At 59.1% G+C, this 250,000-nt stretch overlaps 9 protein-coding genes across 10 annotated transcripts in view; 5 read left to right on the top strand and 4 right to left on the bottom strand.

The window, feature by feature from the left end:
- FERMT2 (FERM domain containing kindlin 2) overlaps positions 1 to 12,298 on the top strand; it is a 144,917-nt gene extending 132,619 nt beyond the window's left edge. Inside the window, 3 exon segments of the mRNA XM_048486301.1 lie at positions 6,689 to 6,709; positions 9,608 to 9,732; positions 12,051 to 12,298. Of these exon segments, the coding sequence (XP_048342258.1) occupies positions 6,689 to 6,709; positions 9,608 to 9,732; positions 12,051 to 12,279 (375 nt within the window). The 3' untranslated portion in view covers positions 12,280 to 12,298.
- Positions 12,299 to 14,327: 2,029 nt separating this feature from the next.
- On the top strand, positions 14,328 to 15,521 carry LOC125426496 (basic proline-rich protein-like; the record flags this gene model as incomplete). Its single annotated transcript, XM_048484836.1, has 1 exon — positions 14,328 to 15,521. A coding segment is annotated over one exon (1,194 nt), but the record flags the coding sequence as incomplete, so codon positions are not given.
- Positions 15,522 to 34,429: 18,908 nt separating this feature from the next.
- GNPNAT1 (glucosamine-phosphate N-acetyltransferase 1) lies at positions 34,430 to 61,532 on the top strand. Its single transcript, XM_048486096.1, has 6 exons — positions 34,430 to 34,551; positions 48,953 to 49,151; positions 52,485 to 52,547; positions 55,017 to 55,144; positions 55,430 to 55,491; positions 60,223 to 61,532. The coding sequence occupies exons 2-6, from the start codon at positions 48,980 to 48,982 to the stop codon at positions 60,368 to 60,370; spliced, it is 573 nt and encodes a 190-aa protein (XP_048342053.1). The 5' UTR covers positions 34,430 to 34,551; positions 48,953 to 48,979; the 3' UTR covers positions 60,371 to 61,532.
- Positions 61,533 to 62,975: 1,443 nt separating this feature from the next.
- Positions 62,976 to 95,928, bottom strand: STYX (serine/threonine/tyrosine interacting protein). 2 transcript variants are annotated; one of them, XM_048486094.1, is made up of 11 exons: positions 95,564 to 95,928; positions 80,340 to 80,372; positions 77,321 to 77,374; positions 75,521 to 75,618; positions 74,355 to 74,415; positions 69,877 to 69,913; positions 68,855 to 68,894; positions 68,715 to 68,765; positions 65,798 to 65,870; positions 65,340 to 65,424; positions 62,976 to 63,484 (listed from the first exon to the last, which is right to left on the bottom strand). In XM_048486094.1, the coding sequence occupies exons 1-11, from the start codon at positions 95,618 to 95,620 to the stop codon at positions 63,414 to 63,416; spliced, it is 660 nt and encodes a 219-aa protein (XP_048342051.1). In that variant the 5' UTR covers positions 95,621 to 95,928; the 3' UTR covers positions 62,976 to 63,413. The 2 variants fall into 2 exon arrangements, with proteins under 2 accessions (XP_048342051.1, XP_048342052.1); XM_048486095.1 differs by lacking the exons at positions 77,321 to 77,374; positions 80,340 to 80,372.
- Positions 95,746 to 125,623, bottom strand: PSMC6 (proteasome 26S subunit, ATPase 6). Its single transcript, XM_048484684.1, is given in 14 exon segments — positions 95,746 to 95,988; positions 96,033 to 96,229; positions 97,572 to 97,625; positions 99,555 to 99,663; positions 112,627 to 112,757; positions 115,781 to 115,904; positions 116,000 to 116,061; positions 118,013 to 118,100; positions 118,257 to 118,371; positions 118,809 to 118,876; positions 120,372 to 120,424; positions 120,755 to 120,797; positions 122,797 to 122,876; positions 125,490 to 125,623. Coding segments are annotated over 14 exon segments (1,452 nt in total). The 5' UTR covers positions 125,575 to 125,623.
- A 5,086-nt stretch (positions 125,624 to 130,709) lies between these two features.
- ERO1A (endoplasmic reticulum oxidoreductase 1 alpha) lies at positions 130,710 to 169,756 on the top strand. Its single transcript, XM_048484683.1, has 13 exons — positions 130,710 to 130,968; positions 139,649 to 139,768; positions 147,437 to 147,449; positions 149,790 to 149,910; positions 150,499 to 150,545; positions 151,940 to 151,951; positions 153,022 to 153,048; positions 155,223 to 155,315; positions 157,227 to 157,473; positions 161,341 to 161,410; positions 165,850 to 165,936; positions 167,063 to 167,196; positions 169,091 to 169,756. Exons 1-13 carry the CDS (start codon positions 130,849 to 130,851, stop codon positions 169,149 to 169,151), a joined length of 1,152 nt encoding a protein of 383 aa, XP_048340640.1. The 5' UTR covers positions 130,710 to 130,848; the 3' UTR covers positions 169,152 to 169,756.
- A 6,664-nt stretch (positions 169,757 to 176,420) lies between these two features.
- Positions 176,421 to 189,147, bottom strand: GPR137C (G protein-coupled receptor 137C). Its single transcript, XM_048484682.1, has 7 exons — positions 189,125 to 189,147; positions 187,962 to 188,033; positions 184,038 to 184,266; positions 182,234 to 182,383; positions 181,481 to 181,606; positions 179,092 to 179,216; positions 176,421 to 178,189 (listed from the first exon to the last, which is right to left on the bottom strand). Exons 1-7 carry the CDS (start codon positions 189,145 to 189,147, stop codon positions 178,018 to 178,020), a joined length of 897 nt encoding a protein of 298 aa, XP_048340639.1. The 3' UTR covers positions 176,421 to 178,017.
- A 38,740-nt stretch (positions 189,148 to 227,887) lies between these two features.
- On the top strand, positions 227,888 to 239,110 carry LOC125426844 (thioredoxin domain-containing protein 16-like). The gene is made up of 6 exons (XM_048485645.1): positions 227,888 to 228,009; positions 229,033 to 229,117; positions 230,647 to 230,785; positions 232,362 to 232,522; positions 233,476 to 233,669; positions 238,351 to 239,110. Exons 1-6 carry the CDS (start codon positions 228,000 to 228,002, stop codon positions 238,638 to 238,640), a joined length of 879 nt encoding a protein of 292 aa, XP_048341602.1. The 5' UTR covers positions 227,888 to 227,999; the 3' UTR covers positions 238,641 to 239,110.
- A 4,831-nt stretch (positions 239,111 to 243,941) lies between these two features.
- The window catches only part of LOC125426423 (thioredoxin domain-containing protein 16-like), a 28,905-nt gene continuing 22,846 nt past the window's right edge, over positions 243,942 to 250,000 (bottom strand). The window contains exons 14-18 of the mRNA XM_048484681.1: positions 248,467 to 248,582; positions 247,102 to 247,172; positions 246,259 to 246,375; positions 245,601 to 245,695; positions 243,942 to 244,117 (exon numbers count right to left, since the gene is read on the bottom strand). Of these exons, the coding sequence (XP_048340638.1) occupies positions 243,942 to 244,117; positions 245,601 to 245,695; positions 246,259 to 246,375; positions 247,102 to 247,172; positions 248,467 to 248,582 (575 nt within the window). The remainder of the gene's footprint in view (positions 244,118 to 245,600; positions 245,696 to 246,258; positions 246,376 to 247,101; positions 247,173 to 248,466; positions 248,583 to 250,000) is intronic.

Raw genomic sequence — 250,000 nt, 5'->3', positions numbered from 1 at the left:
CTGACATGACATACAGATGCATAGCTGGGCAGGAGCGCGCCAGGGGTGCACTTCGTGTTTTCCACCCCCCTGTGGACCCCCCCCCTTTTACCTTTTCCAGCCGGCAGAAAACAGCTTTCTGTCATCTGAAAACGGGCCAGGCTGGTGGGGCAGGACCAGGCCTGGTGAGGTGAGGCGGAGCAAGGGGCAGTGGGGCGGAGCAAAGATGATTTTCACGGGGGGGGGGTGCATGCCCAGTGCAGTGCACACTCCCTTACACTCTTGTAGCTCCGCCACTGATGACATCCCTTCAAATATCTAAACGTGGCTATCATGTCACCTCTCAACCTTCTCTTTACCAAACTAAACATCCTCAGTTCCTTAAGTTTCTCAACGCAGGGCATGGATTCCAGACCATTTACCATTTTGGTTGCCCTCCTCTGCACCCGTTGTCAATATTCTTCTTGAATTGCGGTGCTCGGAACTGTACACGATATTCCAGGTGAGATGTAACGGAGAAAAGAGGTACAATTACATCCCTCAATATAGACACTAGACTCCTATTGGTGCAACCCAGAATTGTATTGGCTCACCTCCGGACGCCTCTTGCCTTGAAAATCCTACAGGGTCACCAGTAAGTCAGATGCGATTCATGAGGGGGAAAAACCCACAAATAAACTTAAAAACATTCTTGCATTTTAGAAAAGTCAAGGTAGTTGAATGAAGATTCCCCACCACCACTGCCACCCAGTTCATGCTTTTTTAGTGGTGTGGACATTTCATTTCATTTCATTTCATTCATTCATTCATTCATTCATTCATTCATTCATTCATTCATTCATTCATTCATTCATTCATTCATTCATTCATTCATTCATTCATTCATTCATTATCATATTTATATACCGCCCCATCCCCTAAGGGCTCTAGGCGGTGAACAACAAAAAAAATGTTACATAACAGCAATAGCAATAAATAAATAATATATCATTAAGTAACAGCATTAAAACATAAAATTACAGCGTTCTACATAAACCACTTGGCGTCCAGCGTTAAAACTATCAATAAAACCCTCCCAGAGAGCGGGACGGTAAATCCAGATTTTGATCATTATTGGTGATTGAACTACAGAACTGATTGATTGATTGATTGAGTGATTGAGTGATTGATTGATTGATTGATTGATTGATTGATTGATTGTTTGATTGATTTACAGTCATAGGCCAATAATGAACCTTGAGTAAAAACAACCAAAGTTCCACAATAATAACATGGAAAGCATTCGAGGGCAGCAATAAAAACAATAAAAATGTAAACTTGCTATAAAAAATAGAAAAATAAAAGGAAAATTTAGTTGTTAAAACTTAGAGGTAAAACTAAATTTAAAAACATTCCTTAAAAGATAACAATATTTAGTTTTAAACTAACCACAAGTTTTAAGTATACCGGCACAAAAATTGGCCACCTGTTTCGAGATGTCTGGATTTTCATCGGCCAACAGTTTTTCGGTGTGGAAAGGGACTCTGTGCTTTAATCACCTCTTTCTTTCTAAAGTGACGTTGCCTGCAATACCACCGGTTGTTTTACTTGGAGTGAGGTCCGTTGACTAAAATGGGACGTGCCTTCTGATCACACCCACTGTGTCTCAGGAGCTCTGGTTAGACCAGCACAGGAAAGGCCTCCTGGATACCAATTGCATAAAAGCAGATTTGTATTCTGGTAGAGCAGCAGCAGTTCTTAAAAAGTCTGCTTGGCAGATCTTTGGAAACCTGTTTTAAGTGCCAAGCAATACACTTGAATGTCAGCGCCGCTGTTTGATCTTCTCCAAACATTAGAGAAGGGATGGCTAGTCAGAAAAGGGGGAGAGATCTTTTATTGGCACAATGTGATAGATGGCAAAAGAGCCTCCCTTTATTCTCTGAAAGAGCCATTATACCCCGTGAGATGGAGGAGACTTGGTCTGTACAGCAAAACTATAACCTTCGAAACACTGCAGACCCAAACATGGACAGTGCAGACTGTGTGCGGGGGGTGGGGTGGTGACTAAATCTTGTGATGTCATCTGACCTTGCTGAAGGCATCGTTCCGACAACCAGAGACAGAGAGAGAACCCATTGATGGCGAACTGTGTAAAGAAGCTAGCGCTTTCCTTTCCGAAGGCCCGCCAGATTTCGCAGCCATTCTGCTGATCTTGTCTTTTGTTAGCAACAGCCTTCGTGATCGCTTTGGAAGCCCCGTATTAATCCCACGAGGTCACGCGTGGTGGAGTTCATGTGCAGCTAAGGAAACGCTGCCTTTGTGGAATTCATAGAATGCAGGGAGTATACTTAGGGCAGAGAAAGTTGCTGCTGCAGAGTCGCCTGTTCCTCGGCTGGAGGAATGCACGGTGTCTGCTGTTCTCGTCATGTGTTAGGGCTTGTTTGGTGCAGGGAAACTAGATTTTCTCCCGCTTTGCATTGCATTAACCTGAAGACCAAATTTAATTCTCTAAATTAGACATCAAGCTCAAAAAGTTGGTCATGCCATTGGCTAGTGAAGCCCAGGGCTGTCTGTTCTGACTGACAGGGTTGTAACACTTTAACCCCCCCCCCCAAATAAGGGAAGCATTCCTTTAAGACAGACTTCCTCCTCCTCCTCCAAAGGTCTCTTTGGCTTTTCCAAAACCATGCATTAACCACTAAATCACAGAGCTATATAGAGATGGAGAATTCTCTTCAGTAACCCATCTCGGCGGCGGTGGCGGTGGCGGTTATATCCCCCCTTTCTCTCCTGCAGGAGACTCAAAGGGGCTTACAATCTCCTTGCCCTTCCCCCCTCACAACAAACACCCTGTGAGGTAGGTGGGGCTGAGAGAGCTCCCAGAAGCTGTGACTAGCCCAAGGTCACCCAGCTGGCGTGTGTGGGAGTGTACAGGCTAATCTGAATTCCCCAGATAAGCCTCCACAGCTCAGGCTGCAGAGCTGGGAATCAAACCCGGTTCCTCCAGATTAGATACACGAGCTCTTAACCTCCTATGCCACTGCTGCTCCCTGCTATAACCTGCTATAGGTTATCAGTCCTCTGGCTGAAGCAGGGCCGGACCTTTGTCTATTCCAGGTATCAAGTGAGAACCTTGTATTCCAGCCAGAGAGCGCTCATGTTTATCTTTTTAAAGAATTTTATTTAAAATCTGTCAAATCACTCTTGAAATGAGTAAGCGCGAAAGAACCACAACAATAACAGAAATCTGTGCGTATGTAAAGGGAATCAGAAACAGAGAGATATACAGTATCATGCTTTAACTTATCTATCTTGAGGTTAAAAAGTGAAATACTGTTCCTGAGATTCTTATCAAAGCGCTTTCAGAAAGATTAGATCAGGGGTGTCAGACCCTATGCTGGCAGGGAGTGATGGAAATCGTAGTCCGTGAATATCTGGAGGGCCAGAGTTGAACACCTCTGGATTAGATAGTCCCACGCAACCCACGTCTGACAGATGCAGGGGTGTCTTGGGTGTAGCTATTTTGTATAGGCCCGATTACAGGAAAGTCACGTGACTATATCAAAATAAATTAATTTACCTCCTTGGATTCCGTGATTCTGTTCCTAAGCTTAGAATTAACTGTCCCATCGCAGTGTTGCAAACCAGCGATCTGGCTGTTCTCCCCTTTGCAAGATGTATTTCTAGGCCAGTTTCCAGTGAATCACACTTATCTTTCCAAGGATGTGACAGCAACAATCTTGCTGAAATGGTAAAAATAAAATTGGAGGCCCGCTTTGTTCAATAACGTGCCATTAACAATCAGAGGCCACAGCAGGAGCTCTTCTTGCGAGGGTCTTTCTTGCTACCGGAGAGCCTGGCTCTGGGAAACGAATGCAAGATTTTTTTGCATCCACCAGCATGGTTCCTTCCACGGGGCTCCCCTATATAACGATACCAGGCATGAGAACGTTCATCTATCACATTGGAGTGACTACTTGAAAGGATTGCACATTTTTCTGAGCTAAATGGTAATCGGAACGCTTTTGCATTACAAATGGGATTGAAGTAATGGGAGCAAGCTTGTTCTTCTGCTGCTCCAGAGACCAGGACCAGGAGTAATGGGTTCAAGGTGAAGAAGAAGAAGAGGAGGAGGGGGAGGAGGGGGGGAGGAGGGGAAGGAGGAGTTTGGATTTATATCCCCCCTTTCTCTCCTGTAGGAGACTCAAAGGGGCTGACAATCTCCTTGCCCTTCCCCCCTCACAACAAACACCCTGTGAGGTGGGTGGGGCTGAGAGAGCTCCTAGAAGCTGTGACTAGCCCAAGGTCACCCAGCTGGCGTGTGTGGGAGTGCACAGGCTAATCTGAATTCCCCAGATAAGCCTCCACAGCTCAGGCAGCAGAGCTGGGAATCAAACCCGGTTCCTCCATATTAGATACACGAGCTCTTAACCTCCTACACCTTCTGCTCCTCCTATGCCTAAAAAGAGATTCCACCTAAACATTAGGAAAAACTTCCTGACATTATGGGCTGTACAACAGTGGAATGCACGACCTCGGAGTATGGTGAGTCTCCTTCTTTGGAGGTTTTTAAAGAGAGGCCGGATGGCCATCTGTCAGGAGCGCTTTGATTGTGTGTTCCTGCATGGCAGGGGGTTGGGCTGGATGGCCCTTGGGGGTCTCCTCCAACTCTATGATCCTAATCCCTTGAAATTCTAGGCTGCATCAGCTCTGGCCCTGTGGTTGCCTTAGAAGCTCCTGCCTCTGGGCCGACGTAGCTTCACTTGGTTTCTTATCCCTTCATTGGTCAGCATTTTTGGTGACTTCCCTCTGAACCCAGGAACAGACTCTGTGGGCAACCATCGCTGAAGGTGGCCTTGGGTCTTAGATCTGTGAAGGCTCATTTACAAATGCAGGGTTGGCGCGCACGTGGGAACCAGCCCTGAGCCAAGAAACACTGCCTTGCCTTTAAAAGGTATTAAATGCAGGGAGAGAGCTGACCAGGGAAGCCGTTGCATTTTCCTGCGGTGAAGCGTTTACGGGAGTACTCAGATCTTTGGCAAGGAGTGTTGACTTTCCCAGCACTACATAAGTACGTGGTGAACCGTAGGGATAACCCCTTCATGCACCCCACTTGCAGCGCCCTTGAAAGCTTTGATAAATTGGCCCATGGTGGCTTTGCACAGCTGTAAGACAGTTTTAATCTACACTCCTTTGCAGTAGTTTTGCTGCCTTAAACAGGTTAAACGTCTCTGTTTGCACTACGTGCTCTGTTTGCGAGTTTGCACCTAGAAGACCATTTGGTGGGCGGTATAAAAATCCCATAAATAAATAAAATAATAAATAAATAAATAAAATTGCAAAAATGTAGTTCATTTGTAGAGCACTTAAAGGTATTTGTTTATACATTGCACAAATTATAGCAAGGCTGTATTTATAGATAAAAAAACAGGCAGCCTATTTTTTTTTAAAGCAAGAGCCCTTAGTATTCAGGTGACTTAACTGAGTAATATCTTTTTAAATCCATACAGTAGCCATATACAAGTTTCTAATTCAAGGCGGAGACTTGAGATCTCCTGGAACTTCAGTTTGTCTCCTGACTTAAAAATGCCTCAAGGCCGATATTGTGGCCTGCAGCTGGAGTGTTTTTTGAAATGGTCGGGTTTACCAGGCTCTCCCGTGTCGGAAGAGTTTTGGTGAAGGTGCTTTTTTGTAGAAGGACGGGCAGCGGCTCATTTAGCATGCAGATCTGCCCAGTGGTGGGATCCAAAAATTTTAGCAACAGGTTCCCATGGTGGTGGGATTCAAACTGTGGCGTAGCGCCAGTGGGGCTGGGTGGGGCACGATGGGGGCGTGGCCGGGCATTCCGTGGGAGGGGCATTCCGGGGAGGGGCTGTGGCAAGGATGCAGCCGCTGCGCCGGTCCTTGGGCGTGAAAAGAATGCATGCAGGCGCAGGCTGCCACGCACGTCGGTGCACCTCCTGCTAGACTCCTGCAAGTTCTGTGCTCTACTGCTGAGAGGAGGGGCGTAACTAAGTCAAAAATCGCGTGGCAAAATCACCCATTAGTAACCCCCTCTCGGCACACACAAATAATTAGCAACCTACTCTCGGGAACCTGTGAGAACCTGCTGGATCCCACCTCTGGATCTACCCCCGAAACTAATTTGCATGTTGTGGTTGTGTGTGATTTGTGAAATTTGCATTTTGTTGATCAGTGCGGTGGGGTGCAAAGCACTGGGTAAGTGGTTGCATCAGTGTTGATCTCTGCTGGGCGGCCACTGAAAAATATTTACGTGGGATATTTGGAATCCACAAGCAGAAGAAACGGAATTTTAGTATAAGCTTCTTTCTGTTGCTTTTCTTACATCCGATGCTTTTCGTATATATTCCCCATTTCCTTCCATTTATTTTTCCATAAATTCCTTCTCATGAGGGCTGGAAGCTTGGCTGCTTCAGGAGAAATGGAGCAGCCCGTGAAACAGAACTCAGTCTTTTACATTTGCAATCTCCAGTTAACAGCTTTGCCGTTCTTCTTGGCTCTTTCCTCACGTTTCCCATTCATCTCTCGCTACTTTTCCTCCCCAGGAGAATTGCTCGAAAGCCGGAGTTTTTTTAAAAATGGCTCACAACTTTTATTGTCGCCGATAATTTGCGCATTTCCTCCCTCTGCCTCGTTGCCATATTTCTCATTTGCCTTTTTTTTTTCTTTTCTTTCTTCATGCTTCCTTTTCTTTCCTTCCCATTTGCAGCCAGGCTACATAAGAGACTTGGTAAGTGGCAGCAACCATAAATAAGCGCTTGAGACTTTGTCGTTTGTAAACATGTGCTTAGAAGCAGGGAAAGGGGTCTGTTGGAAATGCCAGTTAAGAAGTGAATTCAGATGGATCTCTTTCACTTCGTGTGGTGTTCCTTCTCATTGAAACGCTCTTGTGAATATTTTATTTATTTATTTATTTATTTATTAAATTTATAGGCCGCCTCATCCCCGAAGGGCTCGAGGCGGCTCACAACACGGCTGTTCCAACAGCAAATTGATACAACATAAAAATAACCCATTAAAACGCAGCAGCAATTAATAATAAATAATTAAAACAGCAAGATTGTGTAACACATATACACATATACACAGGCGCCCGATCTAAAGGCCAAAGAAAAGGAAAAGAAGAAGAAAGAAGGGGTGGAGATAGGCAGGGCCCGAGATGGAATTAGGGCCCAACCAAGATAGTCCAGACAGGCAGCTTTGATTTCAGTTTCAGTGGGGAGCGGTGGAACCGCGGCCGGCCCCTCCAAAAGCCCGGTGGAATAGCTCTGTCTTACAGGCCCTGCGGAACTTGCCAAGGTCCCGCAGGGCCCAGACAGCTGGAGGTAGAGCATTCCACCAGGCAGGGGCCAGAGCAGTAAAGGCCCTGGCCCGGAGTCGTGAGGCCAGCACGCGCATCCCTCAAGCGGAGGCCTGGGATCACCAGTAGTTCTGCCGCCGTCGATCGTAGCAGCCTATGTGGGACATAAGGAATATGAAAAGAATGGGGTGGCTGCCACTGGCCACGGGGCACTGTTTCCGTATTGTGGTACCTGTGCAGTCCCAGGTGGTTTACTGTGTATGCATAAGGTAAAAGGTCTGGAGTTCACCCCCTATGAAGAGAGACTTAGGGAGCTGCGGATGTTTAGTTTAGTGAAGAGAAGGTTAAGAGGTGACCTAATAGCCATGTTTAGATATTTGAAGGGATGTCATGTTGAAGAGGGAGCAAGCTTGTATTCTGCTGCTCCAGAGACTAGAACCAGGAGTCATGGGTTCAAGAGGAAGGAAAAGAGATTCCATCTAAACATCAGGGGAAAACTTCCTGACTGTCAGGGCTGTTTGACAGCGGAATGCACTCCCTCGGAGAGTGGTGGAGTCTCCTTCTTTGGAAGTTTTTAAAGAGAGGCTGGATGGCCATCTGTCGGGAGTGCTCTGATTGGGTGTTCCTGCATTGCAGGGGGTTGGACTTGATGGCCCCTTGGGGTCTCTTCCAACTCTATGTTTCTAAGCCAGCTGCAGAAAGAACTGTGACTAGCCCCAGGTCACCCAGCAGGTAGTAGTGCGGAAGTGCGGAAACACCAGCAGGAAGTAGTGTAGGAGTGCGGAAATACATTTGGTTTCCCAGATAAGCCTCCACAGCTCAAGTGGCAGAGCAGGGAATCAAACCCGGTTCTCCAGATTAGAGCGCACCTGCTCTTAAACTCTGATACCACACTGGCAGTAGCTTGGCTGTCATGTCGTACGCCTGCACTCTTCAGCTCTTCAAGGGCTGTTGACTTCTAGGGGCAGAAAGTCGAGAAAAGTAAAGGCTGCCAGCCCCAGCTCTGAGCATCTGGGTCGTGCTGCAGCCACAGGCTGGCAAACTACTGGAGGAACAGGTACTTCGCCAACCCACTGCTCACCTGGAGGCCCCTGCTTCTCACCACAGGCGAGTGGGAAATTGCACAGCTATTGCACAATACCATTTTGAACGCACAGATCCGAGGGGAGTCTCTTCCTTCCAGCTACAGTGAGGGCGCCCGGCTTCTGCTTCTGTGTAGTTTGCTTTGTGGTGTGTGTGTGTTTTGCAAGATACTGAGAAATTGCAGACTCAGGGACGGGAACACCCAGGGATGGGAAAGGAAGACGAGCCCCTGGGAGAGGCCGAGCTCTCTGGCCCCTGGTCACCGGAGGCTGTGTCCAGGGCTCCCTTTGAATCCAGAACAGTTGTGTGAATTGTTTACTAAAAATGAGAGCTGGAGGGAAACTGTTTTCTTAAAAAAATCCGACAGGAGGGGCTGAGGAAGCTGGATCAGGGGCAGAATGGGTTATTTTTTGCTTGTTTGAGGATTTGTTTGTGCCGGCTGATTTTCACACAGCTGATTCTTCTGGCCGCTTCTTAATCTCCACACTTTCTTCAAACAGCTGCTGGCAACCGCTCGGGGCATATGTTGAATGCACACGAAGCAGTTGCCAGCAACTTCTCCCCTCTCTTTTTTTTTTTGCGTGGGTGGGGGAGAGGAGGAAGGGGAGGGGAAACGGCACCATCCCTCACCCTTCTCCTTCTCATAGGATTGTCTCCAGACCTTCAACACACATCCCTAATAAGTTTAGGCATAGTTGCGTGTCTTCAGTTCTAATAAGTTTATTTATTTATTTATTTATTTATTTATTTGATTTTTATACCGCCCCATCCCCGAGGGGCTCCGGGCGGTTCACAACAACAAACATAACATAACATAAAATGGCTAAATCTTTAAAAGCAGCGATAAAACAGTAAAAGCTAAATCTTATAAACTTATGCATAGTTGTGTGTCTTCAGTTCTAATAAGTTTATGGATAGCTGCGTGTCTTCAGTTCTAATAAGTTTATGGATAGTTGCGTGTCTTCAGTTCTAATAAGTTTATGGATAGCTGCGTGTCTTCAGTTCTAATAAGTTTATGGATAGTTGGAGCGAAGTCAGAAACCCAGTAGCATTCTTCTCCTGACGCTTCTCCTGTATCCGTATTGGCATCTTGGGTCGTCAGGAGAGAATGCTACTGGAACACGGCCACACAACCCAGAAAACCCACAACACCCGTTTTATTTTTATTACTGTTATTTTGCAAGTGTAAACACAATACCTTCGCCAGGCGGGGCAGCATCTTCAAATCTCTCTCTCTCCTTGCAGATCACGGCTAGGATCCTAGAGGCCCATCAGAACGTGGCTCAGATGAGCCTCATCGAAGCCAAAATGAGGTTTATACAAGCCTGGCAGTCGCTTCCGGAGTTTGGCATCACACACTTCATCGCCAGGTCAGTGGGTTCTGCGTGAGCAGACAGGGGAGACCTCTGGCCTGGTCTGGGGGGTGGGGGGAGGTTGCATTCTGATGGGCTGAGAATTGGAAGCAACCACATGAAAGTACAAACCAGGTACAAGGCTCAAGAAATATAAATGCGAGTGAAGTGATACTCGTGTGTAAAATAAACATGATGTAAATGTAAACGTAAAGTGCTGTTAGTACAATGTATTGTCGACGGCTTTCCTGGCCAGAATCACTGGGATCTCCTCTGAAGATGCCAGCCACAGATGCAGGAGAAACATCAGGAGAAAATGCTGCTGGAACGCAGCCACACAACCCGGAAAACGCACAACACCCCTCCTGTTAATACATTTTGGTGATTCAGATAGCCCAGGGATCTGCAACCCTCGGCTCTCCAGATGTTCATGGACTACAAATCCCATCAGCCCCTGCCAGCATGGCCAATTGGGATTTGTAGTCCATGAACATCTGGAGAGCCGCAGGTTGCAGACCCCTGAGATAGCCCCAGGAGACTTGGCCTACCTTTTGTAGAAGTTCTTTAAAGGTCTCAATGCAACTGGGAAACCGAGGAAGGTGCATTGAAACAGGGCTGCCTTGCTATATTACTGCCTTGCTATCCCCTGCAGAAACCTTGGGTATTTCCATCTTACCACCTCTCGGACTGATACATGACTATTGGTGTGGACTGGAAAATCTAAAACCCATGCGCTTATGATGATATAAGTCACTTCAAGAGCGTGAGACCAAGCTTGGAATATTTCTGTCATGTACTGTTTACCGCATGTTTCTTTTGCAGACGAGTACCGCTTCACTTAACAGCTACATTTCTTTATCCTTGCACCTGGTTTGTTCTTTTCGTTGGTTACTCTCTTGCCGCGGTGCTTCCCCCCTGAGCTGGAGGACCTCTGGTGGGTGGTTCCTTTTGTCCCATTGGGAAGGCAGGAAATAGATCTTTACCTCTTCCTGGTGGGCGGAACCGCCCCCAAGTCCCCAGTTCCTTTCCTGCCTCAAGGGGAGTCACTTGTGGTGAGAACTGAGAGTGGCCGGTGGCCGGTTTGGCCTAACCGGGCTCAGTTGGGCACATCAGCAGAACAGTGTGACGCTGTGGCCAGCCACCAGGGCAACAGCTGAGTGCCGTGTTTCCCTGGGTGTACCAGGTGCCTCACACAGATGCTGAAACAGCACCTGATATTCTGGAGGAGGTGTGGGTGGCGAGAGACCTTTGGCAAACATCTAAATTACAGGAGAGGGGATAGCGGGGAGCAGATGAACTGCTAAGACTCCAAGTCTAGGGGTTACAAACCTTCGGGACCGTATTACCCCATATGTCCCTACCTGGTCTCTGCATTCAGCAGAGGCCAATTTGCTCGTGGTCCCCGGCTCCGCAATGATGCGGCTGGCCTCCACGCGGGCCAGAACCTTTACAGCTCTGACCCCGGCCTGGTGGAACACCCTTCCTCCAGCTGTCCGGACCCTGCGGGATCTTGGTGAGTTCCGCAGGGCCTGTAAGACCGGGCCTTTGGAGTGTCCAGCCGCTGATGGTGCCCCCCCCCCCTTGCTCCCTGCGCCGTTTACATCAGGGTAACCCTCATATTGAGGGGCCCGCTGCTCTCCCTTTTTGGGGAAGGTTTTAAAGGTGGATTTTTTGGATGCCTCTTTTTTAACTATTTAACTGTATTAACCGCTGTTTATATGGAGTTTTTAGCGAGTTTTATTGATTATTAACTGGATGGAGCTATGTTATTTGTTTATTGCGTTTTGTATGATTTGCTCCTCTACTTGATATTGTTATGAATTTTATGTTGTACACCGCCCAAAGCCCTTTGGGGATGGGGCGGTATAGAAATCCAATAAATAAATAGATAGATAGATAGATAGATAGATAGATAGATAGATAGATAGATAGATAGATAGATAGATAGATAGATAGATAGATAGATAGATAGATAAATAGATAAATAGATAAATAGATAAATAGATAAATAGATCTTGGAATCCCTCCTGATACAGATACATTATTTTCTTGTGGAGGATGCTGTCTGTTACGACTCTGTGTGAGTCCCTGCTGAAGGCTTGCCCTCCCCTCCTTCCATTCAGGGGACCTCTACAAAAGATTAGCCCCATGCAGAAGGAGAGGGGGTAAGCTTATCTTAAAGACAGGTAGTCCTTCTGCACTCTGAAAGTAAATTAAGGGGAGGGGTCTGGGGGTGAACCGTCCCTCCTCTTGTAATCCAAAGTGTGCCTCAGCTCTCAGAAGTCCTGCAGACTCTTGACACAGGTGGCCCCTTTCTGTGAACGTCAACATTGCAGGTTCCAAGGGGGCAAGAAAGAGGAGCTCATCGGCATCGCCTACAACCGGCTGATACGGATGGACGCCAGCACCAGCGACGCCATCAAGACGTGGCGGTTTAGCAACATGAAACAGTGGAACGTGAACTGGGAAATTAAAATGGTAAGCCCTGCACTGGCCACAGAAAGCTTCCTGGGTGGGCCAAAGACCAATGCCCCTGGCGGCCACGCCCTCTTTTTTTGTTCTTAAGCAGTGATTTTAAAGCAATGGTTCTCAACCTGTAGGTCGGGACCCCTTTGGGGGTTGAACGACCCTTTCACAGGGGTCACCTAAGACCTGATGAGCCACTAGGTAGGTACAGCGGCCTTGGATTGGCACGGCTACAGATCCACTTCTTGTAGACCAGACTGACCTGCCTCACCAGGTTAGGGTAGAGGTCGAGTGAGATGCCTCTTTTGTACCCTGCCGAGAGCTCCGTCGAGGGTGTCAAGGCTCCTCCCTCCCTTGGTGAAGTAACAGAACCTCGTTTCCCCGGGTTTGGTTCCAGTAACTCCCCAAGCAACACACACCATAAAGCCAAAGAAAGCTTTGTTGAAGAAATTTAAGTGTGGATGTTACAACAAAGTCATTTAGTTCAGTGGCAGCAAATGCCCAAAAATAACAAAGCCGTGTCTCGCTTACTGAAATCTTAACCCAGTGTTGTTGGTTCTTCAGGCAAAGAGTTTCCAGAGCATAATACAAATATCTTCTTGGCAGCCAGGAGGGGGTAGGAAGGAATAAAGGTGTCTAGCTACACTTTCACAGAATTGCTGGCTCTAACCTCCTGACCACCTCAACCAATCACTGGGCGGTCTCGGTGGGATGTCTTGTGGAAGGCTTTCACAACCGGTATCCACTGGTTGTTGTGGGTTTTTCAAGCTGTGTGGCTGGGGTGTGGCAGTTTTCCCAAAAACTGTCGGACCACGGCCACATAGCCCGGAAAGCCGACAACGGCCCCTATCTATGGAACTTTCCACGCTGAGAGTCAGTTCTCCCTCCCGTACCAGATTCACAGCTGACTCATGAGAGCTAATTAATTGGCCTGCGTGGAGATCCTTGGCCGGTGGCTGTCTGTGCGGGGGTGGCTGGCATGTGCAGAGTCAGAGAACAGTGAATTAAGCTGGACATTTCCTTTCAGGTGGCTTCTCTCTTGACCCAGAGCAAGCGGGGTAAATATTGCCCTCAAAGACCCCTCCGTTCGTCACAGGGGAATATTTTAGCGATCCCTGGCCCGAGAGAGATCCGGCTGGCTATAACGAGAGCCGGGGCTTTTACAGCCCTGGCTGTGGATTGGTGGAATAAGCTACCAAGTGATATCAGAGCCCCGTGGGAGCTATTGCAGTTCCGCAAGGCCTGCAAGACGTGGCTGTTCCACCAGGCCTTTCCCATCTAGCCAGCCGGACCAAATAAAAGTTAGATCATCTCCTTTCGGCCTCCGGGGGGAGGGAAGGAGGTGATCGTTATGATTATTTATTCTCTACTAGCGGGCCCGGCCACACCTTGCTGTGGCAATTGTCCTTCTCATTACAGTCCGCAACCCACACAAATGTCCATGCAGGTCCAATGATCCGCAGCATAGCCTTTTGGGGTGATCAAATGGAATCCCTCTTTCCCTTTTCAATGCACATCATTATATGGTGGTGTCTTGTTTTAAGAGTATAAAGATGGTAGCTTCTTCCCATTCCACAATGGAACTGTCAAGAGTGCTTGAATCCCGCTGTCCATGAGGGCTGGCGGACATTGCGCACAGTCCTGGCAGGTAAAGGCAGAACTGGGGCAAGCAGGCTATCCCAGTCCGGCAGCAGAGGTAGGGTGGTGAGGCGCTCAGATCGAGGCCAGCTCCCTGGGTTCGTAAAGGGCCACGTGCAAAAGAAGTGGAGCAGGTAGCAGTGTAGGTTTAAGCCCCACCCCGCTGAGATTTTCTTTGAAGAAAAAGGCAAACCCCCACTCGGCTTTTGTAAAAGAGAGCGTTGGCGAATATATGGGTGAGGAAATTAGGTAGAGTGGTGGTTGGATGTGAGGGAGGGAGCAGAGTGGAGTGTGTGAGGGATAGAGATGGATGTGTGTTGCAATGCGGTAGCAGTGGGTAGGAGGCACAGAGAGTGCAGAAGTTACCTGCGTGTGAGGGGGGGGAACCCCACCTGGCCTCCTGCACGGCAAAGGGAGTGTGTATGTCATTTCACTTCCACTCGTGTACCTACCAATTATTACCTATGTACTATTTCCCTGCTCATCTCTGCCCCCCCACCCCCACCCCACCCCTCCCCCCCCCCCCCCCTCCCCACCCCCCCCCCTCCCCCCCCCCCCCCCCCCCCCCCCCCCCCCCAGCCCCCCCCCCCCCCCACCCCCCCCCACCCACCCCCCCCCCCCCCCCCACCCCCCCACCCGCCCCACCCCCCCCCCCCCCCCCCCCCCCCCCCCCCCACCCCCCCCCCCCCCCACCCCCCCCCCCCCCCACCCCCCCCCCCCCCCACCCCCCCCCCCCCCCACCCCCCCCCCCCCCCACCCCCCCCCCCCCCCACCCCCCCCCCCCCCCACCCCCCCCCCCCCCCACCCCCCCCCCCCCCCACCCCCCCCCCCCCCCACCCCCCCCCCCCCCCACCCCCCCCCCCCCCCACCCCCCCCCCCCCCCACCCCCCCCCCCCCCCACCCCCCCCCCCCCCCACCCCCCCCCCCCCCCACCCCCCCCCCCCCCCACCCCCCCCCCCCCCCACCCCCCCCCCCCCCCACCCCCCCCCCCCCCCACCCCCCCCCCCCCCCACCCCCCCCCCCCCCCACCCCCCCCCCCCCCCACCCCCCCCCCCCCCCACCCCCCCCCCCCCCCACCCCCCCCCCCCCCCACCCCCCCCCCCCCCCACCCCCCCCCCCCCCCACCCCCCCCCCCCCCCACCCCCCCCCCCCCCCACCCCCCCCCCCCCCCACCCCCCCCCCCCCCCACCCCCCCCCCCCCCCACCCCCCCCCCCCCCCACCCCCCCCCCCCCCCACCCCCCCCCCCCCCCACCCCCCCCCCCCCCCACCCCCCCCCCCCCCCACCCCCCCCCCCCCCCACCCCCCCCCCCCCCCACCCCCCCCCCCCCCCACCCCCCCCCCCCCCCACCCCCCCCCCCCCCCACCCCCCCCCCCCCCCACCCCCCCCCCCCCCCACCCCCCCCCCCCCCCACCCCCCCCCCCCCCCACCCCCCCCCCCCCCCACCCCCCCCCCCCCCCACCCCCCCCCCCCCCCACCCCCCCCCCCCCCCACCCCCCCCCCCCCCCACCCCCCCCCCCCCCCACCCCCCCCCCCCCCCACCCCCCCCCCCCCCCACCCCCCCCCCCCCCCACCCCCCCCCCCCCCCACCCCCCCCCCCCCCCACCCCCCCCCCCCCCCACCCCCCCCCCCCCCCACCCCCCCCCCCCCCCACCCCCCCCCCCCCCCACCCCCCCCCCCCCCCACCCCCCCCCCCCCCCACCCCCCCCCCCCCCCACCCCCCCCCCCCCCCACCCCCCCCCCCCCCCACCCCCCCCCCCCCCCACCCCCCCCCCCCCCCACCCCCCCCCCCCCCCACCCCCCCCCCCCCCCACCCCCCCCCCCCCCCACCCCCCCCCCCCCCCACCCCCCCCCCCCCCCACCCCCCCCCCCCCCCACCCCCCCCCCCCCCCACCCCCCCCCCCCCCCACCCCCCCCCCCCCCCACCCCCCCCCCCCCCCACCCCCCCCCCCCCCCACCCCCCCCCCCCCCCACCCCCCCCCCCCCCCACCCCCCCCCCCCCCCACCCCCCCCCCCCCCCACCCCCCCCCCCCCCCACCCCCCCCCCCCCCCACCCCCCCCCCCCCCCACCCCCCCCCCCCCCCACCCCCCCCCCCCCCCACCCCCCCCCCCCCCCACCCCCCCCCCCCCCCACCCCCCCCCCCCCCCACCCCCCCCCCCCCCCACCCCCCCCCCCCCCCACCCCCCCCCCCCCCCACCCCCCCCCCCCCCCACCCCCCCCCCCCCCCACCCCCCCCCCCCCCCACCCCCCCCCCCCCCCACCCCCCCCCCCCCCCACCCCCCCCCCCCCCCACCCCCCCCCCCCCCCACCCCCCCCCCCCCCCACCCCCCCCCCCCCCCACCCCCCCCCCCCCCCACCCCCCCCCCCCCCCACCCCCCCCCCCCCCCACCCCCCCCCCCCCCCACCCCCCCCCCCCCCCACCCCCCCCCCCCCCCACCCCCCCCCCCCCCCACCCCCCCCCCCCCCCACCCCCCCCCCCCCCCACCCCCCCCCCCCCCCACCCCCCCCCCCCCCCACCCCCCCCCCCCCCCACCCCCCCCCCCCCCCACCCCCCCCCCCCCCCACCCCCCCCCCCCCCCACCCCCCCCCCCCCCCACCCCCCCCCCCCCCCACCCCCCCCCCCCCCCACCCCCCCCCCCCCCCACCCCCCCCCCCCCCCACCCCCCCCCCCCCCCACCCCCCCCCCCCCCCACCCCCCCCCCCCCCCACCCCCCCCCCCCCCCACCCCCCCCCCCCCCCACCCCCCCCCCCCCCCACCCCCCCCCCCCCCCACCCCCCCCCCCCCCCACCCCCCCCCCCCCCCACCCCCCCCCCCCCCCACCCCCCCCCCCCCCCACCCCCCCCCCCCCCCACCCCCCCCCCCCCCCACCCCCCCCCCCCCCCACCCCCCCCCCCCCCCACCCCCCCCCCCCCCCACCCCCCCCCCCCCCCACCCCCCCCCCCCCCCACCCCCCCCCCCCCCCACCCCCCCCCCCCCCCACCCCCCCCCCCCCCCACCCCCCCCCCCCCCCACCCCCCCCCCCCCCCACCCCCCCCCCCCCCCACCCCCCCCCCCCCCCACCCCCCCCCCCCCCCACCCCCCCCCCCCCCCACCCCCCCCCCCCCCCACCCCCCCCCCCCCCCACCCCCCCCCCCCCCCACCCCCCCCCCCCCCCACCCCCCCCCCCCCCCACCCCCCCCCCCCCCCACCCCCCCCCCCCCCCACCCCCCCCCCCCCCCACCCCCCCCCCCCCCCACCCCCCCCCCCCCCCACCCCCCCCCCCCCCCACCCCCCCCCCCCCCCACCCCCCCCCCCCCCCACCCCCCCCCCCCCCCACCCCCCCCCCCCCCCACCCCCCCCCCCCCCCACCCCCCCCCCCCCCCACCCCCCCCCCCCCCCACCCCCCCCCCCCCCCACCCCCCCCCCCCCCCACCCCCCCCCCCCCCCACCCCCCCCCCCCCCCACCCCCCCCCCCCCCCACCCCCCCCCCCCCCCACCCCCCCCCCCCCCCACCCCCCCCCCCCCCCACCCCCCCCCCCCCCCACCCCCCCCCCCCCCCACCCCCCCCCCCCCCCACCCCCCCCCCCCCCCACCCCCCCCCCCCCCCACCCCCCCCCCCCCCCACCCCCCCCCCCCCCCACCCCCCCCCCCCCCCACCCCCCCCCCCCCCCACCCCCCCCCCCCCCCACCCCCCCCCCCCCCCACCCCCCCCCCCCCCCACCCCCCCCCCCCCCCACCCCCCCCCCCCCCCACCCCCCCCCCCCCCCACCCCCCCCCCCCCCCACCCCCCCCCCCCCCCACCCCCCCCCCCCCCCACCCCCCCCCCCCCCCACCCCCCCCCCCCCCCACCCCCCCCCCCCCCCACCCCCCCCCCCCCCCACCCCCCCCCCCCCCCACCCCCCCCCCCCCCCACCCCCCCCCCCCCCCACCCCCCCCCCCCCCCACCCCCCCCCCCCCCCACCCCCCCCCCCCCCCACCCCCCCCCCCCCCCACCCCCCCCCCCCCCCACCCCCCCCCCCCCCCACCCCCCCCCCCCCCCACCCCCCCCCCCCCCCACCCCCCCCCCCCCCCACCCCCCCCCCCCCCCACCCCCCCCCCCCCCCACCCCCCCCCCCCCCCACCCCCCCCCCCCCCCACCCCCCCCCCCCCCCACCCCCCCCCCCCCCCACCCCCCCCCCCCCCCACCCCCCCCCCCCCCCACCCCCCCCCCCCCCCACCCCCCCCCCCCCCCACCCCCCCCCCCCCCCACCCCCCCCCCCCCCCACCCCCCCCCCCCCCCACCCCCCCCCCCCCCCACCCCCCCCCCCCCCCACCCCCCCCCCCCCCCACCCCCCCCCCCCCCCACCCCCCCCCCCCCCCACCCCCCCCCCCCCCCACCCCCCCCCCCCCCCACCCCCCCCCCCCCCCACCCCCCCCCCCCCCCACCCCCCCCCCCCCCCACCCCCCCCCCCCCCCACCCCCCCCCCCCCCCACCCCCCCCCCCCCCCACCCCCCCCCCCCCCCACCCCCCCCCCCCCCCACCCCCCCCCCCCCCCACCCCCCCCCCCCCCCACCCCCCCCCCCCCCCACCCCCCCCCCCCCCCACCCCCCCCCCCCCCCACCCCCCCCCCCCCCCACCCCCCCCCCCCCCCACCCCCCCCCCCCCCCACCCCCCCCCCCCCCCACCCCCCCCCCCCCCCACCCCCCCCCCCCCCCACCCCCCCCCCCCCCCACCCCCCCCCCCCCCCACCCCCCCCCCCCCCCACCCCCCCCCCCCCCCACCCCCCCCCCCCCCCACCCCCCCCCCCCCCCACCCCCCCCCCCCCCCACCCCCCCCCCCCCCCACCCCCCCCCCCCCCCACCCCCCCCCCCCCCCACCCCCCCCCCCCCCCACCCCCCCCCCCCCCCACCCCCCCCCCCCCCCACCCCCCCCCCCCCCCACCCCCCCCCCCCCCCACCCCCCCCCCCCCCCACCCCCCCCCCCCCCCACCCCCCCCCCCCCCCACCCCCCCCCCCCCCCACCCCCCCCCCCCCCCACCCCCCCCCCCCCCCACCCCCCCCCCCCCCCACCCCCCCCCCCCCCCACCCCCCCCCCCCCCCACCCCCCCCCCCCCCCACCCCCCCCCCCCCCCACCCCCCCCCCCCCCCACCCCCCCCCCCCCCCACCCCCCCCCCCCCCCACCCCCCCCCCCCCCCACCCCCCCCCCCCCCCACCCCCCCCCCCCCCCACCCCCCCCCCCCCCCACCCCCCCCCCCCCCCACCCCCCCCCCCCCCCACCCCCCCCCCCCCCCACCCCCCCCCCCCCCCACCCCCCCCCCCCCCCACCCCCCCCCCCCCCCACCCCCCCCCCCCCCCACCCCCCCCCCCCCCCACCCCCCCCCCCCCCCACCCCCCCCCCCCCCCACCCCCCCCCCCCCCCACCCCCCCCCCCCCCCACCCCCCCCCCCCCCCACCCCCCCCCCCCCCCACCCCCCCCCCCCCCCACCCCCCCCCCCCCCCACCCCCCCCCCCCCCCACCCCCCCCCCCCCCCACCCCCCCCCCCCCCCACCCCCCCCCCCCCCCACCCCCCCCCCCCCCCACCCCCCCCCCCCCCCACCCCCCCCCCCCCCCACCCCCCCCCCCCCCCACCCCCCCCCCCCCCCACCCCCCCCCCCCCCCACCCCCCCCCCCCCCCACCCCCCCCCCCCCCCACCCCCCCCCCCCCCCACCCCCCCCCCCCCCCACCCCCCCCCCCCCCCACCCCCCCCCCCCCCCACCCCCCCCCCCCCCCACCCCCCCCCCCCCCCACCCCCCCCCCCCCCCACCCCCCCCCCCCCCCACCCCCCCCCCCCCCCACCCCCCCCCCCCCCCACCCCCCCCCCCCCCCACCCCCCCCCCCCCCCACCCCCCCCCCCCCCCACCCCCCCCCCCCCCCACCCCCCCCCCCCCCCACCCCCCCCCCCCCCCACCCCCCCCCCCCCCCACCCCCCCCCCCCCCCACCCCCCCCCCCCCCCACCCCCCCCCCCCCCCACCCCCCCCCCCCCCCACCCCCCCCCCCCCCCACCCCCCCCCCCCCCCACCCCCCCCCCCCCCCACCCCCCCCCCCCCCCACCCCCCCCCCCCCCCACCCCCCCCCCCCCCCACCCCCCCCCCCCCCCACCCCCCCCCCCCCCCACCCCCCCCCCCCCCCACCCCCCCCCCCCCCCACCCCCCCCCCCCCCCACCCCCCCCCCCCCCCACCCCCCCCCCCCCCCACCCCCCCCCCCCCCCACCCCCCCCCCCCCCCACCCCCCCCCCCCCCCACCCCCCCCCCCCCCCACCCCCCCCCCCCCCCACCCCCCCCCCCCCCCACCCCCCCCCCCCCCCACCCCCCCCCCCCCCCACCCCCCCCCCCCCCCACCCCCCCCCCCCCCCACCCCCCCCCCCCCCCACCCCCCCCCCCCCCCACCCCCCCCCCCCCCCACCCCCCCCCCCCCCCACCCCCCCCCCCCCCCACCCCCCCCCCCCCCCACCCCCCCCCCCCCCCACCCCCCCCCCCCCCCACCCCCCCCCCCCCCCACCCCCCCCCCCCCCCACCCCCCCCCCCCCCCACCCCCCCCCCCCCCCACCCCCCCCCCCCCCCACCCCCCCCCCCCCCCACCCCCCCCCCCCCCCACCCCCCCCCCCCCCCACCCCCCCCCCCCCCCACCCCCCCCCCCCCCCACCCCCCCCCCCCCCCACCCCCCCCCCCCCCCACCCCCCCCCCCCCCCACCCCCCCCCCCCCCCACCCCCCCCCCCCCCCACCCCCCCCCCCCCCCACCCCCCCCCCCCCCCACCCCCCCCCCCCCCCACCCCCCCCCCCCCCCACCCCCCCCCCCCCCCACCCCCCCCCCCCCCCACCCCCCCCCCCCCCCACCCCCCCCCCCCCCCACCCCCCCCCCCCCCCACCCCCCCCCCCCCCCACCCCCCCCCCCCCCCACCCCCCCCCCCCCCCACCCCCCCCCCCCCCCACCCCCCCCCCCCCCCACCCCCCCCCCCCCCCACCCCCCCCCCCCCCCACCCCCCCCCCCCCCCACCCCCCCCCCCCCCCACCCCCCCCCCCCCCCACCCCCCCCCCCCCCCACCCCCCCCCCCCCCCACCCCCCCCCCCCCCCACCCCCCCCCCCCCCCACCCCCCCCCCCCCCCACCCCCCCCCCCCCCCACCCCCCCCCCCCCCCACCCCCCCCCCCCCCCACCCCCCCCCCCCCCCACCCCCCCCCCCCCCCACCCCCCCCCCCCCCCACCCCCCCCCCCCCCCACCCCCCCCCCCCCCCACCCCCCCCCCCCCCCACCCCCCCCCCCCCCCACCCCCCCCCCCCCCCACCCCCCCCCCCCCCCACCCCCCCCCCCCCCCACCCCCCCCCCCCCCCACCCCCCCCCCCCCCCACCCCCCCCCCCCCCCACCCCCCCCCCCCCCCACCCCCCCCCCCCCCCACCCCCCCCCCCCCCCACCCCCCCCCCCCCCCACCCCCCCCCCCCCCCACCCCCCCCCCCCCCCACCCCCCCCCCCCCCCACCCCCCCCCCCCCCCACCCCCCCCCCCCCCCACCCCCCCCCCCCCCCACCCCCCCCCCCCCCCACCCCCCCCCCCCCCCACCCCCCCCCCCCCCCACCCCCCCCCCCCCCCACCCCCCCCCCCCCCCACCCCCCCCCCCCCCCACCCCCCCCCCCCCCCACCCCCCCCCCCCCCCACCCCCCCCCCCCCCCACCCCCCCCCCCCCCCACCCCCCCCCCCCCCCACCCCCCCCCCCCCCCACCCCCCCCCCCCCCCACCCCCCCCCCCCCCCACCCCCCCCCCCCCCCACCCCCCCCCCCCCCCACCCCCCCCCCCCCCCACCCCCCCCCCCCCCCACCCCCCCCCCCCCCCACCCCCCCCCCCCCCCACCCCCCCCCCCCCCCACCCCCCCCCCCCCCCACCCCCCCCCCCCCCCACCCCCCCCCCCCCCCACCCCCCCCCCCCCCCACCCCCCCCCCCCCCCACCCCCCCCCCCCCCCACCCCCCCCCCCCCCCACCCCCCCCCCCCCCCACCCCCCCCCCCCCCCACCCCCCCCCCCCCCCACCCCCCCCCCCCCCCACCCCCCCCCCCCCCCACCCCCCCCCCCCCCCACCCCCCCCCCCCCCCACCCCCCCCCCCCCCCACCCCCCCCCCCCCCCACCCCCCCCCCCCCCCACCCCCCCCCCCCCCCACCCCCCCCCCCCCCCACCCCCCCCCCCCCCCACCCCCCCCCCCCCCCACCCCCCCCCCCCCCCACCCCCCCCCCCCCCCACCCCCCCCCCCCCCCACCCCCCCCCCCCCCCACCCCCCCCCCCCCCCACCCCCCCCCCCCCCCACCCCCCCCCCCCCCCACCCCCCCCCCCCCCCACCCCCCCCCCCCCCCACCCCCCCCCCCCCCCACCCCCCCCCCCCCCCACCCCCCCCCCCCCCCACCCCCCCCCCCCCCCACCCCCCCCCCCCCCCACCCCCCCCCCCCCCCACCCCCCCCCCCCCCCACCCCCCCCCCCCCCCACCCCCCCCCCCCCCCACCCCCCCCCCCCCCCACCCCCCCCCCCCCCCACCCCCCCCCCCCCCCACCCCCCCCCCCCCCCACCCCCCCCCCCCCCCACCCCCCCCCCCCCCCACCCCCCCCCCCCCCCACCCCCCCCCCCCCCCACCCCCCCCCCCCCCCACCCCCCCCCCCCCCCACCCCCCCCCCCCCCCACCCCCCCCCCCCCCCACCCCCCCCCCCCCCCACCCCCCCCCCCCCCCACCCCCCCCCCCCCCCACCCCCCCCCCCCCCCACCCCCCCCCCCCCCCACCCCCCCCCCCCCCCACCCCCCCCCCCCCCCACCCCCCCCCCCCCCCACCCCCCCCCCCCCCCACCCCCCCCCCCCCCCACCCCCCCCCCCCCCCACCCCCCCCCCCCCCCACCCCCCCCCCCCCCCACCCCCCCCCCCCCCCACCCCCCCCCCCCCCCACCCCCCCCCCCCCCCACCCCCCCCCCCCCCCACCCCCCCCCCCCCCCACCCCCCCCCCCCCCCACCCCCCCCCCCCCCCACCCCCCCCCCCCCCCACCCCCCCCCCCCCCCACCCCCCCCCCCCCCCACCCCCCCCCCCCCCCACCCCCCCCCCCCCCCACCCCCCCCCCCCCCCACCCCCCCCCCCCCCCACCCCCCCCCCCCCCCACCCCCCCCCCCCCCCACCCCCCCCCCCCCCCACCCCCCCCCCCCCCCACCCCCCCCCCCCCCCACCCCCCCCCCCCCCCACCCCCCCCCCCCCCCACCCCCCCCCCCCCCCACCCCCCCCCCCCCCCACCCCCCCCCCCCCCCACCCCCCCCCCCCCCCACCCCCCCCCCCCCCCACCCCCCCCCCCCCCCACCCCCCCCCCCCCCCACCCCCCCCCCCCCCCACCCCCCCCCCCCCCCACCCCCCCCCCCCCCCACCCCCCCCCCCCCCCACCCCCCCCCCCCCCCACCCCCCCCCCCCCCCACCCCCCCCCCCCCCCACCCCCCCCCCCCCCCACCCCCCCCCCCCCCCACCCCCCCCCCCCCCCACCCCCCCCCCCCCCCACCCCCCCCCCCCCCCACCCCCCCCCCCCCCCACCCCCCCCCCCCCCCACCCCCCCCCCCCCCCACCCCCCCCCCCCCCCACCCCCCCCCCCCCCCACCCCCCCCCCCCCCCACCCCCCCCCCCCCCCACCCCCCCCCCCCCCCACCCCCCCCCCCCCCCACCCCCCCCCCCCCCCACCCCCCCCCCCCCCCACCCCCCCCCCCCCCCACCCCCCCCCCCCCCCACCCCCCCCCCCCCCCACCCCCCCCCCCCCCCACCCCCCCCCCCCCCCACCCCCCCCCCCCCCCACCCCCCCCCCCCCCCACCCCCCCCCCCCCCCACCCCCCCCCCCCCCCACCCCCCCCCCCCCCCACCCCCCCCCCCCCCCACCCCCCCCCCCCCCCACCCCCCCCCCCCCCCACCCCCCCCCCCCCCCACCCCCCCCCCCCCCCACCCCCCCCCCCCCCCACCCCCCCCCCCCCCCACCCCCCCCCCCCCCCACCCCCCCCCCCCCCCACCCCCCCCCCCCCCCACCCCCCCCCCCCCCCACCCCCCCCCCCCCCCACCCCCCCCCCCCCCCACCCCCCCCCCCCCCCACCCCCCCCCCCCCCCACCCCCCCCCCCCCCCACCCCCCCCCCCCCCCACCCCCCCCCCCCCCCACCCCCCCCCCCCCCCACCCCCCCCCCCCCCCACCCCCCCCCCCCCCCACCCCCCCCCCCCCCCACCCCCCCCCCCCCCCACCCCCCCCCCCCCCCACCCCCCCCCCCCCCCACCCCCCCCCCCCCCCACCCCCCCCCCCCCCCACCCCCCCCCCCCCCCACCCCCCCCCCCCCCCACCCCCCCCCCCCCCCACCCCCCCCCCCCCCCACCCCCCCCCCCCCCCACCCCCCCCCCCCCCCACCCCCCCCCCCCCCCACCCCCCCCCCCCCCCACCCCCCCCCCCCCCCACCCCCCCCCCCCCCCACCCCCCCCCCCCCCCACCCCCCCCCCCCCCCACCCCCCCCCCCAAAGTTTGTAAGACAGGATTTGCCTCTGCAAAAGCCATGCTGACTCTTCCTCAGCAGGTCTTGCTTTTCTACATGTTTTATAATTTTATCTTTAATGATAGATTCTACTAATTTACCAGGAACAGATGTCAAACTGACTGGCCTGTAATTTCCCGGGTCCCCCTTAGATCCTTTCTGGTGGGCCACTGCGAGTAGCAGAGAGCTGGACTAGATGGACTTTGGTCTGATCCAGCTGGCTTGTTCTTATGTTCTTATGTTCTTATGTTCTAGGCTAGGGGAAACTGCGCCACCTAGAGGCAGGCTGTGCTCCACGGCTACCATAAACGGAACTACGGAGCTAATCTGAAGGTCTATGTCAGTTGCTAGGAACAGACAGTATGGAGTAATGGTTAGTGCAACAGGTTTTTGTCTGGGAAGAGTTGGGGCCAAATCCATATTTAGCCACAAGATATGGAGGCATCTCCTTCACACAAAGAGATTTAACTTGTCGAGATCTCAGGGGGCACTATTGAAGAATAACCACTCTAGTGATTCACAAAATACAACAGTGTAGCACGGCAAAAAAGGACAAAATCGGTTCAGGGAACAGCCGGCTGGGAAGAGCAACGGATGCCTCTGTTTTTGGCCCGCCAGGAGGGGAACGGAATCCCCTAACTTATATGTGGCCTTTAAAAAGTTCTCAGAACAACCCAAAATGCTTCAAAAGGCATTCCACACCGATTCCTGCCGCAAAGGTCAAAGGTTGTTTTCTGCAGCCGCCCACCCATATGCAGCATCTTGGGGCTTAAGTTAACGTAAACTTCCTTCCGGACAGATCCTTGTGGCATTTCCTGATCTCGCTCTTTCTCACACACGCAGACTCACGCTCACCCCATTCCCAGGGTCTATTTTTTGCTGGCTATGAAACCCCCGTCTTGGCTTTGAGAACTTTAAAGAGTCTCCAACTTAAACTCTAAATTTAAAGAGTCTCCAAGTGGCTTGCACTCACCTTCCTCTCCCCACAGGTGCGAGAGAGTTCTAAGAGAACTGTGACTGGCCCCAGGTCACCCAGCAGGCTTCATGTGGGGAAGCAGGGAAACAAATCCAGTTAACCACATAAGAGTCGTGTAGCGGATTGGGGAAATCAAGCCCAGTTCTCCAGATTAGAGTCCCCCGCTCATGTAGAGGAGTCGGGAATTGAACCTGGTTCTCCAGTTTTAGAATCTGCCACTCGTGTGGAGGAGTCGGGAATCAGACCTAGTTTTCCAGATTAGAGTCTGTCACTCGTGTGGAGAAGTGGGGAAGCAAACCCGGTTCTTCGCATTAGAGTCTGCTGCTTTTAACCGCTATGCCCAAGCTGATAACTGTGATCTGTTACAATGGGCACGCAGTTGCTCATTTCCTCTCTCCAAATGTGCCTTGAAGGTTCATCCACGCAGAAGGATCAAAACCAGCAACGTTTCATTTGATTCTAGGGCAGATGTTCATGGACTACAAATCCCATCAGCCCCTGCCAGTGTAACCCCCCTGCTCAGAATGGGTTGACCCAGAAAGGGGTGGAGACTCAAAGCAGCAGAAGGCTGCAGAGCTCGTGTAGTTTGGAGGAGACGAGGCTACCAGACTCGGACCTTGGTTTGTATAAGCCCTGAACACCTTGTTAAGGTAACTGCATTGTTGGGAACTAGTGGGAAGGGAGTTGTTTATTTTTGCTCTGTTGTAAATGTTGGAGTTTATTGTTTCAGGGTTTCTTTTTATGTTTGTAATGGGTGAGAGTTCTCCTGGAAACCTTCATCGTGTTGAATCCTGTTCACCCAGCCCTTGGAGTCTTCAGGAGCCAACCCACTTGCAAAGAAGAATTGGACTTGGCAATATCAAAAGACTGTAACTAGGAGGACTTGAAAATGCAAACCTGAACAGGACCTTGAAGTGTGATGTTTCAGTGGTGGCGAACCTTTGGCACTCCAGATGTTATGGACTACAATTCCCATCAGCCCCTGCCAGCATGGCCAATTGCCCATGCTAGCAGGGGCTGATGGGAATTGTAGTTTATAACCTCTGGAGTGCCAAAGGTTCGCCACCATGGTGTTAAATGTTGATGTTATATGCTAAGAAAGTAAACCATTTTGTTTTTAAAATTTGTGGTTGCAAACTCATTCCAAGTTCTGCCCCACAGAACCCACAGATAGAGGTGACACCAGCATGGCCAATTGTCTTAGGCCAGAGGGCCGCTGGCTTCACTCTGGAATGAAGATAAGAAGAACCAACATTTCTTACTGTACGAATACACAACGCTGCCGTGTGCTGAATCAGGCCCTTGGTCCATCAGAGATGGTGTTGTCTACTCACTGGCAGCTGCTCTCCAGGGTCTAAAGCAGAGGTTTAGCATGGTGTAGTGGTGAGAAGCAGGTGGAACCAGCTTCTCTAGATAGTCATCAAGGGCCATCAAGTCCAACCCCCTGCCATGCAGGAACACAAATCAAAGCACTCCTGACAGATGGCCACCCAGCCTCTCTTTTACAACCTCCAAAGAAGGAGACTCCACCACCCTCCAAGGTGGTGCATTCCACTGTCAGGAAGTTCTTCCTGATGTTTTGGTGGAATCTCGTTTCCTTCACCTCGAACCCATGACTCCTGGTCCCAGTCTCTGGAGCAGCAGGAAACAAACTCACTCCCTCTTCGACATGACATCCCTTCAGATATCTAAACAGGGCTATCGTGTCACCTCTTAACCTTCTCTTCTCCAGACTGCGGTGACCAGAACTGTGCACAATATTCCAAGTGAGGTCTTAGAACATAAGAACATAAGAAAGAGCCAGCTGGATCAGACCAGAGTCCTTCTAGTCCAGCTCTCTGCTACTCGCAGTGGCCCACCAGGTGCCTTTGGGAGCTCACAGGCAGGATGTGAAAGCAATGGCCTTCTGCGGCTGTTGCTCCCGAGCACCTGGACTGTTAAGGCATTTGCAATCTCAGATCAAAGTTAAGAACATAAGTTTGGCCAGGGAGCAGGTGGGGGTGGTAGTTTGGCCGGGGAGCAGGTGGGGGGCAGTTGTGAGGGGGCGCAGCTGTGGGTGAGCATTTTTCAAAGCCACGCCCCTAATTCCAGGAGTTATGACGAGAAAGGGCATCGAGGTGGTTGTCTGGATTTTAGGATGAATTTTAAAATGCATCCTAAAAACAATGTATTAAGCTTAAGACGCCGAGCAAGGAATCAGAGGTGAATTACCTCTGTGAGAGACAGCGGCACGAACATTTGAGCAACTCCAAGGGCTAGAGAAGAATTTGAAATGAAAGGACTCTTGGAATCAGAAAAAACGATTTCTGCAAACGTTTCCCAAAGCCTCGTGGAAAATTTATCACACAGCAAGATTTAAGTTTTGCAACACAAATATGCGTCAATGCAGCCAAACCCGGAACTGAGTATCCACAAGCGTATCCACGAGCCAGTCTCCAAAACAGAACATAAACAGAAAATGGGGGGCGGACTTTCCCTCGCCTTCTGAAACAGGCTGACGTTGGGATGCAAATATTGAGATCAAGCCAAGAAGGAAGGCACTAGAGTTGCCAACAGGCCTGGAGAAAAATATCCCGCGCCTTCAAAAAAGCTCCGTGTATAGAAACAGGCAGCCAAAACTTTTCATGGCTTGAAGGCAAATAACACCACCTGTTTGATAATAGAGTAAACTTCTGTTAAAGAGACAGGGATTTCTTTTGGAGAATGGTGGACTCAAAGGAGCAGCAGTGGCGTAGGAGGTTAAGAGCTCATGTATCTAATCTGGAGGGTTTGATTCCCTGCTCTGCCGCCTGAGCTGTGGAGGCTTATCTGGGGAATTCAGATTAGCCTGTGCACTCCCACACATGCCAGCTGGGTGACCTTGGGCTAGTCACAGCTTATCGGAGCTCTCTCAGCCCCACCCACCTCACAGGGTGTTTGTTGTGAGGGGGGAAGGGCAAGGAGATTGTAAGCCCCTTTGAGTCTCCTGCAGGAGAGAAAGGGGGGATATAAATCCAAACTCCTCCTCCTCCTCCTCCTAGAGAACCAGGTTCGATTCCCCACTCCCCCACATGAAGCCTGCTTGGGTGACCTTGGGCCAGTCACTGTTCTCTCCGAACTCTCTCAGCCCCACCGATTCACAAGGTGCCTGTTGTGGAAAGGGGAAAGCGACTGTCAGCCGCTTTGAAAGGCCGCTTTGAAAAACCAACCCTTCATCCTCTTCTCGTGGCAAGTTGGCAACATTAGTAACGGCCGAACCACCCGACCATCACATTCAACTCACTGACTCAGAGGCAGGAGAGGCCCAGTAGACAACTCCCTTCTCCCATGAGGATACAGTCTTAGGTCCTGCCCTTCAATAGAGGCATCACGCAGTAAAAATGAAGACTTTGAAGCTTTTCATAGCTTCGACGTAAACAACATCGTTTCTTCAATAACATCCCTTTCAGCCTCTATTAAAGGGACAGTGCTGTCAGTCACAGACCAGGAAAGGGATTTGGGCATCTTAGTTGATAGTTCCATGGGAATGTCAACTCCATGCACGGCAGCTGTGAAAAAGGCAAACTCTATGCTGGAGATAATTAGGAAAGGAATTGAGAATAAGACTGCAAAGATTGTCATGCCCTTATATAAAGCAGTGGTGCGACCGCACTTGGAGTACTGTGTTCAGTTCTGGTCGCCACATCTCAAAAAGGATATCGAAGAGATAGAAAAAGTGCAGAGAAGGGCAACGAGGATGATTGAGGGACTGGAGCACCTTCCTTATGAGGAGAGGCTGCAGCGTTTGGGACTCTTTAGTTTGGAGAGGAGACGGCTGAGGGGGGATATGATTGAAGTCTATAAAATTATGCATGGGGTAGAAAATGTTGACAGAGAGAAATTTTTCTCTCTTTCTCACAATACTAGATCCAGGGGGCATTCATTGAAAATGCTGGGGGGAAGAGGCGGCCTATAAATTTAATAAATAAATAAAATAAATAAATAAATAAAATAATAAAAGGAAACACTTCTTCACGCAACGTGTGATTGGGGTTTGGAATATGCTGCCGCAGGAGGTGGTGATGGCCACTAACCTGGATAGCTTTAAAAGGGGCTTGGACAGATTTATGGAGGAGAAGTCGATTTATGGCTACCAATCTTGATCCTCTTTGATGTGAGATTGCAAATGCCTTAGCAGACCAGGTGCTCGGGAGCAGCAGCAGCAGCAGCAGCAGAAGGCCATTGCTTTCACCTCCTGCACGTGAGATCCCAAAGGCACCTGGTGGGCCACTGCGAGGAGCAGAGAGCTGGACTAGATGGACTCTGGTCTGATCCAGCTGGCTTGTTCTTATGTTCTTATGGTCCTGCTGCCCCCATGAGCCAGGAGCCAGTGATCAACTAAGAGCTGGTGAGGGTTGGGAAATTTTGGGAGATTTTTTGTGGGGGTGGGGGGGAAGCCTAGAGAGGGCGCGGTTCAGGGAGGGGAGAAACCTCAGCGGTGTATAATGTCGTAGAGTTCACCCTCCAAAGCAGACATTTTTCCAGAGTGGAAACTGCTCTGTAGCCAGCGTGGTGTAGTAGTAAAGAGCTGGTGGATTCTAATCTGGAGAACTGGGTTTGATTCCCCCACTCCTCCACCTGGGTGACTGAGGCTTATCTGGTGAACCAGATGTGTTCCCACACTCCTACATTCCTGCTGGGTGACCTTGGCTTAGTCACAGTTCTCTCAGAACTCTCTCAGCCCCACCTACCTTACCAGGTGTCTGTTGTGGGGAGAGGAAGGGAAAGGAGCTTGAAAGCCACCTGGAGTCTCCTTACAGGAGAGAAAGGCGGGGTATAAATCCAAACTCCTCCTCCTCTTCTTCTAGTCTGGAGATGTTGGAATTTCGGGAGATCTCCAGTCCCCGCCTGGAAGTTGACACCAACACGGGAATCTCTGGATACTCTTGGGTAAAGCTGCTACTCTGAAATAAAGAACAGGTTTTGAGACTGAAAGAAAAGTATGTGTTACTTCATTGTATGTCTTGCTTCACTTTATCTTGTCTTTATTCAATTACCCTTTGCAGTGTATTAAATTACAGCTGCTTTTGGCCACCATGGCCTGCATCTCTTTTTAATCAGTGTTGCTGAGACACAGAACTGTTCCTCCGAAATAAGGAGTGGGCAGGCATGCAGATCCAGTGGTGGGATCCAAAAATTTTAGTAACAGGTTCCCATGGTGGTGGGATTCAAACAGTGGCGTAGCGCCAATGGGGCTGGGCGGGGCACAACAGGGGCGTGGCCGGGCATTCCGGGGGCGGGGCATTAATAATTTCTCTGTTACTGTAAAAAAAAAGTTCCTGATTTCCAGCTGGTATCTTTCTGTCCATAATTTAAACTCATTATAGCAAGTCCTATCGTCTACTGCCCACAGAAACAACTACTTCTCCTCCAATTGACTGCCTGTCAAATACTTAATACTTTCAAATACTTAATTTTGTTTCTAGAAATCAAAAGAAGGAGACTTTCCTTAAACAAGGAACTTGACCATCTTTCTAAAACATGTTTTTAAAACAGCCCAACAGGGAGAATTATCCCGTTTTCTACCTTCGCTAACCAGCCATATAGGAAACAACAGGACTTTATGATTTTTGGACCTAATGGAATTTCTAACGGAAAAGCGGACCCAATGAGTAACCCCCTCTCGGCACACACAAATAATTAGTAGCCCACTCTCAGGAACCAGTGAGAACCTGCTGGATCCCACCTCTGTGCATATCCCTAAATGTCCATGTCTCTGAAAGTGAAGGCAGATTTCATGTGCAAAGTGCGGCACGGCTCATTTGAACGTAAGGTTCCCGAACTGACAACAAGCAACTCGAGTATTCAGACGAAATGTTTCCAAGGCCTGAATCCTACCTTTCCTATACCAGGCAAGTGCTGCGCAGATACCCTCACCAATTGATTATGGAACTTCAGTGTCATGTACGTATGCTAAAATGGGTGGATTCCATTTAAAACATGCAAATTAAGAACATAAGAACATAAGAACTAGCCTGCTGGATCAGACCAGAGTCCATCTAGCCCAGCACTCTGCTACTCGCAGTGGCCCCCCAGGTGCCTTTGGGATTGCACCCTTAACACTTGTTAACCAATGCAAATAGTTATTTCTCCCACCCTGGACATCCCACAGGTACATATACACTCCGCTTGCTTTACTACCATCAGATCCTCTGAAGATGCCAGCCACAGATGCAGGCGAAACGTCAGGAGAAAATGTTACTGGAACACGGCCACACAACCCAGAAAATCCACAACACCCACTTTCCCATACTGATCAGAGGACCATGCACCGGTTCCTTTGCAACTCTGATTCGCTTCAGGAACCTGAGTTGCCAACCTTTACTGGACTCTTACTCCTGTGAGTTTGCAGATGTTAGCAGATGTATTGTTGAAGGCTTTCACGGCCGGAATCACTGGGGTGCTGTGTGGTTTCCGGGCTGCATGGCCGTGTTCTAGCAGCATTCTCTCCTGACGTTTCGCCTGCATCTGTGGCTGGCATGAAGATAGCAAGGTCAATAGGTGAATGCATCTGAATGCATCTGAATAGAAGTATCCTGGTCACATAGGCTGCTCATATTTCACGTATTGTCCACTCGTACACCAAGACCTGGATACTTCTATTCAGATGCATTCACCTATTGACCTTGCTATCTTCATTGTTACTCCCAGGCTACAGACTTCTTTGTGACTCACATGCCAGGCTACTTCTATTCAGATGGCCTCACCTTTTGACCTCACAGTATATATACTCCACTTGCTTTCCATTCCTACTATCAGATCCTCTGAAGATGCCAGCCACAGATGCAGGCAAAACGTCAGGAGAGAATGCTGCTAGAACACGGCCATACAGCCTGTTAGCAGATGATTTTCTCCTTGCCCAGTAAAAAACGGCCAGTTTTTGCAGGTTAAATTTGTGGTAAACTTACAGGAGGAAGCAAGGCCTTTTTCCCCCTCCTGGTTTACTCAGTTGGCAACTGGAAGAACTCTTTCCTTCCCATTGACTCATTTATTTCAGATGGGAGCTGCAGAGAGGAGATCCCGTCACTCAAAGTGACTGTTTGGGTGTGCCTGGGAAGAAACGTGGGCCCTTGGGTGGCCTCCCCCGCACTAAAACTAGGTCGTCGGCATCCCAATCTGAGTCATTCTGGAAGTTTCCGTAGCGAAGGAAGATGATTCATTCAAGAGGGGGAAATTAAAACCATGTAAAGAGAAATCATACACAAAAACCCCCTTCATTGCTCTGCGCCTGGGGCGGTTCCATCAGGGTCCCCTCATATTGAGGGCCTCACCGCCCCCCCCCATGGGGGTAGGTTTTAAATTGGGGTCGGACACCTCTTGTTGTGCTTTTAATTTTATTCTGGTAGCATGTTACTATGTATTGTGGGTTCGCTGTTTTTATGAATTTTAAGTTATTCTATGATGGAGCCTGTGTATTTATATTTTTGTGATTGCTCCTATTGATGTTTGGATATCGTTGTCCACCGCCCGGAGCCCTTCGGGGATCGGGCGGTATATAAATTTAAGAAATAAATAAATAAATAAATAAATAAATAAATAAATTTAGTGGTTGACTGTCTCTCAGCAACCGGATTGCGGTCTGCAAAAACTCATGCCGCAGTGAAGCTTTTAGATCTCGCCGGCCACGGTTCCCCCAGATGGTGTCTGATGCCTCTCTTTGCAATTTGGGTGACAAAGACTGGGGTACAACTACATATTCACGCAACAGGATGGATGTCGCAGAAGACATCCTAGCAGAAGGTCCCCAATGTTGGGTATATTCCCTGGCCTCGAGAAAATGGCTGCTTTGAAGCATGAACTCTGTGGCATTACACCAGTGGTGGGATCCATAAATTTTAGTAACAGGTTCCCACGGTGGCGGCATTCAAACAGTGGCATAGCAGCAATGGGGCTGGGCGTGGCATTATGGGGGCGTGGCCGGGTATTCCGGGGCGGGGCATTAATAATTTCTCTGTTACTGTAAAAAAAAGTTCCTAATTTCCAGCTGGTATCTTTCTGTCCATAATTTAAACTCATTATAGCATGTCCTATCGTCTGCTGCCAACAGCAACAACGACTTCTCCTCTAATTGACTGCCTGTCAAATACTTAATACTTTCAAATACTTAATTTTGTTTCTAGAAATCAAAAGAAGGAGGCTTTCCTTAAACCAGGAACTTTACCATATTTCTAAAACAGCCCAAGGAGAATTATCCCGTTTTTTACCTTCGCTAACCAGCCACATAGGAAACAACGGGACTTTATGATTTTGGGACCTAATGGGATTTCTAACGGGAAAGCAGACCCAATTAGTAACCCCCTCTCGGCACACACAGATAATTAGTAACCCCCTCTCGGGAACTGGTGAGAACCTGCTGGATCCCACCTCTGCATTACACCTTGCTGAGATTTCTTCGCTTCCCAAACCCAGCCCTCCTCAGGCTCATACCCCAAATCTCCAGGAATTTCTCAACCCAAATATGGCAACCCTAATACATGAGAGCACCACTTGGCTCTCATGAGAAATCACCGCGATGGCCCAATGGCTTTTGCACTCTTTGGCATCTCCTTTCTTGGGGAATTCTCAGCTGGACCCCCCCAAGCCCTGGCAGGGCGATCTGAGGCCAAACACTCTCTCAGCCGTGCCTACCTCACAGGGTGGGAACTCCACCGAGTGCGGCATTTGCACTGTTGCAGACAAAGCTGGGGATAAAAGCCTGAAAATCAGAAGCTAACTCTTTGTCCAGCCGAGTCAACCTGGTTTGCAAGGCGCTACACAAATGATACACTCAAAAGTAATAACTGCACTGCAGACGGTTGAATTTTGGATTGTAAATTCCTCGGGGCAGGGACCGGCCTTTTGCCTTGGACAGAACCACGTGCAACAGTAATCAGAAACGGAGCAGGATGTAACAAAAACCGGAAAAAAGTTATATTTTGCAGAGGGACGAGTACGCATGCGCATCCCCGGGACAACCCTCCCACAGCGTCTAAGCCGCTACAAGTGCGCGCAGGCGCGTTAGCGACCTAGGTTGCCCGTTCCACGGCCGTACTAGGGGGCGTGCCAGTCGGAGTGGGCGGGGTCGAGCCGTCCGTATTCCGCGGCGTGGTGAATGGCTGCGAAGCGCCGCCCCCTCGGACTGGCCACGTCGGTCCAGTTCGGCGCATGCGCGGTCAACGCCGCCTGAAGACCGGCGTCGCGAGTCTGAGGCGTTGGTGCGCCCGCGCGCGGGTGTGCGGGGCCGTTAAGGGTGAGTGACGTGATGCGCGCGCGCGCTGGGAGAGGGCTGAGGGAGGCGGAATGGGGGGGGGTCGTTGCCCTCGTGCACGCGCTTCCTATCCTACCCCCCCTTCCCTCCATGGCAGGGCAGCTGTTGATGCCACCCCTGCAAGAAGGGTGCCTCTGGCCATGTGCAGAGCGCCTCAGCCCTTGAGTCGCGGTTCCTGCCTTCCTCCCAAGCCCCCTCTCTTGTGCCTCATCGCTGGCGATGATACGGATCGCCCCTTTTAGCTGTTCCTTTTGGGGGGGCTTCAAGCCCTTCATTCACGCACGTGGTTCTCTGGACATACAACAGCCCTGCCAGGTAGGCTGGGTATCGCTCTCGTGTGATGCTGAGAGCTGGTGCTCTCCAAGGTTAGAAAGGGACCCTTTCTGGCTTGTGGCTGCCCAGAGAAATCTTGGAAAGGGAGGCAGGTGGAGCGCAAGAGGAGCCCTGCAGGACCAGATCGGTGACGGTCCGTCCAGTCCAGCATCTTGTCTCCTCTGGAGGTCCAGCAAGAGGTAAAAGAGGCTGAGGCCTTCCCCTCATGTTGCCTCTTGGTGCTGGCACTCTGAGGTTGACTGCTTCTGGATGTGGAGGCTTCCTTTAGTCATGAATGGATCCCCCCCCCCATAAATATGTGTAATTCCCCTCTTAAGGCTCCCTACATCCCAGCATCCTGCGGCAGCAAACTCCACACTTCAGACACTGAAGAAACTTTTTGTCTAGGGGGCGTTGTGGGTTTTCTGGGCTGTATGGCCGTGTTCCAGTAGCATTTTCTCCTGACATTTCGCCTGGCCAGCCACAGATGCAAGCGAAACATTGGGAGAAAATGCTACAGGAACACAGCCATACAACCCAGAAAACCCACAACGCCCTGGTGATTCTGGCCGTGGAAGCAAGTACATCAACCTTTTGTCTGTCCCGAATCTACTGCCGGACAGCATCCTCAGATGCCTTCAAAGTCTAGTATTTGGGGAGAGGGAGAAAAAGTCCCGTCATCTCCCTCCCACCCCATGCACAAATGCACAAACCTTTATCATGCCCCACCCCCCCCGGTCACCTATTTTATTAATGGAAAAGTGTCCGTCTCTTCAGCCTAGTCCTCTCAGGCAACAGCCCTGCCAGGTAGGCTGGGTATCGCTATTCCTCTTAAAGACCGTTAAGAGACCAACAATGTTAAAGACCAACACCATTAAGAGACTAACAATGTTAAAGATCATTAAGAGACTTACAATGTTAAAGACCAACACCATTAAGAGACTAACAATGTTAAAGGCCGTTAAGAGACTAACAATATTAAAGACCAACACCATTAAGAGACTAACAATGTTAAAGACCATTAAGAGACTTACCATGTTAAATACCGTTAAGAGACTTACAATGTTAAAGACCAACACCATTAAGTGACTAACAATGTTAAAGACCATTAAGAGACTTACAATGTTAAAGACCGTTAAGAGACTTACAATGTTAAAGACCAACACCACTAAGAGACTAACAATGTTTAACAATGTTTATTTCCATCTGAACGTTCATGAGTCCCAGCCCACTTCATCAGACAGGTAAAGAATGTCAGAAAGAATGTACTGGGGAATTTTTACAGGGGCAGGTTATATATATATATGTGGGGGGGAGGTGGGGAGGGGGGGAAGCACCAGCTTCATCTTGCCGTATTTTGCTTCTCATCTAAAAATACATCTAAAAATGTGTCAAGGTCTCCTGTGGATGTCATACAGGTGTGTTCTTTAGAGCGCAAGGTGCAACTGTGATAACAGGAGGTTTGTGGCACCTTAAAGTGAGGTTCTCCGACGTGGTGCCCCCCAGTACATCCTTTGTTGCTCACCAAGCTTTTCAGAAAGTGGCTGGGGCCACTGTGAAGCAGGCCTTGTTGGTGACTTACCCTGTTCAAAAGTAAGGGTTTTCTACTGGAAAACTGCCAAGCAGGTCGACTCCCCTTTGGCAGTGGGTGGTTCCATTTCCCATGTAGGCTTTCCTTAGGAGACGTGAGGTGAGTCATTCATTCAGCTCCACCTCCTGCGGCAGCCATTTTTGGCTTTGCTCCTCCTCCTGCGGCAGCCATTTTGAAATGACATTCACCACCCCCTTTCCAAAACCCCAAATGTGACTGCAGGCTCAAAAAAAGAGTGGGAACCCTGCCGTAAAGATAGGCAGCCGGATCGGGCCGGGGGTGAATTGGCTTGTGGGCTTTGCCCACCCGACTGAGGCGAGTGCCACGTACTTTGGTAAGGAGGGCAAATGGCCGGCACAGCTTGGTGGCGCCTGACCCAGAAAAGGCTGTTGCCCAAAGAACAATACTAGAACCAGGGGGCATCTATTGAAAATGCTGGCGGGAAGAATTAGGACTCATAAAAGGAAACACTTCTTCACGCAACGTGTGATAGGTGTTTGAAATATGCTGCCACAGGAGGTGGTGATGGCCACTAACCTGGATAGCTTTAAAAGGGGCTTGGACAGATTTATGGAGGAGAAGTCGATCTATGGCTACCAATCTTGATCCTCTTTGATCTGAGGTTGCAAATGCCTTAGCAGACCAGGTGCTTGGGAGCAGCAGCAGCAGCAGAAGGCCATTGCTTTCACCTCCTGCATTTGAGCTCCCAAAGACACCTGGTGGGCCACTGCGAGTAGCAGAGAGCTGGACTAGATGGACTCTGGTCTGATCCAGCTGGCTTGTTCTTATGTTCTTAACTGTGCCTGCCTGAAGTTGGACACTGGTGTGGCTGGGGGCAAACTAGGGACCTTCCCTGGGTGGGGTCCACTTTAGTTCCATTGGGCTTTCAGCCCAGGAATGCCCCCGGCATCGTCCTTGAACTTTGTTTTGGGCTGTGGCGGGTTTCAGGCAGCCGGGGTTTTCCTGATCTTCGCTGCCTCCCTGCACCACACGGCAGCAACACCATCCCCGGCTACGGTGACCTCTGGATTGGGCCATAACAAATATACTTGGATAGCCACTTTTATAACTTTCATAACACCCACCACAGAGGTTCACAAGGTATGGGGAGATGTCCATTGCCCCAGAAAGACCAGCAATAGGTAAGTGAATTGCTTCCAGATTTGGTGCTGCTGCGTGGTGCGAAGTTATACTGCCGTGACAGAGAATCCACGTTCATCTATCATATCAATAGTGAACTGGAGTTTTGTGACACCTTGAAGATACCTCCTGATTACGGATTGAAACTTTAGTTTCTTAAGGTGCCACGAAGGTGTGCTGTGTTTTCCTCAGTTTCTAGGTAAGCTAGAAATCCTAGAGCCAGAGGGGAACATCCTCCTTTTTTAAAAACGTGAGCTACTTCCTCCTTGCCTTAGCATATGACCAAGTTTGGTTGTGTCCTAGAAACAGAGCATGGACTAGGAAGAGGTCCAGAAATGAAGCTATTAGGTAAAAAACATCTCATGAAACCATTTTTTAAACTAGAGCAGATCTTTTTGTGACCTTTCTTGGCCATTCTAGGGCAGTGATGGCGAAGCTATGGCACGGGTGCCAGAGGTGGCACTCAGAGCCCTCTCTGTGGGCACACGCACACAGAGTTCATCATGTGGGGGGCGGAAAATCCCCCCCACACACACACACATACACACACACCTAGGCTGGCCTGGGTCACTGAACACGATGTGTGCGCACCGCGGTGAGCAGGGAGTACTCGGCTGGCGGGCCTGGTGTCTGCTCTGGGTGGCTGTTGCCCAAGGGGTAGGGGCGCAGAGGAGGCAGAGATGCTAGAGAGGCACAGAGTGGTGTGCGCGGGACTTGCTGGAGGCTAGAACAGGCTGGCCCCTGCTCGAACGTGTGGGGTGGAGGAAGAGGGAACCAACCAATTTTTTCTAAACTAAAATCTCAGCATTCAGGTTAAATTGCCGGGTTGGCACTTTGCAATAAATAAGTGGGGTTTGGGTTGCAATTTGGGCACTCGGTCTCAAAAAGGTTTGCCATCACTGTTCTAGGAGTACATCAGCCATCCTGCAGCACCCAACCGGTTACAGGGAACTATTGGTCCCTTGTGTATTGGTAAAGTGTTGGACTAAGATCAGTCACTTTCAGTCAAAACTACCTCACAGGGTTGTTTTGAGGGTAATACCAAAGGAGGGAAGACAAATGTGCGCTACCTTGCACTCCTTTGGAGAGACAGCAGGATAAAGATGCATAAAATAAATAAACTACCTTGGGCTGGCCCTATGTAGCAAAATTGGAATTTGATTGTACCTTTCAGGAGTTGTCTTTTATTTACTTGCAAGCATGCATGGGTGTGTATAAGAGACACAAGGAAAACTTAAATATCTATTAGCCCCAGTCCCAAGAATGTTATATAACACCTCAGTCTCACAAACGAATGGGATAATAGTGGTGACTCACGTTGGCAACATAAAATGAAAAGAAACAGAAATCAGGAATGAACAGAAATGGTGGCAGAGAATTGGATTATGAAAGTTGGTGTGTTAGGGGGGGTCTGAATGAAGTGGTCAACGCAGAACTGGACCAAAAAACAACGCAGAGCTGGACCAAAAAACTAACAATGTGGTTTTTTAAAAAGGCAGATGGCCTGTGTTTTTTTCTGAAAGGGTTAACTTATTTGATGTACAGAGAATGAGAAATCCGGTTTCTAAAAATTATACTTTCTATTCAGATAGCCACAAGTCCTTTGCTAGAATTGACATGATCTGGATATACAGGTGCCTTAATGTTGAAAACATAAAAAAATCGATATCGAACCCAAGGGTCGCTGTATCATTATTAGTTAATGACAGGAGAACAACAACGCTAATGTGGGAAACGAATGAATTGGTTTTTGAAAGAACTAGTGGAAAAATGCAAAAAAGAAATTACTTTGGTTTCCTGACATCAGCCTCAATAACGAGGTTAAAAATGATATTGTGTGGGATACCAGTGAGGCATACATGAGAAGTGCACTCAGTGGTGGGATCCAAAAATTTTAGTAACAGGTTCCCATGGTGGTGGGATTCAAACTGTGGCATAGTGCCAGTGGGGCTGGGTGGGGCACGACAGGGGCATGGCTGGGCATTCCGGGGGTGGGGCATTTCTGGGCGGGGCTGTGGCAAGGACGCAGCCACTGCGCCGGTCCTTGGGTGGGAAACGAATGCACGCCGGCGCAGGCTGCCACGCACGCCGGCGCACCTCCTGCTAGACTGCTTCAAGTTCTGTGCGCTACTGCCGAGAGGAGGGGCGTAACTAAGGCGAAAATCATGTGGCAAAATCACCAATTAGTAACCCCCTCTCGGCACACACAAATAATTAGTAACCTACTCTTGGGAACCTGTGAGAACCTGCTGGATCCCACCTCTGGGTGCACTTATTTAGATAGATGCTATGTTAAAAACCAAACTGCCGTACATCTAGATCTCTTCTGACTGGTATTTCTTATTCAACCTTTTTGAAACTCCCCCCCCCCCCAGCTGATTGTGCAATCTCAGCTTCTAGCATGTGTGTATAAAGGGCTGTCAAGTCACAGCTGACTTGGCAACCCAGGAGGGTTTTCCAGGCAAGAGACGTTCCACGGTGATTTACCCATGACCCTGGTCTTCCTCAGTGGCTCCCATCCAAGTGCTAACCAGGGCCAATAATCTAACAAACAAAACTCTCTCCAGTGGCCAATGTTGGGGTCATGCTATTAATTATATTGTGATGTAAAGTGGAACACTGTAATTCAAATATGCGAACTCACAAACAAACAGCATTGCAGCATTGCGAGGAAAGCAATTTGGGGACTCTTGGGAAGGCTACTTGAGGATACTTGCGACCACAAATGAACGCTGCCTTCTGCAAGAGCACCGGACAGACTTTGTATCACGCAAGTAAAAAGTGGTGGCGTTACACAGCGCAAGGCGTTTTGAGTGGTCTGTCGCAATATGTTGTTGGAACAGGAGCGTTCACCCCTGCTGAGAGAAAAGGCGACTCTTGAATGACCGTGTTGCTAATAGTGCTTAATGTGCTTAGTTGATCATTGTAACAGGTGATACTCCACGTACGATATACTGTAGCATACATTAGTGGGGGTTGGCCTGTTTTTTTGTGAGTGCATAATTGTACTACATTGTTGCATTTTACATCACAATATAATTAATAGCATCACCGCAACATTGGCCATTGGAGAGTGTTTTGTTTTTCTTTGTTAGATTACTGGACTTGCACCTCTCCATTTTTTTTTCAGGTATCACTAACCAGGGCCCACCCTCCTTATCTTCTCTAGGGTCTGATGAGATCAGGTTAGGCTGGACCATCCAGGTCAGCGACAGCTCCTTTGTAAAACCAGACATATCTCACTCTGCCATCTGATGTCCCTGAAATGGCTCTCAGGTGATTCTTTTAAAATCCAAAATTAAGCAGCACAGTAACTACTGAGAAATTATGAAACAGCCAAATAAAACTACAATGGAATAAGGCAGCATTTTAGCAAGTGCGGAAGCAGCAATTATTATTATTATTATTATTATACAAAACAGTTATACACAGCAAACAAGATCAATATGCTGGATTTTGTATTACATCACACGTCGGACGCTTCCCAAGCATCTAGGACTGTGTGATGTATCGACGAATAATGCGTGCAGAGCCGAGTAGGGTGGCCTTTTGCAGCTGACATATGGTGATTTTGTCAGCGCCAATTGTTTTTAAGTGCCGTTCAAGATCTTTAGGCACTGCACCCAGTGTGCCGATCACCACTGGGACCACCTTTACTGGTTTGTGCCAGAGTCTTTGTAGTTCAATCCTTAAATCCTTGTATCGTGTAAGTTTTTCCAGTTGCTTCTCATCAATCCTTCTGTCACCAGGAATTGCAACATCATCATCATCATCATCATCATCATCATCATCATCATCATCATCATCATCATCATCATCATCATCATCATTATTATTATTATTATTATTATTATTTGATGATGATGATGATAATCAGCAAGCCAAGATACTGTGGAACTTTCGTATACAGAGAGACAACGAAAAGACCTGGCTGTGGTTAACAACTGGAACTCTGAAAAAGAAAACTGAATCCCTGATTTTAGCCGCCCAAGAGCAAGCCATCAGAACAAATTCGATCAAGGCCAAAATTGAAAAATCCTCAGATGATGCAAAATGCAGATTGTGCAAAGAAGCTGATGAAACTGTAGATCATGTCCTCAGCTGCTGCAAAAAGATTGCCCAGACTGAGTACAAACAGAGACACAACTCAGTGGCCAAGATGATCCACTGGAATTTATTCAAGAATTACAACATAAGAACAGCTAAGAACTGGTGGGAACATTGTCCAGAGAAAGTAATGGAAAATGAGAAGGTCAAGATCCTGTGGGACTTTCAGATCCAAACAGACAAAGTGTTGAAACACAATACACCAAACATCACCATGATCGAGGACAAGAAAGTGACCATCATCGACATAGCAGTCCCCGGTGACAGCAGGGTCATTGAAAAAGAACACGAAAAGGTCACTAGATACTGCGATTTGAAAATCGAGCTTCAGCGTCTATGGCACAAACCAGCTGAGGTTGTCCCAGTGGTAATTGGCACGCTGGGCGCCATCCCGAAAACACTAGGGCAGCACTTGAAACATCTTCGAATTGACAAAATTAACATCTGTCAAATTCAGAAGGCAGCTCCGCCGATCCGCATCTATCACTACGCCGATACATTACAACTTCCTAGGCCTCTGGGTGAGGCTCGAATTGTAATGAAGGCCAACAACCAGTTAAAAGATCTGGCAGCTGTGAAATCTACAACAACAACAACAACAACAATACATTACAACTTCCTAGGTCTCCAGGTGAGGCTCGAATTGTAATGAAGGCCAACAACAACACATTATAACTTCCTAGGTCTCCAGGTGAGGCTTGAATTGTAATGAAAGGCCAACAACCAGCTAAAGATCTGGCAGCTGTGAAATATACATTAATAATAATAGTAATAGTAATAGTAATAATAATAATAATAATAATAATAATAATAATAATAATAATAATAATAATAATAATAATAATAATAATAATAATACATTACAACTTCCTAGGTCTCCAGGTGAGGCTTGAATTGTAATGAAAGGCCAACAACCAGCTAAAGATCTGGCAGCTGTGAAATCTACTTCTACAACAACAACAACAACAACAATAATAATACATTACAACTTCCTAGGCCTCTGGGTGAGGCTTGAATTGTAATGAAGGCCAACAACCAGCTAAAGATCTGGCAGCTGTGAAACCTACAACAACAACAACAACAATAATAATATCAAATGTGTTGTGGGGGCAAGGGGAATTCCCCTGGGCAGTTAAAAGGATGTGGCAGTGGGCATTCCCCAGTTGGGTGCGCTGCCACTGAAAAGGCCTTGCCTCTAGTTGTTACATGCTTAATGTCTGAAGGCAGGGATCCTGGACAAGGATCTGAAGCCTTTCCTCGTCGAGTGGGAGGCAGGCTGATTTCTGAGCTCCTGGAGCAAGTCAGTCGTAGAAATCACGATTGCTCCAGCTTTGGAGACTGGCACGAGGAAGAAGTAGCGTCCTCGGGCAAAGTGGGAAAGAGCCAAGAAACAGCCGGCCGCTTCCTGGTTGGCTTTCTCCTCCACCTTTTCCAGCAAACATTTCCTTTTATTTGCTTAATCGTTGTTAATTGACTGGAGCGTGGTGAGTATCTGTGTGTGCAGGAGGAAGTGAGACGCTGGCGTTGAAAAGGCGATGGACTGCAAACAAGCAGTATGACGTCAAACGTGTGCTCTCTGGCGGGGGTCCAAATGGTATGACTTTAGCCAAATTTTTAACTATACTTGCTATGAAATGTTGCTTTCCCCATATTCTGGGTCATGTGCAGAGAGCTGTGGGGCAGAAGGGCTATTTGCCCTAGACCAGGGCTTCTGCAAAAGGCGAACTGTGCGGCTTCCTCCTGTGGGGTGGGAACTTGCCCCATGGAGGAGGAGGAGGAGGAGAGTTGGATTTATATCCCCCCTTTCTCTCCTGTAAGGAGACTCAAAGGGGGTTACAATCTCCTTTCCCTTCCCCCCTCACAATAGACACCCTGTGAGATGGGTGGGGCTGAGAGAGCTCTGAAGAACTGTGACTAGCCCAAGGTCACCCAGCTGGCATGTGTTGGAGTACACAAACTAGTGTAGTTCCCCAGATAAGCCTCCACACCTCAAGTGACAGAGCAGGGAATCAAACCCAGTTCTCCAGATCAGAGCGCACCTGCTCTTAACCACTACACCACACTGGCTCTCGTGGAGAGTGTGCTTATTCATTCAGTTTATTTGTGCCTGCCTTTCTCCCCAGGGCAACGCCCAAGTGGCTGATGTTGTTCTCCGCTCTTCCATGTTACCCCCACAACAACCTTGTGAGGTAGGCGAGGCTGAAAGGATGCGATGGCCTCAGACCACTCAGCGAGCTTCCGCAACCAGATGGGGATTCGAACCTAGGCTACCCAGCTATTCGTCCAATGCTCTTAACCACTGCACCATGCTGGCTCTCAGTTGGGAAGCGTGGTTCCATTAAGCTGTGTTGGGAGTGTTGTGCCAGAGCAGGCCACGTAACGTCTGCCACCTGAGTGAGCACCTGAATGGGTATTTGGAGCCTGGTGAAAATTGGGCCAAAGAACAAAGAAGTGAGAATGCCCAAGAGCCCGCCCGTGCCCATTTTTAGGATCCCTCCCCCCACTTTCAGCATCGGCCCCCTCCCATGCCATTTCATGTACTTCTTTTGGAAGGCTTTCTGGTGTCAAATGGGCAGTGGCGTAGGAGGTTAAGAGCTCGTGTATCTAATCTGGAGGAACCGGGTTTGATTCCCAGCTCTGCCGCCTGAGCTGTGGAGGCTTATCTGGGAAATTCAGATTAGCCTGTGCACTCCCACACACGCCAGCTGGGTGACCTTGGGCTAGTCACAGCTTCTCGGAGCTCTCTCAGCCCCACCTACCTCACAGGGTGTTTGTTGTGAGGGGGGAAGGGCAAGGGGATTGTAAGCCCCTTTGAGTCTCCTGCAGGAGAGAAAGGGGGGAGATAAATCCAAACTCTTCTTGTTGTTGTTGTTGTTGTCCAGTGTTTGGGGGGTAGGTCCTGTGCAGTGTGACGCAGCGGCCAAGAAAGCCAATGCGATTCTGGACTGTGTCAATAGGAGTGTAGTGCCTAGATCGGGGGATGTCATTGTACCTCTCTATTCTGCATGGGTTAGACCTCACCTGGAATGTTGTGTGCAGTTCTGGGCACCACAGTTCAGGAAGGATATTGACAAGTTGCAACAGGTCCAGAGGAGGGCAACCAAAATGGTGCAAGGTCTGGAATCCATGCCCTACGAGGGGGGGCTTAGGGAGTTGGGGATGTTTAGTCTGATGAAGAGAAGGTTTAGATATTTGAAGGGATGTCATGTTGGTGAGGGAGCAAGCAGGCTTTCTGCTGCTCCAGAGACTAGGTTCAAGGTGCAGGAAAAGAGATGCCACCGAAACATCAGGAAAAACTTCTGGACAGTCAGGGCTGTTCGACAGAGGAATTCCCTGCCTGGGAGTGTGGTGGAGTCTCCTTCTTTGGAGGTTTTTAAAGAGAGGCTGGATGGCCATCTGTCGTGAGTGCTTTGATTGTGTGTGCCTGCATGGCAGGGGGTTGGACTGGATGGCCCCTGGGGTCTCTTCCAACTCTACGATTCTAAGTGTTAATTGCAGTGAAAGTCAAGATTGCTTGGCACATCCTGAACCAATTGCTGCAAAGTTCCGGGCATGCCATTTGAAAGGTAGCTTGATGACTCGGCTTGGTGGAGCGCCTGTTTCCTGAGCTCACTGCCAGACTGTTTGGCGCTGAAGTTTCCGAGAGCAGCGCTCTGAAGAAAGGATGTTAAGTCGAGCCAGCGTGTAACTTACTGCTTGTGCGCCAAGAAGATGCAATTGTTCTGCCCATCGAAGATTCTTCTCTGATGAAACCCCGTAGCAATGGCGGTCTGCACCACATTTGTCTCTCGGCAACACTAATAGCGCCTGCTTTCTAAAAGCGTTAGTGTTTCTTGAATGGGCTGTAAAGATTAGAACGCACGTTACAGAATATAGCACAGGTGTCCTTGCTGCACAAAACGCGCCTGTGAAAGTAAAGCTGCTCTCGAAAGGGCCTTTATCTTAAAAGGCAGATTGAACTTAGAATGTTTGTCTAAGCTTGCACTCAACAAAACCCTGGTCTGTTGAAAAAGCAAACACTAATTTTTATTAACTTTCGTTGCGCCACAGATGTCAAGGTAAGCTGCCGCTTTGCGATCGTTCGGTCGCTGAGTTTGTGACTTTATTATATTAAACTTTTCTTTAAAATTGGGAGCTAAAGAAGAAAGCGGGGGGGGGGGATGAGAAATTCAGGGCACAGTTGAAGGGAAATTGGAAGGCCAGAGGAACAAGGAAAACTCGGTAGCCGAACCATGTGGGCCCTCCTGCCCCACCCCACCCCCATATGTAGTTCAAGCATATTGTGTGTTTTGCTGAGCTTTGACCTGCCTGGTAGAGTGCTTCGGACAAAGGTGGCAGGCCAAGAAAAGGTGAACTGGGTGGCGTTTTTGGTCGGGGGGGGGGGGACGGGAGGCAACAGCAGTGCAAGTCTGGGCCAATTCCACTTTTAAAGGCAAAAAGGGGTGCTGTCATCTGTTTTCCCCAAAGGATCTCATATGAGCAGGGGTCGTGTCCCTGTGGAGTTCAGGTTGTTGAATCTATGACACCTTTTTACTGTTTCTCTGCAAAGGGAAGGGACCGCATTACCGCATATGTCCCTACTCGGCCTCTGCACTCAGCAGAGGCCAATTTGCTGGTGGTTCCTGGCACCTCAATGACGCTACTGGCCTCCACTCGGGCCAGGGCCTTTTCAGCCTTGGCCCCTGCCTGGTGAAACACTCTCCCTCCAGCTGTCCGGGCCCTGCGGGATCTTGGCGAATTCCGCAGGGCCTGTGAGACTGAGTTGTTCCGCCGGGCTTTTGGAGTGTCCAGTCACTGAGTGAAGTGTCCCTTTTATTCCTTCGGTTCGGAGTTCCCATTGTCATCTATGAGACCCACTTTTCTGTTTTGCTTCCCCCCTCTTTGGGAGGGTTTTAATTGGGGTTATTGCGTGACGTCATCTTTGTTAATCTATCGCTGTGTTTTAATTTAATTTTAATGGGGTTTTGTTTGTATGGCTTGTAAGAGGAAGTTATGTTGTACACCGCTCAGAGCCCTCCGGGGGTAGAGCGGTATATAAAACCCATTTTAAAAAAAAGGAGAGAGAGAGAGGAGAGAGAGAGAGAGAGAGAGAGCGCTAACAGGTGGGCTCTGCTTATTGCTACCTTTGCAGCCGACTGTGTGGATCAGCATCCATCAAAACCTCTTTTCATGATCTGACAAGAGAACCACAGAAACAGTTGCAGAATTAATTAATGAAAAGACCGCAATGATGCCCTGAAACAATGCTGGCTAGGGGTGCCAATTCCAGACTGTGTGAACCATTTATTTATTTATTATTTTGATTTAAAACTGTTCTTCCACCTCTCCTGGAGAAAATAGCTGCTCGGGAGGGTGGACTGCAGGGTATTGTAGCCAACCAAGGTCCTTCCCCCTCCTTAAATCCCACCCTCAAACCTCCAGTTATTTCCAAACCCAAGTTGGCAACTCCAAAACCTGACTGATTACGCTCAGAGAACTGATCTAATTCTGATCGTAGGCATACCGGTATTTTAGGGCGATTCCGCACATGAGTAAAATAGGCTTGACCCAGTTCCCTGAGAAGGGTACTGACCTAGGTCGAAGCCATTGTTGTTCCCCCCTGCAACCAGCTTGATCCCAGCTTGGAGGGCGGAATCATCCTGTGCCTCTTCTCCGTTCCGATTGGCTACTGTTCTACGGCCATGTTCCATCTATCCCCACACACGTTATAAAAAAAACTGCCACAGGAATGGAGGGACGAAGGTGGCGTTTTTTGATTGGCCAGCTGTACGCATGTTCGAAACACTCAGCTGTGATTGGCTGAATGGGGGACTAATCGAGCTGAGTTCGAGCATGGTTCCCTGAAAAAGCAGTAGTTCCCAGCTGGCGTCGGAAATCTGACCGTTAAACAGGGCGAAGCTGGTACAAAACCACGTCGATCCCAGTGGTTGTGCGGAGCACTTAGGTCGAACGCAGCTCAAACTTAGGTCGATAACGCAAGTGCGGAATCGACCTTAGTGAACTTTTAAAATGCACTAGTTCCGTCCTTTTATTAGACAAACCGGGGTCCCCAACTTTTTTGGGCCTATGGGCACCTTAGGAATTTTGAGAGTGGCTGGTGAGAGCCACCTCCAAAATGGAGCACCTCTCTCCTCGAACCTCCTGGGGAGGCGGGAAGGCTGAAGGGAGAATGGAACCACAGGCTGTGGAAAGCCCAGGTCCTTACCAGGTCTCCAGCAGAAAACCCCTTCCTTTGGACGAAGGCAGCCACTAACAAGTCCTGCCTCACAATGGCCCTGCTCACTTTCTGAAAAGCCTGGTGTGCACTTCTTGGAAGTGCCGTTGGATCCTGATGCAAACTTTTGATTCTGAATTGTATTGATTGTTAATGGAGTAAGCCCAACAAATCATTGCGTTTTACGGATTATTTTATTGAGAATCAAACTGTCCTCGTCTTCCCCGAAAGCAGAGAATGGCGTGAACATAAGAACATAAGAACTAGCCTGCTGGATCAGACCAGAGTCCATCTAGTCCAGCTCTCTGCTACTCGCAGTGGCCCACCAGGTGCCTTTGGGAGCTCACGTGCAGGATGGGAAAGCAATGGCCTCCTCCTCCTCCTCCTCCTCCTCCTCCTGCTGCTTCTGCTGCTGCTGCTGCCGCCGCCGCTGCCGCCGCCGCCGCCGCCGCTGCTCATAAGAACATAAGAACCAGCCTGCTGGATCAGACCAGAGTCCATCTAGTCCAGCACTCTGCTACTCGCAGTGGCCCACCAGGTGCCTTTGGGAGCTCACAGGCAGGATGTGAAAGCAATGGCCTTCTGCGGCTGCTGCTGCTGCTCCCGAGCACCTGGTCTGCTAAGGCATTTGCAATCTGAGATCAAGGAGGATTCAGATTGGTAGCCATAGATCGACTTCTCCTCCTGGGCGTGCTGGGATCGAAAGACAGAAAACGCTTTTAAAAAGCAAGGACGAATCAGCCTTTGAAAGTATTGTCAAAGGCTTTCACGGCCAGAATCACTGGAGTGTCGTGGGGTTTCCAGGCTGTGTGGCTGTGTTCCAGCAGCATTTTCTCCTGACATTTCGCCTGCATCTGTGGCTGGTATCTTCAGGATGCCAGCCACAGATGCTGGCAAAACGTCAGGAGAAAATGCTACTGGAACACGGCCATACAGCCCGGAAACCCCACAACACTCCAGCCCTTGAAAGCCTTTCCAGGCAGCATCTGTTTGAGCAAAGGCGTGTCTTTGCATTTCAGAAGGCCTACTGCCGCAGTCCCGCGGCCATGATGCCTGGGGCAACGATCACAGCCAACAGCGTGCCCCTGTATGACCCCCGCCTGCTTCAGGAGCTGGACTGGAGCCAGAGCAACGTTACCTTCTCTCCCGCCATTTCTCCCGCAGACCCCGGTGAGGGTTTGGTGCTGCGACCTCTATGCATTGGGGACAACAACAGAGGTAAATGAAATTTACGATTGAGGTAAATGAAAATGGTAAGAGATTTGTAGTGTCCTGCATGAGGAATTTAGAGGAGCAGCAGTGGCGTAGGAGGTTAAGAGCTCGTGTATCTAATCTGGAGGAACCGGGTTTGATTCCCAGCTCTGCCGCTTGAGCTGTGGAGGCTTATCTGGGGAATTCAGATTAGCCTGGGCACTCCCACACACGCCAGCTGGGTGACCTTGGGCTAGTCACACCTTCTCGGAGCTCTCTCAGCCCCACCCACCTCACAGGGTGTTTGTTGTGAGGGGGGAAGGGCAAGGAGATTGTAAGCCCCTTTGAGTCTCCTGCAGGAGAGAAAGGGGGGGATATAAATCCAAACTCCTCCTCCTCCTCCTTCTTCTTCTTCTGTCGGCATGCTGGTAAATTCAGCCTGAGCTAGAGAAGAGTTCAAGATGTTTTATTGAATGAGCCATGATGAAGAAGAGTTTGTTTTTATACCCTACATTTTCTCTACCTTTTAAAAATTCTCCAAGCAGTTTACCATCAACCCCCCACCCCACCCCCCGCCCCAACAGACACCTGGTGAAATAGTTTGGGCTTAGTCAGTTCGGAGAGAACAGTGACTAACCCAAGGTCACCAGCAAGCTTCATGTGGTGGAGCGGGAAAACAAAGCCGGTTGACCAGATTAGAGGCCAGTTCTCTTAACCAGTACATCACACCGGGATGGGGAGAGCAATTTCACAGAACTCTTCTCCGGCCTAAAAGTGGCCTGTGAAAACCGCTTGATACCATCAGCCCACTAAATTATGCTACCCTGTTTCCCCGAATATAAGACACCCCCTGAAAATAAGACGTTGTAGAGGTTTTGCTGAAGTGCGAAATATAAGGCATCCCCCGAAAGTTAGATGTAGCAAAGTTTTTGTTTGGAAGCATGCCCGACAAACAGAACACAGAAAAATAAGACATAGCGCATCTTTGGGAGCAAAAATTAATATAAGACACTGTCTTATTTTCGGGGAAACACGGTAGGATTGTAAGTGAAAGAATGGGGGCTTTGGACTAAGTGCCTGGCTTGAGAAACAGAGTTTACCGTGACTCCATCTCAGCATCTTAGGTGGGAAAAGTCCCTTCCTGACACCTGCCCTCCTTTCAGGTGAAGATGTCAGGGCACAGAACTTGTGCAGGGAGACCGTGACTTCTGCCACTGAGCTGGTTCTCCTCCTCCAGCGTGGTGTAGTGGTTAAGAGCAGGTGCACTCTCATCCGGAGAACCGGCTTTGATTCCTCGCTCTGCTGCTTGAGCTGTGGGTGACCTTGGGCTCAGTTCTTCGGAGCTCTCTCAGCCCCACCCACCTCACAGGGTGTTTATTGTGGAGGGGGGCGGGGAGGAAGAGAAAGGAGATTGTCAGCTCCTTTGAGTTTCCTTACAGGGGGAGAAAGGGGGGATATAAATCCAAACTCCTCTTCTCTTCCTCAAGACTCTGTCCATTCTAAACAATCAACCCCGTGAGCTGCTTCCACCAGCCTGCTTGGAACCATCCCGGGTCCTCGGTTTGGCTTTACCAAATCCTCCCTTGACTTTACAGCCACTGGGAGCAGCAGTGGTGTAGGAGGTTAAGAGCTCGTGTATCTAATCTGGAGGAACCGGGTTTGATTCCCAGCTCTGCCGCCTGAGCTGTGGAGGCTTATCTGGGGAATTCAGATTAGCCTCTGCACTCCCACACACGCCAGCTGGGTGACCTTGGGCTAGTCACAGCTTCTCGGAGCTCTCTCAGCCCCACCTGCCTCACAGGGTGTTTGTTGTGAGGGGGGAAGGGCAAGGAGATTGTAAGCCCCTTTGAGTCTCCTGCAGGAGAGAAAGGGGGGATAGAAATCCAAACACCTCCTCTTCCTCCTCCTCCTCCTCCTCCTCCTTCTTCTTCTTCAAGAGAACGTATCGTTGACTTTGCCTTTGAAGCTTTTCCCATTAAAACCTCAGGGCTGGATCGTGCCAGGTGTTTTGCTGGGAGATGGATACATCTGCCAGATGTTTGGGGCAGTTAAACTAGTATTGTGATACATGCTCACACAAAAATCCAGCCAGGACTGTAATGAGGGGAGAGACAGTGAGCAGGTGACAGTGGGAAAGTTGGTAGACTCCATCCTTCAGTCTTGGAATGGAGAGCCCTGATCGGAACGCTGCTTGCATTCCTGCATGCAACATGGCTTCGTGCCCTCAGCTCGTGTGCCAACTCAATAGCTGCAGGGGCTGTTGGATCCCTGGCATGCAAACTAAGCGGGTTCTGCCTCTTTGCCAGCGGGTTGCAGATAGTTCAAGGGAGTCACTGAGCCTGTTCCAAGTTATTGTGGGGAAGCTGCTGCACCTTGTGCGTCCCGTGTTTACATCTGTTGTGTGAGGAAGGAGTTGCCAGAAGAGCAGAGCGGGTCCTTGTGGCCCAGGGGAGGGCGAGTTTCTTTCAATGCGCATTGGGATTTTGTTGTCCTTGGAAGACCCCGTGGGAACGACGCTGCCTCTTTGGGAGCAGCAGTGGCGTAGGAGGTTAAGAGCTCGTGTATCTAATCTGGAGGAACCGGGTTTGATTCCCAGCTCTGCCGGCTTATCTGGGGAATTCAGATTAGCCTGTACACTCCCACACACGCCAGCTGGGTGACCTTGGGCTAGTCACAGCTTCTCGGAGCTCTCTCAGCCCCACCTACCTCACAGGGTGTTTGTTGTGAGGGGGGAAGGGCAAGGAGATTGTCAGCCCCTTTGAGTCTCCTGCAGGAGAGAAAGGGGGGATATAAATCCAAACTCCTCCTCCTCCTCCTCCTCGAACATAAGAACAAGCCAGCTGGATCAGACCAGAGTCCATCTAGTCCAGCTCTCTGCTACTCACAGTGGCCCACCAGGTGCCTTTGGGAGCTCACATGCAGGAGGTGAAAGCAATGGCCTTCTGCGGCTGTTGCTCCCGAGCACCTGGTCTGCTAAGGCATTTGCAATCTCAGATCAAAGAGGATCATGATTGGTAGCCATAAATCGACTTCTCCTCCATAAATCTGTCCAAGCCCCTTTTAAAGCTATCCAGGTTAGTGGCCATCACCACCTCCTGTGGCAGCAGATTCCAAACACCAATCACACGTTGCGTGAAGAAGTGTTTCCTTTTATTGGTCCTAATTCTTCCCCCCAGCATTTTCAATGGATGCCCCCCCCCTCCTCCTCCTCCTCTCAGGTCCTCCTCACAAGCCCCTCGACACACGTCCTGCTGCTCTGGCCGTATGTCGTAGCCTGTCCCAGCAATGCTTGTCCGGTGGGTTTTGACGCTGATCACTATTTGGGTGACACATCTCTAAAAACCGTCTTTTCTGTTGCAGGCTTTTTGAAAGTTCTGGGTCAGCTGACGGACACTGGAGCTGTGAGCCCGGAGCAATTCACCAGTGAGTACTTTTGTCTTTTGCTGCTTGGGAAGAAGTGCAGAGTTGCTAATTCCACGGGATCTGCAGCCCAAGACTGTTGCAGCTCAAGCCACAGAAGAGTCTCTGGTTGCCTTCCAGTTTTCCTGGTCTAGATCCCACTTGGTCACCTAGAAGTGACACCTGTCACCTGATCAGACCTTGCTGAAATACTTAGGGAGAACTCTGAGAGGTCACCACCAGGGAAGTGGTAAAAGGTCTGGAATCCACGCCCTACGCAGAGAGGCATCGGGAGCTGGGGATGTTTACTTTGGTGAAAAGAAGGTTAAGAGGTGACACAATAGCCATGTTTAGATATCTGAAGGGCCAAAACGATCCAGCAAATTATCGACTCATTAGCCTGCTCTCTATTATAGGGAAGCTATATGCTAAGCTTCTCCTGACTAGATTAGAGTTATGGGTCAAAGCAAAACAGTATTATCGGCCCTGAACAAGTGGGCTTTTCCAAGGGGAAATCAACACTAGACCAGGCCCAGGTCCTGGCCCACTTAGCTAATACATACTCCAAGAACAGCTCTTCCAAACTAAGTGTGGCCTTTTTGGACCTCAAGGGAGCATTCGACTCTGTGAACAGAGAAAAACTCTGGAGAAAACTTGCAGCGCTTAACATCGATCCAAGACTTCTCTTCCTGATTAAACAACTGCACACCCAAAACTCATGCCAGGTGAAAGACCATAGGGGATTTCTATCAAACCCAGTCCAGGTAAAAAAGGGAGTCAAACAAGGATATTTGAAGGGATGTCATGTTGCTGAGGGAACAAGCTTGTTTTCTGTGGCTCCAGGGACTAGGACCAGGAGTCATGGGTTCAGGTGGAAAAAAAGAGATTCCACCTAAACATCAGGAAAAACTTCCTGACTGTCAGGGCTGTTCGACAGTGGAATTCACCACCTCAGAGTGTGGTGGAGTCTCCTTCTTTGGAGGTTTTTCAAGAGAGGCTGGATGGCCATCTGACAGGAGTGCTTGGATTGTGTGTTCCTGCATTGCAGGGAGTTGGACTGGATGGCCCTTAGGGGTCTCTTCCAACTCTGTGATTTTATAAGTCTTCTCTTCTCCCTTGTCTTTGGCCAATCCACCAGCTTGTCTGCCTTGTTGAAGCATCTGGGACTTTTCAGTTTAGACAAGAGACGGCTGGTTGTGTGTGCGTGGCGAATGATAGAAGTTTATAAAACGATGTACGGGGTAGAGAAAGTTGACAGAACTTTTTCTCCTTCTCTCAAAACACTAGGTCACAAGAGCATCCACTGCTAGGGGAATGTCCTAGTGCCAGGGGATACAGTGATGGCCGCAAAGATGACTTCCTAAACGTATCAGATTCCGAGGATTAGTGTTCTGGTGAAAACTAGCTATGGTGAATGAAGGGAACATCCGCATTCAGAGACAGTCAATCTCTGAATCTCAGGGCTGAGAGGCAACACCGGGAGAAGGACTCAGTCTCTGGGCCCTTTTGTTGGACCTGTGGAGGCCACTGTGTGAGACAGGATGCTGGATTGGATGGACCACTGTCTGATCCAGGAGGACTCTTTGATTTGAGATTGCAAATGCCTTAGCAGACCCGGTGCTTGGGAGCAGCAGCAGCAGCAGCAGAAGGCCATTGCTTTCACCTCCTGCATGTGAGCTCCTAAAGGCACCTGGTGGGCCTCTGCGAGTTGCAGAGTGCTGGACTAGATGGACTCTGGTCTGATCCAGCAGACTCCTTCTTATGTTCTTAAGGCCATTGCTTTCACCTCCTGCAGGTGAGCTCCCAAAGGCACCTGGTGGGCCACTGCAAGTAGCAGAGTGCTGGACTAGAAGGACTCTGGTCTGATCCAGCAGACTCCTTCTTATGTTCTTAAGGCCATTGCTTTCACATCCTGCCTGTGAGCTCCCAAAGGCACCTGGTGGGCCACTGCGAGTAGAGTGCTGGACTAGATGGACTCTGGTCTGATCCAGCAGGCTAGTTCTTACGTTCTTATGACTCTTCCAATATTCTAATGAGGCGTCTATGTCCTGTTGCTGGGCCACCAGTCTGACCCAGTAGGGCTCTTCCTACATACTCATGAAGGCCTTGGCCTCTATGGCCTATTGCTGGTCCTCCAGAAGAACTGGTGGGCCATTGTGTGAGACAGGAGCCTGGACTTTTTGGACCACTGGTCTGAACCAGCAGGGCTCTTCTGATGTTCTTCTCAGGGGAAGGCCTTGGCCTCTTTGGCCTGTTTTTCCCTGTCCACAGGAGCTGGCTGGTCACTTTGTGAGACAGGATGCTGGGCTAGATGGACCCTGATCCAGCTGGGCTCTTCTGATGTTTTTCAGCGAGCTGCATGCTCCAGTTGCTTCACAAGGGCTCCACCCATGTTGCTTAGATTCAGTGGGGTATGCTCTGAGTAACCAAAGGGTGCTGGGAAGAAGCCCGCTGCCTGCCTTACCAAGGCTGTCCCTCCTCCTGTTTCCACAGAGACCTTTGAGCACATGAAGAGTTCTGGAGACTACTATGTGACGGTGGTAGAAGATACAAATCTGGGACAGATTGTGGCTACTGCAACATTAGTGATAGAACAGAAGTTCACTCATTCATGTGCAAAGGTATGTTTGTTGTGGGGAAACGGTTGTTATCACAAAGAAGCCGGGTATAGATGAAGTAAATAAAGGCATACAGAAACGTGTAACTGGTAAATGCATCCGATCATTTAAACATTTAATCATTTAAATCCTTATCACAAGTGTTTTTCTTTGCATCGGTGGATTCTGTCTGTTTTTGCTCTGGAAAAAAAGCCCCATTAAGTTCATTGGGACTTCCCTGTGCCCTCGCCCCCTTAGATTTACTCTTGCTGAACACAGCTGACGAGAATTTGTTGCCCATTTCCACAGAGGGGACGCATTGAAGATGTTGTTGTAAGCGGGGAGTGTCGAGGGAAGCAGCTCGGGAAACTGTAAGTATCTATTGATAGCTGTCACTGTGACTCCCTGGGAGGTCAAGGTCTCGGGGTCAAATCAAAAATGGGTTTCTTGGTCCAGAAAACGGCATCACGACTAATTTCTCTGACCTGGTTGGCCCAGGCTGGCCTGAACTGGTCCGATCTCGAAAGCTAAACTGGGTCAGCCCTGGTTAGCATGTGGAATGGAAAGCACCCGGGAATACCATGGTCGTCGTGCAGGGGCCAGCAGTGGCAAACCACCTCTGTTAGTCTCTTGCCTTGAAAACCCTGTTGGGTCATTGTAAGGGGCTTTCCCCAATACAGAAGGGAGCCAAGGTCAATTCGGTTCCCTTCAGTGGAGGGCGATTCCAGGCTGTCCCCTACTGTTAACCGGAGTTGGCCCCCTGGAACCGAGCTAAGTGGGCGGGATCATCTTGGTGCCTGTTTCGCTCCTCGATCGTGATTGGCGCTTGTGTTACGGCGGGAAACGGGAGCGTTCTTTTTTTTTTTTTACAGTTTTTGCAGTTTACAGTTACATGCGCTTTCTGCCTGCCACAACTCTCCCGCTCTGCGCATGCCACAAAAGCGGCTTGTGATTGGTTGAACGGATGAGGTGTCGTTTCGATGCTTCCCCAATTTGAAGCTTCGAAGCGGTATCGACCTTGTTCCGGCAGAAAAGTGTAGTTCATAACTGCGACAAGGATGTCGCCGTTCTGAGAGGGGGGACTGAGACAAAACAATGTTGAGCTCGGTGGCAGTGGGGATTCACTGAGGCGAACCTAGGTAGAAACCAGTTCAGCTCTGTCAGTGGGGAAAGCCCCTAAGTCAGCTGTGACTTGAAAGCACTTGATGTACACGCACCCACATCCCTGGTCTGGCTAGTGAGATCTTGGAAGTTCAGCAGGGTCAGTCCTGGTTAGTAGAATCATAGAATTGGAAGAGCCCACAAGGGCCATGAAGAAGAAGAGTTTGGATTTATACCCCCCCCCCTTTTCTCTCCTGTAAGGAAACACAAGGCGGCTTACAAGCTCCTTTCCCTTCCTCTCCCCACAACCGACACCCTGTGAGGCAGGTGGGGCTGAGAGAGTGCTGAGAGAACTGTGATTAGCCCGAGGGCACTCAGCAGGAATGTAGGAGTGCAGAAACTCATCTGGTTCACCAGATAAACCTCTGCCATGTAGGTGCAGGAGTGGAGAATCAAACCCGGTTCTCCAGATTAGAATCCACCTGCTCTTAACCACTGCACCATGCTGGCTCCAATCCAGAGGTGGGATCCAGCAGGTTCTCACAGGATCCCGAGAATAGGTGACTAATTATTTGCGTGTGCCGAGAGGGGGTTACTAATTGGTGATTTTGCCACGTGATTTTGGCCTCCGTTACGCCCCTCCTCTCAGCAGTAGCGCGCAGAACTTGAAGCAGTCTAGCAGGAGGTGCACCGGCGTGTGTGGCAGCCTGCGCCTGCATGCATTCGTTTCCCGCCCAAGGACCGGCGCAGCGGCTGCATCCTTGCCACAGCCCCGCCCAGGAATGCCCGGCCACGCCCCGTCATGCCATGCCCAGCCCCATTGGCGCTACGCCACAGTTTGAATCCCGCCACCATGGGAACCTGTCACTAAAAGTTTTGGATCCCGTCACTGCTCCAATCCCCTGGATCACACAATCAAAGCACTTCTGACATATGTGCTTGGATGGGAGACCAGGGTTGCTGTGCAGAGGCAGGCAATGACCAACCACCATTGTTGGTCTCTTGCCTTGAAATACTCATGGGGTCAGTAGAAGTCACCTGCAACTGAACAACCCTTTCCACCACCATAGGTCTGTTCTGTATGCCCACCTGCAGAGGCGCAAGAGCGGTAGCACACAGAGATAGAGCTCTTTCAGGCAGTGCCCCCCACCCTCCATGGGGCCTACCCAGGGGTGGGATCCAAAAATTATAGTAACAGGTTCCCATGGTGTTGGGATTCAAACAGTGGCGTAGCCCCAATGGGGCTGGGCGGGGCACGACAGGGGCGTGGCCGGTCATTCCGGGGGCAGGGTATTAATAATTTCTCTGTTACTGTAAAAAAACTCTTACTGTACAAAAAAGTTCCTAATTTCCAGCTGGTATCTTTCTGTCCATAATTTAAACTCATAGCAAGTCCTATCGTCTACTGCCAACAGAAACAACTGCTTCTCCTCTAATTGACTGCCTGTCAAATACTTAATACTGTCAAATACTTAATTTTGTTTCTAGAAATCAGAAGAAGGAGACTTTCCTTAAACAAGGAACTTTACCGTAGTTCTAAAACATGTTTTTAAAACAGCCCAATAGGGAGAAATATCCCGTTTTCTACCTTCGCTAACCAGCCACAGAGGAAACAACAGGACTTGATGATTTTTGGAATTTCTAAGGGAAAAGCAGACCCAATTAGTCACCCCCTCTTGGCATACACAATATAATTAGTAACCCACTCTCGGGAACTGGTGAGAACCTGCTGGATCCCACCTCTGGGCCTACCTCATTTTTCAGCACCAAGCCACAACATTTCGCTACCCAGGCTTTTAACGGAAAGGATATTCATCTTTATTTGAATAGGTGCGGTGGGCTGGTTTATAATTCCCATTTTACCTTCTCTGCTAATTTTTTTTTTTTGCTGGTGAATATTGTTTTTTTAAGCCTGTTTTCTTTGCAGTTCTCTTGTGTGTGTTCTTGCTGGTTCTAAACACTGACAATTTTGTGCTTGGTTTTATGGCGCAAGTGCGGGGTACTTGTTTACTTTGTGAGTCTATTTGAAGCCGGTGTTTGTAGATTAATAAAATGTCTAAGTAAATAAAACCTCACGCTCCTCTTTACATTCTTGAGAAGTACAAGTGATAAAGAGAAACATAGTTTTCCCCCAATTTTTAAAATTTGTACTTCAAAATCGAAGTCTAAAACATACACAAAGACAGAAATTCACAAAGTACCTATTTCATGTACACTTCCAGTTACTTCTACACCAAATTGGAGGATTGGAACACCTTCCCTATGAGGAGAGGCTGCAGCATTTGGGATTCTTTAGTTTGGAGAGGAGACGTCTGAGGGGGGATATGATTGAACTCTATTAAATTATGCATGGGGTAGAAAATGTTGACAGAGAGACATTTTTCTCTCTTTCTCACAATACTAGAACCAGGGGGCATCCATTGAAAATTCTGGGGGGGGAGAATTAGGACTAATAAAAGGAAACACTTCTTCACGCAACGTGTGATTGGTGTTTGGAATATGCTGCCACAGGAGGTGGGGATGGCCACTAACCTGGATAGCTTTAAAAGGGGCTTGGACAGATTTATGGAGGAGAAGTCAATCTATGGCTACCAATCTTGATCCTCCTTGATCTGAGATTGCAAATGCCTAAGCAGACCTGGTGCTCGGGAGCAGCAGCAGAAGGCCCTTGCTTTCACCTCCTGCATGTGAGCTCCCAAAGGCACCTGGTGGGCCACTGCGAGTAGCAGAGTGCTGGACTAGATGGACTCTGGTCTGATCCAGCAGGCTAGTTCTTATGTTCTTAAATATTAACCTTTGAACCTTACACTACCAGCACTTGGCTGTTAAGCATCACAACAAAATTAAATCTTTAGCATCCTTATTAACATAAAGTCTCACTTTTTTCTCTTGGATCTTAATTTAACAATCCTTTGCCTTCAAAACCACTAGTGATCAATTTATTCTTTTTTCTGTTTTATCTAGCCATTCTGTCAAGGGTTTCCAATTGTCCAGCACACTCTTTTTGAACTGTTACCATCCGGCAGACGATACAGGTCTATCAAAACTAGGACAAAGAGGCTTAGAGACAGCTTCTACTCTAGAGCTGTGGCTATGCTGAACTCCGTGGCTTCGTGTTGATGTGTTTGGGGCTGTGTAGGGATGGGTGGAGGAAGGGGAAAGTGAGGATGGGGTATGAGTCTGAAATTGTGTGCATCGAGGAATGCTGCTGTAAATTTCGTTGTGCGTGCACAATGACAATAAAATGCTTATGCTTATGAACTTTAAATAAGTTCTTTGCTTCAAGTAGCAAAGTTAACTGGGCCATCTCAGCCAACTCAGCCAAAATAAAAAAAATATTTCTGGCTGGAAAGCATTAAAAAGAAATTAAAACTGGGCGTTCCTCTGTTTTCCTTCTAAACGTCCCGTCTGCATCAAGCTTTCCAGCCGGTTTCCAGGCTGGCTTTTGTGAATTTCCCATCTGCTTCGACGGCTGGACCGGCTTCCTGTGACTGATGTAGTGCCACAGTGCTGACTAGTAGTGAGATTGGGGCTTTGCGCCTTCCTCTGTAAAAGGCTCCTGCCCTCTCATAAAAGCCGTTCTGGCAAAACCCGTCTTTTTCAAAGCGCTAACTCTTTTTCCGAGGTAGATATAACAATCTAGAAATGTGCAAAAGGGTGTGTTCATGTGGTGCAAATCAATTAGAAACATTAACTCACCAATTATTCCGTTGTCCTAAATCGGCAAGTATTAGAGTCAAATAATCCAGGTTGCTTTCTATGATACCTAGCGAGCTGGATGAATTAAGCAGACTATCGTTCTTATTAAATAATTCTGATGCTACATTCTGTAAAATGGCTGCGAACTTTCTGCTGGAAATATCCCATAAGCAACAGTATGTATGAATCAACTTCATTTGTTATATGTTGCAAGTTTGTATTTTGATGCGATTTAGATGTGATTTTATACTGTTTATGCCAAATAAAGGCTAAATGATTATCTTTTCCCCTCTTGTCTTTAGACTGACGTCCACCCTGACACTGCTAAGCAAGCGACTGAATTGTTACAAAATCACGCTGGAGTGCCTGCCGAAAAACGTGGCTTTTTATAAAAAATTCGGATATTCGGTATCTGAAGAAAACTACATGTACCAGAGGTTCTACAACTGAGAAGCTGCCGGCCCGTGATCTCTTGCGACAGACCGACTTCTGGTGGAGGGAGCTTTGCCGCCGTCTCTATTCTTCGTGGAAAGCAAATATTTACTGTAAATGGGAGGATCGCCTCCAAAAAGGGGGCAACTAATATTGAAATGCTGCAGACGGATTCTTTTAGGTTTCTTTGCAGACAGAAACCTACTTTTCCTACTGTTCGCACTCTGCGACTCTCGTTAGCAGGGAGTGGACGAATATTACGGAGGGAGATGGTTTTCTAAACCAAAGGGTCTATATTTTTACCTGATGCATTTTCTTGCCTTGTATTTTTCTAGAAGTTTGGGCTGCTTCTTCTGGGTAGCCAAACGGTTCTGACGGGTTTGGGAATGATAAATGCAAGATCATCACGCTTGATGGTCATACTGTTGTCATGAATGTACCTCGTGGGGGCAGTTTCCCGGCTGGGGTAGCTTGTGCGGTTGGTTCTGTTTAGGTCAAAATTAGTAGGGTTCAGACATCTGTTTTAACACCTTGGACACCCCTGCAGGTAATGCCCACAAGCAAACCTGGATATGCAAGATACTTTTCAGTTATTTTAGGAACAGGATGTGTGAGACCCCTTGTCCCTGCTTAAAGAGGATTTCCAGTATAATCTCTCTCTCTTACAGACACATCCCTTACCTGCTTGAACAAGGTGGTATTTATGTTTGCAGGTGAAAGATTCTGCCATATTCAGTGCATACTAGATGTCCAAAATCCTGCTCTCAGGAGGTGAATGGAGTCGGGCACTTCTGGTTTACATGTCAGGTTTTTAGCACTTTTTGTCGTTTGTTGACAATAAATGTATGACAGACCCAACTGCTGCAGCATGTTCAGGGCACTGCAAATAAATGAAGGCTATTATTGAAAAGCGTAGAAAATCATAACAAGGCTTCAGTGCACCACAGAGGGCTATTCTCAGCTGGGAGAGCTGTTCCGTGTCATTGTGGTACTTAACTTTCTCAGCAAAGTTTGTTCTATTTATTCAGTCTTAACGTCTTGTACAACTGAAGAATGGGGACTTGACGGATCCCGGTTTGAATCTAATCATTGTGACCCCTTTGCTTGAAAAGTGCTGTGGTTTGAATGTGCTGCTGCCCACCCAGGGCGCTGTGATTAAATCTCTGCTGTTTGTTAAAAACGCGTGCTGTCAACTTTGGAGATGGTTGCAACAAAAAGAATGTGTGTGCCTGTGTGCGTTTACACTGGTGAACCGCTTCAGGAGAGTTTACACTATCACGTAATTTAGCAACGGGATTTGATGGGCACGTGTCACACGTAAGAAGAAGAGTTTGGATTTATATCCCAGAGCCCTCAGGGAAAGGGGCGGTATATAAATATAATAAAAATAAATAAATAAATATCCCCCCTTTCTCTCCTGTAAGGGCGCTGTGCCATCTTCAGTGGCGGATCCCCCCCTTGGATGGGACTGCAAATGAGGCATGGAAACCCAGGTAAACAGTTTATTTATGAGCTCTAGTAACAACAACAACTCAGGCTACATATAGGATGATGAGATCCATAAAGGCCAGTAAACGAACGAATAAAAACCAGAACCTACTTTACTGTCCCTCACCATCTTTTGGAACGAGGCCTCAGGCCAACTCCGCGCCTCCTAGAGGAGGGATTTTTCAGCCTCTCCCCAGCCTGGCTTCCTTTTGGGCAAGACCTTCCATTCCTTCTTCTCAGGCACCCCCTCCCACAACTGGCCTTAGTTTCCCTTCCAAATCCCCTTTCACCAATCGGAAGGCCCAGAGGGTGCCTGGGAAATGCATGCCAAGTCAGTACTTTAATATAGGCCTCCCTAGGGTCTATAGGTTGCAGCAGTGGTGTAGGAGGTTAAGAGCTCATGTATCTAATCTGGAGGAACCGGGTTTGATTCCCAGCTCGGCCGCCTGAGCTGTGGAGGCTTATCTGGGGAATTCAGATTAGCCTGTGCACTCCCACACACGCCAGCTGGGTGACCGTGGGCTAGTCACAGCTTCTCGGAGCTCTCTCAGCCCCACCTGCCTCACAGGGTGTTTGTTGTGAGGGGGGAAGGGCAAGGAGATTGTCAGCCCCTTTGAGTCTCCTGCAGGAGAGAAAGGGGGGATATAAATCCAAACTCTTCTTCTTCTTCTTCCTCTAGGCTTAGGATTATGACACCCTGCTCTGGTTTAAGAGTTCCAATTTCAATGCTGTTTAACCTTCTAAGCCCCAAACAAGCATATCACAGCTGTCGTGGAGCGGCAGCTGGGCTACTGAGTTGCAGGAGGCTTGAAATCTCCCAGAAATCTGCCAGATTCCTCCTGTGGCTAATGGATTGAACTGATGGCTCCAATACACAAGCCTCTTCATGCAGTTTGTCTGTTGAGACAGTGTGGGTGGATCTTCCCATAGACCTACAGCTTTTCAGAGAGTCAAAAGAAAAGCAATTTGGAAGAGAAACCAGAGCTTCGTATTATGGCTAAATACGGGGTGGGATGGACCTGTCTGAACTCCTGGTGCCCAGGGAAACATGCCCCAACATTTGAGCAGAAATTGGCTTTCCCACTTTCCCCAATCTTAGACTGAGAAGCGAAGCACCACACAAACAACGGGGAGCTTTAAGAAGGTTTTTTTTATTATTTTACTAAAGACTTTTTGTTATAAATTACACAAATAACTTTATAAACAAATCCTCCCCACCCAAACTTGCGTTTGTTTAAAGTAATAACTTTATCAAATAAAGAAATTTCAAGTATGAAAAGTGCATTATTGCAATAATACCTCTTTGCAAGTCCAAAAAAAGTTCTTGGTTTAGGGTAAAACTATAAAGTGTAAAAAAAAAAAGGAGTAAAACAATCAGTGCCATCCGGTCAGTCCAGGAGTCCGATATCATAAAATCCTGCCTGGTGTGCTACTGAGGGGCAGGTTTGCATCAGAAGGTCGAGCTTCGGTGTCCTTTCCCCGCCCCCCCGGCCTTTAAATGTCCAACCTGCTGAAATTAGCAGCTGTCATGGGATGGGAATCCCCAGGCCACAACTCCGTGGGGTCCTCGGCCTCAGCCGTTTTGGGTCGCTGCTTGCATATTGCTGACTTCTTCGTCCTCTTCGTGAGTCCGTTTCAAACTTCCTGTGAAAAAGGCAGATTGGGTTGGACAGCCTGCTCAAGAAGACGGAGGCAAGATTGACCAAACTGGAAAAGACACGGGGCTGAGCTAGATGCAATGACGTCCCCAGGAGCAGCCTGGCCAACGAGGATGATTGAAGGATTGGAGCACCTTCCTTATGAGGAGAGGCTGCAGCGTTTGGGACTCTTTAGTTTGGAGAGGAGACGTCTGAGGGGGGATAGGATTGAAGTCTATCAAATTATGCATGGGGTAGAAAATGTTGGCAGAGAGAAATTTTCTCTCTTTCTCACAATACTAGAACCAGGGGGCATTCATTGAAAATGCTGGGGGGAAGAATTAGGACTAATAAAAGGAAACACTTCTTCACGCAAGGTGTGATTGGTGTTTGGAATATGCTGCCACAGGAGGTGGTGATGGCCACTAACCCGGATAGCTTTAAAAAGGGCTTGGACAGATTTATGGAGGAGAAGTCAATCTATGGTAGGGGTAGGGAACCTGCGGCTCTCCAGATCTTCAGGAACTACAATTCCCATCAGCCTCTGTCAGCATGGCCAATTGGCCATGCTGGTAGGGGCTGATGGGAATTGTAGTTCCTGAACATCTGGAGAGCCGCAGGTTCCCTACCCCGATCTATGGCTACCAATCTTGATCCTCCTTGATCTCAGATTGCAAATGCCTTAGCAGACCAGGTGCTCAGGAGAAGCAGCAGCAGCAGCAGCAGCAGAAGGCCATTGCTTTCACATCCTGCATGTGAGCTCCCAAAGGCACCTGGTGGGCCACTGCGAGTAGCAGAGAGCTGGACTAGATGGACTCTGGTCTGATCCAGCAGGCTAGTTCAAAAAAGCCTAGTGGTTAAGAGCAGGTGAACTCTAAATCTGGAGGAACCGGGTTTGATTCCCCGCTCTGCCACCTGAGCTGTGGAGGCTTATCTGAGGAATTCAGATTAGCTTGTGTAGTTCAACACATGCCAGCTGGGTGATCTTGGGCTAGTCACAGTTCTTTGGAGCTCTCCCAGCCCCACCCACCTCACAGGGTGTTTGTAGTGAGGGGGGAAGGGAAAGGAGTTTGTAAGCCCCTTTGAGTCTCGTATAGGAGAGAAAGGGGGGGGGGATATTTATTTATTTATTTATTCAGTTTATATACCACCCTCCCCCAGAGGGCTCAGGGCGGTTCACAACGGAAATACAAACAATAAACCATAATAATTCCGTACTTATAGTACTAGTCCTTAATTTAAAAGCAGCGCTCAAATTTTAACCTTTCCATTAAATACAGTAAAATGTTGATAAAAATACAGATGGCATCCCGTGATTTAAAATTCCCCTAAAGGAGGGACAACAGGGGCCTCGATGTTTAAAGGGGTGCACATATCAGCGGCTGGCCTCCCCAAAAGCCCGGCGGAACAGTTCAGTCTTGCAGGCCCTGCGGAACTCCTTAAGGTCCCGCAGGGCCCGGATAGCTGGAGGGAGAGCGTTCCACCAGGCAGGGGCCAGGGCCGTAAAACCCCTGGCCCGGGTGGAAGCCAGCGGCATCATGGAGGGGCCAGGGACCTCCAGCAAGTTGGCCTCTGCTGAGCGCAGGGGCCGAGTTGGGATGTATGGGGCCAGACGGTCCCGAAGGTACGAGGGTCCCAGACTGCGTATGGCCTTAAAGGTCAATAAAAATCCAACTCTTCTTCTTCTCTTAACCACAACACCACACTGGCTCTGCACATCCCTACACCATGCAAGTTTGCCTCTCGACACGAAACGGAGGTGTGAAAGTTCCCTTCCAAAGAAGCAGTGGAGATGTTGGAAACTCATGAAGGGAAAATTTGTTAGGATTTCAATAAGAGACAGTAGCGCAGAAAGATCTCACCTGTAGCAACAGACAGTGATCGCTCCAGCTGCCGAGGCGACATCATCTGGATGGTTAGCTTAGCGAGATAGATGGCTTCGTATTCCTACAAAAAGACACAAGAAGAGGGAGGGGAGCGCAGGGACCAGAGGCCAAGGTGGGAACAGGACACTCTTCACCTGCCTGCTCTTGAGTTGTGTCTCAAATGGAGAAGGGGGAAGGGCATCATGCACTGGGGGCCGGTTCTCCCCTGAGCTAGAGGACATCTTGTGGGTGGTTCTCATCGTCCCATTGGGGAGGCAGGAAATGAATTTGTTCCCCTTCCAAAGTCATTGTCAGAAAAAACAGTAAGACAAGTGGAAGATAAAGGGTTTTTGCTGGAGTCACTGACGATGAATGCGTTTTGATCCATGCATAATTGGAAGATTGCCCAGATCACAATCTATATCACTGGATGAGGCGGGGAGGGAGCTACTTACCTGAAGTTGATGAACAAATCCAGCATTGGGATTAATGCAGAACCTTCTTTCTTGCACGTATGTAAATGCATCCCTGCATGACAAAGACGACAACCAATTTTTGTATCTAAGTCATCCCAGCTTGCATTTGATTCCTCACGACATCTCTTTAAATCTTTGATTGTGTGTGTAGTCTGTATGTTGGGATGATTGGCCACTACGGCCGGCAGGAAAAGTTCTGGGGAAGCCACCTTGATTGAGCTGACCCCGACCTCACCTGCCAGTCAAGGGGCAGGGCTCAGGGCAAGAGCCTCCATGTGGCATGCAGGTGGCCTCAGGTTCACTCCCTGTAATCTCCAACTAAAAACAACCTGGTAATGAGTGATATGAAAAATGTTGGCCTGAGATCCTGAAAGCAGCTGCCAGCCTGAGCTGGCAATACTTGATGGACCAAAGCTTTGGTTCCGTTTAAGGCAGCTTCATGTGTGTTCTTGTGATGATGCAATCAAGCACATCATGTGACTCACCTGGGCCAGGCCTCCCTCCTTCAGGGCGGTGGCCCTTCCCAGGGCCATTCTGGCCCCCCCGGCCCACCCTTCCTAGCCTTTGTTCAAGGAGCACAGAAGGCTCCCAGGAAACCCCGTCCACGCATTAGCCTCAGGCAGAGCTGCTACACTACAGGAAGAGCTCCGGTTGTCACTTGAGCTTGTTTGCTTCACAGAGGACACTCCAAGGTGATCTGCGCACCGCACTAAGAGGGGATCAAAAGGTTGGGAAGATGCGCGGTGCAAGGCCGGCTGAAATTTACAGGCCCTGGAAAACTTAAATTGCATCACATAAGCCCCTTCCGCACATGCAGAATAATGCACTTTCAATTCACTTTGCAGCTGTGCGGAACAGCAAAATCCACTTGAAGAAGAAGAAGAGTTTGGATTTATATCCCCCCTTTCTCTCCTGTAGGAGACTCAAAGGGGCTTACAATCTCCTTGCCCTTCCCCCCTCACAACAAACACCCTGTGAGGCGGGTGGGGCTGAGAGAGCTCCGAGAAGCTGTGACTAGCCCAAGGTCACCCAGCTGGCGTGTGTGGGAGTGCACAGGCTAATCTGAATTCCCCAGATAAGCCTCCACAGCTCAGGCGGCCGAGCTGGGAATCAAACCCGGTTCCTCCAGATTAGATACACGAGCTCTTAACCTCCTACGCCACTGCTGCTCCTTGCAAACAGTTGTGAAAGTGGATTGAAAGAGCATTATTCTGCATGTGCGGAAGGGGCCTTAGCTAGGATATCATTCAGCACAGGTTCCTTCACAGCAGTCCTCTAAGGTGTACATATAAAATGTAAACCCCTTTTTATAGAAGATGAGAGGACTACAATAGCGTGGCAGATGCAGACTTTCAGCCCAGATATCAACAGTGAAAGTCCGGATTTGATCAAGACACAGCTCTTGGACACGAGACGTTTTGGTTCAGTTATGTCCTGACACAGATTCAAGGACCCTTCTCTAAACCCACCTTGAAACACAAGATGCACAGGATTTTTGCCCTGGGAGGGGAAAGCGTCATTAGCAGCTCCCCACTCTTGACATCTCTCCAATATCCCTCAACTGCATTATGAATTGACCTCCCCGCCCCCCCCCCCGCCCAAGAACCCATCTAACATCCGTAAGAACACTAGCCACCTCCTCTGCGACGAAGGCTGCAAGAGACCAACCTTTTCACTCTGGGGACAGAGCTTTCTACAGCAGCTTCACCTGCAAAGACTCCTGGCCCTAGGTGTGCTTATGTGCTCCCCTCCATGGACACGGCTTACAAAGCCACGGGTGGCCCATGTACCCACCAAGGCCGGGGTAGGTTGTGAGGTTAGCAAAGGAGCATTCCTGAACATGACAGCCAGTGAAGGTCTACGGGAGAGGTGTGGAACCGTCCAGGCCAGGACTGGGCCCTGTTCAGAATTGAAGCTATCGGTTTCCCCTTGGAATCACTCCTTAGGCTCACAAAGGTGGAAGCCTTCAGACTAGTTAAGAATAGGCTCTTGGATCTCGATTTTCATAATTTGACTCGTGCTGCCAAGACCACCTGTTCTCCGACTACATTATTAATCCCATGAAAGCGAGGAATTATGGCAGCATATCTTCGTCTGCTGGTTAATCCCACCCAGAGGAGAGCCTCGGCTACTGCAAGATGTCATGTGCTGCCATCAGCTCTGCTGGAGGGAAGATTTAAGAATATGGAACGTTCTAAAAGAGTTTGTTCATGCGATATGACTACGGTTGAAACACCATTGACCATTCTTTGTTTCTAAACAATAAGATACGCATGAAATACATGAATTCCATTTTCTTGCAATGTTTTCAGTGGCATGAGTGTTATAAGATACCCAATCTCCTGAACAGCTCTTTTGTGAAACTGTTGCAAATTTTATACTGGAAATTAGTAATTTTAACTGTATTTCTTAACCTTGTTTTGTTTTAAAATTGTGTCCTGTTTTATAGCCCAAAAAAGGCTTGTGTTGTGCATGCTGTCCCCCTGGCAGAGACCACAGCCCTAGGGCAGGGCACCCCTCAGGTCTCAGATTCCATTTCAGGTAGCAGGAAAACCAAGTAAGTGGGGTAGCTGTTGCCAGTCTGGGTAGTGAACTACGGGCTTTGCTGTAGTACACGGTGACTTCATGCAGTAGTTGGGGGAGGGATGGCAGACCTGGAGCTTCACTCCCACAACTCGGAGGAAGGCTCATTGGCTCTACTTCAACCACTAAAAGGGGGAGGACTTGCCCACCCCACCCCCTTCATCATGAAGTCCTGGCAAAAGGGGAAACCTGGCTTGATCCAACTTGTTTATGAGCCTGGCAATAGTGATGGATGGCAGCATCCCTTGGAAAACCCGGGTTGGCCCCATCGGCTCAGCAGTCTAAGGAGAACGCAGGATCACAATTTTCCTACCTGTACTTCACCCCAAATGTTTCCATAATGTATGCAATAACTAAGGCAGCACTGAAAAGAGAGAGAGGAAAAAAGAAGTAAGATCGGCTGTCCAATGGCTGCACTTTGGGAATGCTGAAACAGAGAGGAAGAATCGTTACCTTCTGGAAATCCCCGCGTTCCCGTGGACAAGAACTTTTCCTGAGAATAGAAATAGTTACTTTACCCTGGCTGGCCAGAATTCCTCCCCTCAAATCACCAACTGCTTGTCTTTAAGACTGAATTTACCCCCCCCCCCCCCCAAATAACAAAATCCACCAGAGGCCTCCCAACTGAATATGAGCACAACCGAGACACACTGAAAGCCAGAAGTACCAACACAAGAATCTAAAGCAGTGATGGTGAACCTTTTTGAGACCGAGTGCCCAAATTGCAACCCAAACCCCACTTATTTAACACAAAGTGCCACCCTGGCAATTTAACCTGAATGCTGAGGTTTTAGTTTAGAAAAAAAACCTGGTTGGCTCCCTCTTCCTCCGCCCCCCCTACTCGAGCAGGGACCAGCCTACTCTAGCCTCCAGCGAGTCCCACACACACCGCTCTGTGCCTCTCTAGCATCTCTGCCTCCTCTGCACGCCCCCCCCCCTTCGGGCAGCAGCCACCTGGAGCACAGGGACCAGACCCGCCAGCTGAGTCCTCCCTGCTCACCGCAGTGTGCGCACATCGTGCTCAGTGGCCCAGGCCAGCCTAGATGTGTGTGTGTGTGGGGGGGTGATTTTCCACCCCCACATGACAAACTCTGTGTTCGTGTGCCCACAGAGAGGGCTTCGAGTGCCACCTCTGGCACCCATGCCATAGGTTTGCCATCACTGATCTAAAGCAACTCTAAGAAAAAAGCCACCCTAAAGCTCTTCATTTCCTCTGGGGTCCCCCAAAGCCACACCCCTGGGCTCTGCTACAATGGATTCCTCAGCCTCTCAGTGCCCGTGTGGTGAAAGACTTCCCCACCCACCATTCTCCCCCGGAATGAAAAGAAGACATGTCACCCAGTTTGGAAAACACCCATTTTGCCTCAGCTGTATCACCACCATTAATAAAGTGTGCCATAATTTAAACCACCTCCCCAGTACGCACTTATATCTGATTAGGATCAATTAGGCCGGCAAACAGAAAAGCGACATACCTCCAGTTTGTAAACTGCCATCAATAAATTCCTTAGTCTACAGGAAAAACACACAGAAATTCCGTTCCTATTACAGTTGGCTAAGAAATTCTTACACCCAAACAGCAGGGGATCGGGGCCCATGGACAGTCATGCACTGTAATGTACCACAAACACCCAGGAACTTAAAAAAAAAAAACTTGCACTCCAGAGAGAAAGTTTACACGAAGGTTATGGAAAAGGAGGTTTGCAGGTGCTGGCAATGCAGCTTTCCGGCTGCTCTAAACCTGCAGGGGCAACAAAAGGTTTCAAATGACTGAGTTCTGCAATCACAGATTAGAGGGAGATGAAGCACGGACCTCCCTCCGCCCGGATGCTCTTCTCCTAGACAGTGGTGGCGAACCTTTGGCACTCCAGATGTTATGGACTACAATTATAATAATAATAATAATAAGCCTTTATTTGGCAGAACAATAATCATAACACAATAAAAAACCTGAGATAAAAGGTATACAAATACAAAGGTTTAAGATAAAAGGTATACAAATACAAAGGTTTAAGAGAAAATATAAATTATTGATTGTGCATCACCTCCAGTAAAAATTGTGCAACCAATTCACAAGTTTCCTTGTCAGAATTGTCCAGAAGAAAAGGAAGTCTACTTGATTCTTCCATTTCACTAGGTATCCTAGAAAGAATGTTGGAATATTTTGATCTGATATTAGCAGATTTAGGGGCAGCAAAGCAGTTGATGTGCCAATGTTTCAATTTGTTGTTCACCACAAGAGCATACCCTTTCGGCCATTTCCAAGTTGTTAAATCCACCAATGCTATCAAAAGCCGGAGGGGAAAACATTGAAGCGAAAGCAAGTGTGAGGGCTCTTCTCTGCATTGGATTAGTCAAAAAAATACAACAAATAGGGAGCCATCCTGTTTTGATATAGGGGTATTGAAAGATGTAAGGCAGAACAAGTTTTCATAGCAGCCCTAAATAAATTAATCCATTCGCTTTCCAACAATTTTTGTTTTAACAAGTTGTAGGATTCTGAACTAGATAGCGGGAAAAGCGAGTCGAGAGATATACCAAGTGATTCAATCTTTCTTTCGATCAGAGAGAACTCATGGATTAGCCTGGAGTATCAGATAAAAGTAGGTGTAACTCAGTTTAGTGCTCATCATGCCAGAAATGCAGGCTTAAGCCAAAATTTAAAAGTTTTTTTCCCAACCAAGTCTCTATAAACTAACACGAATTTTGGCCCAGTTCTAAATATCAGAGGTACGCATACTGCATTACATAATTCTTAAGGTACCCATACTCTTAATGGAAAAATTTGGATTGGACAGTATTCAAGGAGTCGTCAACTGCTTGGAGCCAGAGGACTACAATTCCCATCAGCCCCTGACAGCATGACCAATTGGCCATGCTGGAAGGGGCTGATGGGAATTGCAGTCCGTAACATCTGGAGTGCCAAAGGTTCGCCACCATGGTCCTAGAAGCACAACAGCCCTCACGTCAGCAGGCAAAAAGCTTTCTATGAGCAGCTTTGGTAGCCTTTTAGTGTAAAGCTGCACTTCTCTTTCACACAGTGAAAGCTGTGATGAGAAGCGCACTCTGGATATGCTCTTGTATGTACTCTTGCCCCATAGAGGAGCAGGGCAAGGATTGCAAACAGCCCCCCAAAACACCTTTTGGGTTACAGGCCAACAAGAAGATTCATCCATCACTTCCCCATGGCTGGGGAGCTGGGAGTAGAGGTTAGGGTCATTTTAATATGATTTTTGTTGCTGTTTTAATTGTTTTGTTATATTCATGATGATTTTATTGTGGTTTGTGGTTTTTGAACCTTTGCAAGCCACCTAGAGATGCTCGTATGAGGCCGGCTATAAATATTAAAATACATTCATAAGGAACTTTCATGCCAAAAGAAAAAAGAGAGAGAAAATTCTCACAGCAGAGTTACACTGATATATGGTACCCGTGTCAATTTGAGACATGTCCACCTGCAAATATCGATTGTCACAGAACCAGGGTTCCTATAAGCTGGAAGGACCATCTGAATTGGGCGTCATTTGCTTTGTGCTTTTTCATAGACCCCACAGCTGTGCAGCGGCAAAATGGGGCTCCAAACCTGTGGTTCTTCCCAGTGCTTCTTGAAGTGCCTGGGACATCAGACCTCCACACACTATTCAGACTGTTATGCAGCAGCATTGTGAGAGGACTTTTCCGTTAAGGTAAACCACTGGTATGGGGAAATCATTCTCAGAAGGGCTAGATATAGTGATGGTGAACCTTTGGTTGGCCATGCTGGCAGGGGCTGATGGGAATTGTAGTCCATAACATCTGGAGTGCCAAAGATTCGCCACCACGGGGCTAGAACAACCTGGTGAACAACTAATCCTGAGAGAAACCGGGCACCCAGAAGACTGATGCCACGTACTCAAAAGTGACACAGATGTTTTTTAGAATCAAGATTAGCTTGGGCATTTGGGAGGAAATCATCACAGTACTGTGCAACTCTTCCCCTCAGCATTCACATGGCTCCAAGATGAGGCATGATTCACGGGAAGGTGTCCAGCGCAATTTGCATTACAAGAAGGGCATTATTGCTTCGGATGCTGCCTTGAACATCCACGCTTGCTTGTTTATTTATTCATTCATTCAGTTGACTACTCTGTTGTGACAGGCTCAGAACAGCTAACATCAGTTAACGCGTCAATAAAATGCATATAACGAACAATAACACAACAGAACAATTAAAAAATCTGGTGTCTTAAAAAATAACTCCCACAATGGGGAACGATTAAAATTTTCACTGTCGGCGTTAACAAGATCAACTGCGAGAAAAGGGGAGGGGAGAGCTACATCTCAGAGACTGCCCTGAGCTGAGGAGAAAGATGGGGAAATAAAGGCTTCCAAATAAGCAAACCAAGACCGCGTGCTCTTGCGCAGCTCCCATTCATGGTAACACCACTTGCCCAGGAGGAAGCCAGGCAGGCTGGAGGAATAGTGAGAAAGGTGGGCTATAAAGAGTTTGAATTTATATCCCACCTTTCTCTCCTATAATGAGACTCAAGGTGGCTTACAAGCTCCTTTCCCTTCCTCTCCCCACAACAGACACCTTGTGAGGTAGGTGGGTCTGAGAGAGTCCTGAGAGAACCGTGAGAGTCACCCAGCAGGAAGGTAGGAATGGGGAAACACATCTGGTTCACCAGACAAGCCTCTGCCACTCCGGTGGAGGAATGGGGACTCAAACCCGGTTCTCCAGATTAGAATCTGCTTGCTCTTAACCACTACACTCTGCTGAGAAGAAGAGACAGCTGCCAGACGGACTATGAGTGATGAGAGGCTGACATTGGAGAATATACTCCGGGGTTGGCAGAAGGAGACAGGCAGAGGGTTCTCCTTCACTTTCGGAAGCAAGGGGGGTGCAGCATATCTGCTTGTACCACTCTCTGGCAGGTGGCTTTCTACCCTTCAGAGTATTCAGGGTCTGAGGCTGTGTCCTTTGAATGAAAAAAAAAAAGCTTCCAAGTTTCCAAACGCCAACCTCTGTGCAAGGCTGGATCCGAGAAGCGCAGAGCCTGCAAAGTCATAATTGTATAATTATGACCATATGTCCCTACACGGCCTCTTCGTTCAGTGGAGGCCAATTTACTGGTGGTCCCTAGCCCCTCGATGATGCGGCTGGCCTCCACACGGGCCAGGGCCTTTATAGCTCTGGCCCCGGCCTGGTGGAACGTTCTTCCTCCAGCTGTCCAGGCCCTGTGGGATCTTGGTGAATTCCGCAGGGCCTGTAAGACGGAGCTGTTCCGCCAGGCCTTTGGAGGGACCGGCCGCTGATGGTGCCCCCCCCCCTTCTTTGGCTCTTACATCTGGGCCTGTATTATCCAGTGGGACTCGCCGTTCCTCCCTTTGGGAGAGGATTTAAAAATGGGTCGTCGGATGCCACCTACACTTATAATTATTAGCATTATAGTTAGTCTCCCGCTGCTTTTATAGGTTTTAGCTGTTTTATGATTGTATTAGAACTGTATTTTCATTGTATGCTGTGCACCGCCCAGAGCCCTTCGGGGATATGGTGGTATAAAAGTCTAAAGAATAAATAAATAAATAAATAAATAAATAAATAAATAAATAAATAAATAAATAAATAAATAAATAAATAATTCCCAGTGATGGGCACCTCTCTTGATAACCAGCAATATTACCAAATAGGGGGAGGGTTCACCAGACTGTAGCTATGTGAACTATATAGGAAGCCATGCGTTAACAGATCTTTTCCCTTCAAGAAAAGCCGTGTAAATTGGCCCAGAAAAATGCTTCGTGGAGGATTGGTGACAGCCTCCGCGGGTGTCACCACGGGAGTAAGTAAAAGTGACTGAAACACTTCAGGGGAAGGAATGGCTTCTCGCTCTCACACAATCACTGACACGAGCTAATGCAGCGCTTCTCTGAACAGCATAAGCGTGAAATTCACAAAGCCAAGATAAATACTTACCATAGGGAAAAATCTTATTATATTTTCAATGGGATTATCTGCAATATCCAAGACTAAATACCTGCAATTAAAATAAGCGTGTTAAATTCACAGCCAGGACGGCTCATCTTGTAGACTGCAAACATTTTTACTTGGAAATAATTAGAAACTGGCATGAAGAAGCCGAGTTAAAATGAAGGCTCCCGACCTGGGATGAGATACGGGGGACGGCCCAAGGGCACTCTGGTGGCAAGTTGCTGTTGCAAGGAAGCTCTCTGCGGTGCCAGCTATATTCCCCCCACCACCCTGGCTGCTTTTAAGCCCACCACAGTTAAAACCATGTTTACTTTGCAAACCAAGTATGGAATCTAATGGTGTGGTGCGGTTGCATCGAGCAGGAGCCCTCTGTCTTTTTGAGTTTGTGGTCACCTCTGGAATTCTCACACACTGTGGTGGGCGCAGCCACAAAATGGATGCCAAAGGAGGTGGAGCCAGCTACAAAATGGTTGCTGGCATTTAGCTCCAGTTATACGATGAAGATCTTTGTGTTGTGGCAGCTGCTGCCAAAGCTACACTTTAATCAATGTCCAGTGGCCAATCAAAAGCCTTGGTGAGCAAATAGATCAATACCATGAAAGAAGTTCTGCGTTTGCCCTCCCAGCCCCTTTGATGCACAATGGATTGAATCTTGTTCATCCGTGCTTTACCTTAGCACAAGGAGTAATTCACTGATGTAAAAGAGTAGTTCTTGCACAGGGAAATGCTGCTGTGAGCAGATGGATCCAATCTAATATACCTGCCAACTTCTTTGATTTAAAGGACAAATAACAGGAGAAGAGTTTGGATTTATAACCCACTTTTCTTTCCTATAAGGACACTCAAGGCGGCTTACAAACTGCTTTCCCTCCCTCTCCCCACAACAGACACCTTGTGGGGCAGGTGAGGATGACAGAGTTCTGAGAGAATTGTGACTGGCCCAAGGTCACCCAGCAGCCTTCATTAGTAGGAGCAGGGAAACAAATCCAGTTCACCAGATAAACATTAGCCGCCCTTAACAACCACACCATGCTGGTTCTTTGAAATATTTCCATTCTGTAGCACCTACTGAAAGACTTGCTAATACAGGAAGTGTTTCTTGAATAAAGTGTCACACCTATCAATTTCACAGTACAGCTTGCAATACTTACCGAAATAATTGCTGGAAGTTTGGTTTGATAAAGTTTGCTTCGATATTTTGCCGTATGCATATTACGTGGGTAATCCCGTGTTTCTGAAGTATAGGTAGCTGCAAAACAAAACAATGGAAGAAAATGAAAACCCATTGAAGTTAGCCCTGTCCGAATAATGGCAGGAGAACATTTAAAATACAGGCAACCCCAAAAGGGCAACAAAACCATACCACATAAGGATGTCATCAGTCAAAAATACTGTGATATTCAAACCTCAAGATCATTCAAAATAGTGGCTATTCACTACATGTACTTAATAAAATCTACTATACCAAATACTGTGTTACATTTTAATGCACACAAGCCAACATCTATATTGATATTTACATAAGCTTAATCACACATTACTTCAATTGCAAACTATTCACAGTAAACAACAGTCATACAATTAATGTCCCCCATAATACAATCATATGTACCCTTCTCATGCACGTAGCATTAAGATTTCATATCCTGTATTCACCTGCTATGAGGTTCTGGTTATTCTTCCGCCTCACATCCAAAAATCACACTTCCTCAGGTAAACCAGCATTTCTGCACCCTGGCGGAGCAGACTTGCAAATGAATATGAATGTTCAATCTGCCCCCAACAGTTCTTCCAATGTACACACGAAATTGGCCAAATGATGTTGCTCACACAGATTCTTTACTCCATTGTGTGTTTACACCATTTTATTTAATGAGCAGACAGATCACTAAATGTTTCGTTCGTTTCATTTAAAAGCTCAGTAGGACTGAGATGGTTTAATATACTCTTGATGGACATATCTATCCACAACTGTATCTAACAGAACCGTGGTTAGCCCTCACATGAGCAACCAAGTCAGCCACGGATCATCCACAGGAAAGGCAGAAGTTTGATCCCACTCATGGAATTTTATCCCCAGGGGATGTGGGAAGATGTCTTTGTAAATTAATCAAAAAGGAAAAGACCCAATAAAAAGTGATCATGCTCCAGAAAGGACAGAACGCTGGCAGCAGCTGAGACTGGTGGGAAGTAGAAATATCTGCTCAAGCCTCAAGTTTAGAGAATGGAGGCAGGGAGTGATCAAGGATGGGATTTATAACAACAACAACAACAACAACAACCACAACAACAACCACACACACACACACACACACACACACACACACACACACACACACACACACACACACACACACACACACAATGCTTATACAGAAATAGCCAGAATCTTGTACAAGTCACAGTTCTGTCCAGTGCAAGAATTGCCAAAAACTGCTACTCCAAAAAGTTTTGGGAGGCCGCCCAGCCCTTTCCAAATAGTTGTAATTCAATTAACACAGGACTGAATTGAATGGCAAACTGCTTTCAAAGTTTCAGAAACATATGTGAAAGTTCTGAAGGAAAGCACAACGGAATATATTTCTTACTGGAAGGAATTCTGGAGAGTATCGGTTCGGAAACTTATTTATATTGACTGAGGTCTGGTCCAATGAGTTACCACACACAGGAAAGAAAAGACGTTGGTAAACCTTCTTTCAAACGATATGGCAGACCACTAAGCAACATGGTATGTTCCCTATGGTGACCTCTGTTTCACAGTATCTGAAGAAGTGTGTGTACCCACAAGCTTATACCAAGAATCAAACTTTGTGGGTCTTAAAAGGTGCCACTGGACTCCAGCTCTTTTTCAGTACATTCAGTATAGCATTATTGCCGTGTGCGGAACCATTTGTGTAAAACTGTGTTCGTTTTCAGCAAAAAATTTGAAACAGAGATGAAGAAAGGCCTACCTTGCTTTTCATAGCTGAAGAATACGGGCCTAAGAACAACCCAGGTAATATTTCCTAAAGAGGGGGAGGAGGGACAGAGAGAAAACAAAACACCCAATCATACATAACATCTAGTCTATCATAAGTTAAAGGAGGCACATTACTTGCACTTCAACTGTTCAAGTTTAATAAGTATCTAAATTTGCTCTGTGGATTGCATGACAAAGATGGGGGTGGTGGGGGTGGAGAATTACATCATTCCATGTTAAGAACATAAGAAAGAGCTTGCTGGATCAGACCAGAGTCCATCTAGTCCAGCTCTCTGCTACTCGCAGTGGCCCACCAGGTGCCTTTGGGAGCTCACATGCAGGATGTGAAAGCAATGGCTTTCTGCCATTACAAGCTGCTGCTGCTCCTGAGCACCTGGTCTGCTAAGGCATTTGCAATCTCAGATCAAGGAGGATCAAGATTGGTAGCCATAGATCGACTTCTCCTCCATAAATCTGTCCAAGCCCCTTTGAAAGCTATCCAGGTTAGTGGCCATCACCACCTCCTGTGGCAGCAGATTCCAAACACCAATTACACGTTGCATGAGGAAATGTTTTCTTTTACGAGTCCTAATTCTTCCCCCCAGCATTTTCAATGGATGCCCCCTGGTTCTAGTGCACTGTGAGAAAAAGGAAAATTCTCTCTGGCTCCACATTTTCACCCCATGCATAATTTTATAGACTTCCCCAATCATATCCCCTCAGACGCTTCTCTCCAAACCAAAGAGTCCCAAATGCTGCAGCCTTCTTCTCTCAAGTAAGGAAGGTGCTCCAGTCCCTCAATCATCCTCGCTGTCTTCTCTGCACTTCTTTTTCTATCTCTTCAATATCCTTTTGAGATGTATGCACCCAGAACTGAACACAGTACTCTGGCGCGGCTCCAGCATTCATGGCTCTATATATAAGGGCATGACAATCTTTGCAGTTTTATTATCAACTCCTTTCCTAATGATCCCCAGCATAGAGTTTGCCTTTTTCACAGCTGCCATGCATTGAGTTGACATTCCCATGGAACTATCAACTAAGACGCCTAAATCCCTTTCCTGGTCTGTGACTGATAGCACTGACCCCTGTAGCATGTATGTAAAGTTTCAATTTTTTGCCCCTATGTGCATCACTTTACATTTTGCTACAAAGAACTGCATTTGCCATTTCTTAGCCCACTCACCTAATTTATAAAGGTCCGCTTGGAGCTCTTCATAATCTTTTGCAGTTCTCACCACCCTACATAATTTGGTATGATCTGCAAACTTGGTCACCATGCTACTCATCCCTACTTCCAGGTCATTTATGAATAGTTTAAAGAGCACAGGTCCCAAAACGGATCCTTGGGGGACACCACTCCCTACATCTCTCCATTGTGAGAACTTCCCATTTACACCCACTCTTTGCTTCCTGTTCCTCAACCAGTTTTTAATCCATAGGAGGACTTCCCCTCTTATTCCTTCACTGCTGAGTTTTCTCAACAGTCTCTGGTGAGGAACTTTGTCAAAAGCCTTTTGGAAACCCATGTAAATAATGTCCACTGGTTCCCCCTTATCCACGTGCCTATTTATACCCTCCAACAACTCTAGTAAGTTTGTAAGACAGGACTTGCCTCTGCAAAAACCATGCTGACTCTTCCTCAGCAAGTTTTGCTTTTATACATGTTTAATAATTTTATCTTTAATGATACATTCTACCAAATTACCAGGAACAGATGTCAAACTGACTGGCCTGTAATTTCCTGGGTCCCCCCTAGATCCTTTCTTAAAGATTGGTGTGACATTGGCCATCTTCCAGTCTTCAGGGATGGAGGCTGATTTCAGGGATAAGTTGCATATTAATGTGAGAAGATCAGCAATTTCACGCTTGAGCTCTTTAAGAACTCTTGGGTGAATGCAATCTGGGTCAGGAGATTTGGTAGCATTTAGTTTATCAATGACTGCCAGAACTTCTTCCTTGTCTATCACTATGTTTGCTAGTTCCTCGGATTCGCCTCCTAAGAAGCTTGGTTCAGGTGCAGGAATTTTTCTCACCTCCTCTTGGGTGAAAACAGATGCAAAGAATGCATTCAGTTTCTCTGCAATCTCCCTGTCATCCTTTAGCACACCTTTTGTTCCTTCGTCATCAAACGGGCCTACCGTCATCTAACGGACATGAGCAAGATGTTGGTATGGAGCACAACCTGCTCCCCATCCACAAAGGTATCGGTTGTTAAGTGGTGCTTTTCAGGTGAACGACTGGGGCAAGAAACTTCCTTCAAGCCCAGGAGTTTCAAAAGAACCAGAGAGGCAAGGCAAGCTATTTGGATTGGATCCCTTTGTATGGCAATGGAAATGCCTAGTGAAATCCAGAAAAAAATGTGCATTGTATGTGCCTAGGGTACTGTTCCTCAAAAACAATGGAGCGGTCTCCATTTCTATGGGATCGAGAACTGTATGTTTTTAACCCATTAGCTTGACGATCCCAACAAATGTATTGTCGAAGTCTTTCACGGCCGGGATCACTAGGGTGTTGTGAGTTTTCCGGTTTGTATGGCCATGTTCCAGGTCCAGTAGCATTTTCTCCTGTAGCATTTCCAGATGAACAACTTGTTCCATGTCCCAGTAGCATTTTCTCCTGACGTTCCGCCTGCATCTGTGGCTGGCATCTTCAGAGGATCTAAAGATGCAGGCGAAATGTCAAGAGAAAATTCTACTGGAACATGGCCATACAACCCAAAAAACCCACAACACCCTAGATCCCAACAAATCTTTTGCTCCTGGGAGCACTGAACTGTGTAAAGCAAACCGGATGTATACAGATTCAGTGGTGTAGGAGCTCTGCCCTACTCACCCCAGGGAATCAGCTGTCTTGAAACCAGGACCTCTCCTGGATGAAAGGGATTCCAGACCCTCACCCCTCATTTACCGCTGTAGTACCCAAGAGCATCTCAAGGTTCCTTAGGAGTTTGCTGAGCAGTACCAGGTAGGCAATTAACAACTGGTTTTGACTGAAACAAGCATCCATACCTGCATCTCTCTTCTCATTGGATATGTCCAGTCCTGAAGAAAAAGATACACAGTTCACACAGTGATAAAGAACAAGTCAGTCAATCATCAGTCATGTTCTTGAGAAAGCTGTAAGGCAGGGGGTGGGGAGGAGACAATCCTTTCTGTTGATATTGCATCATTGAAGTCCATGAAGGGCATCATGCTTACCATATGTAATGGAATTGAATGGACCCTCTTTGACTTGATACAAGTTTTGGCCTGGGGAGCAACGCTGACTGCTGGAGAATGTGGCCGAAGCACTTCCACCATCTCCAAAGTGTGTACAATGGAACTGCTTTGGAAGAGAACAGGGTTGCAGCAAAATAGAATGTTCAATGTATTGTCGAAGGCTTTCACGGGTCGAATATCAGGTTATAGAGTTGAATAAGGGAAGCACTTAGCATTTTCCTGACGTTATTTGATCGGCTTGCATCTTCAGAGGATCAGATCCTCTGAAGATGCCAGCCACAGATGCAGGTGAAACGTCAGGAGAGAATGCTGCTAGAACACGGCCATACAGCCCGGAAACCACACAGCACCCCAAAATAGAATGTTATTTGTACACTGTTTACTGTGCACAAACTGCATTGCCTCCCAGGACTGTAAACCAGTTTGAGTCGCAATGAGGAAGGCAAATCAATAAATGGTGCTTTGAGAAGACACTATGGACGTTGCTCCAGGATTCTTTAACAGATTTCAGCAAACCCGATTCATCTTAAATTCTTTCTCCTGAATATGTTCCCCACTTATCTTTCAGCCAAGGAGATCCGAGTCCTGCTTCTCTCTTAAAGGAGTTGACTGAGTAGAGAGCACGCTCAATAAAAAGACTGAATGCCGGTTAAAAGTGCTCCACAGGAGTTTTGTCAAGGCTTCACGGCCGGAACATTAGGTGCTATGTAGATTTAGAAGTATGGCGATATGGTCCTTGGAATTATTTTCTGGCGTTTCAGACTGCCCTGTATTAGCATCTTCAGATGATCCTCTGAAGATGCCAGCCACAGATGCAGGCGAAACGTCAGGAGAGAATGCTGCTAGAACACGGCCATACAGCCCGGAAACCACACAGCACCCATGTCACAGGGTTGTTTTGTGGCACTTTGTAATGTGTACCTCTGACATTACCTGTGGATCTCAGTGTTCACAGGTTTTTTGCCAAGCTCGTGTCTGCCAACTGAAGATGCACACTTCCGGCACTGAGTGTTGCGGGCTCTAGCCCAGGAAATCCACGTTGCCACAAACCACTTGGCTGTTTTTCTGTAACAGACTAACACAGCCGCCCTCTTGGAAATGGTGACTGTATATTTACCATACTGACCTACCTAAAGAGACAAAGCAAACCAAAAGAAGTCTGGAACCCATTCCGCTTGATGCTTAAAGTGTGCATATTACTCACTACAGTCACCAATGTCTGAACAGCAAATGTAAAGTTTTATCTTCCCATCATAACAGGCAATAATTTCAACCATTAAATGCCCACTGGGCTACCCAAAATACCACAAATAAATAATTCACTGACATGATGTGACAAATAAAACACGCTTTTTAAAATTTTCACTGGCTGGAAACTATTTAAGTCTATCTAGAGATCCAGACACTTTTTAAAAATTAAACAGGGTTGTAAACTGTCTTGGCAAAAGGGGTTTTCTTTTTAAGAGCACAACTGCATCCAACCTATTTCCTACGGTTGGGAAAGTCAGGTCATATTCTTGCCCTGGTTTGCTTAGGCAGCTGTAGGATCTATTTGAACATTCACACACAAGGAAGAAAGCTCTACAGCAAGTATCAGGCAGCCTTTTTCTTTAGTAAAAAGGGATCAACAGCCAGCAAGTGTCATCTTTACACTAGGCATGGACAGATTTCAGGCTCCAGCATCTATGCTGTACCAGGCATTTGGGGTTCAAGCATATCTGAGATATATTCTTTGGGCATGGATGCAACCCTTTGGTACCAAACAGCATTTGACACCTCCCCTTCCCCCAGCTGCTACACCAATTCCTTCATCTGTAACTTCTAAATGGCATTTCCAACCAGCTGAACGATGCATCAGGATAAAGACAATGTACGCAGATGTTGCAACCAATCACAAACTGGCAATTTACAAAGCATCTGCAACCAGAGCATTAGCCAAAAGCTTAAGCATTACTGAAAAGGAACATACTTCACAGTGTCCCAACCCAGAAGAGTTTTGCAAAAAGAGCTATTCGTTTCATTCCAGATCCCAGACAGGCACCAAAATCTAAGCGATAGAATATTTAGTCTCAAAAACTTTCCTAAAGGCCTGCTAATTTCAATGGAACATTTCCAAGTATGATCAAGATCACAGCCTTGAATCAGACCAACTGCTTGCTAAATAACTAGTCACAGGTGAAAAATAGTAGTAATGGGAGATTTCAATTATCCAGATATTTCCTGGGAGCCAAACTCTGCCAAGACTACCAGGTCTAACAATTTCCTCACTTGCCTTGCAGACAATTTCATGGTCCAGAAGGTTTACGAGGCAACAAGGGGATGGTTATTTTAAGATCTTCTCCTAATGAACAATGATAACCTGACTAATGGGATGGAAGTGATAGGGTCCCTAGGTGGGAGTGACTATGTTCTCCTGGAGTTTGTTATACAATGGAAAAGGGATGCCAAGTCAAGTCGGACACGCATTCTAGACTTTAAGAAAACTGATTTCAGTAAACTTAAGCAACTACTGGGTGCGATCCCCTGGTTAAAAATACTAAAAGAGAAGGGAGTACAAGATGGATGGGAGTTTCTTAAAAGTGAGATCTTGAAGGCACAATTTCAAACAGTTTCAATGAGGAGAAAAAATGAGAGGTGTCTAAACAAACCAGAATGAATAGATGTCTAAAGAACTCTCAAGTTAGCTAAGATATAAAAGGGACATGTACATGTAAAAACAATAAAAAGGGCTTTTTCGGTTATGTCCGTAGCAAAAGTAACAAAAAGGGATATGATGGGGTCACTGTGCGGAGAAGGCGGTGAAACTCTGACAAGGGACAGAGAAAAGGCAGAACTACATCTCCTTTGCCTCGTTTTTTCCCCAAAAGAAAAACAGTGCTCAACTGGGGGGAAATGGATCAGAAGATACAGTAGGGGAAATTTAGCACAGAATAAAGAGCTAGTATAGGAATATCTGAATACTTTAAATGAATTCAGATCTCCAGAGCCTGATGAACTATATCCTAGGGCCGTGGTGGCAAACCTATGGCACTCCAGATGTTAATGCACTACAATTCCCATCAGCACCTGCCAGCATGGCCAATTGGCCATTAACATCTGGAGTGCCATAGGTTCGCCACCACTGTCCTGGGGTATTAAAAGAACTGGCAGAAGTCATCTCAGAACCGCTTGCTATAATCTTTGAGAATTCCTGGAGGAGACGTCCCAGCAGACCCCATTTTCAAGGAAGCTGGAAAGATGTGGACTAGACAATGCAACTGTTAGATGGATTTGCAATTGGTTGACTGGCTGAACACAAAGAGTGCTCATCAATGGCTCATTTTCAACTTGGAGAGTAGTGGAGTGCCACAGGGTTTTACCCAGGGTCCAGTGCTATTCGATATTTTTTATCAATGCTATGGATAATGAAACAGAGGGTATGTTAATCAAATTTGCAGATGATACCAAATTAGGAGGAGTAGCTAATACCCTGAAGGACAGGGGCAGGATTCAAAATGATCTGGACAGATTAGAGAGCTGGGCCAAAGGAGAACAAGGAGCAAAGTGAATTTCCAGCAGAGGATAAATGTAAGATTCTTCACTTGGGCAAGAAAAGAATGAGAATGCACAGATATAGGATAGGGGACACCACAAAGCAGACAACACTACACATGCAGAAGGGATCTGGGAGACAAAGTAGACCACTGAAGCTGAGACATGAATTCAGCCAGTGTGATATAGCAGTAAAGAAAGTAATGCGATTCTAGGGCTATATCAATATTAGTAGTGAAAAGATCGAGGGATGTAATTGTACCTCTCTATTCTGCATTGGTTAGACCTCACCTGGAGCACTGTGTTCAGTTCTGCGCATAGTCCAATTCAGGAAGGATATTAATAGAAGCTGGAGGCATTATCCAGAGGAGGGCAGCCAAGATAGTAAAAGGACTGGAATCCATTGTCCTACGAGGGAGAGGCTTAGAGGGCCTAGGGTTGGTAGTCTGGAGGAAACCAAAGTCCAAGAGAGGGGACATGATAGCTATGTTTCAATATTTGAAGGGATGTCATGTCAGGTATTCCACCTAAACATTAGGACGAACTTTCTGTCAGGGCTGTTCGACAGTGGAATTCACTACCTCGGAGAGTGATGGAGTCTCCTTCTTTGGAGGTTTTTAAACAGAGGCTGGATGATCATATGTCAGGAGAGCTTTGATTGTGTGTTCCTGCATGGCAGGGAGTTGGATTTGATGGTCCTTGTGGTCTCTTCCAACTCTATGATCCTATGTTACTACATAAGTAACCAGGTTTACTGACATACAACAATCATTTTTTGAAAAGTCCTGTTGGTCTTTTAGATGTCTTCAACTGTGATTTTTGTTTACTGGCCTAAACATTTTTATGCCGTTATTTGCTCCCAGCATGGCAGTTCAAAGGGGAAAAGAAGTCACCAGATACATAAACATTATTCACTATTCATAATAACTTGACCACTGAGATTGTTTACCTGTTTGCAACCTGAAAGACAGAAATACAAAGTACATACCTGGCAACATCTTTTTTTCACGAGAGCAAAGTATGAAACCTCGAAAGCACGATATCCCAGTAGTGCAAAGGCGCTTTATTAGCATAAAGTAAACCTTAAAATCAGCATACAAAATTTGCCCATTATTGCTCACAATGGTGCCAGACACTGGTACTAAAATACCTAAATGCTAAAGAATATATACATGGTCATTACCTGTAACTATAGGACATTCAGCCAGCTAGGTTAACTCACTTAAAACGTCATCCGGATACCTGGCAGAAGCTAGCAAAGGTACTGCACTGGCTATAGCAAATTATAATACATAGACATTGGTTGGTATTCATCTAGACTTACGTCTATTATTGTTAGCAGAAATTTTGCTACATTCTCACACACTGTGGGATCCATGTTGTTCAAAAGCATAGGTATCTTAAGAGCATACTTACTACATAAGTAACCAGGTTTACTGATATACAACAATCATTTTTTGAAAAGTCCTGTTGGTCTTTTAGATGTTTTCAACTGTGATTTTTGTTTACTGGCCTAAACATTTTTATGCCGTTATTTGCTCCCAGCATGGCAGTTCAAAGGGGAAAAGAAGTCACCAGATACATAAACATTATTCACTATTCCGCAATAACCCGTACACCGAGATTTATTTACCTGTTTGCAACCTAGGAACCGAGAAATGGACAAAGTACATACCCCATAAGCGAAGCAATTCACAAAACAAAAAGTATGTTTTCTCAGCTTTGCAAATATGGAAGGGCCTGTTAGTCAATGTATGATTTAGATCCATGACTTATTTTAATTTCACGTCCACCTGACTTTTGCAGTCGGACGTTGATTTGGAATGTCTTGCACGTGCCGTAAATACCACCCACACTGTTTTCACAATTACAATATTACTGGCACATAAGTGTGAAGGAATGATTGCTGTCAAAGCTACAGTCTATTTGCTATGTATATGCTGGGCAGTATAATAAAGGCGAATAAGCTGGGCTGCACAAAATACTTGGAGGTCTAAAACAGACTAATGTACTACACAGCACTATATTCCAGGCATAGTAATATGCTGGGCAGTATAAGGCAGCATGAAGTGGAATAATATGCTGGAGGGTATATGGCAGCATGAGGTGTTAGAAGCCTTCGGAGCCAGGGTGCAGTTTGAGGCTTGGAGCCAGAGGCAAGAAGCAGGCTGTGGTGAAACAGAGTCAGGATCCCTGAAAAGCAGAGGCAAGGAGCGCATGGAAAGCGATGTGCTCTCTGAGACAGGCCCTCACTTGGTGACATGTGATCCAGATAAAGGAGGCAATTGGCTCCTGGAGACCGGCCAGAACCAGTCAGCAGATGCAGCCCAGGCTGAGGTCATGGGCTCCAAACTGATACACAAGAATCCAGTTTTGAGTTCTACCTTGTGACTGGCAGAATTTTATCAAGCGGCAAAAAATACTGGATGAACGCCATTCAGCAGTATTACGGGACACCCAATATGAGATCCTGCGTATTCCTGGAAGGACAACGTACCGGGACACAGGAGCTCACACAAGGCACAATATGCTGGATGGCACAAAGTGGTACCGTAGGACTCTGCTGAGAAGAACAGAGCAATACAAGCAGAATATGCTGGACAATATAAAATGGCATTAAACATGAGGGGATGTACAGCAACGTAAGTGGCCTAACAGTCCAGGTGGCACAGGGAAACGGGCATCCTAGCTGGGCAGCTTACAGATGTGTCGGGCACAATGCCTGGCACGAGTCGGCAGAGTATGCCAGCCAGAATTTTTTTTATCAAAAAAATGTTCTACTTCTAAAGGTGCACTGCTTCATAAAACGAATAATCATGAATGGATGCCATTGCTAATACAATATTGGCAAGTTTGGCAGTTTGAAGGGTTTTTCAGGATTATGCAACCATCCCCCTCAAAAAGGTTGGGAGTTTGCCTGATTTGGCAGCCTAAGTTGAGTTAGAACTAACACTATAATTATTTCCATCTTTCAAGCTCCTTTGATCTAATGATCTAGTTCTATAAGGAAAATATGGTGGAGATACTCAAGTCATTGCCAATGGAATCCTTGGGTTTCTATCCACCAACATATAGGGAACTGTGTTATTTTCTAATATGGCAGAAGATGGTTTAGTTAAAATCGGGACAATCAAATCAGCCCCACGTGTCCCCTCCCTCGCCCATGCTTGGGAACATGCCAGCTGGAGCAGACCAGAGTCCATCTAGTCCAGCATTCTGCTACTCGCAGTGGCCCACCAGGTGCTTAACACAGGAGCTCACCTGCAGGATGGGAAAGCAAGGGCCTTCTGCTGCTGCTGCTGCTCTTGAGCACCTGGTCTGTTAAGGCATTTGCAATCTCAGATCAAGGAAGATCAAGATTGGTAGCCAGAGATCGACTTCTCCTCCATAAATCTGTCCAAGCCCTTTTTAAAGCTATCCAGGTTAGTGGCCATCACCACCTCCTGTGGCAGCATATTCCAAACACCAATCACACGTTGTGTGAAGAAGTGTTTCCTTTTTTTAGTCCTAATTCTCCCCCCCCCCCCCCCCCCACAATTGAGACATTGAGATTAGAGGACATAGGGAAAGTATTCCGATATCATACGGGGTAGAGAGCCAACCTTCTTCAAATCACACTGGCAGAGCTTATCTGAATAAGGCAGGTTATGATAGCTCCCATATAAGACCGTGGAAGGAGCGCTGTTCAGACATGCAAGTATAAATGCTCTACAATAACAAGGGACTATTAAACTTCTAATGTAGACGTGGCTGTTTAGAGATGGTAGGATTCAAAGAACTAGAGCACACGCTCCAAGCTCAAATAACTGAACTGAAATAATCTAGGCCTTTTATATATCTCTTGGTAGTTAATTCACTTTTCTCGAATCTTAATAAGTCATCTTTTGCCAAGCCAAGATTAAATCATTTCTTTTCCATTTCTTGCATCCAAAGAGAATAAAATTGATCTTGATTACATTCATAAAGCAGCTCATTGTCTTTGTTGAAAAAAATTACCCTGAACCTATGTTTAAATACTCGTGTTTAAATACATGCCTGAACTTCAATGCTGTCTTGGCCGAGTTCTAACTTTAAAGTTACCTAATGATATAATTCTTAGGGTGTTGTGCGGTTTCCGGGCTGTATGGCCGTGTTCTAGCAGCATCCTCTCCTGACGTTTCGCCTGAATCTGTGGCTGGCATCTTCAGAGGATCTTGTCAGTTGCTATAATTCTTATTTAGATATCTTCCTTACATGGTAGGAAGGATACTGCAATCCCTAATCTGATATGGAACTTGCAAGAGTGACACTGGGGCTTTCCGCACTGACAGAGTTGTACTGGTTTCTATCTAGGTTCACCTCAGTGTATCCACGCACCGCGAACTGAGCTGGAAACCAGTATGGAACAGTCCCTCCAGATTCCACGCTCAGGAACTGCGACTTCCCTATGCGCGGTTAAGAACTCTACTGTTCTGCTGGAACAGGGAATTAGATGCAGCAGAAGCTTCGGAATGCGGATATCGAAATGACACCTCACATCCGTTCAACCAATCCAAGAATGCTTTTGCTTGGCATGCGCTTGGGAGAGTATTAAGTGGGCAATGTAACTATAAACTGTAAAAACTGTAAAAGCAAAAAGAACGCCATTTCCCGGGTAACTGAAATCCCAATCCCTTGTCCGAGGAGTGAGCAACAGGGCGCAAGATGATCCACGCCCACTTAGCTCGGTTCCAGGGGCCCAAGTAAGTTGCTATGCATGCAAGCCTACGAGTCGCCCACCTCACAAGAAGGAACCGAATTAGGCGTAGCTCCCTTCTGTAGTGCTGAGAAGCCCCATAGAGCACAAGGTACCCCCTATGGCTTCATAGGAGAGACTTAAATTTGGTTGAAACAGATGGAAATTGGACAACAAAAAGCAGTCCCTATGAATGTAACTACACGTAGCCCTTCCCTTTTCACGACCCATGGCATTTGGGTCCTTTACATAGCACATCTCACCACGGAAACCGTGTAAGGAGTGGAGCAATCCAAGTGAAGAAATGAAAAAAATTATGTCTGGCACACTAAAGCTAAAGGCAACACAATTTAATCTCTGGTACTTGTTCCAGGCTTGCTGTAGGAAACACTCCTGCGTTTGGATGCTCAAATAGCTACAGTGGCTATAAACAAATTCCATCAGCTCGTTCAGTTAATTTTTTTTTTCAAATTCAGTTAATGTTCAGTTGATTTGTTTTTCAAATTCAGGACTATTACGCTTTGTCTGTAATTGCACAACCTTGACATCACTCCATGTGTGATTGCTGCTCAGACTCCGTTTAGGGCAGGGAGTCTACCGGCCTGAATAAAGCTCTCCAGATGTTCATGGACTACCAAATCGGTTAATGTCAATTTACCCAGTTGGCCATTGCTGGGCGGGGGCTGGTAACGAATTATAATCCATATGAACATCTCAAACTCCCAGGTGGAATGAACCAACGTTTAGGGCATCAAGTGGTTCAGAATATAGAGATGACCTCTGGTCAGGGAAATCATGGATGGCAGCATCCTAATTTATTCTTACGAATTCCGGCACGTAGTTTCAAAACCTTGAAACTCGTGAAGAGGAGGACCTGGTTGAAATCGCCAGCCAGTACTGCCAGCTAACCTGGAAGGAGCTTCCATCAAGAAAGCCTGGACAGCACGGGTTCAGAGGTCGTTTATTTTCGGATTGATGATAAGCAAAGCCACATCCTGGGTTTAAAAGTCCTTTCTCCCAAAAGCATAAAATCAGAAACTTAGAATTGCCTTTTGGAACTGGCATCTTTCGAGGACTCTTACATGCACTTTCACCTATCGCATTTTAGCAGTGGGCGCGGTATTCAGAGCAGGTATTTACTCTGATCGTTGGAAGGAACCAGGTTTGATTCCCAGCTCTACTTTCTGCCAGAGATGTGGAAGCTTATCACAGAATTCAAGATTAAGCCTATGCACTATGCACTCCCACACGATAGCCGTTGTGCACAGATTAAGCCTATGCACTCCCACGCCATCTCCAGCTGGGTGACCGCCGTTTCAATCCACAGACTTCTCGGAGGCATCTTTCAGCCCCACCCACGCTCTACAAGGGTGTTTTATTGGCAAGAGACAAGAATAAAGGATTATAGAAAGCCCCTTTGAGTCTCCTACAGGAGAGAAAGGTGGGACATAAATCCAAACTCTTCTTCTCTTCCTCTTCCTCCTTTCTATAATTTGGGACAGTTACACAGTAGATTTTAACAAATCTAAGTCCTTGAACCCTGCTATGAGTCTATAAAAATACATAGTTTGGGACTGCAAATGGCATCGTGTGCATATCATTATAACAGAACAGGAGAGTCATGTAGAACAGAAACATGCTGAACAACTGTTCGTGGTACAGTCCAGATGTTTGCTTGTGCAGGAAGGTTGAGACCAAAAAAAATAAAAACTGGATGACTTCTGCCCTTCTTTGTCACCCTTTCAGTCGCCTGCAACTTGAGGCCCAGAACAGAATCAAAGATGGCTCTTTAAATTAAGGTCTACTGGAGAGGAAGGTGGAATGCTTGAATACTCAGGACGTGCAGCAAAAGTGTTGATGGGATACGAAAGATTCTTAGAGAGGCTTTTCAGAAAGGGGCGTTGTAAAAGTGAACAGTTGCCAGGAAGACAAGCATTAACCAGGCACACACTTATGCCAGTGCGCTAAAACTACGGTGCAGCACCCCTGCATATACGTATTACTTACTGTGAGATCTCCTGTGTGTCTCTTTCAAATCAAATGTTTGGACAACGGGAACTTCATGGATTATAAATCAACATGTCACTTCTCAGTAATGTTAAGCTGAACAGCGCCTATTACACAAGTGTGCTCTAATTAGCTGCTCACACATCTGGCAGTTGCGGCTTTTCCCAGCTGTGTGGTCACAGTCTAGTAGGTTTTGCTGCAAGCATTTCATCCACATCTGTGGCTGGCATCTTCAGAGGCATGTCATGGTGCGATGTGTTTGATAACGATCTTTAACTGTTTCCACCACCCAGCCTTTTCCACACATTTCAAAGGTTTGAAACCCAGTGAAGGTACAAATCACTTCCTAAAGGACAGCCATACCTTTCTCAATCTATTACTCAGACCAAATGAGCTCCTAAAGTCAATTAAACTTCTTTAGTGATAGCAATTTTACTGGGACCTCCAAGAGACTGTCTGATATGTCCACGGGTTTCTGATTCACTTGCAAGCAAGTCAACTGCCAAAGTGTCACTTTCTCTGCCAGCTTGATCCATACTGTCAGAGAACCACGGGCCAAACAGCTGGCCCATCTGGTTTAATAAAGGAAAAACTTGGAATATATTTATAAAGATCAATGGGCAGTGAATGACAAGCTTAATAGGAAATGTGATGCAGCTACACCAAAAGCATTTTAACGGGCTTTGAGCTAATGCCAGAAAAAGATCACCTCTCTTCGTTACTTAGATAAAATGAAGTAAAAAAACTACCACCACCCCCGGTGTACAGTTGGGTAAGTAAAACCCAGAGGATGTGCAAAATACTTTACTGCATGCAGACAAGCTACAACCCACTAGAGTTGGCAGCTCTCCAGATGTTCATGGCCAAGTGGCAGGGCTGATGGGAATTGTAGTCCATGAACATCTGGAGAGCCGCAGGTTGCAGACCCCTGTGTGACTAGACATTCAGTGCCATAAAAGCAGGCTTCTTAGAAACATGGAAGTGAGAATAACATTTAAAATTCCTTTACTGTTTTTGGACAGAACAGCTACACTCAACCAAAAAAAATGCTAAAATGGAGACCATGTTCAGATTACTACAAACTCTGACAAGAAATATAAAACAAAAAAAAAGCATAAATGGTACCAGAGATGGGGTGGTGGGTGGTGGAGATTAAAATGGCAGGAAGGATCAAGTGAGGCTGTACTTAGACATTAAACACATGCAGGTGAGGTTAACAAAAAGAAGAGAAGAAGCTAGGAGTCAGAAGGAACGGGTTATGGATGACTTTTGCCATGAGGCTTGCAACAGAAAAGATAAAAGTATTCTTAATGACAGACCTCCGGGGCAAAATATTTTTTCCTGGAGATACACCAAAGGCAAAGCATCTTCTAGAAATACTGTTAAGATTTCTAGAAAATTCACTGCACTGCCTGAGTATGGCTGGGAAGGTGACCAAGGAAATTTAGTAAAATGTATCAGCAGGGAAGCACCCCAAATACATACCCCGTGGCTCACTATTATAGCCATAGTCACATCTTAAGATTATTCAACAGCCAGGCTTGCTAGGAGCCAGGTTTAGGACACACAAATACAGAAGACAGGTAACAAAATGGGTCTACTGCACTGCTTATTAGTATTCCTGTGTCTGATAAAAGGGGTTCACATGGACCCTTCGTAAGGGGAAATAACAGACATTCTACAAGACAGAAGTTATACAAAACAGGACATGAAATAAAATTCCTTTGGCACCCAAAGTCCTTAGCAGGGAACATGGCAACTAACACCCAGAAGTCCTTGCAATGGCAATAGTACTAACAGATGTTAAAGGGTGGATGAGAAAGAATCCTATAACTGTAAACAGGAAAGAGGGACTGAGGAAGAGCGTAAGACAGGGAGAGCCAGTGTAGTGTAGCAGTTGAGTGTCAGACTAGTATCTGGGAGACCCAAGTTCAAAATCCCACATGCTGTGGAAGCCTGCTGGGTGACCTTGGGCCAGTCGCACTTTGCTCAGCCTGCCCTCCCCCTCACAGAGTTGCTGCTTGAGGAACAGTGCTTCTGAAGTACTAACCCAACAGAGAACAGGAGTGCCAAGCCACTCACTAGGATTCCCCATAAAAGTGGTATATAATTGAAGTAAACAAAAATGGGTATTTATTTGGACCTGAACTGCTCGAGTTCTGTGGAAGCCAACATGCTTTGCCCGCACCCAGTTTTGCTTCCCCTTTGAGGAATATGCAGCGATCTCTTCCTGCTGAAACTATTTATAGAGGTCCACCACCAACATTTGCTCCTGAAGGCTTGTTAACACAGTCAAAATTCAGAGGCTGTTTGCCATAAAAACAATAAGACTGCCAGCATTCAGTCCTAGGAAATGCAAGTGATTGGATGCCTTTGTGTGATCTGAGAAATACCTCACAGGAGTGATTTGTAGAATATAATTTAGGGAGGATGAAAGAATTCACAATAAGCCCATACCGTTTAACAAGGGAGAAAGGTGAGATTTATCCAGATTCAATAAATAAAGAAGGCTGAGGAACCCTCGTCAAGCCTGTAAGTCGGGATGGTACTTTGTACAAAACAACAAATCCTCAGGGCGATCTACTCTGGCTAAGCCCCTAGACAGCCACTGCCAGGATTGCCAACCTCCAGCTAGAAGATCCACTGGAATTACACCTGATCTCTAGGCGACAGGAATTGGCTGTGTCCTTGTTTCTCCTGAAGAAAGAGCTGGAAGGTGAACCCACATATTATGGCCTGCCAAGACCCCTCCCCTCCTAAGGCCCTCCTCTCCCTGGCTCACCCCTCAGAGCCTCCCAGGTATTTTGAACCCAGCCAATTACAGCAATCCCAGCCGCTGCCCACCCATCCTGAATTAGTTCGCAGAACCGCAACCAGCCACACATACAGAAGAGGCACGAGAGAGCGGGGCAAAAACTCAAAGATCCGGAAAGGGAGGAATTGATGGGTAGGAAAAAGCAGTGGGGCAGAGGCTGATGAAGGGGGAGCGGAAGAACAAGCCCTCAGATCTATATTGGGGAGGGGGGAATCTTGCATTTCACAAGGGCTGGTCCTTCTACGCCCCCTCCCCAAGAACACCTTTGGTTGGACCTCTCTGGTTAAATGCAAGACAGCCCCCCCCCCCCCAAATAGAGATTTGATGGCTTGTTCTTCTGTGACCCCAGAGGTGTGATTCGGAAGGGGGTGCAAGAGAAGAAGACCTTGTAAAATGCAAGAACTCCCTCCCCCTCCAATAAAGGTCTGAGGGGCTGCCCTCCTTCCTCCCTCCCCCTGTGGATCTGAGGGCTTGTCCTTTGGTGCCCCCTCCCCAAGCACACCTTTGGGGCACTGAACACCCCTTCACATCTATTGGGGGGGGGTATTTCTTGCATTTAACCAGAGAGGTCCAACCAAAGGTGGGCTTGGGGAGGGGGCGCAGAAGAACAAACCTATATTGGGGGGTCTCCTTACGTTTCACAAGGACTTGTCCTTCGGCACCCCCTCCCCAAGCACACCTTTGGGGGCACAGAAGAACAAGCCCTCAGATCTAAATGGGGAGGGGGGGTCTGCTTGCAATTAACCAGAGAGATCCAACCAAAGGTATGCTTGGGGAGGGGGCGCAGAAGGACAAGCCCTCAGATCTAAATGGGGGGGGGTCTCCTTGCATTTAACCAGAGGTCTAACCAAAGGTGTGCTTGGGGAGGGGGCGCAGAAGGACAAGCCCTCAGATCTAAATGGGGGGGGGGTCTCCTTGCATTTAACCAGAGGTCTAACCAAAGGTGTGCTTGGCCCAGGAGGCATGGAAGGACAAGAGCCCCTCAGATCTAAATGGGTAGAAGTCTCCTTGCATTTGTAGGAAGTCCTATTAAAGGAAGGTATTGCTTGGGGAGGAGGCCTTGAAGGGACAAGCCCTCCAGATCTAAATGGGGGGGGAGTCTCCCTTGCATTTAAGCAGAGGAATTCTAGTAGCTTAGGGGTGCTTGGCAGGAGGGGGCACTTGGAGGACAAGAAGCCCTCAAGATCCTAAATGGGGGGGGGGGGTCTCCTTGCATTTAACCAGAGGTCTAACCAAAGGTGTGCTTGGGGAGGGGGCGCAGAAGGACAAGCCCTCAGATCTAAATGGGGGGGGGTCTCCTTGCATTTAACCAGAGGTCTGGCAAGGTGTGTGTGCTTAGCAGGGAGCGCAGAAGGGACAAGGCCCTCAGATCCCTCCTACAAATGGGGGGGAGTCTCCTTGCATTTAAGCAGAGGAGTCTAACCAAAGGTATGGCAGGAGGGAGCGCATGAAGGACAAGCCCTCAGATCCTAAATGGGGGGAGGGTCTCCCTTGCATTTAGCAGGAGTCCTAACCAAAGGTGGGCTTTGGGAGGGGGCGCAGAAGGGACAAGCCCTCCAGATCCTAAATGGGGAGGAGTCTCCTTGCATTTAACCAGAGGTCTAACCAAAGGTGTGCTTGGGGAGGGGGCGCAGAAGGACAAGCCCTCAGATCTAAATGGGGGGGAAGTCCTCCTTGCATTTTAGCCAGAGTCCCTAGCAAAGGTGGTGTGCTTGGGGAGGGGGCGCAGAAGGACAAGTTTTCAGATCCACATTGGAGGGGGGGGGCGGCAGCCGCGCAGCCCTGATGGGAAAAGCAGAAGCCCCTCCATTTTTGTGGCTTCTTTGAACGCGGGGGGGGGGGCAGCTCCCGAGGGGCACCGCGCGAGGAGCATCCCCACGTCCCCGCAGGCACGCGTGTCCGTCGCGAAAAGGGCGGGGGGAGGGGCTCGTGAGGGGGGGGGCTCACCTCCGAGTCGTCTTTGGGCTGCGGCAGCGCGGGGAAGACCGGCTTGGCGAGCTCCATGGCCGGCCGGCCGGCCGGGCGGGCGGGGAGGCTGGGCGGGCGGGCGCCCCCTTCTCCCCCTCCCTTCTCGCCCTCCCGTCGCGGTCTCCTCTCCCAGACGGTCCCGCTCGCTCCCGCCGTCGCCGTCAGGCCGGCAGGACGAGGCGGCGGAAGAGCCCCGGCGCTGAGGCGATGGCGGCGGGCGGCTGAGGCGGCGGTGGCGGCGGCGGCTCGCACCCAGGCGCCATGCTGCTGGCCCGGCGGCCCCTCCCCTCAGGCCCGGCGGTCACTCCCCGGCCGCTCGCGACGCTCCCAACCGCCGCGCTGGCCCCGCCCCAACCGCCGCCGCCAACCGTCGCCCGCCAGCCGCTGGGGGAGGGGGGCGGGGCCTAGAGAGCAGGAAGCCATTACAGATGGAGTGGGCAGGGCCCGCCTCACGCCGGACAGGGAGTCCAGAGGCATCAGGCGTAAGCCCCGGCTCCGAGGGGGTGTGTCCGCGGGGCCCGGCTGGGGGAGAGGGCGTGGCCATCGCCCGCTCGTTGCGCGCCTCTGTCGTTCTATCGATTCTAAGGGGAGCGCTTGCCAGGAGAGTCGGGAGTCGGAGGGTGCCAACTTTGGCCCGGGACATTCCTGGAGGTGCGGGGAATGAGGCCCGTGGAGGGGGGTTCTGTTATTATTACAAAAGGAAGTGGTGTCTGTCTGCAAATGAGGATTTGGTCTGAGTTCAGTCGGTTGCCAACCTCCAGGTGGCGTCTGGAGATCTGCCGTTACGACTGATCAGGGGACAGAGTTCAGCTCCCTTGGCCTGTTTGAAGGCATTTCCCGATTTTCACCTGGCGTTTCCCAATTGGGAGCTGGTGGCCTTGGCACAGTCACACGTTCTCAGCCTAGCCTGCCTTGCAGGGTTGTTGTGAGTATAACATGGAGAAGAGAAGAGTGACGGGGTATAAGCATTCCAAAGTGAAAGCTGCCTTCCTCATTTATAGCCTGCCTTTCTCTCCACTGCAGGCTCATAGCAGCTTATTATCTTCTCCATTTTATTCTCACACAAACCTGCAAGGTAGGCTAGACTGAGAAGGTGTGTCTGACCTGAGATCACCAGCAGGCTTCCATGGGACAAGCAGGGATTCCCATGTGAATCCTCCACGCAATGAACCACTGGAGCACTCTGGCCCGCCTAACAGGGAGGGATTTCACCTAGAACAGGGGTCTGCAACCTGCGGCTCTCCAGCTGTTCATGGACTACAATTCCCATCAGCCCCTGCCAGCATGGCCAATTGGGCATGCTGGCAACGGCTGATGGGATTTGTGGTCCATGAACAGCTGGAGAGCTGCAGGTTGCAGACCCCTGACCTAGAATCTATGTGTTGGCGAACCTATGGCACTCCAGATGTTCATGGACCACAATTCCCATCAGCCCCTGCCAGCAGCTGGAGTGCCATAGGTTCGCCACCACGGCTTGAAGCAACCCCTTTTCTCCATGGGAACTAATTTCTGTGGAGATCAGTTGTAATGCCACAAGTGCTCCAGCCATCACCTGACCGATGGCACCCCTACACAGAACACTGGTAAGTCTTGCTACTCATGAGTCCCAGGTCTGGCACGCACAAAACAAAAAGCCAGCGGAGCACGCAGGTACATCTTGTGGTGGCGAGTTCCAAAAGATAATGACGAGTTACAGGACGTTCTTCCTTCTTGCCTTCTCTTGCGCTCTTTGCCCAGCAGGTGCTGAGTGACCCAGAGGTCTGTGTGGGGGGCAATGGACGGATGTCCACAGGAGGCCCAAGATCAGCACTGGTAGAAACATGATGCCAGCAAAACAGTCACTCATCCTTTACATCAAAACAAAGAGTGAATTTAAGAACACTTAAGAGCCTATAAAGACAAGCCAGCCTGAATCAGACCCAGGAGTCCATCTAGTCCAGCTCTCTACTGCCCCGTGGCCCCCAGGTGCCATTAGGAAGGAGCTCACCTGCAAGGATGTAGAAGCAGCTGGCGCTGCAGCTATTGCTCCCGAGCACCTGGACTGTTAAGGCATTTGCAATCTCAGATCAAGGAGGATCAAGATTGGTAGCCATAAATCAACTTCTCCTCCATGAATCTGTCCAAGCCCCTTTTAAAGCTATACTCCAGGTTAGTGGCCGTGCCACCTCATGTAGCAGCTTATTTAGGCGCAATCACACGTTGCGTGAAGAAGTGTTTCCTTTTATTAGTCCTAATTCTTCCCCCCAGCATTTTCAATGGATGCCCCCTGGTTCTAGTATTGTGAGAAAGAGAGAAAAATTTCTCTCTGTCAACATTTTCTACCCCATGCATAATTTTATAGTTTTATGGTTCTCTGTGGCACCGAGACGGAGGAACCCAGAAACCCACGACAGCTGGTTGATTCCAGCTGCGAAAGCCTTTAACAGCACACGGGTCAGAACGTTCTGTTTTTGTATTTGTGACCACAGGCCTAGATGGCTTCAGAAAAGAAGAGTTTGGATTTATACCCCGCCTTTCTCTCCTGTAAGGAGACTCCAGGTGGCTTACAAGCTCTTTTCCCTTCCTCTCCCCACAACAGACACCTTGCGAGGCAGGAGGGGCTGAGAGAGTCCTGAGAGAACCGTGACTGGCCCAAGGTCACCCAGCAGGAATGTAGGAGTCACCGAAACCCGCATCTAGTTCTGAATGATAATCTCCTATACCATAGGTGGAGGAGCGGGGAATCAAACCCGGTTGTCCAGATTAGAATCCACCTGGTCTTAACTACACTACGCCCCACAGTTTTGTGGGGGAGAGATCTATCAGTGGCTACTAGCCACGGGCACTAAAGAGAACTTTCACATTCAGGGGCAATACCAGGGGAAGGCCTCAGCCTCTATGTCCTGTTGCTGGCCTTCCAGAGGACCTGATTGGCCAATAAGCGGGAAACAGGAGTGTGAGCGGGAAATTGAATGTGAAACGGGCAAGATGGACCACTAGCATGACCCAGCAAGGCACTTAGTACTGGACTGGGATTTAGCAGAGAGCCAGCAAGGTGTAGCGGTTAAGAGTGGCAGACTCTACAACGAACTGGCTCTCATTTCCCGCTTGTCCATGTGAATCCTGCTGGGGATCATTGGTCCAGTCACAGTTGAGAGAGCTCTGAAGCAATGTGACTAGCCCAAGGTCACCCAGCTGGCATGTGTTAAAGTGCACAAGCTAATCTGGTTCACCAGAAAAGCCTCTGCCACTCAGGCGGAGGAGCGGGGAATCAAACCCGGTTCCTCCAGATTAGAGGGCACCTGCTCTGAACCACTACACCGCGCCAGGAAGGAGAGAATGAAACTGCACGAGACTGGCAGAAGTGAATCTTTCTTGCGCGATTGTACAAACATGATGCTGAAGGTAAGACAGACTTGAGGGTTCTTCTCATTTTAGAAATTGGGCAACGTTGACCTTCTCAGCTGAAGTTCAGCATTTCGGCGCTGCCAGCCAAGACGCTTCCCAGATTTCACTTGCCCTTTTCAACGTACATTCGAAGTAGTAAATATAGGTCGCTCCTTGGCCCACAGGCTGGACTGCAGCCAGACAGCCAACACTCAACTGCCGGAACCTGCCAAGGAGGGCAAATCGGTCTGGCGCATTTTACTACTTGCAGGAAGGCACTGCTGGATTTACACGCATGCTTAGGAAAGAGAGAAGTTATCTCCCACTAGGCCTCTCCTACTGCAACTGCCACAATCTCCTTAAAGAACACAAGAACATGGGAGACTAGCCTGCTGGATCAGACCAGAGTCCATCTAGTCCAGCACTCTACTACTCGCAGTAGCCCACCAGGTGCCTTTAAGAATCCCGAGCACCTGGTCTGCTAAGGCATTTGCCATCTCAGATCAAGGAGGATCAAGATTGGTAGCCAGAGATCTCACTGCTAAAGCCCAATTCCAACAGCTTGCCACCATCAAACCCACAGGGGTGAGAGATCCGGCCTCACCCGTGGCACACGCACACCAAGTCAGCTGCGTATGATCCACGTCGGCGGATTCTCTGCCAGTGCTAACTTCTGTCGTGTGCAACTCTTGACGGTGCTGCAACCTCAGAATCTGTTTTTGCAGAAGACCGGGGCTGTGTCAGAAAAATCAGGGCTTGAAGGAGGAGGAGAAGGAAAAGAAGAGGATTTATATCCCCCCTTTCTCTCCTGTAAGTGGCTGACAAGCTCCTTTCCCTTCCCCACAACAGACACCTTATGAGGCAGGTGGGGCTGAGACAGTTCAGAGAGGTCCGTGACTAGCCCAAGGTAGTCACTTTCACATGACTAGCCTTAACAGTCCAGGCGCTCAGGAGCAGCAGCCGCAGAAGGCCATTGCTTTCCCATCCTGCAGGTGAGCTCCCAAAGGCACCTGGTGGGCCACTGCGAGTAGCAGAGAGCGGGACTAGATGGACTCTGGTCTAATCCAGCAGACTCCTTCTTATGTTCTTAGCAGCAGCAGCAGCAGAAGGCCATTGCTTTCACATCCTGCAGGTGAGCTCCCAAAGACACCTGGTGGGCCACTGCGAGTCACAGAGAGCTGGACTAGATGGACTCTGGTCTGATCCAGCAGACTCCTTCTTATGTTCTTATCAGCAGCAGCAGCCGCCGCAGAAGGCCATTGCTTTCCCATCCTGCAGGTGAGCTCCCAAAGACACCTGGTGGGCCACTGCGAGTCGCAGAGAGCTGGACTAGATGGACTCTGGTCTGATCCAGCAGACTCCTTCTTATGTTATCAGCAGCAGCAGCAGCAGGCCATTGCTTTCACATCCTGCAGGTGAGTTCCCAAGGCACCTGGTGGGCCACTGCGAGTAGCAGAGAGCTGGACTAGATGGACTCTGATCCAGCAGGCTCTTTCTTATGTTCTTATGTTCTTAAGGTCACCCAGCAGGAATGTAGGAGTGCGGAAACACATTACTTTGGAGGCTGGCTCTACGGAAAATCACGGTCATTTTTAAAGTTCCCACACGGTCATTTTTAAAGTTTTTCTTTTGCTGGGAGGGTTAAGTCGATTGCTCTTCCAGCCAGGATTTAGACAAGCCAATGGCCTCCCAGAGAAGCAGCATGATGTAATGATGAAGAGTGGCGGACCCTAATCTGGAGAACCAGGCTCGATTCCCCGCTCCTCCACATGCCACCTGCTGGGTGACTCTGGGCCTAGTCCCAGTTCTCACAGAACTGTCTAAATTCTGAGAGGCGGGCAATGGCAAAACACCTCCTGAACATCCCTTGTCTTGGAAACAGCACAAGGTCACCGTAAGTCAGCGGTGACCTGATGACATTTCCCACCGTGGCCAATGGTCTCCCAAGCTCTTTAGTATGGAGAGGAGATGTCTGAGGGGGGATATGATTGAAGTCTATACAATTATGCAGGGGGTAGAAAATGTTGACAGAGAGAAATTTTTCTCTTTCTCACAATACTAGAACCAGGGGGCATCCATTGAAAATGCTGGGGGGAAGAATTAGGACTAATAAAAGGAAACACTTCTTCACACAACGTGTGATTGGTGTTTGGAATATGCTGTCACAGGAGGTGGTGACGGCCACTCACCTGGATAGCTTTAAAAAGGGCTTGGACAGATTTATGGAGGAGAAGTCGATCTATGGCTACTAATCTTGATTCTCCTTGATCTGAGATTGCAAATGCCTTAGCAGACCAGGTGCTCAGGAGCAGCAGCAGCAGCAGGCCATTGCTTTCACATCCTGCAGGTGAGCTCCCAAAGGCACCTGGTGGGCCACTGCGAGTAGCTGGACTCTGGTCTGATCCAGTTGGCTTGTTCTTATGTTCTTAAGCTAATGACAAAAGAGGTGGTCAGCTCTCACCTCTGGCTGAAGCCAACGAAACCTTGTGGCAAGGAGAGATTTGGGAGGTGCAAAACGCTAGAAAGTCTCTTCCTTGAGATTTCTGGGAAAGCTTCTATGATCCACGGTGGTGTGAAAATTCAGTAAACTGTCCTGCTGGCAACCAAATGCTCGGTAGTGGGTAGAGGCGTATCTAGGGAAAATGTAACATCTGAGTTTTCCGTGCCCTCCCACCCCCATGGATGCCCCCCTCCCCCACCATGACCAAACAACAGGGGAAAGAGGAGGGGCATGGGGGGTGATTTGCCACCCCCACGTGACTAAATGGCCACAGCCCGGGGATATTTGTCCCCATATGCCCCCCTGGGCGGTACGCCCCTGATGGTAGGAGATGCCTGTATGTAGATGCCTTTTAAAGGCATAGCAGGAGATGCCTTAAAACGGCAACACAGATAAGAAACGCTGGGGAGACCTGGTTTTCTCAGTGGTAATTCCTACTAATGCCAGGTGGTGGCAGCAGGTGTTCAGAAAGAGGGAGGGGCCCCCTTCCAAGGGCTGGAAAAACCAGGAGAGAGGCCTGTTGCCAGGCAGAGACTGTGACGATTACTGGTGCCCGCAGGTCTGTTCCACCTGTGGTTGGTTGTAGATCCCTCTATAGCAACTCTCTTGAACACGAAGACCTCCGTGTAGAACTCTCCGCTTACGGCACTAAGAAGAAGAGGATTTTGGATTTATATCCCCCCTTTCTCTCCTGCAGGAGACTCAAAGGGGCTGACAATCTCCTTGCCCTTCCCCCCCCTCACAACAAACACCCTGTGAGGTGGGTGGGGCTGAGAGAGCTCCGAGAAGCTGTGACTAGCCCAAGGTCACCCCCCCCCCCCCCACCCCCCCCCCCCCCCACCCCCCCCCCCCCCCACCCCCCCCCCCCCCCACCCCCCCCCCCCCCCACCCCCCCCCCCCCCCACCCCCCCCCCCCCCCACCCCCCCCCCCCCCCACCCCCCCCCCCCCCCACCCCCCCCCCCCCCCACCCCCCCCCCCCCCCACCCCCCCCCCCCCCCACCCCCCCCCCCCCCCACCCCCCCCCCCCCCCACCCCCCCCCCCCCCCACCCCCCCCCCCCCCCACCCCCCCCCCCCCCCACCCCCCCCCCCCCCCACCCCCCCCCCCCCCCACCCCCCCCCCCCCCCACCCCCCCCCCCCCCCACCCCCCCCCCCCCCCACCCCCCCCCCCCCCCACCCCCCCCCCCCCCCACCCCCCCCCCCCCCCACCCCCCCCCCCCCCCACCCCCCCCCCCCCCCACCCCCCCCCCCCCCCACCCCCCCCCCCCCCCACCCCCCCCCCCCCCCACCCCCCCCCCCCCCCACCCCCCCCCCCCCCCACCCCCCCCCCCCCCCACCCCCCCCCCCCCCCACCCCCCCCCCCCCCCACCCCCCCCCCCCCCCACCCCCCCCCCCCCCCACCCCCCCCCCCCCCCACCCCCCCCCCCCCCCACCCCCCCCCCCCCCCACCCCCCCCCCCCCCCACCCCCCCCCCCCCCCACCCCCCCCCCCCCCCACCCCCCCCCCCCCCCACCCCCCCCCCCCCCCACCCCCCCCCCCCCCCACCCCCCCCCCCCCCCACCCCCCCCCCCCCCCACCCCCCCCCCCCCCCACCCCCCCCCCCCCCCACCCCCCCCCCCCCCCACCCCCCCCCCCCCCCACCCCCCCCCCCCCCCACCCCCCCCCCCCCCCACCCCCCCCCCCCCCCACCCCCCCCCCCCCCCACCCCCCCCCCCCCCCACCCCCCCCCCCCCCCACCCCCCCCCCCCCCCACCCCCCCCCCCCCCCACCCCCCCCCCCCCCCACCCCCCCCCCCCCCCACCCCCCCCCCCCCCCACCCCCCCCCCCCCCCACCCCCCCCCCCCCCCACCCCCCCCCCCCCCCACCCCCCCCCCCCCCCACCCCCCCCCCCCCCCACCCCCCCCCCCCCCCACCCCCCCCCCCCCCCACCCCCCCCCCCCCCCACCCCCCCCCCCCCCCACCCCCCCCCCCCCCCACCCCCCCCCCCCCCCACCCCCCCCCCCCCCCACCCCCCCCCCCCCCCACCCCCCCCCCCCCCCACCCCCCCCCCCCCCCACCCCCCCCCCCCCCCACCCCCCCCCCCCCCCACCCCCCCCCCCCCCCACCCCCCCCCCCCCCCACCCCCCCCCCCCCCCACCCCCCCCCCCCCCCACCCCCCCCCCCCCCCACCCCCCCCCCCCCCCACCCCCCCCCCCCCCCACCCCCCCCCCCCCCCACCCCCCCCCCCCCCCACCCCCCCCCCCCCCCACCCCCCCCCCCCCCCACCCCCCCCCCCCCCCACCCCCCCCCCCCCCCACCCCCCCCCCCCCCCACCCCCCCCCCCCCCCACCCCCCCCCCCCCCCACCCCCCCCCCCCCCCACCCCCCCCCCCCCCCACCCCCCCCCCCCCCCACCCCCCCCCCCCCCCACCCCCCCCCCCCCCCACCCCCCCCCCCCCCCACCCCCCCCCCCCCCCACCCCCCCCCCCCCCCACCCCCCCCCCCCCCCACCCCCCCCCCCCCCCACCCCCCCCCCCCCCCACCCCCCCCCCCCCCCACCCCCCCCCCCCCCCACCCCCCCCCCCCCCCACCCCCCCCCCCCCCCACCCCCCCCCCCCCCCACCCCCCCCCCCCCCCACCCCCCCCCCCCCCCACCCCCCCCCCCCCCCACCCCCCCCCCCCCCCACCCCCCCCCCCCCCCACCCCCCCCCCCCCCCACCCCCCCCCCCCCCCACCCCCCCCCCCCCCCACCCCCCCCCCCCCCCACCCCCCCCCCCCCCCACCCCCCCCCCCCCCCACCCCCCCCCCCCCCCACCCCCCCCCCCCCCCACCCCCCCCCCCCCCCACCCCCCCCCCCCCCCACCCCCCCCCCCCCCCACCCCCCCCCCCCCCCACCCCCCCCCCCCCCCACCCCCCCCCCCCCCCACCCCCCCCCCCCCCCACCCCCCCCCCCCCCCACCCCCCCCCCCCCCCACCCCCCCCCCCCCCCACCCCCCCCCCCCCCCACCCCCCCCCCCCCCCACCCCCCCCCCCCCCCACCCCCCCCCCCCCCCACCCCCCCCCCCCCCCACCCCCCCCCCCCCCCACCCCCCCCCCCCCCCACCCCCCCCCCCCCCCACCCCCCCCCCCCCCCACCCCCCCCCCCCCCCACCCCCCCCCCCCCCCACCCCCCCCCCCCCCCACCCCCCCCCCCCCCCACCCCCCCCCCCCCCCACCCCCCCCCCCCCCCACCCCCCCCCCCCCCCACCCCCCCCCCCCCCCACCCCCCCCCCCCCCCACCCCCCCCCCCCCCCACCCCCCCCCCCCCCCACCCCCCCCCCCCCCCACCCCCCCCCCCCCCCACCCCCCCCCCCCCCCACCCCCCCCCCCCCCCACCCCCCCCCCCCCCCACCCCCCCCCCCCCCCACCCCCCCCCCCCCCCACCCCCCCCCCCCCCCACCCCCCCCCCCCCCCACCCCCCCCCCCCCCCACCCCCCCCCCCCCCCACCCCCCCCCCCCCCCACCCCCCCCCCCCCCCACCCCCCCCCCCCCCCACCCCCCCCCCCCCCCACCCCCCCCCCCCCCCACCCCCCCCCCCCCCCACCCCCCCCCCCCCCCACCCCCCCCCCCCCCCACCCCCCCCCCCCCCCACCCCCCCCCCCCCCCACCCCCCCCCCCCCCCACCCCCCCCCCCCCCCACCCCCCCCCCCCCCCACCCCCCCCCCCCCCCACCCCCCCCCCCCCCCACCCCCCCCCCCCCCCACCCCCCCCCCCCCCCACCCCCCCCCCCCCCCACCCCCCCCCCCCCCCACCCCCCCCCCCCCCCACCCCCCCCCCCCCCCACCCCCCCCCCCCCCCACCCCCCCCCCCCCCCACCCCCCCCCCCCCCCACCCCCCCCCCCCCCCACCCCCCCCCCCCCCCACCCCCCCCCCCCCCCACCCCCCCCCCCCCCCACCCCCCCCCCCCCCCACCCCCCCCCCCCCCCACCCCCCCCCCCCCCCACCCCCCCCCCCCCCCACCCCCCCCCCCCCCCACCCCCCCCCCCCCCCACCCCCCCCCCCCCCCACCCCCCCCCCCCCCCACCCCCCCCCCCCCCCACCCCCCCCCCCCCCCACCCCCCCCCCCCCCCACCCCCCCCCCCCCCCACCCCCCCCCCCCCCCACCCCCCCCCCCCCCCACCCCCCCCCCCCCCCACCCCCCCCCCCCCCCACCCCCCCCCCCCCCCACCCCCCCCCCCCCCCACCCCCCCCCCCCCCCACCCCCCCCCCCCCCCACCCCCCCCCCCCCCCACCCCCCCCCCCCCCCACCCCCCCCCCCCCCCACCCCCCCCCCCCCCCACCCCCCCCCCCCCCCACCCCCCCCCCCCCCCACCCCCCCCCCCCCCCACCCCCCCCCCCCCCCACCCCCCCCCCCCCCCACCCCCCCCCCCCCCCACCCCCCCCCCCCCCCACCCCCCCCCCCCCCCACCCCCCCCCCCCCCCACCCCCCCCCCCCCCCACCCCCCCCCCCCCCCACCCCCCCCCCCCCCCACCCCCCCCCCCCCCCACCCCCCCCCCCCCCCACCCCCCCCCCCCCCCACCCCCCCCCCCCCCCACCCCCCCCCCCCCCCACCCCCCCCCCCCCCCACCCCCCCCCCCCCCCACCCCCCCCCCCCCCCACCCCCCCCCCCCCCCACCCCCCCCCCCCCCCACCCCCCCCCCCCCCCACCCCCCCCCCCCCCCACCCCCCCCCCCCCCCACCCCCCCCCCCCCCCACCCCCCCCCCCCCCCACCCCCCCCCCCCCCCACCCCCCCCCCCCCCCACCCCCCCCCCCCCCCACCCCCCCCCCCCCCCACCCCCCCCCCCCCCCACCCCCCCCCCCCCCCACCCCCCCCCCCCCCCACCCCCCCCCCCCCCCACCCCCCCCCCCCCCCACCCCCCCCCCCCCCCACCCCCCCCCCCCCCCACCCCCCCCCCCCCCCACCCCCCCCCCCCCCCACCCCCCCCCCCCCCCACCCCCCCCCCCCCCCACCCCCCCCCCCCCCCACCCCCCCCCCCCCCCACCCCCCCCCCCCCCCACCCCCCCCCCCCCCCACCCCCCCCCCCCCCCACCCCCCCCCCCCCCCACCCCCCCCCCCCCCCACCCCCCCCCCCCCCCACCCCCCCCCCCCCCCACCCCCCCCCCCCCCCACCCCCCCCCCCCCCCACCCCCCCCCCCCCCCACCCCCCCCCCCCCCCACCCCCCCCCCCCCCCACCCCCCCCCCCCCCCACCCCCCCCCCCCCCCACCCCCCCCCCCCCCCACCCCCCCCCCCCCCCACCCCCCCCCCCCCCCACCCCCCCCCCCCCCCACCCCCCCCCCCCCCCACCCCCCCCCCCCCCCACCCCCCCCCCCCCCCACCCCCCCCCCCCCCCACCCCCCCCCCCCCCCACCCCCCCCCCCCCCCACCCCCCCCCCCCCCCACCCCCCCCCCCCCCCACCCCCCCCCCCCCCCACCCCCCCCCCCCCCCACCCCCCCCCCCCCCCACCCCCCCCCCCCCCCACCCCCCCCCCCCCCCACCCCCCCCCCCCCCCACCCCCCCCCCCCCCCACCCCCCCCCCCCCCCACCCCCCCCCCCCCCCACCCCCCCCCCCCCCCACCCCCCCCCCCCCCCACCCCCCCCCCCCCCCACCCCCCCCCCCCCCCACCCCCCCCCCCCCCCACCCCCCCCCCCCCCCACCCCCCCCCCCCCCCACCCCCCCCCCCCCCCACCCCCCCCCCCCCCCACCCCCCCCCCCCCCCACCCCCCCCCCCCCCCACCCCCCCCCCCCCCCACCCCCCCCCCCCCCCACCCCCCCCCCCCCCCACCCCCCCCCCCCCCCACCCCCCCCCCCCCCCACCCCCCCCCCCCCCCACCCCCCCCCCCCCCCACCCCCCCCCCCCCCCACCCCCCCCCCCCCCCACCCCCCCCCCCCCCCACCCCCCCCCCCCCCCACCCCCCCCCCCCCCCACCCCCCCCCCCCCCCACCCCCCCCCCCCCCCACCCCCCCCCCCCCCCACCCCCCCCCCCCCCCACCCCCCCCCCCCCCCACCCCCCCCCCCCCCCACCCCCCCCCCCCCCCACCCCCCCCCCCCCCCACCCCCCCCCCCCCCCACCCCCCCCCCCCCCCACCCCCCCCCCCCCCCACCCCCCCCCCCCCCCACCCCCCCCCCCCCCCACCCCCCCCCCCCCCCACCCCCCCCCCCCCCCACCCCCCCCCCCCCCCACCCCCCCCCCCCCCCACCCCCCCCCCCCCCCACCCCCCCCCCCCCCCACCCCCCCCCCCCCCCACCCCCCCCCCCCCCCACCCCCCCCCCCCCCCACCCCCCCCCCCCCCCACCCCCCCCCCCCCCCACCCCCCCCCCCCCCCACCCCCCCCCCCCCCCACCCCCCCCCCCCCCCACCCCCCCCCCCCCCCACCCCCCCCCCCCCCCACCCCCCCCCCCCCCCACCCCCCCCCCCCCCCACCCCCCCCCCCCCCCACCCCCCCCCCCCCCCACCCCCCCCCCCCCCCACCCCCCCCCCCCCCCACCCCCCCCCCCCCCCACCCCCCCCCCCCCCCACCCCCCCCCCCCCCCACCCCCCCCCCCCCCCACCCCCCCCCCCCCCCACCCCCCCCCCCCCCCACCCCCCCCCCCCCCCACCCCCCCCCCCCCCCACCCCCCCCCCCCCCCACCCCCCCCCCCCCCCACCCCCCCCCCCCCCCACCCCCCCCCCCCCCCACCCCCCCCCCCCCCCACCCCCCCCCCCCCCCACCCCCCCCCCCCCCCACCCCCCCCCCCCCCCACCCCCCCCCCCCCCCACCCCCCCCCCCCCCCACCCCCCCCCCCCCCCACCCCCCCCCCCCCCCACCCCCCCCCCCCCCCACCCCCCCCCCCCCCCACCCCCCCCCCCCCCCACCCCCCCCCCCCCCCACCCCCCCCCCCCCCCACCCCCCCCCCCCCCCACCCCCCCCCCCCCCCACCCCCCCCCCCCCCCACCCCCCCCCCCCCCCACCCCCCCCCCCCCCCACCCCCCCCCCCCCCCACCCCCCCCCCCCCCCACCCCCCCCCCCCCCCACCCCCCCCCCCCCCCACCCCCCCCCCCCCCCACCCCCCCCCCCCCCCACCCCCCCCCCCCCCCACCCCCCCCCCCCCCCACCCCCCCCCCCCCCCACCCCCCCCCCCCCCCACCCCCCCCCCCCCCCACCCCCCCCCCCCCCCACCCCCCCCCCCCCCCACCCCCCCCCCCCCCCACCCCCCCCCCCCCCCACCCCCCCCCCCCCCCACCCCCCCCCCCCCCCACCCCCCCCCCCCCCCACCCCCCCCCCCCCCCACCCCCCCCCCCCCCCACCCCCCCCCCCCCCCACCCCCCCCCCCCCCCACCCCCCCCCCCCCCCACCCCCCCCCCCCCCCACCCCCCCCCCCCCCCACCCCCCCCCCCCCCCACCCCCCCCCCCCCCCACCCCCCCCCCCCCCCACCCCCCCCCCCCCCCACCCCCCCCCCCCCCCACCCCCCCCCCCCCCCACCCCCCCCCCCCCCCACCCCCCCCCCCCCCCACCCCCCCCCCCCCCCACCCCCCCCCCCCCCCACCCCCCCCCCCCCCCACCCCCCCCCCCCCCCACCCCCCCCCCCCCCCACCCCCCCCCCCCCCCACCCCCCCCCCCCCCCACCCCCCCCCCCCCCCACCCCCCCCCCCCCCCACCCCCCCCCCCCCCCACCCCCCCCCCCCCCCACCCCCCCCCCCCCCCACCCCCCCCCCCCCCCACCCCCCCCCCCCCCCACCCCCCCCCCCCCCCACCCCCCCCCCCCCCCACCCCCCCCCCCCCCCACCCCCCCCCCCCCCCACCCCCCCCCCCCCCCACCCCCCCCCCCCCCCACCCCCCCCCCCCCCCACCCCCCCCCCCCCCCACCCCCCCCCCCCCCCACCCCCCCCCCCCCCCACCCCCCCCCCCCCCCACCCCCCCCCCCCCCCACCCCCCCCCCCCCCCACCCCCCCCCCCCCCCACCCCCCCCCCCCCCCACCCCCCCCCCCCCCCACCCCCCCCCCCCCCCACCCCCCCCCCCCCCCACCCCCCCCCCCCCCCACCCCCCCCCCCCCCCACCCCCCCCCCCCCCCACCCCCCCCCCCCCCCACCCCCCCCCCCCCCCACCCCCCCCCCCCCCCACCCCCCCCCCCCCCCACCCCCCCCCCCCCCCACCCCCCCCCCCCCCCACCCCCCCCCCCCCCCACCCCCCCCCCCCCCCACCCCCCCCCCCCCCCACCCCCCCCCCCCCCCACCCCCCCCCCCCCCCACCCCCCCCCCCCCCCACCCCCCCCCCCCCCCACCCCCCCCCCCCCCCACCCCCCCCCCCCCCCACCCCCCCCCCCCCCCACCCCCCCCCCCCCCCACCCCCCCCCCCCCCCACCCCCCCCCCCCCCCACCCCCCCCCCCCCCCACCCCCCCCCCCCCCCACCCCCCCCCCCCCCCACCCCCCCCCCCCCCCACCCCCCCCCCCCCCCACCCCCCCCCCCCCCCACCCCCCCCCCCCCCCACCCCCCCCCCCCCCCACCCCCCCCCCCCCCCACCCCCCCCCCCCCCCACCCCCCCCCCCCCCCACCCCCCCCCCCCCCCACCCCCCCCCCCCCCCACCCCCCCCCCCCCCCACCCCCCCCCCCCCCCACCCCCCCCCCCCCCCACCCCCCCCCCCCCCCACCCCCCCCCCCCCCCACCCCCCCCCCCCCCCACCCCCCCCCCCCCCCACCCCCCCCCCCCCCCACCCCCCCCCCCCCCCACCCCCCCCCCCCCCCACCCCCCCCCCCCCCCACCCCCCCCCCCCCCCACCCCCCCCCCCCCCCACCCCCCCCCCCCCCCACCCCCCCCCCCCCCCACCCCCCCCCCCCCCCACCCCCCCCCCCCCCCACCCCCCCCCCCCCCCACCCCCCCCCCCCCCCACCCCCCCCCCCCCCCACCCCCCCCCCCCCCCACCCCCCCCCCCCCCCACCCCCCCCCCCCCCCACCCCCCCCCCCCCCCACCCCCCCCCCCCCCCACCCCCCCCCCCCCCCACCCCCCCCCCCCCCCACCCCCCCCCCCCCCCACCCCCCCCCCCCCCCACCCCCCCCCCCCCCCACCCCCCCCCCCCCCCACCCCCCCCCCCCCCCACCCCCCCCCCCCCCCACCCCCCCCCCCCCCCACCCCCCCCCCCCCCCACCCCCCCCCCCCCCCACCCCCCCCCCCCCCCACCCCCCCCCCCCCCCACCCCCCCCCCCCCCCACCCCCCCCCCCCCCCACCCCCCCCCCCCCCCACCCCCCCCCCCCCCCACCCCCCCCCCCCCCCACCCCCCCCCCCCCCCACCCCCCCCCCCCCCCACCCCCCCCCCCCCCCACCCCCCCCCCCCCCCACCCCCCCCCCCCCCCACCCCCCCCCCCCCCCACCCCCCCCCCCCCCCACCCCCCCCCCCCCCCACCCCCCCCCCCCCCCACCCCCCCCCCCCCCCACCCCCCCCCCCCCCCACCCCCCCCCCCCCCCACCCCCCCCCCCCCCCACCCCCCCCCCCCCCCACCCCCCCCCCCCCCCACCCCCCCCCCCCCCCACCCCCCCCCCCCCCCACCCCCCCCCCCCCCCACCCCCCCCCCCCCCCACCCCCCCCCCCCCCCACCCCCCCCCCCCCCCACCCCCCCCCCCCCCCACCCCCCCCCCCCCCCACCCCCCCCCCCCCCCACCCCCCCCCCCCCCCACCCCCCCCCCCCCCCACCCCCCCCCCCCCCCACCCCCCCCCCCCCCCACCCCCCCCCCCCCCCACCCCCCCCCCCCCCCACCCCCCCCCCCCCCCACCCCCCCCCCCCCCCACCCCCCCCCCCCCCCACCCCCCCCCCCCCCCACCCCCCCCCCCCCCCACCCCCCCCCCCCCCCACCCCCCCCCCCCCCCACCCCCCCCCCCCCCCACCCCCCCCCCCCCCCACCCCCCCCCCCCCCCACCCCCCCCCCCCCCCACCCCCCCCCCCCCCCACCCCCCCCCCCCCCCACCCCCCCCCCCCCCCACCCCCCCCCCCCCCCACCCCCCCCCCCCCCCACCCCCCCCCCCCCCCACCCCCCCCCCCCCCCACCCCCCCCCCCCCCCACCCCCCCCCCCCCCCACCCCCCCCCCCCCCCACCCCCCCCCCCCCCCACCCCCCCCCCCCCCCACCCCCCCCCCCCCCCACCCCCCCCCCCCCCCACCCCCCCCCCCCCCCACCCCCCCCCCCCCCCACCCCCCCCCCCCCCCACCCCCCCCCCCCCCCACCCCCCCCCCCCCCCACCCCCCCCCCCCCCCACCCCCCCCCCCCCCCACCCCCCCCCCCCCCCACCCCCCCCCCCCCCCACCCCCCCCCCCCCCCACCCCCCCCCCCCCCCACCCCCCCCCCCCCCCACCCCCCCCCCCCCCCACCCCCCCCCCCCCCCACCCCCCCCCCCCCCCACCCCCCCCCCCCCCCACCCCCCCCCCCCCCCACCCCCCCCCCCCCCCACCCCCCCCCCCCCCCACCCCCCCCCCCCCCCACCCCCCCCCCCCCCCACCCCCCCCCCCCCCCACCCCCCCCCCCCCCCACCCCCCCCCCCCCCCACCCCCCCCCCCCCCCACCCCCCCCCCCCCCCACCCCCCCCCCCCCCCACCCCCCCCCCCCCCCACCCCCCCCCCCCCCCACCCCCCCCCCCCCCCACCCCCCCCCCCCCCCACCCCCCCCCCCCCCCACCCCCCCCCCCCCCCACCCCCCCCCCCCCCCACCCCCCCCCCCCCCCACCCCCCCCCCCCCCCACCCCCCCCCCCCCCCACCCCCCCCCCCCCCCACCCCCCCCCCCCCCCACCCCCCCCCCCCCCCACCCCCCCCCCCCCCCACCCCCCCCCCCCCCCAATGATCTATAGCTACCAATCTTGATCCTCCTTGATCTGAGATTGCAAATGCCTTAGCAGACCAGGTGCTCAGGAGCAGCAGCAGAAGGCCCTTGCTTTCACCTCCTGCACGTGAGCTCCCAAAGGCACCTAGTGGGCCACTGCGAGTAGCAGAGTGCTGGACTAGATGGACTCTGGTCTGATTCAGCAGGCTAGTTTCTTATGTTCTTTTCAAATTCTTTTCTACACTGTTTGTGAATGCCATTAATGCCGATGTCATTAACCTGCATTCTTTTTTGAATAAATGGAAAATAAATTTTATTCAAGCGAACTGTGTCCTTTTTTTGGTTCAGAAAAGAACTCACGCTTTATGGGACCTAAGGGAGTTGCCTGTGGTTCTTCACAGAAGGCAAGAGGGACGGGGGCTGGCAGGTCAGCCAAAAGCCAGGGAAACGTTACCTCCATTAGAGTCCTCTGGATTTCTCTATCAGCGGAAGTTCCCTCGGAAAAACGGCGGCCACCTGAGAGAAAAATCAGGAAGGCATCAGTCAGTGTTTCACTGAACCCCCCAAGACAGTGTGACAAAGGCTGGAAGCGGTTCACGTGGTCACGTGGAAGATGCCTTAGACTGAATCAGACCCTTGGTCCACTGAAGTCAGTTCCATCTACTCACTGGCAGCTGCTCTCCAGGGTTTCATAGAATCATGGAAGAGATCCCCAAGGGCCATCAAGTCCAACCCCCTGCCATACAGGAACACACAATCAAAGTACTCCTGACAGATGGCCATCCAGCCTCTCTTTAAAAACCTCCAAAGGAGGAGACTCCACCACACCCCCAGGTAGTGCATTCCACTGACAAACAGCCCTGACGGTCAGGAAGTTCTAATGTTTAGGTGGAATCTCTTCTCCTTCACCTTGAACCCATGACTCCTGGTCCTAGTCTCTGGAGCAGCAGAAGACAAGCTCTCTCCCTCACCAACATGACATCCCTTCAAATATCTAATTTTTTTATTTTTTAAAAAATAGTTTATTTAAGTTTCAACATAAAACAAGAGAAGATAACAATACAAACAAAATTATTGGTATCTGGGAACATATAGAAAGAGTATGCAATTATTTGTGATATTGAAGTTTGTTAGTTTTACTTCATATATATTTATTATCATATTATCTCCATATCTTTGAAGGGAAAATATTTTCTGTTCCCATTTTTGATATGTGCATTACATACTATAATAACATTAAGAGGTAAAAAAGAAAAAATAAGTAAGAAAGGAAGAAAAGAAAAGAAAAGAAAAGAAAAGAAAAAGAAAATTTGTGAAATTCAATTAACCTTAACATATCAGTTTTTATCTACGCATCTAGAAGAAGAGTTTGGATTTATGTCCCCCCTTTCTCTCCTGCAGGAGACTCAAAGGGGCTGACAATCTCCCTGCCCTTCCCCCCTCACAACAAACACCCTGTGAGGTAGGTGGGGCTGAGAGAGCTCCGAGAAGCTGTGACTAGCCCAAGGTCACCCAGCTGGCGTGTGTGGGAGTGCCCAGGCTAATCTGAATTCCCCAGATAAGCCTCCACAGCTCAGGTGGCAGAGCTGGGAATCAAACCCGGTTCCTTCAGATTAGATACACGAGCTCTTAACCTCCTACGCCACTGCTGCTCCTACATATATTACTGTATTGGAAAGAAAAGAAAAGAAAAGGGAGAGAGAAAGAAAAAAAATATAACAAAAGTCCTAACTCCAACACCCTTGGTGAATGGACTTCTCCTTGAACATTGTATCGCTTAGTAAGCGAGATTGGAAATTACAACTTATATATCTACCGTAGCATGCTGGTAAGTATTACTTATCCTGAACTGTTACATAAATATCTAAACATGGCCATCATGTCACCTCTTCACCTTCTCTTCACCAAACTAAACATCCCCAGCTCCCTAAGCCTCTCCTTGTAGGGCATGGATTCCAGACCTTTTCCCATTTTGGTTGCCCTCCTCTGGACCCATCCCAGCTTTTCAATATCCGTCTTGAATTGCAGTGCCCAGAACTGAACACAGTATTCCAGGTGAGGCCTAACCAACGCAGAATAGAGAGGCAAAGAAAGATCTTCCCAGTCACCTACTGCTAGATCCCTTTTAACTGCTGGTGTTGGGGATTGGACCTGGGGCCTTATGCATGCCAAGAAGAAGTGTTTCCATTTATACCTCGCTTTTATCGCCTGTAAGAAGGCTCAAGGTGGCTTATAAGCTTCTTTCCCCTTCCTCTCCCCTTGTGAGAACAGGGAACTGTGACTAGCCCAAGGTCCCCCAGCAGGAATGTAGAAGTGCGGAAACACATCTGGCTCACCAGATAAGCCTCTGCCACTCAGCTGGAGGAGTGGGGAAACAACCTCGGTTCTCCAGATTAGAATTCACCTTAACCGCTCCTAGCCACTACATCAGAGCTGCACTCTCCATTCAAATAGGCCAAGCAGTTATGCACTGATAGTTGGTTAGTGAAAGAATTAGGAACAGAAGAAGAAGGGTTTGAATTAATACCCCACCTTTCCCTCCTGTAAGAAGACTCAAGGTGGCTTACAAGCTCCTTTCACTTCCTTTCCCCACAAAATGCACCTTGGGAGGTAGGTGGGACTGGGAGAGCTCTGAGAGAACTGGGGCTGGCTCAAGGTCACCCAGCAGGCTTCATGTGTAGGAGCAAGGAAACAAATCCAGTTCACCAGATTGGAGTCTGCTGCTCATGTGGAGGAGTGGGGAAGCAAATCCAGATTAAAGTCCGCGGCTCTTAACCACCACACCACGCTGGCTCTTGAGAATTTTCTGTCTTCCCCCCAGTGGTGGGATCCAAAAATTTTAATAACAGGTTCCCTTGGTAGTGGCGTAGCGCCAATGGGGCTGGGCGGGGCACGGCGGGGGTGTGGCCGGGCATTCCAGGGGCGGGGCATTAATCATTTCTCTGTTACTGTAAAAAACTCTTACTGTAAAAAAAAAGTTCCTAATTTCCACCTGGTATCTTTCTGTCCATAATTTAAACTCATTCTAGCAAGTCCTATCGTCTACTGCCAACAGAAACAACGACTTCTCCTCTAATTGACTGCCTGTCAAATACTTAATACTTTCAAATACTTAATTTTGTTTCTAGAAATCAAAAGAAGGATACTTTCCTTAAACAAGGAACTTTACCATATTTCTAAAACATGTTTTTAAAACAGCCCAACGGGGAGAATTATCCCGTTTTCTACCTTAGCTAACCAGCCACATAGGAAACAACGGGACTTCATGATTTTTGGACCTAATGGAATTTCTAATGGAAAAGCGGACCCAATTAGTAACCCCCTCTCGGCACACACAAACAATTAGTAACCCCGTCTCGGGAACTGGTGAGAACCTGCTGGATCCCACCTCTGCTTCCCCCTCTGAAAAGTACAAGTACACAATCCGATCTGGTGAACTGGATTCGTTTCCTTGCTCCTACACATGAAGCCGGTTGGGTGACCTTGAGCTAGTCCCAGTTCCCCTTCTGAAAAGTACAAGTACACTGGGGAATCCTTACCGATAGCGTCAATTTCATCCATGAAAATGATGCAAGGCTGGTGGTCCCTGGCGTAGTTGAACATCTCTCGGATCAACCGGGCGCTTTCGCCGATGTACTTGTCCACAATGGAACTTGACACAACCTGCAAGAAGCAATTGGGTCATGAGGAGGCGGCCGATCAGGGGTGGGGTTCACTTTCTAGAAAGAACACCTACGTGTTGATTTTTTTGTTTCTACCTTTAAGAAATTGCAGTCCAGTTGGCTGGCGACCGCTCTGGCCAGGAGAGTTTTTCCAGTACCTGGATGGCAACACATTGAAAGTGGGTTCAAATTTATATGTATTCACTTGTCAAAACACTTACATCCCACCTTTCCAAGGGGCTCAAGCAACTTATGAGGACACAGAAAATAGCTAACAATAAAAGTAAAACATGTCTGTGAAGGGCAGTCAAGTTGCAGCTGACTTACAGTGACCCAATAGAGATTTCAGGACAAGAGATTGACAGAGGTGATTTGGCGCTGCTTTGATCTGCGTAACAATCCAAACCTCAAATGTTACCCCCCTTAGGAGCAGCAGTAGCGTAGGAGGTTAAGAGCTCGTGTATCTGATCTGGAGGAACCGGGTTTGATTCCCAGCTCTGCCGCCTGAGCTGTGGAGGCTTATCTGGGGAATTCAGATTAACCTGGGCACTCCCACACACACCAGCTGGGTGACCTTAGGCTAGTCACAGCTTCTCGGAGCTCTCTCAGCCCCACCTACCTCACAGGGTGTTTGTTGTGAGGGGGGAAGGGCAAGGAGATTGTCAGCCCCTTTGAGTCTCCTGCAGGAGAGAAAGGGGGGATATAAATCCAAACTCCTTTTCTTCTTCTTCTTCTTAAAAGATGCCTCCCAATTCAAACGATCTCTATAGCCCTGGCAAACAGGAAGCCCTACGGCACTTCCTGAAAATCACCGGGAGGGGTGGGAGGGAGCCCATTTGACAAAGCCAGATCCATGAAGAAGAATGGTTTGGATTTATACCCCACCCCTTTCTCTCCTGTAAGGAGACTCAAGGTGGCTTACAAGCTCCTTTCCCTTCCTCTCCCCACAACGGACACCTTGGGAGGTGGGTGGGGCTGAGAGAGTTCCGAAGAACTGTGACTAGCCCAAGGTCACCCACCTGGTGTGTGTTGGGAGTGCACAAGCTAATCTAGTTCCCCAGATAAGCCTCCACAGCTCAAGTGGCAGAAAGCAACATCACAAGAAGGCTCAGCCTCTATACCCTTTTGCTGGAACTCCCAGAGTAAAAAGGTGGCCTCCATGTGAGACAAGATGCTGGACTAGATGGTCTGATTCAACAGGGCTCTTCTGATGTCCTCACAGAGACTACGGCCTCTCTGCCATATTGCAGGACTTTCAGAGCAACTGGCAGACCGCTGTGTGAGACAGGATGCTGGACTAGATGGACCATGGGACTGATCCAGCAGGACTGCTCTTACGTTCTTATGAAAACGTTGGCAACTAGGGCCTGTTGTTGGCCCTCCAGAGGAACTGGTTGGCCGCTGTGTAAGATGGGATGCTGGACTACAAGGACCTTCACTGGTCTGATCCAGCTGGGCTCTTCTAATGTTCTCATACTGAACATAAGAACATAAGAACTAGCCTGTTGGATCAGACCAGAGTCCATCTAGTCCAGCACTCTGCTACTCGCAGTGGCCCACCAGGTGCCTTTGGGAGCTCACATGCAGGATGTGAAAGCAATGGCCTTCTGTTGCTGCTGCTCCCGAGCACCTGGTCTGCTAAGGCATTTGCAATCTCAGATCAAGGAGGATCAAGATTGGTAGCCATAAATCGACTTCTCCTCCATAATGCAGGATGTGAACGCAATGGCCTTCTGCTGCTGCTCATAAGAACATAAGAAGGAATCTGCTGGATCAGACCAGAGTCCATCTAGTCCAGCATTCTGCTACTCGCAGTGGCTCACCAGGTGCCTTTGGGAGCTCACATGCAGGATGTGAAAGCAAGGGCCTTCTGCGGCTGCTACTCCCGAACACCTGGAGTCAGAACCTGGGCCCAGGACGGCTGATTGGCAAAAACTTCCCAAAAACTCAGCCCTTAAAGTGCCAGAAACTGACCCTGAGGCCTTTTGCATGCCAAGCGAAGTGCTCGACGACTGAGCTGTGCTAACCAGCTGCTAGTGCTGAGCAGTTGGGGGTGTTTCATTAGGGCGAGCACAAGTGGAAGGACGCTACGACCAGGTGTACACTGACCTGGGGGGCCATACAGCAAACAGCCTTTGGGGGGGATGATCCCCACCCGCTGGAATAACTCTGGGTTTGTCAGAGGCAATTCTATAACCTGCAACGGAGAGAAGCAGAAGATATCAGTTGGGTTCAAGAACGGTCTGCTGTCCACACTGAAGCCCATACAAAGAACTGGAGGAGGAAACTCCTGGTTCAAACTTTCCACTGCACCAAACCCATCATACAAATCCATAAGAAAACAGACCAGTACCTCTCTTAGTTCCCGGATTTGTTCCGACAGCCCTCCAATCTCAGAATAAGAGACGTTCCCAGGATCTTCGTGGGACATGTTGTAAACCAATGGATCAACTTCCCTTGGCAAATATCTGCATCGGAGAAAGGGTGACACAACTATTTCCTTCTGTCCCAACCAGGCTGCTTGTAACAATCTCAAGCGTTCATGCAAAGACACCCATCGGCAAACATTTAATTTGATAAAAGTATACTTGATCTTCTAGATGCAGTGGAAGCAGTACAATAAAGCATAAGAATATAAACATTCTGTGTGTTTCAACACCCCCCCACCAATTTCTAAGGGATCTAAAAATGTTTCCCTGCACCCAACCAGTGGTTTCAAAATTCCCAGAAATTATACAGCTCTGCTTCAGTCCCTTATTTTGAAGACACCTGATTTCGTTTTCCTGTAAAGAACACAGCTCTTTGAGACACAAGATTTAGAGAATACTTTCCTTGTTCAAAAAGTACTGCAGCTCACAGCTGTAATTGCTTGGCCCGGGCCATCCCATCCAGTAGCAAGACTTACCTCATAATAGTCAGCGTGGTCATGTCTAGGGCAACTCTCGTCCCCGGCTTCAGCTTACTTTTATCGAGCTGCAGGCAGGAAAAGAAACAGCCCTCAAGTCCAACTGTTAAAGAGTACTCAAACAAATAATGTCGTAACAGAGGAGAGAAGAGTTTATTGGCTTTGGGATCAGGCCTATGATCCAGTGGTGGGATCCAAAAATTTTAGTAACAGGTTCCCATGGTGGTGGGATTCAAACTGTGGCGTAGCACCAATGGGGCTGGGTGTGGCACAACGTGGGCGTGGCTGGGCATTCTGGGGGCGGGGCATTCCTGGGCGGGGCTGTGGTAAGGACGCAGCCACTGCACCGGTCCTTGGGCGGGAAACGAATGCACGCGGAGAAACTGGCCATTGTGGGCTTCGTGGGCTAAGTGGCCACGGTTTGGTGGTTTCGGCTCCTAACGTTTCACCTGAACCTGTGGCTGACACCCTCAGAGGCATAAGAAAGTCGACTGATGCAACGTTAGAGCTAATACACAATCACAGACCGCATTGCATCTACTGCTTTTTATGTGCTTAAAAAGTTCATAAACAATAAAGTGCATCTATACAAATTAAACCAAGTGCAACAATGCTATACAGTAAGGTTCTATATACTCAATTGTAGTTGCGTTGGCGCAGATAACGAACTGGTAACACTACGTACGAATGCGGATACTTTTACAGCTGAGACTTGTTACAGCTAAGAACTATATCTTGAAAGCAACTGAGTATATAGAACCTTACTGTATAGCATTGTTGCACTTGGTTTAATTTGTATAGATGCACTTTATTGTTCATGCACTCTTTAAGCACATAAAAAGCGGTAGATGCAACGCGTTCTGTGATTGTGTATTACCATCAGAGGCATGTCACAGCAAGACGTGATCCTCCCCGCAGAAATGCATCTTCCCGAGACAGGCCTCTGGAGATGCCAGCCACAGATGCAGGGGAAACGCTGGGAGCAATGCCTGCTGCAATTTATCTTCAGTCACATGTTGAAAATCCTTGTGTTATGGTGGCAGCTGCTGCCAAAGCAACGTTTTCCAAAATCCGCATAGCCAATCAGATCTCCAAAGGCCAATCAGAAGCTTTCCCAGACAAACCCCACCTGGTCCCACCCCCCTTTTAAAAACACGTTGGTGACCGCTGTGTTGTTGACCGCTGGCTGAAAGCCTCAAACAGACTGCAGAAGAAGAGTTGAAGAAGAGCTGGATTTATAGCTCTTCTTTCTCTCCTGCAAGGAGACTCACAGGGGCTGACAATCTCCTTGCCCTTCCCCCCTCACAACTAACACCCTGAGAGGTAGGTGGGGCTGAGAGAGCTCCAAAGAACTGTGACTAGCCCAAGGTCACCCAGCTGGCGTGTGTGGGAGTGCACAGGCTAATCTGAATTCCCCAGATAAGCCTCCACAGCTCAGGTGGCAGAGCTGGGAATCAAACCCAGTTCCTCCAGATTAGAGTGCACCTGCTCTTAACCACTACGCCACTGCTGCTCCCAGAGACCATTTTAGAAACCGACATGTAAATATCAGAAGCGGCTCACCTGACGCCGGCAGCCAACGACGTATCTTGGTCCATTTGTGGCTTTGACAATGACTAGAAGCCGGAAAGGAAACAAAAAACAACGTCAGCAACTCAAGAGGCCATCTGGGGCGGTGGCGGCGGCAAGAAGGCAGGCAGCGGTGTTTGACAGCAGGCCCCACTCAGTTGCACCCGCACTCGCCATCCTTACTTCAAGCGGACATAGGCCTTTTAGTTCTGCCACACCAAAGCCAGCGGCTGCACGGCTCTCAGCTCATAGTACCGCCCCTCCTCCCACTCAAGGCGTTAAGCACTGGAGGAAGAAGCTCATGTAGGGAACACAGGAGGCAAAGGCCCAAGCCAGGATTTGGAAGAAGCCATCACTTCCGCCCCGGCACTCCACACTTCTCTTTCATGTCCAGCCTGTTCTGGGAACCTCACCGACGATCTGTTGAATAAGCAATAAGTAAAACAATTAGGCACACACAGGGAAGACCACTTCCTGACTGTCCTCTTATTCCTTGATTGCTGAGTTTTCTCAATAGTCTCTGGTGAGGAACTTTGTCAAAAGCCTTTTGGAAATCCAAGTAGACAATGTCCACTGGTTCCCCCTTATCCACATGCCTGTTTACACCCTCAAAGAACTCTAGTAAGTTTGTAAGGCAGGATTTGCCTCTGCAAAAGCCATGCTGACTCTTTCTCAGCAGGTCTTGCTTTTCTACATGTTTTATAATTTTATCTTTAATGATAGATTCTACTAATTTACCAGGAACAGATGTCAAACTGACTGGCCTGTAATTTCCCGGGTCCCCCCTAGATCCTTTCTTAAAGATTGGTGTGACATTGGCCATCTTCCAGTCTTCAGGGATGGAGCCTGATTTCAGGGATAAGTTGCATATTAAAGTGAGAAGATTAGCAATTTCATGCTTGAGCTCTTTAAGAAATCTTGGGTGAATGCAATCTGGGCCAGGGGATTTGGTAGCATTTAGTTTATCAATGGCTGCCAGAACTTCTTCCTTGTCTACCGCTATCTTCGCTAGTTCCTCGGATTCGCCTCCTAAGAAGCTTGGTTCAGGTGCAGGAATTTTCCTCAACTCTTCTTGGGTGAAGAAAGATGCAAAGAATTCATTCAGCTTCTCTGCAATATCCCTGTCATCTTTTAGCACACCTAGCAGCCTAAATTTAGCTTCCAGAACCTTCCTGACTGTCATCTTGAATGAATCATAGAACCATAGAGTTGGAAGGAGCCATACAGGCCATCTAGTCCTGCTCAATGCAGGATCAGCCGAGAATGCATATGAGGCTTGGCTGCTGTTGGAGGAATAGTGTCAGAAAAAGGGAATAGTTTATTGGCAACTGATTGGCATTGATGCCGGCCACAGATTCAGGTGAAACATCAGGAGAAAATATTACTGAAACATGATCGTACAACCCAGAAAACCCACAGCATCCCAGTGATTCCGGCCGTGAAAGCCTTCAACAATTTCATGGTAGGTCTTCAACAATTCAGGTGGACTGCTAGCTTAACGGAACACCTTTTAACATTAGAATACTGATTAATAATATTTGCTTGCCTGCACTCAAGTATATATATTGAGCGAGCTAAGAAACACTCATCTGGAACTATCTGTCAGGTTTCCAATGGCCAATCAGAAACTCTGTCGGGCCCACCCCTTTTCTAAAAACATTTAGGGGCACCCCTGCTATAACAAACAGTGAACCACACTGCAAAGAATATCCAGAACAGGGGTCTGCAACCTGCGGCTCTCCAGATGTTCATGGTCTACAATTCCCATCAGCCCCTGCTGGCAGGAGTTGATGGGAATTTTAGTCCACGAACATCTGGAGAGCCGCAGGTTGCAGACCCCTGATCCAGAAGGTCAGGAGGGCCCCCAAGACATAAACCTCCATCCTGCCTTTATTATACTGATCCTGGACATAATTTCCTGATCCACGGTTTTACAGATGTGGGGGGATGAAGCAGAGAGACAACGATCAAACTAGGCAAACAAATCTGCTAATCCCAGCTCTCCCAGCCGCAAGCACTGCTGAATGGTTTTAAAAGACAAAACCAAGCGCAGAAGAGTCAATTCGTCGGTTCGCTCCCTTGAGATAGCCAACTGATTAGGACAACTCTAAGAAGGAATCAGGCAAACTCCTGGAGAATAAGTCTGTTAGCAGCAATGGCTAGGTAAACTTTTCTGGAGGCTGTATGACTTCCAGCTGTCGCATGAAGACACAGAAGAAGCTGCTATCTTCATGTCCTGCTATTCACAGGACGATGGAACTAGGCTGTCTGGTGTAGTTGGGTTCTACCCCACCCCCCACACAAACATGCTCTCATGGTCTGTTCTTTATCCCACCCATTTCCAAATTCAAACAAAGTCCACAGTCTATCAGACACCTGTTCAGCTATTGGATGCTCCCATCAACCCGTAAACGCTCACCTGGCCGACGCTTTGCAGAGCCTTGAGGTCATTCTCAGATTTTTCATACTGCTTCGTCAGTTCCTTCAGCTGCTCCCTCACTGCAAAGAAAAACGGGGGGGGGGGATTGGTTGTGTGGGCTAATAACCAGCAACTCTCCCCTGTCACTGTCAGAATGGTACACACTGAATGTTTAGGTTGCTCAGGGCAGCTTGTAAATGACAAGTTTAAAATATCCAAGGCAGGTGTGCAATCTAGATGCAAATCAAAACTGATCAAATGCAAGAGGTCTGGAGAGAGGGCAGGTAGGGTACAATCTGACTTCTCTTGCTCCCTCCACAACAAACACCTTTTGAGTGTCAAGACCCTGTTAAGGCTTATTAGTATTTCATCTCTTCTGTGGTTCTTGCCATGAGACAATGCAGTGGACCTGGAGCCAGTGGCAACGTGGGAACCTCTGGCTTGTTTCCTCTTGCTTTAAGTGAGCAGTAACTTTCTCATCATTTGGGCTGACCAACACTTGTCCTTATCTCTGGTCTGGACTTGTAGACTCTGCAGTGCTTGAGATGGCTGTTAGTGATTCCAACGGTGGGGATGGAGGAATATTTGGGGAAGGGATATTAACCAAGAAATGTTGGGAGTGGAACTCAGTTCCACTGCAGCCTGTTTCTATACTGTTCATAATGTCCTGCTGTTCATAATGTCCTGCTAAACTCAAGAGTCTGGCTACTGCCAGGAGCAGCAGTGGTGTAGGAGGTTAAGAGCTCGTGTATCTAATCTGGAGGAACCAGGTTTGATTCTCCGCTCTGCCGCCTGAGCTGTGGAGGCTTATCTGGGGAATTCAGATTAGCCTGTGCACTCCCACACACGCCAGCTGGGTGACCTTGGGCTAGTCACAGCTTCTCGGAGCTCTCTCAGCCCCACCCGCCTCACAGGGTGTTTGTTGTGAGGGGGGAAGGGCAAGGAGATTGTGAGCCCCTTTGAGTCTCCTGCAGGAGAGAAAGGGGGGATATAAATCCAAACTACTCCTCCTCCTTCTCCTCCTCTCCTCCTTCTTCTGCAGAGGTTGACAGATCCTGACAGTGGGGAAGGTTGGGCTGAAAGAACTGTGAATAGCCCGACATCACCCAGCAGGCGTCATGCATCAGAGCAGGGAAACAAATTCAGTTCACCAGATTAGAGTCCACCACTAATGCAGAGGGCTGTAGAATCAAATCTGGTTCTCTATGTTAGAGTCCACTGCTCTTAACCACTATACCACGCTGGATCTCAGGACTTTGGCCTAGGCCCGTGGTGGCGAACCTTTGGCACTCCAGATGTTATGGACTACAATTCCCATCAGCCCCGGCCAGGATGGCCAATTGGCCGTGCTGGCAGGGGCTGATGGGAATTGTAGTCCATAACATCTGGAGTGCCAAAGGTTCGCCACCACGGGCCTAGGAGAAATTGCTGCAGGTTTGTTGGTCACCTCCAGACAATCCCCAGGTCACTCCTTCCCGGCCCTTCTCATAGGTTGGCTTCCAACCCACTGGCCACTCAAAGCGATCTGCTTCTGTCAGACGCCGCCTCCATTCCATTCCAGCCTCCTGTTTTCTGAATCCAAACGGGCTGAATCTCTCCTAATTCCACTGCAATTCTTGCAAATCAATCCAACACTTGGGCTCGGTGGATCTTTCGTCCTGCCAAGGAACTCCATTGTCTAGTGCCGTGTAGTAGTGATGATGATGATGATGAAGAAGAGGAGGAGGAGGAGGAGTTTGGATTTATATCCCCCCTTTCTCTCCTCAAAGGGGCTTACAATCTCCATGCCCTTCCCCCCTCACAACAAAAAACCCTGTGAGGTAGGTGGGGTTGAGAGAGCTCCGAGAAGCTGTGACTAGCCCAAGGTCACCCACCTGGCGTGTGCGGGAGTGCACAGGCTAATCCGAATTCCCCAGATAAGCCTCCACAGCTCAGGCGGCAGAGCGGGGAATCAAACCCGGTTCCTCCAGATTAGATACACGAGCTCTTAACCTCCTACGCCACTGCTGCTCTAAGAGCGGCGGGCTCTAATCTAGAGAACCAGGTTCAATTCCCCACCCCTTCACATGAGTGGGAGACTCTTCTCTGGTGAGCTGAATTTGCTTGCCTGCCCCTCCACATGAGGCCTCCTGGGTGACACTGGCCCAGTCACAGTTTTCTCAGAACTCTTCCAGCTCCACCGGCCTCACAAGGTGTCTGTTGTGGGAACAGGAAGGGAAAAGGGGTTTCCAAGCCTCTTTGTCTCCTTACAGGAGAGAAAGGCGGAGTATTAACGCAAACCCTTCTGCAGTCCTTAGGGAATCCAGAGCTACAGAACGGCTTTGGGGGCTGCTATCTCAATCGAACCTCCACACAGAAAGGCAGTCTATCCGCCCAAGCACCGGTCGACGGGGTGGAGCCTCAGGGCGGTTCCGAAGAGAAGGAAGAGGCGCCGAGCCAGGGGGACAGGTCGGTTCTTCAGCGGAACTCTCTGCCACGAGAGAGGGCCTCTAAAAGGGGAGAGGAGCCGAATCCCTACAATAAAAAGGCCTCCAGGAGGGCCATTTGTTCCCTGCGAAAGGAACCTCCCTGCACAGAGGCAGTCTACCCGCGGGCCCAGTCAGGCCCCCCTCCTCCCAAGCCCAGCCCCCCCTGAAGGAAGACCCCCGAGGGGGCGGAGAAGGAAGCCCCCCCGGGCTCCGGGCGCCACTCACGCTCCTTGAGGCGCCCGTCGATCTCCTTGTGCTCCAGCAGCTTCTTGCGGTAGTCCTGCAGCGCCTTGTCTCGCGGCTCCGCCATGATGATTCTGCCGAAGCTGAGCCGGCGGGGCCAGTGCGCAGGCGCGGCGCGAGGCACGACGGGAAGGACGGACCCCGGCCTGAGAGCTCTTTCGGCCTATCCGCGCCCGGTCGCACGCACGCACGCGCACTTGGCGACGCTGCCGCAGCGCCCCTGTCGGCGCGGGGAGGAACTGCCCAAACTCTGGGTGAAGGCCGCGATTGCCAACCTCCAGGTGGGGCCTGGAGTTCTCCAGGAATTGCAACTGATCTCCAGGCGACATAGGTTAGTTCCAAAACACAAAGATGTCTCCCGCTGATACACAAGCCTCAATATAAAGTGCACAGTGTCAAACTCGCGGCCCTCCAGATGTTATGGACTACAGTTCCCATCATCCCCTGCCGGCATGATGCTGGCAGGGGATGATGGGGACTGTAGTCCATAACATCTGGAGGGGCGCGAGTTTGACACCTATGTGTGATTCCCATAAACATCCACTTATCACTATACCTAATGGACTACCACTGGTCGCTATACAAGTGACATCCTAGAAGCAGCAGTGGCATAGGAGGTTAAGAGCTCGTGTATCTAATCCAGAGGAACCAGGTTTGATTCCCAGCTCTGCCGCCTGAGCTGTGGAGGCTTATTTAGGGAATTCAGATTAGCCTGTACGCTCCCACACATGCCAGCTGGGTGACCTTGGGCTAGTCACAGCTTCTCGGAGCTCTCTCAGCCCCACCCACCTCACAGGGTGTTTGTTGTGAGGGGGGAAGGGCAAGGAGATTGTCAGCCCCTTTGAGTCTCCTGCAGGAGAGAAAGGGGGGATATAAATCCAAACTCCTCCTCCTCCTCCTCCTCCTCTTCTTCTTCTTCTTCTTCTTCTTCTTCTCAGAGTTATGCTCATATATATATTCTATCCATTTGTGTGGACTGTTCCTCATTTTAATTTTGGATGTTGGAATGGAAGGACTGTCTCAATGACAAAGAGGGACTGATCAGTAAGTCAGATAGCTAGAGGGGTCAAGACACTTCTCTACTGCTCTGACACTATCCTTCTGCTGTGTAGATTGCTACTCTCAGGAAAACTCCCTTCCTTCCATCCTGTCTCACCTCTACTCTCCATCATTCTGGCACACACCGCTCCACATTTTGCCCCATGCGCTCAGGCAGTATCCCTCGCCACCCAACTTAGTTAGGTTAGAATAGAGAACCTGTCGGTATTTGCAAGTGTCCGTCACAACCAGTCATGAAAGAGTCAACGTCTGTGTGTAAACAGGATGCCGAGGTGATACTGCAATGAGCTGATCTATTGCTTAGCTATCAGTCAGTCAGATAGCCACGTGTGGGCGAGCACACACATCAGAAGTTGTGAAGTTAACTTTGTTCTTCTAGCAGAGAGGAAGAAAGTCGAATGTTAATTATAATTTTGATTCGCTCCTCTAGCTAATATATTATGATGTTTTATGTGTGATGTTTTATGATGTACACCGCCCAGAGCCCCTTCGGGATGGGGCGGTATATTTAGTTAGTTAGTTAGTTAGTTAGTTAGTTAGTTAGTTAGATAGATAGATAGATAGATAGATAGATAGATAGATAGATAGATAGATAGATAGATAGATAGATAGATAGATAGATAGATAGATAGATAGATAGATAGATAGAACAGAATGGACTGCAGAATAGACTGAAGCACATGGACAGAGCGAAGTAGAATGTGTAGTCAAGGTGTAGTCTTAAGCATATAGTTAGTACTGTAAATATGTAACAGAGAAGTACAGCGTTTATTTGTTTTTCTTCAATGTAACCCTACCTGTTAAGTTAGCAAACTTTTACATAAAGCAACTCAAAATATCTCCGGCTGTGTTCTTCCTACTGGATGTTGTTTCTGTACCGTTTCTCTGTTAGGTGTTATACGTACGGAGCCTCCCTCTCCACTTTTTAAAATCCAAAATAGAGTTCACTAAAAGAGATTCCCCTTATTAGTTAGAAATCACAAATTGGCTCTGAGCTTTTTGTCTTTCCAGCACACACATAGGCCTAGGTAAGCTCCGCTGTGCTTTGGCTCCGCACAGTCCACTGCAGTGAAATGATATAGCTCCGTGGTGGCAAACCTTTGGCACTCCAGATGTTATGGACTACAATTCCCATCAGCCCTTGCCAGCATGGGCTGAGTTCTCATCATGGCCAATTGGCCATGCTGGCAGGGGCTGATGGGAATTGTAGACCATAACATCTGGAGTGCCAAAGGTTCGCCGCCACTGATTTATAGCTTATCAGAGAGAGAATTACCAACACTAGAATGGGCCAGCGGCTTCTTGAACCTGGCAAGGTGAGAGCTGGAATCCATAGGGTTAAACTGCTTGTCCGGGGCAGGGGAACTGTCCCTGCCAGAGTTTGGGGAACACGGACCCCTTCCGCACATGCAGAATAATGCACTTTCAATTCACTTTCACCATTGTTTGCAAGTGGATTTTGCTCTTCCGCACATTAAAATCCAGCTGCAAAGTGCATTGAAAGTGCATTATTCTGCATGTGCAGAAGGGGCCCATGTTCTGAGTGTGCACAGCTACCCTCATGCACAAAATGTTTGTGGACCCCTTACAATACTGCGTATTTGGGTTTCCTACTAGGCCAGTTGTGGCGAACCTTTTCGAGACCGAGTGCCCAAATTGCAACCCAAAACCCACTTATTTATCGCAAAGTGCCAATGCGACAATTTAACCTGAATACTGAGGTTTTGGTTTAGAAAAAACGGTTGGCTCCGAGGCATGCGTTACTCGGGAGTAAGCTTGGTGGTAGTCAGTGGCTTTGTTTTGAAGCAACCGTGCAACTCTTCCAACGGGTGAATCACAACCCTAGGAGGGTTTACTCAGAAGCAAGCCCCATTGCCAGCAACCGAGATTACTCCCAGGTAAAGGATCACGCTTTAGTTCTTCGCATGAAAGTCAGTGGGGCTTAACAGCGCTTAACAGGGTTACCTACACTGCTTCCCCAAAACTAGGTCTTAGGTTTAATGCTAATAATCGAGCCCAGCAGCCCAGGCCAGCCTAGATGTGGGGGGGGGGGCGTGCCCACAGAGAGGGCTCTGAGTGCCACCTCTGGCACCCATGCCATAGGTTCACCACTACTGTACTAGGCAATATTTCCCCCAATATTTCCCCCTGAGGAAACGGGAGAGACACTGATAACAGACATCTGTAAAATATTGCCTAGTAGGAAACCCAAACCCCCTACGAGGAGAGACTTAAGGAGCTGGGTATGTTTAGTTTGGGGCAGAGAAGGTGAAGAGATGACAAGATAGCCATGTTTAGATATTTGAAGGGATGTCATGTTGGTGAGGGAGAGAGCTTGTTTTCTGCAGCTCCAGAGACTAGGACCAGGAGTAACGGGTTCAAGGTGAAGGAAAAGAGATTCCACCTGAACATCAGGAAAAACTTCCTGACAGTCAAGGTTGTTTGACAGTGGAATGCACTACCTTGGAGAGTGGTGGAGTCTCCTTCTTTGGAGGTTTTTAAACAGAGGCTGGATGGCCATCTGTCAGGAGTGCTTTGATTGTGTGTTCCTGCTTTGCAGGGGGTTGGACTGGATGGCCCTGGGGGGTCTCTTCCAACTCTATGATTCTATGAAATGGGATGCTATCTCCCATAGAGTTGGCAACACATCGCAGTTTTGAATCATCTGCAGATCTGACATGCAATTTCCTGTTTCCTGCATCCGAGCCATTTACGGTGACGCTGAACATCACAACCCAGGATGGAGCTCGCTAGAACATCTCTTCCTACGTCTTCCTAGAATGACACTGATCCATAAATTACTGCCTTTCTGGGTGCGACGTTCCAATCGATGGTGTACCCTGTCTTATGACAGCGCTTTCTTAGTCGTATTTCCTGAATCTGTTCTTGAATCCCTTTATGGAAACATCCCTGCCTCCTCTTGGCTAAGGCTGCCCTGTGCCTCTTAGGGCAGGTGGGATACTCTGCCTGGGTTGGCAGGGCACTCTGCCTGTGCCCAGAGACCCCCTGTCCCTACTGGCCCCACCCCCGGTCTCAGCCGGCCCAGTGGCTGCCTGGGCCAGCGGTCCACTCTGTACGTGCCCAGAGTCCCCCTGTACCTACTGGCCCCCTCCCCTGTGCTCAGACTCCTCTGTTCCTGCTTGTGCCGGCGGTGCACTCTGGACGTGCCCAGAGTCCCCCTGTACCTACTGGCCCCCTCCCCTGTGCTCAACCTCCTCTGTTCCTGCTGGGGCAGCGAGGCACTCTGCCTGTGCCCAGAGACCCCCTGTACCTACTGGCCCCCTCCCCTGTGCTCACCCTCCTCTGTTCCTGCTGGGGCAGCGGGGCACTCTGCCTGTGCCCAGAGACCCCCTGTACCTACTGGCCCCCTCCCCTGTGCTCAACCTCCTCTGTTCCTGCTGGGGCAGCGAGGCACTCTGCCTGTGCCCAGAGTCCCCCTGTACCTACTGGCCCCCTCCCCTGTGCTCAACCTCCTCTGTTCCTGCTGGGGCAGCGAGGCACTCTGCCTGTGCCCAGAGACCCCCTGTACCTACTGGCCCCCTCCCCTGTGCTCAACCTCCTCTGTTCCTGCTGGGGCAGCGAGGCACTCTGCCTGTGCCCAGAGACCCCCTGTACCTACTGGCCCCCTCCCCTGTGCTCAACCTCCTCTGTTCCTGCTGGGGCAGCGAGGCACTCTGCCTGTGCCCAGAGACCCCCTGTACCTACTGGCCCCCTCCCCTGTGCTCAACCTCCTCTGTTCCTGCTGGGGCAGTGAGGCACTCTGCCTGTGCCCAGAGTCCCCCTGTACCTACTGGCCCCCTCCCCTGTGCTCAACCTCCTCTGTTCCTGCTGGGGCAGCGAGGCACTCTGCCTGTGCCCAGAGTCCCCCTGTACCTACTGGCCCCCTCCCCTGTGCTCAACCTCCTCTGTTCCTGCTGGGGCAGCGAGGCACTCTGCCTGTGCCCAGAGACCCCCTGTACCTACTGGCCCCCTCCCCTGTGCTCAGCCGCCTCTGTTCCTGCCTGTGCGGCCGGCGCACTCTGGACGTGCGCAGAGCGCCCTTGCACCTGTCGCAATCGGAGCCCGGGGCTGGCCGGGGGGGTGGAGGAGGGCGGTGGCTCCGGAGGCGTCCTGCTGCCCGCCTCTTCCTCCCGCAGGGCCGGCGAAGGGAGGCCACGCGTCGCCTGCAAGCGGGCTCAGCCGCACGTCCCAGGCAGGGAGGAGGAGGAGGAGGAGGAAGGCAGGGAGGGAGGGAGGGAGGGAGGCGCTGCTGGCCACGGAGGAGAAGCCGGAGGGGGTCGCCATGGCTCGGCCGCCCCGCCGCCGCCGCCGCCCCCACCTCCACCTCCTGGCGCTGCTCTCCTGCTGCTTTGCCGCCGCCGCCGCCGCCGCCGGGTCCGCCGCGCGCCGCTGCTTCTGCCAGGTGAGTCGTGGGAACGCGGCAGACGCGTGTCGACCCCCGCTGCCCCGGAGGCAAGACGCGTGTTCGAGGGGAGCCCCCCCGCGGCTGGATGACGGGCGATGGGGGGGCATCCGCACGTTCAGGACACGTGGGCCGCTTCCGGGTCTCCGCCGCCGGGGATCTGGCCTTGCCGGCATCTCGGTGGGGTGGACACGTGGCCAGGCGGCGTTCACACGAGCGGATCGCAGAAGGCGGGGGTTGGTTTGCTAGCCGCTGCCCGCATCCTGTCAACCGGGCGCCTGGCTGCAATCGGAAGGTTTCGAGGGAATCAGTGCAGAGGAAAGTGAGCAGCCGAGGGGGTCGACTCGCGAGGAAGCGTCCGCGGGATTAAAGTCAGTCCCTGACTCAACTCTGGGCTGCGATTCGGTTCAGTGTCTGCTTGCTGCTGCTTGTGAGGTACACTGCTGCAGCAGCTGGAGGCTTGTTCGGTGTTTGTTTGGAAACTGCTTGGGTGCCACTGGAGAGGCAGCAAAGTACATTGTAAGTGAATCGCCCACGCGGCTGCCCCTAAGGTAGACTGCTCTTGCAGCGGGAGGCTTGTCCGGTGTCTGTTTGGAAACTGCTTGGCTGCAGGAAGTGTTGCTGTGTGGATTTGCGGGCGGGCAGGATCGGTGGGTGACATCTGGCTAGACGACACTACAGGCGAGAGGGATCTGGGAGTCTTAATAGACCACAAACTGAACATGAGCCAGCAGTGTGATGCGGCGGCCAAGAAAGCCAACGCGATTCTGGACGGTATCAGTAGGAGTCTAGTGTCTAGATCGAGGGATGTAATTGTACCTCTCTATTCTGCATTAGTTAAACCTCACCTGGAATATTATGTACAGTTCTGGGCACAACAAAACAAGCTGGAACGGGTCCAGAGGAGGGGGACCCAAAATGGTGAAAGGTCTGGAATCCCATGTCCTACGAGGAGCTGGGTGTGTTTAGTTTGGTGAAGAGAAGGTTAAGGGGGGACATGATAGCTATGTTTAAATATTTGAAGGGATGTCATGTTGGGGAGGGAGCAAACTTGTTTTCTGCTGCTCCAGAGACAGGGACCAGGAGTCATGGGTTCAAGGTGAAGGAAAAGAGATTCCATGTAAACATCAGGAAGAACTTCCTGACCATCAGGGCTGTTCGACAGAGGAATGCACTACCTCGGAGTGTGGTGGAGGCTCCTTCTTTGGAGGTCTTTAAAGAGAGGCTGGATGGCCATCTGTCAGGAGTGCTTTGATTGTGTGTTCCTGCATGGCAGGGGGTTGGACTGGATGGCCCCTGGGGGTCTCTTCCAACCCTATGATCCTATGGTCCAAGGGGTCCTTATCTCTGTTTCTTCTTTCTTAGTCATCACCCAGATGCCCTTATTATTATTATTATTTATTTGATTTAATACCCCAGCTGAAGCTGGACTCAAGGCAGCTAACATAACACATAAGATACAATAAAAACAATATTAATAAATATGCAGTTAAAACATTACCAATAAGATTATCAATGGCGAGGCCCCCAAGCAAGGCCAGGGAGCTATTTTCTTCTTGCTATCTTGAGCCAACTTGCTGGCAAGGCCACATTGATTATTCTAAATTACTCACTCCCCCAGCTGCTGCTTCCGAGGTACAGTGCTCTTGTACCTGGAGGCTCTTACTAATCTTTACACCTGACGGCAGCTTCTTTTCAGGGCCTCCAGATGGTTTCCGTGGGCCACTAAGCCGCTGCTTTGCGTATCATGGATGCGATCAGGGGGTGTTTACATTTTTGTTGTGTTTTATTATGCTTGTTAGTCATTGTCACGAGGGCGTGAAATCTTTGAATAAACAAGACTGGGAAAACCTTGCGTCAGTATTAAGCAATTATTATTAATGTGAATGGCTTGATTAGTTGAGCCGGTGTGGTGTAGTGGGCAGCATGCCAGAGTCCCAGGTTTGAATCTCCACTCTGCCATGGCAACTTGTTGGGTGGCCTTGGGCCAGTCACACCTTCTGAGCCTAACCTACCCCGCAGGGTTGTGGTGAGGGCAAAAGTCAAAGAGAACAACTGAAAGTTAAAGCATAAATGAAGTAAATAATTAAAGATTACATTTAACCAGCTGAACTGATTAACAGTGCAGTCCAATGCAAACTACTCTGGCCTAAGCTCGCTGAAATGAATAGACTTGGATTTTGATACTCTCCAAGACTACATTGGCCTTTTTTGCTGCTGTGTCACGCTGATTGCTCATATTCATCTTACAGTCCACCCTAGATCTTGTTCACACGCAATGTTGTCCAGTTTTCCCCCATCCAGCATGTGAGCTTCTCATTTTCCTTACCCAGATGTAGAACTCTGTACGTGTCCTTGTGAATTGCAACTTGTTCACATCCGCCCACTTTTCCGCTGTGTTCAGATCTCTTTGAATTCTATCTCTATCTTCCGGGGTGGTTGCATATTTAATTAATGACAAGGCGAATAATAAACTGATCGACCGTTTTCTAATTGGTTTTGCTAAGCAAGAATCTCCCTCCTCGGCGAGACCGGAATTATTTGCAGCCTCGTGTTTTGTTTTCTGAGCGTGATCAACCGGATGCTTCTTGGGAGGTGAACAAGCAGAGCATTATGCAGGTTTCCTGCTCTTTGCCTTGATGCTCAGCATCTTGCCTTCCAATGTATACTGCCTCTAAACATGGAAGTTCCATTTAGCAGTCATGACTAAGATCTGCTCCCGGGCCTGTGCGTTTATTCCTTTGATGTTTGATCCTGAACTCGTGGCTGTTGTCCCGTCTCCCCAGAACATTGACGATGTATTGTCTCGAGAAACCTTTCCGTACGTTGGCAGACCTGATACTGCCGGTCCACTCCGTTAGGAGACTCTAGGAGTGTAGTTGTGTTGTCTACCATAGAAGAGCTAGGTTCGGGTTTAGCAGCACCTTAAAAGACCAACCAGGTTTTCGGGGTATCTGCTTTCAAGAGTCAAATTTTGTCAGATAACAAGTTGGAAAGGTTTCAGAGGCAAGCTGTGTGGGTCTGCAGTAATAGCTTCAAATCCACAGGGACGTATCTACAGAAAACGACAAGCTCTCAAACTGCACCCCCTCACCTCCTGTGATCTGGTTGTTTATGCCTCTATTGATAAACCCAAGGATCGCATTAGCCTTTTCTGTTGCTGCATCACACTGACTGCTCATATTTAACTTACTGACCACCTGTATCCAAGATCTTATTCTCCCACTGCTACTCAGTAATGCATCCTCCATCCAGAAAGAAAGGCGGGGCGGGGGGGAGGAGAGGAAGAGAAAGGGGGGAAGAGAGAGAAAGGGGGGGGGAGAGAAGTAACCAGAGGCTTTTCTTTGTGGTTGCTGGTGGGTGGCAACCAGGTTTCCATGTGCACTGTGCCTATGCAGGTCGAGTCCCTTCTTTGCAAAAATCCCCCCCCCCCGCCCTCTGACTGATACGAGGACTGTAGGATCTTCATTCCGACTTGTATCTGACGAAGGAAGCTTTGAGTCCTGAAATTGTATATGCTGAAACTCTTGCTAGTCTCTGAGGTGCTACTGGACCCCAATCAAGCAGGAATAAAGACCTCAGAGTCCTTATATCCTAGTACAGTGATGGCGAACCTATGGCACGGGTGCCAGAGGTGGCACTCAGAGCCCTCCCTGTGGGCACGCGCAAACAGAGTGCCCCCCCCCCACATCTAGGCTGGCCTGGGCCACTGGGCTCGATTATTAATATTAAACCTAAGACCTAGTTTTGGGGAAGCAGTGTAGGTAACCCTGTTAAGCGCTGTTAAACCCCACTGATTTTCATGCGAAGAACTAAAGCACGATCAGGGAGTAAGCTCGGTTGCTGGCAATAGGGCTTGCTTCTGAGTAAACCCTCCTAGGGTCGTGATTCACCCATTGGAAGAGTTGCACGGTTGCGTCAAAGCAAAGCCACCGACGACCACCAAGCTTACTCCCGAGTAACGCATGCCTCCGAGCCAACCGTTTTTTCTAAACTAAAACCTCAGTATTCAGGTTAAATTGCCGTGCTGGCACTTTGCGATAAATAAGTGAGTTTTGGGTTGCAATTTGGGCACTCGGCCTCGAAAAGGTTCGCCATCACTGTCCTAGCAAGAAGGTGGGAGGGGTAACAAAAATTACTTTTGCCAAGTAACAAAAATTAACATACATGTGCTAAGGCACAGAGCACAGCAGTACGCATCTCCCTCTCAACTATGGGACACATTTCTAGCTATTCATGTAGAAAACCAAAACATTTGTACTTCTAAATCCCAAACATACAATGCTGTATTCTAAGTTATAAATGATGTGTTTCAAGTTGTTAAGTCAATAAAATCAGGCTAGGTTTGATAAGAAAGGAATTGTTGCAAATATTTAATCCTTTAAAAATATTTAATCCTTTAAAATTTCCAGAAATGTTATGCAGATTCTGTTGCATGGCAATATTTATATCTGCAGCATCTGTTGATATCTAAAGAGTGCCCTGCGATACTAACAGTGCAATCCCAAGGATCAACTTGCTTACAGCAGGAGATAAACGTTTTGAGGCAGAAAATCAGCACCTGTAGTGAGATTAGAATCTGATGTCCAGAGGTGGGATCCAGCAGGTTCTCACCCGTTCCCGAGAGTGGGTTACTAATTATTTGTGTGTGCCGAGAGGGGGTTACTAATTGGGTCTGCTTTTCCGTTAGAAATCCCATTAGGTCCAAAAATCATAAAGTCCTGTTGTTTCCTATGTGGCTGGTTAGCGAAGGTAGAAAACGGGATAATTCTCCCTGTTGGGCTGGTATAAAAACATGTTTTAGAAATAGGGTAAAGTTCCTTGTTTAAGGAAAGCCTCCTTCTTTTGATTTCTAGAAACAAAATTAAGTATTGGAAAGTATTAAGTATTTGACAGGCAGTCAATTAGAGGAGAAGTCGTTGTTTCTGTTGGCAGTAGACGATAGGACTTGCTAGAATGAGTTTAAATTATGGACAGAAAGATACCAGCTGGAAATTAGGAACTTTTTTTTTTACAGTAAGAGTTTTTGACAGTAACAGAGAAATTATTAATGCCCCGCCCCTGGAATGCCCAGCCACGCCCCCATCGTGCCCCGCCCAGCCCCATTGGCGCTACGCCACTGTTTGAATCCCACCACCATGGGAACCTGTTACTAAAACTTTTGGATCCCACCACTGCTGATGTCCCTATTCAGCCCTGGAGGGTCCATTGCTCTGAATCTGTAAATGAAGAGATTGCTGAAGTGTGTTTTGGCAGCCAGGAAAGTCAGTGCGTGAGTTCGAAACCCGCCTTTCTCCAACAATTGCTCTAGAGCTGGCCGGGTAGCTTCCTGCAGCAAAGCCGGCTCAGGTCACTGTGGGAGCATAAACGCCACAAATGACTTGCATTCGACTAACTAGGAAGTCCAGCGGGCAAGTTGGGATTTGCATTTGTTGTCTGGCCACTTCCTTTTGCCTACGTGCCTGTAGCCAGGCGTGCTGCAACTGCTTGGGAAATGAAAGGGGTGTGAAATTCTGGCTTTTTGAACTCTGAACTTGGGCAGAGAGCAATAAGATTGGCCACGTGGCCTGTGAAATAGCGGTCAGATATTTTGAAAGCATGGCACGGTCTTCAAGCAAGAAAAAAACAACCCGTTATTGATGTTAAGTTTAATTTCCAAAACAAACGAGTACGCAGGTCTTGAGAAACAATGGAGCTCCCTCGAGGAACGGGTTATAAAGTATGACGAGGTTTAACAACAATACGTAGGCTTTAAAAAAAGAAGTAAAGATGAACGATTCTTCTCCTGGAGCAGCAGTGGCGTAGGAGGTTAAGAGCTCGTGTATCTAATCTGGAAGAACCGGGTTTGATTCCCAGCTCTGCCGCCTGAGCTGTGGAGGCTTATCTGGGGAATTCAGATTAGCCTGTGCACTCCCACACATGTCAGCTGGGTGACCTTGGGCTAGTCACAGCTTCTCGGAGCTCTCTCAGCCCCACCTACCTCACAGGGTGTTTGTTGTGAGGGAGGAAGGGGAAGGAGATTGTCAGCCCCTTTGAGTCTCCTGCAGGAGAGAAAGGGGGGATATAAATCCATACTCCTCCTCCTCCTCCTCCTCCTCCTCCTCCTCCTCCTCCTCCTCTTCTTCTTCTTCTTCTTCTTCTTCAGTCAACACACTTGAGACAAATTAAATGACCTAGTTCAAGGGTGGCCTGTGGGCACCAGGGCACCCGCCCATACATTTCCTGCTGCCCGCTGTCAGGAATGGCACCTAGCTGATTGAAATGCATTTCTGACTGTGCCGTGGCTACATAAAATGCAGATTGTATCTAGGTGATTGAGGTGCATTCCTGCCAATGTAACTGCTTTACGATGTTTGTACTTTGCCTGTTAAATATTACCACTATGTTAATGGAACATTCTTTCCTTGATCTTGCTTTAATGGTTTCACATGCTCGATAGATAACTAGGCATGCCCCCGACACCCCTGTACTCCCTTGGGAAATGGGATGTTTCCGTTGATCTGTGGGGATAAGAGTCCAGGTGGCTTTGCCTCTATCTGTCGCTGGCCTTGGGGTGCTCAGACTCCGATGCTTCCTGTAAGCTGGGTGCTTCGTCACCTTCCGATAAACACGACCGATCAACCGATCCAGAGCCCGTTGATTGATTCAAGGGTCGAGACCTAACACTTGCTCAGTGTTTTTAGCAAGTGGGCAGGTCCAGGTAGAGGTCTTGCCTAGCGAGGTTTCTGATTAGTCCAGAGGTGGGATCCAGCAGGTTCTTGCAGGTTCCTGAGAGTAGGTTACTAATTATTTGTGTGTGCAGAGAGGGGGTTACTAATGGGTGATTTTGCCACGTGATTTTTGCCTTAGTTAACTTGAAGAACTTGAAGCAGTCTAGCAGGAGGTGCACCGGCGTGCGTGGCAGCCTGCGCCTGCGTGCATTCGTTTCCCGCCCAAGGACCGGCGCAGTGGCTGCGTCCTTGCCACAGCCCCGCCCAGGAATGCCCGGCCACGTCCCCGTCATGCCCCGCCCAGCCCCATTGGCGCTACGCCACAGTTTGAATCCCACCACCATGGGAACCTGTTATCAAAATTTTTGGATCCCACACTGGATTGGTCCCTGTCGATTTGATTGGCTGCTCTGATTGTTAAAAATGTTGCAATGGGGAGCATTTCTCACCATAACGCAACGATCTGCATTTTGGGACTGTGGGTTAGCTGTGGCAGCCGTGTCGTGGCCGGCTTCGCCTCCTGCGGCAGCTGCTTTTGAATCGAAATGTGTGTGATGTAAATAAACGTGCAGAAGCAGCCAAAAGAGGGCCGGAGACAGTTGCGGAGGGTGGTTGGTCAGATGGCTCGAGGCAGGCCATGTTATTTATTTATTTCATTTATATCTTCCCTTTCTCCCCAACGAAAGTTCCAAACAGCTTAGGATGTTCCCCCTTTCCTCCATTTTATTCCCACAAAAACTGCGCTATGAGGTGGGTCAGACTGAAAGCGTGCGACAGGCCTGTGGTCACCCATGGCAGAATGCAGGATTCGAACCGGCATCTCCCAGATCCTTGTCCAATGACCCATGCTCGCTTCTTGGTCTTATGCCTGAGGCACAGAGTAGGTACGCAAAGGTTCATCGCTTGAGAACTGCAAGTCCCATGTGCTCTCGCATGGTTTACTGGTTAAGACAGTGGTTCTCAACCTTCCTAATGCCGCGAACCTTTAATACAGTTCCTCATGTTGTGCTGACCCTCAACCCTAACATTTATCCATTTTACAGATGGAGTACACTGATGCAGAGAGTCTTAGGCGACCTCTGTGAAAGGGTCGTTCGACCCCAAAGGGGTCGCGACCCACAGGTTGAGAACCACTGGGTTAAGAGAACGTGGACTCTGATCTGCTAGAACCAAGTTTGATTTCCCACTCCTCCACATAAGTGGCAGACTCTGGTGATCTGGACTTGTTCCCCCGTTCCTACACATGAAGCCTGCTGGGTAACCTTGGGCCAGTCACAGTTCTCTCAGAACTCTCTCAGCCCCTCCTATTTCACAAGGTGTCTGTTGTGAGGAGAAGACTGGAAAAGGCGTTTGTAAGCCTCTTTGAAGAAGAAGGAGGAGGAGGAGGAGGAGTTTGGATTTATATCCCCCCTTTCTCTCCTGCAGGAGACTCAAAGGAGCTGACAATCTCCTTGCCCTTCCCCCCTCACAACAAACACCCTGTGAGGTGGGTGGGGCTGAGAGAGCTCCGAGAAGCTGTGACTAGCCCAAGGTCACCCAGCTGGCGTGTGTGGGAGTGCCCAGGCTAATCTGAATTCCCCAGATAAGCCTCCACAGCTCAGGCGGCAGAGCTGGGAATCAAACCCTGTTCTTCCAGATTAGATACACGAGCTCTTAACCTCCTACGCCACTGCTGCTTTGACATTCCTTATGATTGAGAAAAGGGGCGTAAAAATCCAAACTCTTCTTCTTCTCCACTCAAGATTAGACTTTCCAGGGGATTATTTTAGGTTTTTTTTAAAGATGACATTTTGGGGACAACATGTAATTTTCTCCTGTTGGATTAAGAATTGTTGGGAAGATTCCTGCTGTGATGGATGCTGCGTCTTTCGAACTCTCCTGAAGCGCCACAGAAATGCTAATTTCTTTATTGTTGCTGCTCCATATTCCTTAATGGGTTTGCTCCCTCCTAATGGTGCCTTTTCTCTCAGGTCACTGGTTATTTGGATGACTGCACGTGCGACATTGAGACTCTCGATGCCTTCAACAACTACAAGGTTTTCCCGAGGCTACAAACCCTTTTGGAAAGAGATTATTTCAGATATTACCAGGTAATTTTCATGCAGGCAGTTTGGGCAGTCGGCCTTTCACTTTTACCCGCAATGCTTTTATAACCATTTTTTTGAAAATTAATGACTTAATTTTACGCCTTGCCTTTCTTCCTGGAGGCGGCGGCAAAGCAGCAGAGCTGCTTAAAACTGTCCTTTGAGACAGAACTTGAAGCAGTCTAGCAGGAGGTGCACCGGCATGCATGGCAGCCTGCGCCTGCGTGCATTCGTTTCCCACCCAAGGACCGGTGCAGCAGCTGCGTCCTTGTCACAGCCCCGCCCAGGAATGCCCCGCCCAGGAATGCCCGGCCATGCCCCCGTCATGCCCCGCCCAGCCCCACTGGCGCTACGCCACAGTTTGAATCCCACCACCATGGGAACCTGTTACTAAAATTTTTGGATCCCACCACTGAACAGAGCAGCCGGTTTGGCCCTAATTCTTGCATGACATGTGCATGTATTTTAATTGTAGGGATGAGCTGCTGACCCAGCAGCACCGTAAGTAGAGCGCTGGAACACCGGCGCTCCTACGGTCTTCTGGTCGCACCGCTCCACCACCCCTCACCCCCCGATGAGTCACGGGTCATGAACTACCTGGCTCACAACCACCGGGTGTCCCAGACAAAGGGACAATGGTCTTGCCCCCAAATGAGGATTAGGCCCAGACGCTGATGCTCCTTTCCGCACGTAGCAGCCAGGTGAGATCATGCATCACATGATGATCTCTCAGTCTCCCGCTCTCCCGCTCTCCCGGATTTCCCCCCGATCCGCCCTTCTACACGCCCCCGCTAGAATGATAATAAAAGGTGCCAGGAACCAGCACGCGGCAGAGTCGCTAGGATCACGGACCCCCGCGCTCCCGCTGCTGGCGCTCTCCACCAGATGTTATCACCGCGTCTCGTCTCGTTCTTGCGCTGACTTCGCGGGCACGACTACATTAATCATGTTGCAGACTGCTCTGAGTCCAACTTGGTGGGGAAAGGGCAGGTTCGAAATCTAGTAAACAATAATCCCCATACCACCTTCCCCTAAAGAGACTGGCTCAACACCAGAGGAAAGAACCAAAATGGCACTTACAATCGTTACTTCTGACCTGAAACTCTGCATGACTGAGGTACTCTAGGACAGTGGTGGCGAACCTATGGCACGGGTGCCAGAGGTGGCACTCAGAGCCCTCTCTGTGGGCATGTGTACAGAGTTCGTCGTGTGATAATAGTGTAATTATTTCAGGGAGATTATTAGCATTAAGCCTAAGACCTAGTTTTGGGGGAGCAGTGTAGGTAGCCCTGTTAAGTGCAGTTAAACCCTACTGATTTTCATGGGAAGAACGAAACCGTGATCCTTTACCTGGGAGTAAGCTCGGGTGCTGGCAATGGGGCTTGCTTCTGAGTAAACCCTCCTAGGGTCGTGATTCACCCATTGGAGCACTGCACGGTTGCCTCAAAGCAAAGCCACCGACTACCACCAAGGTTACTCCCGAGTAACACGCGCCTCGGAGCCAACCGTTTTTTCTATACTAAAACCTCAGTATTCAGGTTAAATTCCCATGTTGGCACTTTGCGATAAATAAGTGGGTTTTGGGTTGTAGTTGGGCACTCGGTCTCGAAAAGGTTTGCCATCACTGCTCTAGGATACCATTTTACCAGAAACCCTACATGACTGAGGTACAGAGGCGTAGCTCCAAGGAGGCAGCGACGGCAGGGGGCGACACACTGGGTAGGCGCTCCTGTGGGGGTGTGGTGGGGGTGTTCCGGGGTGGGGGCGTTCCGGGGCGGGGCAGGAACGGAGGACGCACCTGTGAACTGGGAGCTTTTTCCCCTTGCTACGCCTCTGCTGAGGTACTGTAGGATACCATTTTACCAGAAACTCTACATGACTGAGGTACTATAGCTCACCATGTCGTACCTTTTGAATTAACAAGGGCTCCATATTGAAGACCTGGGTTTAAAAGGTACTAAACTTTTCAATACTTACCTCAGTAATTTATAAGATACTTTTTGTCAGTATTGGCAGATTCCGCACATCAAATGTATAACGGGCTGCAGTCATTATAAAGGAACCCGTTTTCCTTTTCCCCATTCACATGCGTGCCACGGAGGCAGTGATTGGAGCCCATGGAAACAATCCGGATTGCTTTTGCACCTTTGCACAGAGACGCTTCTATTTTTTTTCTAAATTTCCTGCAACACGTGTGCAGCTGTGCAGGCATACAGAAATGAACCCCTGCAGCCCTGCCAATCGACCCACAATACGATCGGCTGCACCTGCGTAGCTGCACCTGTGCAAAATTAAAGAAAAAGGGACCTCCCTACAACGGCAGGGCAATAAGAACATAAGAACTAGCCTGCTGGATCAGACCAGAGTCCATCTAGTCCAGCACTCTGCTACTCGCAGTGGCCCATCAGGTGCCTTTGGGAGCTCACGTGCAGGAGGTGAAAGCAAGGGCCTTCTGCTGCTGCTGCTGCTCCCGAGCACCTGGTCTGTTAAGGCATTTGCAATCTCAGCTCAAGGAGGATCAAGATTGGGAGCCCATACATCGACTTCTCCTCCATCAATCTGTCCAAGCCCCTTTTAAAGCTATTCAGGTGAGTGGCCATCACCACCTCCTGTGGCAGCCTATTCCAGTGGTGGCGAACCTATGGCACGGGTGCCAGAGGCGGCACTCAGCCCCCCCACCCCCCCCCCCCCCCACCCCCCCCCCCCCCCACCCCCCCCCCCCCCCACCCCCCCCCCCCCCCACCCCCCCCCCCCCCCACCCCCCCCCCCCCCCACCCCCCCCCCCCCCCACCCCCCCCCCCCCCCACCCCCCCCCCCCCCCACCCCCCCCCCCCCCCACCCCCCCCCCCCCCCACCCCCCCCCCCCCCCACCCCCCCCCCCCCCCACCCCCCCCCCCCCCCACCCCCCCCCCCCCCCACCCCCCCCCCCCCCCACCCCCCCCCCCCCCCACCCCCCCCCCCCCCCACCCCCCCCCCCCCCCACCCCCCCCCCCCCCCACCCCCCCCCCCCCCCACCCCCCCCCCCCCCCACCCCCCCCCCCCCCCACCCCCCCCCCCCCCCACCCCCCCCCCCCCCCACCCCCCCCCCCCCCCACCCCCCCCCCCCCCCACCCCCCCCCCCCCCCACCCCCCCCCCCCCCCACCCCCCCCCCCCCCCACCCCCCCCCCCCCCCACCCCCCCCCCCCCCCACCCCCCCCCCCCCCCACCCCCCCCCCCCCCCACCCCCCCCCCCCCCCACCCCCCCCCCCCCCCACCCCCCCCCCCCCCCACCCCCCCCCCCCCCCACCCCCCCCCCCCCCCACCCCCCCCCCCCCCCACCCCCCCCCCCCCCCACCCCCCCCCCCCCCCACCCCCCCCCCCCCCCACCCCCCCCCCCCCCCACCCCCCCCCCCCCCCACCCCCCCCCCCCCCCACCCCCCCCCCCCCCCACCCCCCCCCCCCCCCACCCCCCCCCCCCCCCACCCCCCCCCCCCCCCACCCCCCCCCCCCCCCACCCCCCCCCCCCCCCACCCCCCCCCCCCCCCACCCCCCCCCCCCCCCACCCCCCCCCCCCCCCACCCCCCCCCCCCCCCACCCCCCCCCCCCCCCACCCCCCCCCCCCCCCACCCCCCCCCCCCCCCACCCCCCCCCCCCCCCACCCCCCCCCCCCCCCACCCCCCCCCCCCCCCACCCCCCCCCCCCCCCACCCCCCCCCCCCCCCACCCCCCCCCCCCCCCACCCCCCCCCCCCCCCACCCCCCCCCCCCCCCACCCCCCCCCCCCCCCACCCCCCCCCCCCCCCACCCCCCCCCCCCCCCACCCCCCCCCCCCCCCACCCCCCCCCCCCCCCACCCCCCCCCCCCCCCACCCCCCCCCCCCCCCACCCCCCCCCCCCCCCACCCCCCCCCCCCCCCACCCCCCCCCCCCCCCACCCCCCCCCCCCCCCACCCCCCCCCCCCCCCACCCCCCCCCCCCCCCACCCCCCCCCCCCCCCACCCCCCCCCCCCCCCACCCCCCCCCCCCCCCACCCCCCCCCCCCCCCACCCCCCCCCCCCCCCACCCCCCCCCCCCCCCACCCCCCCCCCCCCCCACCCCCCCCCCCCCCCACCCCCCCCCCCCCCCACCCCCCCCCCCCCCCACCCCCCCCCCCCCCCACCCCCCCCCCCCCCCACCCCCCCCCCCCCCCACCCCCCCCCCCCCCCACCCCCCCCCCCCCCCACCCCCCCCCCCCCCCACCCCCCCCCCCCCCCACCCCCCCCCCCCCCCACCCCCCCCCCCCCCCACCCCCCCCCCCCCCCACCCCCCCCCCCCCCCACCCCCCCCCCCCCCCACCCCCCCCCCCCCCCACCCCCCCCCCCCCCCACCCCCCCCCCCCCCCACCCCCCCCCCCCCCCACCCCCCCCCCCCCCCACCCCCCCCCCCCCCCACCCCCCCCCCCCCCCACCCCCCCCCCCCCCCACCCCCCCCCCCCCCCACCCCCCCCCCCCCCCACCCCCCCCCCCCCCCACCCCCCCCCCCCCCCACCCCCCCCCCCCCCCACCCCCCCCCCCCCCCACCCCCCCCCCCCCCCACCCCCCCCCCCCCCCACCCCCCCCCCCCCCCACCCCCCCCCCCCCCCACCCCCCCCCCCCCCCACCCCCCCCCCCCCCCACCCCCCCCCCCCCCCACCCCCCCCCCCCCCCACCCCCCCCCCCCCCCACCCCCCCCCCCCCCCACCCCCCCCCCCCCCCACCCCCCCCCCCCCCCACCCCCCCCCCCCCCCACCCCCCCCCCCCCCCACCCCCCCCCCCCCCCACCCCCCCCCCCCCCCACCCCCCCCCCCCCCCACCCCCCCCCCCCCCCACCCCCCCCCCCCCCCACCCCCCCCCCCCCCCACCCCCCCCCCCCCCCACCCCCCCCCCCCCCCACCCCCCCCCCCCCCCACCCCCCCCCCCCCCCACCCCCCCCCCCCCCCACCCCCCCCCCCCCCCACCCCCCCCCCCCCCCACCCCCCCCCCCCCCCACCCCCCCCCCCCCCCACCCCCCCCCCCCCCCACCCCCCCCCCCCCCCACCCCCCCCCCCCCCCACCCCCCCCCCCCCCCACCCCCCCCCCCCCCCACCCCCCCCCCCCCCCACCCCCCCCCCCCCCCACCCCCCCCCCCCCCCACCCCCCCCCCCCCCCACCCCCCCCCCCCCCCACCCCCCCCCCCCCCCACCCCCCCCCCCCCCCACCCCCCCCCCCCCCCACCCCCCCCCCCCCCCACCCCCCCCCCCCCCCACCCCCCCCCCCCCCCACCCCCCCCCCCCCCCACCCCCCCCCCCCCCCACCCCCCCCCCCCCCCACCCCCCCCCCCCCCCACCCCCCCCCCCCCCCACCCCCCCCCCCCCCCACCCCCCCCCCCCCCCACCCCCCCCCCCCCCCACCCCCCCCCCCCCCCACCCCCCCCCCCCCCCACCCCCCCCCCCCCCCACCCCCCCCCCCCCCCACCCCCCCCCCCCCCCACCCCCCCCCCCCCCCACCCCCCCCCCCCCCCACCCCCCCCCCCCCCCACCCCCCCCCCCCCCCACCCCCCCCCCCCCCCACCCCCCCCCCCCCCCACCCCCCCCCCCCCCCACCCCCCCCCCCCCCCACCCCCCCCCCCCCCCACCCCCCCCCCCCCCCACCCCCCCCCCCCCCCACCCCCCCCCCCCCCCACCCCCCCCCCCCCCCACCCCCCCCCCCCCCCACCCCCCCCCCCCCCCACCCCCCCCCCCCCCCACCCCCCCCCCCCCCCACCCCCCCCCCCCCCCACCCCCCCCCCCCCCCACCCCCCCCCCCCCCCACCCCCCCCCCCCCCCACCCCCCCCCCCCCCCACCCCCCCCCCCCCCCACCCCCCCCCCCCCCCACCCCCCCCCCCCCCCACCCCCCCCCCCCCCCACCCCCCCCCCCCCCCACCCCCCCCCCCCCCCACCCCCCCCCCCCCCCACCCCCCCCCCCCCCCACCCCCCCCCCCCCCCACCCCCCCCCCCCCCCACCCCCCCCCCCCCCCACCCCCCCCCCCCCCCACCCCCCCCCCCCCCCACCCCCCCCCCCCCCCACCCCCCCCCCCCCCCACCCCCCCCCCCCCCCACCCCCCCCCCCCCCCACCCCCCCCCCCCCCCACCCCCCCCCCCCCCCACCCCCCCCCCCCCCCACCCCCCCCCCCCCCCACCCCCCCCCCCCCCCACCCCCCCCCCCCCCCACCCCCCCCCCCCCCCACCCCCCCCCCCCCCCACCCCCCCCCCCCCCCACCCCCCCCCCCCCCCACCCCCCCCCCCCCCCACCCCCCCCCCCCCCCACCCCCCCCCCCCCCCACCCCCCCCCCCCCCCACCCCCCCCCCCCCCCACCCCCCCCCCCCCCCACCCCCCCCCCCCCCCACCCCCCCCCCCCCCCACCCCCCCCCCCCCCCACCCCCCCCCCCCCCCACCCCCCCCCCCCCCCACCCCCCCCCCCCCCCACCCCCCCCCCCCCCCACCCCCCCCCCCCCCCACCCCCCCCCCCCCCCACCCCCCCCCCCCCCCACCCCCCCCCCCCCCCACCCCCCCCCCCCCCCACCCCCCCCCCCCCCCACCCCCCCCCCCCCCCACCCCCCCCCCCCCCCACCCCCCCCCCCCCCCACCCCCCCCCCCCCCCACCCCCCCCCCCCCCCACCCCCCCCCCCCCCCACCCCCCCCCCCCCCCACCCCCCCCCCCCCCCACCCCCCCCCCCCCCCACCCCCCCCCCCCCCCACCCCCCCCCCCCCCCACCCCCCCCCCCCCCCACCCCCCCCCCCCCCCACCCCCCCCCCCCCCCACCCCCCCCCCCCCCCACCCCCCCCCCCCCCCACCCCCCCCCCCCCCCACCCCCCCCCCCCCCCACCCCCCCCCCCCCCCACCCCCCCCCCCCCCCACCCCCCCCCCCCCCCACCCCCCCCCCCCCCCACCCCCCCCCCCCCCCACCCCCCCCCCCCCCCACCCCCCCCCCCCCCCACCCCCCCCCCCCCCCACCCCCCCCCCCCCCCACCCCCCCCCCCCCCCACCCCCCCCCCCCCCCACCCCCCCCCCCCCCCACCCCCCCCCCCCCCCACCCCCCCCCCCCCCCACCCCCCCCCCCCCCCACCCCCCCCCCCCCCCACCCCCCCCCCCCCCCACCCCCCCCCCCCCCCACCCCCCCCCCCCCCCACCCCCCCCCCCCCCCACCCCCCCCCCCCCCCACCCCCCCCCCCCCCCACCCCCCCCCCCCCCCACCCCCCCCCCCCCCCACCCCCCCCCCCCCCCACCCCCCCCCCCCCCCACCCCCCCCCCCCCCCACCCCCCCCCCCCCCCACCCCCCCCCCCCCCCACCCCCCCCCCCCCCCACCCCCCCCCCCCCCCACCCCCCCCCCCCCCCACCCCCCCCCCCCCCCACCCCCCCCCCCCCCCACCCCCCCCCCCCCCCACCCCCCCCCCCCCCCACCCCCCCCCCCCCCCACCCCCCCCCCCCCCCACCCCCCCCCCCCCCCACCCCCCCCCCCCCCCACCCCCCCCCCCCCCCACCCCCCCCCCCCCCCACCCCCCCCCCCCCCCACCCCCCCCCCCCCCCACCCCCCCCCCCCCCCACCCCCCCCCCCCCCCACCCCCCCCCCCCCCCACCCCCCCCCCCCCCCACCCCCCCCCCCCCCCACCCCCCCCCCCCCCCACCCCCCCCCCCCCCCACCCCCCCCCCCCCCCAATTTTGCGAAGCCGATGGTACGGTTAGGGTTTTGCGAAGCCGATGGTACGGTTAGGGTTTTGTGAAGCCGATGGTACAGTTGGGTGTTCCATTGAGTTTGCTTCTGTAGTAGCGACTGAGGCATTGTATTGGCAAAGGCTTTCACAACTGGAACCAACTGGCTGTTGTGGTTTTTCTGGGCAGAGAGACCTTGGTCTGGTAGTTTTTCTCCTAACGTTTCGCCTTTGGCTGACATTTTCAGAGACATGTCACCGTAAGATGTATTACTGTCCACACTGTGCCACAGAGAGAAACACATCTTACCGTGACATGCATGTGAAGATGCCACCCACAGATACAGGCAAAACAATAGGAGCTAAAACTACCAGCCCATGGTCACATTGCCTGGAAAACCCACAAAAGCCAGGATAAGGCAGTGCTGAGAACTGAAAACCTTTTGGGAGTCCCAGGTAAACCTGTGAGAGACTTTAACCCTTGAGTTTTTGTTGGGGAAAGCCAGGGAGACCTTTGGGAGAGCAAAGAGTTATCACAGCCACGCTTGAAGCAATTCAATTCCTGTTTATCCCATTTCTGCCTGAAATCCCAACAGTCCACTTCAGTGTGGTGTTGTGGTTAAGAGCAGGTGAATTCTAATCTGGCGCATTGGGTTTGATTCCCCACTCCTCCACCTAAGTGGCGGAGGCTTATCTGGTGTTTCCTCACTCCTATGTTCCTGCTGGGTGACATTGAGCCAGTCACAGTTCTCTCAGAACTCTCTCAGCCCCACCTGCCTCACAAGGTGTCTGTTGTGGGGAGAGGAAGGGGAAGGAGCTTGTAAGCCACCTTGAGTCTCCTTACAGGAGAGAAAGGTGAGATATAAATCCAAACTCTTCTTCTTCTTTTATTCTCCCAAGGAATTTGGAGACAGTTTCTTATCAATTCTGTTTTGATCAAAGAGAAATTCGAAGATATGTGAGGGGCAGGAAGGGAGGCTATTCAAAAGTTCAGCATTTCACTCTGCAGATGCTCAGGGTGGGCAATGTCTTCATAACCCCTTCTCTCCTCCTGCTAGGGCCGACATGTAAGCCACCTTGAGACTCCTTACAGGAGAGAAAGCTGGGGTATAAATCCAAACTCCTCCACCTCCTCTGTTTCTGGATTGATGATGTTGTCAGGCTCTGCATCTGGTTCTATCATGAAAGCAAGCCTGGGAGAGTCACGTTTGTTTCAGTAAAACCTGGGTTCTTTTCTCCAATAACTCCAACCAGCTGAGGTCTCAACGATTTTTATTGAAAAACAGAAATAAAAGAAATAAAACATAAAATGCGTTTAAAGATTGCTCAGCTGGTTACATTCCTTTTGGTTCTTTGCCCCCATTCCGGGAACCCGTGGCCCAGAGATGCTTCTCTGACCACGTCTCAAGATGGAATCCAAAACCTTTGTTTTCCCCTTCTCAGGAAAACTCTGTTCAGGCCACGAGGTAACTTAGGCCTTTGAAGTTTCATCCTGGCACCTTTGTATGGCTTCCTGTCCTCCCTCTAGGAGATCTAAAGGCAAAGATGCTTTTCACAGTCATATGTGACTTCTCTTTACTGTAGCGATAGCATCATTCCATGACACGCCCCTTTTGGAGATGAAGTCTGTAAACTCTATGTTCACATACTTCAGCTTCCTAATAATACTGGTTGCATAATATCACATGTTTCTAGCTAATACATAGTTCAGCTAACTATTTTCCATCACAGGTTCCTTGTCTTCTGGGGCTGGCTGGTGACAACAGGGGTTCCAACCTGGCCCTCCCAGATCCTATGACACTCTAACCACTACACCATGCTGGCATTTTTAGGCAGTGTGACATAGTGGTTGTTGCGCATGGTGGGTTAGCAGCTGTTTAAGTTAAGCGGTACAGCCCAGCAAGAGGGCATCTGTTACGGTCTCAGCCAGACTGTTTCAGGAGAAAGACGCTTCTTGCTCAAATGGGGCACGTGCAACATTTCTCTTTCTCTCTGAACACAGCTAGAACACGGCTAGAGAGAACAAGGAGCAGCAGTGGCATAGTGGCTAAGAGCAGGTGCACTCTGATCTGGAGGAACCGGGTTTGATTCCCAGCTCTGCCGCCTGAGCTGCGGAGGCTTCTCTGGGGAATTCAGAATAGCCTGGGCACTCCCACACACGCCAGCTGGGTGACCTTGGGCTAGTCACAGCTTCTCGGAGCTCTCTCAGCCCCACTTACCTCACAGGGTGTTTGTTGGGAGGGGGGAAGGGCAAGGAGATTGTCAGCCCCTTTGAGTCTCCTGCAGGAGAGAAAGGGGGGGATATAAATCCAAACTCTTCTTCTTCTTTTCTTCTTTTCTTCTTCTTCTATCTTTCCTTCCTAGATATCCAGTCTCCCGAGGCAGAGTATGTGGACCTGCTGCTCAATCCGGAGCGTTACACCGGCTACAAAGGTCCTGATGCCTGGAACATCTGGAACAGCATTTATGAAGAAAACTGCTTCAAGTATGTGCGTTAAGCTCAGCCAAAATCTGCTCTCTTGTTGCAGGCGCTCTGTAAAAACAGTTCCTCTGCCCATGCTTGTCTATCCGCACTTCTTGGGAATTTGTACCCGTGAATTCCACTGAAGATAGTTTCAGGGGGTGTGCTGTTCTGCGGTAGAGCAGGGAGATCTGAATTCAGTAACACCCTCGAGACCAACCAGATTTTTTAGGGTGGAAAGTCGACAAAAGGTCAAAGTGTTCCTTTGTTCTTACTTGTATCTGATGAAGGGAGTCTTCACTGTCCCACCATTCAGCAGCCAACAAGGAAGTAATGTGGGAAGGTTACAGCACCCTCACCCCCCTCTGCTAAGCTGGCAATGAAGGAATTGGCATGGGAGTTCCCCCCCACCTCACCTCCCCACCTCACCCCCCCCCACCTCACCCCCTCACCCCCCGCCTAGCCAGCAATCATGGAGTCATGTGGAAAGGTGTGAAAGTCCTCACTAGCAATGAAACAGCCGGGCTTTGGAAGCAGCAATGATATAGGGGGAGCTGGCCGGGGTGGGGGAAATATGTCCTAACTGAAAGTATGTTTTTATTTGTCCCCTAGACCACAGTCTATAAAAAGGCCTTTAAATCCCTTGGCTTCTGGCAGAGGTAATGTTCTCATTTGGTATTTGAGTAGCTGCTGGTTCTCTCAAGCTAAACATGGCGGATATTTTATTCGGTTCTGGTGGGTTTTCCGAGCAGTGTGGCCGTGGTCTGTCTTGTTCCTAACGTTTGTGTGCCCTGCCCCCCCCCCCCCCCCCCCCCCGTTCCATATGGGTCTTTGTTCCATGTGAGTCCCTAATATCAACTGGTTTTATCATCCCCCCTCTCTCCTCCTTTCCTGGGAGAGATTTAGTTTATGGTTAAGCACTGGCTTTCGTGGGATGCCTAGGTTAGGAAATATTTGCTGTTTTTAAATGGCATTTATGATAACTATGTTTTAATGATTTTATGTATACCGTTTTATGTTGTACACCGCCCAGAGCCCTCTGGGGATGGGGCGGTATATCAACTCACTCACTCACTCACTCACTCACTCACTCACTCACTCACTCACTCACTCACTCACTCACTCACTCAATCAATCAATCAATCAATCAATCAAACAAATAAAACAAACAAACAAACAAACAAACAAACAAATAAAATCTGTGGCTGGCATCTTCAGAGGTGTATCACAGAGTTACTGTGTGTAACAGGCTTCCTGCTGTGATACACCTCTGAAGATGCCAGCCACAGAGGCAGGCAAAACGTTAGGAACGAGACAGACCACAGCCACACAGCCCGGAAAACCCACCGGAACCAGTTGAATCTGGCCGTGAAAGCCTTCGACAATATTTTATTTATTTATTTGTCTTTTATATTTATACCTCGCCCATCCCTGAAGAGCTCAGGGCGGCACACCACAACAATCAAGCAGTACAATTTGTAAAAACAGTGATAATGTATGTATTTATTTCTTATAAATAAAGGCTAGGGGGTGTGTGAAATCAGGATTCTTCAGCATGCATTTGCGTGTCTTGGTTTACACACAATGGTCAAAGGGGATTTATTAATTAAATTTTTGAATTGGGGGCAAGATGGTGGAGGAATTGGGATCTTGGGCAGGGCTAAATGCATGCTGGGATTTTATAGGAGAACCAGAAAAACGCAACTTAGAATGTTTCTCTGGGTCCTGGAGTCGGCTTCTGAAGAATCCAAACTTTGACGTAATGGAAGGGATGAAGAGCTAGTCTTTATGACTGCTAAGAGATCTTGAACAATTATCTGATGAAATTTCAGAAGCCAGAAAGGGGGTATCAGTGGGGCAGAAATGGGGACCAGGGCCCCCCAGAATAGAATCATAGAATGTTTCATGTGAAAGGCGTTCAGCCCTGGGCGTTGGTGGGTAGTAGAAACGTTCAGGGAATAAAAAATTCAGGAAGCAGGGTCTGTTCACTGGAGTGAGCCATAACGTTTATTTTTTATGTCTCTCTCTTTTTTTAAATTTGCCTTTGCTGCAGGAGAAAATGAAGGTGAGTGTGTTTTTGATTGGAAAAGGGAAGGATAAATCCAGGGCGGAGGAGAGATCTGTAGCGCTATTAGTTGTGGTTTCTTCGGGTTGGGGCCGAAGGAGACATTGAATCATAGAATCATAGAGTTGGAAGAGACCACAAAGGCAGGAACACCCAATCAAAGCACTCCTGACAGATGGCCATCCAGTCTCTGTTTAAAAATCTCCCAAGAAGGAGACTCCACCACACTCCGAGGCAGGGAATTCCATTGTCAAACAGCTCTTACCGTCAGGAAGTTTTTCTTGATGCTTAGGTGGAATCTCTTTTCCTTCACCTTGAACCCATGACTCCTGGTCCTACTCTCTGGAGCCACAGAAAACAAGTTTGCTCCCTCACCAACACAACATCCCTTCAAATATCTACACACGGCTATGATGTCACCCCTTAACCTTCTCTTCACCAAACTAAACATACCCAGCTCCCTAAGTCTCTCCTTTTATACCACTTTGGTTGCGTAGGAGCAGTGGCGTAGGAGGTTAAGAGCTCGTGTATCCAATCTGGAGGAACCGGGTTTGATTCCCAGCTCTGCCGCCTGAGCTGTGGAGGCTTATCTGGGGAATTCAGATTAGCCTGGGCACTCCCACACACGCCAGCTGGGTGACCTTGGGCAAGTCACAGCTTCTCGGAGCTCTCTCAGCCCCACCTACCTCACAGGGTGTTTGTTGTGAGGGGGGAAGGGCAAGGAGATTGTCAGCCCCTTTGAGTCTCCTGCAGGAGAGAAAGGGGGGGGGGATATAAATCCAAACTCTTCTTCTTCTTCTGAACCCGTTCCAGCTTGTCAATATCTTTCTTGTTAATATTCTTCTTAAATTGCGGTGCCCAGAACTGTACACAGTGTTCCAGGTGAGGCCTGACCAATGCAGAAAAGAGTAGTACTGTTACGTCCCTCCATCTAGACACTATATTCCTTTGAAGAAATGTTTCCGGGAGCTCTTGCAACGGACAGAGTGGTCATTGCAATCTGTAGCGGATTAAATTGCAACTCTGCAAAGGAATCCTCACGATTTTTCTCTCTGTCTCTTTATTTTCAGGGAACATGTTTTACAGCTGGTTGGAAGGTAACCATTTTCTGTGTATTTTGCTGTTGTTGACCAATTGCAGAAGCAGGAACTTCTCAGCAGCTTTGTGGCATTGTCTGGAAGAGCCTCAGCTAAAATTTATTTATTTATTTATTTATTATCATATTTATATACCGCCCCATCCCCTGAGGGCTCTGGGTGGTGAACAACAAATCAATATTACATAAACAATAAATAATTAATATAAATAACATCATTAAAACATAAAATTACAGCGTTCTACAAAAACCACTTGGCGTCCAGTATTAAAACTATCAATAAAACCCTCCCAGAGAGGGGGACGGTAGATCTAGATGTCACAGCTCCCAGAATGTTAAAAAGGGAGAGGCAAAGAGGGCGCTCACCATCAATGGCCGGCCTCCCCAAAAGCCCGGTGGAACAACTCGGTCTTACAGGCCCTGCGGAACTCTCCAAGATCCATGGGGCCAGGGACAGACCGGAGGGAGAGTGTTCCACCAGGCAGGGGCCAGGGCCGTAAAAGCCCTGGCCCGGGTGGAGGCCAGCCATATCATTGAGGGGCTGGGAACCACCAGTAAATTGGCCTCTACCCGAGCACTTAGAGGTGATGTAGGGACATATGGGGTAAAGCGGTCCCGAGAGTCACGAGAGACTAGGCAGCAAAGCCTTAAAGGTTAATACCCATACCTTGTGGAAGATTCGGAATTTCACTGGGGGCCAGTGCAGCTGGCGCAGTACAGGCTGAATATGATCGCGGTAGGCACCTCCTGTAAGTAAGCGCGCTGCCGCATGCTGGACCAGCTTTAACTTCCGGATCAGGCGCAACGGCAGGCCAGCGTAGAGCGAATTACAATAGTCTAGCCTGGAAGTGACCGTTGCATGGATCACAGTGGCCAGGTCCGCTTGGGGGAGGAAGGGGGCCAGCCGTCGGGCCTGACGGAGGTGAATGTTTGCGTCCTTGACCCACCAAGTGTACCATCAGTAGTACAGGGCACTGCCAAGTTTAAAGCATTTGCCACCAATTGCAGGTGGTACCACCCACCATCACCTGCCACCTTTTTCTTTTTGGCATTTTCTGGGCATGAAGCAGGGGTCACTAAGGGTGGACTAGATGACTCTGGAGGCCTCTTCCAATCCTATTTTCTATTATTCTTTTTCACGTTTTGTTTCTGAAGAAGGGCCTGCCCAGGAGGCAGATGAGGTGGAGCAGAGAGGCCGAATCTTTTGGAACCTGCAGGCACCTTTGGAGTTCTGACAACAGCGTAGCGTGTGCAGCCACAAAATGGCTGCCACCGGGGGCAAAAACCAGCCACAAAATGGCTGCTGCTGTTTACCTCCAGTTATACAGTGAAGACCTTTGTGCTGTTGCGGCAGCTGCTGCCAAAGCAACGTTCTAAAAATCTGCACTGCCCATTAAATTTCCAGTGGCCAATCAGAAACCTTTCTGGGCAAAGAGGGGTTTGTGGGTGCCATGATACCCTCTAGCGCCACGTTGGGGATCGCTGATGTGGAGATGGATGGAATTCCCAAATCAAAGTGGCAACTGAGGTGTGAAATCCTCTCTCATTTCTGTGCTCATTCCCACCTTGGCAATCCAAGCCCCATTCCAAAGCCGTCTCCGATTAGTGGTAGCCAGATTAGCAGGTGTGGATATTCTCCCTGAAAACCTACAGGCCAATTTTATTATTTTTTTAAAGCCACGATGCAGCCCAAGCAGTTGCCCTGTATCCATGCCATAACTGCACATAGTCTTAAGAGCCAGCATGGTATAGTGGCTAAGAGCAGGTGGATTCTAATCTGGAGAACCGGGTTTGATTCCCCACTCCTCCACATGAGCGGCGGACTCTTATCTGGTGGACCAGATGCGTTTCCCCACTCCTACATTCCAGCTGAGTGTTCTTGGGCTAGTCACAGTTCTCTCAGAACTCTCTCAGCCCCACCTACCTCACCAGGTGTCTGTTGTGGGGAGAGGAAGGGAAAGGAGTTTGCAAGCTACCTTGAATCTCCTTGCAGGAGAGAAAGGTGAAGTATGAATCCAAACTACTACTACTACTACTACTACTACTACTACTACTACTACTACTACTACTACTACTACTACTACTACTATGAATGAATGAATGAATATGATGCCTCAATGAATGAATGAATGAATGAATGAATGAATGAATGAATATTGTCAACCTATCTTGTAGGTCTCTGTGTGGAAAAACGGGCTTTCTATAAGCTGATTTCTGGTCTCCATGCAAGTATCAACATCCATCTCAGCGCCAGGTACCTTCTCCAAGGTTGGTACACCTTTCCATTAAAAAAACCCATGTTTGCAAATCTTCGTTTGGCAGGAAAAGATGAATATTCTAGGCCAGTGTCAAGAGAATGACTCTTTAGTACAATGATGGCGAATCTATGGCACGGGTGCCAGAGGTGGCACTCGGAGCCCGCTCTGTGGGCACGTGCACACAGAGTTCATCATGTGGGGAGTGGAAAATCACACACACACCCCACACACACATCTAGGCTGACCTGGGCCACTGGGCACGACGTGCGTGCACCGTGGTGAGCAGGGAGGACTCGGCTGGCGGGCCTGGTGCATGTGCTCCGGGTGGCTGCTGCCCGAGGTGGGGGGGCACAGAGGAGGCAGAAATGCTAGAGAGGCACAGAGCGGTGCGCGTGGGACTTGCTGGAGGCTAGAGCAGGCTGGCCCCTGTTCGAGGCGGTAGGGTGGAGGAAGAGGGAGCCAACCATTTTTTTTTCTAAACTAAAACCTCAGCATTCAGGTTAAATTGCCAGGTTGGCACTTTACGATAAATAAGTGGTTTTTGGGTTGCAATTTGGGCACTTGGTCTCAAAGAGGTCCGCCATCACTGCTTTAGTACATCCAGAGAGACTCAGCCAACATTGGACTTAAATGTTGAAAGGCCTGACAAACCTGAGACCTTTTGGTTGCCAAGGAGATGCTCTGCCGCTGAGCCACAGTCCTTCTGAACTGATCAACTCCTGGTTTTTATATTTGTAATTGGAAGCTGCCGTTCTGTGCTCTTGTGTGCAAATGGCCAAAAAATGTGGCCTAAAACCAGTTCAGGACTCCGAGAAGACATCTTCAGTTTAGGGCCTGAAATACCTTTCCTTCTCCTCTTCACTTCTCCAGCGTGGTGTAGTGGTCAAGAGCAGGTGAATTCTAATCTGGAGAACCGGGTTTGATTCCCCACTCCTCCACCTGAGTGGCAGAGGCTTATCTGGTGAACCAGATGTGTTTCCGTACTCCTACACTCCTGCTGGGTGACCTTGGACCACTCACGGTTCTCTAAAGAACTCTCTCAGCCCCACCTGCCTCACAAGGTGTGGGGAGAGGAAGGGAAAGGAGCTTGTAAGCCACCTTGGGTCTTCTTACAGGAGAGAAAGGTGGGGTATGAACAGTGGTGGGATCCAAAAATTTTAGTAACAGGTTCCCATGGGGGTGGGATTCAAACAGTCGCGTAGCGCCAATGGGGCTGGCCGGGGCATGACGGGGGCGTGGCCGGGCATTCCGGGGGCGGGGCATTAATAATTTCTCTGTTACTGTAAAAAACTCTTACTGTAAAAAAAAGTTCCTAATTTCCAGCTGGTATCTTTCTGTCCATAATTTAAACTCATGATAGCAAGTCCTATCGTCTACTGCCAACAGAAACAACGACTTCTCCTCTAATTGACTGCCTGTCAAATACTGAATACTTTCAAATACTTAATTTTGTTTCTAGAAATCAAAAGAAGGACACTTTCCTTAAACAAGGAACTTTACCATATTTCTAAAACATGTTTTTAAAACAGCCCAACAGGGAGAATTATCCCGTTTTCTACCTTCGCTAACCAACCACATAGGAAACAACGGGACTTTATGATTTTTGGACCTAATGGAATTTTAAGGGAAAAGCAGACCCAATTAGTAACCCCCTCTCGGCACACACAAATAATTAGTAACCCCCTCTCGGGAACTGGTGAGAACCTGCTGGATCCCACCTCTGGGTATGAATCCTCCTCCTCCTCCTCCTCCTCCTCCTGATGTTCATAAACATCCAGCCTAAAGAGAAGGCCTGAAGAGTTTGAAAGCTTGCATTTTTTTCATGTCTCTCCCCCCACCCACCCCAAGTTTTAGCTCAAGGTATTTTACGAGGCTTTTATCCTTCACCTTGCTACAATACTTTTTCCTCCCTTTTTTTCAGACACTTGGTCCAAGAAGCAATGGGGTCACAATGTGACCGAGTTTCAGCAGCGGTTTGATGAAGTCCTGACTCAAGGTGAGGGTCCCAGGAGGCTGAAGAACCTCTATTTCATCTACCTCATCGAGCTGCGGGCCCTGTCCAAAGTCTTGCCGTTTTTCGAACGCTCGGATTTCCAGCTGTTCACTGGCGACAAAACCCAAGATGGAGAAGTGAAGGGTCTCTTGCTGGAGATTCTCCATTTAATCAAGTACGTTCTGCCGTGGTTGAAGTCCCGGGGAATTGTTAGAGGGGTGGAAACGGTTACAGTGGAAAAGACCGAGGAGTTATTGTGATTGTACGTCAAACAGGCCCCAATGCAAAGAAGTGAAAAGATTCTGGGGAAAGGCACTGCTACGGATAGAGAAATTGGTGAAAAATAAAGTGGAATGAAGAAATGATCTATTATTTATGGGAATAATTGATGATGGAAAAATAGATATACAATATCAATCAAAAATAGATATACAATATCAAATAGATATACAATATCAAAAATATACAAACATCAATTATTCCCATAAATAATAGATCATTTCTTAATTCCACTTCATTTTTCACCAATATGTATAAAACGTTGATTAGAGCAATACATGCAGTGATAGCGTTTGGATGGAAAGATAAGAAAAAATGGACGATTCAGAAATGGTTGGAATATATATGGCAGTGGTGGCGAACCTATGGCACGGGTGCCAGAGGTGGCACTCAGAGCCCTCTCTGTGGGCACTCGCACACAGAGTTCATCATGTGGGAGGGGGGTAGAAAATCACCCCCCCAATAAGGCACACATCTAGAGCTGGCACTGGGCATGATCCTTTACCTGGGAAGTATGTCTTTCGGTTCACTGGCAATGGGGCGTGCTTCTGAGTAAACCCTCCTAGGATCGTGATTCACCCATTTGAAGCATTGCACAGTTGCTTCACCAAGCTTACTCCTGAGTAACACGTGCCTCGGAGCCAACCGTTTTTTCTAAACTAAAACCTCAGCATTCAGGTTAAATTGCCATGTTGGCACTTTGTGATAAATAGGTGGGTTTTGGGTTGCAATTTGGGCACACGGTCTCGAAAAGGCTCGCCATCACTGATATATGGGAACAAGTGACATTAGACATTTTTGAAATATTATCAAAGAATAAAACATGGCAAGAAAAACAGAATGAAATAATGAAGATATGGACAAGTTATGAGAATTGGATGAAGGAGACGGGAGTCAGAGAAGACATGTGGATAAGAAGACAACAACGAATGAACTTACTGCTTTTTGGTTGAAGAAAAGTAAAACATAATATTAGGGGAGGGTGGGAGGGTAAAAAAAGGGAAAATGTATTGTTTGGAAATTATATCAGAAAGATGTAAATAGAATGATTATTTCAAACTATACAATAAAAATATTAAAAATAAATAAATAAATAAATAAATAAATAAATAAAAGTAAAACAGGCCCCAAAATACAGCTTTGCTTGGTGCAAAACTTGCCCCCCCAATGTAAAGTTCTGAGGATTTATTTTCCTTTCTAAAAGCACATGGGGCATTTTCACACACACTGAATAATGCACTTTCTATAAACTTTCAATGCACTTTGCAACTAAATTTTGCCTCGAGGTGGGAAAATCCACTCTAAAACAGTCACTAAAGTGCATTGGAAGTGAATTGAAAGTGCTCATCTCCGTACTGTTGGGAGTGTGGCATTCCTATGAGAGTGAGGGAATCTGGGATAAAGTTTGAACCGCATCTCTTTGCAAATCAGAATGATGATCTTTCAAAAAGCCAAAACTGTGACCGTCTTGTGAATGAATGCGTCAAATCCCCTTCCAGAGCCATTTGGGCCTTAACCTTTATTTATTTTTCCATTTATATCCAGTGGTGGGATCCAAAAATTTTCGTAACAGGTTCCCATGGTGGTGGGACTCAAACTGTGGCGTAGTGCCAATGGGGCTGGGCGGGGCACGACGGGGGCATGGCTGGGCATTCCGGGGCAGGGCATTGCTTGGCGGGGCTGTGGCAAGGATGCAGCCGCTGCGCCGGTCCTTGGGCGGGAAACGAATGCACGCAGGCGCAGGCTGCCACGCACGCCGGTGCACCTCCTGCTAGACTGCTTCAAGTTCTGCGCGCTGCTGCTGAGAGGAGGGGCGTAACTAAGGCAAAAATCACGTGGCAAAATCACCAATCAGTAACCCCCTCTCAGCACACACAAATAATTAGTAACCTACTCTCGGGAACCTGTGAGAACCTGCTGGATCCCACCTTTGTTTATATCCCACCCTCCCCAACAGGGCTAAGGGCGGTGGGCAATAAAACAGGCATAAAAATAGTTCAGATACATCAAACCAATAAAAGCAAGCTCAGATGGCGACTTCCCTCTCTCCCCACTGCACAACACTGGGAGCCAATTATTTGTTTTGTGCGAAGTGTGAATTATTCATCTAGAAGCTTGTCAACCTGCCTTGATCTGTTGGAAGCAGCTACTGACCAGATTTAATGCAGAGGGATTTGTGAAAACAAACAGCAGTGGCACAGACAGGAAAGAATCTTTTAAAAAGCTGATAAATTAGATAATTTCCTACGTGTTGTACAATAAAGGATGAAAATATTGAGAACTATGTCATTAAAAAGATAGAAAGAAGAAGATAAAAAGAAAGAAAATGATTAAAAGAATAATATTGGTTGGTTTTATGGTAAAGAACACAACCTTCTTCACCTTTTTGCTATAGTAACCTTAGAAGTGACTCTGACAAATAAAAAAACTTCCTTGGGTTCTGTGTGGTTTCCGGGCTGTATGGCCGTGTTCTAGCAGCATTCTCTCCTGACATTTCGCCTGCATCTGTGGCTGGCATCTTCAGAGGATCTGATGCCAGCCACAGATGCAGGCGAAACGTCAGGAGAGAATGCTGCTAGAACACGGCCATACAGCCCGGAAACCAAACAGCACCCCAGTGATTCTAGCCGTGAAAGCCTTCGACAATACAAAAATACTTTCCTTGGGGTTATGTTACAGCCAACCATCATTAAGAAAACTTATTTTATACTATATAGCCCTCGTCAGGTGATCTCAACATTACTAATATATGATTGAAAAATACCAAAAGAGAACTTTACAGGTTGCCTTCACGGTTGCGTATTACAAAACAGGATAGAACAACCTTTTCCATCCCCAAGTATCCTCCTCAACGCCATTTTCTGAGCACCCTATCCATGCTCTGTTGCCTGATTATTGGAATGTTCCTGTGAGGGTTTTTTTAATTTGTGGGGGGGGTGTAAACAGTGGTGGGATCCAAATATTTTAGTAACAGGTTTCCATGGTGGTGGGATTCAAACAGTGGCATAGCGCCAATGGGGCTGGGCGGGGCATGATGGGGGCGTGGCCGGGCATTCCAGGGGCGGGGCATTAATACGTTCTCTGTTACTGTAAAAAACTCTTACTGTAAAAAAAAAGTTCCTAATTTCCAGCTGGTATCTTTCTGTCCATCATTCTCCTCCAATTGACTGCCTGTCAAATACTTAATACTTTCGAATACTTGATTTTGTTTCTAGAAATCAAAAGAAGGATACTTTCCTTAAACAAGGAACTTTACCGTATTTCTAAAACATGTTTTTAAAACAGCCCAACAGGGAGAATTATCCCGTTTTCTACCTTCGCTAACCAGCCACCTAAGAAACAACAGGACTTGATGATTTTTGGACCTAATGGAATTTCTAACGGAAAAGCAGACCCAATGAGTAACCCCCTCTCGGCACACACAAATAATTAGTAACCCACTCTCGGGAACTGGTGAGAACCTGCTGGATCCCACCTCTGGGTGTAAACTTTGAGGCATTGATTATACGAGGTACGGAGAATCGCAGCACAAAGCTGTGCAGCTTTGAAGCATTGATTCATCCACTAACTAAAAACGTAAGGGAAAAACCACGTAATGGCAACCAGGAGTCGTTTCGAGGGAGTGAGCGCAGACATACGTCGTGGTAAAGGAGGGGGGTCTGAAAACGTTTTCAAAATGTTTTTGGTGGTCTGTGTGGAAAGGGCCCCCGAAAGGACGTTTCATGGAAAGGCTCCAATTTTAAATTATCTTTTTCTTCTTCAGATCTTTCCCTCTGCATTTTGATGAAAATTCATTGTTTGCTGGAAACCAGAAAGAGGCGTCCAAGTTAAAGGTAAGATTATCTTCAGAGGGGACTTTCTGGCAAGCTAAAAGCATTTCTCTCCTTTTGTAGAACAGGCGTCCAACGTATACAATGTTGTGCTTGTGGCAATAAAACCTTATATAGCGATTGGCGGAATGGGAGTAATGTTATCAGATGTTTGCAGATATCCCACCTGCTTAGAGGTCAAAACTGGGAGCATGTTTGTAGTCCGTGTTCTATGGGGAAATACTATGCTGCCACAGGCTTTCATTGAAAATGCTGGGGGGAAGAATTAGGACTAATAAAAGGAAACACTTCTTCACGCAACGTGTGATTGGTGTTTGGAATCTGCTGCCACAGGAGGTGGTGATGGCCACTCACCTGGATAGCTTGAAAAAGGGCTTGGACAGATTTATGGACAGATTTACCCATCTTGATCCTCCTTGATCTAGATTGCAAATGCCTTAGAAGACCAGGTGCTCGGCAGCAGCAGCAGCAGCAGGCCATTGCTTTCACATCCTGCACGTGAGCTCCCAAAGGCACCTGGTGGGCCACTGCGAGTAGCAGAGTGCTGGACTAGATGGACTCTGGTCTGATCCAGCAGGCTAGTTCTTATGGATATGTTCTTCCTGGATATGCTAAATGACTGTGGCTTAGAGCAGATGGTTGTAGAACCAACCAGGGGAGATGTGATCCTAGATCTAATTCTATGTGGGACCCAGGACCTGGTGCGGGAAGTCAGTGTTGTTGAGCCGATAGGGAACAGCGACCACAATGCTGTCAGATTCAGTATCTCTGCATGCGAACAAGTGACAACTACTAATGTAGTTACATTCGCCTTCAGAAAGGGAAATTCTCAAAGATGAGGGGATAGCGAGGAAGCTGAAAGGGAAAATCAAGAGAGTCAAAATGTCCAAGATGCTTGGAGGTTATTTAAAAACACAGTCTTAAAAGCTCAACTGGAATGTGTTCCACAGGTTAGGAAAGGCAGCCCAGTCCAAAAGAAAGCCACCATGGTTAACAAGGGACGTTGAGGAAATTATTAGGGAAAAGATGTCTTTAGAAAATGGAAGTCCAACTTAACTGATAAAGAATACCAGAGAGAACACAAATGGTGGCAAAAGAGAAGCAAGTTAGCTGTGGGAGGCAAAAGGATTATGAGGAACGATGGCTGTGAACATCAAAATCAGCAACAAACAGTTCTTCAAGTACATCAAAAAAAAGCAGGGAAGCCAGCAAGGGAAGCTGCAGGGCCCGTTAGATGACAAAGGAACAAAGGGTGTGCTAAAAGATGACAGGGAGATTGCAGAAAAGCTGAATGAATTCTTTGCATCTGTCTTCACCCAAGAGGAGGTGAGGAAAATTCCTGCACCTGAACCAAGCTTCTTAGGAGGCTTAATCCAGGAACTAACTAAGATAGTGGTAGACAAGGAAGAAGTTCTGGCAGCCATTGATAAACTAAATGCTACCAAATCCCCTGGCCCAGATTGCATTCACCCAAGAGTTCTTAAAGAGCTCAAGCTATGAAATTGCTGATGTTCTCACTTTAATATGCAACTTATCCTTGAAATCAGGCTCCATCCCTGAAGACTGGAAGATGGCCAATGTCACACCAATCTTTAAGAAAGGATCTAGGGGGACCCGGAAATTACAGGCCAGTCAGTTTGACATCTGTTCCTGGTAAATTAGTAGAATCTGTCATTAAAGATAAAATTATAAACATGTACAAAGCAAAACCTGCTGAGAAAGAGTCAGCATGGCTTTGCAGAGGCAAATCCTGTCTTACAAACTTACTAGAGTTCTTTGAGGGATGTAAATAGGCATGTGTGGATAAGGGGGAACCCAGTTGACATTGTCTACTTGAATTTCCAAAATGCTCTTGACAAAGTTCCTCACCAGAGACTATTGAGAAAACTCATCAATGAAGGAATAAGAGGGGAGTCCTCCTATGGATTAAAAACTGGTTGAGAAACAGGAAGCAAAGAGTGGGTGTAAATGGGAAATTCTCACAATGGAGAGATGTGGGGAGTGGTGTCCCCAAGGATCCAGATTGGGACCAGTGCTCTTTAACCTATTCATAAATGACCTGGAAGTAGGGTGGGTGGCGTGGTGGCCAAGTTTGCAGGATGATACCAATTATGTAGGTGGTGGTGCTGGGAACCTACCAAAGGGATTATGAGGAGCTTCAAGCGCTGACCTTTGGATAAATTAGGGTGGAGTGGGCTAAGAAATGGCAAATGCAGTTCATCGTAGCAAAATGCAAGAGTGATGCACATAGGGGCAAAATCCAAACTTCACGTGACATCGCTACATAGGCCAGTGCTATCAGTCACTGAGACCAAGGAAAGGAGATTTTGGAAGCGCCTTAATTGATAGTTCCAGCGAGAGATGTCCAACTCAATGTATGGCAGCTGGAAAAGGCAAACTCTATGCTGGTGATGAAATCAGAGGAAAGGAATTCGATAATAATAAACTGTAAAGATTGTCATGTCTCTTATATAAAGAGCCGTGTGGTCTTGCGACCACACTTTGAGTAATTGTGTTCAGTTCTCTGGTCACCAACATCTCAAAAGGATATTGAGAAGAGATAAGAAAAAGAAGTGCAGAGAAGGGCAACAGAGTACATTGAGGGGACTGGAGCACCTTCCTTATGAGGAAAGGCTGCAGCGCTTTGGGGACTCCTTTAGTTTGGAGAGGGAGGCGTCTGAGGGGGGATCATGATTTGGAAGTCTATAAAATTATGCATGGGGTAGAAAATGTTGACAGGCAGAAATTTTTCTCTCTTTCTCACAATACTAGAACCAGGGGGCATTCATTGAAAAATGCTTGGGGAGAGAATTAGAACTAATAAAAGCGGAAACACTTCTTCACGCAACGCGTGTGATTGGTGTTTGGAATATGCTGCCACAGGGAGGTGGTGATGGCCACTAACCTGGATAGCTTTAAAAGGGGCTTGGACAGATTTATGGAGGAGAAGTCAATTTATGGCTACCAATCTTGATCCTCTTTTGATCTGAGATTGCAAATGCCTTAACAGTCCAGGGTGCTCGGGGTCAACAGCCGTAGAAGGCCATTGCTTTCACATCCCTACATGTAGAACTCCCAAAGGGCACCTGTGAGGTGGGCCACTGCAGAGAAGCAGAGGAGCTTCGGACTCAGATGGACTCCTGGGGTCACTGATCCAGCTGGCTTGTTCTTATGTTCTTATGTTCTTATGTTCTTATGTTCTTATGAAAGGATAATGGTTGGTTTCGCTGGGCTTGAAACCTCATGTAGGGCAGTGATGGCAAACCTTTTCGGTATCTCAGAGCCCAAATTCGCAACCCAAAACCCACTTATTTGCCAGGGTGCCATAGAAGCGCTAACGTGGCAATTTAACCAGAATACTGAGGTTTTACGGGTTTAGAAAAAAAGCGGGTTGGCCCGGGAGCGCTGCCAAGCAATTGTGTGGAGTAAGCTTACGGCCGAAACAACCGTGCAACAGCGTGCCCGAATGGGTGAATCCCACAACCCTAGGAGGGTTTTCTACTCAGTGAAACTAAAGGCCGAAGCTTAGGTGTATATGTGTGCAGAGGTGGGATCCAGCAGGTTCTCACCAGTTCCCTCGAGGGAAGTGGGTTACTAATGATTTGAAAAGCTAAGAGGGTTACTTACTCAATTGGGTTTGCTTTTCCGTCTCCATGCCCTCGCCTCCCGAGAGACTCATCCTGCCTTGAACACGAAGGTTCCATATAGCAATTCGCGACTAATAATGTAAACTCCCACCGACCTGGGAGTTAATCCCTTCCCGAGGCACTGCAATTCATTGATTCTCAGCCTTCGCACCTTTTTATCTCTACCAGTCTCAATTAGGTTTGCCCAGATGCGCCTCTGTCCCTTTGCCAAGGGTGGGGGGGGGGGGGGGGGGGGCTACAGGGAACCTGTTACTAAAATTTTGGATCCCACCACTTTGGATATGTGTGTGTGGGGGGGGTGTGTGTGTGATTTTCCGGCTTTCCCTACATGACGAATCCTGCAATGGCGTGTGCCCACAGAGAGGGCTCTGAGTGCCACCTCTGGCACACGTGCCATAGGTTCGCCACCACGGATATAGGCCCTAGAGAAGAAAATGCGGTGCAGGGCAGCTCGAGGTCTGGAAACTTGTCTCAGAAAGTAGAAACTTTAAAGACGAAGGGGCCCAGAAATTTCTGTGTGGTACAGAAGGGAGGGACAAAGTGGAGCAATAATAAAGCATAAAACCTGGAAAGGGAGAAAAACCTGTGGAAGAGATGAGAGTAATTTGAGAGAAATGCAGGTATCTGAGCAGCTCAGTTCTAACAGCGTTGAAGCCACGGGGCAAACGACCCCATGGAGCTGCTTAAACCTCACACTGTTTCTCACCAGCGTATTAGTCGGGTTTCAGGAGGTAAAAGAGAAGCACCAAACCTCTTTCCAACGACCTTTTATTTGTCTGTCATTTTTCCCATTAGGAGGAGTTTAGGCTGCACTTTAGGAACATTTCAAGGATTATGGACTGCGTGGGATGCATAAAGTGTCGGATGTGGGGGAAGCTGCAAGTAAGCAAACCCTTTTGTCTTTTTCTCTTCTCTCTTGGTGATCCGGCTGCACATCAGCGCGTTTTTAAAGACCCTTAACCAGAGTTGGGATCCAGCAGGTTCTCACCAGTTCCCGAGAGGGGGTTACTAATTATTTGTGTGTGCGAGGGGGTTACTAATTGGGTCTGCTTTTCCATTAGAAATCCCATTAGGGTCCAAAAAAATCATCAGAAGAGTCCTGTTGTTTCCTATGCGTGGCTGGATTAGCTAAGGTAGAAAAGCGGGATAATTCTCCCTGTTGGGCTGTTTTAAAACATGTTTTGTTTTTTTAGAAATCACCTGGGTAAAGTTCCTTGTTTAAGAAGGAAAGTCTCCTTCTTTTGATTTCTAGAAACAAAATTAAGTATTTGAAAGTATTAAGTATTTGACAGGCAGTCAATTGGAGGAGAAGTAGTTGTTTCTGTTGGCAGTAGATGATAGGACTTGCTATCATGAGTTTAAATGATGGACAGAAAGATACCAGCTGGAAATTAGGAACTTTTTTTAACAGTAAGAGTTTTTTACAGTAACAGAGAACTTATTAATGCCCCGCCCCCGGAATGCCCGGCCACGCCCCCGTCATGCCCCGCCCAGCCCCATTGGCACTACGTCACTGTTTGAATCCCAACACCATGGGAACCTGTTACTAAAATATTTGGATCCCACCACTGCCCTTAACCCTTACGTGGTTGATACAAAAGAGAGTTTAACCTGTTACGAAAAAGGCTTGGATTGGCTTCTCTGTTGGAGACGGGGCCTGGTTTGACCCCCAAATGGAAACTTCAAACTTCATGCATGCATACCTGCCCACAGAGATCCTATTTACTATGGGGGTGGGGTGGGGGGTTAATCCACAAGGAGGGTCTACTGCACAACCCCGACTGTCATACCGTGCAGTCACTTTTCCAAATTCTCAGGCATTTTGGTGGGCCTTTCTCCCAATAACTTCCTGGTGAACAGGATTAATGGGCACAACGCCCCAGATGATTTTAACTATGGCCCATTATGCGTGGGCTCTTTTCTGCATGGTGGGATTCTCTGTTTACACACAGGGAGGAACCCCGCTGTCTGCAGACTTACAACTGCATTCTGTTTCTGTTGCCTGCAGACTCAGGGCCTGGGAACCGCCCTGAAGATTCTGTTTTCTGAAAGGCAAATCCAGGACATGCCGGAAAGAGGCCCTTCGCCCACTTTTCATCTGACGAGGCAGGAAATCGTGGCCCTCTTCAATGCTTTCGGAAGGTGAGCTGTAGCTTTTTCTGGGGTGCTGTGTGGTTTCCGGGCTGCATGGCGGTGTTCTAGCAGCATCCTCTCCTGACGTTTCGCCTGCATCTGTGCCTGGCATCTTCAGAGGATCTGATAGTAGGAATGGAATTTCCATTCCTACTATCAGATCCTCTGAAGATGCCAGCCACAGATGCAGGCGAAACGTCAGGAGAGAATGCTGCTAGAACACCGCCATGCAGCCTGGAAACCACACAGCACTCCAGTGATTCCGGCCGTGAAAACCTTCGACAATATATAGCTTTTTCTCTTTGGAAAGTCCCTGCGGTCAGATGCCTTTTCAGATAACACCCACACACCCACCCACACACCCTGCTACTTTTAGACTCAATTCAGACTTCAATTCAGGCCTCTGATTAAACCTGAAATTGAAAGTCAAAACTGCAGACACCGGTTTTGGCATATCGGAGGCAAATCTGTGGTTTAGGCCCACATGTTGGCTTTCGTTTGCCTTCCTTTCTGTATGTCCTCTTCTGTATCTTGCACAACACACTCTGGAGGTGAACTGTGGTACACTATGGCTGTCAAGAGAAGAAGAAGGAAGAGCAGCAGTGGCGTAGGAGGTTAAGAGCTCGTGTATCTAATCTGGAGGAACCGGGTTTGATTCCCAGCTCTGCCGCCTGAGCTGTGGAGGTTTGCTTATATACATGCCACGACGGCTCTTATGAAACTTTGGAACAACTTATATTTGAGCCCTTCGGGGATAGGCGGCCTATAAGTTTAATAAAATAATAATAAAATAATAATAATATTTGACTGTAATAAGATGACCAAGGAACATCTTGACTGACCCTCTATTCTGTAAATACACGGGTAGAGACAGAAAAACCATTATTTCTATTTTAACAACTGGATCTGATTGGAGGATAACTCTAAATATGGCCAATATGCATTTGTAAGAGAATCTTAAATTTTATATTAGGGGTTATTTTTTCATACATAAGCCTTTATTGGCATAGTCAGAAAGAGTTACATAAATCGGGAACAATTGCATGAATGCATGATAGATAAAAGGCCCCACGGGGAGCACAACAAATACGTTCTACTGGGAACTCTCAACTCTCTCCGCAATGAAATTGGAAATCTCAACTATCTCCACAATGAAATTGGCGATCTCTTCACAAAGACAGGGATCCGAGTTGTTTGACAATAGAGATAACCTAGTCAGATCAGGCAGCCCAGATTGGAAGAAAAAATGTAAGTTGGTATATGTAAGTTGGTAAAAGTAAGGAGCAGCAGTGGCGTAGGAGGTTAAGAGCTCGTGTATCTAATCTGGAGGAACCGGGTTTGATTCCCCGCTCTGCCGCCTGAGCTGTGGAGGCTTATCTGGGGGATTCAGATTAGCTCTGTGCACTCCCACACACGCCAGCGCTTTCGGTGACCCTTGGAGGCTGAGTCACAGCTTCGAGACTCTCTCGAAAGCTCCCCACCTACCTCACAGGGTCAATGGTCTGCCAGAGGGGGGAAGGGCAAGGAGATTGTCAGCCCCTTTGAGTCTCCTGCAGGAGAGAAAGGGGGGATATAAATCCAAACTCCTCCTCCTCCTCCCCCTCCTCCTCTTCTTCTTCTATATTTAGATCTGATGTTATCAAATCTGGTGCAGTGCAAGAGTTGGGGAGCCAGGGTTTCAACCTATCAGTGGTTATTCTGATTTAGTATTGATTTGAATCTAATTATGTATTTTCTATTTTGCAAATTTGCCGTTTCATTTTTGTACGATTGCTGTTCAATGACTGTAGCAAACTTACTTGCTTACCCCAGGGGGTTTCCACAGCAAGAGATGTCCCCCAAGGTGGTTTGCCATTATCTCTCACCACGTTTTCTTCACCATTTTTGTCCTTTTCCACTGCAGGATTTCAACCAGCGTTAAAGAGCTAGAAACCTTCAGGAACCTCCTACAGACTCTGCAGTGAGGCCGCTTCTGAAGAGGACCAGGGGCCTCATTTCCTAAGGCAGGACGCTCAGAGCCATTCGTGCTTCTGCAAGCCACCAAGACCCAGGGGACTGCAACACCCAGCGTCATCAGAAAGCAGGACTATTTGAGGGGGGCCACTCAAGGCCTTTGTTGAACTGCAGAAGGGCCTTGCAGGATTCAAGCAAGAATGCCAGTGACAGACAGGCGCCCTGGAAAGGAGGGGGCCACCCCTTTGGAGACCACTCTCCGTCCTACGAGGCTTTGGGGTGTCCTGAGCGGACTTCAGTTCGCTTCTTTTTCCTTTTCGTCAAAGACCAATTGCTTTTCTTTTCGTCCGTTACTGGGAAATACAATGTAGGCGTGCCTTCGAGGGTAAAAGAAGCCCGGAAACTGTGAACCCGTTTAAAATGTGGGCGCAGCTTTGATTTAAAGGCGGCGGCTGCAAAAGGGAGGTTTGGTTCGGCTCCTAACATTTGGCACCTTTCTCCTGTTACTGCTCATAAGAACATAAGAACTAGCCTGCTGGATCAGACCAGAGTCCATCTAGTCCAGCACTCTGCTACTCGCAGTGGCCCACCAGGTGCCTTTGGGAGCTCACGTGCAGGATGTGAAAGCAATGGCCTTCTGCTGCTGCTGCTCCTGAGCACCTAGTCTGCTAAGGCATTTGCAATCTCAGATCAAAGAGGATCAAGATTGGTAGCCATAGACCGACTTCTCCTCCTTAACTCTGTCCAAGCCCCTTTTAAAGCTATCCAGGTGAGTGGCCATCACCACCTCCTGTGGCAGCATGTTCCAAACCCCAATCACACGTTGCGTGAAGAAGTGTTTCCTTTTATTAGTCCTAATTCTTCCCCCCAGCATTTTCAATGAATGCCCCCTGGTTCTAGTATTGCAGGAGAGAAAGAGAAAATTTCTCTCTGCCAACATTTTCACCCTATGCATAATTTTTTTATAGACTTCTAATCCATATCCCCACTCAGGCGTCTCCTCTCCAAACTAAAGAGTCCTAAAGCGGCTGCAGCCCCTCTCCTCATAAGGAAGGTGCTCTAATCCTTCAATCATCCCTCGCTAGTCCTTCTCTTTAACTTTTCTCATCTCTTCGATATCCTTTTTTTGAGATGTGGCGACCAGAACTGAACACAGTACTCTAAGTGCGGTCACCACGGCTTTATTTAAGGGCATGACAATCCTTGCAGTTTTATTACCAACTCCTTTCCTAATATTATCAGCTCCTTTCCTAATGCTCTATTGACAGAAGCAAGGGGCGGAATGCATGGTTTTTTTCTGGGGCAGTCACCACCGGCAGCCCAATGAAGGTCGCGATGCCGAAGGACCGGGAGAAACTCCTGCAGCCCAAGAGCCGTCTGGCATCCCACCCTGGGCTTATCTGACACAGACTCTAGCCTGGTCGGTGGTAGCAGCGTAGGCCCAGAAAGGGAACACCTACTTTGCTTGGCTGACCCAGAGGCGTAGAGGCAGACTTTGAAGGCAGCTGTTGCCCCGTGAGCCCCCCCATTTGTTCCGCCAGCCCCTTTGAGTTCCGAATCTGCCTTAAGCGGAATTGTGACTTCCGTCTGCACTGCCATGCTCCACTTAGGTGTCAGGCTTCGTGGCCCTAAACACCTTATGGCCTACCAAGGTTCCTCATCATCCCCTGCCAGCATGATGTTGGCAGGGGACGATGGGAACTGTAGTCCATACCATCTGGAGGGCCGTGAGTTTGACACCTATGCCTTAACCAATTTGAACATTACCCACAATGCTTTTCGAGGCAGGTGGCCGTCGCTTCTCCTCCTGTCCATTTTTCAACCCTGTGAAAGTTTGTACTGCTGCCGCCATGCCGTGTGCCAGCTTGGAAAGTGTGCAGAGGCGTCTTTTGAAAGTGCAGGGCTCTGAGAACGGGGTTCCTAATTGTATGGTCAAAGGCTTTCATAGCTGGAATCAACTGGCTGTTTTGAGTTTCCTGGGCTGTGTGCAGAGGTGGGATCCAGCAGGTTCTCACAGGTTCCCGAGAGTAGGTTACTAATTATTTGTGTGTGCTGAGAGGGGGTTACTAATGGGTGATTTTGCCATGTGATTTTTGCCTTAGTGACGCCCCTCCTCTCAGCAGTAGCGCGCAGAACTTGAAGCAGTCTAGCAGGAGGTGCACCGCGCAGGTGGCAGTCTGTCAAGCTTCGCGCGGCATTCGCTTCCCTACCAAGGATTCTGGTGCAGCTGCTGCATCACTTGCCACAGCTCCTCACTTCAGGGAATGCCCCGCCCCCGGAATGCCTGGCCATGCCCCCATCATGCCCCGCCCAGCCCCATTGGCGCTACGCCACAGTTTGAATCCCACCACCATGGGAACCTGTTACTAAAATTTTTGGATCCCACCATTGGCTGTGTGGCCAGGGCCTGGTAGTGCCCCGGAGAGAAACATACCTCACCACATCTCTGGAAATGCCAGCTATAGAGCAGGTGAAACATTAGGAGCAAAAGCTACCAGACCACGGCCACATAATCTGGAAAACTCACAACAGCCAATTGAATTCCGAATTGTTTTGTTTGTTTTTTAAGTTCATGCACATGCCTATGAAACACACTGGATTGTCTTACAAGGAAAAGGCTACTGTCGAGATACTGATCTTAATTTAAACTTGATCTTTCCAAAAATACATTTGCCGTGCCTTACTTCTCGTCTGCCCAAGTAAAATCCTGACAACTCACTGAGAGATTCTTGCTTGGCCTTCCTTCCTTCCCCATCACGGAGAGGGACGCTCTTCCGGCACCAAACAGTTGAATGTTACACGACAGTGTAAGAAACTGCTCCACACACACATCTAGGGTGGCTTGGGCCGCTGGGCACGACATGTAGGTAAGAAGAAGAAGAAGAGTTTGGATTTATATCCCCCCTTTCTCTCTTGTATGAGACTCAAAGGGGCTTACTATCTCCTTGCCCTTCCCCCCTCACAACAAACACCCTGTGAGGTAGGTGGGGCTGAGAGAGCTCCGAGAAGCTATGACTAGCCCAAGGTCACCCAACTGGCGTGTGTGGGAGTGCACAGGCTAATCTGAATTCCCCAGATAAGCCTCCACAGCTCAGGCGGCAAAGCTGGGAACCAAACCCGGTTCCTCCAGATTAGACACACGAGCTCTTAACCTCCTACGCCACTGCTGCTCCTGTTAAGTGCTGTTAAACCCCACTGATTTTCATGGGAAGAACTAAAGCGTGATCCTTTACATGGGAGTAAGCTCAGTTGCTGGCAATGGGGCTTGCTTCTAAACCGTCCTAGGGTCGTGATTCATCCATTTGAAGTGTTGCACGGTTGCTTCAAAGCAAAGCCACCGACTACCACTAAGCTTACTCCCTCGGAGCCAACCGGTTTTTCTAAACAAAAACCTCAGCATCCAGGTTAAATTGCCATGTTGGCACTTTGCGATAAGTGGGTTTTGGGTTGCAGTTTGGGCACCCGGTCTCAAAAGGGTTCACCATCACTGCTCTATAATCTGGGGGTGGGGAGATAATTGGCTGTTTTGTCGACTGGGTTTCATGGTCGAATTAGCTGAAGAAGACATCAGCCGAATGCTGTAATTGTGGTTGGTGAGCTCCAGATTCGATAGTAGGAATGAAAGCAAGTGGAGTATAAAGGTGAGGTTAAGCAGAGGCCCTTCGAGAGTAGTTCAGAGTCACAAAGAAAGTTCGCGGTCATCGAAGATAGCAAAGTTAACAGGTGAATGCATCATCGTGAATAAAAGTATCCCGGTCTCATAGCCGCCTATTTCACGATATTGTCCACTCGCATTACCTCGCCATCTCAGATACTTCTATTCAGATGCATTCACCTATTGACCTTGCTATCTTCATTGTTACCCCAGGCTACAGACTCTTTGTGACTACATGCCAGGCTACTCTATTCAGAGGGCCTCACCTTGACCTCACAGTACATATACTCCACTTGCTTTCCATTCCTACCATCAGATCCTCTGAAGATGCCAGCCACAGATGCAGGCGAAACGTCAGGAGAGAATGCTGCTAGAACACGGCCAGACAGCCCGGAAACCACACAGCACCCCCAATTGGCTGTTTACCGGAAAGGATGCACCTAAAAGGGCCCAGGTTCCATCCCAGTGAACCCCATTTGCAAAGATCTCCAGCCAGGAAAAGTCCGGTCAAGAGCAGGCCGAGGGCTAGTCAGCTGTTTGGTTCAGACCATTGAATTGTTGGTCTGGCACTGTTCTGATAGAAAAAAATTCTGGCGGGACTTCGTTAAATGTGGTTGTGAACAAGAAGCGTGGCTGAATAGACAAGTGATGCACTTTGGAATTAGCACATTGTCTCATAGGATCGTAGAGTTGGAAGAGGCCCCCGAGGGCCCTGCAGCTATTCGCCACCCTGAAAACCCTACAGGGGTTGTAAGTCAACTCTGACTTGACAACACTTCACACAGAAGAAGAGGAGGAGTTTGGATCTATACCTCACTTTTCTCAACTGGCGGCCTACAAACTTCTTCCCTTCCTGGCCCCACAACAGACGCCTTGTGAGGTAGTTGGGGCTGAGAAAGTGACAACTGGCCGAAGATCACACAGCAGGCTTCATGTGGAGGAAACCTGGTTTACCGGCTTAGAGTCAACTGCTCACTGGAATCAAGGCAGTCCTCCAGATTAAAGTCCGCTGCTCGTGTGGAGGAGTGGAGAATCACACCCGGTTCTTTAGGGTCCATTGCTTTAACCACTACACTATGCCCGTGGTGGCGAACCTTTGGCACTCCAGATGTTATGGACTACAATTCCCATCAGCCCCTGCCAATTGGCCATGCTGGCAGGGGCTGATGGGAATTGTAGTCCATAACATCTGGAGTGCCAAAGGTTCGCCACCACTGTATGCTGACTCACACTTAGAAGCAAGCCTTTATTGGCATAGACAACAGTACAACAGTAATAAAAAACAGATTAAAAAGCATATACAATACAGGTCGAAGGAAATCTACTGGCGTGGTACTCTTGCGAGAAAGTCTGCCACTATCATACAGAGAGAAGGATCAGGGTTGGGTCCAACAAGTAGCGTAATCTAATTAAATCGAGATGGGGTAAAATGTAAAGGAGTAAGAGTCACATACTTGGATCTGATTTCCGTGAATCTGACACAGTGCAGTAATTGGTGGGCCAGAGATTCAACTGAGCCATCACACGGCACACCTTAGCCTTTTCTGCTTATTAAATCTTCGCTATGTAACAAGGCAGAAGGCATAACATTAAACTTGGCGAGCATCATGGCTCTCCTTTGACCGGGCTTATTGCTAATACAGGTGGTGTGCCAAGTGGCCCGCTCAAATGGGAGAGAAAAAATACAGGGGAGCACGCTTGCCGTGTGATTAGGTAGAGAACTCTATCCAATAGTTGACCATTTAATTTCCTATAAGCTTCTGAATAGGACAAAGGCAAGTGGATCCACTGACAGTCCAATAGAGGCCATTTTTTTCTTCAATTATGGAAAACCAGGGGTTGGAATGGGTGATGCTGACTCACACAAAGCTCTGGCTGGTGGCCTTGCTAAGAGATACGAGGGTGCCCCTTTCAAAAACATCTTGCGAGGAAAAAAAAACCAAACCTTTTTATTTCAAAGCTTTTAAAGTATTTCGTTACAAGTTTGGTGAAGAATGACAACTCGGTACATTCGTTAGCTGCAGTTCCCTTTGCGGCCAGCACACCACTGGGCCACACAGCGGGCGGGGCTGGCCTAAGCTATGCCGAGCAAAGATGACTGTATCCCCCCCCCCCAACAAAGGCAATTGATGCATATAAAAGTTGGTCGGTCAGATACCAGTTTTCAGTAAAACGTGGGCCAGCTGCCTTCCGGCCAGCCAGCGGTCCAGAATCCAGTGGCTGTCAAAGAGCTGGCGAAGCTCAGCCGCTATTCGGCCTGCTTTGGCGACTCCATGCTGCTGTCCGGAGCAGCTTGTAAGAACTTTTGTGTCCGTGCAGGTCAGTGCAGGAACGGGACCCAGGAGCCTGCAGCGCTTTTCACACCCCTTTCCCCTCCTCAGAAACAAAACTTAAAGTGCTTAAAGTGCCTTGTGGAATATTGGTAAGCAAGAAAAAAACTAGACAACAGAAAAGGAAATAAGCTGAGCTCGTCTTTGGTGCCTTACGGGTCACTGGTGACGCCGGGCGGTTAACAACAGTTCAGCTGCCAGTTTGGCAGGAATCCAGGAGCGATCAAGGCAAAAAGGGGGTACAATTCGTTTGATCAATCTCACCACCCAGCCCCGTTTGGAAAAGGCAACGCTCTTTACAGCACGCATTCCCAGATATGGCGACAATCTGTATTCACACAAAGGCCAAGAAACTTGCAAACGTCCCAATTTGCACACAGGTGGGTGAGACCGGCGGGCGTTCACACAGAAGCCCCAATACACACCTCAGCAGCTTGAATATTCACTGTAAACAGATCCATAAGTTAATACGCGCGGGGGTAGCTTCCCTGCCATCTCCGCCCGGCTGGTTCCCCGCTTTGGCTGTGGGCTTCCGAGGGCTCGGGAGGCATGAAGAGAGGCCCCCGAGGGCTGGGGGGAAAAACCGTGCAGAATTGGCCAGATGCCCACGGAGAAGCTGAAAAAGGAAACGACTCAGCTAAAAAGTCAGCGTTTGCCTCCATAGCGGCCTATTTTGAGGAAGGAAAACGGACTACATCCGGAGGAGGGAAATCTCTTCTAAACCAGTGGGGACTAGAATGTGGACAGGACGGGACCCTGTAAACGACGAACAAGTGAGAGTCCCCCAGAAAAGAAATACTTCCCATGGACCCCGAGATCAGCACCCCCCCAGTCGAAAACCACTAGATTGCAGGAACTCCCTACCTATGTGGCCAAAGAGGTACATGTTCGGGAGGGGGGGGTTCCCAATGCTGGGGGCGGAAGGAAAGATACCCAGCAACATCCAGTGAGCCAAATATTTCAGCAGCTGACAACTCAACAGCTGCTTCCTGATACACACACGTAATTCCTGCCCCGAAATCATCCATACACAACACTACAAAGAGAAGAGTGATCTGCCCCTAAACCCTTACCGCCCCCCCCCCCCCGGGTCATCACATTTGGAAGAAACATGACCTCCCGTCTGGAAGTCAAAACACATGAAAATCCTTAATAACAGGTGTTTCCGAGTATACTTCTGTGGAGTGGTTTGGCAATCCAGATGGATTGAGCACCTCTACCGTCAGCCCCTGCCAATTGGCCATGCTGGCAGGGGCTGATGGGAATTGTAGTCCATAACATCTGGAGTGCCAAAGGTTCGCCACCACGGGTATATACCCTTGGTTCGATTTGAGGACGGGGTAAAACGGGAGCCGCTCCCCCGTTTACTGAGTAGCTTCCAGATGCTTAAAAATGCACGCACGGGCAAGAGTGCTCTGAGTTCCAAATGCGCGCTCATGTCAGTTGGCTCAACAGCTGCGTTCTGGCCTGCAAGTTTGCTGAAGAGCGGAACACGGTTCGGACCCTCCCCGGGCTTAACAACACGAAACAGGCAACCGCACCCGGGAGCGGCGGGCGATTCACGGCCAGGTTGGCGTGTTCTGTGCGAGTCGATCCAGAAAATGCCATCCCGGGGGGGAGGGGAGCGGGGGGCTCGGGTTCATAGGAAGCTTGTTCTGGGTTCCGGGACCTACAGGCAGGGGATGAACGCCCTTCTATTCTAGGCGCGATCATTTGTCCGGCAGGATCCGTCCCCAGCTGTCCACTTTCCTAACTGTGCTTTTCTGAGGTCCCTGTGATCAGTAATGGTTGTACTGTAGATATTCCAGGCTACTCCCTGAGTGGCAAGAGGCGGGGTATTCCCTCATTGGGTATCCCCTCTGCTGTTCCCCCTTTTGATCTCACCCCCCACCCTGACAGCCAGCCTCTCATAAGGACAGTGGCTTTCTCAGCCTGAACTGGACGCTTTTTCAGCCTGGAGTTTTTCAGTAAGGGGCGGGGGGGGGATGCGGGGGCAATTTGTCATCCCCCCCCCCGTGACCCTGCCTCCCCCCCTCCTCCATCGCAGCTACGTGTCTGCATAAGGAAGTGGCGTTATGAACTTTCACTCCTGAACTAGATGTTTTCCCAGCTCCGGAAGAAGGCGAGCTTTCGCGGCCACTGAACCGATCCACTTCATTCCAGACTCGCGGAAATAACAAGCGGCCATAGATCCACTGAAAAATACTACGGGATTGCAGGTTACCCGTTGTTAGTAAATCAGAAAGCCAGGTGCTAGGAAGAGACCTGCTATTCAGTCGCGCAAAATTAGGGCGTGTCTTTCCCCACCCCCACGGTCCCAGGATAGCACAACTGTTAGGATGTTGTAACGGCAAGTGAAATCCCCCTGGTGAGAATATGGCACCCAAAATATTAGCATTCTTGGTGGTACCCCCCCCCCCCCAATTTAAAAGTACAAACCAAAAGCAGAGAGAGAGAGCCGCCCCTGGCCAATCCGAGAAAAAAAGTTTCACCAGTAAATACGCAGAGGTGATCCCGTCCCCCCGAGGAAGACAAAAATTGCCTTTCCCAGCCACGGATGTGCAAACAAGAGCGTACCGCTGAACAGTCGTCCCCTCTCAGAAAAGGACTGGAGGAAAAGCTTTTGTGCCTCGCAAAGGCTCCGTTTAAAAAGTGCAAAACATCCATCCAGGAGGCAGCTCAGTCGCCAAGCCGGCTTCCTGCTCGGTCCACCCCGACACACAGATCTACAGACTTGTGCGCCAGTGTTCGTTTCCGTTGCTGCGGGCACCTTCTGGCGGCAGCTGGCTCGGAGTCTTCGAGTCCTGGTCCCAGATTTCAAACCTTATGGGTCGCAGCAGGGTCAGTCTTCCTTCGCCCCTGCTGGAGTCACCGCCGAGAGAGGCGCCACTGTCAGTTCTGGGGCGTCAGGTGAAAGTTGTGCTGGTTCTTCGATGCTGCGCCCCCGTGCTCAAAGAGAAGAGGAGCGGCGTCCACACTGGACGCGCTCAAGGGAGGTACCACGACGCCGTTATCGCTCTCCGTCAGAGAACCGTACCAGCCAGAGTTTTGGGGAGTAGGTAAGCTAAGGAGAGGAGAAACAAATATTAAAGCGGGCCAGAACGCCAAAGATTCATTTAGCTTTAGAAAACACATCACCGGTAGAAGATTTTTCTCTCTTTCTCACAATACTAGAACCAGGGGGCATACATTGAAAATGCTGGGGGGAAGAATTAGGACTAATAAAAGGAAACACTTCTTCACGCAACGTGTGATTGGGGTTTGGAATATGCTGCCACAGGAGGTGGTGATGGCCACTCACCTGGATAGCTTTAAAGGGGGCTTGGGCAGATTTATGAAGTCGATCTATGGCTACCAATCTTGATCCTCCTTGATCTCAGATTGCAAATGCCTTAACAGTCCAGGTGCTCAGGAGCAGCAGCAGCAGAAGGCCATTGCTTTCACATCCTGCACGTGAGCTCCCAAAGGCACCTGGTGGGCCACTGCGAGTAGCAGAGAGCTGGACTAGATGGACTCTGGTCTGATCCAGCAGGCTCGTTCTTATGTTCTTAAGATAAACACCAACTGTCTTGCAGAACAATAAACTCAATTGACTAGTTGCAGTTCTGGAAAGCCAATGCAATTCTGGGATGCACGGCTCCTGTTAGATTTTTGTGGCGTTCAGAGTGATCAAGCAGCCTCGGACGTATAGCTGACCCTATGAACAAATGAATGGTTAACAGCACTGCTCAGGTCTTGCAAACTTCATGGCGTTTATCCATCTCGTGTTGGGTTTTCCTTTTTTCCTGCCCCTTTCAACTTTTCCTAGCGTGACTGCCTTTTCCAGCGAGTCTCCTCTTCTAAATTTACGTTTACCAATGTTATACGCTACTAGGAAACCATACATTGAAACACACAGGTTAAAAGTCGTATCTGTAATATCCCCCTCCACATACTCATAAGATACTCAGAACATACTCGTCTCACCTTCCTCCTCCTTCTCTTCCTGTCCCAAGCCTCGGCAAATCGTCATCGCTGTCGTATCGCCGGGGATTGTCAAAGAAGTATGCCCGGGAACTGAAGCTGTGGCTGTTGATCATTCCAGCAGGCGCCTTGGTGGGTTGAGAGAGAGAGACAGCGCGTCATTTAAACAAGGATCACGAAATTATCTTGTAGCTCTGCACTAGAAAAAGTGCAGAGAAGGGCAACGAGGATGATTGAGGGACTAGAGCGCCTTCCTTATAAGGAGAGGCTGCAGCATTTGGGACTCTTTAGTTTGGAGAGGAGACGTCTGAGGGGGGATAGGATTGAAGTCTATAAAATTATGCATGGGGTAGAGAATGTTGACAGAGAGAAATTTTTCTCTCTTTCTCACAATACTAGAACCAGGGGGCATCCATTGAAAATGCTGGGGGGAAGAATTAGGACTAATAAAAGGAAACACTTCTTCACGCAACGTGTGATTGGTGTTTGGAATCTGCTGCCACAGGAGGTGGTGATGGCCACTTACCTGGAGAGCTTTAAAGGGGGCTTGGACAGATTTATGGAGGAGAAGTCGATCTTTGGCTACCAATCTTGGTCCTCCTTGATCTCAGATTGTAAATGCCTTAGCAGACCAGGTGCTCGGGAGCAGCAGCAGCAGCAGCAGCAGCAGCAGCAGGCCATTGCTTTCACATCCTGCTTGTGATCTCCCAAAGGCACCTGGTGGGCCACTGCAAGTAGCAGAGTGCTGGGCTAGATGGACTCTGGTCTGATCCAGCAGGCTAGTTCTTATGTTCTCTGTGGGAGGGAGGGCAGGGAATAGGTATTTCCCGTCTCCTCCTCCAGGATACTATAAGCTCCTTCCTCACCCTAGTGCATGATCAGTCAAGCTGTTTTGATTGAAAAATTTTTTTTAATTAATTTTACTGGGTCACGGTGGTGTACTGGAGCCAGTGTGCTGTAGTGGTTAACAGAAGGTGCACTCTAATCTGGAGAACCGGGTTTGATTCCCCACTCTGCCACTAGAGCTGTGGAGGTTTATCTGGTGAACCAGATTAGCTTGTGCACTCCCAAAACATGCCAGCTAAACAATACACAAATTTAGGAGTGTATTGTCATTTAAAAGAAGCAGACAATCTCCCAAAGACATTAAGTACTGTCCAATGACGCCAAAAGGCAACTGAAATGGAGTCTCTCCTTGCCTTAAGCCAGAATTCTCTTGGGGGTGGAATTTCGTGTGTGTGTGTGTGTCCCCACAATACACCAACTGATCTTCCTCCCTCTGTCCCGCCTTTGCTTTCCCTCACACCCTGTCCCTTGTAGCCCCCACAGCGTTCACCTATTCCAATCTTCCTCCCTTCTGCCCTCAATGCCTTCGTTCACCCCTTCTGCCCCCAGCCCACAATCCCACCCCTTTTTTGCTCCATTTCTTTCTTTCCTACCCATTTCCCTTCTTATCTTTCCAATTCACCAACCCCCTCCTGCCCCCAAACACACTTGGAAGTTTAAACTGAAAATACAGTGGCCATTTTGGATCACCGAGGTAACCACAGACAATGTAGGTGGCAATGCCTGCAGTTACCTCGGTGGGCCAAAATGGCTGCCAAGATCTCATGAGGTAATCAGAGGTGGGATCCAGCAGGTTCTCACAGGTTCCCGAGAGTAGGCTACTAATTATTTGTGTGTGCCGAGAGGGGGTGACTAATGGGTGATTTTGCCACGTGATTTTGGCCTCAGTTACGCCCCTCCTCTCAGCAGTAGCGAGCAGAACGTGAAGCAGTCTAGCAGGAGGTGCACCGGCGTGCGTGGCAGCCTGCGCCTGCGTGCATTCGTTTCCTGCCCAAGGACCGGCGCAGCGGCTGCGTCCTTGCCACAGCCCCGCCCAGGAATGCCCCGCCCCCAGAATGCCCGGCCACGCCCCCGTCGTGCCCAGCCCAGCCCCATTGGTGTTACGCCACAGTTTGAATCCCACCACCATGGGAACCTGTTACTAAAATTTTTGGATCCCACCACTGGAGGTAATGCTACGACATTCATGTTTCTTCTGCAGGCTGTTTCCCACAGATTTGTAGGAACGTCTTCCATTTGGGAACTTGTCCTTACCGTGTAGATCTTTCGATGTGCATTCTGGCACCATGTTCAGAATTGGGTCATGCGTAGGGATCACGCATAGTCTCTTGGAAGGGGGTGAGGAGAAAAATCCCGGCCCTAATTCCAGTACAGCTTCCACAAGCAGAAAGCCTCTTTCTGCAAACTTGGCTATTTTTCACTTGGCTCGTGGCCGTCGTCTCCCATGCGCCGTTTTAAACCGTTTTGGCCCTTATTCCCTCTGCTGTGCACACTTATGTGTGTGCAAACAGTAAACTACTCAAAGGAAATCCCACCTCCACCTTACCAAGTTCTGCCCCAGCCTCTGCGCTCGGAAGAACAGGACCACGAATACGGTTGGCACGAGTTCCCAGAGGAAAAGAACCACCCCAAAGACCACGTACTCCTCGGTGCTGATTTCCTCCCCTCGAGCCTGCGGAAAAAGAGCAAGCATTTAAACTCAAAAGGTCACGCACTCAAGCAGGTAAGAAAGCAATTCAGTTATACGCTGTCACAATCTTGGAGATAGACTACTACAACACGCTGTACATGGGGATTTCCCTTGAAGACTGATCAGAGGCGGCGCGTGGCCCGGCAGCTCATCTTTCATTTCAACCCTTTTAGAGAGAGGGTTTGGATTTATACCCCACCTTTCTCTCCTGTAAGGAGACTCAAGGTGGCTTCCAAGCTCCTTTCCCCTCCTCTCCCCACAACAGACAACTTGTGAGGCAGGTGGGACTGAGAGAGTTCTGAGAGGACTGTGACTAGCCCAAGGTCACCCAGCAGGCTTCATGTGTAGGAGTGCGGAAACACACCTGGTACACCAGATAAGCCTCTGCCCCTCAGGTGGAGGAGTGGGGAATCAACGCCAGTCCTCCAGATTGGAATCCACCCGCTCTTAACCACTACACTACGCTGGCTCTCGTACTGACCTGCATGCACCAATGGTCTGATGTGTTCACATGTGTATTGAAACAGGCGCTCTGCTTAGCCTCAGAACCTCCTGAACCTCGTTTAGGGGCCTTTGGGCAGGGGGGTCTGGGTCAGCGGTCCTCGTTACCTGATCCAAAAGGTTGTCCCAGCCATAGTTGAAGGGATTGGGCAGGTGGTCCGGGGAGACAGCCACTGCCACCAAGTTATAGAAGGCCCTCGACGAGCATAACAGGATGACCACAGAACCAACAAGGAGAGCTTGGCAGACGGAGGTGCCCTGGAGGGGGGAAAGCACACGCAGCAGAGAAAGAGGCGCATTAAGAAGGAAGTAGAAGAAGAGTTTGGATTTATATCCCCCCTTTTTCTCCTGCAGGAGACTCAAAGGGGCTGACAATCTCCTTGCCCTTCCCCCCTCACAACAAACACCCTGTGAGGTGGATGGGGCTGAGAGAGCTCCGAAGAACTGTGACTAGCCCAAGGTCACCCAGCTGGCGTGTGTGGGAGTGCACAGGCTAATCTGAATTCCCCAGATAAGCCTCCACAGCTCAGGCGGCAGAGCGGGGAATCAAACCCGGTTCCTCCAGGCTCTTAACCTCCTACGCCACTGCGTTCGGATTTACACCCGCTTTTCTCTACTGAAAAGAGTCTCGAAGCGGCTTACACACTCTTCCCTTCCTCTCCCCACAACAGACTTGCGAGTTAGGTGGGGCTAAGAGAGTTCCGAGAGAACTGTGTCTGGCCGAAGGTCACCCAGCAGGCTTCATGTGGAGGAGGAAAAGAGTTTGGATTTACACCCCGTTTCTCTCTCCTGTAAACTCAGGGCAGCTGACAGACTCCTTCCTTTCCACACAACTGAGACCTTGTGAGGTAGGTGGCGATGAGAGAGTTCAGAGAGAACTGTGACTAGTCCAAGGTTACCCAGCAGGCTTCACGTGTAGGAGCGGGGAAATAAATCCAGTCCACCAGTTAAGAGTCCACAACTCAGCAGGGAAATCAACCCGGTTCTCCGGATTAGAGTCCACCGCCGTAGTGTTTGTTTACACCACTCCTGCCAGCTGCTATCCCGGAGGGTGGGAAAAGCTGGGGCATGCATGTTTTAACGAAACTAAAAAGACAAGTGGATCACGGATCAAATCAAGTGTGATCCCTCCCTAGAAGTTAATGTGACCAAACGGAGGCTGTCGTACTTTGGTCACCTAACAAGACGACAAGAGTCACTGGATAAGACCATAATGCTAGGACAGCAATGGTGAACCTTTTCAAGACCGTGCCCAAATTGCAACCCAAAACCCACTTATTTATTGCAAAGTGCCAACATGGTAATTTAACCTGAATACTGAGGTTTTCGTTTAGAAAAAAACGGCTCTGAGGCATGCGTTACTCAGGAGTAAGCTTGGTGGTAGTCGATGGCTTTGCTTTGAAGCAACAGTGCAATTCTTCCAACGGGTGAATCACGACCCTAGGAGGGTTTACTCAGAAGCAAGCCCCGTTGCCAGCAACCGAGCTTACTCCCAGGTAAAGGATTGTGCTTTAGTTCTTTGCCTGAAAATCAGTGCGGTTTAACAGCGCTTAACAGGGATACCTACACTGCTTCCCCAAAACTAGGTCTTAGGTTTAATGCTAATAATCAAGCTTAGCGGCCCAGGCCAGTCTAGATGGGGGGGGGGGGGGCACTCTGTTTGCGCGTGCCCACAAAGAGGGCTCTGAGTGCCACCTCTGGCACCCGTGCCATAGGTCGCCATCACTGTGCTAGGAGAAGTTGAAACCAACAAGACAAGAGGAAGACCCAACATGTGATAGACTAAGAAAAGGAAGGAATCCATAGCACTCCGTCTGCAAGACTTGAGCAAGGTTGTTACGGACAGGATGCTTTGGAGGTCCCTAATTCATGGAGGCTGCACGCAATACAGGCCAGCTGTGCCCCCTCTCACCTTGGACTCGAGGTAGACGTTTGCTGGGGACATTTTGGCCAGCCGGCACATGCAGTAGGCCAGCAAAATGGCACAGAGAATGAAGAGGCCGTCGTTGAGGAACGCCTGGGTGAACACCGCCCATCTCAGCTGGCCCTCCGGAGCGTCCTCGTGGACCGATAACGCACACGTTAAGTTCACAAACGTGAAGAAGAGGCTGGTGACGACGGAGCCCGTGTATAAGGCAGTTCTGAAGACGAAGAAGGCACAGTGAAAGAAGGGACTGGTAAACCTTTTCAGCGTTTCTTTCCATTTCTTTTTTTTTTTAATAGATTTTATTTTTGCATTTTGGTAATAATAACATACATGAGTAATAGCATCAACAACAAATAATATATAATAAGGTAATCAATCTGGTATATATCTAGGTTAATACAACAAATTGATGCAATTAAATACATTCATTCTATAATCTGTCTATATAAAGAGCGACTTCTCCTTCAAAAGAATATAACATTTATTATCAATCAATATTTTATCTCGGTCAAAGACCAGAAAATATCAGATATAAAATATAAAATCCAGATAGTACATTTCCAGACCAGATACAAAATAAAATTGAGGTAACCGGTTTCCAAAGACTGTTTGTCCAAACCATAATATAAGTTCAAGTTAAAAACTGGAATAAAATTTGAATAAAAGATAAAATCATTGATCCAAAGTTCCTATTTTTATTGCCCTACTTGTCCACGCCTTTTAACCACATAAGCACTGAATTTTGCCACCTCTCTGGTTATATTCGGATTGGCATCTTCTAATAGTCTTTCCATGGCACAATCCTCAGGGCCAAGAAAAATTGATGTTGGAAGAGAGTCAAACAGTTTTGCCCTCATTTCTTTGTGAGTGGGGGATAACATTTATTAAATACTTTAACATTTCTAGCAGTTTATAAACCTCTGAACCCACTGTTCAGTTTTTATGTCTAACCAAACTGTCTAATACGAAGTCAAATTACATCTACTTTCTTGGTTGTGCTATTATTATTTTTGAAAATAAACATATACCTTTAGTAATCAATTGGATGGAAATCAATATCTATCTTTCCCTGAAACAACCTTCAAGCTAGCATCTTGTCGCTAAAAGATCGCTTATCTCTCTCCTACACCCCCGTCCCCCAAAATCTTCAAGGAGGCAATAGCAACAGAAAAACTGTGGGGCAGCAGAGAAACCCAGCATTTTAAGGATGGAAATGTATTTATTTATTATTATTATTTAGGAGCAGCAGTGGTGTAGGAGGTTAAGAGCTCATGTATCTAATCTGGAGGAACCGGGTTTGATTCCCAGCTCTGCCGCTTGAGCTGTGGAGGCTTATCTGGGGAATTCAGCCTGTGCACTCCCACACACGCCAGTTGCGTGACCTTGGGCTAGTCACAGCTTCTCGGAGCTCTCTCAGTCCCACCTACCTCACAGGGTGTTTGTTGTGAGGGGGAAAGGGCAAGGAGATTGTAAGCCCCTTTGAGTCTCCTGCAGGAGAGAAAGGGGGGATATAAATCCAAACTCTTCTTCTTCTTCTATTATATTTAAAATATTTATTAGCTGCCTTCCTTTCTTACCAATCTCCAGAAGTTTACTATAAAAGACAGAAGGAACATTAAAAAAAATACAGAAAATGCCCTCCTCAGCAGGAGGTGGTGATGGCCACTAACCTGGATAGCTTTAAAAAAGGGCTTGGACAGATTTTAAATGACAGTTTAAGACTCTCGTAATCAAATGCAGTTCGAGATAAAACTGTTCTCAGCTGCCTCGTGAAGACTGAAAGCGAGGGGGCCAAGAACACTTCCCTGGGAAGGTTGTTCCAAAATCGTGGGGCCACACCTGAAAAGGCCCTCTCTCGTGTACCCACCAAATGGACGCCTCTGATTGACAGGACAGTCAAAACGGGCTCTCCCTGTGATCTTAATTTCCCCATCAGGTGCCACCATGGGTCCCTGGAAACTTTCCTAGGAGATCCACTCCCATATAACCACGGATTCGGCTCTCTGAAAAGTTCACATTTAATATGGAAATGTCCCTAAGTGCAAGAGTCCCTCGAATTATCATCCAGCGCTGTATCCGGAGCAGCAGAGGCGTAGGAAGTTAAGAGCTCGTGTGTCTAATCTGGAGGAACCGGGTTTGATTCCCCGCTCTGCTGCCTGAGCTGTGGAGGCTTCTCTGGGGAATTCAGATTAGCCTATGCTAATATGCACTCCCACACACGCCAGCTGGGTGACCTTGGGCTAGTCACAGCTTCTCGGAGCTCTCTCAGCCCCACCTACCTCACAGGGTGTTTGTTTGGGGGGGGGGGGAAGGGCAAGGAGATTGTCAGCCCCTTTGAGTCTCCTGCAGGAGAGAAAGGGGGGATATAAATCCAAACTCTTCTTCTTCCCCCTAGCGTTGTCCACTAATGCAGTGTCCACTGCTCGGATTTTGAAATGCCACTGCATGGGACATCCAAAACACTGTGAGGAACCGAGCTGCCACGGACAGTTTCCGCGCCAGGTGGGCGCATCACAGCACGCCCGCGTGGCTTACACGGAACCAGCTGACCACGGCCACACAGCCCGGAAAATCCACAACAGCTAGTTGATTCCGCCTGTGAAAAGCTTTGACAGTCTGTTTGTTCATGACTTCAAAACTGGTCACAAAGAGGCCACATATGCATGTCGATTATAACCTGTCTGGGCCCTGCGGGACCTTGGTGAGTTCCGCAGGGCCTGTAAGACGGAGCTATTCCACCGGGCTTTTGGAGGGGCCGGCCGCGGTTCCACCGCCCCCCATTGAAATCAAAGCCGCCTGTCTGGACCACCTTGGTTGGGCCCTAATTCCATCTTGGGCCCTGCCTATCTCCTCCCCTTTCTTCCTCTTGGCCTTCAGATCTGGCGCCTGTGCGTGTGTGTTCTACACAATCTTGTTGTTTTAATCTATTTATTGTTATTAACTGCTGTTGAGTTTTAATGGGTTAAGTTTTATGTTGTATTAATTTGCTGTTTTGGAAAACAGCCGTGTTGTGAGCAGCCTATAGCCCTTCGGGGATGAGGCGGCCTATAAATTCAATCAATCAATCAATCAATGAATCAATCAATCAATCAATCCATCCATCCATCCATCCATCAATCAATCAATCCATCAATCAATCAATCCATCAATCAAAAACCATAACCATAACTGCCTTCCTCAGCAGGAGGTGGTGATGGCCACTATCCTGGATAGCTTTAAAAAGGGTTTGGACAGATTTATGGAGGAGAAGTCGGTCTACGGCTACCAATCTTGATCCTCCTTGATCTGAGATTGCAAATGCCTGAGCAGACCAGGTGCTCGGGAGCAGCAGCAGCAGAAGGCCATTGCTTTCACCTCCTGCATGTGAGCTCCCCAAGGCACCTGGTGGGCCACTGCGAGTAGCAGAGAGCTGGACTAGATGGACTCTGGTCTGATCCAGCAGGCTCTTTCTTATGTTCTCTAGGTTAGGAGAGACCTGGACCAGGTGCTCAGGAGCAGGAGCAGCAGCAGAAGGCCATTGCTTTCACCTCCTGCATGTGAGCTCCCAAAGGCACCTGGTGGGCCACTGCGAGTAGCAGAGTGCTGGACTAGATGGACTCTGGTCTGATCCAGCAGGCTCTTTCTTAGGTTCTTAACTGTGAGATTTCCAGACTGAAAAGAATAGTGCCTTATATCTCTGGATCAACAAAATCCACAAATTCCCTTTTATAAAAAATAATAATAGAGGCCTTAAAATCCAAATGGTTTCCAATACATATTGACTGGAATTAAAAAAAAAACACAACAAACCATCCTGTGGAAACCAATCCTTGGTCACTAGTAGCCATGCCAATGAATTACAGGCAGCATTTTAATCGGCAATTAAAAACAGCCGACTGATTAAACTTCCGCCGTGGCTGCCCTTCTTACTTGTATTTGTTGAATTCAGCCGCACACTTGACTTTGAAGATGACCTGCGAAGACAAACAAGAGAAAGGACATCTTGTGATTTTTGCAAAATGCCGTGTTCCAAAGGTGCCGAGTGGAATGCGACAGAATTGAATACCAAACAGCAGAAATGTTAGCTTTGCAGGACACAAACAGCGGCCACCCCAGTCTGCAGTGGCCAGCCAAGAGCCCCAGGGATGCGCCAAACCAGAATATGAAGAATGCGGTCCTTCTTCATATGAAGAACGCGGTCCTTCTTCATATACGCAGCAGTGGCGTAGGAGGTTAAGAGCTCATGTATCTAATCTGGAGGAACCAGGTTTGATTCCCAGCTCTGCCACCTGAGCTGTGGAGGCATTTCTGGGGAATTCAGATTAGCCTGTACACTCCCACACACACCAGCTGGGTGACCTTGGGCTAGTCACAGCTTCTCGGAGCTCTCTCAGCCCCACCCACCGCACAGGGTGTTTGTTGTGAGGGGGGAAGGGCAAGGAGATTGTAAGCCCCTTTGAGTCTCCTGCAGGAGAGGAAGGGGGATATCATGCTGGGGATGATTGGAACTGCAGTCCATAACATCTGGAGGGCCGCGAGTTTGACACCTGTGGGGCAGAGGGAGGGATGCCAGCATCTCAGATACACCGTTTTACGTGACGAAAGAGCGCGTGTATCTAATCTGGAGGAACCGGGTTTGATTCCCAGCTCTGCCGCCTGAGCTGTGGAGGCTTATCTGGGGAATTCAGATTAGCCTGTGCACTCCCACACATGCCAGCTGGGTGACCTTGGGCTAGTCACAGTTCTTCGGAGCTCTCTCAGCCCCATCCACCTCACAGGGTGTTTGTTGTGAGGGGGGAAGGGCAAGGAGATTGTAAGCCCCTTTGAGTCTCCTGCAGGAGAGAAAGGGGGGATAAAAATCCGAACTCCTCCTCCTCCTCCTTCTTCTTGGAAACTATCACCGTCTCCCATCAGTGCCTACTCAACCTGTAAGGAACTTCCACCTTCCTCTGGCCACAGAAGGCCTCAATCTCCAAAGCCGTCTTGCTCCTCTATAGAGGCTAGCCTCAATTTCCCACTTCTCAGGGAGAGAAGCGCGGAGGGGGGTGGAGCCCGGGGCAGCTCTGGGTGCCCCCCCTCCACATCTCACTTACCTTCGCCAGCTGGAATCTGCCATGGGCCACTCCTCAGCAGGGCCAGGTTGCAGCTGAGGGTCACCTGGCAGCAGAGCAGCCAGGTGGGGCGGGGGTGGGGGGAGGGGCATGGGGGGCGATTCTCCGCACCCCACGTGACCAGCCAGCGTGCGCCCAGGGACGTGTGACTCCACATGTCCCCGTGAGCGCTCCGCCCCTGCTCAGGGAAAGGGGGACAAACGAAGGCACCACTGAAATCAGGGAGACCATGCTGAGAAAAACCAAAGGGATGATCCTGCATATTGCTCTGGGAACTATCGCAGGAATAATGAGGCTGTCGGATTTCTGAGCTACTCAGGAATTCGGCATAACATCACTGGAGTCTTATTAAATATGGAGTCACAGCAATGGCTGGAAATGGCCCTCTAATGCCCTGTCTGTCCCTCAAAGCTCCAACATACAAGGCATTTTGCAGAATATAGAATAATAGGTTCCACGCCCCAAGGACCTTACAATTATCTCCCCTTTGTTTTGAGAGATGTTATTATTTTAGCAAGGCTACATGTATTTCCTTTGGAAACTCTGAATGGTAGGTTAACTGGGATTCCTTATTCCTTCAGAGTATGACATTTCAGTGCCCAGGCTATCAAAACTGTGCTGCATATATCCTCTTATGCAGTGGTAGGATCCAAAATGTTCAGTAACAGGTTCCCACGGTGGTGGGATTCAAACAGTGGCGTAGCGCCAATGGGGCTGGGCGGGGCACGACAAGGGCGTGGCCGGGCATTCCGGGGGCGGGGCATTCATAATTTCTCTGTTGCTGTAAAAAACTCTTACTGTAAAAAAAAAGTTCCTAATTTCCAGCTGGTCTCTTTCTGTCCATAATTTAAACTCATTGTAGCAAGTCCTCTCATCTGCTGCCAACAGAAACAACGACTTCTCCTCTAATTGACTGCCTGTCAAATACTTCATACTTTCAAATACTTAGTTTTGTTTCTAGAAATCAAAAGAAGGAGACTTTCCTTAAACAAGGAACTTTACCGTATTTCTAAAGCATGTTTTTAAAACAGCCCGACAGGGAGAATTATCCCTGTTTTTCTACCTTCGCTAACCAGCCACATAGGAAACAACAGGACTTGATGATTTTTGGACCTGATGGAATTTCTAATGGAAAAGCAGACCCAATTAGTAACCCCCTCTCGACACACACAAATAATTAGTAACCAACTCTCGGGAACTGGTGAGAACCTGCTGGATCCCACCTCTGCTCTTATGTCAATATTAGCAGTGTTAGCAGCAACAAAGGATTTTTCCACATCAAGTAACACGGAGAGATAAATGGGATTATTTTTGCATTTGTTGGTTGATAAAAATCCTCATGTAGCACCGGAAGGGGCAAGATTTTGGGCGGAAGCCTTTAGATTTAAAAATCCGAGAACCCCAAAATGGATATATTTAAAATGAAAACTGTATGTAAGCTTAAAGAACAATAACTATTTTTAAATGGCAAGACTGTCTTATTTTGGGATTTTGTTGTACGTGGTTTGTTTTGTGTGCACGGGTTTATTGATTATAATAAATTTAACTGAACTGTTGTTACTTTAGCTGACGGGTCGCTTCCTACACGACTGCAAAATATCCATATCTAACATGGGATTTGCCAAAGCTGGTGAGCTGATATGCTGGCAAATAGGGCAAGTTTTGGGAAGCCAAGGCAGAAAACATGTAAACATCCCTTCCTGCATCGGACACGATAAACAAGTCCCTGGAAATCATCCAACTCACGCCTCACTTGAGTAGATGGGAACTTTCCTCCAGCTCTCCTTCCTTATGGGACTGCTGAATCTGCAGTGGATTCTGTTGTAGGGTCATGTTGTAGGTCAGGGGTGTCCAACTCTGGCGCCCCAGATCCCTGGCCCAAAAATGATCAGGCTGGCCTCGACGAGGGGCAGGGCCTTTTCAGCCCTGGCCCCTACCTGGTGGAACAGGCTCCCTAGGGAGATCAGGGCCCTGCAGGACTTACAGAGTTTCTGCAGGGCCTGCAATACGGACCTGTTCCACCAGGCGTTTGGCCAACCTGGTTAAAAATACATCTACCGTGTCATCTGGCCTCCCGTGGGCACAAGGGGGGAGGGGGGTAGCCAGACGCCATCCACATTTTTAAATGGGTTCTGTTTTTATGTAATTGGTATTTAAATTATGTTTTAATGTATGTTTTAACCTTGTTGTGAACCGCCCTGAGCCCCCAGGGGGAGGGCAGTATATAAAATTAATTTTAAAAAAATTTAAAAAAGTGTTCATGGACTACGATTCCCATCAGTCCCTGTCAGCATATGCTGGCAGGGGCTGATGGGAATTGTCGTCCTTTAACATCTGGGGCACCAGAGTTGGACACCCCTGCTGTAGGTGGAGCAGACTATTTTAGTTCATTTTATTTTAGCGTTTGTAATTGTGGGATCTGTGATTTGGGAGTTAGCTGACATATTTAATAAGCTGTTTCACGCGTTGTTGTTTGTTGCATCGGACACTGCGATGACCTACATTTTCAGGGGACCCTCCTACTGATGTTTACTACAGGGGGTGGGTATTTTTAATAGGGTTTAACGACTTTATGGATTGTTTTAGCTATGTTTTTATTTTGATGTTAATTTTGTATGTTTCAACGGGGGTTTCATCCCCATTTGTCAGCTGCCCTGAGACTACGGTATAGGACGGGGTGTACATTGCAGAGATAAATAAATAAAAATAAGTTCCTCTTTTCCCCTCAGCTGCCCTCCTGCAGGGCCCCCACCACGGGACCCCCAATCCCATTGCTACATTTCATCCGCAAGATGCTCTAATGGTCTCCTTGGCTTGTTTTGAGCACATGGCTTCTTCACATCTGAAAAAGCAGAGCCGGGCTCCCAAAGCTTACGACCGAGCCTGTACAGCGCAGTAGTTAGAGGGTCACACTAGCATGTGAAAGATCCCAGTTCGGACCCACACTCCGCCGTGGAAGCTTGCCGGGTGGCCTTGGGCCAGCCGCACACTCTGAGCCTACCTCACAGGGGCGTTGTGACAATCAAACGGAGGAGAACGAGAACCTTGTACAGCGCTTTGGGACCCGGAAACCACGAAGTTAATAAATCAATTCCAGCGAAACAAATGGGAGTAAATAAATACGTTGAATGCTCTGGCAGCCTTTCTGGTTTTTCACAAAGATGGTGCAGAGGTAGACACCTGTTAGCCGCACATTACGGATGGGGAAAAACAGGCACGCAGAGGTAAGATTTGCCCAGGGTATCCTAGTAAGGTAGAAGAAGAAGAGTTTGGATTTATATCTTCCCTTTCTCTCCTGCAGGAGACTCAAAGGGGCTTACAGTCTCCTTGCCCTTCCCCCTTCACAACAAACACCCTGTGATGAAGAAGAAGAGTTTGGATTTATATCCCCCCTTTCTCTCCTGCAGGAGACTCAAAGGGGTTTACAATCTCCTTGCCCTTCCCCCCCCCCCACCCCCCCCCCCCCCCCCCCCCCCCCCCCCCCCCCCCCCCCCCCCCCCACGCCCCCCCCCCCCCACCCCCCCCCCCCCCCACCCCCCCCCCCCCCCCCCCCCCCCCCCCCCCACCCCCCCCCCCCCCCACCCCCCCCCCCCCCCACCCCCCCCCCCCCCCACCCCCCCCCCCCCCCACCCCCCCCCCCCCCCACCCCCCCCCCCCCCCACCCCCCCCCCCCCCCACCCCCCCCCCCCCCCACCCCCCCCCCCCCCCACCCCCCCCCCCCCCCACCCCCCCCCCCCCCCACCCCCCCCCCCCCCCACCCCCCCCCCCCCCCACCCCCCCCCCCCCCCACCCCCCCCCCCCCCCACCCCCCCCCCCCCCCACCCCCCCCCCCCCCCACCCCCCCCCCCCCCCACCCCCCCCCCCCCCCACCCCCCCCCCCCCCCACCCCCCCCCCCCCCCACCCCCCCCCCCCCCCACCCCCCCCCCCCCCCACCCCCCCCCCCCCCCACCCCCCCCCCCCCCCACCCCCCCCCCCCCCCACCCCCCCCCCCCCCCACCCCCCCCCCCCCCCACCCCCCCCCCCCCCCACCCCCCCCCCCCCCCACCCCCCCCCCCCCCCACCCCCCCCCCCCCCCACCCCCCCCCCCCCCCACCCCCCCCCCCCCCCACCCCCCCCCCCCCCCACCCCCCCCCCCCCCCACCCCCCCCCCCCCCCACCCCCCCCCCCCCCCACCCCCCCCCCCCCCCACCCCCCCCCCCCCCCACCCCCCCCCCCCCCCACCCCCCCCCCCCCCCACCCCCCCCCCCCCCCACCCCCCCCCCCCCCCACCCCCCCCCCCCCCCACCCCCCCCCCCCCCCACCCCCCCCCCCCCCCACCCCCCCCCCCCCCCACCCCCCCCCCCCCCCACCCCCCCCCCCCCCCACCCCCCCCCCCCCCCACCCCCCCCCCCCCCCACCCCCCCCCCCCCCCACCCCCCCCCCCCCCCACCCCCCCCCCCCCCCACCCCCCCCCCCCCCCACCCCCCCCCCCCCCCACCCCCCCCCCCCCCCACCCCCCCCCCCCCCCACCCCCCCCCCCCCCCACCCCCCCCCCCCCCCACCCCCCCCCCCCCCCACCCCCCCCCCCCCCCACCCCCCCCCCCCCCCACCCCCCCCCCCCCCCACCCCCCCCCCCCCCCACCCCCCCCCCCCCCCACCCCCCCCCCCCCCCACCCCCCCCCCCCCCCACCCCCCCCCCCCCCCACCCCCCCCCCCCCCCACCCCCCCCCCCCCCCACCCCCCCCCCCCCCCACCCCCCCCCCCCCCCACCCCCCCCCCCCCCCACCCCCCCCCCCCCCCACCCCCCCCCCCCCCCACCCCCCCCCCCCCCCACCCCCCCCCCCCCCCACCCCCCCCCCCCCCCACCCCCCCCCCCCCCCACCCCCCCCCCCCCCCACCCCCCCCCCCCCCCACCCCCCCCCCCCCCCACCCCCCCCCCCCCCCACCCCCCCCCCCCCCCACCCCCCCCCCCCCCCACCCCCCCCCCCCCCCACCCCCCCCCCCCCCCACCCCCCCCCCCCCCCACCCCCCCCCCCCCCCACCCCCCCCCCCCCCCACCCCCCCCCCCCCCCACCCCCCCCCCCCCCCACCCCCCCCCCCCCCCACCCCCCCCCCCCCCCACCCCCCCCCCCCCCCACCCCCCCCCCCCCCCACCCCCCCCCCCCCCCACCCCCCCCCCCCCCCACCCCCCCCCCCCCCCACCCCCCCCCCCCCCCACCCCCCCCCCCCCCCACCCCCCCCCCCCCCCACCCCCCCCCCCCCCCACCCCCCCCCCCCCCCACCCCCCCCCCCCCCCACCCCCCCCCCCCCCCACCCCCCCCCCCCCCCACCCCCCCCCCCCCCCACCCCCCCCCCCCCCCACCCCCCCCCCCCCCCACCCCCCCCCCCCCCCACCCCCCCCCCCCCCCACCCCCCCCCCCCCCCACCCCCCCCCCCCCCCACCCCCCCCCCCCCCCACCCCCCCCCCCCCCCACCCCCCCCCCCCCCCACCCCCCCCCCCCCCCACCCCCCCCCCCCCCCACCCCCCCCCCCCCCCACCCCCCCCCCCCCCCACCCCCCCCCCCCCCCACCCCCCCCCCCCCCCACCCCCCCCCCCCCCCACCCCCCCCCCCCCCCACCCCCCCCCCCCCCCACCCCCCCCCCCCCCCACCCCCCCCCCCCCCCACCCCCCCCCCCCCCCACCCCCCCCCCCCCCCACCCCCCCCCCCCCCCACCCCCCCCCCCCCCCACCCCCCCCCCCCCCCACCCCCCCCCCCCCCCACCCCCCCCCCCCCCCACCCCCCCCCCCCCCCACCCCCCCCCCCCCCCACCCCCCCCCCCCCCCACCCCCCCCCCCCCCCACCCCCCCCCCCCCCCACCCCCCCCCCCCCCCACCCCCCCCCCCCCCCACCCCCCCCCCCCCCCACCCCCCCCCCCCCCCACCCCCCCCCCCCCCCACCCCCCCCCCCCCCCACCCCCCCCCCCCCCCACCCCCCCCCCCCCCCACCCCCCCCCCCCCCCACCCCCCCCCCCCCCCACCCCCCCCCCCCCCCACCCCCCCCCCCCCCCACCCCCCCCCCCCCCCACCCCCCCCCCCCCCCACCCCCCCCCCCCCCCACCCCCCCCCCCCCCCACCCCCCCCCCCCCCCACCCCCCCCCCCCCCCACCCCCCCCCCCCCCCACCCCCCCCCCCCCCCACCCCCCCCCCCCCCCACCCCCCCCCCCCCCCACCCCCCCCCCCCCCCACCCCCCCCCCCCCCCACCCCCCCCCCCCCCCACCCCCCCCCCCCCCCACCCCCCCCCCCCCCCACCCCCCCCCCCCCCCACCCCCCCCCCCCCCCACCCCCCCCCCCCCCCACCCCCCCCCCCCCCCACCCCCCCCCCCCCCCACCCCCCCCCCCCCCCACCCCCCCCCCCCCCCACCCCCCCCCCCCCCCACCCCCCCCCCCCCCCACCCCCCCCCCCCCCCACCCCCCCCCCCCCCCACCCCCCCCCCCCCCCACCCCCCCCCCCCCCCACCCCCCCCCCCCCCCACCCCCCCCCCCCCCCACCCCCCCCCCCCCCCACCCCCCCCCCCCCCCACCCCCCCCCCCCCCCACCCCCCCCCCCCCCCACCCCCCCCCCCCCCCACCCCCCCCCCCCCCCACCCCCCCCCCCCCCCACCCCCCCCCCCCCCCACCCCCCCCCCCCCCCACCCCCCCCCCCCCCCACCCCCCCCCCCCCCCACCCCCCCCCCCCCCCACCCCCCCCCCCCCCCACCCCCCCCCCCCCCCACCCCCCCCCCCCCCCACCCCCCCCCCCCCCCACCCCCCCCCCCCCCCACCCCCCCCCCCCCCCACCCCCCCCCCCCCCCACCCCCCCCCCCCCCCACCCCCCCCCCCCCCCACCCCCCCCCCCCCCCACCCCCCCCCCCCCCCACCCCCCCCCCCCCCCACCCCCCCCCCCCCCCACCCCCCCCCCCCCCCACCCCCCCCCCCCCCCACCCCCCCCCCCCCCCACCCCCCCCCCCCCCCACCCCCCCCCCCCCCCACCCCCCCCCCCCCCCACCCCCCCCCCCCCCCACCCCCCCCCCCCCCCACCCCCCCCCCCCCCCACCCCCCCCCCCCCCCACCCCCCCCCCCCCCCACCCCCCCCCCCCCCCACCCCCCCCCCCCCCCACCCCCCCCCCCCCCCACCCCCCCCCCCCCCCACCCCCCCCCCCCCCCACCCCCCCCCCCCCCCACCCCCCCCCCCCCCCACCCCCCCCCCCCCCCACCCCCCCCCCCCCCCACCCCCCCCCCCCCCCACCCCCCCCCCCCCCCACCCCCCCCCCCCCCCACCCCCCCCCCCCCCCACCCCCCCCCCCCCCCACCCCCCCCCCCCCCCACCCCCCCCCCCCCCCACCCCCCCCCCCCCCCACCCCCCCCCCCCCCCACCCCCCCCCCCCCCCACCCCCCCCCCCCCCCACCCCCCCCCCCCCCCACCCCCCCCCCCCCCCACCCCCCCCCCCCCCCACCCCCCCCCCCCCCCACCCCCCCCCCCCCCCACCCCCCCCCCCCCCCACCCCCCCCCCCCCCCACCCCCCCCCCCCCCCACCCCCCCCCCCCCCCACCCCCCCCCCCCCCCACCCCCCCCCCCCCCCACCCCCCCCCCCCCCCACCCCCCCCCCCCCCCACCCCCCCCCCCCCCCACCCCCCCCCCCCCCCACCCCCCCCCCCCCCCACCCCCCCCCCCCCCCACCCCCCCCCCCCCCCACCCCCCCCCCCCCCCACCCCCCCCCCCCCCCACCCCCCCCCCCCCCCACCCCCCCCCCCCCCCACCCCCCCCCCCCCCCACCCCCCCCCCCCCCCACCCCCCCCCCCCCCCACCCCCCCCCCCCCCCACCCCCCCCCCCCCCCACCCCCCCCCCCCCCCACCCCCCCCCCCCCCCACCCCCCCCCCCCCCCACCCCCCCCCCCCCCCACCCCCCCCCCCCCCCACCCCCCCCCCCCCCCACCCCCCCCCCCCCCCACCCCCCCCCCCCCCCACCCCCCCCCCCCCCCACCCCCCCCCCCCCCCACCCCCCCCCCCCCCCACCCCCCCCCCCCCCCACCCCCCCCCCCCCCCACCCCCCCCCCCCCCCACCCCCCCCCCCCCCCACCCCCCCCCCCCCCCACCCCCCCCCCCCCCCACCCCCCCCCCCCCCCACCCCCCCCCCCCCCCACCCCCCCCCCCCCCCACCCCCCCCCCCCCCCACCCCCCCCCCCCCCCACCCCCCCCCCCCCCCACCCCCCCCCCCCCCCACCCCCCCCCCCCCCCACCCCCCCCCCCCCCCACCCCCCCCCCCCCCCACCCCCCCCCCCCCCCACCCCCCCCCCCCCCCACCCCCCCCCCCCCCCACCCCCCCCCCCCCCCACCCCCCCCCCCCCCCACCCCCCCCCCCCCCCACCCCCCCCCCCCCCCACCCCCCCCCCCCCCCACCCCCCCCCCCCCCCACCCCCCCCCCCCCCCACCCCCCCCCCCCCCCACCCCCCCCCCCCCCCACCCCCCCCCCCCCCCACCCCCCCCCCCCCCCACCCCCCCCCCCCCCCACCCCCCCCCCCCCCCACCCCCCCCCCCCCCCACCCCCCCCCCCCCCCACCCCCCCCCCCCCCCACCCCCCCCCCCCCCCACCCCCCCCCCCCCCCACCCCCCCCCCCCCCCACCCCCCCCCCCCCCCACCCCCCCCCCCCCCCACCCCCCCCCCCCCCCACCCCCCCCCCCCCCCACCCCCCCCCCCCCCCACCCCCCCCCCCCCCCACCCCCCCCCCCCCCCACCCCCCCCCCCCCCCACCCCCCCCCCCCCCCACCCCCCCCCCCCCCCACCCCCCCCCCCCCCCACCCCCCCCCCCCCCCACCCCCCCCCCCCCCCACCCCCCCCCCCCCCCACCCCCCCCCCCCCCCACCCCCCCCCCCCCCCACCCCCCCCCCCCCCCACCCCCCCCCCCCCCCACCCCCCCCCCCCCCCACCCCCCCCCCCCCCCACCCCCCCCCCCCCCCACCCCCCCCCCCCCCCACCCCCCCCCCCCCCCACCCCCCCCCCCCCCCACCCCCCCCCCCCCCCACCCCCCCCCCCCCCCACCCCCCCCCCCCCCCACCCCCCCCCCCCCCCACCCCCCCCCCCCCCCACCCCCCCCCCCCCCCACCCCCCCCCCCCCCCACCCCCCCCCCCCCCCACCCCCCCCCCCCCCCACCCCCCCCCCCCCCCACCCCCCCCCCCCCCCACCCCCCCCCCCCCCCACCCCCCCCCCCCCCCACCCCCCCCCCCCCCCACCCCCCCCCCCCCCCACCCCCCCCCCCCCCCACCCCCCCCCCCCCCCACCCCCCCCCCCCCCCACCCCCCCCCCCCCCCACCCCCCCCCCCCCCCACCCCCCCCCCCCCCCACCCCCCCCCCCCCCCACCCCCCCCCCCCCCCACCCCCCCCCCCCCCCACCCCCCCCCCCCCCCACCCCCCCCCCCCCCCACCCCCCCCCCCCCCCACCCCCCCCCCCCCCCACCCCCCCCCCCCCCCACCCCCCCCCCCCCCCACCCCCCCCCCCCCCCACCCCCCCCCCCCCCCACCCCCCCCCCCCCCCACCCCCCCCCCCCCCCACCCCCCCCCCCCCCCACCCCCCCCCCCCCCCACCCCCCCCCCCCCCCACCCCCCCCCCCCCCCACCCCCCCCCCCCCCCACCCCCCCCCCCCCCCACCCCCCCCCCCCCCCACCCCCCCCCCCCCCCACCCCCCCCCCCCCCCACCCCCCCCCCCCCCCACCCCCCCCCCCCCCCACCCCCCCCCCCCCCCACCCCCCCCCCCCCCCACCCCCCCCCCCCCCCACCCCCCCCCCCCCCCACCCCCCCCCCCCCCCACCCCCCCCCCCCCCCACCCCCCCCCCCCCCCACCCCCCCCCCCCCCCACCCCCCCCCCCCCCCACCCCCCCCCCCCCCCACCCCCCCCCCCCCCCACCCCCCCCCCCCCCCACCCCCCCCCCCCCCCACCCCCCCCCCCCCCCACCCCCCCCCCCCCCCACCCCCCCCCCCCCCCACCCCCCCCCCCCCCCACCCCCCCCCCCCCCCACCCCCCCCCCCCCCCACCCCCCCCCCCCCCCACCCCCCCCCCCCCCCACCCCCCCCCCCCCCCACCCCCCCCCCCCCCCACCCCCCCCCCCCCCCACCCCCCCCCCCCCCCACCCCCCCCCCCCCCCACCCCCCCCCCCCCCCACCCCCCCCCCCCCCCACCCCCCCCCCCCCCCACCCCCCCCCCCCCCCACCCCCCCCCCCCCCCACCCCCCCCCCCCCCCACCCCCCCCCCCCCCCACCCCCCCCCCCCCCCACCCCCCCCCCCCCCCACCCCCCCCCCCCCCCACCCCCCCCCCCCCCCACCCCCCCCCCCCCCCACCCCCCCCCCCCCCCACCCCCCCCCCCCCCCACCCCCCCCCCCCCCCACCCCCCCCCCCCCCCACCCCCCCCCCCCCCCACCCCCCCCCCCCCCCACCCCCCCCCCCCCCCACCCCCCCCCCCCCCCACCCCCCCCCCCCCCCACCCCCCCCCCCCCCCACCCCCCCCCCCCCCCACCCCCCCCCCCCCCCACCCCCCCCCCCCCCCACCCCCCCCCCCCCCCACCCCCCCCCCCCCCCACCCCCCCCCCCCCCCACCCCCCCCCCCCCCCACCCCCCCCCCCCCCCACCCCCCCCCCCCCCCACCCCCCCCCCCCCCCACCCCCCCCCCCCCCCACCCCCCCCCCCCCCCACCCCCCCCCCCCCCCACCCCCCCCCCCCCCCACCCCCCCCCCCCCCCACCCCCCCCCCCCCCCACCCCCCCCCCCCCCCACCCCCCCCCCCCCCCACCCCCCCCCCCCCCCACCCCCCCCCCCCCCCACCCCCCCCCCCCCCCACCCCCCCCCCCCCCCACCCCCCCCCCCCCCCACCCCCCCCCCCCCCCACCCCCCCCCCCCCCCACCCCCCCCCCCCCCCACCCCCCCCCCCCCCCACCCCCCCCCCCCCCCACCCCCCCCCCCCCCCACCCCCCCCCCCCCCCACCCCCCCCCCCCCCCACCCCCCCCCCCCCCCACCCCCCCCCCCCCCCACCCCCCCCCCCCCCCACCCCCCCCCCCCCCCACCCCCCCCCCCCCCCACCCCCCCCCCCCCCCACCCCCCCCCCCCCCCACCCCCCCCCCCCCCCACCCCCCCCCCCCCCCACCCCCCCCCCCCCCCACCCCCCCCCCCCCCCACCCCCCCCCCCCCCCACCCCCCCCCCCCCCCACCCCCCCCCCCCCCCACCCCCCCCCCCCCCCACCCCCCCCCCCCCCCACCCCCCCCCCCCCCCACCCCCCCCCCCCCCCACCCCCCCCCCCCCCCACCCCCCCCCCCCCCCACCCCCCCCCCCCCCCACCCCCCCCCCCCCCCACCCCCCCCCCCCCCCACCCCCCCCCCCCCCCACCCCCCCCCCCCCCCACCCCCCCCCCCCCCCACCCCCCCCCCCCCCCACCCCCCCCCCCCCCCACCCCCCCCCCCCCCCACCCCCCCCCCCCCCCACCCCCCCCCCCCCCCACCCCCCCCCCCCCCCACCCCCCCCCCCCCCCACCCCCCCCCCCCCCCACCCCCCCCCCCCCCCACCCCCCCCCCCCCCCACCCCCCCCCCCCCCCACCCCCCCCCCCCCCCACCCCCCCCCCCCCCCACCCCCCCCCCCCCCCACCCCCCCCCCCCCCCACCCCCCCCCCCCCCCACCCCCCCCCCCCCCCACCCCCCCCCCCCCCCACCCCCCCCCCCCCCCACCCCCCCCCCCCCCCACCCCCCCCCCCCCCCACCCCCCCCCCCCCCCACCCCCCCCCCCCCCCACCCCCCCCCCCCCCCACCCCCCCCCCCCCCCACCCCCCCCCCCCCCCACCCCCCCCCCCCCCCACCCCCCCCCCCCCCCACCCCCCCCCCCCCCCACCCCCCCCCCCCCCCACCCCCCCCCCCCCCCACCCCCCCCCCCCCCCACCCCCCCCCCCCCCCACCCCCCCCCCCCCCCACCCCCCCCCCCCCCCACCCCCCCCCCCCCCCACCCCCCCCCCCCCCCACCCCCCCCCCCCCCCACCCCCCCCCCCCCCCACCCCCCCCCCCCCCCACCCCCCCCCCCCCCCACCCCCCCCCCCCCCCACCCCCCCCCCCCCCCACCCCCCCCCCCCCCCACCCCCCCCCCCCCCCACCCCCCCCCCCCCCCACCCCCCCCCCCCCCCACCCCCCCCCCCCCCCACCCCCCCCCCCCCCCACCCCCCCCCCCCCCCACCCCCCCCCCCCCCCACCCCCCCCCCCCCCCACCCCCCCCCCCCCCCACCCCCCCCCCCCCCCACCCCCCCCCCCCCCCACCCCCCCCCCCCCCCACCCCCCCCCCCCCCCACCCCCCCCCCCCCCCACCCCCCCCCCCCCCCACCCCCCCCCCCCCCCACCCCCCCCCCCCCCCACCCCCCCCCCCCCCCACCCCCCCCCCCCCCCACCCCCCCCCCCCCCCACCCCCCCCCCCCCCCACCCCCCCCCCCCCCCACCCCCCCCCCCCCCCACCCCCCCCCCCCCCCACCCCCCCCCCCCCCCACCCCCCCCCCCCCCCACCCCCCCCCCCCCCCACCCCCCCCCCCCCCCACCCCCCCCCCCCCCCACCCCCCCCCCCCCCCACCCCCCCCCCCCCCCACCCCCCCCCCCCCCCACCCCCCCCCCCCCCCACCCCCCCCCCCCCCCACCCCCCCCCCCCCCCACCCCCCCCCCCCCCCACCCCCCCCCCCCCCCACCCCCCCCCCCCCCCACCCCCCCCCCCCCCCACCCCCCCCCCCCCCCACCCCCCCCCCCCCCCACCCCCCCCCCCCCCCACCCCCCCCCCCCCCCACCCCCCCCCCCCCCCACCCCCCCCCCCCCCCACCCCCCCCCCCCCCCACCCCCCCCCCCCCCCACCCCCCCCCCCCCCCACCCCCCCCCCCCCCCACCCCCCCCCCCCCCCACCCCCCCCCCCCCCCACCCCCCCCCCCCCCCACCCCCCCCCCCCCCCACCCCCCCCCCCCCCCACCCCCCCCCCCCCCCACCCCCCCCCCCCCCCACCCCCCCCCCCCCCCACCCCCCCCCCCCCCCACCCCCCCCCCCCCCCACCCCCCCCCCCCCCCACCCCCCCCCCCCCCCACCCCCCCCCCCCCCCACCCCCCCCCCCCCCCACCCCCCCCCCCCCCCACCCCCCCCCCCCCCCACCCCCCCCCCCCCCCACCCCCCCCCCCCCCCACCCCCCCCCCCCCCCACCCCCCCCCCCCCCCACCCCCCCCCCCCCCCACCCCCCCCCCCCCCCACCCCCCCCCCCCCCCACCCCCCCCCCCCCCCACCCCCCCCCCCCCCCACCCCCCCCCCCCCCCACCCCCCCCCCCCCCCACCCCCCCCCCCCCCCACCCCCCCCCCCCCCCACCCCCCCCCCCCCCCACCCCCCCCCCCCCCCACCCCCCCCCCCCCCCACCCCCCCCCCCCCCCACCCCCCCCCCCCCCCACCCCCCCCCCCCCCCACCCCCCCCCCCCCCCACCCCCCCCCCCCCCCACCCCCCCCCCCCCCCACCCCCCCCCCCCCCCACCCCCCCCCCCCCCCACCCCCCCCCCCCCCCACCCCCCCCCCCCCCCACCCCCCCCCCCCCCCACCCCCCCCCCCCCCCACCCCCCCCCCCCCCCACCCCCCCCCCCCCCCACCCCCCCCCCCCCCCACCCCCCCCCCCCCCCACCCCCCCCCCCCCCCACCCCCCCCCCCCCCCACCCCCCCCCCCCCCCACCCCCCCCCCCCCCCACCCCCCCCCCCCCCCACCCCCCCCCCCCCCCACCCCCCCCCCCCCCCACCCCCCCCCCCCCCCACCCCCCCCCCCCCCCACCCCCCCCCCCCCCCACCCCCCCCCCCCCCCACCCCCCCCCCCCCCCACCCCCCCCCCCCCCCACCCCCCCCCCCCCCCACCCCCCCCCCCCCCCACCCCCCCCCCCCCCCACCCCCCCCCCCCCCCACCCCCCCCCCCCCCCACCCCCCCCCCCCCCCACCCCCCCCCCCCCCCACCCCCCCCCCCCCCCACCCCCCCCCCCCCCCACCCCCCCCCCCCCCCACCCCCCCCCCCCCCCACCCCCCCCCCCCCCCACCCCCCCCCCCCCCCACCCCCCCCCCCCCCCACCCCCCCCCCCCCCCACCCCCCCCCCCCCCCACCCCCCCCCCCCCCCACCCCCCCCCCCCCCCACCCCCCCCCCCCCCCACCCCCCCCCCCCCCCACCCCCCCCCCCCCCCACCCCCCCCCCCCCCCACCCCCCCCCCCCCCCACCCCCCCCCCCCCCCACCCCCCCCCCCCCCCACCCCCCCCCCCCCCCACCCCCCCCCCCCCCCACCCCCCCCCCCCCCCACCCCCCCCCCCCCCCACCCCCCCCCCCCCCCACCCCCCCCCCCCCCCACCCCCCCCCCCCCCCACCCCCCCCCCCCCCCACCCCCCCCCCCCCCCACCCCCCCCCCCCCCCACCCCCCCCCCCCCCCACCCCCCCCCCCCCCCACCCCCCCCCCCCCCCACCCCCCCCCCCCCCCACCCCCCCCCCCCCCCACCCCCCCCCCCCCCCACCCCCCCCCCCCCCCACCCCCCCCCCCCCCCACCCCCCCCCCCCCCCACCCCCCCCCCCCCCCACCCCCCCCCCCCCCCACCCCCCCCCCCCCCCACCCCCCCCCCCCCCCACCCCCCCCCCCCCCCACCCCCCCCCCCCCCCACCCCCCCCCCCCCCCACCCCCCCCCCCCCCCACCCCCCCCCCCCCCCACCCCCCCCCCCCCCCACCCCCCCCCCCCCCCACCCCCCCCCCCCCCCACCCCCCCCCCCCCCCACCCCCCCCCCCCCCCACCCCCCCCCCCCCCCACCCCCCCCCCCCCCCACCCCCCCCCCCCCCCACCCCCCCCCCCCCCCACCCCCCCCCCCCCCCACCCCCCCCCCCCCCCACCCCCCCCCCCCCCCACCCCCCCCCCCCCCCACCCCCCCCCCCCCCCACCCCCCCCCCCCCCCACCCCCCCCCCCCCCCACCCCCCCCCCCCCCCACCCCCCCCCCCCCCCACCCCCCCCCCCCCCCACCCCCCCCCCCCCCCACCCCCCCCCCCCCCCACCCCCCCCCCCCCCCACCCCCCCCCCCCCCCACCCCCCCCCCCCCCCACCCCCCCCCCCCCCCACCCCCCCCCCCCCCCACCCCCCCCCCCCCCCACCCCCCCCCCCCCCCACCCCCCCCCCCCCCCACCCCCCCCCCCCCCCACCCCCCCCCCCCCCCACCCCCCCCCCCCCCCACCCCCCCCCCCCCCCACCCCCCCCCCCCCCCACCCCCCCCCCCCCCCACCCCCCCCCCCCCCCACCCCCCCCCCCCCCCACCCCCCCCCCCCCCCACCCCCCCCCCCCCCCACCCCCCCCCCCCCCCACCCCCCCCCCCCCCCACCCCCCCCCCCCCCCACCCCCCCCCCCCCCCACCCCCCCCCCCCCCCACCCCCCCCCCCCCCCACCCCCCCCCCCCCCCACCCCCCCCCCCCCCCACCCCCCCCCCCCCCCACCCCCCCCCCCCCCCACCCCCCCCCCCCCCCACCCCCCCCCCCCCCCACCCCCCCCCCCCCCCACCCCCCCCCCCCCCCACCCCCCCCCCCCCCCACCCCCCCCCCCCCCCACCCCCCCCCCCCCCCACCCCCCCCCCCCCCCACCCCCCCCCCCCCCCACCCCCCCCCCCCCCCACCCCCCCCCCCCCCCACCCCCCCCCCCCCCCACCCCCCCCCCCCCCCACCCCCCCCCCCCCCCACCCCCCCCCCCCCCCACCCCCCCCCCCCCCCACCCCCCCCCCCCCCCACCCCCCCCCCCCCCCACCCCCCCCCCCCCCCACCCCCCCCCCCCCCCACCCCCCCCCCCCCCCACCCCCCCCCCCCCCCACCCCCCCCCCCCCCCACCCCCCCCCCCCCCCACCCCCCCCCCCCCCCACCCCCCCCCCCCCCCACCCCCCCCCCCCCCCACCCCCCCCCCCCCCCACCCCCCCCCCCCCCCACCCCCCCCCCCCCCCACCCCCCCCCCCCCCCACCCCCCCCCCCCCCCACCCCCCCCCCCCCCCACCCCCCCCCCCCCCCACCCCCCCCCCCCCCCACCCCCCCCCCCCCCCACCCCCCCCCCCCCCCACCCCCCCCCCCCCCCACCCCCCCCCCCCCCCACCCCCCCCCCCCCCCACCCCCCCCCCCCCCCACCCCCCCCCCCCCCCACCCCCCCCCCCCCCCACCCCCCCCCCCCCCCACCCCCCCCCCCCCCCACCCCCCCCCCCCCCCACCCCCCCCCCCCCCCACCCCCCCCCCCCCCCACCCCCCCCCCCCCCCACCCCCCCCCCCCCCCACCCCCCCCCCCCCCCACCCCCCCCCCCCCCCACCCCCCCCCCCCCCCACCCCCCCCCCCCCCCACCCCCCCCCCCCCCCACCCCCCCCCCCCCCCACCCCCCCCCCCCCCCACCCCCCCCCCCCCCCACCCCCCCCCCCCCCCACCCCCCCCCCCCCCCACCCCCCCCCCCCCCCACCCCCCCCCCCCCCCACCCCCCCCCCCCCCCACCCCCCCCCCCCCCCACCCCCCCCCCCCCCCACCCCCCCCCCCCCCCACCCCCCCCCCCCCCCACCCCCCCCCCCCCCCACCCCCCCCCCCCCCCACCCCCCCCCCCCCCCACCCCCCCCCCCCCCCACCCCCCCCCCCCCCCACCCCCCCCCCCCCCCACCCCCCCCCCCCCCCACCCCCCCCCCCCCCCACCCCCCCCCCCCCCCACCCCCCCCCCCCCCCACCCCCCCCCCCCCCCACCCCCCCCCCCCCCCACCCCCCCCCCCCCCCACCCCCCCCCCCCCCCACCCCCCCCCCCCCCCACCCCCCCCCCCCCCCACCCCCCCCCCCCCCCACCCCCCCCCCCCCCCACCCCCCCCCCCCCCCACCCCCCCCCCCCCCCACCCCCCCCCCCCCCCACCCCCCCCCCCCCCCACCCCCCCCCCCCCCCACCCCCCCCCCCCCCCACCCCCCCCCCCCCCCACCCCCCCCCCCCCCCACCCCCCCCCCCCCCCACCCCCCCCCCCCCCCACCCCCCCCCCCCCCCACCCCCCCCCCCCCCCACCCCCCCCCCCCCCCACCCCCCCCCCCCCCCACCCCCCCCCCCCCCCACCCCCCCCCCCCCCCACCCCCCCCCCCCCCCACCCCCCCCCCCCCCCACCCCCCCCCCCCCCCACCCCCCCCCCCCCCCACCCCCCCCCCCCCCCACCCCCCCCCCCCCCCACCCCCCCCCCCCCCCACCCCCCCCCCCCCCCACCCCCCCCCCCCCCCACCCCCCCCCCCCCCCACCCCCCCCCCCCCCCACCCCCCCCCCCCCCCACCCCCCCCCCCCCCCACCCCCCCCCCCCCCCACCCCCCCCCCCCCCCACCCCCCCCCCCCCCCACCCCCCCCCCCCCCCACCCCCCCCCCCCCCCACCCCCCCCCCCCCCCACCCCCCCCCCCCCCCACCCCCCCCCCCCCCCACCCCCCCCCCCCCCCACCCCCCCCCCCCCCCACCCCCCCCCCCCCCCACCCCCCCCCCCCCCCACCCCCCCCCCCCCCCACCCCCCCCCCCCCCCACCCCCCCCCCCCCCCACCCCCCCCCCCCCCCACCCCCCCCCCCCCCCACCCCCCCCCCCCCCCACCCCCCCCCCCCCCCACCCCCCCCCCCCCCCACCCCCCCCCCCCCCCACCCCCCCCCCCCCCCACCCCCCCCCCCCCCCACCCCCCCCCCCCCCCACCCCCCCCCCCCCCCACCCCCCCCCCCCCCCACCCCCCCCCCCCCCCACCCCCCCCCCCCCCCACCCCCCCCCCCCCCCACCCCCCCCCCCCCCCACCCCCCCCCCCCCCCACCCCCCCCCCCCCCCACCCCCCCCCCCCCCCACCCCCCCCCCCCCCCACCCCCCCCCCCCCCCACCCCCCCCCCCCCCCACCCCCCCCCCCCCCCACCCCCCCCCCCCCCCACCCCCCCCCCCCCCCACCCCCCCCCCCCCCCACCCCCCCCCCCCCCCACCCCCCCCCCCCCCCACCCCCCCCCCCCCCCACCCCCCCCCCCCCCCACCCCCCCCCCCCCCCACCCCCCCCCCCCCCCACCCCCCCCCCCCCCCACCCCCCCCCCCCCCCACCCCCCCCCCCCCCCACCCCCCCCCCCCCCCACCCCCCCCCCCCCCCACCCCCCCCCCCCCCCACCCCCCCCCCCCCCCACCCCCCCCCCCCCCCACCCCCCCCCCCCCCCACCCCCCCCCCCCCCCACCCCCCCCCCCCCCCACCCCCCCCCCCCCCCACCCCCCCCCCCCCCCACCCCCCCCCCCCCCCACCCCCCCCCCCCCCCACCCCCCCCCCCCCCCACCCCCCCCCCCCCCCACCCCCCCCCCCCCCCACCCCCCCCCCCCCCCACCCCCCCCCCCCCCCACCCCCCCCCCCCCCCACCCCCCCCCCCCCCCACCCCCCCCCCCCCCCACCCCCCCCCCCCCCCACCCCCCCCCCCCCCCACCCCCCCCCCCCCCCACCCCCCCCCCCCCCCACCCCCCCCCCCCCCCACCCCCCCCCCCCCCCACCCCCCCCCCCCCCCACCCCCCCCCCCCCCCACCCCCCCCCCCCCCCACCCCCCCCCCCCCCCACCCCCCCCCCCCCCCACCCCCCCCCCCCCCCACCCCCCCCCCCCCCCACCCCCCCCCCCCCCCACCCCCCCCCCCCCCCACCCCCCCCCCCCCCCACCCCCCCCCCCCCCCACCCCCCCCCCCCCCCACCCCCCCCCCCCCCCACCCCCCCCCCCCCCCACCCCCCCCCCCCCCCACCCCCCCCCCCCCCCACCCCCCCCCCCCCCCACCCCCCCCCCCCCCCACCCCCCCCCCCCCCCACCCCCCCCCCCCCCCACCCCCCCCCCCCCCCACCCCCCCCCCCCCCCACCCCCCCCCCCCCCCACCCCCCCCCCCCCCCACCCCCCCCCCCCCCCACCCCCCCCCCCCCCCACCCCCCCCCCCCCCCACCCCCCCCCCCCCCCACCCCCCCCCCCCCCCACCCCCCCCCCCCCCCACCCCCCCCCCCCCCCACCCCCCCCCCCCCCCACCCCCCCCCCCCCCCACCCCCCCCCCCCCCCACCCCCCCCCCCCCCCACCCCCCCCCCCCCCCACCCCCCCCCCCCCCCACCCCCCCCCCCCCCCACCCCCCCCCCCCCCCACCCCCCCCCCCCCCCACCCCCCCCCCCCCCCACCCCCCCCCCCCCCCACCCCCCCCCCCCCCCACCCCCCCCCCCCCCCACCCCCCCCCCCCCCCACCCCCCCCCCCCCCCACCCCCCCCCCCCCCCACCCCCCCCCCCCCCCACCCCCCCCCCCCCCCACCCCCCCCCCCCCCCACCCCCCCCCCCCCCCACCCCCCCCCCCCCCCACCCCCCCCCCCCCCCACCCCCCCCCCCCCCCACCCCCCCCCCCCCCCACCCCCCCCCCCCCCCACCCCCCCCCCCCCCCACCCCCCCCCCCCCCCACCCCCCCCCCCCCCCACCCCCCCCCCCCCCCACCCCCCCCCCCCCCCACCCCCCCCCCCCCCCACCCCCCCCCCCCCCCACCCCCCCCCCCCCCCACCCCCCCCCCCCCCCACCCCCCCCCCCCCCCACCCCCCCCCCCCCCCACCCCCCCCCCCCCCCACCCCCCCCCCCCCCCACCCCCCCCCCCCCCCACCCCCCCCCCCCCCCACCCCCCCCCCCCCCCACCCCCCCCCCCCCCCACCCCCCCCCCCCCCCACCCCCCCCCCCCCCCACCCCCCCCCCCCCCCACCCCCCCCCCCCCCCACCCCCCCCCCCCCCCACCCCCCCCCCCCCCCACCCCCCCCCCCCCCCACCCCCCCCCCCCCCCACCCCCCCCCCCCCCCACCCCCCCCCCCCCCCACCCCCCCCCCCCCCCACCCCCCCCCCCCCCCACCCCCCCCCCCCCCCACCCCCCCCCCCCCCCACCCCCCCCCCCCCCCACCCCCCCCCCCCCCCACCCCCCCCCCCCCCCACCCCCCCCCCCCCCCACCCCCCCCCCCCCCCACCCCCCCCCCCCCCCACCCCCCCCCCCCCCCACCCCCCCCCCCCCCCACCCCCCCCCCCCCCCACCCCCCCCCCCCCCCACCCCCCCCCCCCCCCACCCCCCCCCCCCCCCACCCCCCCCCCCCCCCACCCCCCCCCCCCCCCACCCCCCCCCCCCCCCACCCCCCCCCCCCCCCACCCCCCCCCCCCCCCACCCCCCCCCCCCCCCACCCCCCCCCCCCCCCACCCCCCCCCCCCCCCACCCCCCCCCCCCCCCACCCCCCCCCCCCCCCACCCCCCCCCCCCCCCACCCCCCCCCCCCCCCACCCCCCCCCCCCCCCACCCCCCCCCCCCCCCACCCCCCCCCCCCCCCACCCCCCCCCCCCCCCACCCCCCCCCCCCCCCACCCCCCCCCCCCCCCACCCCCCCCCCCCCCCACCCCCCCCCCCCCCCACCCCCCCCCCCCCCCACCCCCCCCCCCCCCCACCCCCCCCCCCCCCCACCCCCCCCCCCCCCCACCCCCCCCCCCCCCCACCCCCCCCCCCCCCCACCCCCCCCCCCCCCCACCCCCCCCCCCCCCCACCCCCCCCCCCCCCCACCCCCCCCCCCCCCCACCCCCCCCCCCCCCCACCCCCCCCCCCCCCCACCCCCCCCCCCCCCCACCCCCCCCCCCCCCCACCCCCCCCCCCCCCCACCCCCCCCCCCCCCCACCCCCCCCCCCCCCCACCCCCCCCCCCCCCCACCCCCCCCCCCCCCCACCCCCCCCCCCCCCCACCCCCCCCCCCCCCCACCCCCCCCCCCCCCCACCCCCCCCCCCCCCCACCCCCCCCCCCCCCCACCCCCCCCCCCCCCCACCCCCCCCCCCCCCCACCCCCCCCCCCCCCCACCCCCCCCCCCCCCCACCCCCCCCCCCCCCCACCCCCCCCCCCCCCCACCCCCCCCCCCCCCCACCCCCCCCCCCCCCCACCCCCCCCCCCCCCCACCCCCCCCCCCCCCCACCCCCCCCCCCCCCCACCCCCCCCCCCCCCCACCCCCCCCCCCCCCCACCCCCCCCCCCCCCCACCCCCCCCCCCCCCCACCCCCCCCCCCCCCCACCCCCCCCCCCCCCCACCCCCCCCCCCCCCCACCCCCCCCCCCCCCCACCCCCCCCCCCCCCCACCCCCCCCCCCCCCCACCCCCCCCCCCCCCCACCCCCCCCCCCCCCCACCCCCCCCCCCCCCCACCCCCCCCCCCCCCCACCCCCCCCCCCCCCCACCCCCCCCCCCCCCCACCCCCCCCCCCCCCCACCCCCCCCCCCCCCCACCCCCCCCCCCCCCCACCCCCCCCCCCCCCCACCCCCCCCCCCCCCCACCCCCCCCCCCCCCCACCCCCCCCCCCCCCCACCCCCCCCCCCCCCCACCCCCCCCCCCCCCCACCCCCCCCCCCCCCCACCCCCCCCCCCCCCCACCCCCCCCCCCCCCCACCCCCCCCCCCCCCCACCCCCCCCCCCCCCCACCCCCCCCCCCCCCCACCCCCCCCCCCCCCCACCCCCCCCCCCCCCCACCCCCCCCCCCCCCCACCCCCCCCCCCCCCCACCCCCCCCCCCCCCCACCCCCCCCCCCCCCCACCCCCCCCCCCCCCCACCCCCCCCCCCCCCCACCCCCCCCCCCCCCCACCCCCCCCCCCCCCCACCCCCCCCCCCCCCCACCCCCCCCCCCCCCCACCCCCCCCCCCCCCCACCCCCCCCCCCCCCCACCCCCCCCCCCCCCCACCCCCCCCCCCCCCCACCCCCCCCCCCCCCCACCCCCCCCCCCCCCCACCCCCCCCCCCCCCCACCCCCCCCCCCCCCCACCCCCCCCCCCCCCCACCCCCCCCCCCCCCCACCCCCCCCCCCCCCCACCCCCCCCCCCCCCCACCCCCCCCCCCCCCCACCCCCCCCCCCCCCCACCCCCCCCCCCCCCCACCCCCCCCCCCCCCCACCCCCCCCCCCCCCCACCCCCCCCCCCCCCCACCCCCCCCCCCCCCCACCCCCCCCCCCCCCCACCCCCCCCCCCCCCCACCCCCCCCCCCCCCCACCCCCCCCCCCCCCCACCCCCCCCCCCCCCCACCCCCCCCCCCCCCCACCCCCCCCCCCCCCCACCCCCCCCCCCCCCCACCCCCCCCCCCCCCCACCCCCCCCCCCCCCCACCCCCCCCCCCCCCCACCCCCCCCCCCCCCCACCCCCCCCCCCCCCCACCCCCCCCCCCCCCCACCCCCCCCCCCCCCCACCCCCCCCCCCCCCCACCCCCCCCCCCCCCCACCCCCCCCCCCCCCCACCCCCCCCCCCCCCCACCCCCCCCCCCCCCCACCCCCCCCCCCCCCCACCCCCCCCCCCCCCCACCCCCCCCCCCCCCCACCCCCCCCCCCCCCCACCCCCCCCCCCCCCCACCCCCCCCCCCCCCCACCCCCCCCCCCCCCCACCCCCCCCCCCCCCCACCCCCCCCCCCCCCCACCCCCCCCCCCCCCCACCCCCCCCCCCCCCCACCCCCCCCCCCCCCCACCCCCCCCCCCCCCCACCCCCCCCCCCCCCCACCCCCCCCCCCCCCCACCCCCCCCCCCCCCCACCCCCCCCCCCCCCCACCCCCCCCCCCCCCCACCCCCCCCCCCCCCCACCCCCCCCCCCCCCCACCCCCCCCCCCCCCCACCCCCCCCCCCCCCCACCCCCCCCCCCCCCCACCCCCCCCCCCCCCCACCCCCCCCCCCCCCCACCCCCCCCCCCCCCCACCCCCCCCCCCCCCCACCCCCCCCCCCCCCCACCCCCCCCCCCCCCCACCCCCCCCCCCCCCCACCCCCCCCCCCCCCCACCCCCCCCCCCCCCCACCCCCCCCCCCCCCCACCCCCCCCCCCCCCCACCCCCCCCCCCCCCCACCCCCCCCCCCCCCCACCCCCCCCCCCCCCCACCCCCCCCCCCCCCCACCCCCCCCCCCCCCCACCCCCCCCCCCCCCCACCCCCCCCCCCCCCCACCCCCCCCCCCCCCCACCCCCCCCCCCCCCCACCCCCCCCCCCCCCCACCCCCCCCCCCCCCCACCCCCCCCCCCCCCCACCCCCCCCCCCCCCCACCCCCCCCCCCCCCCACCCCCCCCCCCCCCCACCCCCCCCCCCCCCCACCCCCCCCCCCCCCCACCCCCCCCCCCCCCCACCCCCCCCCCCCCCCACCCCCCCCCCCCCCCACCCCCCCCCCCCCCCACCCCCCCCCCCCCCCACCCCCCCCCCCCCCCACCCCCCCCCCCCCCCACCCCCCCCCCCCCCCACCCCCCCCCCCCCCCACCCCCCCCCCCCCCCACCCCCCCCCCCCCCCACCCCCCCCCCCCCCCACCCCCCCCCCCCCCCACCCCCCCCCCCCCCCACCCCCCCCCCCCCCCACCCCCCCCCCCCCCCACCCCCCCCCCCCCCCACCCCCCCCCCCCCCCACCCCCCCCCCCCCCCACCCCCCCCCCCCCCCACCCCCCCCCCCCCCCACCCCCCCCCCCCCCCACCCCCCCCCCCCCCCACCCCCCCCCCCCCCCACCCCCCCCCCCCCCCACCCCCCCCCCCCCCCACCCCCCCCCCCCCCCACCCCCCCCCCCCCCCACCCCCCCCCCCCCCCACCCCCCCCCCCCCCCACCCCCCCCCCCCCCCACCCCCCCCCCCCCCCACCCCCCCCCCCCCCCACCCCCCCCCCCCCCCACCCCCCCCCCCCCCCACCCCCCCCCCCCCCCACCCCCCCCCCCCCCCACCCCCCCCCCCCCCCACCCCCCCCCCCCCCCACCCCCCCCCCCCCCCACCCCCCCCCCCCCCCACCCCCCCCCCCCCCCACCCCCCCCCCCCCCCACCCCCCCCCCCCCCCACCCCCCCCCCCCCCCACCCCCCCCCCCCCCCACCCCCCCCCCCCCCCACCCCCCCCCCCCCCCACCCCCCCCCCCCCCCACCCCCCCCCCCCCCCACCCCCCCCCCCCCCCACCCCCCCCCCCCCCCACCCCCCCCCCCCCCCACCCCCCCCCCCCCCCACCCCCCCCCCCCCCCACCCCCCCCCCCCCCCACCCCCCCCCCCCCCCACCCCCCCCCCCCCCCACCCCCCCCCCCCCCCACCCCCCCCCCCCCCCACCCCCCCCCCCCCCCACCCCCCCCCCCCCCCACCCCCCCCCCCCCCCACCCCCCCCCCCCCCCACCCCCCCCCCCCCCCACCCCCCCCCCCCCCCACCCCCCCCCCCCCCCACCCCCCCCCCCCCCCACCCCCCCCCCCCCCCACCCCCCCCCCCCCCCACCCCCCCCCCCCCCCACCCCCCCCCCCCCCCACCCCCCCCCCCCCCCACCCCCCCCCCCCCCCACCCCCCCCCCCCCCCACCCCCCCCCCCCCCCACCCCCCCCCCCCCCCACCCCCCCCCCCCCCCACCCCCCCCCCCCCCCACCCCCCCCCCCCCCCACCCCCCCCCCCCCCCACCCCCCCCCCCCCCCACCCCCCCCCCCCCCCACCCCCCCCCCCCCCCACCCCCCCCCCCCCCCACCCCCCCCCCCCCCCACCCCCCCCCCCCCCCACCCCCCCCCCCCCCCACCCCCCCCCCCCCCCACCCCCCCCCCCCCCCACCCCCCCCCCCCCCCACCCCCCCCCCCCCCCACCCCCCCCCCCCCCCACCCCCCCCCCCCCCCACCCCCCCCCCCCCCCACCCCCCCCCCCCCCCACCCCCCCCCCCCCCCACCCCCCCCCCCCCCCACCCCCCCCCCCCCCCACCCCCCCCCCCCCCCACCCCCCCCCCCCCCCACCCCCCCCCCCCCCCACCCCCCCCCCCCCCCACCCCCCCCCCCCCCCACCCCCCCCCCCCCCCACCCCCCCCCCCCCCCACCCCCCCCCCCCCCCACCCCCCCCCCCCCCCACCCCCCCCCCCCCCCACCCCCCCCCCCCCCCACCCCCCCCCCCCCCCACCCCCCCCCCCCCCCACCCCCCCCCCCCCCCACCCCCCCCCCCCCCCACCCCCCCCCCCCCCCACCCCCCCCCCCCCCCACCCCCCCCCCCCCCCACCCCCCCCCCCCCCCACCCCCCCCCCCCCCCACCCCCCCCCCCCCCCACCCCCCCCCCCCCCCACCCCCCCCCCCCCCCACCCCCCCCCCCCCCCACCCCCCCCCCCCCCCACCCCCCCCCCCCCCCACCCCCCCCCCCCCCCACCCCCCCCCCCCCCCACCCCCCCCCCCCCCCACCCCCCCCCCCCCCCACCCCCCCCCCCCCCCACCCCCCCCCCCCCCCACCCCCCCCCCCCCCCACCCCCCCCCCCCCCCACCCCCCCCCCCCCCCACCCCCCCCCCCCCCCACCCCCCCCCCCCCCCACCCCCCCCCCCCCCCACCCCCCCCCCCCCCCACCCCCCCCCCCCCCCACCCCCCCCCCCCCCCACCCCCCCCCCCCCCCACCCCCCCCCCCCCCCACCCCCCCCCCCCCCCACCCCCCCCCCCCCCCACCCCCCCCCCCCCCCACCCCCCCCCCCCCCCACCCCCCCCCCCCCCCACCCCCCCCCCCCCCCACCCCCCCCCCCCCCCACCCCCCCCCCCCCCCACCCCCCCCCCCCCCCACCCCCCCCCCCCCCCACCCCCCCCCCCCCCCACCCCCCCCCCCCCCCACCCCCCCCCCCCCCCACCCCCCCCCCCCCCCACCCCCCCCCCCCCCCACCCCCCCCCCCCCCCACCCCCCCCCCCCCCCACCCCCCCCCCCCCCCACCCCCCCCCCCCCCCACCCCCCCCCCCCCCCACCCCCCCCCCCCCCCACCCCCCCCCCCCCCCACCCCCCCCCCCCCCCACCCCCCCCCCCCCCCACCCCCCCCCCCCCCCACCCCCCCCCCCCCCCACCCCCCCCCCCCCCCACCCCCCCCCCCCCCCACCCCCCCCCCCCCCCACCCCCCCCCCCCCCCACCCCCCCCCCCCCCCACCCCCCCCCCCCCCCACCCCCCCCCCCCCCCACCCCCCCCCCCCCCCACCCCCCCCCCCCCCCACCCCCCCCCCCCCCCACCCCCCCCCCCCCCCACCCCCCCCCCCCCCCACCCCCCCCCCCCCCCACCCCCCCCCCCCCCCACCCCCCCCCCCCCCCACCCCCCCCCCCCCCCACCCCCCCCCCCCCCCACCCCCCCCCCCCCCCACCCCCCCCCCCCCCCACCCCCCCCCCCCCCCACCCCCCCCCCCCCCCACCCCCCCCCCCCCCCACCCCCCCCCCCCCCCACCCCCCCCCCCCCCCACCCCCCCCCCCCCCCACCCCCCCCCCCCCCCACCCCCCCCCCCCCCCACCCCCCCCCCCCCCCACCCCCCCCCCCCCCCACCCCCCCCCCCCCCCACCCCCCCCCCCCCCCACCCCCCCCCCCCCCCACCCCCCCCCCCCCCCACCCCCCCCCCCCCCCACCCCCCCCCCCCCCCACCCCCCCCCCCCCCCACCCCCCCCCCCCCCCACCCCCCCCCCCCCCCACCCCCCCCCCCCCCCACCCCCCCCCCCCCCCACCCCCCCCCCCCCCCACCCCCCCCCCCCCCCACCCCCCCCCCCCCCCACCCCCCCCCCCCCCCACCCCCCCCCCCCCCCACCCCCCCCCCCCCCCACCCCCCCCCCCCCCCACCCCCCCCCCCCCCCACCCCCCCCCCCCCCCACCCCCCCCCCCCCCCACCCCCCCCCCCCCCCACCCCCCCCCCCCCCCACCCCCCCCCCCCCCCACCCCCCCCCCCCCCCACCCCCCCCCCCCCCCACCCCCCCCCCCCCCCACCCCCCCCCCCCCCCACCCCCCCCCCCCCCCACCCCCCCCCCCCCCCACCCCCCCCCCCCCCCACCCCCCCCCCCCCCCACCCCCCCCCCCCCCCACCCCCCCCCCCCCCCACCCCCCCCCCCCCCCACCCCCCCCCCCCCCCACCCCCCCCCCCCCCCACCCCCCCCCCCCCCCACCCCCCCCCCCCCCCACCCCCCCCCCCCCCCACCCCCCCCCCCCCCCACCCCCCCCCCCCCCCACCCCCCCCCCCCCCCACCCCCCCCCCCCCCCACCCCCCCCCCCCCCCACCCCCCCCCCCCCCCACCCCCCCCCCCCCCCACCCCCCCCCCCCCCCACCCCCCCCCCCCCCCACCCCCCCCCCCCCCCACCCCCCCCCCCCCCCACCCCCCCCCCCCCCCACCCCCCCCCCCCCCCACCCCCCCCCCCCCCCACCCCCCCCCCCCCCCACCCCCCCCCCCCCCCACCCCCCCCCCCCCCCACCCCCCCCCCCCCCCACCCCCCCCCCCCCCCACCCCCCCCCCCCCCCACCCCCCCCCCCCCCCACCCCCCCCCCCCCCCACCCCCCCCCCCCCCCACCCCCCCCCCCCCCCACCCCCCCCCCCCCCCACCCCCCCCCCCCCCCACCCCCCCCCCCCCCCACCCCCCCCCCCCCCCACCCCCCCCCCCCCCCACCCCCCCCCCCCCCCACCCCCCCCCCCCCCCACCCCCCCCCCCCCCCACCCCCCCCCCCCCCCACCCCCCCCCCCCCCCACCCCCCCCCCCCCCCACCCCCCCCCCCCCCCACCCCCCCCCCCCCCCACCCCCCCCCCCCCCCACCCCCCCCCCCCCCCACCCCCCCCCCCCCCCACCCCCCCCCCCCCCCACCCCCCCCCCCCCCCACCCCCCCCCCCCCCCACCCCCCCCCCCCCCCACCCCCCCCCCCCCCCACCCCCCCCCCCCCCCACCCCCCCCCCCCCCCACCCCCCCCCCCCCCCACCCCCCCCCCCCCCCACCCCCCCCCCCCCCCACCCCCCCCCCCCCCCACCCCCCCCCCCCCCCACCCCCCCCCCCCCCCACCCCCCCCCCCCCCCACCCCCCCCCCCCCCCACCCCCCCCCCCCCCCACCCCCCCCCCCCCCCACCCCCCCCCCCCCCCACCCCCCCCCCCCCCCACCCCCCCCCCCCCCCACCCCCCCCCCCCCCCACCCCCCCCCCCCCCCACCCCCCCCCCCCCCCACCCCCCCCCCCCCCCACCCCCCCCCCCCCCCACCCCCCCCCCCCCCCACCCCCCCCCCCCCCCACCCCCCCCCCCCCCCACCCCCCCCCCCCCCCACCCCCCCCCCCCCCCACCCCCCCCCCCCCCCACCCCCCCCCCCCCCCACCCCCCCCCCCCCCCACCCCCCCCCCCCCCCACCCCCCCCCCCCCCCACCCCCCCCCCCCCCCACCCCCCCCCCCCCCCACCCCCCCCCCCCCCCACCCCCCCCCCCCCCCACCCCCCCCCCCCCCCACCCCCCCCCCCCCCCACCCCCCCCCCCCCCCACCCCCCCCCCCCCCCACCCCCCCCCCCCCCCACCCCCCCCCCCCCCCACCCCCCCCCCCCCCCACCCCCCCCCCCCCCCACCCCCCCCCCCCCCCACCCCCCCCCCCCCCCACCCCCCCCCCCCCCCACCCCCCCCCCCCCCCACCCCCCCCCCCCCCCACCCCCCCCCCCCCCCACCCCCCCCCCCCCCCACCCCCCCCCCCCCCCACCCCCCCCCCCCCCCACCCCCCCCCCCCCCCACCCCCCCCCCCCCCCACCCCCCCCCCCCCCCACCCCCCCCCCCCCCCACCCCCCCCCCCCCCCACCCCCCCCCCCCCCCACCCCCCCCCCCCCCCACCCCCCCCCCCCCCCACCCCCCCCCCCCCCCACCCCCCCCCCCCCCCACCCCCCCCCCCCCCCACCCCCCCCCCCCCCCACCCCCCCCCCCCCCCACCCCCCCCCCCCCCCACCCCCCCCCCCCCCCACCCCCCCCCCCCCCCACCCCCCCCCCCCCCCACCCCCCCCCCCCCCCACCCCCCCCCCCCCCCACCCCCCCCCCCCCCCACCCCCCCCCCCCCCCACCCCCCCCCCCCCCCACCCCCCCCCCCCCCCACCCCCCCCCCCCCCCACCCCCCCCCCCCCCCACCCCCCCCCCCCCCCACCCCCCCCCCCCCCCACCCCCCCCCCCCCCCACCCCCCCCCCCCCCCACCCCCCCCCCCCCCCACCCCCCCCCCCCCCCACCCCCCCCCCCCCCCACCCCCCCCCCCCCCCACCCCCCCCCCCCCCCACCCCCCCCCCCCCCCACCCCCCCCCCCCCCCACCCCCCCCCCCCCCCACCCCCCCCCCCCCCCACCCCCCCCCCCCCCCACCCCCCCCCCCCCCCACCCCCCCCCCCCCCCACCCCCCCCCCCCCCCACCCCCCCCCCCCCCCACCCCCCCCCCCCCCCACCCCCCCCCCCCCCCACCCCCCCCCCCCCCCACCCCCCCCCCCCCCCACCCCCCCCCCCCCCCACCCCCCCCCCCCCCCACCCCCCCCCCCCCCCACCCCCCCCCCCCCCCACCCCCCCCCCCCCCCACCCCCCCCCCCCCCCACCCCCCCCCCCCCCCACCCCCCCCCCCCCCCACCCCCCCCCCCCCCCACCCCCCCCCCCCCCCACCCCCCCCCCCCCCCACCCCCCCCCCCCCCCACCCCCCCCCCCCCCCACCCCCCCCCCCCCCCACCCCCCCCCCCCCCCACCCCCCCCCCCCCCCACCCCCCCCCCCCCCCACCCCCCCCCCCCCCCACCCCCCCCCCCCCCCACCCCCCCCCCCCCCCACCCCCCCCCCCCCCCACCCCCCCCCCCCCCCACCCCCCCCCCCCCCCACCCCCCCCCCCCCCCACCCCCCCCCCCCCCCACCCCCCCCCCCCCCCACCCCCCCCCCCCCCCACCCCCCCCCCCCCCCACCCCCCCCCCCCCCCACCCCCCCCCCCCCCCACCCCCCCCCCCCCCCACCCCCCCCCCCCCCCACCCCCCCCCCCCCCCACCCCCCCCCCCCCCCACCCCCCCCCCCCCCCACCCCCCCCCCCCCCCACCCCCCCCCCCCCCCACCCCCCCCCCCCCCCACCCCCCCCCCCCCCCACCCCCCCCCCCCCCCACCCCCCCCCCCCCCCACCCCCCCCCCCCCCCACCCCCCCCCCCCCCCACCCCCCCCCCCCCCCACCCCCCCCCCCCCCCACCCCCCCCCCCCCCCACCCCCCCCCCCCCCCACCCCCCCCCCCCCCCACCCCCCCCCCCCCCCACCCCCCCCCCCCCCCACCCCCCCCCCCCCCCACCCCCCCCCCCCCCCACCCCCCCCCCCCCCCACCCCCCCCCCCCCCCACCCCCCCCCCCCCCCACCCCCCCCCCCCCCCACCCCCCCCCCCCCCCACCCCCCCCCCCCCCCACCCCCCCCCCCCCCCACCCCCCCCCCCCCCCACCCCCCCCCCCCCCCACCCCCCCCCCCCCCCACCCCCCCCCCCCCCCACCCCCCCCCCCCCCCACCCCCCCCCCCCCCCACCCCCCCCCCCCCCCACCCCCCCCCCCCCCCACCCCCCCCCCCCCCCACCCCCCCCCCCCCCCACCCCCCCCCCCCCCCACCCCCCCCCCCCCCCACCCCCCCCCCCCCCCACCCCCCCCCCCCCCCACCCCCCCCCCCCCCCACCCCCCCCCCCCCCCACCCCCCCCCCCCCCCACCCCCCCCCCCCCCCACCCCCCCCCCCCCCCACCCCCCCCCCCCCCCACCCCCCCCCCCCCCCACCCCCCCCCCCCCCCACCCCCCCCCCCCCCCACCCCCCCCCCCCCCCACCCCCCCCCCCCCCCACCCCCCCCCCCCCCCACCCCCCCCCCCCCCCACCCCCCCCCCCCCCCACCCCCCCCCCCCCCCACCCCCCCCCCCCCCCACCCCCCCCCCCCCCCACCCCCCCCCCCCCCCACCCCCCCCCCCCCCCACCCCCCCCCCCCCCCACCCCCCCCCCCCCCCACCCCCCCCCCCCCCCACCCCCCCCCCCCCCCACCCCCCCCCCCCCCCACCCCCCCCCCCCCCCACCCCCCCCCCCCCCCACCCCCCCCCCCCCCCACCCCCCCCCCCCCCCACCCCCCCCCCCCCCCACCCCCCCCCCCCCCCACCCCCCCCCCCCCCCACCCCCCCCCCCCCCCACCCCCCCCCCCCCCCACCCCCCCCCCCCCCCACCCCCCCCCCCCCCCACCCCCCCCCCCCCCCACCCCCCCCCCCCCCCACCCCCCCCCCCCCCCACCCCCCCCCCCCCCCACCCCCCCCCCCCCCCACCCCCCCCCCCCCCCACCCCCCCCCCCCCCCACCCCCCCCCCCCCCCACCCCCCCCCCCCCCCACCCCCCCCCCCCCCCACCCCCCCCCCCCCCCACCCCCCCCCCCCCCCACCCCCCCCCCCCCCCACCCCCCCCCCCCCCCACCCCCCCCCCCCCCCACCCCCCCCCCCCCCCACCCCCCCCCCCCCCCACCCCCCCCCCCCCCCACCCCCCCCCCCCCCCACCCCCCCCCCCCCCCACCCCCCCCCCCCCCCACCCCCCCCCCCCCCCACCCCCCCCCCCCCCCACCCCCCCCCCCCCCCACCCCCCCCCCCCCCCACCCCCCCCCCCCCCCACCCCCCCCCCCCCCCACCCCCCCCCCCCCCCACCCCCCCCCCCCCCCACCCCCCCCCCCCCCCACCCCCCCCCCCCCCCACCCCCCCCCCCCCCCACCCCCCCCCCCCCCCACCCCCCCCCCCCCCCACCCCCCCCCCCCCCCACCCCCCCCCCCCCCCACCCCCCCCCCCCCCCACCCCCCCCCCCCCCCACCCCCCCCCCCCCCCACCCCCCCCCCCCCCCACCCCCCCCCCCCCCCACCCCCCCCCCCCCCCACCCCCCCCCCCCCCCACCCCCCCCCCCCCCCACCCCCCCCCCCCCCCACCCCCCCCCCCCCCCACCCCCCCCCCCCCCCACCCCCCCCCCCCCCCACCCCCCCCCCCCCCCACCCCCCCCCCCCCCCACCCCCCCCCCCCCCCACCCCCCCCCCCCCCCACCCCCCCCCCCCCCCACCCCCCCCCCCCCCCACCCCCCCCCCCCCCCACCCCCCCCCCCCCCCACCCCCCCCCCCCCCCACCCCCCCCCCCCCCCACCCCCCCCCCCCCCCACCCCCCCCCCCCCCCACCCCCCCCCCCCCCCACCCCCCCCCCCCCCCACCCCCCCCCCCCCCCACCCCCCCCCCCCCCCACCCCCCCCCCCCCCCACCCCCCCCCCCCCCCACCCCCCCCCCCCCCCACCCCCCCCCCCCCCCACCCCCCCCCCCCCCCACCCCCCCCCCCCCCCACCCCCCCCCCCCCCCACCCCCCCCCCCCCCCACCCCCCCCCCCCCCCACCCCCCCCCCCCCCCACCCCCCCCCCCCCCCACCCCCCCCCCCCCCCACCCCCCCCCCCCCCCACCCCCCCCCCCCCCCACCCCCCCCCCCCCCCACCCCCCCCCCCCCCCACCCCCCCCCCCCCCCACCCCCCCCCCCCCCCACCCCCCCCCCCCCCCACCCCCCCCCCCCCCCACCCCCCCCCCCCCCCACCCCCCCCCCCCCCCACCCCCCCCCCCCCCCACCCCCCCCCCCCCCCACCCCCCCCCCCCCCCACCCCCCCCCCCCCCCACCCCCCCCCCCCCCCACCCCCCCCCCCCCCCACCCCCCCCCCCCCCCACCCCCCCCCCCCCCCACCCCCCCCCCCCCCCACCCCCCCCCCCCCCCACCCCCCCCCCCCCCCACCCCCCCCCCCCCCCACCCCCCCCCCCCCCCACCCCCCCCCCCCCCCACCCCCCCCCCCCCCCACCCCCCCCCCCCCCCACCCCCCCCCCCCCCCACCCCCCCCCCCCCCCACCCCCCCCCCCCCCCACCCCCCCCCCCCCCCACCCCCCCCCCCCCCCACCCCCCCCCCCCCCCACCCCCCCCCCCCCCCACCCCCCCCCCCCCCCACCCCCCCCCCCCCCCACCCCCCCCCCCCCCCACCCCCCCCCCCCCCCACCCCCCCCCCCCCCCACCCCCCCCCCCCCCCACCCCCCCCCCCCCCCACCCCCCCCCCCCCCCACCCCCCCCCCCCCCCACCCCCCCCCCCCCCCACCCCCCCCCCCCCCCACCCCCCCCCCCCCCCACCCCCCCCCCCCCCCACCCCCCCCCCCCCCCACCCCCCCCCCCCCCCACCCCCCCCCCCCCCCACCCCCCCCCCCCCCCACCCCCCCCCCCCCCCACCCCCCCCCCCCCCCACCCCCCCCCCCCCCCACCCCCCCCCCCCCCCACCCCCCCCCCCCCCCACCCCCCCCCCCCCCCACCCCCCCCCCCCCCCACCCCCCCCCCCCCCCACCCCCCCCCCCCCCCACCCCCCCCCCCCCCCACCCCCCCCCCCCCCCACCCCCCCCCCCCCCCACCCCCCCCCCCCCCCACCCCCCCCCCCCCCCACCCCCCCCCCCCCCCACCCCCCCCCCCCCCCACCCCCCCCCCCCCCCACCCCCCCCCCCCCCCACCCCCCCCCCCCCCCACCCCCCCCCCCCCCCACCCCCCCCCCCCCCCACCCCCCCCCCCCCCCACCCCCCCCCCCCCCCACCCCCCCCCCCCCCCACCCCCCCCCCCCCCCACCCCCCCCCCCCCCCACCCCCCCCCCCCCCCACCCCCCCCCCCCCCCACCCCCCCCCCCCCCCACCCCCCCCCCCCCCCACCCCCCCCCCCCCCCACCCCCCCCCCCCCCCACCCCCCCCCCCCCCCACCCCCCCCCCCCCCCACCCCCCCCCCCCCCCACCCCCCCCCCCCCCCACCCCCCCCCCCCCCCACCCCCCCCCCCCCCCACCCCCCCCCCCCCCCACCCCCCCCCCCCCCCACCCCCCCCCCCCCCCACCCCCCCCCCCCCCCACCCCCCCCCCCCCCCACCCCCCCCCCCCCCCACCCCCCCCCCCCCCCACCCCCCCCCCCCCCCACCCCCCCCCCCCCCCACCCCCCCCCCCCCCCACCCCCCCCCCCCCCCACCCCCCCCCCCCCCCACCCCCCCCCCCCCCCACCCCCCCCCCCCCCCACCCCCCCCCCCCCCCACCCCCCCCCCCCCCCACCCCCCCCCCCCCCCACCCCCCCCCCCCCCCACCCCCCCCCCCCCCCACCCCCCCCCCCCCCCACCCCCCCCCCCCCCCACCCCCCCCCCCCCCCACCCCCCCCCCCCCCCACCCCCCCCCCCCCCCACCCCCCCCCCCCCCCACCCCCCCCCCCCCCCACCCCCCCCCCCCCCCACCCCCCCCCCCCCCCACCCCCCCCCCCCCCCACCCCCCCCCCCCCCCACCCCCCCCCCCCCCCACCCCCCCCCCCCCCCACCCCCCCCCCCCCCCACCCCCCCCCCCCCCCACCCCCCCCCCCCCCCACCCCCCCCCCCCCCCACCCCCCCCCCCCCCCACCCCCCCCCCCCCCCACCCCCCCCCCCCCCCACCCCCCCCCCCCCCCACCCCCCCCCCCCCCCACCCCCCCCCCCCCCCACCCCCCCCCCCCCCCACCCCCCCCCCCCCCCACCCCCCCCCCCCCCCACCCCCCCCCCCCCCCACCCCCCCCCCCCCCCACCCCCCCCCCCCCCCACCCCCCCCCCCCCCCACCCCCCCCCCCCCCCACCCCCCCCCCCCCCCACCCCCCCCCCCCCCCACCCCCCCCCCCCCCCACCCCCCCCCCCCCCCACCCCCCCCCCCCCCCACCCCCCCCCCCCCCCACCCCCCCCCCCCCCCACCCCCCCCCCCCCCCACCCCCCCCCCCCCCCACCCCCCCCCCCCCCCACCCCCCCCCCCCCCCACCCCCCCCCCCCCCCACCCCCCCCCCCCCCCACCCCCCCCCCCCCCCACCCCCCCCCCCCCCCACCCCCCCCCCCCCCCACCCCCCCCCCCCCCCACCCCCCCCCCCCCCCACCCCCCCCCCCCCCCACCCCCCCCCCCCCCCACCCCCCCCCCCCCCCACCCCCCCCCCCCCCCACCCCCCCCCCCCCCCACCCCCCCCCCCCCCCACCCCCCCCCCCCCCCACCCCCCCCCCCCCCCACCCCCCCCCCCCCCCACCCCCCCCCCCCCCCACCCCCCCCCCCCCCCACCCCCCCCCCCCCCCACCCCCCCCCCCCCCCACCCCCCCCCCCCCCCACCCCCCCCCCCCCCCACCCCCCCCCCCCCCCACCCCCCCCCCCCCCCACCCCCCCCCCCCCCCACCCCCCCCCCCCCCCACCCCCCCCCCCCCCCACCCCCCCCCCCCCCCACCCCCCCCCCCCCCCACCCCCCCCCCCCCCCACCCCCCCCCCCCCCCACCCCCCCCCCCCCCCACCCCCCCCCCCCCCCACCCCCCCCCCCCCCCACCCCCCCCCCCCCCCACCCCCCCCCCCCCCCACCCCCCCCCCCCCCCACCCCCCCCCCCCCCCACCCCCCCCCCCCCCCACCCCCCCCCCCCCCCACCCCCCCCCCCCCCCACCCCCCCCCCCCCCCACCCCCCCCCCCCCCCACCCCCCCCCCCCCCCACCCCCCCCCCCCCCCACCCCCCCCCCCCCCCACCCCCCCCCCCCCCCACCCCCCCCCCCCCCCACCCCCCCCCCCCCCCACCCCCCCCCCCCCCCACCCCCCCCCCCCCCCACCCCCCCCCCCCCCCACCCCCCCCCCCCCCCACCCCCCCCCCCCCCCACCCCCCCCCCCCCCCACCCCCCCCCCCCCCCACCCCCCCCCCCCCCCACCCCCCCCCCCCCCCACCCCCCCCCCCCCCCACCCCCCCCCCCCCCCACCCCCCCCCCCCCCCACCCCCCCCCCCCCCCACCCCCCCCCCCCCCCACCCCCCCCCCCCCCCACCCCCCCCCCCCCCCACCCCCCCCCCCCCCCACCCCCCCCCCCCCCCACCCCCCCCCCCCCCCACCCCCCCCCCCCCCCACCCCCCCCCCCCCCCACCCCCCCCCCCCCCCACCCCCCCCCCCCCCCACCCCCCCCCCCCCCCACCCCCCCCCCCCCCCACCCCCCCCCCCCCCCACCCCCCCCCCCCCCCACCCCCCCCCCCCCCCACCCCCCCCCCCCCCCACCCCCCCCCCCCCCCACCCCCCCCCCCCCCCACCCCCCCCCCCCCCCACCCCCCCCCCCCCCCACCCCCCCCCCCCCCCACCCCCCCCCCCCCCCACCCCCCCCCCCCCCCACCCCCCCCCCCCCCCACCCCCCCCCCCCCCCACCCCCCCCCCCCCCCACCCCCCCCCCCCCCCACCCCCCCCCCCCCCCACCCCCCCCCCCCCCCACCCCCCCCCCCCCCCACCCCCCCCCCCCCCCACCCCCCCCCCCCCCCACCCCCCCCCCCCCCCACCCCCCCCCCCCCCCACCCCCCCCCCCCCCCACCCCCCCCCCCCCCCACCCCCCCCCCCCCCCACCCCCCCCCCCCCCCACCCCCCCCCCCCCCCACCCCCCCCCCCCCCCACCCCCCCCCCCCCCCACCCCCCCCCCCCCCCACCCCCCCCCCCCCCCACCCCCCCCCCCCCCCACCCCCCCCCCCCCCCACCCCCCCCCCCCCCCACCCCCCCCCCCCCCCACCCCCCCCCCCCCCCACCCCCCCCCCCCCCCACCCCCCCCCCCCCCCACCCCCCCCCCCCCCCACCCCCCCCCCCCCCCACCCCCCCCCCCCCCCACCCCCCCCCCCCCCCACCCCCCCCCCCCCCCACCCCCCCCCCCCCCCACCCCCCCCCCCCCCCACCCCCCCCCCCCCCCACCCCCCCCCCCCCCCACCCCCCCCCCCCCCCACCCCCCCCCCCCCCCACCCCCCCCCCCCCCCACCCCCCCCCCCCCCCACCCCCCCCCCCCCCCACCCCCCCCCCCCCCCACCCCCCCCCCCCCCCACCCCCCCCCCCCCCCACCCCCCCCCCCCCCCACCCCCCCCCCCCCCCACCCCCCCCCCCCCCCACCCCCCCCCCCCCCCACCCCCCCCCCCCCCCACCCCCCCCCCCCCCCACCCCCCCCCCCCCCCACCCCCCCCCCCCCCCACCCCCCCCCCCCCCCACCCCCCCCCCCCCCCACCCCCCCCCCCCCCCACCCCCCCCCCCCCCCACCCCCCCCCCCCCCCACCCCCCCCCCCCCCCACCCCCCCCCCCCCCCACCCCCCCCCCCCCCCACCCCCCCCCCCCCCCACCCCCCCCCCCCCCCACCCCCCCCCCCCCCCACCCCCCCCCCCCCCCACCCCCCCCCCCCCCCACCCCCCCCCCCCCCCACCCCCCCCCCCCCCCACCCCCCCCCCCCCCCACCCCCCCCCCCCCCCACCCCCCCCCCCCCCCACCCCCCCCCCCCCCCACCCCCCCCCCCCCCCACCCCCCCCCCCCCCCACCCCCCCCCCCCCCCACCCCCCCCCCCCCCCACCCCCCCCCCCCCCCACCCCCCCCCCCCCCCACCCCCCCCCCCCCCCACCCCCCCCCCCCCCCACCCCCCCCCCCCCCCACCCCCCCCCCCCCCCACCCCCCCCCCCCCCCACCCCCCCCCCCCCCCACCCCCCCCCCCCCCCACCCCCCCCCCCCCCCACCCCCCCCCCCCCCCACCCCCCCCCCCCCCCACCCCCCCCCCCCCCCACCCCCCCCCCCCCCCACCCCCCCCCCCCCCCACCCCCCCCCCCCCCCACCCCCCCCCCCCCCCACCCCCCCCCCCCCCCACCCCCCCCCCCCCCCACCCCCCCCCCCCCCCACCCCCCCCCCCCCCCACCCCCCCCCCCCCCCACCCCCCCCCCCCCCCACCCCCCCCCCCCCCCACCCCCCCCCCCCCCCACCCCCCCCCCCCCCCACCCCCCCCCCCCCCCACCCCCCCCCCCCCCCACCCCCCCCCCCCCCCACCCCCCCCCCCCCCCACCCCCCCCCCCCCCCACCCCCCCCCCCCCCCACCCCCCCCCCCCCCCACCCCCCCCCCCCCCCACCCCCCCCCCCCCCCACCCCCCCCCCCCCCCACCCCCCCCCCCCCCCACCCCCCCCCCCCCCCACCCCCCCCCCCCCCCACCCCCCCCCCCCCCCACCCCCCCCCCCCCCCACCCCCCCCCCCCCCCACCCCCCCCCCCCCCCACCCCCCCCCCCCCCCACCCCCCCCCCCCCCCACCCCCCCCCCCCCCCACCCCCCCCCCCCCCCACCCCCCCCCCCCCCCACCCCCCCCCCCCCCCACCCCCCCCCCCCCCCACCCCCCCCCCCCCCCACCCCCCCCCCCCCCCACCCCCCCCCCCCCCCACCCCCCCCCCCCCCCACCCCCCCCCCCCCCCACCCCCCCCCCCCCCCACCCCCCCCCCCCCCCACCCCCCCCCCCCCCCACCCCCCCCCCCCCCCACCCCCCCCCCCCCCCACCCCCCCCCCCCCCCACCCCCCCCCCCCCCCACCCCCCCCCCCCCCCACCCCCCCCCCCCCCCACCCCCCCCCCCCCCCACCCCCCCCCCCCCCCACCCCCCCCCCCCCCCACCCCCCCCCCCCCCCACCCCCCCCCCCCCCCACCCCCCCCCCCCCCCACCCCCCCCCCCCCCCACCCCCCCCCCCCCCCACCCCCCCCCCCCCCCACCCCCCCCCCCCCCCACCCCCCCCCCCCCCCACCCCCCCCCCCCCCCACCCCCCCCCCCCCCCACCCCCCCCCCCCCCCACCCCCCCCCCCCCCCACCCCCCCCCCCCCCCACCCCCCCCCCCCCCCACCCCCCCCCCCCCCCACCCCCCCCCCCCCCCACCCCCCCCCCCCCCCACCCCCCCCCCCCCCCACATCGACCAGATGGCCGCCCTACAAATCTGCTCTATAGAAACGTGTTTACTGAATGCAGCATTAGTTGAGGCACTGCGTATAGAACTGTGGTGGCGAACCTTTGGCACTCCAGATGTTATGGACTACAATTCCCATCAGCCCCTGCCAGTATGGCCAATTGGCCATGCTGGCAAGGGCTGATGGGAATTGTAGTTTATAACATCTGGAGTGCCAAAGGTTCGCCACCACTGCTCTAGCCTCTACACCACATTCGCTCTGCAGTCTCCAACCCGGTGTCCGATTTATATCTTCAGAAGCCAAACCTCTGGCCCGGTAACACTGACAACCCCTGCAGAAGTGGAAGAATATTTAACTGGCAGATCCCCGTCTCCGTCTCCTGACGCCTTCGTTCTGGGATTATTTGACTCCAGCATGCATGATGGTAAGTCCTGTGTTTGATATGGCTTTGACAGAATTCACAGACCCATGTTAACTGCAGAGCCTGGCTTTTGTGACCCCCTTTATTCAGAGGCAATCCCCCTTCCCGTTTTCTCAAGGAATGTGAGAAAGAGTTACTGCGGAGCTGAGGCGCCCCAAGGTCGGTGACAAATAGAGATAAAGCCACCCGGCCTCCTGCCCCCACAGAGCAATAGAAACATCCCGTTTCCCATGAGAGGAGGAGGTGTCAGGGGTAAGCCTAGTTATCTACAGAGCGTGTGAAGCCATAAAGGTGAGATCAAGGAAAGCATGTCCCATTACAGCAATGGAAACACATAGCAGGCTGGTTTACAAATATCTTGTAGCGATTACATTGAGGTAGGAATGCATCTCAAATCAACTAGATACCATCACCGCCAGTATTCTTTGCAACAACTACATTTGAGCTAGGAATGTGTTTAAATAACTTAAGTGCAATCGCTGACTGTGGTAAGAGGGCTTCCCTGCTGAAAAGCACGGAGCTGTTTTGTTCAAGTCTGTTTCGTTGGCTGTTGTCCCTCCTTGGACGTTCACAGTTACTTAGTGTTGTGGGGTATTTGGGCTATATGGACGTGTTCTAGCAGCATTCTCTCCTGACTTTTCGCCTGCATCTGTGGCTGGCATCTTCAGAGGATCTGATAGATGCAGGATCTGATAGATGCAGGCGAAACGTCAGGAGAGAATGCTGCTAGAACACGGCCATACAGCCCGGAAACCACACAGCACCCCAGTGATTCCGGCCGTGGAAGCCTTCGACAATACATCTTCAGAGATCCACAGATGCAGGCAAAACGTCAGGAGAAAATGCTACTGGAACATGGCCATATAGCCCGGAAAACCCACAACACTCCAGTGATTCCGGCCGTGAAAGCCTTCAACAATACTTTGCTTTATAGTTCACGCAAACTCTCTTTCTGGTGCAGCACATTGCTGTTATTTGATCTATTTGTACGGCATCTTTCTGAGACGGCTCTTTGTGTTTTGACAGCAAAAGAAGCTTTCGTTGAAGCTGCGACGGCTCTGAACGGATACGTAACAACCGGGATCTACAGTGGAGACGACGCTGCAGTGCTGTAGGTTGGCTGCATCACTGCGCTGAGCTTGGCTGTAAGAGCCTCACCGGGTCCGGTTTGGGGGGCTGCTAAGAAGGAGCTGCGGCCTAGTGGTAGAGCACCTGCTTTGTATACACAAGGCCCCAGGTTCGATCCCCAATGTCTCCATTTAAAAGGGGGAGGGGATGTGAAAGACCTTGGCCTGGGACCGTGGAGAGCGGCTGCCAGTCAGAGTAGGCAATACTGTCCTTGAAGCACTAAGTGTCTGATCCAGTAGAAGAAGAAGAAGAAGAGTTTGGATTTATATCCCCCCTTCTGTAGGAGACTCAAAGGGGCTGACAATCTCCTTGCCCTTCCCCCCTCACAACAAACACCCTGTGAGGCGGGTGGGGCTGAGAGAGCTCCTAAGAACTGTGACTAGCCCAAGGTCACCCAGCTGACATGAGTTGGAGTGCCCAGGCTAATCTGAATTCCCCAGAGAAGCCTCCACAGTTCAGGCGGCAGAGCTGGGAATCAAACCCGGTTCCTCCAGATTAGATACACGAGCTCTTAACCTCCTACGCCACTGCTGCTCTCAGAAGGCAGCTTCGTGTGTGTCCATGAGGCTATAGAGGGCTACAGCCCAATCCGACACAAATCGGGCATTCTGCCTCTCAGAGTGCCCCACAATCTTGGGCTGAAGCTGGAATAAATCATAGAATCATAGAGCTGGAAGAGACCCCTAAGGGCCATCAAGTCCAATCCACCTGCCATGAAGGAACACACAATCAAAGCACTCCTGACAGATGACCGTCCAGCCTCTCTTTAAAAACCTTCAAAGAAGGAGACTCCACCACTCTCCGAGGTCGTGCATTCCACTGTCGAACAGCCCTGACTGTCAGGAAGTTTTTCCTAATGTTTAGGTGGAATCTCTTTTCCTGAACCTTGAACACATGACTCCTCGCCCTAGACTCTGGAGCCGCAGAAAACAAGCTCGCTCCCTCACCAACATGACATCCCTTCAAATATCTAAACATGGCTGTCATGTCACCTCTTCACCTTCTCTTCACCAAACTAAACATCCCCAGCTCCCCAAGCCTCTCTTCGTAGGGCATGGATTCCAGACCTTTGACCGTTTTGGTTGCCCTCCTGAGGACCCATTCCAACTTGTCAATATCCTTCCTGAATTGCGGTGCCCAGAACTGTACACAGTATTCCAGGTGAGGTCTAACCCATGCAGAATAGAGAGGTACAATTACATCCCTCGATCTTTTCACTACTATTGATACAGCTCAGAATCGCATTGGCTTTCGTGGCTGCCGCATCACACTGCTGACTCCTGTTCAGTTTGTGGTTCACTAAGACTCCCAGATCCCTTTTGCATGTAGTGTTGTCAAGCCAGGTGTCATCTGTGCATTTCATTTTTTTTCTGCCTTGGGATTTTGTAGAGCAGGGCTGTTCTCAGGAGTTCACCAGACCCGGCCAGTCTCTGATTTCAAGGGGTGCCGAGTGCCGTTCAGGTGCTTTAACGGGTTTTTGAACTGCGTCTCCTGGTTGCTGCTTTTTTCCAGGGCCTCTACGTACAAGGTTCCTCTTCCGGCACTTCTGCTAGCCGGGCCGGAGAGTTCAAAGAGGGGGGCCGTCCACATCTCAAACAGCAGCCCCCAAGACGTGGCTGAACTCATCCAACATGCATTAATGGACCCCTTTGTGAGTGCCTATTCTGCTTCGACTTTATCTGCTCTAAAGGTTTCTCAATTGTGTTTCATTCAGCTATCGGCAGGGGGGCCTGTTCCACAGCTTTGGAAAGCGCTTGTGAGTTTGTTGCTGGCAGATAGGGAGAAATCGGGTGGGTTTGACTGCTGCCACCCCAACGTGAGAAAACAAACGTTCACTGCATTAAAAATATGCAGACCCTTTCTCTGGATTAGAAGGAGAGTTTGGATTTATATCCTGCCTTTCTTTCCTGTAAGTTTTACTGCGTGGAAAACTCCTGGTGTCCTTTTACCGCTGTGCTATAGAGAGTGTCTTCACCTACTGCATCTGTGTACGGTTCTCCAGTTGCACAGTGGCAGATAGGAAGGTGCTCCAAAGGGCGATCACTACTGCACAGAGGATTATTGGCTGCCCCCTCCCCTCCTTGGAAGAACTCTATAATTCCCAAAGCCCAAAGAAAGCCCAAAATATTCTGAGAGACCCGTCTCATCCGGCACACTCTCTTTTTGAACTGTGACCATCCGGCAGACGACACAGGTCTATCAAAACGAGGACAAAGGGTCTTAGAGACAGCTTCTACTCCAGAGCTGTGGCTATGCTGAACTCCGTGGCTTCGTGTTGATGTGTTTGGGGCTGTGCGGGGATGGGTGGAGGAAGGGGAAAGGGAGGATGGGGGATGAGTCTGAAAGTGTGTGCATCGAGGAATGCTGCTGCAAATTTCGTTGTGCGTGCACAATGACAATAAAATGCTTATGCTTATGCTTAAGGAGTCTCAAAGTGGCTTAGAAACTCCTTTTCCCTTCCTCTCCCCACAGTGAGCTCCCGGTCAGGCTGGTGGAGCCTAGAGAGTTCAGAGAGAACTGTGACTGGCCCAGGGTTACACAGCAGGAATGTAGGGGGGATCAAACCCGGTTCTCCAGATTAGAGTCCACCCAGTGGCATAGCTACCAGGGGGTGGGGGTGGGGGACCAGCGCACTGGGTAGAAGAAGAGTTTGGATTTATATCCCCCCTTCCTCTCCTGCAGGAGACTCAAAGGGGCTGACAATCTCCTGGCCCTTCCCCCTTCACAACAAACACCCTGTGAGGTGGGTGGGGCTGAGAGAGCTCCCAGAAGCTGTGACTAGCCCAAGGTCACCCAGCTGGCATGTGTGGGAGTGCCCAGGCTAATCTGAATTCCCCAGAGAAGCCTCCACAGCTCAGACGGCAGAGCTGGGAATCAAACCCGGTTCCTCCAGATTAGATACACGAGCTCTTCACCTCCTACGCCACTGCTGCTCAACGGGCAGAGCCGTTGGAGTCACGTGGGGGGCAGAAAATCACCCCACCCCCTCCTCCATGAGGGCGGTGGGCTTGCTTCTCCTTGCCTCTTCAGGTAGCTTGGCAGGAGCATGCCAGGGGTTAAGGTAAGTGTGGCACAGGGGCGGGGCGCTGCGGGGGCGCTGGGGGGGGGGGGGAACTCGGAGTCTGCCCAGACTCCATTTTCCCCAGCTACGTCTCTGAGCCTACCTCTCACAACCACTAAATGACACTGACGTCGGCACTTCCATCTTTTATGTTCTCCTGTTACAGCCAGAAATCACAGTGGGAAATCTGCCGCAGTACTTCCAGGTGCAGAAGCCTTTGCTCATCTTATTCAGCGGCGGTGCTTTGAACCAAGCCGACGAAGGAGAGATGAGGCTTTTGGCCAGAGAGGAAAGCCGCAAACCCTTCCTTGCCTGCTGGCTAAACCTGTAAGTGTGCGCTGGGCCCGCCAATTGGCCATGCTGGCAAGGGCTGATGGGAATTGTAGTCCATAACATCTGGAGTGCCAAAGGTTCGCCACCACTGACCTAGTGAGACTGACCACCCTGGGAACACAGTATTTTTGGAATTCAGCATAAACAATGTATGGCCAAAGGCTTTCACGGCCGGAGTCAACTGGCCATTGTGGGTTTTCTGGGCTCCGTGGCCGTGGTCTGGTAGTTTTGCTCCTAACGTTTTGCCCGCCTCTGTGGCTGGCAGATGTGTTTCTGCCTGTCCTCTAAGTTAGCTGCTGCCTCTATTGAAAACAAAAATATTTGCAGTTGAAAATCAGGATTCAGCCTCTGTATCAGTTATGGAGGGGGGAAATTCTCTCTCTCTGTTCTCTCTCTCTCTGTTCTCTGTGTGTGTGTGTGTGTGTGTGTGTGTGTGTGTGTGTGTGTGTGTGTTTGAGAGAGAGAGATGGATGGATGGATGGATGGATGGATGGATGGATGGATGGATGGATGGATGGATGGATGGATGGATGGATGGATGGATGGATGGATGGATGGATGGTGGATGGATGGTAGATGGATGGTAGATGGATAGAGGATAGATGGATGGATAGATGGATAGATAGATGGATGGATAGATAGATAGATGGATGGGTAGATGGATGGTAGATGGATAGAGGATGGATGGATGGATGGATGGATGGATGGATGGATGGATGGATGGATGGATGGATGGATGGATGGATGGAGGATAGATGGAGGATAGATGGAGGATGGATAGATAGATGGATGGATGGATGGGTAGATGGATGGAGGATAGATAGAGGATAGATGGATGGATGGATAGATGGAGGATAGATGGAGGATGGATGGATGGAGGATGGATGGATAGATATAGATAGATGGGCTAGAACTGACCTGTGACTCTGTTCATCTTCTGCACACAGCAAGAACACCCCAGTGGGCAGAGGGATCCTGAAGGTCTATTTCGGAAGTCCTCATCCCCCCTTGCCCCTCCTCGTTTGGGTCAACCCCCATTCAGGGGGCAAGGTGTTTGCATTTCCTTCCGGTCAGCCCATCACCGAAGCCAGCGTCCTAGCTTGGATTGAGAAGCTGGAATCCGGCCTGGAAGTTCCCAGTGGTAAGTATTTCCAGGCGCAGCCCACGAAGAAGAAGAAGAAGAGTTTGGATTTATACCCCACCTTTCCTCCTGTAAGGAGACTCCAAGTGGCCTACAAGCTCTTTTCCCTTCCTCTCCCCACAACAGACCCCAGATGAAGCAGGTGGGGCTGAGAGGGTTCTGAGAGAACTGTGACTAGCCCAAGGCCACCCAGCAGGAATGTAGGAGTAGGGAAACACATCTGGTTCACTAGATAAGCCTCTGCCGCTCAGGTGGAGGAGTGGGGAATCAAACCCGGTTCTCCAGATTAGAGTCCGTATGATCCAAAACCCTCTCTTGTTCAGCGTGTGGTCTGATTCGTGACAACTGGAGTCCAGCGTTTAGCTGCAGCTTTCTCTCCACCCCCCAACACTGCTGCCTCCATTTCCCAGGTCTTTGAGGGTGGGATGAGGAGGGAGAGAAGCAAAATCTTTTTTTGATTCAGTAATGTTCAGGTTTGGGTTCTAGAAACCCAAAAATTTGGGGTGGAAAGCCAAATAAAACCAATGGTTATTGACTTTATTCAGCTTGACCAAAAATGTCCAGGTTGCTGAGCCCGAGCCCAGAATTTACCAAATTAAATAGATTGTACTCACCTGCATTTCCTATTGAATGTACGGCTCTTTCTGTTTCCGGAACTGGCACCCAACTCAAGGTGTAGCTACACAGTACGCCTGATACATATTGGGTCACAGATGTGCAACTAGACTTTCGGTCAGATGTATTCTGTGGGAATTCACCTTTAGGAGCAGCAGTGGCGTAGGAGGTTAAGAGCTCGTGTATCTAATCTGGAGGAACCGGGTTTGATTCCCCGCTCTGCGCCTGAGCTGTGGAGGCTTGTCTGGGGAATTCAGATTAGCCTGGGCACTCCCACACATGCCAGCTGGGTGACCTTGGGCTAGTCACGGCTTCTCGGAGCTCTCTCAGCCCCACCCACCTCACAGGGTGTTTGTTGTGAGGGGGGAAGGGCAAGGAGATTGTCAGCCCCTTTGAGTCTCCTGCAGGAGAGAAAGGGGGGGATATAAATCCAACTCTTCTCTACTTCTTCTTTAAAAGGGCTCCCTCATCGCTGTGAGAAAATGGTATGAAGGGACGGAAGGGGCTTGTGGTTTCCCTCCTAGCTTGCTTTTGCTTTGGAAACAGCAGCCACAGTAAAGCAGGGAAGAGATTTTTCTCTTCTTTTCTCTGGCTCTCTGAGTTCAGGGCAAAAGCTGGCTGGGAGGAAAACTGGTCATAGAATCAGAGAGTTGGAAGAGACCCCTAAGGGCCATCAAGTCCAACCCGCTGCAATGCAGAAACACACAATCAGAGCACTCCTGACAGGTGGCCATCCAGCCTCTCTTTAAAAACCTCCAAAGAAGGAGGCTCCACCATACTCCGAGGCAGCCTATTCAGAGGTGGGATCCAGCAGGTTCTCACAGGTTCCCGAGAGTAGGTGACTAATTATTTGTGTGTGCCGAGAGGGGGTGACTAATGGGTGATTTTGCCACGTGATTTTTGCCTTAGTTATGCCCCTCCTCTCAGCAGTAGCGCGCAGAACTTGAAGCCGTCTAGCAGGAGGTGCACCGGCGTGCGTGGCAGCCTGTGCCTGCGTGCATTCGTTTCCCGCCCAAGGACCGGCGCAGCGGCTGCGTCCTTGCCACAGCCCCGCCCAGGAATGCCCCACTCCCTGAATGCCCGGCCACGCCCCCGTCGTGCCCCGCCCAGCCCCATTGGCGCTACGCCACTGTTTGAATCCCACCACCATGGGAACCTGTTACTAAAATTTTTGGATCCCACCATTGCCTTCAATGATATCTGCACGGTTCAGCCACCAGAGGGAGGCAAACTGTTGGCCGTTTTCTCGTCTACACTGTGAAAATTCCCACAGAGTTTTCCATCAGTGGGCAATGCTGCAGGATGGCTAAGCTCACCCCAGGCCCGACTGTTGAGGGAGTGTCACAAACGGAGTACCCAATTCCATTTTGTTGTGAAATCAGACTCATTAGAGAAACCTGTGGAGGAATAATGGTCTAACCGCAAAGCCCTCTCAGGAAAGAGCGTTCGGGGCCAGCTTCCGTTCAGCCCCTTTCTCATGCCGCAAAGTGGATCACGTTGACCCTTCCTTCCTGGCAGTGTGATAACAAAGATACTGGGATATGTTCCCATCACACCTGTGACCCTAATGGAGCTGCTAAAATGTACTCTGCAGTGGCAGCACTAATGGTGGGATGAGGAAACAGTTTTCTCAGGGGTTACGGAAATGTGGAAGGATGTTACCCTTAGATGCTTGGAGGAAGGGTGAGATAAAGATATTTAACCCGGGGACTTGGAGGAAGGGTGAGATAAAGATATTCAAGGGGGTGGACTAAGTCCCCCCTTGAATATCTTTATCTCACCCTTCCTCCAAGCATCTAAGGGTAACATCCTTTGTCCTCTCTTCACATTTTCTCCTTACAACAACTCTGTGAGGAAAGGTGAGATAAAGATATTTAACGGGGGGACTTGGAGGAAGGGTGAGATAGATATTCAAGGGGGGGACTAAGTCCCCCCCTTGAATATCTTTATCTCACCCTTCCTCCAAGCATCTAAGGGTAACATCCTTTGTCCTCTCTTCACATTTTTTCCTTACAACAACTCTGTGAGGAAGGGTGAGATAAAGATATTTAACGGGGGGACTTGGAGGAAGGGTGAGATAGATATTCAAGGGGGGGACTAAGTCCCCCCTTGAATATCTTTATCTCACCCTTCCTCCAAGCATCTAAGGGTAACATCCTTTGTCCTCTCTTCACATTTTCTCCTTACAACAACTCTGTGAGGAAAGGTGAGATAAAGATATTTAACGGGGGGACTTGGAGGAAGGGTGAGATAGATATTCAAGGGGGGGACTAAGTCCCCCCCTTGAATATCTTTATCTCACCCTTCCTCCAAGCATCTAAGGGTAACATCCTTTGTCCTCTCTTCACATTTTTTCCTTACAACAACTCTGTGAGGAAGGGTGAGATAAAGATATTTAACGGGGGGACTTGGAGGAAGGGTGAGATAAAGATATTCAAGGGGGTGGACTAAGTCCCCCCCCTTGAATATCTTTATCTCACCCTTCCTCCAAGCATCTAAGGGTAACATCCGTTGTCCTCTCTTCACATTTTTTCCTTACAACAACTCTGTGAGGAAGGGTGAGATAAAGATATTTAACGGGGGGACTTGGAGGAAGGGTGAGATAAAGATATTCAAGGGGGTGGACTAAGTCCCCCCCTTGAATATCTTTATCTCACCCTTCCTCCAAGCATCTAAGGGTAACATCCGTTGTCCTCTCTTCACATTTTTTCCTTACAACAACTCTGTGAGGAAGGGTGAGATAAAGATATTTAACGGGGGGACTTGGAGGAAGGGTGAGATGAAGATATTCAAGGGGGTGGACTAAGTCCCCCCCTTGAATATCTTTATCTCACCCTTCCTCCAAGAATCAGCCCCTGCCATTTGGCCATGCTGGGAGGGGCTGATGGGAATTGTAGTCCATAACATCTGGAGTGCCAAAGGTTCGCCTCCACGGGGTTAGGCTGAGAGGGAACGAGAGTGTCAGAATCTCAAAGTGCCTGCAGCGTCAAAAAGATAGGGGACCTCTAGTATAGACATTATATAGGCGAACCTTTGGCACTCCAGATGTTTATTTATTTTTATTTATTTATTATCAAACTTATATACCGCCCTCCCCCGAAGGGCTCAGGGCGGTTCACAACAAGTAAACAAAACAAATAAGCAATTGGCCAATTGGCCATGCTGGCAGGGACTGATGGGAATTGTAGTCCATAACATCTGGAGTGCCAAAGGTTCGCCACCGCTGATATAGGTGATAGAGGGTTCTTGGGCAATCCTAAACATTTTTGGTTGCATCTAAGGGGGGCCTTCAGATGCAACATATAAATAAATTACAAGTTTTGTTGGATAGCACAGGCTTGGATCCTCCAATGTGAGAGGGTTCTTCTGAATTCCTTGCTTGCTCCTTATGCAAAGAGAGATGGGGAGATTCCAGAGCCACACTGCATGGGGAGGAATCCGTCAGTCCGCGGAAATGCTGAGGAGGATCCAAACCGTTCACTCCTGCTTTGGAATTGGAAACTTAAAAGCTAGCTAGAGAAACTTCTGGGGACTTTGCAGCTTCCTTATTTATTCTGGAATATGGGTAGCTAATCAGTGGTGGGATCCAAAATTTTTAGTAACAGGTTCCCATGGTGGTGGGATTCAAACTGGCATAGTGCCAATGGGGCTGGGCGGGGCACGACGGGGGCAGGGGCGGGCACGACGGGGGCGGGGCATCCCTGGGCGGGGCTGTGGCAAGGACGCAGCCGCTGCGCCAGTCCTTGGGCGGGAAACGAATGCACCCAGGCGCAGGCTGCCACGTACGCCGGTGCACCTCCTGCTAGACTGCTTCAAGTTCTGCGCGCTACTGCTGAGAGGAGGGGCGTAACTAAGGCAAAAATCACGTGGCAAAATCCCCAATGAGTAACCCCCTCTTGGCACACACAAATAATTAGTAACCGACTCTTGGGAACCTGTGAGAACCTGCTGGATCCCACCTCTGTAGCTAATCCTAATTATATCCCAATCCTATATCTTAATGAGCTGGTCTAGTCTAAGCTGTAAACAGCATGTGAACATGCCACCGTGCCTTTCTTTCCCCCAGCAACTTTGTCAGATGAAGACTGGAAGCCCCGCCTTCCCGCCTACGACTTTCTGAGCCAGATGGCGCCCTCCCTGCCCGAATTCACCATTTACAGTTGGCAGAGCGGCCATCAGGAGCAAGAGGTGTCCATCCCCGCAGCAAAGAAGGCCACGGAGGTCAGGGAGGAACTTGTTGAGGACTTGAAAGCTGCTGAACGGGAAAGGGAGCCGCTGACCGGCGGGGACTTGCGGGGGACAGCCCCGCGCTTGGCCGCGAGAGAGAAACAGGCAAAGCGCCACACGGAGTTGTGATGTGACCAATAATCCCAGGCCGTTGGGTGGTTCTGGAAGCAGGCGTCGGCCGCTCCTCACTAGGAGGCTGCTGGGAGCACTTCTCTTCCCGGCTGCTTCCCTGTTCTGACGACAGTCAAGAAGTGGGAGCTCTAAGTGGAGTTGTTAATCTCCAGTTGGGGCCTGGAGATTTACCTGAATCACAAATTAACCCAACACAGTGCCCCTCGAGAAAATGGCTGCTTTGTAGCCTGCTGAGGTCTCCCCCTTCCCCAGACCCCTCCCCTCCTATGCTTCACTCCCCGCTCCCCAGTTCTCCAGGAATTTTCCAATCCAGAGTGGACAACCCTAGCTCCATATCATGCAAGCCATCTACCCAAATGGGGTAGAAGAAGAAGAAGAGTTTGGATTTATACCCCGCCTTTCTGTCCTATAAGAAGACTCAAGGTGGCTTACATGCTCCTTTCCCTTCCTCTCTCCATAACAGACCCCTGGTGAGGTAGGTGGGGCTGGGAGAGTTCTGAGAGAACTGTGACTGGCCCAAGGTCACCCAGCTGGCGTGTGTGGGAGTGTACAGGCTAATCTGAATTCCCCAATTGGCCATGCTGGCAGGGGCTGATGGGAATTGTAGTCCATAACATCTGGAGTGCCAAAGGTTCGCCACCACGGCACTATACCATGGTAGGTAGTTAATTTAGGGTAAGGGGTCTTGGGCATGTTTCCAAAGGTCGATTCCCCACCCGCCATTTGATGCGCGCTCCTCACGGCAAATACCCCGGGGTCCTGCAGCACTCCCCACTACATCAGCAGTGACAACGCGGTCACCCCGATTCTGCCGCTCCTCCCACACCCCTCAGCGTGCGTCATTTCGGATCCTGGTTGGAAGCACGCCTTTTTGAAACCGCGCGCCGAGCACGGAGCAGGGGTCCCCTTCCCTTTCACTTTTGAAGTGGGGAAAAGCCCAAAGGCTCTTGTCTAGGAGAGGTACCTTGCAGCAGAACGTCAGAGCGTTTGTGGGTTGCGTTGCTAAGAGCACGGGAACGTCAGAAGAGCCCTGCTGGGTCAGACCAGTGGGGGTCCATCTAGTCCAGCATCCTGTCTCAGAGAATGACCAAGCAGTTCCTCTGTAAGCATAAGCATTTTATTGTCATTGTGCACACACAACGAAATTTACAGCAGCATTCCTCGATGCACACAATTCCAGACTCATGCCCCATCCTCACTTTCCCCTTCCTCCACCCATCCCTACCCAGCCCCAAACACATCAACACGAAGCCACGGAGTTCAGCATCGCCACAGCTCTAGAGTAGAAGCTGTCTCTAAGCCTCTTTGTCCTAGTTTTGATAGACCTGTATCGTCTGCCGGATGGTCACAGTTCAAAAAGAGAGTGTGCTGGATGAGGCGGGTCTCTCAGAATATTTTGGGCTTTCTTTAGGCTTCGGGAATGATAGAGTTCCTCCAAGGAGGGGAGAGGGCAGCCGATAATCCTCTGCGCAGAAGTGATCACCCTTTGGAGCGCCTTCCTATCCGCCACTGTGCAACTGGAGAACCATACACAGATGCAGTAGGTTAGGACACTCTCTATAGCACAGCGGTAAAAGGACACCAGGAGTTTTCCATTCAGTTGTTGTTTCCTTAGAAGTCTCAGATAGTACAGTCTTTGCTGGGCCTTCTTAACCACCGCGGCAGTCTGACCGCCCCAGGTCAAGTCCTCTTGTTCAACAGGGCACAGAAGTTCAACGGGGCACAGAAAGTGAGTTTTTCCCTTGTAAGAACATCAGAAAAGCCCTACTGGAGTATTTGCATTGGGCACCAGGTCTCCCAGGGAACTCCCATGGTGGAAGTGGGGATTTGAACCCGGGTCACCCAGGATCTTAGTCCGTCACTCTGCGTTCACTATACCAGACTGGCTCCGAGACCAGCAGTCTTCACATCCCATTTCCTTTTTGTTTTTGAATACTTTACTAATAAAAGATCGAAAAGGGAAGCATTTGTGTTTCTTAATGCGTTCTGCAACTCATGACCTAATCGGTCCAGGTTTTGAGGTGGTGCTCGTTGTCATGGTTACCCATTTGCAGTCTTGAGGAGATGATGAAGAAGAAGAGTTGGATTTATATCCCCCCTTTTTTCTCCTGCAAGGAGACTCAAAGGGGCTTGCAAACTCCTTTCCCTTCCCCACTCACAACAAACACCCTGTGAGGTGGGTGGGGCTGAGAGAGCTCAGAAGAAGAGTTTGGATTTATATCCCCCCTTTCTCTCCTGCAGGAGACTCAAAGGGGCTGACAATCTCCTTGCACTTCCCCCCTCACAACAAACACCCTGTGAGGTAGGTGGGGCTGAGAGAGCTCCGAGAAGCTGTGACTAGCCCAGGGTCACCCAGCTGGCGTGTGTGGGAGTGCACAGGCTAATCTGAATTCCCCAGATAAGCCTCCACAGCTCAGGTGGCAGAGCGGAGAATCAAACCCGGTTCCTCCAGATTAGATGCACGAGCTCTTAACCTCCTACGCCACTGCTGCTCCGGTTTGATTCCCCACTCCTCCACCTGAGTGGCAGAGGCTTATCTGGTGAACCAGATGCGTTTCTGCACTCCTACATTCCTGCTGGGTGACCTTGGGCCAGTCACAGTTCTCTCAGAACTGTGACTAGCCCAAGGTCACCCAGCTGGCATGTGCTGGAGTGTACAGGCTAATCTGAGTTCCCCAGATAAGCCTCCACAGCTCAAGTGGCAGAGCTCCAGATTAGAGTACACCTACTCTTAACCACTACGCCACTGCTGCTCCATGGGTCAGCATGACGGCTTGGCTGTGAAATCGCAGACGTGACCAACACGCTTGCCTTCTTTTTGGAATTAGACAACAACAAATATGCTCATAACACGTTGATGTGTGAGATGCCGCCGCTAACAGACCAGATGAAAGGGCGCAATTAAACCCCTCAATGCTCTATTTCCAATCGATATTGGAGGCCACAGCCACAAAAAAGATGCCTGCAGCTAGATTCCTTGAAAGGGATGTGATATCTTATTCTCCACGCTCAGTTCCTGGGCCCTGACGGCGTTTGATCCTTTGCCATCCACGTACTTTCGCCATTCTCAGGTATGCTTCAAATTGTTAGCTGCATCGGTAACCCTTGTGAAGGCAGAATGGTGGGATATAATTTTTACAGTCATTATTATTAATAATATTTATATTTATATTTATATAATTATATTTAAATAATTATATTTATAATAATAATTGTATTGTCGAAGCACCCAAATAATAATAATAATTTATTATTAAACAGCACCCAAATAATAATAATTATTGTTATTATTATTATTATTAATAATAATAATAATAATAATGGATCACATACTAAGCTTGTGCACAAGGATAGCCCAAACTGATTATAAACAATGCCACAACAATTGCTAAAATGATTCACTGGAACGTCTGTAAAAATGATCATTTGCTAACAGAAAACAATGGCAGAAAAATCTGTTGGAAATCTATCTGAAAATGAGCAGGTCACAATATTGTGGGACTTCTGATCACAAATAGAGAAGATGCTGGTGCATCATACCTAAGATATAATAGTGGTTGGACAGGGGGGGAAAGGTGGATTATTGATGTAGCAATAGCTGGTGAAGGCAGAGAAAAGGTGGAAAAAGAATTGGAAAAGGCGATGAAATATCCAGATCTGAGAATGGAAGTCAAGAGATTATGGCACAAACCAGCAGTTGGGGTCCCAGTGATTATTATTGCACTGGGAGGGGCGGGGGGGGGGCTGTACCAAAATTTTTTGGACGGCACTTGAACCATTTACATATTGATAAATTCTCCACTTCTCAATTACAAAAGACCACACCAGAGGTGGGATCCAGCAGGTTCTCACCAGTTCCCGAGAGTGGGTTACTAATTATTTGTGTGTGCCAGAGGGGGTTACTAATTGGGTCTGCTTTTCCGCTAGAAATTCCATTAGGTCCAAAAATCATAAAGTCCTGTTGTTTCCTATGTGGCTGGTGAGTGAAGGTAGAAAACGGGATAATTCTCCCTGTTGGGCTGTTTTAAAAACATGTTTTAGAAATATGGTCAAGTTCCTTGTTTAAGGGAAGTCTCCTTCTTTTGATTTCTAGAAACAAAATTAAGTATTTGAAAGTATTAAGTATTTGACAGGCAGTCAATTAGAGGAGAAGTAGTTGTTTCTGTTGGCAGCAGATGATAGGACTTGCCATAATGAGTTTAAATTATGGACAGAAAGATACCAGCTGGAAATTAGGAACTTTTTTTTACAGCAAGAGTTTTTTACAGTAATAGAGAAGTTATTAATGTCCCGCCCCCGGAATGCCCGCCCACGCCCCCGTTGTGCCCCGCCCAGCCCCATTGGCGCTACGCCACTGTTTGAATCCCACCACCATGGGAACCTGTTACTAAAATTTTTGGATCCCACCACTGACCACATCACTTGACCTGCACCTACAGTACACTGATACATCACAACCAGTGGTGTACCACTAATGGGGACATGGAGTATCCCATGTCCCCAGGCACACACCGTTTTGTCATGTGGAGGGGCACTGCCCCCCCCCCACGTGACAAAACGGCATGGACCCAAGTTGCATGCTACGGAGTCCGGTCCCCCTCCTGGGGAGGGGAGAAGCCAGCCTGCAGAGAGGGCAGGACATGGCGGCATGTGGCCCAGGAGTCGGTCTGCTGCTGTGGTGTCCATCTGAGCTGCCCCCAAGCCCCGCCCTCCCCTGGCCTCCCTGCTGGCTCCCATAAGTGGGGCGCAGGAAGCTAGGGGGGCGCAGGGAGACAGTCATGCCCTGGGCGCCATTTAGTCCCAATATGCCACTGATTACAACATCCTAGGCAGAGGTGGGATCCAGCAGGTTCTCACAGGTTCCCAAGAGTAGGTTACTGATTATTTGTGTGTGCCGAGAGGGGGTTACTAATTGGTGATTTTGCCACGTGATGTTTGCCTTAGTTACGCCCCTCCTCCACTCCTCAGCAGTAGCGCGCAGAACTTGAAACAGTCTAGCAGGAAGTGCACCGGCGTGCGTGGCAGCCTGCGCCTGCGTGCATTCGTTTCCCACCCAAGGACCGGCGCAGCGGCTGTGTCCTTGCCACAGCCTCGCCCAGGAATGCCCCGCCCTGGAATGCCCAGCCATGCCCCCGTCGTGCCCCACTCAGCCCCATTGGCGCTACGCCACAGTTTGAATCCCATCACCATGGGAACCTGTTACTAAAATTTTTGGATCCCACCACTGATCCTAGGTTCTTGGGAGGAACCTGATGCATATGAAGGCCGACGGCAGCTGAAGATCTGGAGGTTATGATTTCATAAAACAATAAGGATGTTCTGGTGCCAGCCATAACGGCAGCTGGGTGTCTCTCGAGGATAATTCTGCGTTGGTCTTTCCAGTTCTGCCATCTCATGATGCCAATGGCGGAAGGAACCCTCGGTGAGAACGGAAGCAGCTGTGCGCATTACGTCGCTACGGTCCCAAGTTGCTCCTAAAACGCTACAGAAATATAAAGGCTGAAAATATTAATGTGTGAGGGCAACCAGGACTTCTGAGGAAACAGAAGCTGGGTGGAGAGGCTGTTGAGGGCAGGGAGTTTGCGTTGCTGAGGGAAATGAGTTACGGCCGATGATAGGAAAAGCCATCGGATGAAGCCCGGTGGTTTCCCTGTTTCCACCCTTGAGAGAGTCGTTTTGGGCTGCCAAGTAGAACAAAATAAACTTTTAATCCACACTCCTTTGGCACAGTTGGAGGCTCTTTCCCGTTCACAGTTGTGAGGTTTGAGAGGACAAGAGATAATCCGTTGTGAGAGGATGAGAGATAATTCATTGCCAGCAAGAATTAACAACCATATTCCACCTCCAAAGAGGAGGTAAACGTGAGCTGCCAGCCGTTTTTGAGGTGCTGGACCGACTACCACTGGAAGAGTTGTTTTATTTTATCTTATTTGGTGCTTGGCTACATTTCCTTGATCATATTTGCAATGAATGCTTATAATACTTAGTCTTAATACTTAGTTTGAAATTTCCATACACATAATCTCTGATTTTTTTGGGGGGGGGATTCTATTTAAAGGGACTCCAAGGGGCAAGCTGCTGTAAACTACTTCCATTAAACTTTAAACGGACAAAACCCAATAAGCCAAATAGTGATTCAGCTTATCAGGTTTTCTAAGTGTAACCCCCATGCTCAGAATGGGTTGACCCAGAAAGGGGTGGAGACTCAAAGCAGCAGAAGGCTGCAGAGCTCATGTAGTTTGGAGGAGACAAGGCTACCAGACTCGGACCTTGGTTTGTATGAGCCCTTAACACCTTGTTAAGGGTTTTTGTGGTTTTTGTGGGTGAGAGTTCTCCTGGAAACCTTCCTCATGTTGAATCCTGTTCACCAAGCCCTTGGAGTCTTCAGGAGCCAACTCACTTGCAAAGAAGAATTGGACTTGGCAATATCAGAAGACTGTAACCAGAAGGACTTAAAATGCAACCTGAACAGAACCTTGAAGTGTGATGTTAAATGTTGATGTTATATGTTAAGAAAGTAAACCATTTTGTTTTTTTTAAATTTGTTGTTGCAAACTCATTTCAAGTTCTGCCCCACAGAACCCACAGATAGAGGTTACATAAGCATTCCGCTTGGGGGTTTCATTGAGACTTGTCATTTGGGGCTGAATAAACCTCGAAAAAAGCTGAATTGGGCTTTTTCCCCCGGGTGTCTTACTGATTCGGCTTTACCGAATCCTGCTGAATAGGCTATGTACGTATTAACTTGGCGTTATGTCTTCACACACGCAAAGTCTCTTGAATAAGCCATCGGGCAAAACAAGGAGAAAACGGCTCCTGTCCAATAAATGGATCGATACTTTGAAGCAGAATTCTTGTTTATTGATTGCAAGCATAGAAAAGCTGTTGACTTATAGAACAAGCAAAGCATATTTATATCCCTACCATAGATATGTCAGGCCCACAATTCCCCCTTACCTTCCCTGTGGCGGGAAAGTTCACCCACACATTCCTTAGTGTGAACTTGGAAAGAAGACACGGAGTCCCATCCCCCGCGCTTCAAATGCAGGAGCCTGATAAGGGGCAGACCGGCACAAGCAGCAATGAAATGCAAACAATCCTCAAGGCTGCCCCATAAGCACTCTGGCCTTTTCCACACGGGCCAATAAATGCAGGGTGCAGGCAGGGTCCCCTCACACGGCGCCATGCGGGCGGCCCCGGAGCCAACGTGGCTGGCCAATGCACCTTCACACTGAGGTCAGGGGTGGGATCCAAAAATTTTAGTAACAGGTTCCCATGGTGGTGGGATTCAAACTGTGGCGTAGCGCCAATGGGGCAGGGCATGATGGGGGCGTGGTCAGGCATTTGGGGGCAGGGCATTCCTGGGTGGGGCTGTGGCAAGGACGCAGCCGCTGCGCCAGTCCTTGGGCGGGAAACGAATGCATGCACGCGCAGGCTGCCACGCACGCTGGTGCACCTGCTGCTAGACTGCTTCAAGTTCCGCGTGCTACTGCTGAGAGGAGGGGCGTAAGTAAGGCAAAAATCACGTGGCAAAATCACCAATGAGTAACCCCCTCTCGGCACACACAAATAATTAGTAACCTACTCTTAGTAGTAGTAACCTGCTGGATCCCACCTCTGACTGAGGTGCGTCTGCTGTTTTTGTACCTGCCTTTTCCTGGCTGCGTAGCATCGCAGCTGACCACAGACGACCCCCGCAGTCATACTGGCGTTGCTGGACATCTGTGGTTTCCTGTGTGGCCCCGCAGGAGAGAGGCAGGGAGTCCAGGACAATTAAGGTGCGGCCAAGTAATGCACCTCCCAGGTGATGCCATTTGCTCGGCGCTGGCTCCAAACCGGCCTTTCTAAGAAGAATCGCTGATAGCCGGGTTGGGGCGGCTAAACCCGGCCAGACCCAATGCAGGGGTGGGAGCTGTGTGAAGTTCCTGCCCACAACGTGTTATGTCCCATTGCTCTCCCGGGTTAGATGGCCTGTGCGGGAAGGTCTTCTGTAGAAAGAAATATGGCAGGACCCTGGCTAAGACATTAGAGGGTCAGGGCAGTGGCTTGCCTGCCCCCACTTCCCGGTCACTCCTGGTCGGTTGCAAGATTGCTGCTTAAAAAAATCCATAGTTTTTTATATTGTTACTAGCGGGCCCGGCCACGCATTGCTGTGGCAATTGTCCTTCTCATCACAGTCCACAACCCACACAGATGTCCATGCACAGGCCAGAGACATGCTGCACGAACATTCTAAGGGTGACAGTTAAACACAGCCAGCTTCATGGCCTGGTGCGCCAGGAAAAAGATGTTTTACCTGGCTCAGGTATGGACTTTCAGCTATTTGAAGGTCCGATTACCTGCCCGCAACAGGGAGGGACGTCATGTGAAAATTTGGGGGCGATCCGTCCAGCAGCTTCTGAGGGAGACCATCAGGGACAAACACACGTTTAGATTTTTATATAGAGAGATTATTCACATTGCTATTGTGATGCTCATTATTGTTATTTGGGGGGAGGGGTTAAGCTGGTTGTTGATCCCCGGAAATGCCTGAAGGGGAGGGAGAGACCGGAAGGAGTGGGAACCCCGAAGTCAGGGAAGGCATTGGGGTTTGCCACTCTCAGGGACCGTGGGGCTTCTGGAATCTGAGCGCTTCTGCAATCAAGACTCTGCCCCGAATAGAGAAATATGCGGAATTGGAGAAGAAACTAATATCAAAATGGTATAGAACACCGACACAGTTGGCATATATGATAAAGGGACTCAGCCCGAAATGTTGGCACTGTGGGGATAAAAATGCAATTTACACCCATATGTGGTTAGAATGTCCAGAGGTAAAACACCTGTGGGAAAATGTTATAATGTATATGGGAAAACATGTGAATGTAAAAATAAAGATAAATATAGATCTATTATTTATGGGCATACTGGATTATACAATAATAGAACAAAGAAAGAGAAAGCTATTTAAACTTATGATCAGAGCGGCCCATGCAGTAATAGCATTAGGGTGGAAGGAGAAAAGAATCTGGACAATACAGAAAAGGTTGGAATATATATGGGAACAAATACAATGGGAAATTTTTGACATAATGTCAAGAAACCAAATATGGCAAGAAAAACAAAAAGACATGAAGTGGATCTGGACTGAATTCAAAGACCGGTTAAACGGAATTGGAATCACAGAAGAAAACTGGAAAAGAAGACTAGAAAGAATGGACCTGCTGCTGCACATTTAAAGAAGAAAAGAAGAAGGGGGGAGGGGGAAAAGGGGGGTAAAAGGATATGGAGGGTGAAATATAAAGATGTATAATATAAATCTGTAACAATCCAAAATGTCAATAAAAAATTTATATATATAAAAAAAAAGACTCTGCCCCGAAGGAGACGTACCTTCACTGCGGGGTAGAGCCTCAGTGTATATTCAGCTACTGTTTATTACGCAGATTCTCAGACTTCACCTTGGTAAGCGAGGGTTACTTTCTCTGGCTTTCTCTGAGGTCAGCTAAAGACCTGCAAAAGCGAGGCACTGGAGAACACGCCAGCGTAGGCATTGGAAACTCCCCAAAATACAACGTGTGCTTATGATGAATTGTGTGGATAGATGACTCTTAAAAGCTTTTATGAGCTCTTAGGGAATTGCTTGTCCCCGTCATTCGCTGTGCATTAGTGTTGATCTTGGGGAATGATGTTAAACATCTGGTGAGGTTATATATCTCCTTGCCTTGTTGGTTTAATTTTGAAGGACTTAAAGCAGGTGATAAGATCCTTTGTGCAAACATTGCCGTTGTTTTAGAACTGTGTTAAGGATCGCTGGGTTCGTTTCGTGTAAACATTGCCTCACGGTCTTAGGATTTGCATCCTTGCTGTTAGCTTGGTCACTAAGAACGGGTGCCAGCGAATTCAGGCCGTAGAACTGTTTGGCATATTCTGCTCTAAGGCCTTTGGAATTGATTTTAGCTCAGCGGGGGAAAGTTGAAAAGAACATTCCCCTTTTAGGCCTTTTTTTTTAACATAATACTTTTTATTAATTTCCTTCTTTAAAAAACACATTGAACATAAAACATACATGAAACCATTGAAACACATAAGACATCAACAAATATTAACATGTAACAAATGACCCACACTTAGTTACCCAAACATAATATATCCTACCCCAACTACCTATAACAATAACACATTGAACATAAAACATACATGAAACCATTGAAACACATAAGACATCAACAAATATTAACATGTAACAAATGACCCACATTTACAGTTACCCAAACATAATCTATCCTACCCCAACTACCTATGGTGAGGGAGCAAGCTTGTTTTCTGCTGCTCCAGAGACTAGGACCAGGAGTGATGGGTTCAAAGTGAAGAAAAAGAGATTCCACCTAAACATCAGGAAAAACTTCCTGGCAGTCAGGGCTGTTCGACAGTGGAATGCACTACCTCGGAGTGTGGTGGAGTCTCCTTCTTTGGAGGTTTTTAAAGAGATGCTGGATGGCCATCTGTCGGGAGTGCTTTGATTGTGCGTTCCTGCATTGCGGGAGGTTGGACTGGATGGCCCTGGGGGTCTCTTCCAACTCTATGATTCTATGAAAATCTCCAGGAATTTTCCAGGCCAGAGTTGGCAACTCTAGCTAACAGTTTGGTCCCAGTCAGTAATAGTGATAGTCACTGGCTTGCCCCGTTGCCTCTTCCTGGCAGAAGCGCAAGAGGAAATGATAGGCGTTTCACTCATCACCAGCCCAAGTCATTCACGCCAGCTGGTTCCTGTCCTCTTTTGATGGCCCAGACTATCTGGAAGGAGGTGTGTGTCAAAATAAGGAGTGGAGGGAGTGGGCCAAGAGATTATCCTTGAGGGAGGGGGAAAGCTAACAAGCCAAAGAGTCATCAGAAGGTCAACAAACATTGAGGAGAAACTAACTGGGGCAGATCACCTACATCTGGGCACAAAGTTGACTTGCAAACTTTTATGACTGTGCAAAGCTATAAAACAGATGAGAGAGAAATCACCCTTTCTTCTGAGAAGTAACAACGTCAGAATTTTAAGAAGAGCCCTGCTGGATTGGACCAGTAGTTCATCTAGACTAGACTCTTGTCCAGAGGCTTACCAGGGGTAAATGGCGCCCGGAGACAAATTGTCTCCAGGACGCCCCCAGGCTTTGCCCCACCACCCTCCCAGCTCCGCCCCCTGATGCCCCCAGGCTCCACCCCCCAGTGCCCTCGACACCGCCCATGTCACCATGGACATGGGCAAGGTCTAGGGTGCCCACCCACCCCCAGACTCCCCCTGCCGGTTAGGCTCCCAGCTGGCAGCCTGCAGTCTCTTCTGACCTCCCCTCCGGGCAGGCCAGAATAGACTGCAGTCCCGGCCTTGG

Source organism: Sphaerodactylus townsendi, linkage group LG02 (assembly GCF_021028975.2).
Source record: "Sphaerodactylus townsendi isolate TG3544 linkage group LG02, MPM_Stown_v2.3, whole genome shotgun sequence".
Taxonomy (NCBI): Eukaryota; Metazoa; Chordata; class Lepidosauria; order Squamata; family Sphaerodactylidae; genus Sphaerodactylus; species Sphaerodactylus townsendi.
The sequence above is the reverse complement of the archived record's forward strand: the minus strand, read 5'-3'. Positions and strand labels throughout refer to the sequence as shown.

Excerpts from the sequence above, each read along its gene's own strand:
- GNPNAT1 (XM_048486096.1), top strand. The coding sequence starts at position 48,980 with ATGATGCCTGGGGCAACGATCACAGCCAACAGCGTGCCCCTGTATGAC. Across the intron at positions 52,548-55,016 it reads GAGCCCGGAGCAATTCACCA|AGACCTTTGAGCACATGAAG; the intron begins GTGAGTACTTTT and ends CTGTTTCCACAG. Across the intron at positions 55,145-55,429 it reads TCACTCATTCATGTGCAAAG|AGGGGACGCATTGAAGATGT; the intron begins GTATGTTTGTTG and ends CCATTTCCACAG.
- STYX (XM_048486094.1), bottom strand. The coding sequence starts at position 95,620 with ATGGAGCTCGCCAAGCCGGTCTTCCCCGCGCTGCCGCAGCCCAAAGAC. Across the intron at positions 80,373-95,563 it reads AGCCCAAAGACGACTCGGAG|GACTGGACATATCCAATGAG; the intron begins GTGAGCCCCCCC and ends CTTTTTCTTCAG. Across the intron at positions 68,766-68,854 it reads AACGCGGGGATTTCCAGAAG|TGCTGCCTTAGTTATTGCAT; the intron begins GTAACGATTCTT and ends CTCTCTTTTCAG.
- ERO1A (XM_048484683.1), top strand. The coding sequence starts at position 130,849 with ATGGCTCGGCCGCCCCGCCGCCGCCGCCGCCCCCACCTCCACCTCCTG. Across the intron at positions 153,049-155,222 it reads GTTTTACAGCTGGTTGGAAG|GTCTCTGTGTGGAAAAACGG; the intron begins GTAACCATTTTC and ends CCTATCTTGTAG. Across the intron at positions 157,474-161,340 it reads GAGATTCTCCATTTAATCAA|ATCTTTCCCTCTGCATTTTG; the intron begins GTACGTTCTGCC and ends TTTCTTCTTCAG.
- GPR137C (XM_048484682.1), bottom strand. The coding sequence starts at position 189,147 with ATGGCAGATTCCAGCTGGCGAAG. Across the intron at positions 182,384-184,037 it reads ACGTCTACCTCGAGTCCAAG|GGCACCTCCGTCTGCCAAGC; the intron begins GTGAGAGGGGGC and ends TCCCCCCTCCAG. Across the intron at positions 179,217-181,480 it reads AGAGGCTGGGGCAGAACTTG|GCGCCTGCTGGAATGATCAA; the intron begins GTAAGGTGGAGG and ends CAACCCACCAAG.
- LOC125426844 (XM_048485645.1), top strand. Across the intron at positions 229,118-230,646 it reads GGAGACGACGCTGCAGTGCT|GGCCTCTACGTACAAGGTTC; the intron begins GTAGGTTGGCTG and ends GCTTTTTTCCAG. Across the intron at positions 230,786-232,361 it reads ATGCATTAATGGACCCCTTT|CCAGAAATCACAGTGGGAAA; the intron begins GTGAGTGCCTAT and ends CTCCTGTTACAG.